Below are 288,358 nucleotides of genomic sequence, written 5' to 3'. Positions count from 1 at the left end.
ACCTAGATAGCATACTGAAAAGCAGAGACATTACTTTGCCAACAAAGGTTCGTCTAGTCAAAGCTATGGTTTTTCCTGTGGTCATGTGAGAGTTGGACTGTGAAGAAGGCTGAGTGCCGAAGAATTGATGCTTTTGAACTGTGGTGTTGGAGAAGACTCTTGAGAGTCCCTTGGACTGCAAGGAGATCCAACCAGTCCATTCTGAAGGATATCAGCCCTGGGATTTCTTTGGAAGGAATGATGCTAAAGCTGAAACTCCAGTACTTTGGCCACCTGATAGGAAGAGTTGACTCATTGGAAAAGACTCTGATGCTGGAAGGGATTGGGGACAGAAGGAGAAGGGGACGACAGAGGATGAGATGGCTGGATGGCATCACTGACTCCATGGACGTGAGTCTGAGTGAACTCCAGGAGTTGGAGATAGACAGGGAGGCCTGGTGTGCTGCGATTCATGGGGTCGCAAAGAGTCGGACACGACTGAGTGACTGATCTGATCTGATCTGATGGATCATGAAGTGCTGAATTCTAAGTGCTGGGGTATAATACGACCAACACAAGGAAAGTCCTAACCTGGTTGGGCCAATGTGTGAGGGTGGGGAGGAGGAGGGGAGGAGGGGGAGGAGGAGGGGGAAGAGGTGGGAGGAGGGGGGAGGAGGGGGACAACAGGAAACAGGGCGGGAGAAAGGAACCGTAGAAGCAAAGAAAGAAAAAGAACATAGGCAGAAAGGAAAACAATTGGCAATAAATGCTAAAATAAAAATGTGATGGGATTAAAGACAGAACAAGGTGGCGTAGAGGTTCACCTGTGTGTTCAGGCAAAGTCCCTGTGATAATACAGCCCCCGGCCCTGAAGGAAGTGGAGGAGGTGAGCTTCGCTTGTTTCTGGGAAGATCATTTCAGGCAGAATGACGACCAAGTACAAAGGGCTCAACCTTCCACGCAGGGTTGATGGCGCGGGAGGAATATTACAAACTCTCCCGTGCTTTCAGGAATCCAGGTGCTGAGCAATGTGCTGGGCTGAGTCTGATGAAGAAGCGTGTATGGCCGAGCCTCCCCACACTCCACGTGACGCAGGAGCAGTAGAGAACTGCCGGGGTCTCTAGGCGGCCGGGCTCCAAATGCTTCAGGAGGGTCTCTGAGTCTCAGAGGAGCATGGGAAGAGCCAGAGAGCTGAACGGAACTTAGCGGCAACCTGCCTGCACCAACTGAGGACTCGACAGGACTGGGGATGACTAGATTATCGATGTGCCTGGACCACTAAGGATCAGAAGGCAGTGTGGAGGGATGCCAGAATGGACAGAGGACGTAAGTAGGACCAGCTGGGCTCTTCTGCTCAAAACAAGCCAACGGGCCCCAAATGAAGTTGCTTATGCCAAGGCCCCTGTCACCAAACTGAGACTTAATTAGCTTTTGCGGTGGTGGTGGTTTGGTCGCTAAGTCATGTCCGACTCTTGTGACCCAATGGACTGTAGCCTGCTGCTGTCCCAGAAATGCAATCTGGTACCAGTCAGTCAGGAGAGGAGCCACCTGATCAGCACTAGTGAGGTCATCTGTCTGATGACCCCTGCCAACTCTTGTTGGAAGGTGCCCTGGAGGTAACCAATCTGCCTTTTTTCCCCCTCAAGTATAACTTCCTTGTTCCTGTTTCCTCCTTCCTATAAGTCTTTCATTTTGTTCAGTTCCTTGGAGCACCTTTCTATCTGTTAGCTTAGGTGCTGCCCAATTTGAACCAATTTTTGCTCAAGTGAACTCTTAACACTTTTACTAAGCCTTGGTTTAACACTCTCTACCCTGAGGTCACAGTTCTATGATATCCCCAGAAGAACCAGAGATTTTGAAATAAAGTTAGATGATATGAAATTTCAGTTTCTCGAATTCATGAATTAATGAGTTGAAATCCATATTCACTCAATTGCTGAGGACATGAGAATGCAAATATACATACAGATATGAGAATACACACTTGGCATGGAATATGTATATTGCCTGCCAAGTTTTTTGGGTTTTTTTTTTTTTTTTTTTTTGGCAGTGCTGCATGGCTTAAAGAATCTTCGTTTCTTGACCAGAGCTTGAACTCAGGGCACAGCAGTGAAAGCACCAAGGTCTAACCATTGGACTGCCAGGGAATTGCCCAAGGCATCTTTTTCCTTGCTGTATTTTCTCTATTAAGGTTATCTAGGCTCTGAATACAGAGAAGGCAATGGCACCCCACTCCAGTACCCTTGCCTGGAAAATTCCATGGATGGAGGAGCCTGGTGGACTATAGTCCATGAGGTCGCTAAGAGTCAGACACGACTGAGCGACTTCCCTTTCACTTTTCACTCTCATGCATTGGAGAAAGAAATGGCAACCCACTCCAGTGTTCTTGCCTGGAGAATCCCAGGGACGGGGGAGCCTGGTAGGAGGCTGTCGATGGGGTCGCATGGAGTCGGACATGACTGAACTGACTTAGCAGCAGCAGCAGCAGGCTCTGAATAGGTCATCAGCCTTGCACAGACCAAATTCTGGATGTCCTCAGTAAATAGTATCCTGCTGTAATTAAGAAAATTGATTATAGCTAAGAAACTGCTATGAAGACATGTGGAGTCAGGAGTGCAGAGGACAGGAAATCTGACCTAGTTCAGAAGACTGGGACAGCTTTCCTGAGAAAGGTGATTTTAATGTTTCCCAAGTGAGAGAGCCTCACCGTAAGCCTGTGGAGCAGGCTTTTCACACCCATTTTGCAGGGGAGGAAAAAGGGGGACAATGTGTACCTCAGGGGAGGTCAGGCACTGCCTTATCTATAATTGCTTGCTTTTCACAGGGAGAATGATTTTGTGCATCACTTGTGTAACTAAAAATCCGTTTTTATATAAGCTTAAGGAAATCATGCCTGATCATCTAGTAAATGTTGCCAGTGCTAGGATTTCAACTCAGGTCTGTCAACCCCAAAGTTCATAACCAATATGCTCTAGAAAACATCCACACTTCCAGGAATAAGGTAATGGGCATGGAAATCATCACAAAAAGAACACAGAATGAGCTATTTTAATCAGGGGTTAGAGGCTCGGTGCACTGGCTGTTGTAGGACAGGTCACCACGTATCCTTTAGCACCGAGGACTTTAGTGACTGTTCCACGACAAGTGCCCAGTGCTGTCCTCCTAGGAATTTGTGTTCAGTTTCACAGTCAGAACTGTGACAGTCCCCCTGCTACAGGGACTCTGACTCCTGTGTGCTGTTCTGAAAGATGAAGGGAAGATACCGAACTTAAATATGAATAAGTACCAAAGGTGGGACCTGGATCTTTGGCCTCTACTGGCGGAAATCTCTCTCTGCAGTTCACACACACACACACACACACACCACTGCCACTAACACTTTTTTATCCAGCTCATTACAGGCAGGAAATCTCTGATAATCTGGTAAGAAAGGGTGATAGGCCTTATTTTATCATAAGGTAAGCATCAACATGCCTTGGAACTTGAAAGTATATGTCAGGATTCTTTGTTGTAAGCAAAAATAAGACAAGACAAAAACCTAATTAAGCATAAAAGGAACATATGTATTAGAGGCCTATTGGGTAGCTCTTTTAAGCTCTACAGGCCCAGAAGTTGGAAACTCCATTTCAAATCTTGCTGCGGAACTTCCCCACACATTGGCCATCACCACCCACCCCAGGGGAACAGGTACTCAGTTGCCAACACTCCAACCCCCAGGCACACAGTGCCGCTTCCAGATCCTTCAGCACCGCTGCCCCAGAACGGACCACAGCTGCTCCCCGCATCCCCCCATCCCCACCACCTGCCTCCGCTGCTCCGCGCTTCTCCGCCTGACTCCCTTCTGATTCACACCGGTCAGCGTGCAGGTACGTCTGATCAGCAGGTGCCCTGACATGTACCCATGTCCTCACTACGGGGTGTCTGAAACATATTTACTTTTCATTTACAAAGTGGGAGGTGGACTTTACCTTATAAAGTAGGGGGTCTTCAAGGGGTTTGAGTGCCTAGAAATCAGAGTGACAAACATCTACCAGTGAGTACCCTGGCAGAATCGAGGAGAACCCAAAATGTCTTTTTCCATCCTCGTTTTCTTTTTTGAAACAAGGGACCAAAAAAAAAAAAAAAACTTTAAAAAGTCAGTAATAGATGCGATAAATCCATTCTGAAACTCTTTAACACCTTCATTTTCAGCCAAAAGTGAGTACTGTACCTGAAGAAAACAAGCCTTCACAGAGGTTAAAGGTAGTGCTGCAAACTGGTGTAGCATAAAATAGACGCCTAGTTGGCTTTTGGCCACGAGGACACAATAATGTGCCTTTTCAGCACCAAAGCTGTTGCTCCTGCAGAACCTCCCCAGTGACCTCTCCTCTCCTCTGCAGCCCTGCCACCCCCTCGGCCCATCTCTCGGGAATAACACGTGCACCACAAGTGCAGCGACGTCATTATTTAGCATCGTGAAAGACACTGTTTTGGTCACTGAAATCCGCCTCAATACTATAATCATGGACTATGAAAATAACTATGTGAAATAGGTCTTAAATATAGAATCTCAGGGGTGGGAGAAAAAAAAAAACAGCTATACAGCCTGCTCTCTAAAGATGTCACCTAATGCTTCAAGAAAAGTGTTCCCATTGGATTTTTCTATAAAATTATCATGAAAAGTGAAAGAGTTAGTCATTCAGTCCTGTCCCATTCTTTGCCAGTCCCATGGACTGCAGCCCTCCAGGCTCCTCTCTCCATGGGATTTCCCAGGCAGGAATTCTGGAGTGGTTTGCCATTTCATTTTCCAGGGGATCTTCCAGACTCAGGAATGAAACCGGGTCTCCTGTATCATGGGCAGATCCAAAATTATCACATCAGTTTTTAATTACAGTGGGTTGTAGCGACACCTACTGGCTAACAGGCATATTTAGAAATCCCCAATTTGACCAGTTCAGTTCAATTTTTCATTCCTTTTTTCCCCGTCAATGCAGACTTGATGTTTCCATTTAAGGATTCCAGCATATTTAAAGAAGAAACTATATATACGAAAGATAGAAATGCTCAGGAGAGCTGTAATTAAGAAAGGCCACCTTTTTAAAAAATTCTACTTAATTAAAGTTTTTGATAATCAGCCATCGATCACAGTTTAAAAAGAAATAGACAATAAAATTATGCAAATTCAAAATAACTTTAATCAGTTAATACCCCAAAAATATCAGAAAGTGAGGAAGAATTGTTTAACATAGAATTACTGGGATACAAGTCACAGATTTACAGACCTGACTGTGCTGCTAATTAGCTATTGTGACCTCCGGCAAACTGTGTGACTTCTCTCTGCCACAATTCCATAGGCGGTAATATAAGGAAGGTTAGAATTTAGATGACTTTTGAGAGTCACCAAATTACTACAAATTACTATCAGTCACATGGTCTTTCTTATCTTCACCTCTGTTCCTAACACTACAGGATATCTGGGTGCTCTGTTCCAACTCAGAATTAACGGCTTAATATATGTCAGTATTTCTGGCACATGAATTTTCTTTTAGGTCATAAAATTTAGGTTCTTTAAATTCATTTATGGTCACAAACTTGGATAAATATTTCATCATTTCTCTAGCTGTTGAATGAAGTGATATTAGCTTTGATGTTTCTTCCATTTACTTCACTAAAATGAAGAAGGAACCATTAGCATCCTTTACTTAGTATTTAACAAAACCTTTTTTCACTCATTCCATGAGATTCTTAATTCTGGTTGACTCCATCAAGTCTTCTCACAGTCTTCCACTTTCTACATCTGAAAGTCCTTAGTCCTGAAAAGTGAAAGTGAAATCGCTCAGCCGTGTAAGACTCTTCATGACCCCCTGGACTGCAGCCTATCAGGCTTCTCTGTCCTTGGGATTTCCCAGGCAAGAGTATCGAGTGGGTTGTCATTTCCTGCGCCTGTCATTTCCTGCGCCGGGGGATCTTCCTGACCCAGGGATCAAACCCGGGTCTCACTGCGGGCAGACACTTTACCCTCCGAGCCACCAGGGAAGCCCTCACATTAGACCTCCCCAACCACTTTCCCTGGGAGAAGGCAATGGCACCCCATTCCAGTACTGTTGCCCGGAAAATCCCATGGATGGAGGAGCCTGGTAGGCTGCAGTCCATGGGGTTGCTGAGTCAGACAGGACTGAGCGACTTCACTTTCACTTTCCACTTTCATGCATTGGAGAAGGAAATGGCAACCCACTCCAGTGTTCTTGCCTGGAGAATCCCATGGATGGAGAAGCCTGGTAGGCTGCAGTCCATGGGGTCACACAGAGTTGGACACGACTGAAGCGACTTAGCAGCAGCAGCAACCACTTTCCCTATCTTCACTTTCTAATTATTTTAATTTTTATTTCCTTTTAGAAAATTTACTATTAGCTATTTCAAGCATAGAGAAACTATAAGTAATAATATGTCAGAGACTCACAGCTCCACCAATTTCGGGGGGATTGGTAAATTTTAATTTTGTCTTACTTGATTTATTAAAAACAGAACACTGCACTGTTGAGACCCTGTGTATCTGTTCCCTATCCCCACACCTTCACTATCTAGATTTTCAGTTTATAATCTACATGCATATCTTTACATTTTATTAGTATAATTATAAATAATATGTGTATTAGTTTGCATGATTTTAGATATTATGTAAATTTTACGTACAAGTATATATCGTTTTGCAACCTATGGAAAAGTTGTTCATTTTAACAGTGAAATTTTTCAATCTTTTCTCTTAAGGTTTATAACCTTTAGATTTTAAGGATCTTTCTCTATCACAAGGTCATAAAAATAGTCCCCATTGATTTTGCTTTAATTAGAGATTTAATGTTTATGTCTTAACCCATATTTTTGTGTATAATGTGAGGCTAGGGGTCTAAATTTATGAGTTTTTTCCATGAGGATAATCAATTATACCAGTACTACCTATTGAGGAGACTATATTTGCTGCTGATTTCCTCCTCTGTCATTTTATTTACCATATGAGTAGGAATATTCTGTCCTGGTTCTTCCTTCTATTTGCACAGATACTGCATTCTGTAAATTTCTTTAACTTTAGAGTAAATCTAGGTATCTGTTCTCTCCACCTTTTTGGAAAGCATAATCACTATTTTTGAGCCTTCCTTTTACATCTGAATTTATGGCAAGAACTTGTTAAATTCAAAGGAAAAAGCTCTAGTGTAACATTGGAATTATATGGAATGTACAGGCAAATGAGGGCAGAATTCATATGCTTATAGCTCTTTCCTCTATGAACACAACGTAGCTTCTTATTTGCGTAAATCCTCTATTTGTTTTGCAAAATATATTAAATTTTCTCTAGAAATTATTTCCTATTTCTTGTTAAACTTATTCTTAGGTTCTATATAATTGTTGCCACTCTTATAAATGTTGTGCTTTGAGTTTTTCTCATTGTTTACACTAAATAAAAGCAGTTTACTTTTACACGTCAATTTTACATTTCAACAATCTTATTAACATTTCTTTACTGTTAAATAACTTCCCTGTATCATTCTTTGAATTTTCTAAATAGATAATCCTACCATATGATAAAAATAATAATTTTGTCTCTTCATTATTAATAATTATGTTTAATTTCTGCACTAGATATGGCCTCTAGCAAAATGTTGAATAGAAAAAGTGATAGTAACCTTTTATGACAATACGTCAAGCATTTTACTATGGTATTTGCTGTAAGTTTTGGTAGAAATTTTTCACATGATTAAGGAAATTCTCTATTACTAGTTCTTTAGGAATTTTTATTGCACATAAGCATTGCATATTTTTATCAAATGATTTTCCTAAATTTATTGAGGTGATCATCTATTAATGGGGTAAAATATGCTAATAAACTTCATAGTAATAAAAACTCCTTGCGTTCTGAAACAAACTCAATTTAATCCTAAGGTATTATTTAACTCAATGTTAGATTAGATTTGCTTATATCTTAGGAATTCTGCTTATAAATTCATAAGAAAGATGAGTCTACAATTTTCCTTTCTCATGTTGTCATTCTTAGGCTTTAATACAGAGGTTTTACTAGTCTTCTAAAACGTGCTTACAAGGGTACAAATTCTCTACTCTCTGAAAAACTTTGAGCATTGAGATTATCTGTTAATGACATATTTGGTAAAATTAACCTGTAAAATTATCTGGGGCCGGATGTGTATGTTTGTTAGCATAAGTGAAGAGGGGAGGGGACTGGCTTCTGAAGATTTTCAACCTTTCCATCCAATTTCCTTAATATAGATTTATTCAAATGTTTTATTTATTTTCCAGTCAGCTCAGATAAGGTACAAATCTGACCATTTACTTCCTGCCTTGATAGTACTCGCCTATGATTAAGCCTAACATGTGCCGGATCTGTAGGTCTGTAACCATGATCTTCACCCATCTTAATGTTGTTATAGGACAGATCTCTTTTTTCTCTCCATAACTTTTGCCAGACAGACTTCCTTACTAACTTTATACAGAAACTGACACATTTATTTCTTAATTCTATGTTCCCTTTCCATCAAATTGGAATTACAATTTTTAAATTTTATTATTACTTGCTACAGGCCAACATTCCTGATGAATATAGATGCAAAAAACTCTCAATAAAACTAGCAGGCCAAATTCAGCAGAACATTACAAGAATCACTCACTGTGATGAAACAGGACTTATTTCTGGGATTCAGGGATGTGTCAGTTACTATTAATCCTGACAATATCTTAATTTCCCTCAGGAAACTAGCCTTTGTAATGTGAGTAACTTGTTTGTAATCTTGCAGCTAGTATGATGACTCAACTAAGAGAAAAGATCTATCTCGCTCTGACGCCAAAGTTGGTAACCTTTCTTCTTAAGAACTTCCACATGTCATTCATGGATCGTAGTCAAAGAGCACTACTCCTTATTTTGGACATTTATTTATTAACTCTTTGCTGCTGCTGCTACTGCTACTAAGTCACTTCAGTCGTGTCTGACTCTGTGCGACCCCATAGATGGCAGCCCACCAGGCTCCCCCGTCCCTGGGATTCTCCAGGCAAGAACACTGGAGTGGGTTGCCATTTCCTTCTCCAGTGCGTGAAACTGAAAAGTGAAAGTGAAGTCGCTCAGTTGTGTCCGACTCTTCGCCACCCGCTGGACTGCAGCCTACCAGGCTCCTCCATCCATGGGATTTTCAAGGCAAGAGTACTGGAGTGGGTTGCCATTGCACGTTTACCCAAATAAAACTCATGTTGTGCTCAGTCACATCGGAATCTGCAACCCCAAGGACTATAGCCTTCCAGGCTCCTCTGTCCATGGGACTGTCCCAGCAAGAATACTGGAGTGGGTTGCCATTTCCTCCTTCAGGGGATCGTCCCCACCCAGGGATGGAACTTGTGTCTCCTGAGTCTCCTGATGAGTCACAGGTGAAGTTCCAAACTTGCTAATTTTCTCTTTATTCACTATAGTCACCTCCATCAGCTTGTATACCCAGGGCTTATTTTTCTTTAATCTGTAAACATAAACTGTTGCAAATAGGGATTAAAATCAAAGAATACACAAAATACAGTCAATTGTATAGACTATCCTATTTATCGATGTGAATAAATATGACATCCTAGGATAGTGCCTGATTTTTCCAAATAAAGTCAGAGTGATTTGGAAATGTTTTATCCAAGTACTTCATGAAGTACCTCATAAAGAAAGTGAAAGTTGCTCAGTTGTGTCTGACTCTTTGCAACCGTGTATAATCCATGGAATTCTCCAGGCCAGAATGGAGAATGGAGTGGGTACCATTTCCTTCTCCAGGAAATCTTTCCAACCCAGGGGTTGAACCCAGGTCTCCCACATTGCAGGCGGATTCTTTACCAGCTGAGCCACCAGGAAAGCCCAAGAATACTGGAGTGGATAGCCTATTCCTTCTCTAGGAGATCTTCCCAACCCAGAAATTGAACCGGAGTCTCCAGCATTATAGGCAGATTCTTTACCAGCTGAGCTACCAGAGTGACTCATAGGTCATAAATAAAACATTATAAATATAATTCTTCCTAGAAATTATTGAAACTTCAGCCCTTAGCAACTATGTCTACTTAAAAAATTTTTTATTTAATGTAAAAATAGAGAAAAACTGAATTTAAGTTCTAAAAATTCAAAACCATAATTCTTTCAAGTAGCTATTATGTCAGTCAACAAATTTAAGTGTGCAAAAAGTTTCATTTCTTTTCAAAGTAAACTTACTATCTATCAATAAGTTTAGACTTACTATGAAATGAATGAGATTTATTACCATAAATGTGACTCAGATCATGTGGTCCCATGAAAACTGTGACATCCTTATTCTTTTCCATGGCACTAACCAAGAAACAGAGCATGTGGCTATCATCTTTAACTGTCTATCCCTTCCAAGGTCAGCCTGGAGAAGGAAGGTGCAGCTCCTGCTCAGTAACTACCTCTCATCTCCTCAGAACAGAAGGTTCCTGCTACTACTCAGACTTTCCCTTTGTGGTACTGAGAATCTTTATTAAAGCCAGGGACAGGAGTAGTAGAGTTTCTACTTCTCAAAATCTATATTTGATAACTGATTTAAGCATTTGCATTGTACTTTTTTGTTACTCTTCTTCCCATGTTATGTCATCCTTCTCTGAAGCAAAGACAGCTGCAGATCTGATGCTTGAGACAGGCTGGGGCAGCAGAGTACGGAGGGCAAAGAAATTTCTAAAGAAATGAGGCAATCTGCAACTTTGCAGAGACAAGTCTTGGAAGCCCAAAACAGTTGGCTTTAAACATGGGTAAAGATATTAGTTTGAATCACATAAAATTATTAAATAAAGTAGGATTATTATCTTATAAAAAATAATTTTGTATGGCTTAACCTAATATAAGTGTATACATGTTACCATAAGTCAGTTCATCAGCTTAACATATTTTCTCTTTAACAGGGACATCAAGGACCATTCTGAATCTATATAAACTATCTTTCTCTGTAGAGGAGGAATACAATTCCTTTCATAAAACTATCTAAAGAGATTGGGGTTGAATATAAATTGATATAGCCATTATGGAGGACAATATGGAGATTTCTTAAAAATACTAGGAAAAAAACTACCCTATGACCCCACAGTCTCACTCCTGGGCATATATCCTGAGAAAACTACAATTCAAAAAGACACATGTAGCCCGATGTTCATTGCAGAACTATTTACAATAGCCGGGACATAGAAGCAACCTAGATGTCCATCTGGAGAGGCAATGGCACCCCACTCCAGTACTCTTGCCTGGAAAATCCCATGGACGGAGGAGCCTGGTAGGCTGCAGTCCATGGGGTCGCTAAGAGTCAGACACGACTGAGCGACTTCACTTTCACTTTTCACTTTCACGCATTGGAGAAGGAAATGGCAACCCACTCCAGTGTTCTTGCCTGGAGAATCCCAGGGACGGGGGAGCCTGATGGGCTGCCGTCTATGGGGTCGCACAGAGTAGAGTCGGACACGACTGAAGCGACTTAGCAGCAGCAGCAGCAGCAGATGTCCATCAACAGATGAGTGGAGAAAGAAGTTGTGATGTGTACATGCTAAGTTGCTTAGTTGTGTCCAACTCTTTGCGACCCACTGGACTGTAGCCCACCAGGCTCCTCTGTTCATGGGATTCTCTAGGCAAGAATAGTGGAATGAGTTGTCATGCCCTCCTCAAGGGGATCTTCCTGACCCACAAATTGAACCCATGTCTCTTATGTCTCCTGCGTTGGCTGGTAGGTTCTTTACTACTGATACCACCTGGGAAGCCCTGTGGTACGTGTATACAGTGAAATATTACTCAGAGACAAAAAGGGATGAATCTGAGTCAGTTGCAGTGAGCTGGACGAACCTAGAGCCTGTTATACAGAGAGAAGTAAGTCAGAAAGAGAAAAACAAATATCGTATATTAACATATGTATGGAATCTAGAAAAATAGAACCGATAAACCTACTTACAGAGAAGAAATGGAGACGCAGACAATGGACTGGTGGACACAGCAGGGGAAGGAGAGGGTAGCACACACTGAGAAGGTATCATTGATGTATATACACTGTCATAGATACCAAGCAGGAAACTGCTATTTAGTACAGGGAGCCCAGTCTGGTGTTCTGTGAGCTAGTAGAATGGGATGGGGAGGGGAGGAAGATCAAGAGGGAGGGGATATATATATATAATTATGACAGATTCACGTTGATGAACAACAGAAACCATCACAACATTGTAAACAACTATCCTCCAATAAAAAATAATTTAAAAAAGAGATTAGGGTCATAAACTCCATTACCTATGAAATTTTATAATATAAAAGCAATCTGGACTAGACATAATCTAGCAATCTAGATTATGAATACCTAGAAGTGGCACTGTGTACTTTGGCATGTAAGAGAAGGGACCTTGGAGCCAGATAGCCTGGGTTCTAACCCAAAACTCACTATTTGAAAGCTGTATGACCCTTTGGTGCCTCAATTTTTTTAATCTATAAAGAAGGGATAATACTAGTACCCATATCACAGGGCTTTTATGAGGATTAACTGCGTTAACATTTGGAAGTGCTTGGCAGAACAGTGTGTGGCACATTCTATGCTGCGTGCTTGTTGTTGTTTAATTATTATTCACTTCAGTCGCTCAGTCGTGTCCGACTCTTTGCGACCCCATGCATTGCAGCACGCCAGGCCTCCCTGTCTATCACCATCTCCCGGAGTTCACTCAGACTCACGTCCATCGAGTCGGTGATGCCGTCACCTATTGAATTCTGTCCCCTAAACGTTCATAGGTTGAAACCTTAATCCCCAGTACCACAGAATGTGATCTAATTTGGAAACAGTGTGGCTGCAGGTGCAATCTGTTAAGACGAAATCACACTGGAAACGGGGAACCTGGACACAGACAGACATGCCTTCCAGGGAACACCCTGGGAGGATGAGGGCAGAGACAGGGGCGATGCTTCCGGTAGCCAAAGGATGGCAGAGATTTCCAGTGAACCTCCAGAAGCTGGGACAGGGCTTATGGGACTGATCCTCCCCCTGGGAAGGAACCAACCCTGCTGCCATCTTGATCTTGGCTTCCCAGCCTCTGGAGCTGCGAGACAATACACTTTTGTCTTTAAGCCATCCAGTTTCTGGTATTTTGTTACCGCAGCTCTGGCAAACGAATACATTAGATAAAATGCTCCTATCTAAAGAAATGACCAAGAAACCTGCGATAAACTTGCTTTCTCTTAAAAAAGACATCCACTTTCCTTAAAACACGGTGAGATATGACAAAGAATAGCCTCCCCAAATATTGATCACAGCTAGAGAGAACAGTGGCCATGTTCTTCACAGACAACCCACCCGTGGTGATAAGACACCGGCAGCCTGGGAATTCCCGGTGCCTGCCACGCAGCTTTCTGCATGCACACATACGGCCAGCATAGGATTCAATGTGTGTGCATTACGCCTCCTTCTGACTCAGAAAAACACCTGAGCCAATATGTCCAACATTTAAACTCAAGATCAACTACAACTCAGGATGGACTCAAAATGATCTGAAAAAGTATTTCTTTTCTCGTTGAAAAACCAACAGAGGGATTATTGATCAACATTTTCATCTCTCAGGTGATATGTCTTGGCATCTAATTTAATTGTTCATTTCTTCATCTCTACGTGAATAGCTTCTGCTCTTTCTTAGTTCAGTAGTTATGGCTCCTATACAGAATATAACCTTTAATGTTATGATTTGCTTCTGAAAGAATAATGCTAATTTTGCCTTCCTTAGTTGTCAGGAAACTAACAGAGTCTCTTTTTTTTACTCTTAAAAAAAGAAAAATACATATACATTCCCCATAGTCATGACCTCACAGAATTCAATCAAGAATATTTTATTATGAAATGCTCAGAAAAGATTAATCTATAGAGACAGAAAGTAGACTAGTGGCTGCCAGGGGCTGGGGAGAGGCTGCAATGGGCACGCAGTCTTTGGGGAGTGACAGATATGTTCTGAAATTAGACTGTGGTTTCAAAATGAGTGAATTTTATGGTATATGAATTATTTCTCAATAAAGCTGCTGAAAATTTTTAATAAATATGTCTCCATGTGATTTGTATTTTCATAGCCAGCAACACAGAGCTGTAGACATATAGAATGGTAAAGTTTACAGTTGTTAAAAAAAAAAAAAGAAAAAACTGTTGCCATAGTACAGCTAATTAACATCTTTACTATCCCATTTCCTTCAACGAGCAAAAGTATCTCTGGTCATCTGCGCCATGGAAATATTCCTAGTATTGGCTTATATGTGTTCCTTTATTAGCTTTACAATCTCCATTTAAGGAAAAGCTAGTTGATTCCACGCCAGGACTGGCTGCCTAACATTCAGACAGTATCCACTCTTTCTTACGTTCAAGACATTGCCAATTGAGGAAGGATTATTTATCATGACAAATTTTAAATGGAGAATAAAACATAATTTAACTTGAAAAATGTTTCTGTGCCAGAATCATAAGTGCCTTGCCAGAGGGAAATCAGACTTCCCTTTAAAGTGGTTTTAATTATTCAGTCTATGACGTGGTTTCAATATAATCCAACCCAAATGCTGCCTGACTCTTCTGTGCAGCTCTGAAGAGCAGTCTGAAAGTGCACTGCGCTGTTTGGGAAGAATCCTTTTCCCTTCCCGACCGTGTGGGTTCCATACTCAAGCATCCTGAATCCCCGTGAAGACTGAGTCAGTGAACCGGAGGAGCTTACGTTAACTCAGCTTCCTGTGTATCTTAAACCCTCTTTGTATTCTTTTTTGGAACAAACTTTCAAGGGTCAGATCAACACAGGCTACAACCCCAGGTTCCTGGGCTGCCAAGTCACTCTTCCAGGAAGTCTTCACGATTTCCCCAGAAAGACACAGTCCTACAGTATCTTTTCATATTATCTTGCATAATTATTTTGTTTTTAAATTGAGGTGTAGCTGACTTACAACGTTATATTAATTTCAGGCATACAACACACTAATTTGATAGTTTTATACAACTGATCACCACTATGGGTCTAGTAAACATCTGTCACCATGCAAAGCTGTTATAATGTTACTGACTATATTACTGTGCTATACATTATATCCCTGTGACTCTTTATTTTATGACTGGAAGTTTGTACCTCTTAATCTCCTTCCCCTATTTCTCCTACTCGCCTCCCATTTCCTCTGGCATCCATAAATTTGTTCTTTGTATTGATGTGTCGGTTTCTGTTATGTTTGTTTGTTTGTATTTTAAGTTCCACATTGAAGTGGAATCATGCACCTTTTGTCTTTGTCTTATTTATTTCACTTAGCATAATACCCTCTAGGTCCATTCATGTTGTCACAAATGGCAATATTTCACTCTTCTCATGGCCATGTAGTATTCCATTGTCTGTACATGCATACACACCACATCTTCTTTAACCACGGACATGCTGGTTGCTTCCATATCTCAGGTACAATGTAATGCTGCTGCAGTGGAATGTGTTCTCTCTAGTCCTCTGTTCCCTTGGTGCTCATTTCTGCCAAAAAGCCTTACCTGTTCTTAAAGGTAGAGACCATGTCATTGTTGCTGTTGTTCAGTAGCCCAGTCGTGTCTGACTCTTTGTGACCCCATGGACTGCAGCACGCTAGGCCTCCCTGTCCCTCACCATCTCCCAAAGTTTTCCCAAGTTCATGTCCATTGCATCAGTGATGCCATCCAGCTACCTCGTCCTCTGACGCCCTCTTCTCCTTCTGCCTTCAATCTTTCCCAGTATCAGGGACTTTTCCAATGAGTCAGCTGTTTGCATCAAACGACCAAAATACTGGAGTTTCAGCTTCAGCATTAGTCCTTCTAATGACTATTCAGGGTTGATTTCCCTTCAGATTGACGGGTTAGATCTCCTTGCTGTCCAAGGGACTCTCAGGAGTCTACTCCAGCACCACAGTTCAAAGGCATCAATTCTTCTGCACTCCACCTTCTTTACCATCCAGGTCTCACAACTGTTCATGACACTGGGAAGACCATAGCCTTGACTATATGGACCTTCGTCGGCAGAGTAATGTCTCTGCTTTTCAATACACCATCTAGATTTGCCATAGCTTTCCGGCCAAGAAGCAAACGTCTTCTGATTTCATGGCTGCAGTCACCATCCACAATGATTTTACAGCCCAGGAAGAAGAAATCTGTCAGTATTTCCACTTTTTTCCTTCTATTTGCCATGAAACAATGGGGCCAGATATCATGATCTTAGTTTTTTAATATTCAGTTTTAAGCCGTTCTTTCACTCTCTTCCTTCACCCTCATCCAGAGGCTTTTTAGATCCTCTTCGCTGTCTGCCATGTCATTAATCACCTTCAAATATCCAACTATCAGATTTCATCCATTTTTCAAGAACTATCTCAATACTATCCCTTCCATAATATACTTATATCATCAATCATATATAATTTCTTATTTCTTGTATACCCTCTCTCTGCCGAATCATTTTTCCAAAATTACTGTACTCCCTTTTATTGTATAGTAACTTGAGTATCTCTCTTACTGCTCATTACACTGCAAGCCTGTGAAAACAGGAAGTGCTTTGGATTACCTTGAGTTCTCCATTTTGCTCCCAGCCCTCAAGCTTTCCCACTGTCATCCTCAGAATTAGAATGGATTCAATAACCTCAATTAAATCAAGTAGTAATGGTTTTGCCATCCTCACCTACACTTACGATATCCATGTACATTGACTCCAAAGTCAGAAACAACGAACAAAACATGCCTTATCTAGCTTCTTTATCTAAGGAGCAAAAAGAGAATACTTCTATTCAATGAGAACGTCTCTGTGAAAATTTTGAGGGGGTCACATCTCTTACCAAGATCCTTTTGCCAGTGTATCCACACACCTCCCCACTCTGTGTTTTGTATCCATCAGCATCTCGAGTGACTTTTGTATCCCTTTACCATCTGACACACAGAGCCGTGTGGGGTAGCCCAGAAGATGAGCGCTTTGCAGTCACTCGGACTCAGTTCATGATTATGTGGCTCAGCTGGAAGATCGTGGCAGGCTGCTCACCCTATCTGAATTCTGGATTTCTTTTCTGTAATGTGAAGATCAATAACAGTCCCACATGTTTACCGTGAAGATTACATGGGAAAATGTGTTTAAGATAATTTGCAATGCTCATTAAAAGTACTAACATATTAACATATTACCAGCATATTAAAAGTACTAACAATATTAAATTAAAGGTACCAAAACAACTAAACAAATATTTATTTGCATGCCCACTGAGGGCTTTGCGCAAATATGCTCTGAGGACCCAAAAATGAACAAGGCTGGCACAGGCCCTATTCTCAAAGAGCTTAGAGTCTAGTGAAGGAGACGGACACTTGAATATGCAAATAGAGGACCCATGACAAGCCCAGTAATTGCGGAAGTAAGCACAGCATGCTTGTAGGGCTCAAACAAGGGGCACCACGGCATCAGAAAAGACTTTTTCACTCTTCTGATATCTTCAAACTGCAGTGAGAACTTAGTGCCTACAAAGGATGGTCATTATTAACACAAAATCTCATGTTCCAGTGCTGAGGGCACAGTACAAGGTGCTGGGTACCAGCTAAGAGAAGCATCATGCCTTCCAGGGCATGTCACAGTCCCAAACCCACAAGCACAGTCATATGGAGAAACAGGAATCAAACCCACACACAAATATCCATCCATTAGATATGTAATACAAAAGAGCCTCAAGTCAAAAGCACAGTCAATACCCATGTTCTGTATTTGCATATTTTCCTATTCTGGGTAATAAGTCAAAACTCAATGTGAACAGAGACTGCTTAGCAGTTTCTGTAAAGCAGATGCTCTGTTATGCTTATAAGCCTGCTCTCTTCATTGTCTAAAATAGCATGCTAATTTTAAAAGGCAAAATAATGCAAGACACACAGAGTGGTGAGTGGAAAAGTTTCAAGGCTTACAAGTCCAATTTCTCATTACAAGTGGCCCCTGGGGAGTAATGAGAAACCACACTCCGCTCATCAAACAGGAACCTGTGTGGTTATTTTACACTTCACTGTACCTACAGCAGCCTCAGCTGACCAAGAAGCTTCCAGGGGGGGAAACATGAGTTAAGGTAAATGGTGGCTTTACTGTTTAACACAAAGGACAATGGTGACAGAGGGCCTTGAGTTCATCTGTAGGGGGCATGCCCTCTGCTTGAATGGGTTTGGCAAAGAGCTGCAGGAGGGAGGCCCACCATGTCTCCACACCTCCCCAGACAGGCATCACCACACTGCTGCTCTGCTCTGCGCCCAGGAGAGGGGTGAATATGCAGGCCCTGACATGTATCCTACAGCCTGAACGTCCTGGGCGAGTACAACCTACAAGTCTTCCATTTCCTTTCCATTTCTAGTCAGGTCTGCTCATATTGATTTCAAACATTGTCCTTTCTTATAATCAAATTACTTTGCTTGACTATGTCTTCCAGGTAATTGACAATTATACATAAATCACCATAAAATTTCTATAAAGCAGCATCCTCATACCTCTGGTCTACTTCCATTTCTTTTGCCTGGATTAAGTCTTCTGTGTTATCAACTGGAAAAAAAATAATGAAACTAACTACCATGAACTAATGCACACTCCAGCTCCAGCTCTTGCTTAGCAGAGGATGGGATGGAAGGGCCCCCACTAACTGCACTGCAGCCTGTCAGAGAAGAAGAGCTGCTGAAACTGCTAGAAGGCTGATGAAACCTAGGATCTGCTAACTAAGAGCCATGTGATATTGAGCCTTAGTCTTCTCCTCTGAAAAGTGAAAGTAATAAGCTCTCCCTCCAAAGGTGGTTGAAAGGATTGGGTGAAGTTCTGAGCTCACTGTGCCCATTGCAGGGCCTGTATAAATGATACTTATCGCTATTGTTATCACTCTGATCAACAGGCACTCCATAATAACCTTGGGACATATGTAAACATGAAATGCAACAGAATTCCTCAAGTCTAGGGATCATGGGCCTGAGTGCCCAGCAGACATGTGATATCAGGGAAAACCCTTGGACCAGAAGTCAAACCTATGGTCACTGGACACAGCTCTGCACACTCAGCTGTGTGGGCCACCCACAACCTTCTTCTCTTCCCATTTTCTCATTTGAAAATTGAAGCAGTTGACCTAAATTGTCTGTACTACCCTTGAGAGGCCACTGGCTGTTATTTTTATGAATCCTCTAGATTAAGCAGGCCCCAACCACAGTAGCTGAGAAAACGGAGGTCCGGTTCTGACCCCATACTTTACTTGGGGAGGAAAACACAACTAGATAATGCACAGGAGCTTTGGGGAGAGGACATGGACAGCACATAAGCCCTTTCCCTGCAGAACCGCTAAGCAGAGCACTTGAACTCCTAAACTTCTTCAGACCACATCCTCCAGGGTGATTGTGCAAGATCCCAAGTTCACTTTCTGTTGGAAGGAGCAGGCTACCATCCTGATTGATAAAGAGCCTATCTCTCAGGGCTCGAGCACTTGACAGATTTTATCACGCTAAACTGTTAAAGAGTCTGAGAGCAGTGAGGAGAGAAATCCTTCTACTGATAAGGAATCTGAAATACTGAAAAGTTAAGCGACTTTCTCTTGAGCACCAAGGAAGGCAAACGCCGGGGAACTCTGCAAATTCTCTTTACTCCTCAGACCTTCTAATTTGGTCAGCTACAAAGGCCCAGTCCACTTGGAAGGCCCCTGCTGTGGATCTCACCCCCGTGGCCACCACTGTGCTTCCTCCTTAGACCCCACCCCCTCATCTCAGTGCTCCCCCCATGTGACATTTGAAGCTGCCCTCACTCCACCATAAGCATCACTCTCAGCTCCAGCATGCAGCCTCTCCCCTCTCAACAACTTCAGGGTCCAAAGCCCTCCAGCCGCTTTATCCAATCACGAAGTCAGGAGGATAATTTAATGCCATCTCTCTAAACCCTATTACAGAGAACAGGATTTTCCACAGCCCAGACTAGAATTTATACAAAATTAGCCTCCTGGCATCTATCTCTTGACCTTTTATCTCCCTTTCCAGCAAGACCAGCTAAAGAATTTGTGGGGCCTAGTACAAAATTAAAACAAAGAGTCTTTTGTTAAAAAAAAAAAGAAGACGAATTCTAAGACCATTGCAGCAGAGCATTAAGCCAAGCCCCGGGCCTTGGGTCACTGTGGAACGTATCACCTGCACAAGATTGGGGCCCCGCCTCTCAGCATCTGTTCTTCATGAGCTCTGAACATGTTTAGAGATGTGTGCTCTATGTCTTCCTTCACCTGAAATGTTGTCCCTCCCCTACAGCTGCCTCCAGTGCTTGTCGGCCAACCCCTCCATCTCTGACACCACTGACATCCACGTGCCATCACAGCCCCTCAGAGACCAAGGTGCCAGCTAGTTAACTCACTAGATGAACTGTGCCACGTGTCAGCCTGGAGGCTCTAGCCCTCACAGCCCCATGTCAGCCAGGCATGGCCTCCGGAAACCTGGCTGCAATGCGAAGAAGAATCCATCACCGATGGGCCCAGGGGACCCTGTGTGTGTGTGTGTGTGTGTGTGTGTGTGTGTGTGTGTGCGCGTGTGTGCAGTGTGAATCCCAGCGCTAGTCAAGTGACCTTGCGCATGGCCCACCTGGAAAGAGGCTTAAGCCTGGAGAAGTTCTCTCAGTTGAGTTTCCTTTCTCTAGGAAGACAGACAAAAACATCTAATTTATCATTCTCTACAACCAAATGCACATTTGTCAGCTAAGAACAGCTCTGCCAATTAGCAGAGGCCGCAGCATGAATCAATAAACTGCAGCCTAAAAATAAAGCCACACGATCCCTTTGCAGTACTGCTTGACTCAAAACAGACCAAAGTGGAATATTCCTTAATTACCACTGTTTCATAATAGTTTTTTTTTTTTTTTTACCCTCTTTTCTCAGGCATGTTTGACTCACCAGGGTATTTCTAGGCATTGCAATTCAGCAATTTTAAATCTGTTTCTAATCTCCAGGCAGTATTGTTCATCCTACTAAACAACCCAGGGCCTTGACAGAAAGTAAAAATAAAATAATAAGAAGTATGTTTGATATTGTCCCAGAGGGCTCTGAGACTATTCTCAGTTCTTTTCATTCTTTTTACTTTATTCTGCTCTGGAAGTTATTTCCAATATTTTATCTTCCAGCTCATTGATTCACTCTTCTGCTTCAGACATTCTGCTATTGATTCCTTCTACAGAAGAGAAAAAAAAAGGGTACAAGAAATTTTTTGAAGGGATTAGAGTTGAAAATTTCCCCAACATGGAAAAGAAAATAGTCGATCAAGTCCAAGAGGCACAAAGAGTCCCATACAGGATAAACCCAAGGAGAAGCATGCCAAGACACATACTAATCAAACTAACAAAGACTAAACACAAAAAAAGAATATTAAAAGAAGCAAGGGAGAAGCAACAAGTAACATACAAGAGAAACCCCATATGCTTAACAGCTGATCTTTCAGCAGAAACTCTGCAGGCCAGAGGGGAATGGTAGGATATATCTAAAATACTGAAAGGGAAAAATCTACAACCAAGATTACTGTACCCAGCAAGGATCTCATTCAAAACTGATGGAGAAATAAAAAACTTTTCAGACAAGCAAAAGGTAAGAGAATTCAGTACCACCAAACCATTTTTACAACAAATGTTAGAAGGACTTATATAGTCAAGAAATACAAGAGAAGAAAAAAGATCTACAAAATCAATGACAATTAAGAAAATGGCAATAGGAACATATATATCAATAATTACTTTAAATGTAAATGGATTAAATGCTCCAACCAAAAGACAAAGATTGCCTGAATGGATACAAAAACAAGACGCATATATATGCTGTCTACAAGAAACCCACTTCAGACCTAAAGACACACATAGACTGAAACTGAGAGGATGGAAAAATAGATTCCATGCAAATGGAAAGAAAAATAAAGTTGGAGCAGCAATCCTCATATCAGACAAAATAGACCTTAAAATAAAGAAGATTACAAGAGATAAGGAAGGACACTACAAAATGATCAAGGGATCAATCCAAGAGGAAGACAACAATTGTAAATTCCAGTAGTCATGTATGGATGTGAGAGTTGGACTGTGAAGAAAGCTGAGCACCGAAGAATTGATGCTTTTGAACTGTGGTGTTGGAGAAGACTCTTAAGAATCCCTTGGACTGCAAGGAGATCCAACCAGTCCATTCTAAAGGAGATCAGTCCTGGGATTTCTTTGGAAGGAATGATGCTAAAGCTGAAACTCCACCTCATGCGAAGAGTTGACTCATTGGAAAAGACTCTGATGCTGGGAGGGATTGGGGGCAGGAGGAGAAGGGGACGACAGAGGATGAGATGGCTGGATGGCATCACCGACTCAATGGACCTGAGTTTGAGTGAACTCCAGGAGTTGGTGATGGACAGGGAGGCCTGGCGTGCTGCGATTCATGGGGTCACAAAGAGTCGGACATGACTGAGCAACTGAACTGAACTGATGCACCCAACATAGAAACACCTCAGTACATAAGACAAACACTAACAGACATAAAAGGAGAAATTGACAGTAACACAATAGTACGACACTTTAACACCCCACTCTCACATCAATAGATCCTCAAAACAGAAAATTAATAAGGAGACACAAGTCTTAAATGATACATTAGATGAGATGGATCTCATTGATATCTTCAGGACATTCCATCCAAATGAAGAAGAATATACCTTCTTCTCAAGTGCACGTGGAACATTCTCCAGGATAGACCACATCTTGGGTCACAAATCAAGCCTCAGTAAATTTAAGAAAATTTAAATCATATCAAGCATCTTCTCCAACTACAACACCATGAGACTAGATATCAATTACAAGAAAAAACTGTAAGAAACACAAACACATGGAGATTAAATAACACATTTCTAAATAACCAACAGGTTACTGAAGGAATCAAAAGGGAAATCAAAAAATTTCTAGAAACAAGGGACAATGAAAATACGACAACTCAACACATATGGCAAGCACCAAAAGCAATCCTAAGAGGGAAGTTTATAGCAATACAATCCTACCTCAGGAAACAAGAAAAACATCAAATAGACACCTAAAACAACTGGAAAAAGAACAACAACAACAACAACAACAAAAACAAAATTAGTAGAAAGAAAGAAATCATAAAGAACTGAGTAGAAATAAATGAACAAGAACTGAAAGAAACAATAGTAAAGATTAACAAAACTAAAAGCTGATTCTTTGAGAAGATAAACAAAAATGACAAACTTTTAGCCAGACTCATTAAGAAAAAAAGAGAGAAGAATCAAATCAACAAAATTATAAATGAAAGAGAGGTTACAAGAGACAATGCAGAAATACAAAGGATTATAAGAGACTATTATGAACTCTATGGCAATAAGATGGATTACCTGGAAAAAATGGACAGGTTCTTAGAAAAGTTCAATCTTCCAAGACTGAACTACAAAGAAACAGAAATTATGAACAACCCAATTACAAGCACTGAAATTGAAGCTGTCATAAAACATGTCCCAAAAAACAAAAGCCCAGGACCAGATGGCTTCACAGGAGAATTCTATCAAACATTTAAAGAAGAACTAATGCCTGTCCTGAGATGGGAATACCAGACCATCTCACCTGCCTCTTGAGAAACCTATATGCAGGTCAGGAAGCAACACTTAGAACTGGACATGGAACAACAGACTGGTTCCAAATAGGGAAAGGAGTACGTCAAGGCTGTATATTGTCACCCTGCTTATTTAACTTCTATGCAGAGTACATCATGAGAAACGCTGGGTTGGAAGAAGCACAAGCTGGAATCAAGACTGCCGGGAGAAATATCAATAACCTCAGATATGCAGATGACACCACCCTTCTGGCAGAAAGTGAAGAGGAACTAAAAAGCCTCTTGATGAAAGTGAAAAAGCAGAGTGAAAATGTTGGCTTAAAGCTCAACATTCAGAAAACGAAGATCATGGCATCTGGTCCCATCACTTCATGGGAAATAGATGAGGAAACAGTGGGAACAGTGTCAGGCTTTATTTTTGGGGGCTCCAAAATCACTGCAGATGGTGACTGCAGCCAGAAAATTAAAAGACGCTTACTCCTTGGAAGGAAAGTTATGACCAACCTAGATAGCATATTGAAAAGCAGAGACATTACTTTGCCAACAAAAGTCCATCTAGTCAAGACTATGGTTTTTCCTGTGGTCATGTATAGATGTGAGAGTTGGACTGTGAAGAAGGCTGAATGCTGAAGAATTGATGCTTTTGAACTGTGGTGTTGGAGAAGACTCTTGAGAGTCCCTTGGACTGCAAGGAGATCCAACCAGTCCATTCTGAAGATCAGTCCTGGGTGTTCTTTGGAAGGAATGATGCTAAAGCTGAAACTCCAGTACTTTGGCCACCTCATGTGAAGAGTTGACTCATTGGAAAAGACTCTGATGCTGGGAGGGATTGGGGGCAGGAGGAGAAGGGGACAAAAGAGGATGAGATGGCTGGCTGGCATCACCAACTCAAAGCATGTGAGTTTGAGTGAACTCTGGGAGTTGGTGATGGACAGGGAGGGCCAGCGTGCTGCGATTCATGGGGTTGCAAAGAGTCGGACACAACTGAGCGACTGAACTGAACTGAACTGAATGCCTATCCTTCTAAAATTCTTTCAAAAAACTGCAGAGGAAGGAACACTTCCAAGCTCATTCTACGAGGCCACCATCACCCTGATAACAAATCCAAAGACAACACAAAAAAGAAAACCACAGGCCAATATCACTGATGAAATAAGAAAAATCCTCAACAGAATTTTAGCAAAAATCCTCAACAGAATTTTAGCAAACAGAATTCAGCAAAAAGCTCATGATCAAGTTGAGTTTATTCCAGGGATGCACGGATTCTTCGATATATGCAAATCAATCAATGTGATATACCATATTAACAAATTGAAAGATAAAAACCATATGATCATCTCAGTAGATGCAGGAAAACCCTTTGACAAAATTTAGCACTTATTTATGATTAAAACTTGTCAAAAAAATGGGCATAGAAGGAACCTACCTCAACATAGTAAAGGCCATATATGATAAGCCTACAGGAAACATTATTCCCAATGGTGAAAAACTGAAAGCATTCCCCCTAAGATCAGGAACAAGACAAGGGTGTCCACTTTTGCTGCTGTTATTCAACATAGTTCTGGAAAGCCTAGCAACAGCAATCAGAGAAGAAAAAGAAATAAAGGGAATCCAGAAGGGAAAAGAAGTAGTAAAGTTCTCATCATTCACAGATGACATGATAACTGTACATAGAAAACCCTGAAGATAGTATCAGAAAATTACTAGAGCTAATCAGTGAATTTAGCAAAGTTGCAGGATACAAAATCAATACATAGAAATCACTTGCATTTCTATATACTAACAATGAAAAATCAGAAAGAGAAATTAAGGAATCAATCCCATTCACCACTGCAACAAAAGGAATTAAATATCTAGGAATAAACTTACCTAAGGAGACAAAAGAACTATACACAGAAAATTATAAGACATTGATGAAAGAAATCAAAAATGATATAAACAGATTGGAGAAATATTCTGTGTTCCTGGGTAGGAAGAATCAATACTGTGAAAATGACTATACTACCAAATGCAATCTACAGATTCAATGTGATCCATATCAAATTACCAATGGCATTTTTCACAGAACTAGAACAAAAAAATTCACATTCATATGGAAACACAAAAGACTCCATATAACCAAGCAGTCTTGAGAAAGAAGAATGGAGCTGGAGGAATCAACATTCCTCACTTCAGATTATACTACAAAGCTACAGTCATCAAGACAGTATGTTACTGGCACAAAAACAGAAATATAGACCAATGGAACAAGATAGAAAGCCCAGAAATAAACCCATGCACCTATGGGTACCTTATTTTTGACAAAGGAGGCAAAAATATACAATGGGGCAAAGACAGCCTCTTCAATAAATGGTGCTGGGAAAACCAGACAGCTACATGTAAAAGAATGAAATTAGAACACTTCCTAACACCATGCTGCTGCTGCTAAGTCACTTCAGTCGTGTCCGACTCTGTGTAACCCCATAGATGGCAGCCCACTTAGGCTCCTCTATCCCTGGGATTCTCCTAACACCATACACAAAGATAAACTCAAAATGGATTAAAGACCTAAATGTAAGACCAGAAACTATAAAACTCTTAGAGAAAAACTAAGGCAGAACACTTGATGACATAAATCAGAGTAAGATCTTCTATGACCCACCTCCTAGAGTAATGGAAATAAAAACAAAAGTAAACAAGTGGGACCTGACTAAACTTAAGAGCTTTTGCACAGCAAAGGAAACTATAAGCAAGGTGAAAAGACAACCCTCGGAATGGAAGAAAATAATAGCAAATGAAACAACTGACAAAGGATTAATTTCAAAAGTATACAAGCAGCTCGTATAACTCAAGGCCAGAAAAACAAACGACCTAATCAAAAAGTGGGAAAAAGACCTAAACAGACATTTCTCCAAAGAAGACATACAGATGGCTAACAAACACATGAAAAGATGCTTAACATAACTCATTATTAGAGAAATGCAAATCAAAACCACAATGAGATATCACCTCACACCAGTCAGAATGGCCATCATCAAAAAGTCTACAAGCAATAAATGCTGGAGAGGGTGTGGAGAAAAGGGAACGCTCTTGCACTGTTGGTGGGAATGTAAATTGACACTGCCACTGTGGAAGATGGTATGGAGATTCCTTAAAAAACTAGTAATAAAACCACCATATGACCTAGCAATCCCACTCCTAGGCATAAATCCTCAGAAAACCAGGGTTGAAAAAGACACATGTATCCCATTGTTCATTGGAGCACTATTTACAATAGCTAGAACATGGAAGCAACCTAGGTGCCCATTGACAGATGAATGGATAAAGAAGTAGTGGTACATATACACAATGGAATATTCAGTTCAGTTCAGTTCAGTCACTCAGTCGTGTCCAACTCTTTGCGACCCCATGAATTGTAGCATGACAGCCCTCCCTATCCATCACCAACTCCCAGAGTTCACTTAAACTCACATCCTTCGAGTTGGTGATGCCATCCAGCCATCTCATCCTCTGTCGTCCCCTTCTCCTCCTGCCCTCAATCCCTCCCAGCATCAGAGTCTTTTCCAATGAGTCAACTCTTCGCATGAGGTGGCCAAAGTACTGGAGTTTCAGCTTTAGCATCATTCCTTCCAAAGAACACCCAGGACTGATCTCCTTCAGAATGGACTGGTTGGATCTCCTTGCAGTCCAAGGACTCTCAAGAGTCTTCTCCAACACCACAGTTCAAAAGCATCAATTCTTCGGCATTCAGCCTTCTGCACAGTCCAACTCTCACATCTATACATGACCACAGGAAAAACCATAGCCTTGGCTAGATGGACCTTTGTTGGCAAAGTAATGTCTCTGCTTTTCAATATGCTATCTAGGTTGGTCATAACTTTCCTTCCAAGGAGTAAGCGTCTTTTAATTTCATGGCTGCAGTCACCATCTGCAGTGATTCTGGAGCCCAAAAAAATAAAGTCTGACACTGCTTCCACTGTTTCCCCATCTATTTCCCATGAAGTGATGGGACCAGATGCCATGATCTTCGTTTTCTGAATGTTGAGCTTTAAGCCAACATTTTCACTCTGCTCTTTCACTTTCATCAAGAGGCTTTTTAGTTCCTCTTCACTTTCTGCCAGAAGGGTGGTGTCATCTGCATATCTGAGGTTATTGATATTTCTCCCGGCAGTCTTGATTCCAGCTTGTGCTTCTTCCAGCATGTACTCTGCATATAAGTTAAATAAGCAGGGTGACAATATACAGCCTTGACATACGCCTTTTCCTATTTGGAACCTCAGCCATAAAAAGGAATGCATTTGAGTCAGTTCTGATGAGGTGGATAAACCTAGAACCTGTTTTACAGAGTGAAGTGAATCAGAAAGAGAAAGATAAATATCGTATTCTAAAGCACATATACAGAATCTAGAAAAATGGTACTGAAGAATTTATTTACAGGGCAGCAATGTAGAAACAGATATAGAGAACAGACTTACGGACATGGGGAGAGGGGAGGAGAGGGTGAAATGCATGGAAAGAGTAACATGGAAATTTACATCACCATATGTAAAATAGATAGCCAATGGGAATTTGCTGTATGGCTCAGGAAACTCAAACAGAGGCTCTGTATCAACCTAGAGGGGTGGGATGGGGAGGGAGAAGGGAGAGAGGTTCAAAAGGGAGGGGATATATGTGCTGATTCTAGTGGAGGTTTGACAGAAAACAACAAAATTCTGTAAAGCAATTATCCTTCAATAAAAAAATAAATTAAAAAAAAGAAGAAGAAGAAATGGGGTTCCTAGGTGGCACTAGTGGTAAAGAATCCACCTGCCAATGCCAGGGACAAAAGACATGTGAGTTTAATCCCTGGGTTGGGAAGATCCCCTGGAGGAGGGCATGGCAACTCGCTCCAGTATTCTTGCCTGGAGAATCCATGGACAGAGGAGCCTGGCGGGCTACAGTCTCGGGGCGGGGCGGAGGGGCGGGGGGGTGGGTCACAAAAAGTCAGACACCACTTAAGAGACTTAACATGCATATTTTAATAAGTACTGTCTATCAGCGCTCACATCATCCAACATGACCAGCATTTTGAACTGCCAGCGTTATTCAGAAAAGTCTGGTGTTTTTCAAGTGTCATCAAATTCAAGTACATTTTGCTTTATGTTACATTCTGAAATACTGAACAACAACTGAGTTTCAGAAATTTAAACTAGAGAAATTCACTAAGGGAATCGTTTCAGAATTCTTTTGTAAAATAAACCACTGCTTTCACTATGAATAATCATCGCATAATCTATATTTTCGTTCAGATATTTTACATATTCTGGCAGCAGGCAGCATATACTGTGCTTGGTCAAAGCATCATTGCCCATGCTGCATCATCTGAGACAGAGAGCTAAAATTTGAAGCACTGCATTCTATTTATTCAACTTATGAAACCTTGTTACTAACACTTCAGTGCAGAGGCCAAGTTCTCAATATGAAATGAATCAACTACAGTGAATACAGTGCAGCAAGAATAGGACAAGACTTATGTAACTACAGCATCTGTTCCACATGTCTTTCTGGTAAAGAAAGACATCTGGACACATGCGCCCGAAAACTCTCAGTTATTACATAAAACTTGAAATAAAAATGTAAGATACGTGCAATTCTCTAGTTCTCAGTCAGGAGTAAATCAGAAAAGGGATGTGAGACCTTACAGTAAAAAGAACACAAAGTTTAGGGGTTAGGAGTCCTGGGTTTTTTCTGATTTGGAACAATGAAAAATAAATCAGTTTCTCTGTCAATAAAATGAAGCTTTCAACTTGACTATCTCCAAAGTTCCTTTAAACTCTAAATTTCTTTGATAGAATTTCTGCTTTAAAACAGGATTGGAGAAGCAGCTCTAGTACAAGCTCTGCAACTCGTTACACAGAGAACACCAAGATTTAAACCTAGAAGTTTCACCCTTGTTATAAAAGTCTCATTCACAAAGCTGTTCAGCAAAGGTATTAAGAAAACAACCAATTAATATAATTTTCACACTTTTATTTACCCTCTGCCTACTTAGAAAAGCAATAAAAGGGGGTACATGTCCACTAACCTGAAAAAAATGCCATTTCCCTATTATATTTGAAAGTTTTCAGTAGTTAAACAAGTTTCATGTTTTATTAAACATTATTTTCTGTTTTATTTGAAAATATGTCTGGGGAAAATAGATGTTTGTGATGACAACTCAGAAATTTTTCTTTTTCAGACTCTGTCACACCTCAGTCCCTCTTATCTAATTCCTATTCTGCCCCTTTCCTTGACTTCACCTATAAAAATCATTCAATAATCTATATTATCATGGTGTTTATATTCAGAATGCCTCATATGATTCTATGTCCCCAGGATTATATTTTTTATAATGGCAATACTTCTCATTTTTCTTTGTATATAATTTTCTTTGGACCAAATTATTTTTCCTTTGTGTAAAAATGCTTTAAGCATAGATTTCTATATCTTGATAAAACACTTTTATTTAATTGACTAGTTCTACAGTTGCTAAAGCAATCCCCACATAGTCAAACTTGATGGAAGAAAATATGTATTTTTTTTATGGAGGCAGGCACATCAAAGTAGATTTCTAAAGCTCTGGGATTGCAATCTTTTTAATTTCCTGCTTTTCCTAAAAATTAAATGTACTTTAACTGATTTTATTTGCCCATAATATCATTCCAAAGGTTCTACTATGTAGTTTCATTTCATTTTTCAGATCCAAAGACAAACATTTCCTTTGTGTTTATTCTAGTTCCTTATTTGATAGACTCACAAGGACTCTATTGTTCAAATTTGCATGTTGCATAAAAGTACATATTTGAGTAAATTATACTTACAAAGCTCAGAATCTACTGACATCTGTCATTAACTACTATACTAATTATAGATTATAAAAAGGTTACAGGGAAGACACAGGGCTGTCTCTAAGGAAGGTTTGTGATGTGAAAACTTATGCAATATAATCCTTCTCCCTAAATTCCACAATTTTTACAAAAGTAGACATTGGCTAAAAGAACGTAAAGGGTAGTTTTTATTTTCAATGAGTCTTGTTAGAAAGGGAATACGTTCATGAATCGTTGAAATACTGACTGACCACCTACTTCCCCAGTCTCAGGGCCCCATCCACACATGCAGATGAAGCCTGGGTGAGAAGATGGGATTCCTTTGGTCAAGGAAGGAGAGGCATGCAAGCTGACCCTGAGTTCTCTACCCTTTGAAGTTCCCTCCCCGCCATGGAAGGAGTCATTTCTTCTCAGACTGACGTTTCCTCTGAGCTGCTACCCTGTCAGCTGCTTCCCTGAGTCCCTGGACACCACAGGGTCTTCATCACCACTTGCCACTGCCCTGGGGACAGATTTGTTTTGTTTCCAGAGTGTCAGCATGTTTTGCAGTAGTGATCTGCACAAGGGCCATTTTAATCTCTGCAATTAAATAAAAAATTAAACAAAGCACAGGAAATATGGCCCAGGTGTGTTTGTTCCTCCCATCTAGAGCAGAAAATTCACACACTTCACAGGAAATCCCTAGCTTGTATAAAGAATAAGGGTAGTGAGGTGAATTGTTTAGATGATGAGAAACCAGATGGGCCTCAGCTCTGCAACCATGTCCAGCACGCCCAGTATGTCTCTGGCACTTCTCACTTAAAGAAGCAAATGATGGTGTTTCCATCTGTGACAACAAGGAAATACTGGAGTTCCAGCTTCCTTGCTATTTCATTGCATTTAACTTTGTGAAAAAAATAAATGCATTATATATTATATATACATACAAAAGAAAAGATCTTCTCACTACCAGACACATAGAAATGTGAGGGAAAAAAAAATATTTTTATAACAAATAACCCCATTTAAATGCAGAGTTGAGCTCACGAAAGTTAAGAGAAACCCCCAAGGAAAAACAGAAGGGATTCCAAACCAGAGCAGGGCTGTAAACTAGAATGAAATGTATAGCTGAGCTTAGCATTTGCTAATCTCCTTTATCTAGAAGGCCAGCTCTTAGGAGTCCTTTGAAGGCCAGAAGGAGAGACTCCAGTCTGTATTAGGTAGGAAGATGAGTCAAAGACCCTCAACATGCTGCATCTTCAGTGAGAGAGCAGGCAGGAAAGCCCAGTTATCCGAAAAGACTGAGGACAAGACTGAGCAAGACTGCTGGATTCAGCCCACTACCAGGTGTGTGCTTTGCTGGATTTAGCATTTAAACTTACCCTATCTGTGTGGTCCAGGAACATCCCCCCACTCCCACCCCAAACCCCAAGTCAAAAACTAACAAAGCTGTCCTGAGTTGGAAGGGCCTGGGCCCCCTGACAGAGCCAATGCAAATCCTCTTTAAAGGGGTGTACCCTCAACTCCCAGCAGAGGCTTCCACAGATAATGTGAATGTACAATAAACCTAACAGATGCATCCCAGTCCAAATGAAGCAACTGTGCAATGTCCTCTTTTTTCCAGGAAAAGAACATCACTTTCCTAGCTAAGTTAATGTTGCTCTAAATATAGCAGGGAAAAACAATAAACTTCTTACTGGTCCCTGGAGCCTAATTGGTGAGGACAGAATGAGACTAATGGCTACATGCTCAGGAGAGAACGGAAACCAAGCAGGGCTGCTGTCTTTGTGCAATATGAACTGGAGATCAGGGTCCTGAGAGCATTACTGATTTCCTGGGAGGCCAAGAGAACAGATTCAGAACAGCCGCCACATGGAAACAGTAACGATCGCACATTAGTGACTGAGCTTTATAGGCTGGCAGAACCATGATTGTAACAAAGGCATCTTTAGCATCAATTATTTGAATGAATGCAGACAAAACTGAAAGCTAGTTTTAAGTGCTATTTAAGTGCATTCTGTCCTGGGAACAGTGTCCAATGCTCTGTTGACTTGCTTCTAATATATGTTGTCACTATGTTTCTGGCTCACACAGGGGAGAAGCCAAAATTAGACTGTGTCTAAATTGGCAGCAAACCAGAGCCGACAAGACCAGGAAGTGAGGCAGGGCTCGGTGGCAGACACGGGGCTACACACTAGGACACTGACCTTGAGTGCATGACGACAGATCCTGGCTCTGCCAGGATGCAACATGGGAAGGCAGTGCAGGCAGAGGGGGTCGGGTGCCAGGCTAGCGGCAGATCCAGAGTTGAAAGAAAGCAGGAGCAGACTCCAGTCATCCTGACCAGGGCACGGGTGGAATGAGCAGAAATCCACTCAGAAACCAAGGGGATCTGGGAGAGGCAATGCAATGCAATGAAATGAAATGAAATCCCTCATGAAATGCAAATCATGAATATGTGCTCACCCCAGAAAAAGGGCCTCATCTCTTATTTGGTGATACAATCAGGACAGTGGCTAAGAGACTAGCAGTCTGGGGAGTTTCTTAGAGCAAGATACTACGTATGAACGACAAAGAACTCAGATGTTTTCTAAATTTTTAGTAAAAATTTTGTATCTTTGTAGATAAGAACTTGAATAAAATGTCTTTAAATTCTTTAATGAAAGAATATAGAGCTAAAACAATTGCTTAAAAAATGCTTCTGTGAAAGTCTAAATAGGCTATGTCCGGCATATTCACCTCGCCCGAGACTGGCTTTGACAGATTGTTCCAATTCACTTTTTGTTTCACTTGTCTTTTTGAATTAGCAAACAGGAATAAGCATTTTTATACAGTACTAAGTATCACTGTGAATGTTTTTATAACTTATTATCTAACCATTTAATTTTCAGTTTAAAGGAAATAAACACGTTCTAATTGAGTTTTTCTAAGTATCAGATGAACACAGCTAGAAATAACTGCTGAATATGATTATAAAATTTGGTTTGAAAAGAAATATACCTCTGTGGGCAGGTAGAAAATAAAAGTCTGTACTTCCATAGAAGTTCTTCACAGCAGTAAGTGTAGTAACCATTGCATATGCTCTCAAAGCAGGTTTTGTGGATATGTCAGAAAATCTCCTCTGTGGGAATGAAAACACTGCCACAAACTGTCCACTCCTGGGTACATTTCTCTGAAGAACTCACCAGTGCCCCGTAGTCAAGACGCTAGGCATTTCTTTTGCATCTAGAATATGCTAAGAAGTGTTACCCTATGAATGAACACCAACAACTATGTAAGTAGGATGTACTGCAAATTGTAGGCTTCTTTCTTTTTTTTTTTTTAATTTTACTTTATTTTTAAACTCTACAACACAGGTATACCTGTGGCAGATTCATTTCGATATTTGGCAAAACTAATACAATGTAGGCTTATTTCTTAAACTACCACCACCACCACCACCACCACCAATCAGTATCCACTATTTCATTATTTTATTCCTATAAAGTTCATTTTGAATTTTAACCATACAAAAATATTAAATATTAACTGACTGTACGCATTTGAACTTGTGTGACTTTGGACTTAGTTTGGCTGAAATAGAAATAGAGTAAATGCAGATCGAAGTTAATCAGAAAAAAAAAAAAAAATAGCCTTTCAAAGGCAATGGCGATGCAGAGCTGCACCACCAGAAGCCCCAGGATCCTGGTACCCGCCTTGACCTGACACCACTGAATCAGTCACACCCCTTAGGCACCAAGAGCTGCACTGCTCCAACCCATTAATTGTCCTGACCTACACTTTTCCAGAGAAATCACAAATGCTATGGGATCTACCACAAGCGTCCACACCTGTTCTGGAATCCTTCCAGGACTGCCCTCTAACTCCCCACTCTGTTACTCTGTTCCACTGGCTTTTTTGTTCCCCAGCCCCTGTTGATATCCAGTTTTCACTCTAGAGGAAGATGCTCCAGTTTTGTTGGGTTAAACAATCTTTGAAACTGCCGCTCATTCAGAGTGTTACTTTCAGAAACTTCCTGCCTGCTTCCTGCACCCAAACCACGAGAAAGAGGAGTCATTCCTGAATCCCCGGCTCGGTGCCTGGAGAGTCTCAAATGTTCTAAGCTGGGGAAGGAACTGCATAGCTAGAAGCCAGTGAAAATGACTGCCTTAAGCAAACGACCTGGATGGTTCCCAACTAATCCAAACCTCACCCTTTATTTCCTGCAACATTGCTACATCTATTCAGCTTCTGACTTTCTGAAGTCTGTCTGCCTTTTCTACTCCCACACTTACCGTTTAGGCTTGACATATTCATTTCCCTGGGTTTAAACCTCAAAATCATAAAATACACATAAAGATAACCTTCTACATCATTAGGCTCCTAATTACTTTAAGAAACACTCCATCAACCACAGCCTGCTCTTCTTTCCTACTCTTTTATTTAGCATTCCTCCACCCCGCCTCCATTTCTCTCCCCCCATCACCCTACTCCTCCCCCGCCCCCGACACACACATTTACATCAGACATAGGACAGGGACACTGGCAATCTCACCACCCTCTAATTCACCAGTCCTCATCTGCAGCGCTGTGCTGTTTAGATTTTAACAGGTGTTTTAACAAACTGGAGAATAATGGGAAGTCCCAAAACTACCCTGTGAGGACCAGTCGAAAGAACTAGAAAGATTTAACTAGAAAATAGGCCTCTTTAGATCTTTTCCTTGTTATAAGTCTTTAGTAATTTGACTGCTCCAGATTGATTTTAATAGTTCTTGATAATTTGATAGCAAGTGTTTGCTGTGGTAGCCAACTTACTGGCATTCAGTTCCCTTTTTTAAAAGGGATATTTTAACTTTAAGCTATACATTTTCTAAAACTAGGAAAATGAATAACTGGGGGAAAAAAGTTGACTACTACACTGAAGATTTCATGGAGCTACGGCTTCCAATCATCTGATCATTTCAGATGGGCTGACAATGTTAGATAGAACCTCTTTATCAGCAATGCATCGCACCCCACAGCACTAATTTCCATAGACGACAAAACCTCTCTTTGCATAGATATGTATGTAAAAACAGAACATTCAGTACAGAGGCCAGAGTGCCGTCGAAGGTAATTACAGGGAGAGTAAAGTTCTTTTATGCCAGCAAAAACACTGGGTGTTTCAGGGAATTTCAGAACCTGATTTCAAAAGGATCATACAGGGAGGAACTAAAATTTAGCATGGTGGACTCCTCTACAGCATATATTTGTAAGTATGAGATTCTGTAAAATAGTTGAATACAATGATGTTTGCTTGATATAAATGACTGCTGGATGTTTATTTCAACAGCAGAAGTGTTAGCAGTTTCCTTCTACAAAAACAAACTAGTAAACACACAGTTGCGTGGCCTAGGTTTTGAATACTTAAAACTTAAAGTGACATGTGTATAAGTGAAGCTTCTAACAAGCAACAAAGGAAATATTACAGTTTTAGAGTATGGTCTTTAATTTTATGTGTTTTTTGAGTGATTGTGTGTATATGTTTAGATAAGAATATAAAGTCAGGTATTTCAAAATTGTTTGTTTCAAAAATCATGCATTACTAAATGATTAGTTCCATCACATAATAAGCTGTACTGATTTCAGGTGTAGCTTGTTAGTTTCTATGAAGCATTAACTTGATTTTATGAAATTTCTTCATTCTTTAATGTTATGCCTAAGCACAACTACACATATTACTTTTTTTTTTAAAGGCAATAATTTTGTGTGCAAAATTTTTTTACAAACAAAATCTCACTAAGATAAAATTTTTTCTAAATCTTATATGACATGTTACACTGTAAAATAAATGCATTTAAATGCCAACACAACTTATGAACAGAAAGACTATCAGGATAATAAAAATGTTTTTAAATATGTTAAAGCCTCCCTTTAAGAAAATGTATTTATTTTCCTATTAGTTTGAGAAATTCCATTTAAATATTAGAGGAAGTTGAATCTATTCCTGGCTATATTATATATCTGACTCTATTAATAATAATGCATTTAAAACCAGTCTACAAATTCAATCTCACAGATAAAAAAATTGTCTTTCTTTAAAATAATCAGGAAAGAAGTTGAAGTCAAAATCAAATGGAAACCTAAACTTGTTCTAAATATTCTAGGCTTAGATAGTAAAAGGGCATACTAGTTTTACGTAGAGGATATTAAATAATAGGTAAATTAACACACAATATTAAGTAAGAAAAAAATTTTTAATAAAGCAATGGAAAACACAAATTAAAAGTATAGGAATTTTTATAATATCAATGCATGAAACTAAAAAAAAAAAACCTAAATAAAGAGTTAATAAATTAAAAATGGGGATAATCATAATCCAGAAGTTACAAAGTGGAAAAAATATTTGCTTAAAATGTAAGGCAGGGTATTTATAGAAATCTTTGCCAAATATGTGTTCTCCATAAAGCACGTGATAATTTTTTGTTTGTTTTTATTATTATTTTATCTTTAGGTCAATGGAATTTTTCCACATATCTTACCACCAGTATGAGAAAAAAATGATTATTGTTGATGTGAAGCTTGGTGAGTTTCTCCAATTTAAATCAATTCTATACCTTCTCAGTTTAAGTCACTCTTTCACAGGAAACTCTTTTTCTTGTCAAAATAGAATTGTAGTTCTAGGGAATAGTTGAGGCTCATTTCTATTTTTACCAGTAAATGACCATGTGTGCTCTGATTTAAAGGGGTCTAATTTCACCAAAAATGTTCTTAATTGGATTTAACTATAAGCAAGACAAATATGATTTATCAACAGGATATTTTAATCAAATTCTAACTGTCGAGAACTATACTTTAAATTTTCTTTAGAATTTACTCCTTTGGGGAACAAAAATATTTCTTAAAAGTTTGCAATTGTAAATAGGAAAGTGTTTCACTCTGTCACTCTATGTATTGGTAACTCTAAACGTGGATGCGCTACTTAATGATAGATATTGTTGAACACAGGACTGCAGACATTTCTCTTTAAAACCACTAGTTATTTTGGAAGTTCTTTGTCCTCACACTGTGAATTGTATTTTCTTCGTTTTGTCAGATGAAGTTCCAAAGTCTGCCTTTTCTATTCTCCTTTTAGAAAAAGGTATGAGAATTATAATTTCTAAAGTTTACCTGCACTCCATCTTCCAGAATTTGTTTGAAATACTTTGTTTTCTGTATCCTTGTTTAATCTCCCTTTCCCTTCATGTTTAAGCCTTATACATTCCTTTACTATAATTTTAGTAGTGTTGGTTGGAAGGAGTAATAAACTCAGAAGTTCACTCTGTTCTAGTACTAGAATCTGGGTTAAATATCTGTGCATCTATCTCTTGGTTTCAACGTCAAAGGCATCACAAGGACATGGGGAGTGTTCTGTGATGCTCCAGCAAAGTGGAGGTGCATATTGACACTGAATCCAGCAGCAATGGAAAGGGGGAACATAGGCATGCAAGGGACATGCAGTCCCAGGCATCTTACAAGATGAACAGTGTGATTCCAGGCACCAGGACAGTAACCAACAAGTTCCATCTCTTAGACTAGAAAACCAGAAAATGTCACCAAACACAGCTTTAGTGATCGAATTTTTCTATGTAAAATACATCTTCTACATAACTCTGTCACTAAATATTTACAAAGGAGGATTACAGGGAATGTATGCTGACACCCTGAAACACGAATAAGATTAACTAGAACAATTTAGGAAGTCTGAGCTGAACTTTACAAAGAGGAAGGAAGGCAGTCTGATAATGCATGCCTCCTGCGCATGCAGAAGACTTAGGAAATACTTTCTGAGGGGCAGGGTATAAGAAGCCGAAGGAGGATCAGTCAGATTAACTGGAACAGAAAGATTATGCACACGTGCTTTTTTTTCTAATATTTGCAGTTCCATTTTAGAGAAAAGGAAATTAGGCAACTGAGAGTTTAGTTAATACACCTAAGTTCACACAGGTAGTAAGAGCCTGAACTCAAGCACATGTATGTCTGGCTTCAGAGCCCAGGATTACTTTAATACACCCTGCCACCTCTCAGGAGCTGCAGGAGCCCCCTAAACGCCAGTGCACCTGGAAATTAACCTTTGCTGTGCTTCTGTCCTTGTGGGTGTTGCACACTAGAACTGCCTTGCTTTTGTCAAACAGATCCATGAAATTTTTAAAATAGGATGACTTATCAACAGACATGAACTTTAGAAACACAGGTCACCAATGTATGCACGTAGAGCCAGTAGATCAAGCAAGGCGACAATGAGGTATAAAAACTCTGAGTAAAGTAGAGCTGGGAGCATAAGTCCAGGCCAGTGGAAGGCAGAGATGACCCGCAACACTGACAGGAAAGGCATACGAAGGAAAGAAGTCCTCCACCATCCTCCCACTTACAAGACAGGCAGAGAGTCATCGGGGAATCTGTGTCTTAGAGGCCATGGCAGAGATGGAGAATCTTGAAACCTGGACAACATGAACATAGTTGAGGGTCTGTCTGATTTACACACAGGATCAGTTAAGTACAGCCAGTCACTGCAATGTTTTCTCAGCCTCCATTATTTCAGTGTTAATCATCTTCAGTCAGATTTGTTCTTCTAGAAAAAGACTTATTTTCATCACACTATTATTTAAAGTCCTCAGTGAGTTATTCCTACCAACAGAGTAGAGCCCAGCACTGAAGGCCATCCAGAATCTACCTGCATGAGCAAACACATCCCTATAATAAATTCTCCCTTTGCTTTAATTTGCATGTATCTATATTTGCACTCAAGAGTCCTAATTTTGTCCCAACCTACAGAGATATTTAACAATCTGTCCCTTGGTCCCCCTCACAGCAGAAACTCATACAGATAGTGGAGTCCATCAGATCACAGCATCCACAAGCTCTCACCCAAACCTGCAAATACTCTTAGATTTGCTCCTGCTTTCCCCACCCCTCCCAGTTACAAGGAGAGAGTAACTTCCTCCTGTGCTTCCATCAAGACGTCTCAAAGTCCAGGCTCCCCCATTCTGAATCCCTCCTCCTCCTCCTCATTTTCCAGAAACCTGAAATTCTACTGATTTTCTTTCTCCTATGGCTTCATCTTCGGCCAGCCTCAGGCTGAACCACTCCCAGTGTTGCCTTTGTGAATGATGTCCCCAGAGATGTGCGGGTCAGGATGGCCACACAGCGTAGCCCTGCCTCTCCATCTCCAGTATGCCTTTCTATCTACAGCTCTTAGAAGGAAGGAAGGAAAGAAGGAGGGAAAGAAAGTGCAAATAGTCTATATAAGCAGGCCTGTGTGTCCAGGTCTCCATTTCCTCTTATTTTCTTCCTTCTTCCTGCCCTTGCCACTCCACTGAAACCACACTCACTGGGGTTATAGATGACCTTCTTGCTTCTGATGCACAGTTTCAGTCCTTTGTTCTCTGAATTTCTACCCATCTATCTCTAAGAGTTAGCCATTTTTCCCTTTTGATAGTTCATACCTTGGTTTCTGTGACACTTTATTATTCTGATTTTCCTCCTGTAAGCCTCTCTTTATCAGTCTCCTTCTGAAATATGTGTGTTCATTCATCTGTCTGGAGCCACCTGCTTTTCTCAGGTTACACTGTCTCCTGGACCATCTCCCCTTTACTTTTGGCTTCTCCTATGTGTTCTTTGAAAACTGCCCATGTTTACTTTGAGGTTGAATCTCTTACCTGACCTTTTTTCCTTTCTTTCTCCCACCAGGAAGAGCCAATACATCAACATGTTTGGGAGGAGGAATTACCATAACATGTTGATGTATCCCTTCCCACTATTTCTGAGGCCACCTTCCTCATCTAAGCCTGTACTGTCCCTCCCCTGGACTCTTGCGGTCACCTCCTAACCGGTGTCCCCAGTTCCACCCTGGCCAGCCTACAATCCATTCTTTCACAAAACCAATTTCAAATGTTAACACGCCTATTCCATATTTTCAAACTTTCACTGACTTCCAGCTTCTTACTATGAAACTGATGGTATGGAAGGCCTACGGTGCTTGGCTTCTCCCTCCCTAATAACTTCATCTCCTACCACACTCCTACTGCAGTGAACACTTCAGAACCTCTTTGAGCTCTCTCCCTGCCACACTGTGGACTCACACAGTGACCACATCCTTTCATTTCCTCAGCGAGGATTTGACCCACTGCCTCCTGACCTGGATCCAAGCTGCATCTCTCCTTCACTCAGCAGTCCCTGCTCATCCCCTAGGTTCCACTTCACCTCAGTGCCTTCTCGCACCACCTCCAGGTCTGGTTAGGTTCTGCTCCCATGTGTACTCATGGGCCCTGTACTTTCTGTCCCAGAGTCCCCACCGCATAAATTTTCACTGCCTGTGAGTGAGGATGGGAAGAGGAAAGACAGGATCTATGTAGACCCCTGGCAGCCAGAACTTGACATATCACAAGTGTTCAACAGAGGATTCCCATGAGTCAATAAAGACTGATATAAAACTGTTTGTTCTTGATAACTCATTGTAGTTAAGTGTGAATATATATTTAGCAAAATATTTCCAGCCCTCATTATAAAGTGTAGATTTAATTATTAACAAGTGTTTGAGTTTTTTCCTCAAAATCCAGAATTAAAAACTTTCTATGCAATACATTGTCAGATAAAGCCTGGGCTGACTAAACTCTACCTGAATTTTAAAGTCAAAGTTACACTGACCGGAGTGGGGAAAGTCAGGTAAGCGACACTCCACTCAGAATTTGCCCTTAAAAAATCTCACTTTTTACTTGGCTATTTACAATGTTTTATTTGGTTAACTACAAAGAGGCCAGCTCTTGTTCCATATATTGAGAGATCTTCCTATAAAAATGAATTACTTGACATGAGAAGACTTGGAAGTTGGTGAATTCATTGTTGGGAGGCCCTACGTGGAAAGATTTTTTTGGAAGAGCTGTATTTTTTGTAAAGATGCTATTAGAGAATAGGTGGGCCAGATGGCTTCTAAAGTCACAACTCAAAGTGCGTATATTCCTATATTTTCAAAATTATTTATGACATATTTATGAGTCATTTTGTTCTCGTCCCTCCTTCTCATTCCCACAGTAGTTGTGCTCCATTAACTTCAAGAGCCCAGCCTTATATTTTATGATTAAACTTTCTGTGCTCTCTAGAAATAGACTCTAACATATAGTAATTTTAAATGACTAAATTATACTAAGTAAATGCTGTATTTCTCTAGAAAAATGAGCAGGCGGAATTGTTGGATTTGTAAGATGTGCAGAGATGAATCTAAGAGACCCCCTTCAAAGTAAGTCACATGTAAATTCTATTACCATTTTAATGCATATTTTTCACATGATAAGTAGGTGTATGTTTATTCAACTTCTGTCAATACATTTTGCTCAGAAAGTAAAATTTGCATTTATACATGAGTAATTCCACCAGAAGGGTAATCATGTATTACACTAAAGTTCCATTTTCATTATTCATAGTTTACACTTGAGAATTCAGCAAGTTAATGTTTTTAGAGTGTCTATTATGAACAAATATTCTTAGATTTTTTTTAAGTCCTATATAGCTAAAACTTTACATGTTAAGATGAGATTCTTTGATCCAAAATATTTACATAGTTCAAGTCCTTTATCTACAAAGTGCCAGACCTTATCCCTGGTTGGAAAAGGTGAGACTGGAGGGATAACCAAATGCTCATCAAGTGTCCAGGTCTCTTCTACACTTTGTCATAACTCAAAACGCAGCTGTTTGGATGGGGCAGTGGCTATACTAAAGTGGAAAGTGTAATGCCTGAGGAGGGTAACAAACCATTTGTGTGGATTTGCTCACCTCAAAGAACCCCCAGGTGGAGGATCCCTGTGGGGTTAGCCAGGGAGCCCGACCGTCTGCATGGAGACTCAGCTGTGGACACACGTCGCCATCCCCGTTACCATTGGAGATCCTGGAGTGCAGGCTCCCGCCCTGAAGTGCCCAGACATCCAAAGATGCTGACCAACTACCACATTTATGGGGAATGGAGAGTCTCTGGTGGTGGGTGGGAGAAGTGGGAAGACCCAAAGCTCAGCATTTCAACTGACCAGCTGACGCTGCTGAACTGCACAGACCTGTGTGAGAAGAAAGAGGAGAAGGCTGGTTTGGGGACAGCTTCCTTTGCTTCTGCTGATAATTTTCATAGAGCATCACCATCAGTGCTTGGCTTCCTTCTACCTGCCCTGGAAACCATCCTCCAGGAAGGCGAAGGCCAAGGAAAGAGAATTCATGTTCCTCACAAACCAGGACATAACGGTTACTTGATAAATGCTTTACATTCTTGACCTGACTTAATTTTCATGATAACTTTGTAGATAATAAAACTGAAGCTTGTAAATTTCAATTTAGACTAATAGCTATTGAGTCCAGCATAGGAATTAGAACCAAGGACTGTCAGACTCCAAACACTCCTCATTCCTCTCTGCACAATGTTGCAGCGGCTCAGATGTTCCCGCATCTGTTTGGTACCTGCTCTCTCTCTACCCAGAAGAAGGAGGGAGCACAGAAGTGGATCATGTTATCAGAGAATTCGGTAGAGGGAACAAATCTGATTAGGATTACTCTGATAAGGGAAAATGGTAGCCATGGGAAAGCATGAAATAGGAAAAACCACAAGCAAAACTGGGATTAAACCAAAACCAAATTTAGCTTCACAACTTTACCCCTAACCATAATCACCCTAATCATGATGTATCTCCATAAATCTTATGCCCCTTAGAGGCACAGGAATTCCCTTGCCAACGATCACCAACACCAAACTCTGAGCTACTCCAAGACAGCAACGGCCTCTCCTCCCATCATGAAGGTCTTCTTCTTTCCTACATGATGATTAGGTCTGCTTTACACCTTGCCAAACGCTTTTCATCTCACTGGATTGAAAAGGTTATTTTAGGCTTCTGTTTTTAGAGTTCTAATAAGAGAAGAGAACAATGAGTCAGACACCATTTCATGGAAATGTTTGTTGAAAGTGATATCCACGGCAGTGTACTGTTAAGCCTCAGCAATGATGCAAACAGCCCGTCTAGAACTAGCAAACGTCATCTGAAGGCTCAGAAAACAAAGGATATTGGACCATTTTAGGACTCCCAGCATTTTCCACGTCCCAGATTACTTTTTTAGCCTCTTTAATCTGCCTTCATTGTGTTAAGTACCTGCTAATGCTGATGGCTGTCTCGTCAACACTGAGTACTGAGCTAACTATACCAGGTAACAGCCGATGGGCAGTCCTTGCTGGTATCTGCAGTGGCCTTTGATTAGATGCAGTCATTACAACAAGGAAAATTAAGACTGTATCATAAACTGAATGGCAATTTATGCATTGAGTATTTTAAAGGGGGGAAATAAAATGACTCACAGGTAAGAACAGTCACCAGTTCACCTCAAAAAGCCCACTAAAATGAACAGAAATGAAGTCTTGAAGCCAGTATCTTCCACGGATATTTTCAAAACCGTAAATAGCTTCTCTCATATTGTTTGGATCAAATGTAACTTGACATATCATTCAGATTAATAAAAACTAAAACCCTCAATATGTAAAAAAAAAAAAAAAATCAAATAACCAACCAAGAAATATTTATCCATAGTAAATACAGAGTTACTAACCTTATCACATGAATGCAGGCCAATAGGTTTTGTGGATAAACTCTAAGATTCTAGTAAACATGTGGGCAAACACATGGCTGGTGGCCGCAGCATAAGACCAACCATCCTTTTTAAAGCATTAGTTCTACTCCTGTAAATCTCACAAGGAATTACCTTACCCGCAGGCATGGCAAGCCTCAATGACAGCTGGGGCATATTTGGTTTTATTGGTAAAAAATTAGAAATTATCAAAACACTCATTGAGAATAATTACATACACTATGGCATGCCCCCTTGCATGGCACTGTAAAGGATAGTGACTATCAGTGATTATAAATTTACAGTTATAAATTATAACACTATAAATGGTTATTAAGACAATTGTGAAGACAGAAAAGGCTGATTAAAAGGGTGTGTGTGTATATATACATATGTATGTGTACATGTATATATATACCCACACACACATAAAGCATGCACACAGACACATACACACACACAAACACACATACACACATGCTCAGAATGATTTACTTCTTGGTTAAAAGCACACAAACATGCCTACAACCAAAATACTAAAAAGAAATACATCACAACTTTAACAATAGCAATTTGGGGTACACAGACTGTAGACTGTAGAACACTGATTCTTCATCTTTTTAAAATTCATCTTAAAACATCTCATCAGATTTTCAAGTTTATTCTACTTTTATATTTTTATCATTCTAACCACTTAGTAAAAATAAAATGTAAAAGATCACTGAGGAAACAAATTTCCATCCAAAACTATAGAAAAAGAGAGTACAACTATATTGTGACATTATTTTCAAGATAGCGTATTTCTACTTACAAAAAAAAAAAAAAACCGCTTGAGAATATTTTAGTGCAATGAGAACCTTTTGTTTCTTTTCAAAGCCTGACTCTGGAAGAGGTATTACAGTGGGCCCAGTCTTTTGAAACACTGATGGCTACAAAATGTGAGTATCATGTATATGTCATTTGTTAATAACTAGTTAGTTTTATGCTTGGAGGAAAGGAGGCACTTGATGCATGTGCTGCTCTTCTCACATCCTTCTAAATGGCAATGGCCAGTTAAAACTAGAAACCTGAAAACAGTTTGTCGTGTCAACCACTATTACTTTCTTTGGTGTTAATTAAAGCAAGATTAGTCACTGTGAATGTTTATTCTTCACGGGTATATGTGTAAAATCCCATGGAAATATGCTTAAATAGTAACACATACTGAAATATACTACCTTACTGCAGCTTTCTAAAGTTATAATTAAAAACAAAAAAACCTGACAATTTGCTGTTCTCAGTGTCTTGAGAAGTAGAATAAATTTGAGTTTTGATGTTCTAAAACTCCTCAAAGTTTACTTCTAACTTTATCAGTGTCTGACTGAAGTGGGACTTTATATAAGTCCATATTTAGTTATATGTGTCAGCATTCAGATGGCATAAATGGAAGATGATAGCAGTGGATGTGAGAAAGATAAAGTCAGAGGCTCAACACAGGAAAGTGAAGGAGCAGTCAACTGCATTTGGTTGGAAAGTTGGGAGGCTACAAGGAATGATAAGGGCCTTCTTAGATGGTGCAGTGGTATAGAATACACCTGCCAACGCAGGAGATGTGGGTTTGATCCCTGGGTCAGGAAGGTCCCCTGGAGAAGGAAATGGCAACCCACTCCAATATTCTTCCCTGGAAAATTCCATAGACAGGGGAGCCTGGTGGGCTACTGACCATGGGGTTGCAAAGAGTCGGACACAACTGAGTGACTGATCACATACACACACAGACACACACACACACACAGAGGAAATGATAAACACAGAAGACAGGTACAAAAACAATTAGGGGAAATGCAAAGAAAATTCCTTTGTTTGCTGAACTTGGCAATTTTTTCAAAATGCCATTTGTTCCCCTCAAATGTCTGCTAATGATTAATATCTCTTTTTACTTGAGAGTCCCTGTTAGCCTCTCTGTGACTGTTGAATCTGTTCACACCTATTGACTGCGGAAGTGGAGTTGGCTGTGCTTCCAATTTGGGCTTTCCACGTGGTGCTTGTAGTAAAGAATCCGCCTGCCACCAGTGCAGGAGACACAAGAGACCCAGGTTCAATCCCTGAGTCGGGATCATCCCTTGGAGTAGGAAATGCAAACCCACTCCAGTATTCTTGCCAGGGAAAGCCCATGGGCAGCGGAGCCTGGCGCGCTGCAGTTATTCTGGGCAGGGTACTTCCTGTCCCCAGGGGCTCGCCATGCTCTTCTGACTCCAGGGCCCCACCTGGTCTGGAGACTGCTGTTGCTGCCCGGCCTGCAGGGCCACGGCGCAGGCGCGGAGGCCTGCCCCGCCTCCTGGACCCTCGGCCAGCTGCCCTGGCTCTCACAGCCACGGCCCCGGCTCTGTCACCCCGAGCCCACCTGATGCAGCAGCCCTTCCTGGTGAGCAGGGAAGCCCACACCTCTTTCTCTGATGCCATCACCTTCGCCTCTCACTTTTCAGGGGGACCTCACAGTCTGTGATCCAGTTTGCCAGCATGATTGCCGATTTTAAGATACTCTTTCTGGTCAATTTTAGGACACTGGTATAGGAGGAAGAGACAAAGGTGTAAGTTCAGTTGACTACACTGACTAATCCTCTGTTAATAATTTGGAGTTCAGTCCCAACCACCAGCAATCCACATTGTGCAACATTGCCAAGATTAATTTCCCTCCTGGAGTTTATTATTCTTCATCTGTAGAATGGTCTGATGTCATCTCTCCCTTCAGCATTGCTGCGCAGATTAGATATACACCCCCTCGCTCAGTGCCTGATACAGATGAGGCACACAGTGATTGAGAGTTACTTTTCTTAGTAAAAAAGTGCTTGTTTTGAATACCATTCCTTTTTCTCCGCTGCCTACTCAGAAGTCCAAAATCTCCAACTTGGTTCAGCTCTGTACCTTACCCCAGTGCTCTTGCTAACACGGACCTCCAGCTCTGTCCCTTAACATACATGCTCTTCTGCCCATGTGATGACTGTTTCACCTTCTACATCCATGACTCCTTGGTCCAGCTCTGCACTAAGTCTTCTCTGGCTCCTTATCTACTCTGCCCACCCTTAAAGGAAACATTCAACTGCCACCCTCTCTTCTTGGAAAGCTCTTGGAAATATATTTTTTTCTCTCTTCTATTAGTTAATATCATTATTTACTTTGCTTCTAATTATAGCTGTTTTGTGTATTGGGTTTTTTCCCATATCCCCTTTCTCACTAGATTATAAATTCCTAAGAGCACAGATCACTTCTCATTCACCTTTCATCTTTCCTCCCAGAGGCTCAAAGCGTGCTTTGTACCTAATGGGCATGCAATAAATGTTTAATGAATAAATACGAGGCAAACGCTACTAAGAAAAGATCAAAACACCAAACCATATTATGTATGTGCCAGTCTTCTCAGCCTTATAAACAAAGTAAATGAAGTTAATTACTTGGAAAAAAATTTCAAGTGGGATCTTGGCTAGACTTGGCAATTTCGAGATCTAGCATTATGAGACTAAGTCTAAAGACAAGATGAGCAGAGGGAGACAGCATACTGCTCTTTACAGAAATCACCAAAACGGGGTAGGAATCTTACCAGAAGTTGAATTACTGTGAAACTCATGTAGAAATTCAACAATCACACAATTAAAGGCGGATAAAACAAATCATTTTCTGAGACATGCAATCAGAAACATAAAACTAAGAATATAAACATTAAATGTGCCAGAGAATAGAGTGTGTTTACATTAACCAAGGACAGGAGTAAAATGCTTCCTCTAGCTAAGACATGTAGATGCCTCCATATAGATTAAAAGACAGTTTCTAAGAACATGTAGTTCAGAAATCCACAGGGAAAAGTTTCTCTCAAGGGGCAAATTTTGAGCTGAGGCTTAAATGACTCAAATTTTTGTAATTTGATAAAGAGTTCTGACTCTAAGTGTGTTAAAGATAGGGAACAGTTTTAGAAGAAGTAAAGACTAATGAGTGCTTCTTTCAATGAAGGTATAGGATTCCTCAGGATTTGCTGTGAAAATTGGTCTCATTAAAAAATCTTCACAATGAATTAAATAAGAAAGTACCTTTCAAAAGATGATAGAAAGTCCAAGTTTCCAAACATCAACGATTTTATGAAAAAAAAAAATTATTTTCAAATGGCATAAAAGTAGTAACTTTTTGAATGGATCAGGAAATAATTTGTCTGAGCTATTTACTCACTGCCCCATAAAAACACCTGAGTATTATCAAAGATTTTCCTTGAGTGAAGCTGACCTAAAACATGTCATTGCACCCCAAACTATTACCAGAGTGAGAGGCATCACTAAGATGTAAAGTAGAAAGACAACCCTGTGGGTATTTCTGAAGGCTAAATCCAGTAGAACTAGAAAAGAGCAGAGGGCCAATGGTCACCTAAAACCTGAGGGCTCTACAAACTGGAAGGTCAAGACTGAAAAAGAATTAAAATCAAAACTTTGCTTAACCAAAGTTTTTATTATTATTTTGATTAAAATGTTAAAGAGTGCAGAAGGCTCATACATATATTTACCGACCAAATCTCAAAAGGTGAGGATAGAGGTTTATTTGTGTTCGAGTAAACATAAATAAAAATAAGTTTAAAACGGCAATTAATGCCCTTGGGTGAGTCATTAAATCCTTCCGTGTGCTGGGCTCCCTTTCAAGCACCAGACAGTGCAGTGAGAGGCCCAGAGGGTCACTGTGCTCAGCTCACGTGCACCCTCTAGAGGGAGGAGAGAGACAAACAGGCAAGCCACGCAATAGATCAATTAATTCCAGAAAGCAGTTAAGTGCTTTGAAGAGAATAAGCCAGGCTGTACGACAAAGAAAGGCAGGAGTAAGAAGGAAATTCAATGACATGATTAGAGACAAACTGTGCTGCTGCTGCTGCTAAGTCACTTCAGTCGTGTTCGACTCTGTGCGACCCCATAGACAGCAGCCCACCAGGCTCCCCCGTCCCTGGGATTCTCCAGGCAAGAACACTGGAGTGGGTTGCCATTTCCTTCTCCAATGCATGAAAGTGAAAAAATAAAGTGAAGTCGCTCAGTCGTGTCTGACTCCTAGCGACCCCATGGACTGCAGGCCACCAGGCCCCTCTGTCCATGGGATTTTCCAGGCAAGAGTACTGGAGTGGGGTGCCATTGCCTTCTCCCAGAGACAAACTGTAGGACAGTGTAAAGTTTTGAGCTCAGAACTGAATGACGAGGAGTGGCCAGTAGCACTGGGGTCAGAGAAACCCAAGCAGAAGACAGGCCCTGAAATATGAGTGAGGTTAGCATCTTCAATCAACCAAAAGAAATTTAGTAGGACAGGAGCACAAGGCCTTACAGGCCACATGAACAACCTTAAACAGCAGAGTAATGAGCATTAATGTACTTTTACAAGTACCCTTTGGTGGGGGGTGGGTAGGTAAGGGAGGAAAGGGTATTAAGAGGTACAAACTTCTAGGTATAAAATACATAAGATACAAGGATGCAATGTACAACACAGGGGATATTACCAATATTTTATGATAACTTTATACAGAGTACAATCTATAAAAATATCAAATCATTATGTTTTATCCCTGACAGTAATATAACAAGTCCATTAAAAAGTTAATAAAAGTACCCACTGAAAAAAAGAAGCTGAGAGACTAGTTAGAGGGCTATTTCAATAAACCAACTAGGACTGGAATTCAGTGGGGAAGACAAATCTAGGAATCATTAGCATATAGATGTTAATCAAAGCCACAGGGCCAAGAGATCACTTAGAGGGAGAGTTCAGAGAGGTCAGCAGAGATCCAGACAAGGGGCTTAGGTGCACAGGAATATTTCCAAATCCAGAGATGAGGAGGAGTTTGTGAAGGAGGTAGAAAGGAGGGTCAGGCGAGTGAAGGATGACCAGAACGGCTTATTTTCACTGGAGGCAAAGAAAAGAGCACTTCTGGGGGTGTGCACTGGCTAAGGCTGCAGGGGGGTCAGGGAAGAGGCAGAGGGGGTGACCATGGGGAGTGGCAACATGGAGATCAATGGTGCCCTGACTAGAGGAGTCTGGGGGTTATTACTGGTTTTACTTGGAAAATAGAGCAGCACATTTGCACATGACAGCAACCGTTAGTGAGGAAGAAACTGATGGCATAGAACAGAGGGGGGCGCCACTGTAAGAGCAAAGGAGAACCACAAGGTAACCGAGAAAGCAGAATTAGGTCGGAGCTACAAAAGAATTGTTTGGCCAACCCAAAAAGGAGCTGGGATCCTTCCCCTCAGGAAGAGAGTTAGAAAGGGCAGGTACAGTGGAGGGGGCTTGGTTGATTTGCTGGAGAGAAGATAAGGGAACCTCCGCCTGATTAAACGTGTGTCCTCAGCTAAGTCTGAGGCAGCAAACTGAGGAGAGGATGATTTGGCATTTTAAAAGGGCCAGTTCAGTTCAGTTGCTCAGTCGTGTCCGACTCTTTGAGACCCCATGGACTGCAGCACGCCAGGCTTCCCTGTCCATCACCAACTCCTGGAGCTTCCTCAAACTCATGTCCATAGAGTTGGTGATGCCATCCAACCATCTCATCCTCTGTCGTCCCCTTCTCCTCCTGCCTTCAATCTTACACAGCATCAGGGTCTTTTCCAATAAGTCAGTTCTTTGCATCAGGTGGCCAAAGTATTGGAATTTCAGCTTCAGCATCAGTCCTTCCAATGAATATTCAGGACTGATTTCCTTTAGGATGGACTGGCTGGATCTCCTCGCAGTCAAGGGACTCTCAAGAGTCTTCTCCAATACCACAATTCAAAAGCATCAGTTTAAAAGGGTAGAAAATTGTTTCTTGAGAGTTTGGAAAGGCACAATATTAGCGGAAGATAGCAGCATGACTATCACTCAGGGTGATACTGAGTGCCCATTTAAAAATTTTCAGTGATGATTTCAAGTGAGAAAGCACGTTGTATATTTTTCCTTGGCCTGTTTCCATTCACTGGGGCACAAACACAAGAAGAGACACGTAGTTAAGCACTTTTAGATCAGCACGTGTTCTGACTCTGAATTAAGATGGCATCAATCTTAATTTTGGTCAAAATCATCCTTAAGAGTACTGAATGCTTCCTTCGGTTTCTAAGCAGTCACAGCCACCGCGGACAGCCTTGGAAATGCCAGGTGGAAAGCGCAGGCTTATCGTAGTGCTGGAGGCACAGCGGCTGCTCCACGCCGTGAAGGCCTACGCTGCTGGGGAAGCTTCATCACGGCAGAGGGTGGACCCTGCAAGTCACTGAGGGACACCATCGTCCCTCCAGGGTGTCCCCTCAGCTCTCCACATCTGTGCTGCTCCCTGGGGACTGGCAGCTTCCTCCACCATCCTTTATTCTCTGCTTCGCTACCCACTGTGGTTGCCAATGGTCGCCCTCCTCAAGCTCATATTTCCAATGCTGCCACACCCAGTCCTTCCTGCTTGGCACTTTAGGTTTCTATAAGTTCTCATGCAAATGCTCACCTTGCAGGGAAAACAATCGAACAAAACCTGGCCTCTTCTAGACCTCGCTGTTCAGTTAGTACATCTTCTATTTTCCTCTCAATAAACCAAAAGTAGCAACAGTACCTCCTATAAGCCTCTGGTCTTTGGTGCTTCCTGGATGCTGAATAATTAGAGGCAGTCTCTTTACTTTCCTAAACCTATAGACAGTCTCTTTAAAATACAGACGCATGAGAGATCCAAAAGCCTGGATGGACCAACATTTCCTTATTGGGACCAATATTTCCTTATCTGCTATCTATGACGCAGCAGGTCGGCACAGGGCATGCAAAGGTGAGGGCAGGGCAGTCCTCGTTCTCAAGGGGCTGGCAGATGAGGCGAGAGTAAGAAGTAACCCAGCAAACAGAATAGACCCGGACACAGATGGAGATAGAATGAGAATGAAAATAAGTGTGGATGATGTGCTGTTTGTCAAATGACAGGAAGTACCTATTTAACCTACTGGAGGGACAGGGGCTTCAGAGAGATTTTTTTCAGAAACTGAGATACCGAACCTGCGTCTGAGATCAGGGTATAAAGCCCGCCACAAAGAACTGCATACACAGCAGCATGGTGGTCACACACTACCTGGCCAGGAACAAGGCTCACATCAGGATGGGGTTCAGGGGTGATGGGAGGAGGCTGGAGAGGTGGGGACTTACCATCAGAGCAATGGCAGAGGCTGAAGGCTATAAATAACCTTATAAATAATCTGGTCATGGCCAGATTTTTGATTCAGAGATTTTTCTCTAGTAAAAGTGCAGAAAAGACTGAAAGCAGATCGGATGGATGAACTTAGACTTTTTAAGGATAGAGAGTTTACAAATACTCCCCTCAAATCATAAACAAAAGTAACATATAAAAGTAAACAGACGATAATGCCATAAATAAAACAGATGGTGTCTTTAATATACAAAAAGATCTAGAAATTCAAGAATACACTAACAATGCAAAGGAAAACTAGGCAGAAGATTTGAAATTCACAGAAAGAAAGGAAATCAGCTAGAAGAAAGAAAACATGCTTAAGCATTAATATTTTAAAATACAAATTTAAATAATTACAAGTCACTGGTTTTACACAATCTGATTGGAATGGAAGGAGTGAGTGGGCATGTCAACACTGCTGTTACTAACGAAAAATAATGAAATCTTTCTGAAAGAATGTTATAATAGATATCGGGAATCTCTAAAAATATTATATCATCAATCTAGTAATTCTACTCTTTCAATTCTAAGGAAATAATTAGAGATGTAAAGATTTATAACCCAAAATGTTCAATTGTAGTATAAGTTACAACATATAAAGGGTAAATAATCTAAACATTCAACAATGACAACTTGGCTAAATATAATATAGTGCAGCAGTCCCTGCAGTGGATCATTACAACCTTGAAGAGTTCAGTTTAATTCAGTCACTGAGGAAGGCTTTCTTATCTCTCCTTGCTTTTCTTTGAAACTCTGCATTCAATGGATGTATCTCTCCTTTTCTCCTTTGCCTTTAGCGTCTCTTTTCTCAGCTATTTGTAAGGCCTCCTCAGACAACCAATGAGTCAGTTATTTGCATCAGGTGGCCAAAGTATTGGAGTTTCAGCTTCAGCATCAGTCCTTCCAATGAATATTCAGGACTGATTTCCTTTAGGATTGACTGGTTTGACCTCCCTGCAGTCCAAGGGACTCTCAAGAGTCTTCTGCAACACCACAGTTCAAAAGCATCATTTCGCCAGCACTCAGCTTTCTTTATGGTCCAACTATTCAAAAGAATCAATTCTTTAGCACTCAGCCTTCTTTATGGTCCAACTCTCATATCCATACATGACTCCTGCAAAAACAATAGCTTTGACTACATGGACCTTTGTTGGCAAAGTAATGCCTCTGCTTTTTAATATGTTGTCTAGGTTGGTCATAGCTTTTTTTCTAAGGAGCAAGGGTCTTTTAATTTTAAGAGTAAACAGGAGAAAAAAAGGAGTAAAGAGAAAGTGTTTGCAAGAGTGATACAAAATTGCTGTCACTGTATAATGTCAATAAGGTAATTTGAGAGTGTGTCTGTGAAAATGAATGAATACTGTTTAGATAGAAAGTTAAACATGAGCAAAAGACTGAAAGCAAAAGGAAGTATATCAAGTTGTTAAATTCTGTATTTAAAAAACACTTAATAGTACTTTAAGTTCTTTTGCTGTACAATAATACAGCTAAAAGAAGTTAGGAGAAAAACCAGAAACGATTAATGTCATAGAAGTCAAATCAGAGAATTTTAATAAAACAGACTTATTTTAAAACTTCATGCAGAGGCTGGTAGAATTATGGAGCTCATTTTCCCTGGTGGTTTCTATTAAAAATAAAATGGATTCAATATTGCTTTAGAAACATTTCCGATGGCAGACAGCTGCACAGCTCACTCTTAGGATTTAATGCATGCCATGAGCCTTGCCGCCTTGCAGAAAATGGTCCTGGGATAGATGGGCCACCATTCTGACCCAGACAAGAGCAATGTCATGTTAGTTTCTTACATCAAGATACCAGCATGTGTCACCTTGTGCATCGTGGAAATACTAATTTTGGTGACTAATTTATGAAGAACACACTAGGGAGCACCAAAGACACCACTCTCATTCTTCAAGGAAAACAGTGTACACTATGTGTGACATAAGCGTAGTTCTTTCATCTTCTCAGTTTAATGAGCAGTTCTGCTGTTTATCCCTATTAGTCTGCTCAAGCAGAATCGAGGTCTCTGCAGCAGAGCGCTCAGAATGGACCAGAACAAGCCACACTGAGCTGCATCACCTGATTTGGAAAAAGCTTTCCCACCTTGTAATCCTCCTGTTGTAGAGTCAACAGAAATGCTAAAGTGAGCATCTCAGTTCTGACTTTAATAATAGCTTGGATTCCTGGAACTCTTGTACAAATGCATTGTAGGCTGCTTAACTTGCCTAACATAAAAAATTATCATATGAAAGACAAAATCCTATAAAACATACCCATCATGTGAGCACTTGTTCTACACATCAATCATATCAGAAAGTTCAGGTGGTCCCAGTCAGCTTTCACTAGGTTATGATACAGTAACACATGGTACGAAAACCCCCTAATTTATTACAAGAAAGATGTCTTTCTTGTTCACACTACACAATGACTGGGGTCAACTGTAGCTCTGGTGCAGGTCTGGCCTTCAGACTAAAGGAGCAGCTCTCCCAGAATGTGTCCTGCTCACAGTGGGGAGAGGAGCAATGGTGGAACTGCCTGATGAGCCTCGAGCCTTCTGTTTGACCTGCACATGGCTCTGTGCATCGCTGACACAAGTTCAGTGAGTAGGGCTGGTACAAAGGGGACGTGAAAGCACAATTCTCCTACAAGAAGGGCAGGGATAGTTGAGAACTATCACCTTCTACTACATTAGATATCTATATAAAATTACATGTGGCAACACAGAGATGGCTTCATCAGCAGAGGACTAGGGAATATTGAAAACTGTTGAACTACTTCAGTTCAGTTCAGTTCAGTCACTCAGTCGTGTCTGACTCTTTGCGACCCAAAGAATCGCAGCGCGCCAGGCCTCCCTGTCCATCACCAACTCCCAGAGTTCATTCAGACTCACGTCCATCGAGTCAGTGATGCCATCCAGCCATCTCATCCTCTGTCGTCCCCTTCTCCTCCTGCCCCCAATCCCTCCCAGCATCAGAGTCTTTTCCAATGAGTCAACTCTTTGCATGAGGTGGCCAAAGTACTGGAGTTTCAGCTTTAGCATCATTCCTTCTAAAGAACACCCAGGGCCGATCTCATTTAGAATGGACTGGTTGGATCTCCTTGCAGTCCAAGGGACTCTCAAGAGTCTTCTCCAACACCACACTTCAAAAGCATCAATTCTCCAGCACTCAGTTTTCTTCACAGTCCAACTCTCACACCCATACATGACCACTAGAGAAACCATAGCCTTGACTAGACGGACCTTTGTTGGCAAAGTAATGTCTCTGCTTTTGAATATGCTATCTAGGTTGGTCATAACTTTCCTTCCAAGGAGTAAGTGTCTTTTAATTTCATGGCTGCAGTCACCATCTGTAGCGATTTTGGAGCCCAGAAAAATAAAGTGTGACACTGTTTCCACTGTTTCCCCATCTATTTCCCATGAAGTGATGGGACCGGATGCCATGATCTTCGTTTTCTGAATGTTGAGCTTTAAGCCAACTTTTTCACTCTCCACTTTCACTTTCATCAAGAGGCTTTTGAGTTCCTCTTCACTTTCTGCCATGAGGGTAGTATCATCTGCATATCTGAGGTTATTGAGATTTCTCCCAGCAATCTTGATCCAGCTTGTGTTTCTTCCAGCCCAGCATTTCTCATGATGTACTCTGCATAAGTTAAATAAGCAGGGTGACAATATACAGCCTTGACGAACTCCTTTTCCTATTTGGAACCAGTCTGTTGTTCCATGTCCAGTTCTAACTGTTGCTTCCTGACCTGCATACAGATTTCTCAAGAGGCAGGTCAGGTGGTCTGATATTCCCATCTCTTTCAGAATTTTCCACAGTTTATTGTGATCCACACAGTCAAAGGCTTTGGCATAGTCAGTAAAGCAGAAATAGATGCTTTTCTGGAACTCTCTTGCTTTTTCCATGATCCAGCAGATGTTGGCAATTTAATTTCTGGTTCCTCTGCCTTTTCTAAAATCAGCTGGAACATCAGGAAGTTCCCAGTTCACGTATTGCTGAAGCCTGGCTTGGAGAATTTTGAGCATTATTTTACTAGCATGTGAGATGAGTGCAATTGTGCAGTAGTTTGAGCATTCTTTGGCATTGCCTTTCTTTGGGATTGGAATGAAAACTGACCTTTTCCAGTCCTGTGGCCACTGCTGAGTTTTCCAAATTTGCTGGCATATTGAGTGCAGCACTTTCACAGCATCATCTCTCAGGATTTGAAATAGCTCAACTGGAATTCCATCACCTCCACTAGCTTTGTTTGTAGTGATGCTTTCTAAGGCCCACTTGACTTCACATTTCAGGATGTCTGGCTCTAGGTCAGTGATCACATCATCGTGATTATCTGGGTCATGAAGATCTGTTTTGTACAGTTCTTCTGTGTATTCTTGCCACCTCTTCTTGATATCTTCTGCTTCTGTTAGATCCATACCATTTATATCCTTTAGGGAGCCCATCTTTGCATGAAATGTTCCCTTGGTATCTCTAATTTTCTTGGAGAGATCTCTAGTCTTTCCCATTCTGTTGTTTTCCTCTATTTCTTTGCATTGATTGCTGAGGAAGGCTTTCTTATCTCTTCTTGCTATTCTTTGGAACTCTGCATTCAGATGCTTATATCTTTCCTTTTCTCCTTTGCTTTTTGCTTCTCTTCTTTTCACAGCTATTTGTAAGGCCTCCCCAGACAGCCATTTTGCTTTTTTGCATTTCTTTTCCATGGGGATGGTCTTGATCCCTGTCTCCTGTACGATGTCATGAACCTCATTCCATAGTTCATCAGGCACTCTATCTATCAGATCTAGGCCCTTAAATCTATTTCTCACTTCCACTGTATAATCATAAGGGATTTGATTTAGGTCATACCTGAATGGTCTAGTGGTTTTCCCTACTTTCTTCAATTTGAGTCTGAGTTTGGTAATAAGGAGTTCATGGTCTGAGCCACAGTCAGTTCCTGGTCTTGTTTTTGTTGACTGTATAGAGCTTCTCCATCTTTGGCTGCAAAGAATATAATCAATCTGATTTCGGTGTTGACCATCTGGTGATGTCCATGTATAGAGTCTTCTCTTGTGTTGTTGGAAGAGGGTGTTTATTATGACCAGTGCATTTTCTTGGCAAAACTTTATTAGTCTTTGCCCTGCTTCATTCCATATTCCAAGGCCAAATTTGCCTGTTACTCCAGGTGTTTCTTGACTTCCTACTTTTGTATTCCAGTCCCCTATAATGAAAAGGACATCTTTTTTGGGTGTTAGTTCTAAAAGGTCTTGTAGGTCTTCATAGAACCGTTCAACTCCAGCTTCTTCAGTGTTACTGGTTGGGGCATAGACTTGGATTACTGTGATATTGGATGGTTTGCCTTGGAAACGAACAGAGATCATTCTGTCATTTTTGAGATTGCATCCAAGTACTGCATTTCGGACTCTTTTGTTGACCATGATGGCTGCTCCATTTCTTCTGAGGGATTCTTGCCTGCAGTAGTAGATATAATGGTCATGTGAGTTAAATTCACTCATTCCAGTCCATTTTAGTTTGCTGATTCCTAGAATGTCGACGTTCACTCTTGCCGTCTCTTGTTTGACCACTTCCAATTTGCCTTGATTCATGGACCTGACATTCCAGGTTCCTATGCAATATTGCTCTTTACAGCATCGGACCTTGATTCTATCACCAGTCACATCCACAACTGGGTGTTGTTTTTGCTTTGGCTCCATCCCTTCATTCTTTCTGGAATTATTTCTCCACTGATCTCCAGTAGCATATTGGGCACCTACCAACCTGGGGAGTTCCTCTTGCAGTATCCTATCATTTTGCCTTTTCATACTATTCATGGGCTTCTCAAGGCAAGAATACTGAAGTGGTTTGCCATTTCCTTCTCCAGTGGACCACATTCTGTCAGATCTCTCCACCATGACCCGCCCGCCTTGGGTTGCCCCACGGGCATGGCTTAGTTTCATTGAGTTAGACAAGGCTGTGGTCCATGTGATTAGAGTAAACTACTAGTTTAGATTAGATTGAACTACTTGGCTGGCCCCAAAAGACCCTTCCTCTGCTCAATCAGGAGGGAAGTTAAGGAAGACACAGATGCAGGCAAGTTCTAGAATAAACTCTTCACTGTAAAATGAAACTAAACATAAAGACAAACACAAATTCAGAATACTATAACATGGAATCTCATACTGGTTTCCAAATTATCCCCCTACCCCATTCCATCCACTCAACCCATGCAACCAGCCTGGTGGCTAAGTCTCATTCCAGGGTCTGTAGATTTCATCTGGCAGCTCATTTTTCCCCTATTCCACAACTTGTTTATTTTAGGATCCTGTTTTCTGTTCCTAATGAAGCACTCAGTCAAAATTTCTCCATGTACAAAGTATAAAAAATTGCTTTTTATTTTCTTAAATAGAATTCCAGTTCTTTCAATGCATACTGCAAATTATTGGCTTCCAGCTTTACTTGTTAGGCCAGAAATGGTTTTCTATTTTGATTTGTTTTGTTTCATGATGTGCCTGCCCATTCAGCTCTTTCTCTAACAGGAATGCCAATTGCTACATCTGTATTCTCTGACCCCAGTTTTCTGTGCCTGTGATGAGGTTAGATACATCTTAAACTGCTGTGAAAATAACGTTCTTGTTTTAAGTTTAAGGTATATTCCCCACTGGGTAGAAATATTGAATCCCATATCCTTTCCTGTGTTACATTTTCATATATGCCCTGCCCCCATCTCATCTGTCCTCTCAATTCAAACATGCTTCTTTTGAACCATCTTCCACCCAATGTTCTGAAGGCTACACTTGCTTCCATAATAATAATGAACTAAGCTCTAATTTTGTGTCTTCCTAGGGTAGCACATTTCTTGCAGATCACCAACTTTCCTGAACTCTAAAGCTTCCTCAGAAAGCATTATTAAAATCTGTCTCCATTTGAGTTTTTCTCATGAACACAAAATACCTTAATTGTCATCTTCATTTTTGTATATGTGCTAACAAGCAGTAGAATCCAGGAGTCAAGGAGCCTGGTTTCTATGCTAGGAAACTCATTAGATCCACTGTCTCATGTGAAGATTTAGGAAAATATGATTTTACTCACCATAGCCACTCCCTCTGATTACTATTATTTCTTGCAACAGTTAATGATTCTAAGTTATTGTTCATCAAAAGCCTATGTTTCTTCTTCATTGATAGCCTTCTTCTATCAATGGAAAGTTACCCCATTATCTACATTTAGCAATCCAGTTTCTCAGGTGTGCCAAGAGACTTCCTAGCCACCAAAAGAAGTTTTATGTTTTCCTCAGAGTGTTCATCTTTAATCTTCACAATACTTGATCTCCTCAAAGATTCTTACTAAAGTGCTAGATTTGTGAAAGCTCACTTAACTCTCTTCTTCAAACACGAGCACCCACAGAATAGTGGCTTAATGGAGAATGTTCCTCCCACATGTCTGCCCTTATCTTCCCACTTCAGAAAAGACCAGAGCACAGGATGGCCATCTCTGGCATCAAGTGTCACTTAATGGTTGTTCTGCACACCCTCACTGTGCTGTTCTAGATTCTGGGACAGTTTCCAACACCCCATCTGAATTCCAGTCATTGACTAGTCCTTCATTTCTGGTGTGAACCCTAAACCAAGAACATGAAGTTCAATTTTTCATTATCCATATTCTCCTGCTTTAACTGCATATGAGACACATCCCAGGCTGTAGAGCCTGATCACTTTATCATTTCTACTTGGACTGGATATTTTCTTTTCAATCTTAACCAGCCTGTTTAGCTTTAAACCTTGCTCTTATTCCCTAGTTTGTCTCAAGGTTTTACATTTTTCATCTCAGTTTCATGATCAGAGCTCTGTCCACTGATCCCATTTAAGTTCTGTTTCTGGGTCCCTGTGACCTATCCCAGCCACATTAGTAGGCATCTTGCCCTGAGTTACACAGAATAAAGGGATGAAGGAATGACCCCACCACTGACTGGTGTTGTCAAAACACCCTTCCAATGCATAGAACTAAGTGAGATGTGGAATGTATATGTGTATCATTATATAATATATAATATATTGTTAAATAATTTGGGGTCTCTGATTCAGGCATTAGTTTTAAATTGTACTACATATTATTCAGATTTTTTTTATGATTTTGACCCATGAAAATAAACTAATTTCTCCTCTACTTCTAGATGGCCCGGTGGTCTACGCAGCATACTTAAAAACAGAGCACAGTGATGAGAATATTAAATTCTGGATGGCATGTGAAACCTATAAGAAAACGGCCTCACAGTGGAGCAGAACTTCCAGAGCAAAGAAGCTTTATAAGGTTTACATCCAGCCACAGTCCCCTAGAGAGGTAACCACACCTGACTATGCCGGAAACTGGAAATCAACACCTCCCAGGAAAGCATTAGTGTCTGTCAACCACACATATGTGCCAGCAGTCTATACCCAGTACCTCCTATAATGCTATGAAGTTGGTATTGTTAACCTCAGTTTACAGATAAGAAACCTAAGAATCTGCAAAGTTAATTTATTAATACCTTCTCCAGTATCACACAGCAGTTAAGAGGCAAAATCAGGCCTGTCTGGCTCCAAAGCCTCTCCTCATTAAATTATCTTAATTCTCAGGAAAGTATAAAAAGAAGTCCTTGTAAGAAGAGTTGACTGCGCTACAAGGACCTACAGATACACATACCATAGTGGCGACTTCCCTAGTAGGGCAGGCAGAGTGGGCAGAGTCTGGCCCACCCCACCAGGGCTCCTGCTCTGCTTAGTTTAAAACCAGCAGAGGGGTCACACTGTTACTACTGCCCATCACTTACAACTGCAGAAAGAAAATAGAGTTACAATGAAATAGATACACTGAGACTCCTCCTGGTGGAGAGAGAACCAGGAGTGAAAATTCTGATCATGAGGATGAGGACAGATGGTTTATGAGATTCCAGTCTCTCAGGAGAGTCCGACATTAATTGACTTGTTCCTCAAAACTCTTGTCTGGAAAATACTTGGTTTATTGAAATAACCACTTCCCTCCCCTATTTTTCTACTTCTCTTCACTTTCTTCCCATTTCAGGAGATGTTCAGTTAAATCAACATCTATGACTATTTAAGGAAGGTAAACTTTAAAATAGCACCAACTTCCCTTTCCTTTAAAAGAGGACTCCATCTCATAAACGTCCTTCTTTGCAGACTCCACTAACAAACCACTTGCATCCGCCTAAGTAAGCAGTGGTTTCTGAGATTTCCTTGGTCATGGGCTTAATGTTTTGTGTGTACGTGTGGTTTGTTTTTTTTTTTTTTTTTTAATCTGGGATGTGGAGTTGGATGTTTATTTTTTAAAAAAGCAAGGAGCTTATCTCATACAAGTCTTTTAAGATGTCAATGAAAGTGCAGACAAAATTACCCTAGTCCACTGAAAAGTAGAGCAGGAAATAAATTAAACCTTTCCATTCTATTTTCATCTTCAATTATGCCTACTTATGCTTCACATGTAATTTTACTTTGCAGATTAACATTGACAGTTCAACAAGAGAAGCTATCATCAAAAATATTCAAGAACCCACTCAAACATGTTTTGAAGAGGCTCAAAAAATAGTGTACATGCACATGGAAAGGGATTCCTATCCCAGGTTTCTGAAGTCAGAAATGTACCAGAAACTTCTGAAGACTATTCAAGCCAACAACAATTCTTGACCACCACTCAAAAGCTTAAATTGAAGATGGTATACAGAAAGTGTTGGTTTTGTTCTTCTCATATAAAACTAAATAAACAAAATCAGAAATAGAGTAGAAAAGAAATATAAGAAATCAAGCCATAAGTTGATTTCTGGTTCTCAACTAGAAACAGATCCTGAAATGGACAGACTACAGAACTCTTATAACATGAATAACACAATCTATGGCATACTTATGTAGCTCACTTAATATATATGGAGAAGGAAGGTCTTTCTTCATAAATAACATACGTAACATAAATAACAAATAAATATGAAAAAGGGATTTTACTGTACAAATAAACTAAATGATAAGGTTTTTATTGTACAAATCAACTAAATGATAAACTTTTTACCATACAAATCAATTAAGTGGATTTTTTAATTAATGAGATTTTGCTGTCATAATGCAGATAGTTCAGTTCTTTAAAAATTGTAGCTATATGAGTTGTGTCTCTAGCATGAATGTATTCTTTGAACAGAGTGCTTATAGTAACTTTTTTAATAACTAGTAGACAAACCTGGTGCTCAGAGTATCATCAATAGTATTATATCATGAGCAGTATAAAAAGATGTGTTCTTGAAAGATATTTTTAAATTTTCCTGATATTATGTTCATAACTCTACTTCTATATCATATATATCTTCCACATGTAAAAAATTCCAAGTGAGTCTAAGCTATTTAAATGTATGAATTTCCTCATTTATTTCTATACTTATCTTGCTATAGGGTAGGAAATTTGGTTCCTATATTTTGAGATTTTTTTTCTCACAATGTGAATGCATCACAATCCTGATAATCAATAAATACAAATATAAACTAAAAACTTTATAAGTATGCTATTTTTTTCAAAGACATGATCAAGTTATTTTTCCAGCTAAAAGACTGTTTTATCTGCCCTATTATAGAAGCTTCTCAGACTCTGTCAGGAGATTCTAGAGAAAGAACTCATATGTCTGTTTGACTTGCTTTGTTCAGCACATAGCACAAGATAAATGTGCCATAGGAATGGATAAACATTCTTTACTTTTGATAGAGAGTAAGTTCCTTAAAATATTTAATATCATTTTTCCAAAGAATTAACTGTAGGAAAGTTTTTATTGAGAATTTTAGCTTTAGTAGGAAAAGTATTTCTCAGGTCTCGAATTTGATTGCAAAAGCATTTATTATAAAATGCCTATAAACCTAAGCTGTATCACATGAAGGTAAGGATTAACTTGAATCATTCTCATTAAACAAAGAATTATTATAACATAGAATCAATATTTAGGGGCTCATTTCTTTTTTTATTATTTTTTAAAATATATTTATTTTCATTGTAGGTTAATTACTTCACAATATTGTGGTGGTTTTTGCCATACTTTGACAAATGAACCAGCCATGGGTGAACTTGTGTCCCCCTGTCCTGAACCCACCACCCACCTCCCTCTCCATCCCATTTCTCTGGGTTGTTTCAGTGCATCGGCTTTGAGTGCCCGGCTTCATGCATTGAACTTGGACTGGTCATCTATTTCACATATGGTAATATACATGTTTCAATGCTATCTTTCAAATGCTCCCACCCTCACCATCTCCCAATAGAGTCCAAAAGCCTGTTCTTTACATCCGTGTCTCTTTTGCCATCTTGCATATAGGGTCGGCATTACCATCTTTATAAATTCCATATGTATGTGTTAATATACTGTATTGATGTTTCTTTTTCTGACTGACCTCACTCTGTATAAAAGGTTTCAGTTTCATCCACCTCATTAAAACTGACTCAAATGCAGTCTTTTTTATAGTTGAATAATATTCCATTGTGTATATGTATCACAGCTTTCTTACCCATTTGTCTGCCAATGGACATCTAGGTTGCTTCCATGTCCTGGCTATTATAAACAGTGCTGTGATAAACATTTGGGGTACACATGTCTCTTTCAATTCTGGTTTCCTCAGTGTGTATGCCCAGCAGTGGGATTGTTGTGTTATATGGAATTTCTATTTCCAGTTTTTTAAGGAATCTCCACACTGTTCTCCATAGTGGCTGTACTAGTTTGCATTCCCACCAACAGTGTAAGAGGGTTCCCTTTTCTCTGCACCCTCTCCAGCATTTATTGTTTGCAGACTTTTTGATGGCACCATTCTGACTGGCGTGAAATGGTACCTCATAGTGGTTTTGATCTGCATTTCTCTGATAATGAGTGACATTGAGCATATTTCATGTGTTTGTTAGCCATCTGTATGTCTTCTTTGGAGAAATGTCTGTTTAGATCTTTGGCCCATTTTTTAATTAAGTCATTTATTTTTCTGGTATTGAGCTGCACAAGCTGCTCATATATTTTGGAGATTAATTCTTTGTCAGTTGCTTCATTTGCTATTATTTTCTCCCGTTCTGAAGGCTGTCTTTTCACCTTGCTTATAGTTTCCTTCACCGTGTAAAAGCTTTTAAGTTTAATTAGGTCCCATTTGTTTATTTTTGCTTTTATTTCCATTATTCTGGGAGGTGGGTCATAGAGGATCTTGCTCTGATTTATGTCAGAGAGTGTTTTGCCTATGTTTTCCTCTAGGAGTTTTATAGTTTCTGGTCTGATCTTACATTTAGATCTTTAATCCATTTTGAGTTTATTTTTGTGTATGGTGCTACAAAATGTTCCAGTTTCATGCTTTTACAGGTGGTTGACCAGTTTTCCCAGTGCCACTTGTTAAAGAGATTGTCTTTTCTCCATTGTATATTTTTTCCTCCTTTGTCAAAGATAAGGTGTCCATAGGTAGGTGGCTTTATTGCTGGGCATTCTATTTTGTTCCATTGATCTATATGTCTGTCTTTGTGCCAGTACCATACTGTCTTGATGACTGTAGCTTCATGACTGTAACTTGAAATCAGGCAGGTTGATTCCTCCAGTTCCATTCTTCTTTCTCAAGATTGCTTTGGCTATTTGAGGTTTTTTGTGTTTCCATACAAATTGGGAAATTATTTGTTCTAGTTCTATGAAAAATACCAATGGCAGCTTGATAGGGATTGCATTGGATCTATAGATTGTTTTGGGTAGTATACTCAATTTCACTATATTGATTATTCTGATCCATGAACATAGTATGTTTCTCCATCTATTTGTGTCATCTTTGATTTCTTTCATCAGTGCTTTATAGTTTTATATATCTAGGTCTTTTGTTTCTTCAGGTAAATTTATTCCTAACTATTTTATTCTTTTTATTGCAATGGTGAATAGGATGGTTTCCTTAATTTCTCTGTTTTATCATTGTTAGTGTATAGGAATGCAAGGGATTTCTGTGCATTACTTTTATATCCTGCAACTTTACTATATTCACTGATTAGCTCTAGTAATTTTCTGGTGGTGTCTTTAGGGTTTTCCATGTAAACAATTATGTCATCTGCAAAGAGTGAGAATTTTACTTCTTCTTTTCCAGTCTGGATTCCTTTTATTTCTTTTTCTTCTCTAATTGCTGTGCCTAGGACTTCCAAGGAGAAGGCAGTGGCACCCCACTCCAGTACTCTTGCCCAGAAAATCCCATGGATGGAGGAGCCTGGTAGGCTGCAGTCCATGGGGTTGCTAAGAGTCAGACACGACTGAGCGACTTCACTTTCACTTTTCACTTTCATGCATTGGAGAAGGAAATGGCAACCCACTCCAGTGTTCTTGCTTGGAGAATCCCATGGACAGAGAAGCCTGGTAGGCTGCAGTCCATGGGGTTGCACAGAGTCGGACACGACTGAAGTGATGCAGCAAGCAAGCAAGCAGCAAGGACTTCCAAAACTATGTTGAATAGTAGTCATAAAAGTGGGCACCCTTGTCTTGTTCTTGATTTTAGAGGAAATGCTTTCAATTTTTTGCCATTGAGGGTGTTTGCTGTGGGTTTATCAGAGATGGCTTTTATTTTGTTGAGGTACGTTCCTTCTATGCCTGCTTTCTGGAGAGCTTTTATCATAAATGGGTGTTGAATTTTGTCAAAGGCCTTCTCTGTGTCTATTGAGACAATCATATGGTTTTATCTTTCAATTTGTTAATATGGTGTATCACATTGATTGATTTGTGAATACTGAAGAAACCTTGTATCCCTGGGATAAAGCCCACTTGGTCATGATGTATGATCTTTTTAACGTGTTGTTGGACTCTGTTTGCTAGAATTTTGTTGAGGATTTTTGCATCTATATTCATCAGTGATATTGGCCTGTTTTGGGGGGCATCTCTATCTGGTTTTGGTATTAGGGTGATGGTGGCCTCATAGAATGAGTTTGGAACTTTACCTTCCTCTTCAATTTTCTCGAAGAGTTTGAGTAGGATAGTGTTAGCTCTTCTTTAAATTTTTGGTAGAATTCACCTGTGAAGCTATCTGGTCCTAGGCTTCTGTTTGTTGGAAGATTTTTGATTATAGTTTAGATTTCTGTGCTTGTGATGGGTCTGTTAAGATTTCCTTTTCTTCCTGGTTCAGTTTTGGAAGGTTATACTTTTCTAAGAATTTGTCCCTTTCTTCCAAGTTGTCCATTTTATTGGCATATAATTGCTGATAGTAGTCTCTTATGATCCTTTGTATTTCTGTGTTGTCTGTTGTGATTTCTCCATTTTCATTTCTAAATTTATTGATTTGATTCTTTTCCCTTTTTTTATTGATGATTCGGGCTAATAGTTTGTCTATTTTATTTATCTTCTCAAAGAGCCAGATTTTAGTCTTGTTGATTTTTGCTGTAATCTTCTTTATTTCTTTTTCAGTTATTTCTGCTCTGATTTTTATTATTTCTTTCCTTCTACTAACTTTGGGGTTTAGCTGTGCAAAAGAAAATTTTTTCTTTGAAAGTTTAGAGTTGATTAATGAGGCTTTAGTTGCTTGTAGAAGGTGTTACAACAGTAGTCCAATTTTGTCTAATCCACTGAATTGAATTTATTTCTTTTGAAAATATCAATACAAGAATTCAAATTTAAGTCTTAGATATCTGAACTTGATAATGATCCCTAGGCACAATAGATCCCTTCCCTGGTGGCTCAGACAGTAAAGAATCCACCTGAAATGCAGGAGACTGGGTTCAATTCCAGGGTCAGGATGATCCCCTGGAGAGGGAAATGGCTACTCACTCCAGTATTCTTGCATGGAGAATCCCATGGACAGGGGAGCCTGGGAGACTACAGTCCATGGGGACATGGAAGAGCCAGACACAAATGAGTGAATAAATCACTGCAACAGGCACAAGAAGCCAGGAAAAATAAAAATGCTTCCACATGTGTCAAATAATCTCATCAACTTACTCCACTGGCAAATGAATATATTTATGGACAAATCAGAAAAGTCATATACCTATGCCCTTGAGACATGCGGTTTCAGGACACCTTGATCCCTTCTCATGCAATTATACTAAATCAGCCAGACACTAATGTGACTAACAAACAGAATAATCAGCATTGTTTACTACTTATTTTCCCCTTGTACTCCAATACAGGATAAGGCTGTTATGTGCTGACATTGCCTTCTAAATACACTCCCTCTGCCCAGCCCTCATAGCATGTTCACCTCATGCTGGGGAAACCCAGTGCTATGTGGTAACAAGAAACAAAAAGTTTGGGCCAAAGCCACTGGGCTAGTGTCTGTTCCTGCATCTGAAGTCTCTGCACCTCTAGTAACAACAGCCCTCAGTTTCCTCATCTATAAATGGGACTAGTTGATGGAGTGAACCCCATGCAGTATGCTTTAATACATCTGATTACTACTGTATTCATCATGTCCTTAAAGTCTGAAGTCATTTTGAAAAGTAATTCCTCCAAAAATTGACATATCCATGGGGAAGTGGATAACGAACTATTTCATGTTTAACACCAGTTGAAGGAGTTTTAAACTTTTTTACTTAGGAACAGAGAATTTAAAGTGCCATCCAGATGACATGATCCTCTACATAGAAAACCCTGAAGACTCCACCAGAAAATTACTAGAACTAATCAATGATTATAGTAAAGTTGCAGGATATAAAATCAACACACAGAAATCCCTTGCATTCCTATACACTAATAATGAGAAAACAGAAAGAGAAATTAAGGAAACAATTCCATTCACCATTGCAACAGAAAGAATAAAATACTTAGGTATATATCTACCTAAAGAAACTAAAGACCTATATATAGAAAACTATAAAACACTGGTGAAAGAAATCAAAGAGGACACTAATAGATGGAGAAATATACCATGTTCATGGATTGGAAGAATCATATAGTGAAAATGAGTATACTACCCAAAGCAATTTATAGATTCAATGCAATCCCCATCAAGCTACCAATGGTATTCTTCACAGAGCTAGAACAAATAATTTCACAATTTGTATGGAAATACAAAAAACCTCGAATAGCCAAAGCTATCTTGAGAAAGAAGAAGGGAACTGGAGGAATCAACCTACCTGACTTCAGGCTCTACTACAAAGCCACAGTTATCAAGACAGTATGGTACTGGCACAAAGACAGAAATATTGATCAATGGAACAAAATAGAAAGCCCAGAGATAAATCCACGCACATATGGACACCTCATCTTTGACAGAGGAGGCAAGAATATACAATGGATTAAAGACAATCTCTTTAACAAGTGGTGCTGGGAAAACTGGTCAACCACTTGTAAAAGAATGAAACTAGAACACTTTCTAACACCATACACAAAAATAAACTCAAAATGGATTAAAGATCTCAACGTAAGACCAGAAACTATAAAACTCCTAGAGGAGAACATAGGCAAAACACTCTCTGACATACATCACAGCAGGATCCTCTATGACCCACCTCACAGAATATTGGAAATAAAAGCAAAAATAAACAAATGGGACCTAATTAAACTTAAAAGCTTCTGCACAACAAAGGAAACTATTAGCAAGGTGAAAAGGCAGCCTTCAGAATGGGAGAAAATAATAGCAAATGAAGCAACTGACAAACAACTAATCTCAAAAATATACAAGCAACTCCTACAGCTCAACTCCAAAAAAATAAATGACCCAATCAAAAAATGGGCCAAAGAACTAAACAGACATTTCTCCAAAGAAGATATACAGATGGCTAACAAACACATGAAAAGATGCTCAACATCATTCATTATCAGAGAAATGCAAATCAAAACCACTATGAGGTACCATTTCAAGCCAGTCAGAATGGCTGCGATCCAAAAGTCTACAAGCAATAAATGCTGGAGAGGGTGTGGAGAAAAGGGAACCCTCTTACACTGTTGGTGGGAATGCAAACTGTTACAGCCACTATGGAGAACAGTGTGGAGATTCCTTAAAAAACTGGAAATAGAACTGCCTTATGATCCAGCAATCCCACTGCTGGGCATACACATTGAGGAAACCAGAAGGGAAAGAGACACGTGTACCCCAATGTTCATCACAGCACTGTTTATAATAGCCAGGACATGGAAGCAACCTAGATGTCCATCAGCAGATGAATGGATAAGAAAGCAGTGGTACATATACACAGTGGAGTATTACTCAGCCATTAAAAATAATACATTTGTATCAGTTCTAATGAGGTGGATGAAACTGGAACCTGTTATACAGAGTGAAGTAAGCCAGAAAGAAAAACACCAACACAGTATACTAATACATACATATGGAATTTAGAAAGATGGTAACGATAACCCTGTGCATGAGACAGCAAAAGAGACACTGATGTATAGATCAGTCTTATGGACTCTGTGGGAGAGGGAGAGGAAGAGGGTGGGGAGATTTGGGAGAATGGCACTGAAACATGTATAATATCATGTATGAAACAAGTCGCCAGTCCAGGTTCGATGCACGATACTGGATGCTTGGGGCTGGTGCACTGGGACAACCCAGAGGGAGAGTATGGGGAGGGAGGAGGGAGGAGGGTTCAGGATGGGGAGCATGGGTGTACCTGTGGCAGATTCATTTCGATGTTTGGCAAAACGAATACAATATTGTAAAGTTTAAAAATAAAATAAAATTAAAAAAATAAATAAATAAAGTGCCATCCATTCAAGAATATATGGAAGTATATATTTCATGTGACTGATAGTTAAAATAGTTTTCAAACCATTTTAACTTAATATTTTAAATCTTGCTTGTTTTTCTCAGAATTCAAAAAAATAATACATATTTCATCATATTAAAATAATTCAAAAATTGATGTTATTTCTCAAATGGCTATGTAGACATGTTCATGCATTTTTACACATTTGTTTTATCCGTAGTATTTTCAGATTAATAAATTTAAAACATATATTCAATTTCTGATATAAAAACCTAGATGTATTTATAATTTTTTTCTCATTTTTAGATATATATTTTCAAATTTTGGAGATACAAGATAAGCCTTCATTGTTTCCTCATAAAAAATAAAGTCTTATCTTCTCCAAAAAAGATAACAAAGATGTGTAGAATTCAGATTCAAGCATCTTGGCAGAGATGAACACTTTCCTATTTATAATATATCAGCCACACCATAGTTTCGTCAACTACAGAGGACTTTTTAACCAATTTTAGAAGGATGATTACAGAAAAGAAATATACAAAGCTTTCTCCAAACACATAATAGGGTGTGATTTGAAGAAAATCATAAGATTCCACAGCCCCAAAATAGTCTTCCCATATCTAAGGCCTGAAATTTCCATCATGATCATAAAAGATTAAAAATGGCATCTGATTTCAAGTTTTAAGTGAAGAATGAAACGCTAGTTCTGACATATTACCTGTTGACCAGAAGAAAGCAAAACTCCGAGAAAATAGGCACAGGCATATAGGGTCACACAGGAAAAAAGGCTGAGAGAACAAAGATATCAGGATAAATAGAGGTCACCACATACCAAATACAAGTGGGAAGTTGGAGGACAAGTGGAAAAGAATTTTCTTATTAAAATCCCCTTATGTTGCTAATAGAAAACCAAAAGGGGAAGGGGAGTTAGTTTAAAAAGCCAGGACTAAGAGGTACAAACTGTGCTAGGATGTTGCTCAGTTGTGTCTGACTCTTTGTGACCTTTTGGACTGTAGCCTGCCAGGCTCCTCTGTCAACGGGATTTTTTTCAGGCAAGAATACTGCAATGGGTTGTCATTTCCTAAGAGGTACAAAGTACTATATATAAAATAAATAAGCTATAAGAATATGTTGAGCAGCATAGAGAATATTGCCAATACTTTATGATAACTTCAAATGGAGTGTAATGTATTAAAACTTTGAATCCCTAATATGGTACACCTGAAAGTAATATAATATTATAAGTCAACTATGTGCTGTGCTGTGCTAAACTGCTTCAGTAGTATCTGACTCTCTGTGACGCTATGGACTGTAGCCCACCAGGCTCCTCTGTCTGTGGGATTCGCCACACAAGAATACTGGAGTGGGTTACCATTCCCTTCTCCATACGTCAACTATGCTGCTGCTGCATCGCTTCAGTCGTGTCCGACTCTGTGCGACCCCATAGATGGCAGCCCACCGGGCTCCCCTGCCCCCAGGATTCTCCAGGCAAGAACACTGGAGTGGGTTGCCATTTCCTTCTCCAATGCATGAAAGTGAAAAGTGAAAGTGAAGTCGCTCAGTTGTGTCTGACTCTTTGCAACCCCATGGACTGCAGCCCACCAGGCTCCTCCATCCATGGGATTTTCTAGGCAAGAGTACTGGAGTGGGGTGCGATTGCCTTCTCTGTATGTCAACTATACCTCAGTAAAAAAATTAATAATAATAAAATATATGAGAAAAAATCCACCTGTACAGGCTATTTTGAAATACTATTTCCCACTGAATAAAGAGATGTTGAATGATTGAATAAAAGGCAGTAATTTCCTGTTAATTTCACATTTTAATATCAAAAAATGAATAGCATGCCTATAAAAATAAAGTACCAAGTATTATATTTCCCAACAAATAGTATTTATAGAAGCATTCCTTTCATCAAAACACCTATCCAGTTCCTACTGAGTACAGATACTATACATATGGACATTAATTAGATGAGGTTTCTGCTCTGAAGGACATGTAAGCTGACAATTAAAATGCAAAATAATGGCCAAGGCTGACATGTAACATAGTGCTGTGGAACCCCGCCAAAGCATCTGTTTCTACCCTGGAGAATTTGGAAAGAGGTGAAGAGATGCTGTACAAGATGATTCTTGAAGAGTGGTTAAGGGAACATTCAGAGGAAGGGGGAAAGGCAGTGTAGACGGAAACAAGGGCTCAGGATGGGGAATTCAGCAGCACTGAGGAAGGTATAAAAGCTGGTGGAGGCTTTGAAATCAGATCTAAGCTCAAATTCAACAGTGAGTGACTCTGGGAATTTACGAAACTACTTAAACTCACCGAACTTTTTTTCTGTGCATCTGTAAAATGATAATAACAATAACATTAATAACATATACCCCATCCCTGGTGGCTCAGACAGTAAAGAATTTGCTTCCAAGGCAGGAGACCCGGGTTCAATCCCTATGTCAGGAAGATCCCCTGGAGAAGGAAATGGCAATCCACTTCAGTGTTCTTGCTGGGGAAATCCCATGGACAGAAGAGCCTGGCAGGCTGCAGTCCATGAGATCACAAAGAGTTGGACACAACCGAGCGACTTTCACTTCACTGTAATTCACCTCATAGGCTTCTCTATGTTTAAATGTATTTTTATAGACTCTGTGGGAGAGGGAGAGGGTGGGAAGATTTGAGAGAATGACATTGAAACATGTAAAATATCATGTAAGAAACGAGTTGCCAGTCCAGGTTCGATACATGATACTGGATGCTTGGGGCTGGTGCACTGGGACGACCCAGAGGGATGGTATGGGGAGGGAGGAGGGAGGAGGGTTCAGGATGAGGAACACATGTATACCTGTGGCAGATTCATTTTGATATTTGGCAAAACTAATACAATTATGTAAAGTTTAAAAATAAAATAAAATTAAAAAAAAATAAATGTATATCAAGTCTTGACACTGTGTTCAATAAAATTTAATCATATTATGAAACTGCCTTCAAAGTCCAAATGGGAGGCAATGTAGTCAGAGCTAGGCAAGTGAGGAAAGAGAGATGTTTTTGAGGGACAAACTGTGAACTGGTCAGACAAGGGCAATCAGGGCAAGATCAAGGCTGATCTGAAGATCCTAATTTGAGCATCAGGGTTGGTACTGTGCCATGAACAGAGAGAGGCAGACTGGGAAAGGTGAGCAGGACTGAGACCTGCTGAATGAGTGTCCACAAGCCACACCTGGGAATCCAGAGGGAGGCAGAAATGCAGATCTGGGCATTGTTAGTATGGCTGAGTCCCTGAGCAGAGATTGTTTAACAGGGAAACAGAGGGTAGAAACCCAAAGCACTCACCTAAACCTTAGAGAAAAAAATAACATACAAATGACTCCTAGATTCTCACTGTAAGCTCATCATATTTACAGTAATGATAATGATCATTTATTGAGTTACTCTGTGGATACTGTGGATATTGTGCCAAGGGTTTGGTTACATTATTCATCATTCAACAGGCACAGAGCACCTGTCAAATTCAACATGGTTCTCAGGAGAGAACCTGAGATTCACCAAAAAGCCAGGCAGAAGACATGGCTACCGCTTGCATCGTCTTGGTGTAACAAAACCATTAACAAATAAAGAATATGACATCAGATTATGACACATGCTACAAAGAAAGGGAAAGAAAATAATATGATATAAGTAGGACGGGGACAGCTAGAGAAAGATCAGGGGATCCTCTCTATACAGTTCGTGTGCTCCTCCGTCCTAACAACCCTAACTGAGGCTGACTCCAAAGTTTTGAGAAATTAAATAACTTTTTCAGATTTTTCTAGCCAATACCATAACCACAATAAGTACATACTCCTGCAAACAAGCTAAATGGCAAGTAAGTGCACAATAAATATATTAAAATATGCATTCAAGTATAAAGTGCCATTACCTACACAGACAGTTTTAACATGGAAGATCACTGTCACATTGTCATAGCCATCACCAGGCACTGCTGCTAATAAACTCACACAGGTGGGTTTAAACATCACTGAGGCTTAGGTCTCTTCCAGAAAGAATTACCAGGCAACTGACTGATGTAATGATGCCCAAGTTCCAATAATAAGAGGAAACCTCCTCTCTTTAGTTAGCAAATACAATGTTTAGGCCAGGAACTGAAACACACATTCTGAGTAGTCAGCATATATCCATGGAAGCAAAGGCAGGAGACTGAAGAGGAGCCGTTATCAGCCTGGCAAGAGGCTGAGGTCATGGTACTCACCATGCAGCATCCCATGCTCTCACCACTGTCCTGGGTGGAAAATGAGCAGGAGACCCAGGCTCAGGACCACAGCTATGGCCTGTCAGTAGTAACAGCTGCATCTTCAGTTTGAAAGCCTGGAGGAACAGGTGTAGGCAAATAGTGGAAAATGTCTTTAGAAACAACAAAAACCAAAGAAAGAAAATGCTGAAGGAATCTAGGCTCTACAGCTGACGAACTTATAGAAAATAAAGTAGGAAATCATGAGTGTATTTTATCTATTTTAACAAGCAGCATCTTTCTCATCTGCGGTCATTTAAAAAAAAATCTGTCAGCCATACATGCAGCAGCATTTGCCACTTCCTGAAGACACCACCCAACATCTGGCACCTATCACAGTCACTTTGTCCTATGGTTTTGTTTAAAACTAGGAACCAGTCACTTAGGGGGTTAGATCATTTACCTAACTAGAAAGAGATGTGTTTACTAAAAGGATTTGACCAGTGGTATTTTCAAATTTGAACACTTTATGGGCATAATGGCTTAGAAAGAATAACTCCTTTTCAATAATCAGTGATGTCTTCAGAGTCACGAAAAATATTGATATCCATTAATTTTACTTGTGCCTCAAAACAATCCTACCACAATGCATTTTTACCCCTCATGTATAGAGAAGGAGAATGGTGAGGGCCAAAGAGCACATGGGACCGTGGTTGAGTTGGGAGGTTGGGGGGGAGTCCTAACTGCAAACAAAAATGCAGTAGCAGGGAGTAACTGGAACTGCCCCACAGACGTGCAGTGTGAAGTGAGTTGATGGATCAGACGCCCAGACCACTGTAACTGGCAGGTCACCGTGAGCCTAAAAGGGGTGTTATTCAGACAGAGTGTGGAATTTAGACAGTAATGGCATGTGAGAACAAAAGTGGAGGAAAGCTGCAGATGGAATGCAAAAGAAAAATAAAATGAAACACACGAAATTAAAACAAGAGAAGCAGTGTTGTAAATGCAGGGGAGCAGCAGTCTCAGATGGCAAATGCCAGAAAGGAGGAGGGGGAAATGAAGAAATAAGCTGCATGCAGAAGTGCAATGATAGTAAATAAGCAGCACTAACAGTGATAAACTCTTCATTAGAGAGCTTCCACTCTTAATAAGGAAAGGAAACTTTTCAATACAAGAAAAGAACTTTCCAGATCTATAAACATACTTAGTTTGAAACTTATTCTTTAAAAGGAATGGTATACAGAAAGAGGGCTTCCCTAGGAGATGGGAAAACCTACTGGATCATTTGACTTCTTGACAGGATTATAGCTCGTCTTGTTGCTTCTAATTAATAATGCATTTAGCTATATTATTAGACATTTAGATGTGTTTTTCTGGCAGCAGCAGTAACTGAGTTCTTTCTCACCGACCTCTGCTAGTAAGAGGGATAACAAAAGACAGTCAAGGTAAATACAGCCTGCTGTTAAGCTGTAAGGCTGTCTGTTAGCACCCCAGCCCTTCAGTGACTCATACGCAAGTTACATCCAAAGCCACTAACCCTAAAACTGGACTATGCGTGCTAGCTCAGATTGTGTGTCTTAGTGTGGCAGTTTGTTTCCAGAGTTGCCACAAATGAATGTTATTATTAACTCAAAGAACTGGTGAAAAGTGACATTGATACTTACTCTTTGAGAAGAGGAAACAGAAAAAAGAAAAAAAAAAAGTTGCTGACATGCTGTGTCCAGGGAAAGAACTTGGACACTACTAGGTGCCAGGCACTGCGATGGTCATTTTGCACTTCTTGTCTCATTTTAGTCTTACAGTAAATGTGCAATGAAGTTATTATTAACTACATTTTAAGCTTGAGAAAACTGAGGTTCAGAGAGATTAGAAACTAGTCCAAGTTCCCTCCAGGAACCAGGAAACCAAGCCAGAACTAAACCTAGGAACATTCTGACTCTGAAATACCCAATTGTCCCATAAATCAAACAAGATTTTGCCAATTAAAGACCAAAATTGCAGCTTCTTTCAGTCAGTCACATGCTTACAACTCAGCCTCTGAAATTGAGGAGACTCTTGTGACAAATAATGACTGATTTAAAAAATAAATCTCAAATGAGATACTGTCATTAAATTATATTGTAAGGGTGGTCACAGTCATCATCCTAAAAATGGACAAGTTAGAGAGTTCTTTGTATGGAATATGGAACAGTTATTGATATGTGCATATTTTAAGGGAAAAAACACAAAGACAATTTTAAAAGACATTACTATCTTTAGTAATTCCCTGTCTTCCCAAAAGCAAGAAAATTATCCAGATAAACTGAACTGAATAATCTGAACTTTTGGAACTGAGTAACCATTCAGAAAACAGGAGGATGTTTAGCAATCGTCATGCCCTTTCTTCTTGCTAGACTTCTCTGGAGTGGCCTCTCCCCTGCTGCAGCATCACCAATCTGCTTCCCCCAGCTGAGAGTCCCACCTGAACTCCAGACCAGCACTGTGCAAGGCCACCACACCTCAGAACCACCATGTACCCTGCACTCTCTTTGTCACTTACTGCACTAAAGATGGAAGAGATTATTATCCCTCATCCTCAATAACTCTGAAAGGGGGGTGACCTGAATCCCATTTTTCAGATGATGAAACCAAAATCATAAACCAGATGATGAAACCTGAAGTCATAAACCTAACAACTGAAGGAGCCAGGCAGCAATTCAAGCCCAGGTATTTCTGATTCCAAGGTGGATTCTTGTGCCCCACGTCCTGGCTGCCTCTCCGTGTACTTCTCAATTTCCACTTGGCAGTTCCAGAGCTCTCCTGATTTTTTTGTGTCTATAACTGAATGCCACTGTTTCTCCTTAATTTATCTCTGCTTTATTTTTCTCCTGGATTCCTTTTTAGGATGCATGGCATCACTTGCAAACTGTAATATATTTGTATGTTCACTTACCTTTCTCTTCTAGTAAGTTCTCAGTTACCCTTGTGTGCCTACACCCTTTCAGAAAGGCTGGCAAAGAGTTTGACACACTAATACACAATTATTTGTGAAGTAAATGATGCTCTCCAGTCACCTTAACCAGAACTCCACAGGTCAATCAAGACTCATTCCTCTCCTGTCCCCAAGACCTGTTAGTAATGAAGTCTCTTTATTACTTTAAATATCTCATGATGCTCTCTTCAGTTCTTCATCATGGCTGACTTAGATATGGGTTCTGCCACTCTTGCTTGGATTGCCACAGTTTTCTTCTGAATGATGGAAATACCCTTCTCTATGAGGTGATTCCCATCAAAACACTAAGTGTGGTCCAGTTTTTCAGTAACTCATCGCCTCTTCCATGATACATGTCTCTTCAGAGCTCTTACCCTTGCAAACCACTCTAACCTCAGCATTTACTGGCTCTCTTTTGCCTTCTCCCTCCCTCCATCTCGCCACCTTCTCCAACACTCACAGCTGCACGTTTGCACACAAAACACATACACACACAGAGCATGATCCAGCCATTATAAAATGCTTATAAGCCCCTTAGATCTAAGTGACTTTTCTCCACTGTACGGTTTCCGGCACAAGAAATGCCCTTTTCCCATTTACTAACCTCATACATTCCTAAATAAAAGGCCAGTCAAAGGTTAATAATTTGTCACCCTTTTAAAGTGACAGTCTTCACGTCTGGTGGATCAAGATGGCAGAGTAGGAGGCTCCTGAGTGCACCTCCCCCCACAGACACAACGAACCACAACCACACATAGAACAACTATCTCTGAGAACAACCTGAGGGCTACCAGGACAGATTTTCTACAATTAAGGATATAAAGAAAATGCCGTATGGAGATGGGTAGAAAGAGAAGAGATGCAGTCTAGTCACAACACACACTCCCGATGCAGTGGCCCACAGGGTGGGGTGGGGGCGGGGAATGCCACAATCACAGATGTCCCCTGAGGAACAAGGGGTCCCCATCTCAGGGGACCTGCACAGGGAAGATGAGCCCCTTAACATCAGACCTTGAAAACCAGTGGGGACTTATTTCAGGGAGAGCCACTGCTGCTGCTGCTGCTGCTAACTCGCTTCAGTCGTGTCCGACTCTGTGTGACCCCATAGACGGCAGCCCACCAGGCTCCCCCGTCCCTGGGATTCTCCAGGTAAGAACACTGGAGTGGGTTGCCATTTCCTTCTCCAGTGCATGAAAGTGAAAAGTGAAAGTGAAGTAACTCAGTCGTGTCAGATTCTTCACAACCCCATGGACTGCAGCCCACCAGGCTCCTCCTTCCATGGGATTTTCCAGGCAAGAGTACTGGAGTGGGGTGACATTGCCTTCTCTGAGGGAGAGCCACAGGGCTGTGGAAAACCAAGATTCTGCCCCTGAAGAGTCTGTACAGACTCACACTGTGTCTTAGCACAGAAGAAGCAACTTGAAAACTGCCTGGGTCAGACAAGATCAACTGACTAATTTAGGCAGTGTGCTGGAGTGGCAGGGATCTGGTAACACTTTCTTTGTGACAGAAGCACTGGTAGGTGCCACTTTCTTTTGCTCTCTTTCTACCTGCCTGGCCTGGCACTGGCAGGTGCCATTTCTGTTACTTTCCATCATCTTGGTTAAAAAATGCTCCCGCCCAGGTGTTCTCCTGCCGAGGTCCAGCCCCCACTGATCCAGGGTATTCGAAGGGGAGACGGCGTCGGCAACTATTTATTTATTTATTCATCAAAGATATAAAGAATAATAGAATGAGGATAGCTCAGTAGGAAATTCAGTGGAGAAAAGAAGCTGAGTAGCTTGGTTTACACGGAAAATCAATATAACCCGTGACACCAGGTTAGCTCTGACCACGGAGGCCGCAGGCGCCCTCTCGAATAGCGGAAGGTGCCCCACCTTAGACACCTTCTCGAGTGGGTCTTAGAAGCCCAGGCAAATAAATGGTCCCAGAGGATATCCGCGCTCCAGATGGAGACTCAGCTGGAAATTGAGGGGAAGAATGACATGGGGGGACCAAGCGTTGGTGAGCAAGGCCCGTAGCTTTATTTTCAACAGGGGCTTTTATACCCTAAGTTACACATAGAGGATAATAGGGGATGCAAAGTCAGCAGTCTTTGATCCTTATCAAAAACCAGGGTTTCTTTCCTGCAAATTTATCGTATACAAATGGTTTAGGTGATTTACATCATCTTCTGGCCAGAAGGCCTATTAACATTTTATGGGTCTTGACAAAGACTTATCAACCATAAGACTTATTTTCTCTAAGAGTAATTATTTTAAGGTTTGGCGCCATCTTCCGAAGATAAAATTGCATTTCTATAGGGCGGATGTGTAATGGGTTTACAACAAAGGAAAGAATTTATTACCTTAAGGCTCTAAAGTTACTAACACCAAGGCCACTACTTATTTTTTCTACATACCAACTATATTAATTAATACACATTCAAGGACACAATTCAGGGGATGTGAAAACTTGGCAACAAGCATTGGCTCATCAATGAAATCTTTTACTAGTTTTATTCTGACAGTTTCTAACTCTCTGAGAGGCTCTAAGCTTTTTGAATATCTTAAGCTTCCTGTGCCTCTCGAGGCTGGGAGACTGTAAACAATCGTATGCATAGCTGTAGGAGTCCGGGTAAACTTGTCAGGCGAGTTAGAGAGCTATCTGAGGGGTTTGGATTTAAACACTCCTAATTGCCCAGGAACTTTTATTAATTGGAGCTGTAAGTTAACTCTTTGACAGAGAGAGTGAGATAGTGGTGGGGGACAGCCCCCAGTAAAGTCAGAGGTGAGAGCACAAAGCAATAAAGTGAGCAGACTCTGGTTTTTTGGGGGTAGATGCTCGAGAATATCTGGGGGGACTCCTGAGGCTCGATCCCGCCTTTGCGTATGCCGAACCTCCTTCCTCATGACCTTTGTCACGAGTGGAATGCCTCACCGGCTCCCGGCATTCTCCCAAGGTGTTATCTCCTGCTCAACCCACCCATCCCAGAGGGCCTCTCCAAAGCAGCTCCCAGCCCACCCGCCCAGCAAGTGTCCTCTACCAGCATCAGTGGCCCCTCCAAAGCAGCTGCTGCTCCAGAGGGTCAGCCCCCAACCACAGCATGTTCACAACAGCCATAGCAAGGCTTCAGAGCCAGTCACAGTGGGGGCCAGTCCCACATTTCAACAAGCTCACAGCAATCACATGCAGACCTCTCAGCCAGCTGGCCTGAGGACCAACCCTGCCAAACAGCATTCCTGCAGCAATCGCAGTCCAACCACAGCAAAAGGACACACACAGCCCACACAGGGGATACACAGGGAGCAGCTGGCTCTGGTGACCAGGGGACTGCGTCACCGGGCCCTATGGGACAACATCTACATAAGGCTACTCTTCAAAGACTGGGAGATACACCTCATATGCCTAATACATAGAAACAAACACAAAGAGTTAAGCAAAATGAGGAGGCAAAAACAATACCTTCCAAACAAAAGAAACAAGACAAAAGTTTCAGGAAAATAACTAAACAGAATGGAAATATAAAATTTACCAGGTAAAGAGTCAAAATAAATATTCATAAAGATTCTAACTGAACTTGTAGAAGAATGGATGAACTCAGTGAGAACTTCAGCAAAGAGATAGAAAATACAAAAAAGAACCAATCAGAATTGAAGAATACAATAGCTGAAATGAAAACTACACTACAGGGAATCAACAGCAGGTTAGACGATGCAGAAGAACAGATCAGCAATCTGGAAGATAGGGAAATGGAAATTAATCTACTGGAAGAGCAAATAATAATAGTAATCCAAAAAATGAGGATAGTTTAAGGGTCCTCTAGGCAACCCACTCCAGTGTTCTTGCCTGGAGAATCCCAGGGACGGGGAAGCCTGGTGGGCTGCCATCTATGGGGTTGCATAGAGTCGGACATGACTGAAGCGACTTAGCAGCAGCAGCAGCAGCAGGACAACATCAAGTGTGCTAACATTCACATGATAAGATCCCAGAAGGAGAGAAAAAAATTAACAACAACAGAAAACATCTGAAAATATAATGGCTGAAAACCTTCCTAACCTGGTGAAGAAAACAGTTGTCCAAATCTAAGTTAAAAAAAAAAAAAAAGGAACATTACAGGTGAAAATCCCTGAGGAACATAAATTCAGAAATCCTCAACAAAATACTAGCATGTCAAATTCAACAACACATTGAAAGGATTATTCACTATCAAGTGATTATTTATATTCCATAGATGCAAGGATGATTCAATACAGGCAAATCAAACAATGCGATGCACCATATTAACCAAATGAATAATTAAAATCATATGATTATATAAATAAGCACAGAAAAACCATTTGATATAATTTAACATTCATTCATGATTTTAAAAAAACTTTTAATAAGTTAATAATACATAGTAAATTAGGCATAGAAGGAACATGTATCAACATAATAAAACCCTTATACAAACACAGCTAGCATCATATTCAGTGGTGAAAGTCTGAAAGCATTTCCTCTAAAATCAGGAAAGAGATCAGGATGCTCAATATTTCCATTTTTATTCAACACTGTACTGGAAGCCCTAGCCACAGCAATCAGAAAAGGAAGGAAATAAAAGGCATTCAAATTGGAAAGGAAGAAGTAAATCTGCAGATGACATGATTCTATATACAGAAAACCCCCTAAAGAGTCCATCAAAAAATTATTAGAACTAACAAATAAATTAATAAAGTTGCAGGATCAAAATAAATATACATAAATCTGTTATAATTCTATACAATGGACATGGAACAACAGACTGGTTTCAAATTGGGAAAGGAGTATGTCAGGCTGTATATTGTCACCCTGCTTATTTAACTTATATGCAGAGTACATCATGAGAAATTCTGGACTGGATGAACACAAGCTGGAATCAAGATTTCTGGGAGAAATATCAATAACTTCAGATATGCAGATGACACCACCCTTACAGCAGAAAGCAAAGAAGAACTAAAGAGCCTCTTGATGAAAGTGAAAGATGAGAGTGAAAAAGTTGGCTTAAAACTCAACATTCAGAAAACTAAGATCATGACATCTGGTCCCATCACTTCATGGCAAATAGATGGGGAAACAATGGAAATAGTGACAGACTTTATATTTGGGGGCTCCAAAATCACTGCAGATGGTGATTGCAGCCATGAAATTAAAAGATGCTTGCTCCTTGTAAGAAAAGTTATGACCAACCTAGACACCATATAAAAAAGCAGAGACATTACTTTGCCAACAAAGGTCCATTTAGTCAAAGCTATGGTTTTTCCAGTAGTCATGTATGGATATCAGAGTTGGACTATAAAGAAAGCTGAGAACCAAAGAACTGATGCTTTTGAACTGTGGTGTTGGAGAAGACTCCTGAGAGTCCCTTGAACTACAAGGAGCTCCAAACAGTCCATCCTAAAGGAAATCAGTCCTGAATATTCATTGGAAGGACTGATGCTGAAGCTGAAACTCCAATACTTTGGCTACCTGATGTGAAGAACTGACTCACTGGAAAAGACCCTCATGCTGGGAAAGATTGAAGGCAGTAGGAGAAGGGGATGACAAAGGATGAGATGGTTGGATGGCATCACCATTCAATGGACATAAGTTTGAGTAAATGCTGGGAGTTGGTGATGGACAGGAAGGCCTGGTATGCTGCAGTCCATGGGGTTGCAAAGAGTCAGACACAATTGGGCAACTGAACTGAACTGAACTGAACAAACTATCAGAAAGATAAATTAAGAAAATCCCATGTACAACTGTATAAAAAAGAAAAAAAATACTTAGGAATAAACTCAACCAAGAAGGTGAAGAGCTATACTCTGGAAACTATAAAATATTGACAAAAGAAAGTGAAAACAACCAAACAAATGGAAAGATATACTGTCCTAGTGAATTAGAAGCATTAATATCGTTAAGATGTCCATACTACCTCCAAGCAATCTACAGATTCAATTAATACCTCTCAAAATGCCAATGGTATTTTTCATGGAATTGAAACAAATAATTCATAATTTTGTATTGAAAACAGACTATGAACAGAAGAAGAAATTTTAAGAAAGAAGAAGAAAGCTGAGGTATCATGCTCCCTGATTTCAAACTATACTACAAAGTTATAGTAATCAAAACTATATGATACGGGCACAAAAACAGATACATAGACCAATGGAAACAACAGAATTGGGAGCCCAGAAATAAAAATCATGCATATATGGTCAACTAATGTATGACAAGGGCTCCTTGGTGGCTCAGTGGTAAAGAATCTGTTTGCCAAGCAGGAGATACGGGTTCAATCCCTAGGTCAGGAAGATCCTCTGGAGAAGAAAATGCAACCCACTCCAGTATTCTTGCTTGGGAAATCCCATGGACAGAGGAGACTGACAGGATATAGTCGCAAAAGAGTTGGACACAACGTAGTGACTAAACAACAACAACAACAACAAATAACAATGGGAAAATTGAAAAGCTACAAGGAACAGAATGAAACTGGACCACTTTCTTACATCACATATAAAAGTAAACTAAAAATAGATTCAGTTCAGTTCAGTCGCTCAGTGGTGTCTGACTCTTTGCAACGCTATGGACTGCAGCACGCCAGGTCTCCCTGTCCATCACCAACTCCCAGAGTTTACTCAAACTCATGTACATTGAGCGGTGATGCCATCCAACCATCTCATCCTCTGTCGTCCCCTTCTCCTCCCACCTTCAGTCATTCCCAACATCAGGGTCTTTTCAAATGAGTCAATTCTTCATATCAGGTGGCCAAAGGGTTGGAGTTTCAGCTTCAGCATCAGTCCTTCCAATGAATATTCAGGATTGATTTCCTTTAGGATGGACTGGTTGGATCTCCTTGTTGTCCAAGGGACTCTCAGGAGTCTTCTCCAACACCACAGTTCAAAAGCATCAGTTCTTTGGTGCTCAGCTTTCCTTATAATCCAACTCTGACATCTATACATGACTACTGGAAAAACCAAAGCTGTGACTGCTGCTGCTGCTGCTAAGTCGCTTCAGTCGTGTCTGACTCTGTGTGACCCCATGGACAGCAACCCACCAGGCTCCCCCGTCCCTGGGATTCTCCAGGCAAGAACACTGGAGTGGGTTGCCATTTCCTTCTCCAATGCATGAAAGTGAAAAGTGAAAGTGAAGTTGCTCGGTCGTGTCCAACTCCCAGTGACCCCATGGACTGCAGCCCACCAGGCTCCTCCGTCCATGGGATTTTCCAGGCAAGAGTACTGGAGTGGGGTGCCATTGCCTTCTCCAAAAGCTTTGACTACACAGACCTAAAACCTTAATTTTAAGACTGGAACCATAAAACTCCTTGAAGTAAACACTGGCAGTATGCTCTTTGACATCAGTCTTGGAAATATTTAGTTTGGATCTGTCTCCTCCGTCAAAGGAAGCAAAAGCAAATATTTAAAAAATGGACTACATCAAAGCAAAAAGTTTCTGCACCATGGAGGAAACCATCAATGAAATAAAAAGGCAACTTCTGAAAGGGAAATGATGTTGATATCCAAAATATATAAAGAAAGCACACAACTCAATATTAAGCAAAGCAAACAGAGCATCTGAATAGACGTTTTTCCAAAGAAGACATGCAGATGGTCCAAAGCACATGAAAAGATGCTCACAATCATTAATCATCGGGAAAATACAAATCAAAACCAAAATGACACATCACTTTATACCTGACAGAATGGCTATTATCAAAAAGACACAAAGACAGCAAATAACAGGTGTTGACGAGGATGTAGATTAAAAGGGAATTCTCATGTACTGCCAGTGGGAATGTAAATTGGTGCAGCCTCTAGGGAAAAAAGTATGGAGATTCCTTAAAAAATTAAAAATAGAATTGCTGGATGATCTAGTAATTCCATCTCCAGGTATATATCCAAAGAAAACAAAAAGACTAATTTGAAAAAGATAAATGTACTCTTATGTTCACTGCAGTACTATTTACAATAGCTAAGATATCCTGCTGCTGCTGCTAAGTCGCTTCAGTTGTGTCCAACTCTATGCACATCAGCCTACCAGGCTCCTCTGTCCACAGGATTCTCTAGGCAAGAATACTGGAGTGGGTTGCCATTTCCTTGCCAAGATATGGAAGCAACTTAAATATATAAAGCAGATAAAGAAGATGTGGTATATATACAAACAATGGAATGTTACCCAGCCATAAGAAAGAATGAAATCTTGCCATTTGAGACATGAATGAATCTAGAGGGTTTATGCCAAGTGAAATAAGTCATCAAAGACAAATACTGTACTAATACCACACAATACTTATATGTAGAGTCTAAAAAGCAAAAGAAAAAATAAAACAGATTCAGATACAGAAAGCAAACTGGGTGTTTCCAGAGGGCTGGGAGTGTGGGAATTGGGTGAAACAGGTGAAAAGATTAAGTACAAACTTTCAGCTATAAAATAAATTAGTCATGGGGATGTAATGTACAGCATTGAATTATAGTCAGTAATATTGTTATAACTTTGTATGGTAACAGATAGTTACTAGACATTGTGATCAGTTTGTAAGATATATAAATGTAGAATCACTATGTTATTCATCTGAAGTTAATATAATATTGTGTCAACTATATTTCAATAAAAATAATAAAAATAAAAAACAAAGTGATAGTCCTTAAACATGTGATCCATTGCATAAAACTTTTAATTATTAAAATACATGTACCTAATTTTACATGTTCAAAATATGGAAATTTAGTGCTTGCATTAAATATAACCAATTATTTTACCTTATCTGTTATTATTTTTACATTTTAGTTGATCTGACCTTCATTGCTGCTGCTGCTGCTAAGTCGCTTCAGTTGTGTCTGACTCTGTGTGACCCCATAGACGGCAGCCCACCAGGCTCCCCCATCCCTGGGATTCTCCAGGCAAGAACACTGGAGTGGGTGGCCATTTCCTTCTCCAATGCATGAAAGTGAAAAGTGAAAGTGAAGTCGCTCAGTTGTCTCCAACCCTCAGCGACCCCATGGACTGCAGCCCACCAGGCTCCTCCGTCTATGGGATTTTCCAGGCAAGAGTACTGACCTTCACTGCTAGGTAGCATTCGTAGCAAAAAAAATAACATGTGAGATATTAACCAAGATTTTTAATTTGTGGGTATCGCAAATGGATGAAATGGGTGAAGAGGTCAAAGGTATAAACTTCCAGTTATAAGTCCGAGAGATGTAATGTACTGCATGGTGACTAGTTAACAACAATAATAACAATACTGTACGGCATATTTGAATGTTGCAAAGAGAGTAAATGTTATAAGCTCTCTTCATAAGAAAAATAAATTTTGTTACTACATGTGGTGATGGATGTTAACAAAATACATTATGCTGATCATTTCACAATATAAATAAATATCAAATATGTATGTTGTATACATAAAACTAATATAATATTATATATCAATTATATCTCAATTTTTAAAAATACATTTTACTTGCATTTCTATGGCCCTCTCCTATTTTGTCAGCAGCAAACAATAGCTCAAGAAAACAGAGCCCCAAAAATGAAATGGTGAAAGTCTTGGCTTTTGAGTTCTAAAATAAAGACCTGAAACTTGTAGTAAAGCCAAAGACCTTAAATTTAAAGACTTTTGTCTACAAGCACAGAGTTTTCTGCTCTCAAATGGTTGTATAGTTGTCTTGAAAACCCAGGCATAGTGTTTATACCATTAGAAAAGTAAATAAAAGATTCAATAAGAGGTGATACAAGCATCTGAATGCAGAGTTCCAAACAATAGCAAGAAGAGATAAGAAAGCCTTCCTCAGAGATCAATGCAAAGAAATAGAGGAAAACAACAGAATGGGAAAGACTAGAGATCTCTTCAAGAAAATCAGAGATACCCAGGGAACATTTCATGCAAAGATGGGCTCCCTAAAGGACAGAAATGGTATGGACCTAACAGAAGCAGAAGATATTAAGAAGAGGTGGCAAGAATACACAGAACTGTACAAAAAAGATCTTCATGACCCAGATAATCACAATGGTGTGATCACTCACCTAGAGCCAGACATCCTAAAATGTGAAGTCAAGTGGGCCTTAGAAGCATCACTATGAACAAAGCTAGTGGAGGTAATGGAATTCCAGTTGAGCTATTTCAAATCCTGAGAGATGATGCTGTGAAAGTGCTGCACTCAATATGCCAGCAAATTTGGAAAACTCAGCAGTGGCCACAGGACTGGAAAAGGTCAGTTTTCATTCCAGTCCCAAGAAAGGCAATGCCAAAGAATGCTCAAACTACTGCACAATTGCACTCATCTCACACGCTAGTAAAGTAATGCTCAAAATTCTCCAAGCCAGGCTTCAGCAATACGCGAACCTTGAACTTCCTGATGTTCAAGCTGGTTTTAGAAAAGGCAGAGGAACCAGAGATCAAATTACCAACATCTGCTGGATCATGGAAAAAGCAAGAAAGTTCCAGAAAAACATCTATTTCTGCTTTATTGACTATGCCAAAGCCTTTGACTGTGTGGATCACAATAAACTGTGGAAAATTCTGAAAGAGATGGGAATACCAGACCACCTGACCTGCCTCTTGAGAAACCTATATGCAGGTCAGGAAGCAAGAGTTAGTACTGGACATGGAACAACAGACTGGTTCCAAATAGGAAAAGGAGTACGTCAAGGCTGTATATTGTCACCCTGCTTACTTAACTTTTATGCAGAGTACATCATGAGAAATGCTGGGCTGGAAGAAACACAAGCTGGAATGAAGATTGCCAGGAGAAATCTCAATAACCTCAGATATGCAGATGACACCACCCTTATGGCAGAAAGTGAATAGGAACTCAAAAGCCTCTTGATGAAAGTGAAAGAGGAGAGTGAAAAAGGCTTAAAGGTCAACATTCAGAAAACTAAGATCATGGCATCTGGTCCCATCACTTCATGGGAAATAGGGGAACGGTGGAAACTGTGTCAGACTTTATTTTGGGGGCTCCAAAATCAGTGCAGATGGTGACTGCAGCCATGAAATTAAAAGATGCTTACTCCTTGGAAGGAAAGTTATGACCAACCTAGATAGCATATTCAAAAGCAGAGACATTACTTTGCCAACAAAGGTCCGTCTAGTCAAGGCTATGGTTTTTCCAGTGGTCATGTACGGATGTGAGAATTGGACTGTGAAGAAAGCTGAGCGCCAAAGAATTGATGCTTTTGAACTGTGGTGTTGGAGAAGACTCTTGAGAGTCCCTTGGACTGTAAGGAGATCCAACCAGTCCATTCTAAATGAGATCGGTCCTGGATGTTCTTTGGAAGGAATGATGCTAAAGCTGAAACTCCAGTACTTTGGCCACCTCATGTGAAGAGTTGACTCATTGGAAAAGACTCTGTTGCAGAGAGGGATTGGGGCAGGAGGAGAAGGGGACGACAGAGGATGAGATGGCTGGATGGCATCACTGACTCGATGGACGTGAGTCTGAGTGAACTCCGGGAGTTGGTGATGGACAGGGAGGCCTGGCGTGCTGCAATTCATGGGGGTCGCAAACAGTCGGACACGACTGAGCGACTGAACTGAACTGAGAATCACTCTTTACTGACATTTTCAAAACTTTTTGTCTTTAGCAAGGAAAACTTTAATTCTTGTTTATGTCATACATCTATTCACTTATCTTTCTAGTTTTTATACTTTATTTTGTCAATAGAACTTTTAAAAAGAGCTCATCAGAAAAGTCTACTTTGATATAAATCATACCTCTCTATATTATGAACACTGTCTCTATAAACACACTTGACTCTTCTCAGTTTGCACTTTTCCCTGTTAAATTTCACCTGTATGAAATGTCTGGCCCTTTTCTCTTGGCTTTAAATAAATCCTGTTTCTCCATTAATATCCAGTTCAAATCCCACTATGTTTTCCTAAAGTGCTTCATGATCACCCCAGGCTAGAAAGCCATCTCTCTCACCTCTGAATGCCCTCAACCACTGTTATCAATGAAATCTATGGGCCATAAATCTTGTGCCTTTTTGCCATAAGTTTTCTTTATTAAATTACATTTTAATATTTTTATTATCATATTCTTCCTGAAAATAATACTCTTATTTCTGCAACTAGAGTATAAATTTTTGGAGGGAACTAAATATATTTTCCATTTTTATATCCACCAGAGTCTGCATCAGTGGTTTGTTTGCAAGGAGTAAATACTAAAAGCACATTTGATATGGTATTTTATCTTTGGTGATGATGATTATAGTAATAATTTACTAAGCATTTACTATGTGCCTTATGCTGTACGAGTCTCTTCATGTGGATTATCTCCTTAAAATCTACAAACTTAGGAATTTGGTTCCATTATTACCTTTATTGCTTAACAGATAAAACAGGCTTTAGAGTCCAAAGTGTTAAGTCATTTAACTTGTTCTAGGCCACACAGCTAGAAGTAGAAAAATCATAACTTGGTTTTATCCTCAATGTTAAATTTCTACTTGTAGGAATCCACATGTAGGACTTCCTCAGGTGGAGAAAATTTATCATCCGTTTTTTGATGTCATTGTTTTAGAAAAAGTATTCTTCATCAAAAGCTGATCTCCATTCCAGTATCTAGATTATCTGAGAGCAACGGGAAGGCCCTCTGAAATGGTCTCCACAAGTAAGAAGTACATGCTGTGAAAGGTGTTTCATGGCTTTAATGAAGTAACATAAATTTTCATGGAAAACAAAAACTAAATCACATTAAAAGAAAACATAATGAACCAGAAGGAGATCAGCCCTGGGATTTCTTTGGAAGGAATGATGCTGAAACTGAAACTCCAGTACTTTGGCCACCTCATGTGAAGAGTTGACTCATTGGAAAAGACTCTGATGATGGGAGGGATTGGGGGCAGGAGGAGAAGGGGACGACAGAGGACGAGATGGCTGGATGGCATCACTGACTCGTTGGACGTGAGTCTCGGTGAACTCCGGGAGTTGGTGATGGACAGGGAGGCCTGGCATGCTGCGATTCATGGGGTCACAAAGAGTCGGACACGACTGAGCAACTGATCTGATCTGATCTGAATGAACCAGAACTCTAATAAGAAATGATAAATATTACACAAAGTTTTCTAAACATTAGAGCTAATGATAATTCTGAACAACAACTAGGCAGTTTAGAAGTTCAACATGGAATAAAATAATTATTGTCAACTAAATCACTGTGAGAGAGAAAAGTGTTTTTTTTAAAAACCTCCTAATGGGATCTGGAACTGGTGACATCATCTTCATGTGAATCATAACTAAAGAAGATAAAGACAAAGAGATTATAAAGTACTTTGAGTACAACACTATCTGTTCTTGGTTTATTGCTTCTGACAAAGAACTATTATGCATAAAAAGAGTATGAAATATGAAAGGACCCAAAATAGTTGAGATGTTTAATAAGACATTACAAAACTGATATGTCCAAAAATGAATTCTCAATAGTCTTTCAAAACCTATTCCTTCCCAATTTTCTTCATCTCAGGAAACACCACTGCCTTTTCCAAGTTCTGCACTTTCCCCTATTCCAGGCCCTGTTTCACTAGCCTTAAATTCCTGCCCCTTTCCTCTTGGCTTTAAACAAACTCTGTACCTCCCTGAATATCCAGTTCAAATCCCACCATGTTTTCCCAAAGTCCTCATGTTCACTCCAGGTTAGAGCACTATCCCTCTCCCACCTCTGAATGCCCAGGGTAATCATCATCAAGGTGATCCATGGGCCATAAATTTAGACCCCAGTTCTTGAATCTTCCTGAACTCGGCTCTTTCTGTCACAGCCCACATGCAATGCATCAGTCAGTCTGGTCATCAGTTCCTTTGCCACTACTTTGACCAAGCCATTGTCACACTGGGCCTGCACTATTGCAGTAGACTCTTATCTTAGCTGGCCATACAGCTTCTACCTCCTCACTGCCATCATTTCCCCAACACACACACACACACAGACACCCACAGACAGACAGACACCCACACCCACACACACACACACATACACACACGCATGAGCCAGGGTATTCTTTTAAAAATGTTTCCGATTATGTCAGTCTTCAGAATTCTCCAGCAATTTCAGTAGCACTCAGGAAAAAACCCCGAATCTTTACTTTGGACATTGAGACCCACCAGTACCTCAACAACAAGCCTAATTAATCTTCCTTCTACCATTTTCTACTGCTCTACCACCACCAGCAAAACCATCACTCTTCCATCTCCTCCAGATACTGGGATCTCCTTGCTCTTCTATGAACTCATCATTCTCTTCTCCCTATACCCCGAGACATTTGCACTTGCTAATCCCTGGGCCTGGAATGCTCTCAGTCCAGTTCTCTGCTCAAATGTCTTAGGAAGACATTCTCAGGTCACCCTACCTAAAATAATACTATCACCACCACCTCTTTCTATTCCCCTGACATTATTCTTCACAACACTTGTCAACCCCTAATACGTTATTTTAATGTATATTATAATATATGGTATATGTTTTAAAATAAGCTCTTGAGATGCTTATTTTAGGAGTCTACAATAAACAAATTCAGAAGTCTAAAATAGGAGTCTACAATAAATAAATAAACAAAGAATACTTTTTAATATATACATATTTTGGTCATTTTGCAAACTTCTCAACAATGCAGTTGTCCAAAAATGCAATTGCAAAATTCATGAAGTAGGGCTGCCAAAAAGAAAGGCTAGGAATTAAAAGTATTATTAGTGAAAATTTATATCCTTACAAAATCCTGCACACAGATATTTAGAGCAGCTTTATTCATCACTGCCAAAACTTGGAAGCAAACAAGATGTCCTTCAGTAGGTAAACCGTGGTACACCCAGACAATGGAACATTATTCAGTGCTAAAAAGAAATGCGCTATCAAGCCATGAAAAGACATGGAGCAAACCTAAGCATTGATTACTAAGTGAAAGAAGCTAATCTTAAAAGGCTTTATATTGTGTGAATCCAACTATATGGCATTTTGGAAAAGATAAAACTGTGGAGAGAGTAAGGTTAAGTTTCTAGTAGTTGGGGGAAGAAGGAGGGATGAATAGGCAGAGAACAGAGGGTTTTTAGGAGAGTGAAAACACCCTGTATGATAGTATAATGACACATCATTGTACATTTGTCCAAACCCATAGAATGTATAATACCAACAGTGAATTGTAGTGTAAACTACAGACTCTGGGCTGAATTGTAGTGTAAACTACAGACTCTGGGCAATTAAGATACATCAGTGCAGGTTTATCAGTTGCAACAAATGCACCACTATGGTGGAGGAAGTTGATAATGGGGGAGAATATGCATGGGGGTGCCAGGAGTATACAGGAAATCTCTATACGTTCCTCTCAATTTTTCTGTGAAGCTAAAACTGCCCTAAAAAAATTAAATAAAATTAGTGTTAACTGCCTAGAATGTGATGATTCAATTCCCTGAGAAGTATGAAACACAGTAACCATTAGTCTGCAAACTGAAGAATGATATAGGCCTACTAGTCTGCATTGCTTACAGTAATAATCTACATCCAAGACTGCATAAAAAGCAAAATAACCTCATAAAAATCCAGATTATTATGATCTTCATTACATTACATTATGGACTAAGTCTTCTCTCTGAAATCATACCTACCAATGTCAAGGTGTTTGAAGGACCAACTTTCATGATAATTTTATTTCAGTATATATGGTTATGTGAAAGTGTGGTCCCTCAGTTGTGTCTGACTCTTTGTGACCCAATAGACTGTAGCCCACCAGGCTCCTCTATCCATGGAGTCCTCTAGGCAGGAATACTGGAGTGGATTGTCATTGCCTTCGCCAAGAGATCTTCCTGACCCAGGGATTGAACCTGGGTCTCCCGCATTGTGGGCAGATTCTTTATTGTCTGAGCTATATAAACATAGCTAAACATAGCTATATATAGCTATATAGCTAAACATATGTTTATATAGACAGTATCTATTTTATTATCTAATATTTCTTGGAAACTGATTATTTAGGAAGAAACACTAGATCCGGTGTCAATAAGCTAGTATATTATGCCATCTAATGTTTCAGGAATCCTTCAGCATTTTCTGATTAGAATTCAAATTAAATGCAAACAGTCAAGTAGCACACAGAGACCCCATTATCAGCTCTCCACGAGCTAAGAGGCTGAATAATATGAGACATGTTAATTATCTGCTTTCCAGCAGCTGTGATTAATTTTGACTGGTACATCTTGTTAATGTGATAGACGACAGTAAATATTGGGGCTTGTTATGTTTTCCAGGGCTAGGAAATCATGGTCTCTAATGACTTGCTTCATTTGTAGCTAGCTATGCAATCTGCCAGAGATGCTAGACTCCACTTAATCTCTTTACCAAGTGAAGTTCATGCTAGTGGAACCTAAGTTTTCAGAGCCCTCTATCTCAGAAAAGTTGCTCTCTGTTTTGTCTCTCTATCTGTCTCTCTCTGTATCTCTCTCTCTCTCTCTCTCTCTCTCTCTCTCTCTCACACACACACACACACACACACACACACACACACACACTTCAGTTTCAGAATTAACAGCATACAGAACCAAACCTACTGAGGTGCTAAGAGATCCCAGTCACCGTATGTATGTACTTTTCTTTCTTTCTACTTAAGAATGTCTTTTTAAACGTGGTTTGTTTTTAAGAAACTAAATGCCTTTTCTGAGTCCATGAGTGGCTGCACCAGATCCAATATTAGATTTGCAATCTTTGAACAGTATTTGACATCTTTTGAATCATGGTCATCTAGAAGAAATTGTCACTAGAGGTGTGTTTCTCAACGTTTTGTTCATTAACACCCCCCCTTTAGACTTTTTTTCTTAATAGTCCCCTCCTCACAAGATTTTAATACCTCAGATATGCTATAGCTGGTTATGTACTATGGCCCTTTATAGGACCACAAACCTGTAACACCTGAGATTTTCTTTATCCCCCAAGAACTTGTTTTCATCCCCTGGGAACAAGATCAGCCCTGCTGAGACTATGTTCACCAGAGGCTTCATTCTACCCGCCTCTTCATTGTCTAAGTTACATATTCTCATTGGACACAGAGCTACTCCATATCTCATGTTTCCCATACAAACTGGTGAAATAGGCACACCCCAAATCTTGTTCTTCCCCTTAAAAAGGTGGTCAAGACAATACACAGGGTACAAATGCTCTTCACCCCCTTCCTTTCATCTGCCCATAACACAGTCCTGGATCAGGTTCAGACAACCTCAAGGCAACCTTGAAGGAAGATAGAAACCTCACAAGAGCCATGTGCAAATAATGCTTTTCAGAAAGACTGAATGAATTTGAACATATAGTCTACTTACTTTAATCAAGTACTTCACCCTTCTGAGCTTTAGCATCCATACCTATTAAATAGAAGGATCAATGCCAGTGATCCCTTGGCCAGTGTTAGCTCAGTAGAAAGCCCCCAAGAAGACAACCCAAAATGCTTACTGATCAAAAGAAGTTTCCTAAATTTACTGCAGCAAATAAGGACACCACCTTGACACAGTGTTAGAAATCTCCAAAGGAAACAAATAAAGGAAGGTTACTTATAGTACCCATGCTGCAGAACTTTAAGATCATTTCTGAAAAGCAGAGAAACATCCAAGATTGGGCAGAATTAAGGACACAGAAACTCTACTGCTTTTGAAGCAACACTGAGGAACAAGCTATGATATCCATTTTAATTGGTCTATAGTCTTAGCTTCCTGGAAGAAAACAAACAAAGTCAATACATTTTGCTTGGCCCCAGTATCATTCAACACAGGAACTGGAATTTGTTTCGATTCTCAGTTCCTGCAATATGTAAGATGTTAATTTAGGCATTGAAGGTAGATGTGCAAATGAGATAAGTTCCCTATTTTCAAGAAGCTTCTATTCCAGCAAGAAAAATAAGCTTTAAAAAGATATTGCATGGATCATTCTTTAAGGAAGTGTAGGTTGCTAGAGAAGTGAATGGTAGAGGAGGTCATTCATGAGGGAACTATAATAAAAATTTTCCTTTTTTGTAAAATTTAGCAAAGGCTCCAAGACACTATGGGAAGGACCCCTGGAAATATCCACTGGCTTTTCAGTACTCAGGTTTGAGGGCAAAAGGTTGGATGGAGTGGTTTACCCTGTTTTTCCATCATAAATTTGGAGGGAATCTATAGATTAAATCAGTTAATCTATTATGGTATAAATTATAAATTAATCTGTAACCATCTTCACAAAATCCTAAGGAAGATAGATTCCTCCTCCGAGTTTCTGAGGTCAAGCACAAAAATCACAGAACAGAAGCTGTCAAGATGACAGTTTAAAAGCTACAAGCTTTAGTTAACCCAAAGTGTCTGGAATTACAATCGGCAGAAAGCTCTGGTTTAGACCACCAGAGATTCATCATTTAGTAAATGATGAATTTTAGTAGGTCTGAATATCATATACACATGCTTAAGAATCATGAATAAATGTTTTCTTGATACAAGTCTTTGGAGTCCAAAGCATCTCCTAAACCAAAACTCATCAGCAGTTGCAATGCAGAATTACTGAAGCACTGAAAGCTAAATAAATCTACTTCAGAAACCCAAGCAGATCCAGGAACATAGGACACTTTAACTCCATGGAATTATCGTTTTTTGGCTCTGTCTATTCAGGCTCACGGAGAAGGCAATGGCACCCCACTCCAGTACTTTTGCCTGGAAAATCCCATGGACGGAGGAGCCTGGTAGGCTGTAGTCCATGGGGTCGCTAGAGTCGGACACGACTGAGCGATTTCACTTTCACTTTTCACTTTCATGCATTGGAGAAGGAAATGGCAACCCACTCCAGTGTTCTTGCTTGGAGAATCCCAGGGACAAGGAAGCCTGGTGGGCTGCCATCTATGGGGTTGCACAGAGTCGAACACGACTGATGTGACTTAGCAGCATTCAGGCTCAGCTGTGACTAGATGGACCTCTGTTGGCAAAGCAATATCTCTGCTTTTTAATACACTGTCTACATTGGTCATAACTTTTCTTCCAATGAGCAAGCATCTTTTAATTTCATGGCTGCAGTCACCATCTGTGTGATTTTGGAGCCCAAAAATAAAGTCTGTTACTCTTTCCATTGTTTCCCCATCTATTTGCCATGAAGTGATAGACATTAGCAATTAAAAATCTCCTGCTTTCAACTTCCCCAGGGATCTTCAAGATGGCAGAATAAAAGGACATGCACTCATCTTCTCGTGGGAGAACTCCAAAATTACAACTCACTGCTGAACAACCACTGACAGGAGAATGTTGGATGATGCTGTGAAAGTGCTGCACTCCATATGCCAGCAAATTTGGAAAAGTCAGCAGTGGCCACAGGACTGGAAAAGGTCAGTTTTCATTCCAAGCCCAAAGAAAGGGGATGCCAAAAAATGCTCAAACTACCACACAATTGCACTCATCTCACACACTAACAAAGTAATTCTCAAAATTCTCCAAGCAAGGCTTCAACAGTACATGAACTGTGAACTTCCAGATGTTCAAGCTTTAGAAAAGGCAGAGGAACCAGAGATCAAATTACCAACATCCGCTGGATCATAGAAAAAGCAAGAGAGTTCCAGAAAAACATCTATTTCTGCTTTATTGATCAAGTCAAAGCCTTTGACTGTGTGGATCACAATAAACTGTAGAAAATTCTTCAAGCGATGGGAAACCAGACCACCTTAACTGCTTCCTGAGAAATCTGTATGCAAGTCAACAAGCAACAGTTAGAACTGGACATGAAAAACAGACTGGTTCTGAAATGGGAAAGGAGTACATCAAGGGTGTATATTGTCACCCTGCTTATTTAATTTCTATGCAGAGTACATCATGCGAAATGCCAGGCTGGATGAAGCAACAGCTGGAATCAAGATTGCCAGGAGAAATATCAATAACCTCAGATATGCAGATGACACCACCCTTATGGCAGAAAGTGAAGAACTTAAGAGCCCCTTGATGAAACTGAAGGAGGAGAGTGAAAAAGCTGGCTTAAAATTCAATATTCAAAAAACTAAGATCATGGTATCTGGTCCCATCACTTCATGGCAAAAAGTTGGGGAAAGAATGGAAACAGTGACAGACTTTATTTTCGGGGGCTCCAAAATCACTGCAAATGGTGACTGCAGCCATGAAATTAAAAGATACTTGTTCTTTGGAAGAAAAGCTATGCTGAACCTAGACAGCATAGTAAAAATCAGAGACATTATTTTGCCAACAAAGGTCTGTCTAGTCAAAGTTATGGTTTTTCCAGTAGTCACACATGGATATGAGAGTTGGACTATAAAGAAAGCTGAGCACCAAAGAATTGATGCTTTTGAACTGTGGTGTTGGAGAAGACACTTGAAAGTCCCTTGGACTGCAAGGAGATCAAACCAGTCAATCCTCAAGGAAATCAGTTCTGAATATTCATTGGAAGGACTGATGCTGAAGCTGAAAATCCAATAATTTGGCCATCTGATGCAAAGAACAGACTCATTTGAAAAGACCCTGATGCTGGGAAAGACTGAAGGCAGGAGGAGAAGGGGACGACAGAGGATGAGACATTTGGAGAGCATCACCCACTTGATGGACTTGAGTTTGAGCAAACTCCAGCAGTTGGTTATGGACAGGAAAGCCTGGCGTGCTGCAGTCCATGGGGTCACAAAGAGTTGGACACGACTGAGTAATTGAACTGAACTTCAGCTTCTCATCACTTCAAGTTCCTGGCTTGAATACATTCTTGTGCCTCATTGTCAAGTTGTTCTGTAACCTGACACCACTAAAACAATCTAAAAGCATTGGTAACACACAATGGATTCTTTTCTGTCGTTTTCAGTAGCAACCAGTGGTTAGAGGGAGATGGAGCTGTAAGTCTTCCTTCCAAGGCTCCAGCACTCAGAGTTACACCAAAATGAGAGCAAGTCTGAGAGCTGCCCGTGCCACCTAGGCAAACAGTGACTGACCCCAAATTAACCATGCCACCCATTCCAGAAGGCTGGTGGAGTCACATCCTCTATTCTTCCTGGTGTTCCATGGTGTTCTGTACGGAAAGTTCACCTCAAGCAGATTCTACCCCATTATTTCTTTCCCCAGCTTTATTGAGATATAATTCATATGCCGCACGGTGTAAGTTTAAGGTGTGCAACAGGTTGATTTGATACATTTATATATTGCAAAATGATTCCCACCATTATGTTAGTGAATGCCTCCTTCACATAATACAATTACCCTTTCTTTTGAGGGGTGAGAACTTTTAGAAAGTTTCTTAGAAACTTTCAAGTATATAATAGGCTATTACCAACTACAATCACCATGCTGTACACTAGGTCCTCAGAACTTACTTGATTATAACAGGATGTGTGTACCCTTCAACCAGCATCTCTCTACTTTCCACCCTCTGCTGCTGCTGCTGCTGCTGAGTCACTTCAGTCGTGTCCAACTCTGTGCGACCCTATAGACGGTAGCCCACCAGGCTCCCCCATCCCCGGGATTCTCCACCCTACACACTCTTCTAATGGCAGGATGCAACTAACCTGGTCAGGGTTGAGTAACAGTATCCTCTGCTCAACAAGTGAACACCAGTCAGGTACAGAAACCTGAGCCCAGGTATCATCCACAGCATGTATCCGTGGGATCTCTGTGCCTTGTTTGTGCCACAGCTGCCAAGCCTGCACAAGGTTTCTAGACTGATCAGCCCTCATTTCATGGATTAAAAAATAGTACAAATTAATGGGCTTCCCAGGTGGCTCAGACGGTAAACCATCTGCCTGCAATGCAGGAGAGCCAGGTTCAATTCCTGGGTCAGGAAGATCTCCTGGCAAAGGAAATGGAAACCCACTCCAGTACTCTTGCCTGGAAAATTCCATGGATAGAGGAGCCTGGTAGGCTACAGTCCATGGGGTCGCAAAGAGTCAGACACAACTGAACAACTTCACTTTCTTTTCTTTCTTTATACGAATTAATAAGGCAACTGATATTACCTAAAATAAAGACAGTGAAGCTCTCTCCTGCCTGGGCCTCTGTTTAGAGTCTTTCTACCCTGACTCACCACCCCTAAAGTGCGTATTCCTGACCACAGTATCTACATGTTAACCAATCAACCCTAGAGTATAGATTAAATTAACTAACACTTTCTATACTGAAGCATTTAACAATAAATTGCAGGACATAACATCTAAAATCTCTCTCTGCTTCCCTCCACATACATTCATCTGCAGCAGAGTTTCTCAACCTTGGCACAACTCACATTTCAGACTAGATAATTTTCCTGGAGGGAGACAGGCTATGTATTATAGGATGTCCAGCACAACCCTGATGTCTCCTCACAGGAGGCCAGGACCACACTCCCCAGCCTGTGATAAGCAAACACATCTACAGAAGTGACCTCGTGTCCCAGGGAGGGAGGCGCGCCCTGAATGAGCACTCCTGCTCAAAGCCAGGCTTGCTCCCTAAGGCCATTCCCGCCCACCAAGCTGCATTTCTCCCTTTACCTTTGCTTACTGTGGGTCCCAGTCTTAGAATTTACCTTCTCTGCTCTCCTACTCAAAAGTGACCCATTCTTTAAGACAAGGAACCTACATGGCCCTCAAAAACCACATTAAGCTCTTAAAAGTGACTAGTTTGGTCCATGTGAATGCAGTTTCCAGACCACGATGGTCTTCACAGCTCTGGTTATCTCAGTTTCCCACTCCTATTTTTTTTCATTTTAAGTACCTGCTGGACCCTGTAAGAATATACGTTGAAACCTCTACCTTAGTACTAAACAGAAGTCATCTTTCCATAAAAGTTTGCATTCATTATGTCCATACTGACCCATCTTCTTCCTTTTCTGGAGAAGTTCTATACTCTAAAGCAGAGAGAGGGGGCGTGGAGGGGAGGAAGGGAAGAAAGGGGAAAATGATTTAACACAATTCTGGTACCAACATTTCCTGCAACTTAATGGCCTCCTGTTAACAGAATTAAAACATAAAATACAAAATCATTTATTCTTTAAAAAAAAGTCACAAAAATCACAAGTATTTAGACTGGCTCACATATTGTCTGTGTGGGTTTTAATTAGAGTATAAGCCATCCTGCAATTCTCAAAAGATCAAGGACCACAGAATTCTTTTAAAAACTCATATGGGAATGTCCATTTATGTGGCAATCTATGAAACTATTTGTACTCAGCAAAGAGTACAGGGAATAACTTTTGTGAACTACTAGCTAAAATTATTTTTAAAACTCTTTCTAAAAATAAACTCTATCATATCACATCAAGAACATCATAAAAGCAAATGCTGGCAAAATACAAAGTTAGGTGAACAGAAGCTGTTCTCAGTAAGGCTTAAAGAACATAATGGATACTGTAACAATTTAATGATTCATAAAAGCACTGTGAAAATGCAGTGATCTATCTGTGCACATATTATGAATGTAGGTTAAGTCACTTAGAAGTAGTTCTACTTGAATCTAGTTTGCAATATGTAAAGAAAATTTTACAGTTTTCCCTAAAATGCAAATGAGGTAAAAATTAGGCAACATTTTATTAACATATCTAGCTACCTCCATATTTGTTTTATCTCAAAAGTGTTTCAGTTCAGTTCAGTTCAGTCACTCAGTCGTGTTGGATTCTTTGTGATCCCATGAATCGCAGCACGCCAGGCCTCCCTGTCCATCACCAACTCCCGGAGGTCACTCAGACTCACATCCATCAAGTCAGTGACGCCATTCAGCCATCTCATCCTCTGTCATCCCCTTCTCCTCCTGCCCCCAATCCCTCCCAGCATCAGACTCTTTTCCAATGAGTCAACTCTTCGCATCAGGTGGCCAGAGTATTGGAGTTTCAGCTTCAGCATCAGTCCTTCCAATGAACACCCAGGACTGATCTCCTTTAGGATGGACTGGTTGGATCTCCTTGCAGTCCAAGGGACTCTCAAGAGTCTTCTCCAACATCACAGTTCAAAGCATCAATTCTCCAGCACTCAGTTTTCTTCACAGTCCAACTCTCACACCCATACATGACCACTGGAGAAACCATAGCCTTGACTAGACGGACCTTTGTTGGCAAAGTAATGTCTCTGCTTTTGAATATGCTATCTAGGTTGGTCATAACTTTCCTTCTAAGGAGTAAGCGTCTTTTAATTTCATGGCTGCAGTCACCATCTACAGTGATTTTGGAGCCCAAAAAAATAAAGTCTGACACAGTTTCCACTGTTTCCCCATCTATTTGCCATGAAGTGATGGGACCAGATGCCATGATCTTCGTTTTCTGAATGTTGAGCTTTAAGCCAACTTTTTCACTCTCCTTTCACTTTCATCAAGAGGCTTTTTAGTTCTTCTTCACTTTCTGCCATAAGGGTGGTGTCATCTGCATATCTGAGGTTACTGATATTTCTCCCGGCAATCTTGATTCCAGCTTGTGCTTCTTCCAGCCCTGCGTTTCTCATGATGTATTCTGCATATAAGTTAAATAAGCAGGGTGACAATATACAGCCTTGACGTACTCCTTTTCCTACTTGGAACCAGTCTGTTGTTCCATGTCCAGTTCTAGCTCTTGCTTCCTGACCTGCATATAGGTTTCTTAAGAGGCAGGTCAGGTGGTCTCGTATTCCCATCTCTTACAGAATTTTCCACAGCTTATTGTGATCCACACCGTCAAAGGCTTTGGCATAGTCAATAGTGTTTAACAGTGAAAGAAAAAAATTTCCAAAACTAAAATAATGTATCAGGAACACATTATATGTGTCTGTGAACTATCTACTTTTGTAAATAAAAATAATTATGTCACTTATTTCCTTTTCCTTTTTTTCAATTCTTGTATCAATGTTACATTGTTACAGCACAGCTACACACCCCCTCCCCAAAGAAAGCCTCTTTTTAGATAACACAGCATTTTCTAATTTTCACAACAACTGTTGGAGGGGTAATTATATTCAGCCTATAGACAGGAAAATGAAATCTTAGACAATTTAACAATATTATCCACCTTCCTAAGTGGAAAATGCAGAACACCCAAACTCAGGCATATCTGGCTCCAAGTCTGTGGTCTTTAAAGCTATTCAAGCTGCTGATCAGTTTTCTCCCTTTTAACAAGGGAAATGTGACTGTACTGATCCATTGTTGTTCAGTCACTCAGTCATGTCTGACTCTGCGAGCCGAAGGACTGCAGCAGGCTAGGCTTCCCTATCTTCTCTATCTCCTGGAGTTTGCTTAACTTATGTCCATTGAGTGGGTGATGCCATCCAACCATTTCATCCTCTGTTGTCCCCTTTCCCCTCAATCTTCCCAACAGCAGGGTCTTTTCCTATGAGTTGGCTTTTCACATCAGGTGGCCAAAGTATTCAAGCTTCAGTTTTAGCATCAGTCCTTCCAAGGAATATTCAGGACTCATTTCCTTTAGGATGGACTGGTTTGATCTTCTTGCTGTCCAAGATGACTCTCAAGAGTTTTCTGCAACACCACAGTTTAAAAGCATCAATTCTTCAGAGCCCAACCTTCTTTATGGTCCAACTCTCATTCATACACAGCTACTGGAAAACCCACAGTTTCGACTATACAGACCTCGGCCAGCAAAGTGATGTCTCTGCTTTTCAATATGCTGTCTAGGTTTGTCATAGCTTTTCTCTCAAGGTGCAAGAGTCTTTTAATCTCATGGCTCCAGTCACTGTCCTCAGTGATTTTGGAGCCCAAGAAAATAAAGTCTCTCACTACTTCCATTGTTTCTCCATCTTTTGCCATGAAGTGATGGGACCAGATGCCATGATGTTAGTTTTCTGAAGGGTGAGTTTTAAGCCAGCTTTTTCACTCTCTTCTTTCACCTTCAAGAGGCTCTTTACGTCCTCTTTGCTTTCTGCCGTTAGGGTGGTGTCATCTGCATATCTGAGGTCCAGTTATCTGTGTATAATCATTCCAAAATGTTCTTTAAAAAAAAAAAAACTTGGCACTTAATTAAATAATCAAAACTTTGAGAATACAAGAATGAATAACTCCTAGTCTGAATAAGATGCATGTGAATATGTATAGAGATATTACTAAATCTTAGAATATATTAGATAAATAAATAGTCCCCATGCATAACATTTCTGATAAGTATTCCACAGATAAAAATGAGGCTCTGAATAAACTTTGACAGTTTTCTCACAGTGGAACTGGTGAAACACTTTAGTACAGCTGATGGAAGGTCTCTGTCTGGTCTAGAGTTCTCCTTTTTAGCATCTCCTTTCTCTTTAATGACTATTTTACTACTTTTGTGCCATCCTATTCTATCACGGATCATTGGTTCATTAGGAGCAAGAATCTTTATTTTCAGTCTAATTTTTCACATGTTGAAAGTTCAAGTATGAGATAATTACATTCTAATATTTACTCTTCATGACTACTCAAAACCTGCTAATCATTTTGTTACATGTATTACATTTATTATCTCATACATGTCTATAGAACATTGCAAGGCAGATATTTTTACCTCCACTGTATAGTTGAAGAAACTGAGGCTTTGAAGTCACACAGACAGGAGATGGCGAACTGGAATTGAGATGCAGAAATGTCTAACTTCAAGCTGTGTACTCACCCACTTTAAGTACACTGATGTTTCTCTAACAAGCTTTGCAAAATGTCAGCCATGTGCTTTCTATGCCAACCCAGACGTAGCCTCTTCCTCTGTTTACATGGCATTTTGAGCTCTGGGTGAGGCAACTACTCTCTGTGCCAAAGAAAAGAATACTTTATAGTTCCCTATGAAGGAAAGGGAGCTAATACTGTTTTCCAGGGAGAAACCTATTACTTTCAGATTAATGACCGAAATGAAGACACGTCATCCAGAGACACATATTTCCTCTAGGGCAGCATTAAATCTTCTCTAGTGACAGTCAGTGTTCTGGGGATGCTCTGAGTTAATTCTACCTAAATGGAGTTTACATTTTAATCAATTTATCAATGTTATCAACTTGTACATTTTAAACAATGTATGCATTTAATTAAGTTCTACAACTTATTCAGTCCTATAATTTGCCCTGGTGGCTCAGTGGCAAAGAATCTGCCTGCCAGTGCAGGAGACACGAGCTCAATCCCTGGGTTGGGACAATCCCCTGGAAAAGGAAATGGCATCCATTCCAGTATTCTTGCCTGGAAAATCCCATGGACAGAGCAGCCTGGTAGGCTACAGTCCATGGGGTCACAAAGAGTCATACAAGACCTTGTGATTAAATAACAACGAACAAAATAGTTTTAGCTATACACAATAAATTAAATTATATAGAACTTAATTCCACCTGAAGTCCAACTTTTTCTAGATTCAAGGTTATTAGAGATCCTTGAAAAATGTTTCAAGTGGACATATAAGCTTCCAGTGGGAAATGTTATAATTCATACACTGAAAAATATGCTGTCATGTACAAAGATGAAAACTGTGACCTCTTTTCAGTATGCTATACTGTTTCCCAAGAAGAGGGGGAGGAAGAATTTTGCTAATCTGTCTTCATATATTAGCTGGTTCCTGCTGAAAATAATAATGGGCACTTGAAAAAATATCATTCTGTAGTATTATGAAGCTAACCGGCTGACTTGAGCTAAGTTTACAATCTCAACTTTCTTGGCACCATGCTAAAACCAACTGAATTATTTGGTTTTCAAAGCAAGAAAGGTTTACTCTGCCAGTCTAAATGACAAGGGGATTCACTATGTAGTAATTTTTTTAACTTTTTTTAACCCTAATTAAATGTTGTTTTAAAGTTCAGCCTGAGAAATTTATATTCCAATGGAAAATTTACCCCCCACCATGTATTTAAGTCAACTTTGTTTTATTTTTTCTGTAACCACTTACAAAGAAGCATGTTCAAAGTCACATACCAATGATCTACCATAATACAACTTTTGTGTCTACACGGGTGCACTTTAGCCAAAACTCACATTCTTGGAGAGGAATGGATACATCTACTATTTATAGTTAAATACTTCCTGTACCTGGAAAGATTCTTATCCTGGAAGGATTTTAGAACATGATGTACTGATATATTATTTTGAAAATAAAGTGAGTGAGTTACAATCTTTTAAAAGCCTTGCCAGGAAGAAGAGAAGTGCAAAATATAGATTGTGAAACTCCATCTTGGGGAGATTAAGTCATAACTGTATAAATCTCTAAAGTTATGGCAACTTTCCACTATAAAAGTCAAGTGTTACGTTTTCAAAATTCTATACTTTTTGTGTGCTATTTTATAGTGAACTTCTATAATTATTTTATCCTTATAAACCATTCCCCCAATCCCTCCAATACTGTTTTACATGAACTTAGTTCATGTAATATTAGTTCATTAGCTTAAAAAAGTCATCACAGAGTAACAAACAAAACAGGATTTTAAGAAACAGAAACTTGGGGCACTCTAATGAAAAAGAAAATAGCAAGCATCCTTATTTAAATTTCAAAGCATCAACTAAATTCAAGTATCATATAGCATTAATTCCAACACTCAATGTTCCCCTGTAACATTACATCATCTTTCTTGTGCATGAACACATCTGATCTTCAAAGCCATTCCTTGAGGAGACGATCATTACTATAATCTCCATTTTATAAATAAGCAAATGATAACTCAGAAAGTTGAAGTGTCTCCTAAGAGATAAACTAAGGTCCCAGACTAAATCCTTGGTGTGTTCTAAGGCAGGCAAGCCCCATAAAAGTCAGGGTAAATCCTCACTCAGCAGTGAGGATAAGCAATGAAGACCCAGGGCAAACTGCACTTCAGGAAACCCCCTGCTATACTGTATGCAGCAGCTATTCTGTGGTTCTGAAAAAAAGAGACCATTTCCACAATCCTGCATGTATCAGTAGGATAGTAACAAAAAGCTCAGCTTATCTGATTATAATGAAATATGTTAAATAATAAATACAGACATGAAACAACGAACTGGTTCCAAATTGGGAACAGAGTACGTCAAGGCTGTACCGTCACCCTGCTTATATGACTTATATGCAGAGTACATCATGCAAAATGCCAGGCTAGATGAAGCACTGGCTGGAATCAAGATTACCAGGAGAAGTATCAATAACCTCAGATACGCAGATGACACCACCCTTATAGCAGAAAGCAAAAAAGAACTAAAGAGCCTCTTGTTGAAAGTGAAAGAGGAGAGTGAAAAAGCTGGCTTAAAACTCAACATGCAAAAAACTAAGATCATAGCATTTGGTCCCATCACTTCATGGCAAATAGATGGGAAAACAGTGGAAACAGTGACAGACTTCATTTTCTTGGGCTCCAAAATCATTGGATGGTGACTGCAGCCAGGAAATTAAAAGACACTTGGTCCTTGGATGAAAAGCTATGACCAACGTAGACAGCGTATTAAAAAGCAGAGATATTACTTTGCCAACAAAGATCTGGTCTAGTCAAAGCTATGGTTTTTCCAGAAGTCATAAATGGATGTGAGAGTTGGTCCATAAAGAAGGCTGAGTGCTGAAGAATTGATGCTTTTGAACTGTGGTGTTGGATAAGACTCTTGAGAGTCCTTGGACTGCAAGGAGATCAAGCCGGTCAATCCTAGAGGAAATCAATCCTGAATATTCATTAGAAGGACTGATGCTGAAGCTGAAACTCCGATACTTTGGCCACCTGATGTGAAGAACTGACTCATTAGAAAAGACCCTGATGCTGGGAAAGATTGAAGGCAGGAGGAGAAGTGAATGACAGAGGATGAGATGGTTGGATGGCATCACCGACTCAATGGACGTGAGTTTGAGCAAGCTCCGGGAGTTGGTGAAGAACAGGGAAGCGTGGTGTGCTGTAGTCCATGGAGTCGCAAAGAGTCGGACACGACTGAGTGACTGAACTGAACTGATGTTAAATAGCATACTCCTCATAGATTCCTGTCTCAAAAGCATGATACCCTCATATGTGGAGGTTTCTAGTTGCAGAGTAACAGTTATTGCTCAGAGAACTAAAAAGCTGTGACTGAAGTTTCAACTACACATGCCGTGTCTTTGCATTAATAAACAATTCTACTACCTCCATCACCAGGTATATTTTAACAATTAAAACTTAAATCTGAGACATCCCTGCTGGCGCAGTAGGTAAGAATCTGCCTGGCACTGCAGGGCATTCAGGTTCGATCCCTGGTCTGGTTAAGATACCACACGCGGTGGAGCAACTAGGCCCATGTGCTACAGCTACTGAAGGCCGAGCTCCTAGTGCCTGAGCTCTACAATGAGAACCCTGCACACCACAACGGAAAGAAGCTCCCGCCCACCGAAACCAGAAGAAGCCAACTCAAAGCAACAAAGACTCGAAGTAGCCAAAAACTAATTAATCACTTAAAAAAAACTTAAGTCTGAAACCATCAGTAAAATTAAAACAGGATTCTACCTACATTTTTAGTTTGTGATATAATGGAATTTAAGCCTTACAAAGAGATTTCTAGAGCCCCTTAGACTTAAAAAATTAACTTTTAATTAGTACTAACTTGATAAAGTTGCAGTACAATGCAGCATTACTCGATACCTGATTTATTTTGAAAATGAATCAGATATATTTACTGTCTTTCACACATTTAACCATGGGTTTGACTAAACCTCAATTTAGTATTAACACTTTTAAAGTATATATTGTTTCTCCTTTTTAACCTTTTCTGAATTAATTACATGATGTATTTTCCTACACACTTATTTAAATGCAGACACAGAATGTAATTGCCTACCTAGATTATTTTAAATATTTTTAAAGCTCAGCACTTTTCCCTATAATTCTCTGAACAATCTCATCTCTAATTACTCATCTTTGCAGTCAACTGATAAATCTACTTCTCTCAAATTGTATATTCTTCTTAATTCCAAATCTACATGTCTAGTTCTTAAGTGGACCCCTAAAATAATATGAATGTTCTTAGAAGCAGATCAAATGCCTCATAACTTCAACCTCCTCATTCTCCTACTAAATGTAGTTCTCCTCCTGCTTTCCACGTTCCATCTCAGCCTCATCATACTCCCAGCTGCCCGTGTCTGGAATCAGAGAACTTCAGATCATCTACCATCCCCTCTTTCACTCTCCTCCTCTAATCAACTTGTCTGCTCATCTGATTAGTTTCATTTGATCCATGCTTCCATTCCCATCTCATCTGATCCTTAAACTCATTTGCTCACTGTTTCCATTAATGATTCCCTAGTTTATTCTTTCATCACTTACCTCAATCCACCACATTTCCTTCTATTCATCCTGCCATGAGCTTAGACCTCTTACTCATCCCTTTATACCTCATGAAGTTGCACTAACTTCCCCCAAATTAAGATCTGGTCTCCTCACTCCTCCCCAAATCTGCAGTGTCTCCCAACAACCAAAGAGTAGGATTCAGATAGCTGGGTTTGGTATTTAGGAGCTTTCTCTACGTGGAACCTACATACTTCATTTGTATCTCCCAGGCTACTACTTTTCCCTTGGTCTCTACTGTGAATTAGTCATTATATCAACTGCACACTTTCTATTACCTAGGACTCCTTTATCTTTCAAGGAATGGCCTTTGTTTTCTCCTGTCCTTATTTGCATCTTGAAATTTAAGTCTTGTAATGAAAGAGGAGAGTGAAAAAGTTGGCTTAAAACTCAACATTCAAAAAACTGAATGTTTTCTGAATGAAAACATAAGATCATAGATCTTAGCAAAGCAATAAGATCATAGCATCTGGTCCCATCACTTCATGGCAAATAGATGGGGAAACAGTGGAAACAGTGGCTGACTTTATTTTTCTGGGCTCCAAAATCACTGCAGATGGTGACTGCAGCCAGGAAATTAGAAGACGCTTACTCCTTAGAAGGAAAGTTATGACCAACCTAGACAGCATATTAAAAAGCAGAGACATTACTTTGTCAACAAAGGTCCGTCTAGTTTAGGTTATGGTTTTCCAGTGGTCATGTACGGGTGTGAGAGTTGAACTATAAAAAAAGCTGAGCACAGAAGAATTGATGCTTTTGAACTGTGGTGTTGGAGAAGACTCTTGAGAGTCCCTTGGACTGCAAGGAGATCCAACCAGTCCATCCTAAAGGAGATCAGTCCTGAGTGTTCATTGGAACGATGGATGTTGAAGCTGAAACTCCAATACTTTGGCCACCTGATGCAAAGAGTTGACTCATTTGAAAAGACCCTGATGCTGGGAAAGATTGAAGGCAGTAGGAGAAGGAGACGACAGAGGATGAGATGGTTGGATGGCATCACCAACTCAATGGAGATGAGTTTGGGTAAACTCCAGGAGTTGATGATGGACAGCGAGGCCTGGCGTGCTGCAGTTCATGGGTCACAAAGAATCGGACACGACTGAGCAACTGAACTGAACTGAACTGAATGGCTTCTAACTCCAAACTCTTCTCAGTTCCCTGAGTCAGAATGACTGTCTTCTGCTTCTTTACCTCACTATATATTTTGTTTGTATCTTTACCATGAGTGAGTGTGTGAAAGTCACTCTGTTGTGTCCGACTCTTTGTGACCCCATGGAATACAGTCCATGGAATTCTCCATGCCAGAGTACTGGAGTGGGTAGCCATTCCCTTCTCCACGGAATGTTTCCAACCCAGGGATCAAACCCAGGTCTCCCATATTGCAGGCCGATTTTTTACCAGCTGAGCCACCAGGGAAGCCCAAGAATACTGGAGTATCTATTATATTTCACCTCAAATTATATTAGGTCTAATTCAATCCAATAAACATTTATTGAGGATCTTCTCTGTGCTAGGCCAGTACTAAGGAGAAAACAAAATGAGTCATACAATGTCTCTCCTCAAAAATTTACAGTCTAAACAAACTATAGCAGGCAGATTTTGCATCACAAAAAGATACAAACAAGGTGCTGGGAAGGCTTAAATGAAGTAAATCTGTATATGCCTTCCTTTCCCAGAAAAGGGCAGGAATCATCTTTCTCTCTCTCTCTCCTCACACACACACAGTTACATGCAACATACACATACCACTGTGAATGTCATACAGTAAATACTATGAAATTCTTTAAAGTAACTCAGTAAGTTGATCAAAGTAGATTTAATGCATATTGTGGGCTAAATAGTGTCCCACCAAAATGCATATGTGCAAGTCTTAACCCCAGAACCTCACAGTGTGAGTGTGTTTGGAGAGATCTTTATAGAAATGATTAAGTTACGTGAGATTCAAATGATTGAGTTAGAGTGAACCTTCATCCAATCTGATGCCCTATAAGAAGAAAAATCTGGACATACACAGTGACCCCAGGGGTGTGCACTCACAGAGGGAAGACTGTGTGGCCATCTGCAAGCCAAGGACAGGGGCCTCAGAGGAAACCAAACTTTCCTCTTAGACTCCTGGCCTCCAGAACTGTGAGAATCAAATTTCTGTTGTTGAAGGCATTCAGTCCGAGGTCCTTTGTTACCACAGCCCTAGCAAATTAATACATGGTATATACAAAGAACTACAGGAAAAATGAGGGACATGATACCCTGAAAATTAATTAGAAAATAAGCACATAATTGAAAAATAAGCTATGTAATTAGTATAGGTCTGCACATTATAAAAGCAAAACTAGTAGTCTGATTAGATGATGTTTATGTTACCAGAGAATATGACATTGTGTATATCAAAGCACAGACTTGATTAGGGGTTCCTAGTTATTTTGCTACAATGGACTCCCTTATTATTTATCCCCGACATTGCACTCCAAGTATATGCTGCTCACTGCATTTGCTTGCTTGCTTGATCTATCAAACAAAGCACGTATTGTTTTCCGATATACAGAAGAAAATGTGTATATGTGTGTGTATGTCCATCCCTGAGTATATTTTTCATCAAGGTGAGAATAGCTTGACATTTCAATTCATCTATGCAATCATACTGCAGGTAAATACATTAGTCTAGAAGACTTTTAGAAACACTGGAAGAAGCTTGAATAACATCCCCTTGGCAACTTCCTTGGATCATTAATAGTTTGGACCTCTATATCCAATTAGATGTAATCAGATCAGTAAAATCTATACTCATCAGTACTTGGCATACTACATAGATCTGAATTTGAGATTTTCCTAAATAACTTTATGGTAAAATGGTGTTTTAAATTTTTTACTACTCTGACCTTATAAAGTTTATATGCATGACTTTCTGATTTCTTGCCAAAATCAAATAAATAAATACAAACCTATTGCTTCATAGTATGACCTATGTTATAGTACACGCCATAAAAAGAATGTTAAGCAATGCTGTTTATCTACAAAGACTTGTGTAACAAATTAGTTGCAAGTGAAACTAAAAATAACTTACCAAATTAGTGGTTCTGAATTACCCTGTAGGATTTGACAAAATGACTAAGGTAAGCATGCACTGCTATGAATTTTGAAAATAATGAAATGCACCCACTCAAAAGAAGTTCAAATCAGAGGCTGAAACTTCATTAGTACCAAGTTCTAGTCACACAGGATGAATGTCTGTGAGTAAGGCTCTACCACGGTCAAAATTCTCAGTTGACTCTGTAATTGATTAGTGGTGGAATAAATTATTAAAGTAAAAAGAAAACAAAAACTAGACTTTTAAGTTACACTTTTTATTAGTTCACTTTCTTGATTATAATAGCTTTATATCAAGCAATTAGTTTAATAATCTTAGATATTAAAATAGTGCAAATAAAATCATATTAATGGTTAAAGCCAGAAAGAATGAAGAGCCAGAGCCAAAGCAAAAACAATGCCCAGTTATGGGTGTGACTGGTGATGGAAGTAAAGTCTGATGCTATAACGAACAATACTGCATAAGAACCTGGAATGTTAGGTCCATGAATCAAGGTAAATTGGAAGTGGTCAAACAGGAGATGGCAAGAGTGAACATCAACATTTTATTGACTATGCCAAAGCCTTTGACTGTGTGGAACACAGCAACCTGTGGAACATGCTTCAACAGATGGGAATACCCATCTGGCATACCTGGCAGGAATACCTGCCTCCTGAGAAACCTGTATGCATGTCAAGAAGCAACAGTTAGAACTGAACATGGAACAACAGACTAGTTCAGAATTGGGAAAAGAGTACATCAAGGCTTCATATTGTTACCCTGCTTATTTAACTTATATGTAGAGTACATCATGCGAAATGCCAGGCTGGATGAAGCACAAGCTGGAATCAAGGTTGCTGGGAGAAGTATCAATAATCTCAGATACGTAGATGACACCACCCTTATAGCAGAAAACAAAAAAGAACTAAAGAGCCTGTTGATTAAAGTGAAAGGGGAGAGTGAAAAAGTTGGCTTAAAACTCAACATTCAAAAAACTAAGATCATGGCAACCAGTCCCATCACTTCATGGCAAATAGATAGGGAAACAATGGAAACAGTGACAGACTATTTTCTTGAGCTCCAAAATCACTTCAGATGGTGATTGCAGCCAGGAAATTAAAAGACGCTTGCTCCTTGGAAGAAAAGCTACGACTAACTTCAGTTCAGTTCAGTTCAGTCGCTCAGTCATGCCCCACTCTTTGCGACCCCATGAATAGCAGCATGCCAGGCCTCCCTGTCCATCACCATCTCCCGGAGTTCACTCAAACCCACATCCATTGAGTCGGTGATGCCATCCAGCCATCTCATCCTCCATCATCCCCTTTTATTCCCGCCCCCAATCCCTCCCAGCATCAGAGTCTTTTCCAATGAGTCAACTCTTCACATGAAGTGGCCAAAGTACTGGAGTTTCAGCTTTAGTATCAGTCCTTCCAAAGAACACCCAGGGCTGATCTCCTTCAGAATGGACTGGTTGGATCTCCTTGCAGTCCAAGGAACTCTCAAGAGTCTTCTCCAATACCACAGTTCAAAAGCATCAATTCTTTGGTGCTCAGCTTTCTTCACAGTTCAACTCTCACATCCATACATGACCACTGGAAAAACCATAGCCTTGACTAGATGGACCTTTGTTGGCAAAGTAATGTCTTGCTTTTGATCTGTAGTCACCATCTGCAGTGATTTTGGAGCCCAAAAAAATGAAGTCTGACGCTGTTTCCACTGTTTCCCCATCTATTTCCCATGAAGTGACTAACTTAGCATATGGTTAGCAAATGTAGCTGATCAGAACTCCAAAGCGTTCTTCTACAGTTGTTCTGTGTACAAAGGCACAACACTGAGGGGGTGAGTGGGCCTTAAAACCAGCCTGAGACAATCTTCAAGCCATATACCTAACGGCACCAGAAGGGGTGCCTTTGACTAACTCACCCGAAGAGGCCCCTTGTGTCCAAGCAGCCCTAGGGCTGTCACCATTTTCTTCAAACAAATGACGCTAAAAATCCCACACATTCTTGGAATCCACTCTAAAAAATATCTAAATAGAATGTGGCTTATGAACCAATTAAACCATAGAATTCTTTTGAACATGCTTTGAACTTAAGCGACTGTAAACAGTTTCAAATTTTTTGAATGACTATCCTTTTACAAAGATAAATATTATATTTTAACTATTTTACAAACCTTAAACTGCCAAAGTTGAATGCAGCAAATTAATGGAATAGAAAAGCATTTGACTGGCAAGAAATTATCTCAGTGACAAATACCACTAACAAATGCACCTCAAGACTGTTCAAAATTTGGAACTCCCTGGCGGAACTCCCTAACTGCCTGGTGGTCCAGTGGTTAGGATTCTGCTCTCATTGCCAAGGGTGCAGGTTCAATCCCTGGCTATGGAATTCAGTTCCACTCAGTTCAGTTGCTCAGTTGTGTTAAGATCCCACAAGCCATATAGCATGGCAAAAAAAAAAAAAAAGTGTTCAAAATTAGGAAGTAACATAAGTAGCCTTTGCCCTACATTTCCTAATAGTTTTCAACAATAATCTTCTCAACATTTGAACCAAGTAAAGCAATGGAGTGCCAAATCATTGAGTCCCACTTTCTTCCTAACTACGTCCTCTATGAAAATAAGCTAACTGAACAAAAAAATTAGGATCACAAGACTAAAGCATGGGCTAAATGAATATAAGACAGTTTGGAAGTGAGTACTCATGAAAGAAGCAAATAGTGATATTCTTTTTTAGTAGTTCCTTATTTCAAAATTCTTCTTAAAAAATTTCAGCCAGGTTAACAACCTAAGTTTGCAACCACTCCTTGAATAGTGAGGATATCTATGAGGTGGCGAGGGAAGGTGGTGAATAGATGCCTTTCACTTATGCAAGAAGCATGTGTGTTTTTTTTCAGCATTTTCTATATGTTTTACAGCAAATAATGAGCAAGTGTGTGACCTTTAGAAGCTTTCTTATTCTATGGGAAACTAAAATTCTTGTCACACATCAAGATTTTTACAAGAGCAGTAGAATAACGTTTTGTTTCTTTTTGTTCATGAGCCTCATGGAATTCTGTTGACAAATCTGGTCTCTGAGTGATTTTTGTGCAGAGAATATATGTTTAGATGTAAGTGTTGCTTATTACCCTTTTGTTCCTCAATTTGCTCTTGGGTTTCCTAGTTACAAAGCATTCATCCCACTGACATTCTCTTTATCATCAACTGTTCAAGTAGCCTTAAAAACCTTTGTGTGTGTGTGTGTGTGTGTGTGTGTTCAGTCACATCCAACTCTCTGTGACCCTATGGACTGTAGCTCACCAGGCTCCTCTGTGCATAGAATTTTCCAGGAAAGAATACTGCAGTGGGTTGCCGTTTTCTGTACCAGGGGATCTTCCCAACACAGGGATTGAACCAAGGTCTCCTGCATTGGCAGGTGGGTTCTTTACCACTGTGCCAACTGGGAAGCAAAAACTTCTGTATTCTTAAGCAAAGGAGATGTGGTCATTATTGGTATATACGCGTATTTTTCATTTTTAAAGCTCCAAAAATAGAGCCAGCAGTAAAGTACAGATTTAAAACTACACTTCAGAGGTTTGAGAACCCAGTCGATTAGATTATATTTAGAGTAAATTAAAATCATCTCTTATTTTTAAATGCTTGCATTCATATACTTTCAGAAAAAAATCAAATTTATGCTTAATAAAAGCAAAACTTCTAATGAATTCAAGTTCATATTCATATGTGATATATTCCTTAAATAGTAATATGCAACTGACATTTGTTGGAGCTTCTATCATCTATTGAGAACAAACACTTAAGCATATTCTGGTACATATTCCCCTTTGGTTCTATTTTGATTGTCTTTGCTAAGGTTAAATAACATTATTTCTTTCATCAAATCTGTACAGACTCATAACTAATCAGATAAAATAATGTAGCAAAAAGCAAAAGAATTTTAAACCCCCTAACATAGAAATTCTAACATATAGAAATCATTTTCTGAATATTCTTTGACTAGCACTATGGATATTTTTCTGTATATAAACATTGATAAAATGATTAAAAGTACATAGATGATAAATGTATAGGTTTTTTTTAAATGGGATCCTACATACATGACATTTTAAATAAAAATTATTTAGTTACACTTAATGAAATAAAGAATAAATTGAACTGACATACCAGCATTAAAATATAAATATTTCTTTCACACCTAACATAAGTTCACAAAAGAGTTCTCTAGAGCTGAAAAAAGATACAAGAAATCATACTTTTGGCCTATATTTTAAAAATTTAAGCAGTATGTGTTAACCTTGTGTTCCATAAGATGAGAACTGCCTCTTCTACTTCTTTCCTTTTCTTCCCATTCACATTGGTTAAGTATATTTGGTGATAATCAATATCAATTTTATTTGCTAAATTATTTTCATATTGCCTCAAGGCACCCATCTAACTGGTTGGTTGATTTATGACATCAATAAGTGAGTGCGGGAATTCTACCTGTTAAACATGTTACTTGAGTTGCAAAATAAATTTATTTTGAATTTATGGCATGAATAATTATCCTGAAAGACAAACATTTTTTTTTCAAGAGCCAGGCACTTAAGAGACAGAAGAGTTTTTCCTCTCCCAAAAATCTAGCTTTTGAAATTCAAGAGGCAAAGCCGTGAAGAAGGAGCAGGGCATAAAGTTTACACCGTAAACAAGACAAAAGTATGATGAAATAATAGCTAGTAGCAACACAAATATAGAAAAATTTGCATCAACTGACAAGAGAAAATCAGAAGGAATGGAACTCTATCTTGAGTATTTCCTGGCCCTATGAGATAGGGGTCACACACCCCCATGTCCTGAGCAAGCAGTAAAGTTTGAGATGGATAACTGAAGCGGATATTGTAGGTGCCCATCCCATATCACTTTAAGGCTCACCATTCCCCTTATCACTGTCCTAACAGTTTCAAGATGCAACAGTCTGTTAACTTTGCCTGCACGCTTCCTCCGGCGACCAGATCCTGGTTGGCCCTCTCTCTCTAGTTCCTCGGAGTTAGTCTGGGAGCAGCTTTCAAGCAATAGCTGATGGGAGGTAGTAGATAAATACATCTGCTCCTTTGCCTCTCAGTGGGGTTAATTTTAAGGTGTGTTCTACACTATCTCCTACCATTCCTCAGAGTAACTGAGTCCCATTTACCCATGATAATGAGCTGAACAATTAGCCATCCTTTGTTTTTTTTCACTTCTCTGCCACTTCACCAATCCATGTTTTCTGGGATCATATCTAAAATCACCTCTCAAACATCTACACCTGTGTCTTCATCCCAGGATCTGCTTCTGTGTGATCCCCACCTAGAGAGTAGAGAAAAATAAAAGAGGTTTACGGGGAATCTGAGAACAGAAATGCACCATACTTTTCTGCTTAAGAGATAAGTTCTCCTCTGAGTTCTCCAGAAAGCAGACTCTGAGATGAAGTTTAGGGTTCAGTTTAGTTCAGTCACTCAGTCGTGTCTGACTCTTTGCGACCCCACAAACTGCAGCACGCCAGGCCTCCCTGTCTATCACCAACTCCCAGAGTTTACCCAAACTTGTGTCCATTGAGTCCGTGTTGCCATCCAACCATCTCATCCTCTGTCGTCCCCTTCTCCTCCCGCCTTCAATCTTTCCCAGCATCAGGGTCTTTTCCAATGAGTCAGCTCTTTGTATCAGGTGGCTAAAGTATTGGAGTTTCAGCCTCAGCATCAGTCCTTCCAAAGAACACCCAGGACTGATCTCCTTTAGGATGCACTGGTTGGATCTCCTTGCAGTCCAAGGGACTCTCAAGAGTCTTCTCCAACACCACAGTTTAGGGTACAGGGTGTTTAATAAAAAGTCCTGGAATCAACACTTGTGTAAAGGAGACAGGAGCAGCACTGAGCCCAGGAAGAAGGTTAGCAGGAACTCAGGGAGGGTCGGCCAACTTCACAGGGAGCTCTGGAGTTAAAATGACTTCTTTCCCACAGCAGTTAGGACATCATTGGATGCAGCTGCTTCCTAAAGCGTGTGACCTTGGGTGAGAAGGATGTCCACAACTGAGCCAATCTGAGAAAGGCGTGACAGCTCACGACAGCCCTGTCCCTCAGTACAGCCGGGACAGGGCCCAGGGTCCTTCCTGGAGGAGGATTCTAAGAATTACACCTTGGTGTCCACCATGAACCCCTTCTGTTCCTCAGATCCACTGAGTCGAGGAAGCAGATCCTTCAAAATTCTCAAGGTCCAAGCACATATATGATAAACGATACCTTCCCAAACTCTTTGTTTGTATGACTGCTATAGATACATGATAGACAGATGGTAGAAAGAAAAGAAGGAAGGAAGGAAGGAAACCTTGTCAGAGTTCTCCAGAGAAACAGAATCAATAGCGTGTATACATGTATAGAGAGAGGGGGGCTGAGATTTATTTTAAGGAATTGACTCGTGTTATTGTGCAGAATGGCAAGTCCATAATCTGAAGGGCAGGCCAGCAGGCCAGAGACTCAAGGAGGAATTAATACTGCAGTTCAAATCGAAAGGCAGTCTGCAGGGTGGAATTTTCTTCCTCAACTGATGTCCACATTTTTTCTCTTGAAGTCTTAAACTGATTGGATGAGGCCCATCCACATTATGAGGGTGATCTGCTTTACTCAAAACCTGGTGACTTAACATTAATGTCATCTAAATAATACCTTCAAGAGAAACATCTAGACTTATATTTGACCAAACAGCTAGGTACCGCAGCCTAGTCAAATTGACTCCTAAAATCATCACACATCTGTACATATCATCACAGCAGGTAGATAGGCGTTGTACCATTTGCCTTTCCCCTCTTGTTTAGCTCTCAGGTATTGTTTTTTTTACTGAAGGCACTGTATCTGTCTTTCTGGTGTCTCTTTCCCCTATGCTTTGATTTCCCATTTCTAACTTTCTGAAGGATGGATTTAAAAGAGAAGCATAATTCTGAGTGCAAAGTGGAAAGAAAATGCCTGTAAATGACAGCCAAAGTGCTCACCCATGAGTAAGAGGATTTTAGTTTGGGCCTGTGGATTTTGTGCTACTGCATTTGGAATCCCAGAAGTCTTCCTTATTTATTTTTACATTTCTATTTATACCAGTGATTGAATTTGCCAGACATGTGATAGGTAACAATAACAAAGAGGTTTTATAAGAAGTTATTACTTACCCATTTTTAGCACAGAAAATATATAGGAAATGTTTATTAATCTTATGAAATCTGATAATTCAAAGATAACAAGAATATTTTCATTAATGGAAGGGACTCAATATTTGATTTCTATTCAAATATTTAGAAGATGATTAATATTTTTATCAATTCTCTTTTGTAGAACTAACTTCTCAAGTTTCTATGTCAACACTAGAGACCATAATCAAGATGGAAACTAGTCATCATTTCAGCTTCCTGGAATTTATCAGAATTAATCTTTGAATATAATATACCAAAATGTCAAAGGCATTTAATAGGGAAAGTAATACAACAATTACTAATGTTGAATTAATACCATCACTATTTCCAAATCAATAATGGAAAAATAATTCAAATGATCTATAAGTGAGGTCATTTGTGAGTCATTCTGGCACTGTTGCTTGTAATTAATACGTGGTTTATCTTCTTGGCTTTTGTCATACCTGTAAAGCAAGAGGCAAGAAACTAGACACAGACAGCACTCCTCAAATCACTGATATGAAGAAAGCTCTTTGTTATGAGCTAAAAGTTACGTCTTACCTTCAGTATTTGTCTGCCCTTCAACTGTCCCCTTTATCATGTATTGTAAGCAGGTCAGGCCCAATTACAAACTCTTTACTTACTGTTATATATGCTACTTCCTGCTATACATGTGACCCAAGAACATGTTTTCCTACTACAAATCTGCTGTTTCTCATGTTAGAAAGTACCGAGTAAGTAAAGGCAAAGTCCTAACAGTGGGAGAACACTTGAGAAAATCAGTGAATGTGACCTCCAACGGCACTCCAGGTTAAAAATAGACTGGCTTTTAATTATTTCCTTGGAGGGAAATAAAATAACCAGGGCACTTAAAAATATGCCTCAGGCTTCTTTCCTCAGAGCACTATCTGAAAATACCCCTAGTGTCCAGTCAGGAAGTACTATAAGCACTCAAAATCAGTTTCTGCCTCAGACACTGTAAGGACCAGAGACGGCTTGTCAGCCCAGGACACCTAGACCTCATCTACCGCTCCTGCCATCCTCCCCACAGGACTGACAGGCACCAGAATTTCCATCTCATCAGCCAGTGCCCACAAGGTCAGTTTTCAACACCGTGCATTTTATTACAAGCACAGTGTACTTTTCATTCAAGCCAGCTAATTTCCCTGAACCTGCCTCGACCTAATGTTAAGAGAGCTGAACTATTCTTTGAGCTCCACTCTGCTCTGAGACGCAGGAATCTATCCATGACAACCTTTGACTTTCGTCAGTACTGTTTGTTCGTCCTCCCAGCAGAAGGATGGCTCGTGGACCCCACTCTTCTGTGCCCATGCTTGAGGCACACTCTGACAAATGGTTATTCTGACAACAAACAGGCCAAAGCGGGTTCAAGCTGGTATCAACTTGTATCAAGACCCTTTCACATACGTGTAACATAGAGCTGTAACCAGAGTTCTTGCTGAAAAAGAGCCATACATTTTTTCCCCTAAGATTAATCATTTCATTCCCCATAGTGAAAGATATGCACACTAAGCCCCCAGCTAAACTACCAAGGCTGCAAACAGTCCCCAGAATCCATTTCCAGGCTGGGCTCAAAGCATCCCTTTTCTCCATCCTCCAAGAAGGAATCCAGACAGTGCAGAGTTGAAGTCTCAGGCTCACACAGGCCTGAGTGTGGAGCCAGCTCTGGCAAACCCTGGCTCCAACAGCCACCAGCTCTGTGACCACGGGGAAGTCATTTAAAGCCTCCATACCTCGGTACTTCAAATGCATGGAGCTATGAGGATAATAACGGGATTCTTCTGAATATGCAATGAGCTTGCTCACATGAAGTCACTAGCAAAATACCTGAAACAGTGCAATGCTGATCCTTCATCAAACTGTCTACTCACAGACTTAAAAAAATAAAAAGAAATTTTAAAAAGGCAGTGGACCTGTGAATATAATTCAGGTTTGAGAGAATTAATACGGTTCTTTTTCGCAGTTCCTTATATAAGGATGATTAATACTAACATTTATCTGCTTCCACCACTGGGCACCTCCTTGCATTTCTTAGAACTCAGCAACACAGTCCTTGCACTTCCTGCTCCTTCTGTGTGCCCAGCATTCACATGCTGTTCATCATGTCTTCTAGTGTTCTGCTGAGATGTTACCATCCCACAGAGAAAGTCCCTGACTACTTGCTCCAAAATAGCACCCTGTATGGGTCACTATTCTTCACGGAATTAAGGCCACCTAATGGTTCATTATATATTGATTTCTTTGGAGTCTGTCTCACCACATGTGAAGACAGGGACTTCCGTTCATGGTCTTCCCTGCATCTGTGACAGCGACTGGCAAATTACAGGTACTCAAAAATATGTGCTAAGTAAGCGTTGTTACTGAATGAATCCCCACCAACCAGTTTATACAGAGGAACAGTGATATTTAGTGTGTGTTAGCATGCGAGGTCGGAGGTGGAGCATGGTTCCCTGACAGGACACTCCCAGCTACATCCATACTAAGACCCAACAGCAAAAAAGACACTTCTCTCCACTCTGACGCTAGGTTGTTTCGATTTATTTCCAAAAGCATAAGTATTTAAGATTCTCTATGGCCAAAAACAAGATAGGAAGCTGATGGTGGTTCAGATCATGAACTCCTTATTGCAAAATTCAGACTTAAATTGAAGAAAGTAAAACCACTAGACCATTCAGGTATGACCTAAATCAAATCCCTTACAATTATACAGTGTAAGTGACAAACAGATTCAAAGAATTAGATCTGATAGACAGAACGCCTGAAGAACTATGGATGGAGGTTCGTGACACTGTACAGAAAGCAGTGATCAAGATCATTCCCAAGAAAAAGAAATGGCAAAAGGCAAAATGGTTGTCCAAGGAGGCCTTAAAAATAGCTGAGAAAAGAAAAGATGCAAAAGGCGAAGGAGAAAAGGAAAGATACACGCATTTGAATACAGAGTTCCAAAGAATAGCAGGAGAGATAAGAAAGCCTTCCTCAGTGATAAATGGAAAGAAATAGAGGGAAACAATAGAATGGGAAAGAATAGAGATCTCTTCAAGAAAATTAGAGATAACAAAGGATCATTTCATGCAAAGATGGGCACAATAAAGGATAGAAATGGTATAGATCTAACAGAAGCAGAAGATATCAAGAAGAGGTGGAAAGAATACACAGAAGAACTATACAAAAAAGATCTTCAAGATCCAGATAATCATGATGTTGTGATCACTCACCTACAGCCAGACATCCTGGAATGCAAAGTCCAGTGGGCCTTAGGAAGCATCACTAGGAACAAAGCTAGTGGAGGTGATGGAATTCCAGTTGAGCTATTTCAAATCCTATAATATGATGCTGTTAAAGTGCTACACTCAATATGCCAGCAAATTTGGAAAACTCAGCAGTGGCTACAGGACTGGAAAAGGTCAGTTTTCATTTCCACCCCAAAGAAGGGCAATGCCAAAGAATATTGAAGCTACTACACAATTGCACTCATCTTACATGCTAGCAGAATTCTCCAACTCAGGCTTCAACAGTACGTGAACCACAAACTTCCAGATGTTCAAGCTGGATTTAGAAAAGGCAGAAGAACCAGAGATCAAATTGCCAACATCTGTTGTGTCATTGAAAAAGCAAGAGAATTCCAGAAAAACATCTACTTCTGCTTTATTGATTATACCAAAGCCTTTGATTGTGTGGATCACAACAAACTGGAAAATTCCTCAAGAGATGGGAAAACAGACCACCTAATCTGCCTCCTGAGAAACCTGTATGCAGGTCAAGAAGCAACAGTTAGCACTGCACATGGAACAACAGACTGGTTCAGAATTGGGAAAGGAATATGTCAAGGCTGTATATTGTCACCCTGCTTATTTAACTTTTATGCAGAGTACATCATGCAAAATGCCAGGCTGGATGAAACACAAGCTGGAATCAAGATTGCCAGGAAAAATATCCATACCCTTAGATATGCAGATGACACCACCCTTATGGCAGAAAGCAAAGAAGAACTAAAGAGCCTCTTGATGAAAGTGAAAGACAACAGAGAGAAAGCTGGTTTAAAACTCAACATTCAGAAAACTAAGATCATGGCATCTGGCCCCATCACTTCATGGCAAATGGATGGGGAAACAGTGCAAACAGTGACAGACTTTATTTTGGGGGGGCTTCAAAATCAATGCAGATGGTGACTGTAGCCATGAAATTAAAAGATGCTTGCTCCTTGAAAGAAAAGCTATGACAAACCTAGACAGCATATTAAAAAACAGAGACATTACTTTGCCAACAAAGGTCCATCTACTCAAAGCTATGGTTTTTCCAGCAGTCATGTATGGATGTGAGAGTTGGACTATAAAGAAAGCTGAGCACGGAAGAAATGATGCTTTTGAACTGTGGTGTTGGAGAAGACCCTTGAGAGTCCCTTGGACTGCAAGGGAATCAAACCAGTCCATCCTAAAGGAAATCAGTCCTGAACATTCATTGGAAGGACTGATGCTGAAGCTGGAACTCCAATACTTTGGCCACCTGATGCAAAGAGATCATTCACTGGAAAACACCCTGATGCTGGGAAAGATTGAAGACAGGAGGAGAAAGGGATAACAGAGGATGAGATGGTTGGATGGCATCACTGACTCAATGGACATGAGTTTGAGCAAGGTCTGGGAGTTGGTGATAGACAGGGAGGCCTGGCATGCTGCAGTCCATGGGGTCACAAAGAGTTCGACATGACTGAGTGACTGAACTGAACTGAATTGCCATAAAAAGACTGAAATTATTCTATATTTTATAATCATTGTTAAAGTATCACAGGCTCAGTAGATATAAAAAACACAACTAAGTTTTAAACACCAGTTGTTCCCAGCTGACAATTAGGTTGTTTGCTTGACTCAGTTAGGTATATATATCTTTTGCATTTCTGTTCTACAAGTCTTGCTATAAAACCACAGTGTGTTAAATGCATCTCAGCTTACACTCTATGTGGTTAAGTTTGCAAATCAGAGGTCAAATTTGTACTATGTTTTAATTAACTTCGATAGTCTTCATGTTACTTAACAAGCAAAGTGCACCAGCCATGGGGAATTCACGGACAGAAGTGATCACCTCATTGTCTGTGCCTTGCGGCCAACAGGATGCTTCCCGAGGCTCAATCATACTGGCAGAATGGGTGTACTCTATGCTTTTCTCAAAGATTAAACACCTTTATTATAGATAGTGGGCTTCCCTGGTGGCTCAGATGGTAAAAAATCTGCCTGCACTGCAAGAGACCAGAGTTTGATCCCTGGGGGAATATCCCCAGGAAAAGGGAAAGGCCAGTATTCTTGCCTAGAATTCCATGGACAGGGAAGACTTGCAGGCTACAGTCCTTGGGGACACAGAGAGTCAGATAAGGGGTATCCTAAATCAGTGTTTGCTATGTATTTTTTCTCATGCTATGCAGTTTCCCCTCATATTGTGAATCATCTCACAATATGATTCAGGATGATGCTTGTAATAATTACATGGGACTCCTATCCTGAAACTTTCCTGACTTTATTTTCATTTGAATAGCAGTCTAGTGACTCCTTAGGAAATTCCTGTAACAGAAATAAAGGGCAGTACCAAAAAAACCCGTTTTACAAATGAGGAAGTGGTGGTTACTTACCCTAGGCTCAGATTCCCACTGAAAAGTCAGGACAGAAGAGTTTGTATCAGAGCCTACTGTTAAAGCTTCAAAAAGAGAATAATTTCTTTCCTAGCAAGATGTTCAAACTTATCAGTTGATCCCAAGATCATTTAATTCTCTTTAGCTTTGTGCCAGCACCAGTTGCTATTTATCACCAGACTTGGAAAGGGAGAAAGAGGTTGGAGGGATGGCATGTGGATTTCCTTAAAATAAGATATAATTGTCTTATAGCATTATATTGATTTTAGGTATATAACATAATAATTGGATACATGTGCATTTGGGGAAATGATTACCTAAATAAATTTAGTTAACATCCATAACGCATAGTTAGCAGCTTCCAAATATATAATACAGCATGGTTAACTATAGTCATTGTGCTATAAAGTACAGGATTCATTACCTTATAACTGGAAGTTTATTCCTTTTGACCCCCTATGCCCATTTCACCCAACTCTCTCTCTGACAACTACCAATCTCTGTATCTATGAGTTCAGATGTTTTTAGATTCCACATATCTGTGTGATTCATTTCATTTAGGCTAATGCCCTCAAGGCTCCTATTCATACTGTCAAAAGTGGCATGATTTTCTTCTTTTTTAAATAATTTTCCATTATTTTCTTTATTTATTCACCCATCAGTGGACAATTATTTGTTTCCAAGCATTGGTTATAAACAATACTGCAATGAATGTGGAGGTACAGATACATTTTTGAGTTAATGTTTTGTTTCCTTTGACTAACTACCCAGAAGCGGAATTGCTGGATCATATGGTAGTTCCATTTTTAATTTTTTGAGGAACCTCCACACTGTTTTCCATAATGATTGTACCAACTTACATCCCCACCAACAGTGGAAGGGTCCTCTATTTTCCAAACCCTTGTCAACATTTGCTACGACTTGTCTTTTTGATAATAGCCTTTCTAGCATGTGAGAAGTGGTATTTGATTGTTGTTTTGATTTGCACTTTCTTGATAATTAGTGATGTTAAGCTCTTTTTCATATATCTATTAAAAAAACATCTGCATTTGTTTTTTGGAAAAATGTCTATTCAAGTCCTCTGCCCTTCTTGAAATCAGATTGTCTGGGTTTAGGGGTTTTGCTTTTTGTTTATTTGCTGTTGAGTTGTATAAGTTTTTTGTATATTTTGGATATTACCCTCTTATCAGATGTATGTTTTGTAATTCTTTTCTCCCAATAGGCAGCCTGTCTTTCCATTCTGTTGCTGGCTTCCTTTGCTGTATACAGCATTTTAGTTTGATGTAATCTCATTTGTTTATCTTTGTTTTTGTTGCCTTTGCTTTTAGTGTCAAATCCAAAAATATTATTGTCAAGACAGATGCCAAGGAGCATATCCCCTATGTTTTCTTCTAGAAGCTTTATGGTTTTAAGTCTTAGATTCAAGACTTTAATCTATCTTGAGTTCATTTTTCTGTATGGAATATAAAAATGACTAAACAGAAACATCAATTAAATAGAATTGGGAGGCCAGAATGGGGAGCTCTCCTGATAGCAGAGCCCAGCAAGAAGAAAGACCCCTATTATTTCCTGGCAAGGACTCGGCCAATGAAAACCCATGAACTCTCTGTTTACTTTAATCCTCCCAACTTCTTTTCCCCCCTATAAAAGTATCCTTCTTTCATTGCTGTATGGGGACTTTCATGTAGCTCACCATAGTTGCAGACCTTGAATTACAATTCCCTACTGATCCCAAATAAACCCATCTTTGCTAGAGCAATATCTGGCAATTATTTCAGGTCAACAGGTGTAAGATAGTGGTCCAGTTTCATTCTTTTGTATGTGGCTTTTCAGTTTTCCCAACACCACTTATTGAAGAAAAGACTGTCCTTTTCACTGTATCTCCTTAGGTCCTTTGTTATAAATTAATTTACCATATAGGCATGGGTCTATTCCCAGGCTCTCTGCTCCACTGATCTGTGTGCCATACCATATTGCTTTTATTACTGTAGTTTCATAGTATAGTTTGAAATCTGGGAGCATGATAGGTCCAGGTTTGTTATTTTTCATGATTACTTTGGCTATTCAGGGTCTTTTGTGGTTCCACACAAATTTTAGTGTTGTTTGTTCTATTTCTGTGAAAAATGTCATTGGAATTTTGGTGGGGATTAAGCTGAATCTGTAGATTACTCTGGACAGTATGGACATTTTAACAATATTGATTCTTCGAATCCATGGGCACAGAGTATCTTTTCATTTATGTGTGTCTCCTTCAATTTTTTCACTGTTGTCTTACATTTTCAATGTACAAATCTTTCATTCCTTGGTTAACTTTATACTTTGATATTTTATACTTTTTGAGGCAATCATAAATGTATCTGATTTCTTAATTTCTCTGCTAGTTCATTATTAGTATATAGAAATGCAACTAATTTTTGTATGTTGATTTTGTATCCTCCAACTTTACTGAGTTTATTAGTTCCAACAGGTTTTTTGGTGGAGTTTTTAGGGTCTCCTATATATAATACCATGTCATATACAAAGAGAGACAGTTTTATGTCTTCCTTTCCAATGTGAAGGACTTTTATCTAACTGTTGTAGATAAGACTTTCAATATTATACTGAACAAAAATAGGAGGAGTGAGCATCCTTGTCTTGTGCCTAATCTTAGAGGAAATGTTTTCAACTTTTAGCTGTTGAGTATGATGTTACTTGTGGGCTTGTTATATATGACATTTATTATGCTGAGGAACAATACCTCTATACCTACTTTGTTGAAAATTTTCATCATGAAAGAATATTGAATTTTACCAAATGCTTTTTCTGCATCTGTGGAAGTGATCATATCGTTTTTATCCTTCATTTTGTTAATGTGGTTTATCACATTGATTCACAGATGTTGAACCATTGTTGCGTCCCTGGAATAATTTCAACTCAATCATAGTGTATGATCCTTTCAATGTACCAGTGAATTCAGCTTGCTGATATTTTGTTGAAGATTCCTGCATTACTGTTCAGTGGGGATACTGGCCTATAATTTTATTTTCTTGGTGTTTGATTTTGGTATCAGGGTAATGCTGGCCTTGAAAAATGATTTTAAAAATGCTCCCTTCTCCTCTATTTTTTGCAAGAGTTTAAAAAAGACTGGCATTAATTCTTCTTTCAGTGTTTGTTAGAATTCATCAGTGAAGCCATCTGGTCCTGAACTTCGTTTGTCGAGTACAATGCATTTTTAATAAAGCAGTTTCAAAGAGAACTCTGTGTCTTAATAAACAGACAATATGAGAGGTGTGCTTACCCAGACAATCATTCTCTTAGGGAACATTGGTTTAATTTCAACATTGTAGTAATTCTAGCACTAACTCAATAGAAGCTCTTTCTCCTTTATATCAGTTATACTTAAATGTTACTGAATCAAAACAACCATAAAATTAAAGAAAATACTGTATACTGGCAACCTATAATAAATATGCCAAAATATCAATAACTTGTACAATTTTTCATGGCATAATGATCAGTAAATGCCATGTCATTGCTCCAGTAGATCTCTAGGCCATTGTAGCTTCATGGCTGAGAACTGAGGCCAGGCCAAACTCCCCATAAGGGACCATATAATCCCATATTTGATCCTCTCCCAAAATTTTACATGCCCAAAACACTAGCCCAAGTAAGAATCAGAATGCTCTTCTTCTTAAAGACCAATAACTCCTATTGCCTTTGGTGCCTCAGTCCCTGAATCCAGGGTCCTGGCTGCCTTCACCATGGCTAGGGTACAACTCCTACCAACATTCTTAGATGGTCATCATTCCTTAAGGTTTGATAGTTCCCTGATGGCTCAGACGGTAAAGCGTCTGCCTACAATGCAGGAGAGCCGGGTTCAATTCCTAGGTTGGGAAGATCTCCTGGAGAAGGAAATGGCAACCCACTCAGTATTCTTGCCTGGAAAATCCCATGGACGGAGGAACCTGGTAGGCTACAGTCCACGGGGTCACAAAGAGTCAGACACGACTGAGAGACTTCACTTTCACTTTTCACCTTCTTTAAAAGATAGGTTCAGACAGGAGTGCTCCATGACAAAACCAGCCTGTGTGCCAAATAGGATAAGTTCTTTACTTCAGTAACACAGACACTGCTCTAGGTGAGTGTCTGGACTGGAATTATGTGCTTCCAGGGTCAACTAATTCAGTCTCACAACCAGAGCTTCTGCTTAGCCTCCAGCCCTCATCCTGAGACAGAACCTCACCCATCAGAGACACACATTCTGGTAGGGATGGATTCACTCGGGAGTGACACTGCTCTTCCCTACAGACAAGCTGAAATGAAGGCTGCATTAATTAATTAAAAATGTTTAACAAATTTGGATTCCAAAAGAAAGGCATCATTATGGGGCCCACCTCCTCAGAGGAAACTCCTCTACTTTCATGCAAATTTATGGTTAGAGATGAATTCTTAATGAAAGGTTTCTCCCTCTGCCTCTCAGGTAGTAACTAAACTCAAAGGGGTCTAAGAGAAAAAGGGTAACATCTACTGCCTACACTCTGAACAAATACTCTGGCACAGCTAAAATGTCATTTTCAAGGACTATATATATACACAAGGACTATATATATCACAAGGACTATACACATATATGTGTTTATATATAGATAGATAAATATGTGTGTACATATATATCTGTGTGTGTAATGCCTTGCAGATGACAGTGTTATCAACAAAAACTACCTGTTTAATGAAAGGTAGCTATTGTTATTAAAAACATAATCATACAGTGCATGGATTCTGCTGGGCCACTTCTTAACTAAATATAGGAAAAATCACATGGAATGGCAACAAGCATTTATTTCTACTTTCTTAGCCTTCTAAACATTCATTCATATATATATATATATATATATATATATATATATATATATATATATATATATATATGAAAGTGTGTTAATCACTCAGTCGTGTCCAGGGAATTTTCCTGACCCAGGGATCAAACCTGAGTCTCCCACATTGCAGGCAGATTCTTTACTATCTGAGCCACCAAGGAAGCCTATATATATATATATAGAGAGAGAGAGAGAGAGAGAGAGAGAGAGAGAGAGAGAGAGAGAGACTGTGTCCTCATATGACACATAAGCCCTCATTTATATATGGGCTTCCTTGGTGGCTCAGATGGTAAAGAATCTGCCTAAAATATAGGAGACCCAGGTTCAGTCCCTAGGTCAGGAAGATCCTCTGGAGAAGGGAATGGCTACCTACTCCAGTATTATAGACTGGAGAATTCCATGGACAGAGGAGACTGGTGGGCTACAATCCATGGGGTCACAAAGAGTCAGACATGACTGAGTGACTAACACTTTCACACTTTCATATACATAACTATACACATATATACATACATACACGCAATGGAATACTACTCATCCGTGGAAAAAAAGAATGAAATAATACCATTTGCAACAACATGGATGGACCAAGAAATTGTCACACTAAGTGAAATAAGCAGAAAGACAAATACCATATGACATCACTTACACATGGAATCTAAAACATGATGTAAACGAAGCCTATCTATGAAACAGAGATAGAGTTACATAGAAAACAGACTTGTGGTTGCCAAGGGGGAGCAGGGGTTGGGGAGGGAAGTACCAGAGTTTCAGATTAGCAGTTGTAAACTAATATATACAGGATGGACAAACAAGGTCCTACTGTATAGCAAAGGGGACTATATTCAATATGCTGTGATAAACCATAATGGAAAAGAATGTGTGTGTGTGTGTGTATGTGTGTGAATGTGTATCATACAATCTTCACAACCACCCTATGAGAAAGCTACTATTATTATCCTCACTTTAAAGATGGGAAAATTAAGGCCCAAGTTCACACAGCTTGGAAGTGGCAGAGCAAGCATTTAAACTCAGGCCATCTGAACTCTGGAGTGTTTTTAACCACTGGGCTCCACTGCCTAAGGTGGAATCATTTCCCCTGGAGCACTGCCAGAGAAGGTGTTACTCTGGTGGTCTTGCTGTCTCATATTTCTTCAGATGATCCTGGGACCTTAGGATTTTTTTTTTCCCTACAGCTCACACTAGTGGAGCATCTATGTCACTTCAAGAAGTTCAAAGACTGAACTGGTCACGTATTTAGGCAACAGTACAATGTGACTTCCTGCCCCCTAGTAGCACTGCACGGGGCACTGAGAATGTACAGGGTAGAGAGAAGGTGGCCCTGCAGAAGCCCGGCCTAATGTGATGGTCCTCAGAGAAAGATGGGCCTGTGAGAGGTAATTGGTTTAGCAGAGGTCATGAGAGTGGGGCCCTCATGATGGGAGTAGTGTCCTTATAAGGAGAGATACTGGAAAGTCTGCTCTCTCTGTCATACGAGGATACAGCAAGAAATTGGCAGTCTGTCAACCCAAGAAGGAAGTCCTCACTAGAAACCAATCATGCTGGCACCTTGATCTGAGACATGTGGTCTCTAGAAAATAAGTTTCTGTTGGTAAGGTCACCTAGTCCATGGTATTTGGTTATGGCAGCTCAAGCTAAGACAGACACAGAAGACGTTTAATGACAAAGACAGGATAGACACTCAAATCTGTGTTCATGGAAGAGATTCAAACTAGAGTGAGAAACCATATTTAGAGGTTCACTGGCATTTATGCATTTTAATAGAGAAAGTAAACAGGGAAGGATGAGTGTTTATTATGCTGGCAGATAATTTTTTTCATCACTACTCTTGATACCACTTACTGAACATTTAACACAATATCTTCTCATTTAATCCTCCAAACAACCCTATGTGAACTGGAATTTAGAGGGACAAGGTCATCTCCACAGAGCATGCAGCAATATTGGTAGGACAAAGATGGGACCCTGGCTTTGACTGCAAAGCCCCCCAACTCTGCCTTGCAGCATGCAGAAGGTAGCAGGACAGGTCTGGGTTTTTCTGACCAAGCTTCCAAAGCAGCTAAAATCCAGGAGGATGGAGATTCAGCAAACAATACCTAGAATCAAAACCCAACAGGGTGCTTCTTTTTAGCTCCTTCCAAGACAAAGGAAAGGAGCAGCTTCTTTTTTTTTTTTTTTTTTTTTTTTTTTGGTTTTAATTTTATTTTATTTTTAAACTTTACATAATTGTATTAGTTTTGCCAAACATCAAAATGAATCCACCACAGGTATACATGTGTTCCCCATCCTGAACCCTCCTCCCTCCTCCCTCCCCATACCATCCCTCTGGGTCGTCCCAGTGCACCAGCCCCAAGCATCCAGTATCGTGCATCGAACCTGGACTGGCAACTCGTTTCTTACATGATATTTTACATGTTACAATGTCATTCTCCCAAATCTTCCCACCCTCTCCCTCTCCCACAGAGTCCATAAGACTGTTCTATACATCAGTGTCTCTTTTGCTGTCTCATACACAGGGTTATTGTTACCATCTTTCTAAATTCCATATATATGCGTTAGAATACTGTATTTATGTTTTTCCTTCTGGCTTACTTCACTCTGTATAATAGGCTCCAGTTTCATCCACCTCATTAGAACTGATTCAAATGAATTCTTTTTAATGGCTGAGTAATACTCCATTGTGTATATGTACCACAGCTTTCTTATCCATTCATCTGCTGATGGACATCTAGGTTGCTTCCATGTCTTGGCTATTATAAACAGTGCTGCGATGAACATTGGGGTACACGTGTCTCTTTCCCTTCTGGTTTCCTCAGTGTGTATGCCCAGCAGTGGGGTTGCTGGATCATAAGGCAGTTCTATTTCCAGTTTTTTAAGGAATCTCCACACTGTTCTCCATAGTGGCTGTACTAGTTTGCATTCCCACCAACAGTGTAAGAGGGTTCCCTTTTCTCCACACCCTCTCCAGCATTTATTATTTGTAGACTTTTGGATCGCAGCCATTCTGACTGGTGTGAAATGGTACCTCATAGTGGTTTTGATTTGCATTTCTCTGATAATGAGTGATGTTGAGCATCTTTTCATGTGTTTGTTAGCCATCTGTATGTCTTTTTTGGAGAAATGTCTATTTAGTTCTTTGGCCCATTTTTTGATTGGGTCGTTTATTTTTCTGGAGTTGAGCTGTAGGAGTTGCTTGTATATTTTTGAGATTAGTTGTTTGTCGGTTGCTTCATTTGCTATTATTTTCTCCCATTCTGAAGGCTGTCTTTTCACCTTGCTAATAGTTTCCTTTGATGTGCAGAAGCTTTTAAGGTTAATTAGGTCCCATTTGTTTATTTTTGCTTTTATTTCCAATATTCTGGGAGGTGGGTCATAGAGGATCCTGCTGTGATGTATGTCGGAGAGTGTTTTGCCTATGTTCTCCTCTAGGAGTTTTATAGTTTCTGGTCTTACGTTTAGATCTTTAATCCATTTTGAGTTTATTTTTGTGTATGGTGTTAGAAAGTGGTCCAGTTTCATTCTTTTACAAGTGGTTGACCAGATTTCCCAGCACCACTTGTTAAAGAGATTGTCTTTAATCCATTGTATATTCTTGCCTCCTTTGTCGAAGATAAGGTGTCCATATGTGCGTGGATTTATCTCTGGGCTTTCTATTTTATTCCATTGATCAATATTTCTGTCTTTGTGCCAGTACCATACTGTCTTGATAACTGTGGCTTTGTAGTAGAGCCTGAAGTCAGGTAGGTTGATTCCTCCAGTTCCATTCTTCTTTCTCAAGATCGCTTTGGCTATTCGAGGTTTTTTGTATTTCCATACAAATTGTGAAATTATTTTTTCTAGCTCTGTGAAGAATACTGTTGGTAGCTTGATAGGGATTGCATTGAATCTATAAATTGCTTTGGGTAGTATACTCATTTTCACTATATTGATTCTTCCAATCCATGAACATGGTATATTTCTCCATCTATTAGTGTCCTCTTTGATTTCTTTCAAAAGTGTTTTATAGTTTTCTATATATAGGTCTTTAGTTTCTTTAGGTAGATATATTCCTAAGTATTTTATTCTTTCTGTTGCAATGGTGAATGGAATTGTTTCCTTAATTTCTCTCTCTGTTTTCTCATTATTAGTGTATAGGAATGCAAGGGATTTCTGTGTGTTGACTTTATATCCTGCAACTTTACTGTAGTCATTGATTATTTCTAGTAATTTTCTGGTGGACTCTTTAGGGTTTTCTATGTAGAGGATCATGTCATCTGCAAATAGTGAGAGTTTTACTTCTTCTTTTCCAATTTGGATTCCTTTTATTTCTTTTTCTGCTCTGATTGCTGTGGCCAAAACTTCCAAAACTATGTTGAATAGTAATGGTGAAAGTGGGCACCCTTGTCTTGTTCCTGACTTTAGAGGAAATGCTTTCAATTTTTCACCATTGAGGATAATGTTTGCAGTGGGTTTGTCATATATAGCTTTTATTATGTTGAGGTATGTTCCTTCTATTCCTGCTTTCTGGAGAGTTTTTATCATAAATGGATGTTGAATTTTGTCAAAGGCTTTCTCTGCATCTATTGAGATAATCATATGGTTTTTATTTTTCAATTTGTTAATGTGGTGTATTACATTGATTGATTTGCGGATATTGAAGAATCCTTGCATCCCTGGGATAAAGCCCACTTGATCATGGTGTAGCTTCTTATTGTAACATGATTCTCCCTTTGAAATTAATCCAGGGTGAATAAAAAGATAGCATCAGCCAAAGATGCACATGGAGACTGTGATCAATCTCAAAAAATCCTACATGGGACTTAGCTAAATCTAGATAATCATTGCTTGTGTCATTTAATCTTAGATCATATTTCCTTTCGGGCTTCCCTGATAGCTCAGTTGGTAAAGAATCTGCCTGCAATGCAGAAGACCCTGGTTCAATTCCTGGCGGGAAGATCCACTAGAGAAGAGATAGGCTACCCACTTCAGTATTCTTGGGCTTCCCTTGTGCCTCAGCTGGTAATGAATCTGCCAGGAATGTGGGAGATCTGGGTTTGATCCCTGGGTTGGGAAGATCCCCTGGAGAAGGGAAAGGCTGCCCGCTCCAGTGTTCTGGCCCAGAGAATCCCATGAATTGTATAGTCCGTGGGGTCACAAAGAGTTGGACACGACGGAGTGACTTTCACTCTTCTCACTTTTCATATTTCCCTTCAGGCAAGTGTGAAAACTGGGAAGGATTTGATGCTTAAAATTTAACAGCGAGACAGTACATAAAGATTTTGGATTTGAAATCCAGTGTACTCTGTTCTCCCTTCACTCAGAAAACCTGTGCTCTAAAGTGAATTAGTGGAGGAATGAAAAGCTGGGTGATGCTTATGGAGCCATTGCAGTATGGCTGCATTTTCTGCCTGAAACTCTCTGCTCATTTGAGCATTTTTCTTAGGAACAGCCCAGTAGTTAAGAAAAATGACCCCACAAATCAGTGAAGGCATTCTTTGTCAAGCATCTGGCAGGTTGTTAAATGCATAATTTCTTTCTTTCCCAGCCAAATGATTTCAGCATAATGTATTACCAGATTGCCCTTTGTTTCTGAACAAATGATGATAGGAAGCAATCTCTGTCTAACCACAAAGGTATAAATAGTGAATAATCTTGGTTCTCTTTAAAATGTAATGCAACAAACTGTGGAGCCCTGAATTCAAAGACACACTGTGCAACTTTCTCTCAATTTTTTATGAGTATTTTCTATCTCCCAAGATTATTCTAAAGAATAAGGAGAATGATACATTCAGAGATAAACAGATGATAAATGTTTGCTCTACTTGTTTTGCTATAAGCGTAAATTCTATCTCAGGAATTACAAAGTATTCATACATGTGAGCAGAATTCAATAGCATAATCAAATAAGCCTTAAGAAAATGTTCTATTGATAAGCATTTTAAAATATTCATAATTGTTGTTGCTCTGTATGCTAATTAAGCAAATTCAAATTTATATAAAGTGTAGTATTTAATGTTTACACAAATTTTACTTTTATCTGTCAAATAACATATTCCTCCTTTTCCCAAAAGAATTTAAAAGAGATTATAACAAAAGATACAGCTAAGAAAAGTAGAAATTCTCCAATCAGAGGACTAAAAAGAAGATGCAGACATTGTGACTATAGGATAATATCATAGCTGCCACTGAGGTTCTGCATACCCTCACACTAAGGTCTAAAACATGACAGACAATAGATAGAAAGACAGAATGAATAATAAACAGTGAGTTACTGTCATTTAGATCAGATCAGATCAGTCGCTCAGTCATGTCCGACTCTTTGCGACCCCATGAATCGCAGCACACCAGGCCTCCCTGTCCATCACCAACTCCCGGAGTTCACTCAGACTCACATCCATCAAGTCAGTGATGCCATCCAGCCATCTCATCCTCTGTTGTCCCCTTCTCCTCCTGCCCCCAATCCCTTCCAGCATCTGAGTCTTTTCCAATGAGTCAACTCTTCGCACGAGGTGGCCAAAGTACTGGAGTTTCAGCTTTAGCATCATTCCTTCCAAAGACATCTCAGGGCTGATCTCCTTCAGAATGGACTGGTTGGATCGGAAAAAATGCGTCTTCCCTTTAAAGAAAATGAATTTTTCCTGGCACTAAACTCAAACCAAGAATTTATATGTTACAGGAAGAGAACTGGTAAATAAAAAAGAACTATATTCTTAGAGCCCCTCTGAATAATCTTTACAACATAAATCAGAACGTCTTTGTGGAGATGAACCATGACGACAACATTCCAGGAATTCCAAGATGATGGGATCACTCACACAAAGATGCTGAAACAAAGACAAAATGAATACCACTTCCTTGGGGCTAGAGTAGATGAATATCATAAACTCAGAGGACTCCAGAATCCAGGCAGTGGACAGAGGCTATGATGAAGCCAGGGACAAAACAGCAGGAGTATGCTGGGGTCTCTGGCAGACAGAGAAAAGACAGGCTCCCAGAGGGTATCCCTAGCTGTAGAAGAAAGGACACCAACAACACATTCTTTGCAAGGAAATCCAACCCACAGGCCATGAGATTATATCCCCAGTTCAGTTCAGTTGCTCAGTCATGTCCCACTCTTTGCAACCCCATGGACTGCAGCACACCAAGCTTCTCTGTCTATCACCAATTCCTGGAGCTTACTCAAACTCATGTTCATCAAGTTGGTGATGCCCTCCAACCATTTCATCCTCTGTCATCCCCTTCTCGTCCTGCCTTCAATCTTTCCAAGCATCAGGGTCTTTTCTAGTGAGTCAGTTCTTCGCATCAGGTGGCCAAAGTATTGGAGTTTCAGCATCAGTCCTTCCAATGAATATTCAGGATTGATTTCCTTTAGCATAGACTGGTTGGATCTCCTTGCAGTCCAAGGGACTTTCAAGTGTCTTCTCCAACACCACAGTTCAAAAGCAACAATTCTTCAGTGCTCAGCTTTCTTTATAGTCCAACTCTCACATCCATACATGACTACTGGAAAAAACATAGAAAAAGGGAACCCTCTTACACTGTTGGTGGGAATGCAAACTAGTACAGCCACTATGGAAAAGAGTGTGGAGATTCCTTAAAAAACTGGAAATAGAACTGCCTTATGATCCAGCAATCCCACTGCTGGGCAGACACACCAAGGAAACCAGAACTGAAAGAGACACATGTACCCCAATGTTCATCGCAGCACTGTTTATAATAGCCAAGACATGGAAGCAACCTAGATGCCCATCAGCAGATGAATAGATAAGAAAGCTGTGGTACGTATACACAATGGAGTATTACTCAGCCATTAAAAGGAATACATTTGAATCAGTTCTAATGAGGTGGATGAAACTGGAGTCTATTATACAGAGTGAAGTAAGCCAGAAAGAAAAACACCAATACAGTATACTAATGAATATATATGGAATTTAGAAAGATGGTAACAATAACCCTGTATGCGAGACAGCAAAAGAGACACGTATGTATAGAACAGTCTTTTGGACTCTGTGGGAGAGGGAGAAGGTGGGATGATTTGGGAGAATGGCATTGAAACATGTATAATATCATATATGAAACGAATCGCCAGTCTAGGTTCGATGCATGACACAGGATGCTTGGGGCTGGTGCACTGGGATGACCCAGAGGGATGGTACGGGGAGGGAGGTGGGAGGGGGGTTCAGGATGGGGAATACATGTACACCCGTGGTGGATTCATGTTGATGTATGGCAAAACCAACACAATATTGTAAAGTAATTAGCCTCCAATTAAAATAAATTTATATTAAAAAATAAACATTAAAAAATAAATAAAAGGCAGAGACATTACTTTTCAAAAAAAAAAAAACATAGCTTTGTCTGCAGGCAAACAAAAATCATGTGTGAAATACTTCCAGTCAGATACGCTGTCAGTAATTACATGCAACATCAAAACGCAGTTTTAAGCACAACCTGCAAAACACAGTTTTAAGTACCAAAAGGACATGGATAAACCTGGCCTGGGAAATAGCTACCATGTGACTCATAATTTTAGCCCTGAAAATATAACTTTTCTGATTTAGGAATACAGTCCAAATATTTTATACATATATATATAGAGAGAGAGAGAGAGAGAAAGAGAGAGAGAGAGAGAGACATAATGACCATATATATTTGTCAATATATTGACTATATGTATTTATAATATGACAATACATATATTGACTATATATATTTAAAATTCCATTAACTAATTCATTTATAATAGATTTTTAGTATAATCACTTCTAATTTTTCATTTCTAGGCTTCAAGGCACTAAAATATGTAGTCTGTTACTGACTGGATTTTTTTTTTGCATCTTTTTGAAATACTTTTAAAGACACAGTCAACACCTGAAGATATTCTCTATGTTGAAACACTTTTGAATCATATTTTGTAGCCCTATCTAACCCCACTGTCTTCCTCAGAAGTAACTGATTTGATGTGAATCCTTTCAGTCCTTTTAAAGATACATTTATAGTCATATAAATGCAAATGGAGATATATTTAGGTTTTTATATGAAATATTTATACAAGTATTACATAATATGTTGCAACTTGATTTATTCAAGTAAAAAAACCAAAGTCCTCATGTATAGACACCCCTATATACATGTTTTTTATTTATTTACTTTGAAATGTTTTTCAAAAAGCATTTTAATCCCGTTATTCAGCTAAACGTATTATGTCAAAATGTATCTTCTTTAGAGTCAAATTTTTACAAGATTTTTGTCTGTCTTAGGGCCTATTTATAACTCTGAACTTCTAAAAGTATTAATAAGAATTGATGGGTATCCTACGTTAATAACAAGAACTCTTGAGTAGAAATTGATTTGTGTCAAGTAAGAAAATGATCATCCATCCTGTAGAATCTGGTCATAGAAAGTTCACTCAGTTCACTCAATTTACTACTCTTTCCTTAAAGAAGAAAAGCTTCCAACTGGATCTCTCACTGCTGCTCTCAATGTTCTGTAGTTTCACTAAAAGTCTTGTCCATATGCTTCCTGTTCTTTTTGCTTCTCTGCCTGACCACCTGCCTCTCCTAATGATGAGGCCCTTCCCTATGGCAACATGTGTTCAAGCTCAGCATGCCTTCAAGAGCAGCTCACTAAACCCCCTCTCCAAAATCACTCACTTCCTTCATCTTTCCAATCTCAGCTGTGCTCCCTTGCACAAGTCACTAGACCCTGAGTCTAAGAGAATTAGAGAATCTCTCAATTGCCCCCCAGTCCTCATGTGCAGTAGTTCTAACAATGCACACTCTTGGTGAACCCCCACTGCATGTATCGCATGCTCATCTTTGTGGGGTTCACGCAATCTGCCTTGTGGGTGGAGCCTGACTTACCCACCAGGCTAGACAGAGGAGGTGGAGGGAGGGCCTGCCTGGAGAGCACTCAGTGGTGAGCATTTTATTTGAAAATCTCACTATGATTTGGAATCTTACTATTTTTTTTTTTTTTTTTTGCTTTTTAACAGTTTTATTGACGTTTAACTGACATACAATAAACTCCATACATTTATAGTGTAAAATCTACACCTAAACGTATTTGTAACTTGTGTTTTGACACATTCATGCAATTGGAAAACCATTAGCCCAATCAAGACAATGAACATATATACACCAGCCCCAAAAGCGTCCATGTCCCGTTTTGCACATGTTTAATTCAAAAATTCTTTCTTCAGTTAGGTGACTATATAATTAGATTATTCTGTATGTAAATGATATTTCACTACCTCAGACTTAACCATAGTTGCTTAATTAGATTTCAGCAAGGCCCACATCTTCCAGCTTTGATTAGGAATCATCTTATTTTCTGAAGTACTATTTTTCAAACTTTTTCTGAGGCAATCAATCCTATCAGTGACTCTTCTCATTATTGGGAGTGGTTCTAACATAGCCTTATGATAAAAATCCTTAGTCCTGGATATGGCTTAACTGAGAGAAGTATCTGCAGATTTTCCAACACAGTCTTTAAAAAAGCAACTCTACAAAATACTCACACATCAGCAATCACTGTACTATAATCATAACATTTTAGAACCAGAGGCATTAATAACTTGACAAATATTTAAAGAAACAGAAGGAAAGTTAGGCTGTTCTGGTTCTTATTCAGTTGCTAAGTCATGTCTGACTCTTTATGACCTCATGGATTGCAGCACATCAGGCTTCCCTGTCCTTCACTATCTCCAGGAGTTTGCTCAAATTCAAGACCATTGAGTCAATGATGCCATCCAGCCATCTTATTTTTTGTTGCCCACTTCTACTCCTGCCCTCAATCTTTTCCAAAATCAGGGTCCTTTCCAGTGAGTTAGCTCTTTGCATCAGGTGGCCAAAGTATTGGAGCTTAAGCTTCAGCATCAGTCTTCCAATGAATATTCAGGGTTGATTTCCTTTAGGATTGACTGGTTTGATCTCCTGGCTGTCCAAGGGACTCAAGAGTCTTTTCCAGCACCACAATTTGAAAGCATCAATTCTTTGGCACTCAACCTTTTTTATGGTTCAACTTTCACATCTGTACATGACTACTGGAAAAACCATCACTTTGACTATATGGATCTTTGTTGGCAAAGTGATGTCTCTGTTTTTTAATACACTGTCTAGGTTTGTCATAGCTTTCCTTCCAAGAAGCAAGTGTCTTCTAATTTCATGGCTGCAGTCATCATCCACAGTAATTTTAGAGCCGAAGAAAAGAAAATCTGTCATTGCTTCTACCTTTTCCCCTTCTATTTGCCATGAAGTGATGGGACTGGATGCCATGATCTTTGCTTTTTGAATGCTGAGTACAAAGTCAGATTTTTCACTCTCCTCTTTCACCTTTATCAAGACACTCTTTAGTTCCTCTTCTTTTTCTGCCATTAGGAAAGTCAGGCCTCTTGCCCATAAAATAATTCACTCAATGAGTATGAACCCCACCACCACTACCTCACACACACACCAATCCTTGAAGATCACCTCTAAAGAAACCTTCTCAGCCATGACACCTTCCATGGCATGAGTATCAGAGAACAAACCCCAAAACTAAACACTTTAATATTCAAGGAACAGAACTGCTTGAAACAAATCTTTTATGATCATATATTTTTAAAATAATGACCTCATAAAAAGTGAAGAATGGTCAGCACAGGGAGCATCACATGATAATGATGAAATTTACCAGGCAACAAAAAGCTAAGCCACAAGACGCAGACAAGACCATGTAGATTTCACTCGAAGCTGGCAGGGGCATCACAGCAAATCTCTGGTGATGCATGAATTGTGTCAGTTTCCACTTGTTGACTGGAAGTGAGGTAGAGGCTGGATAAACATGAGAATGTATCTGTGTGTCTGTGTATGTGACTGACGAGCTTTTAGAGAGGCTAAAATATCTGTAAGCAATTGCAGAAATGACTTCATCTAGAACAGACCAGTCCCAGACACTCTGAGAACATTATCTTCCACTGAAGTTTAATTCCTTGATGATGAACTGACCTGAAAATCTGAGAATAGTCACATGTGCCCAATTTATCTTGCACCTCCCAGACCGAACAGTCTGTATCCAGATATGGTTGGGTGAGGAGTGACAGAATTCGTAAACGCAGAGGAGAAGAAGCCCAGCTGTGATAGCAAACACATGAACTGACAAAATAGGGCTTACTGCTTTCAAAACAGGCACTTCTGTTTCATCTGCTCACTTAATAATTGTGAGATGACACCGCAGTCACAATGAAACAGAAAGAAGGATGGAAGGAAGGAGGGATGGAAACATACTGGTCAGAAGCAGAGAGCACAGCAGTCAGGCCATCTGGGCTCGAAAGCTGGTGCCAATATATACATACAGAGTTGGACAGACTCTTTATTCTTAGTGAGCTTCATGTGTAAACTGGAGATAATACCACAGAATCTTCACTGGATCATTCTGAGGATGAAATAAATCAGTATAAGTAAAGTTCAAAGAACAGTGCCTGGCATACTATAAACTACTATCGTCCCAGTATTTCTTTTTACCATCTAATTTGTATTTAACATCCAAACAACTGAAGAGAAATAGGTGAAAATAAAGTAGTTTGGATCCTAGGTGGCAGGGACAGGAAACCGGCTTATTTTTTAATGGGACTTGTGCTAAGAGAACTGGAGTAAGGTGTTTGTCTCGTGGATCCCCTGGGCGGTCGGTGCCCGGTAAGCCTCGTACACAGTGGAACCACAACTCCACCAGCACCAACACCAACAGTCCAACACCACCAGCCTCCCCCATTGCTTGTTTCCATGACAGCTTCCCTCTTCTCTTCCTTTTTGCAAAGCAGCCTCCTCCTCTCTGAAACCCTGTCAGGAGATACAGGACTGACACAACATGAGCCTCACATGCCACATTGCAGGAACTCAGAGCCAGGTTTACTTTCCTCAGTTCCAGTTTTGAAAACCTTCCCAGGGAAGGCTTTCTGTAGCCCGTCCCCCGGGCAGCTCTGAGAGGTCCAGGTGGATGAGCAGGGACAGCTCCCAACACAGTGAGGCTGCGGGCACTCCTAAGCACACTGGGACACTTTCTAAAAGGTTTTTACATGAAAAGAAGATGACATGAGGGCACAAATACAGTTTTTTCTCAAATCCATGCCTGCCTTCTCCTCTGTCGGGTTTCCTCAGTTGGCTTTTCTCAAAAGCTGAGTAAGACTCCAAGAGCAAAAGGAAATCTCCAAACTTCATGAAACTTCCCCACACTTGGAACAGAACCGTGTTTGTATGATGCTCATCTCTGAATGGGTCTTGCTTGTTATATATTGTTTGTTTGGTCTACATTCCAAGTCTAGATGCCAAAGTTACTTGGAGGAATCTCATTCTTGGTCCTAACCATGGGTTTCTGTTTTTAAGTTTCAACTTAGAAAATCCTGTAAACTGATTCATGTAGTTGAAATGTTGTGGTTATGTACCATAACAGTTTTAGTAAACAAAAAACACTTTATGTTCTGTTTAAAAGTCTGTTGCAATTTGTTTAGCATGTGGGTATATGTGTGCATGTGTGCATGTTTTTTTAATGACATTTTCCGAATTTTTATTTTCATTAATAAAGTGATATGCTTCCTTTAAAACAATGGATACACCATTAAGGAAGACACTGTTATCCTCTTCTACGTGCTGTGTGCTCAGTTGCTCAGTCGTGTGCGACTCTTTGTGACCTGATGGACTGCAGCCCGCCAGGCTCCTCTGTCCATGGGGATTCTTCAGGTAAGAATCCTGGAGTGGGTAGCCTACCCTTTCTTCAGAGGATCTTTCCAATGCAGGAATCAAACAGGGTCTCCTGCACTGCAGGCAGATTCTTTACCAGCTGAGCCACCAGGGAAACCCGTTACCCTCTTATACGTGGGTGCAGCTTTGAAGTGCAGTGCCTGGCAACAGAAGTGGCTCGACAAGCAATTCTTTAAAAACCGAGTCAGGAACAGTGGCCAAGATATCAGAGTAGGAAGACCCTCAACTCACCTCCTCCCAGGTACAGCAAAATTATAGCTACTTACAGAGCTAAGATCTATGAAAACAACCTGAGGACTAGCAGAAAAGATTTTTCACAACTAACAACATAAAGAACTACAAGGCAGGCAGGAGCGGCAGAGACATAGCATAATCAGGAGTGACACCCCCAGGGTCAGCGACCCACAGAAGGGAGGAAAAGCACAATCCAAGAACTCCTCCCCAAGGAGCAAAGGATCCAGCCCATATCAGGCTCCTCAGCCCAGGGGTCTTGCACTGGGGAAATGAGCCCCCTAGAACACCTGTTTTTGAAAACCTGTAAGACTTACATTTGGAAGAGCTGGAGGGCTATGAGAAACAGACACTCCACTCTTACAAAGCATGTGCAAAACATCACATACTCCAAGTCCCAGGGGCGAGGCAGCAGTTTGAAAGGAGGCTGGGTCAGACCCACATGCTCATCTTGGACAGCCTCCCAGAGAGGCAAGAGGCAACCGGGCTCCCCCTGGGACACAGATGTTGGCAGAGCCATTTCTAAGAGCTTGTTTTACCACAATAACACTGGCACTGGCACACACGATTCTGGAGCCCTCCTTCTCACCTATTGGCACTGGGAGTTTACCTGCCCATCAGAGGGCCTGGAGAAGGCCTAGGCACACTTGGACCATGCAGACAGCAGTTCAGGGAACCAGCTCCACCCACCAGCAGCAGACCCATTCTTCTGAGGCATCAACCAATCACACAGAAAGCTAGCCTGGCTCTTCAGTGGGACCACAGTCACCTCAGGAGGCAGAGCCTTGCCCAACTGGGCCAGAGGTCAGCCCAGCCCACAAGCGCAACCACAGGAGTTGCCCCACCATAGCAGAAGGGCACAAGCAGCCCACACTAGGGCAACACTAGAGCCTGTAGATCTGGTGACCGGAGGGGAGTGTGGTCCTGGGCCCTCCAGGAGGTCTACTACATGAGACCACTTCTCCAAGATCAGGAAGTGAGACTGACCTACCTAACACACAGAAACAAACACAGGGAATTAGGAACATGAGGAGTCAGAGGAATATGTCCCAACAAAGGAACAACATATAACTTCAGAAAAAAAGGAAGAAAGTTGAAATGAGCTATCTCCCCAATAAAGAGTTCATCATATTGAATCATAAAGGTGCTCACTGAATTCGGGAGAAGAGTAGATGAGTACAGTGAAAATGTCAACAGAAATTTAGAAATTATAAAGATAAACCAAACAGATCTAATGAATACAACAAAAGACTTAGAAATTACACTAGAAGGAATCAACAGTAGATTAGATGGCAGAGGAACAGATCAGCAAACTAGGAAACAGTACTGGAAACCACCCAAACTGAAAAGAAAAAAAAAAAAAGAATTTTTAAAAAATGAGAATAGTTTAAGCGATATCTTGGACAATATTGTGGAAAGGAACCCTGAGGAAGAAAAATTTTTATGCATAGGCAGCAATAACTAAATTTAGATTGAAGTTAACTAAATGGATTTTGTTAAGTAAGCTAATGCAAGACTGGATTTGATTCTTCTTTCTGTTAAAAGTGCTCTTTTTTTTTTTTTTATAACAAATTGTGTGAGTTTCTGTGCCCTCAGTGAAAGTATTAGTCCCTCAGCTGTGTCTGACTCTTTGCCACCCCAAGGGCTGTAGCCTGCCAAGCTCCTCTATCCATGGGATTTCCCAGGCAAGAATACTGGAGTGGGTTGTCATTCCCTTCTCCAGGGGAATCTTCCCAACCCAGGGATCAAACCAAAGGTTTCTACATTGCAGGCAGATTCTTTACCATCTGAGCCTTAGTGATCCATATTTATTTTCTTTTAATCATTTCTGTGGCTTTGGTTTAGTGAATGAGTTTTGGTTCAATAACCTATGATCCTGTTGTGTTTTAAAACCTTTTTGATATTTCCATCAAACTTCCCAAATATTAAAATCTAACTAAAGCTCTTTTTCATTGAGTTAGACAAGGCTGTGGTCCTAGTGGGATTAGCCTCCAGCTGACTCTGGATGCTTCAAAGAAACATCTCTGAGACATCTCAGAAAGGAATGTTAAACTAAGTTTGTTTGGTATTTTTAATTTTGAAACATTGTTTAGTATTTGAAGGTGAACTTTAGGTTATAATGTATGGATTAATGTCATTAGTATAGATAGTCCTAAATTTTATATGGAATTCCTAACATCTGATATGTCCTGATATAATGTTATCAGTCATAATTATAGTGATTATTCTAAAGTGTTATATGTTATCAGTTCAGTTCAGTCACTCAGTCATGTCTAACTCTTTGCAATCCCATGAATCACAGCACGCCAGGCCTCCCTGTCCATCACCAACTCCTGGAGTTAACTCAAACTCATGTCCATCGAGTCGGTGATGCCATCCAGCCATCTCATCCTCTGTCATCTTAATCCCTCCCAGCATCAGAGTCTTTTCCAATGAGTCAACTCTTTCACATGAGGTGGCCAAAGTATTGGAGTTTCAGCTTTAGCATCAGTCCTTCCAATGAACACCCAGGACTGATCTCCTTTAGAATGGACTGGTTAGATCTCCTTGCAGTCTAAGGGACTCTGAAGAGTCTTCTCCAACACCACAGTTCAAAAACATCAATTCTTATAGAAGTATCCAAATTTCCTGCTAATTTCACTGTACTCAAATCTTTAACCATGTTATTTTAAGTTTGTCTTCTATAGACAATCATAATTTTGCATTGATTTCACAAAATGAAGATTTTTAAGAAGACTCATTAAAAAAATAAACAAATGCTAGCTTCTGATAGCCTTTAATTAATGTCACTGAACTGGATAATAAATGACAAACTCTAATGAAAACCTGATTACTTCACGCCGATCAATAGGAAGCAATTACAAAGGACTGAAGAGATGGATAACTATGATTTATAACTTTAACTTTAGATAATATACCAATTTTAATCTGTTTTCCAGTAAACCTTTTTCTCTTATGCTGCAACCTATAACAAGTTGATAATGTATGCCTCTGTAAATGAAGGTGAAATACTTATCTTTTTGTCTCTACATGATCTTGCCAGAATTTGCCTTTTCCAGCTGCTTTCCTGTGTATTTGATAGTTTACTACAACTGGATTACAACTAGTTATACTAACCATAGCCTTGACTAGATGGACCTTTGTTGGCAAAGTAATGTCTCTGCTTTTCAATATGCTATCTAGGTTGCTCATAACTTTCCTTCCAAGGAGTAAGCATCTTTTAATTCCATGGCTGCAGTCACCATCTGCAGTGATTTTGGAGTCCAAAAAATAAAGTCTGACAGTGTTTCCACTGTTTCCCCATCTATTTCCCATGAAGTGATGGGGCCAGATGCCACAATCTTCATTTTCTGAATGTTGAGCTTTAAGCCAAATTTTTCACTCTCTTCTTTCACTTTCATCAAGAGGCGTTTTAGTTCCTCTTCACTTTCTGCCATAAGGGTGATGTCATCTGCCTATCTGAGGTTATTGATATTTCTTCCAGCAATCTTGATTCCAGCTTGTGCTTCTTCCAGCCCAGCATTTCTCATGATGTACTCTGCGTAGAAGTTAACAAGTGAAGTCCGGGAGATGGTGATGGACAAGGAGGCCTGGCGTGCTGCGATTCATGGGATTGCAAAGAGTCAGACACAACTGAGCGATTGAACCGAACTGAACTGATACTAACCATTGTTTTAATTTGTTCTTTGTTTCTAAATTGTTTATGCTTTGTGACTCTTCTATATAATGACTTTGTCAATGTTACTAGCTACATTACTTATATCCTGTCTATTTTATAAGACTGTTGTCTCTTACAGTGTGTAACCAGGCCTTCAACAAATGTAAGGATGACTAGGCTACTTGAAGCAATTGATCAGAAATAAAGTTCTGTGTGCAATCAATAATTGTAATAGTATGATTCTAGACATGGGAAGAAGCAACAAGGGAAATATCTCCTGGATCATAATAGATTAGAAGATAGAGGATACAGAGAATCTTTTATTATTTATCAATGAATCTAATCCAAAAATGAACACCTGGAGTGACATATCAATGAGAACTTTTGCCTGACCTGGGTTAAGTCTCCCAGAACCATGGTACAAAATTGGTCATGAAATGTCTCCCAAATATTGGTCAAATTTCTGACCAAGATAAAGGATTGAGAAATAGCATATTTCCTGCCATATCAATAAACAAGGATGTCACGGTCATCAGCAATTCTAGCCTTCCGGGGTACTCAGAAAGGAGAACAATACCTGCAATCTAGCAGCCATCAGGCTGTAGCCACTCCCTATGGTAAGCACTGAAGAACTCAGGATGTGAAAAATCACATGATACCGGCCCCAGATAGCTGAGATGCATATGAAAGACATGATTTCAATGAGCCCAGACTCTTGCATCCTCCCATATATAGAAAAGTACTAAGTTCCTTAATTTGAGATATCTGGTTTCTTTAATTCACAAAAAATACTTTTGATGTTCAGACTGCTGCTGCTGCCACTAAGTCACTTCAGTTGTGTCTGACTCTGTGCGACCCCAGAGATGGCAGCCCACCAGGCTCCCCCATCCCTGGGATTCTCCAGGCAAGAACACTTGAGTGGGTTGCCATTTCCTTCTCCAATGCATGAAAGTGAAAAGTGAAGGTGAAGTCACTCAGTCATGTCCGACTACTAGAGACCCCATGGACTGCAGCCTACCAGGCTCCTCTGTCCATGGGATTTTCCAGGCAAGAGTACTGGAGTGGGGTGCCATTGCCTTCTCCTTGATGTTCAGACTACCTGCTCCTTGTTGCAAACTTCTATATAACCTGACTCCCGCCGCCCACCGTCTCAGAGCAGTTCTCTCAGGGTGACTTGAGATGCTGTCTCTTGGGCTTGAAGTCCTAAAAATTCCCACCAAATAAAACATAATTCTCAGCTTTTAGCTTGTGACTATTTTTTTAAGCAAAAAAAACATCAAGCATATTAACATTCACATGGTAGGAATCATAAAAGGAAAAAAGTAAGGGGAAGGGGCAGAGAACTTACTTCAAGAAATAATAGCTGAAAACTTCTCTAACCTGTGGAAGGAAACAGACATTAATATCCAGAAAGCAAAGAAAGTCCCAAACAGATGAACCAAAAGAGGCTCATCAAGACACACTATAATTAAAATGGCAAAAATTAAAGATAAAGAGAGAATCTCCAAAGCATCAAGAGAAAAGCAACAATAAGACAAGAACACAGGCCTATCAGCTGACTTTTCAGCAGTCTGGCAGGCCAGAAGGGAGCAGCATAATTCATTCAAAGCAATGGAAGGAAAAACACCTGCCACCTAGAATTCTCTATTTGGCAAGGTTATCAATCATACTTCAAGGAGAAATAAAGAATTTTACAGAAAAAAATCTAAAAGAAGTTTTAGATTTAGATAAAATCTAGAAGAGTTCAGTATCACTATATGACTTTACAAGAAGTGTTAAAGGGATTTCTCTAAGCAAAAAAGAAGAGGCGAGAACTGGAAATATGAAAATTATGAAAGGAAAAATCTCACAGTAAGGGCAACTATACAGTAAAGATAATGAATAGATCAACTACTCATAAAGTTAGAAGGAAGATTCAAGACAAAAGGAGTAAAATCATCTTTATCCAGGAAAAGAACTTGAGATACACAAAACAAAAATATTAGACCTATATATACAATATATACATTGTTACATATGAGTCTCATGCAACCACAAATTAAAAACCTATAATAGATAACAAAAAGAGAGAGAGAAAAAGTATTCAAACATAACACTAAGATAATCATCAAATCGCAAAGGGAAGAAAGCAAAGAAGAAGTAAGGAACAAAAAAGAACCAGAAAAACAATCAAAGAGCAATTAATAAAACAATGATAAGTACATACCTATCAACTGGAGAAGGAAATGGCAACCCACTCGTCTTCTTGCCTGGAGAATCCCTTGGACAGAGGAGCCTAGCAGGCTACAGTCCATGGGGTTGGTAAGAGTCACACATGACTGAAGTGACTTAGCACATACCTATCAATAATTTAAATGTACTAAACTACACAGTACAATCAAAATACAAGAATAAAACTGCAAAACTATGGAATAAGTAGAACCTACACAAGATGCTATTAAAAACTAATGTCAACAAAGAAATCAAAGAGGAAATCAAAATATATCTTAAGACAAATGAAAGTGGAAACACAACGTATCAAAACCTGTAGGACACAGCAAAAGTTGTCCTGCTGCTGCTGCTGCTAAGTTTATAGCAACACAGGCTTACCTTTGAAAGTAAAAATTAAAAAATTCTAAATAAACAATCTAATCTTAAACCTAATGGAAGTAGAAAAAAACAAAACCCAAAATGAGTAGAAGAAAACAAATAACATCAGAGCAAAATAAGTGAAACAGAGACTAAAAGAAAAACAGGAAAAAAAATCAATAAAACCAAAAACTGGTTCTTAGAAAAAATAAACAAAATTGCTTCAGCCATACTTATCAAGAAAAAAAGGCAGAGTCCAATTCGAATCAGAAATGAAAGTGGAGACCTTATGGGAGAGGGAGAGGGTGGGAAGATTTGGGAGAATGGCACTGAAACATGTATACTATCATGTATGAAACGAGTCGCCAGTCCAGGTTCGATGCACAATACTGGATGCTTGGGGCTGGTACACTGGGACGACCCAGAGGGATGGTATGGGGAGGGAGGAGGGAGGAGGGTTCAGGATGGGGAACACATGTATACCTGTGGCAGATTCATTTCGATATTTGGCAAAACCAATACAATATTGTAAAGTTTAAAAATAAAATAAAATTTAAAAAAAAGAAATACAAAGGAGCATAAGGGAGTTTTACAAAGAATTATACATAAATAATGGTCGTATTACAAGAAATCAACAAATTACTAGGAATAAAAAATCTCCTAAGAATGATCCAGGAAGAAATAAAAAATATGAACATAATATTGCTTCAATTTCATGAAGTGAATTTCATGAAATTGAAACAATAATAAAAATTTAAAAAAAAATTCACACAAACAAAGTCTAGGCCAGATGACTTCATAGGGGAATTCTACCAAACATTTAAATAAGAGTTATTGCCTATCCTTCTTCAACTATTCCAAAAAACTGAACAGAAAGGAGTGTTTCTAAACTCTAAGGCCAAAATCACCCTGAAACTAAAACCAGATAACAAAGACACCACCAAAAAAAAAAAGAAAGAAAGAAAAGAAAAGAAAATTACAGACCATTATCACTAATGAACATAGATGCAGAAATCTTCAAGAAAATATTAGCAAACTGAATTTAACAGGATATTAAATGGATTACACACAATAATCAGGTGGAATTTATTCTGGGGAAGTAAGGATAACTCAAGTTTTCAAATCAATCAACATGATAAACCACATTAAACACTGAGGAACAAAAATCATATGATTATCTCAATAGATGCAGAAAAAAGCTTTTAACAAAATTCAACATCTATCCATGATAGGAATCTCAACAATCTAAGTAGAGAGGGAACACACCTCAACATAATAAAGAACATATATGACAAATCCACAGCTACAATCATGCTTAATAATGAAAAGTCAAAAACCTTTCCTCTAAGATCAAGAATGCCTACTCTGTTGGTGGGAATGTAAACTGGTATAGCCACTATGGAAAATGGTATGAAGGTTCCTTAAAAAACTAAAAACAGAGCTACCATGTGTCCCTGCAATCCCACTCCTGGGCATATATCCAGAGGAAAGCATGATCTGAAAAGATACATGCACCCCAAAGTTCACTGCAGCACTGTTTACAATACCCAAGATGTGAAAACAACCTAAATATCCATCAACAGAGGAATGGATAAAGAAGATGTGGTATATATAATGTATTACTCAGCATTAAAATGAATGAAATAATGCCATTTGCAGCAACACGAATGGACCTAGGGAGTGTCATACTGAGTGAAATAAGTCACACAGAGAAGGAGAAATATCAGATAACATCCCTTACATGTGGAATCTAAAAAGAAATGATACAAATGAACTTACAAAATAGAAACAGACTCACAAACTTTAAGAAAAAGCTAATGGTTGCTAGGGGGAGGATGGGGTGAAGGGATAGTTAGGGAGTTTGGATGGACATGTACACATAAAATGAATAACCAACAACGACCTACTCTACAGCACAGGGAACTCTGCTCAGTGTTGTGTAGCAGCCTGGATGGGAGGAGAGTTGGGGGAGAATGGATACATGTATATATATCGCTGAGTCCCTTCGCTATTCACCTGAAACTATTACAACACTGTTATTCGGCTATACCCCCAACACAAAATAAAAGGTTTTTAAAAAAAAGTTTAAGTTATGCTCTGACATTAAAAAAAAGAAGGATGTCCACTCTTACCACTCATATTTAACATGGTGTTGGAAGTCCTAGCTACAACCAGGACCAGAAAAAGAAAGAAAAGGAATCCAAATTTTAAAGGAAAAAGTAAAACTGTCACTATTTGAAGATGACACAATACTATATATAGAAAAATCTAAAGATCCACCTAAACACTATTAGAACTAATTAGTAAAATCAGAAGTTGCAAGATACAAAATCAATATATAGAAAACTATTACACTTCTATATACTAATAACAAACTATTAGAAATATAAATGAAGAAAACAATCACATTTACAACTTCACCAGAAAGAACATCCAGGGAATACACCTAACCAAAAAGGTAAAATATTCTGAAAACTATAAGACACTGATGAAAGAAATTGAAAATGACAAATGTAAGGATATACCATGCTCATGGATCAGAATTATTAATATTGCTAAAATGACTACATTATCCAAGGCAATCTACAAAGTCAACACACTCCTTATCAAAATACCAAAGACATGTTTCACGGAACTAGAAAATATTCTAAAATTTGTATAGAAACACAAAAGACCCTGAATAGCCACAGAGATCTTGAGAAAGAAACACAAAGCTGGAGGTGTCACACTTCCTGATTTCAAATCATACTACAAAGATCCAGTGGCTAGCACTCTGTGCTCCCAATGCAGGGGGCCCAGGTTTGATCCTTGGTCAGGGATCTATACCCCACATGCCACAATGAAGACCCCATGCAGCCAAATAAATAACTGTTTTAAAAAGCTACAGTAATCAAAAACAGACACAGATCAATGGTACAAAATAGAGGGCCTAGAAATAAACCCACACTTATATAACCAATTAAGCTATGGCAAAGAAGGCAAGAATACACAATGGAGGGAGACAATCTCTTCCATAAATGGTGTTGGGAAAACTGAGCAGCTACATGCAAAAGAATCAAACTGGACTACTTTCTCACACCATTTACAAAAATAAATCAAAAACGGATTAAAGACGTAGACTCTTTGACACTGGTCTAAGGGGCAGGGGAGATCTGACTCCTCAGGCAAAGCTAACGAAAGCAAAGGCAAGCAAATGGAACTACATCAAAATAAAATGTTTCTTCTCAGGAAAGGATTATATACACAAAACAAAAAGGCAACCTACTGAATAGAGAAGATACTTACAAACAATACATCCAATAAGGGGTTAATATCCAAACTGTACAAAGAACTCAAATAACTCAACATCAAAAAAAAAATTTTTTTTAATGGACAGAGGAGCTAAAAAGACATTTTCCCAAAGAAGACAAACAGATGGCTAACAGACACATGAAAAGATGCTCAACATCACTAATCACCAAGGAAATATAACTCAATACCACAATGAGAATGGCTAACAATTTTTAATTTATTTTTACTCTATTTTCAATCTTTTGTTAAGCCTATCTAGCATTTAAGAATTTAAGTCATTTTATTTTTGAACTCCAGAATTTGCAATTTTATATAGTTATCACTAACATCTGTTAAATATTCCCTTAAATATTTTAACACATTTTTTTAAATTTTCAAAGTATATTTATAGTAGTTACTTGGAGGGCTTTATCTAGTAAATCCAACACCTGGGCCAACTCAGAGTACATTTCTATTGATTATTGCCTTTTCCCCCAACTATGGGTCGTAATTTCTCATCTTTTTGCATGTCATAAATTTGGGGTTGAAAATTGATATTGTAGCTAATATGTTATAGAAATTCAGAGATCTGATTTATTCTGAGAGTCACTGAAGTTTTATTCTACCAAGCAGTTAACTTACCTAGATTCAAACTGAAAATACTGCTTCAGAACCTGATGCTGGGAAAGACTGAGGGCAGGAGGAGAAGGGGACAACAGAGGATGAGATAGTTGGATAGCATCGCCAACTCAATGGACATGAGTTTGAGCAAACTCCAGGAGATAGTGGAGGACAGAGAAGCCAGGCACACTGCACTCCACAGAGTTGAAAAGAGTCGGACACCACTTAGCGACTGAACAATTACAGACCTGTGGTTTCCTACAGCTTATTCTTCAGCCTGATCCCTGTAAGCGTCCCTGATCCTATAAAATTCTGATGAACTAAAAGCTTAGACAGAGTGGGGGAGCACTCTTTCTGTGAATTCTTGATTCTAGGAATCCCTCCTCATTTTCTAGCAGCTCTACTAACTTTTGTTCTTTGTATTAAGGTTTTCCAAATCCACCCAGCTTCCGCCCTCTTCCACCTGTGCTGTGCACAGTTGGAAAATGCAGTTAAGGAAAGTGTCCAATTCACAGATCTGGATCTATATACTTATATTTTTCAGAAATAGATTTCTCTTTAGTGTGTGCTTAATTTTCATTAAGCCCCTGTCCGGATACATGCAGCTCAGCATCAACCATAGATTTAGACAGTTTATGCTCTGAATCTTTGTCTCACTTCTGAAGGTCTTGCTGCTAGGATTTCCCTTTAAATTTCTAGCTCCTTTCCCAGTTCCAAATTCCCATCTTGGTATCATAAGCTGGTAGCATCACTTTCCACAGCCATATCTATGAGAGTTGGGTATAGCCCTTGGACTGTAAGCTGCTAACTCACAATTTTTAGCCATTCCAGTTACAGGTTTTCAAAAACCCTTAAAGTTGCATGTTTTTATTTACTTTTTAACGACTTGCAGTGTTTATATAGATTTTTTTAATCTAGTGTTTTATAGTTGTCATCTGTAACTACTTTACTCTCTGCCATTAACTACATTCTTTTTTGATCTGCCATTTATCATATCTGCTACTGCTGCTGCTCCTGCTAAGTCGCTTCAGTCGTGTCCAACTCTGTGCAACCCCATAGACAGCAGCCTGCCAGGTTCCCACGTCCCTGGGATTCTCCAGGCAAGAACACTGGAGTGGGTTGCCATTTCCTTCTCCAATGCATGAAAGTGAAAAGTGAAGTCACTCGGTCGTGTCCGACTCTTAGCGACCCCATGGACTGCGGCCCACCAGGCTCCTCCGTCCATGGGATTTTCCAGGCAGGAGTACTGGAGTGGGGTGCCACTGCCTTCTCCTTTATCATATCTAATATATGCCAAAAGATATATTAATGAGTTCCATGAGATAAGGTTACCCAGTACACGAATCCTATCATATTTACGTTAACACTGAGATCAAAGAGGTTAACTAACTTGTCCAAGGTCACTTAAGAATAAGTCTAAGATTAGGAATTGAACCCAGATCTCTATGACTCCAGCATTATTTGGTAATACAGTCCTTATGATAAAATACTAATTATAATTAGTTAATGCCCTTTTACTATATATCTGGCAAAATAGGAAGAGCTTAGGGTAATTCATTATTGCTAATTAATACATCTGTACCTCACAATAAGCCTAGGAAATGGGTACTATTGTCAACCCATTTTACAGATGAAAAACTTCGCCATAGTTTAGCTTGTTTGAAGTGGCTTTGATGTTAAATGCAACAGCCCAGATTCTAATGTAGGTAAACTCACTCAAGGTTCAGGAATCAATTAAATTTTCTAGAAATGAAACAAGATAGCATATATATCTATAAAGATAATTGGCTGTAACTTCCTAAATCATGAGTTGTCATAAAAATGACATCTGTTCTGCATAATTAAGAAATTGGTATTAAAATCAAGAGCATTATATAACAATAGGATGTCTATTGATACACTGGTAGTAATATCAATTAATGGGCTTTTCAAAATCTGTATAATTCATTCATTCAAATAAATATACCTTAAAACACTGGCTGAAGAAAGACTTAGGTTTTTAAGTCTGTAACAAGTAGAACTTCTTAAAAAATAGTTTTTATTTTAAATCAAAATGATGGACTTTTACAAAACTGAATACTTTCTTAAATATATACCAAAACTATCAACTATTTAACTGTTGCTTTTGTATACAGCTTTACCAAACATGAGCACCAGCATCATCATTACCATTACAATTACCACATTCTCTGTAAAACTTGTTTTTAACTCAGAATTCCACACATTGACTTTTCAGTTGGATATTTAAATTCCACTATTAATCATGAATCACTTTAGAAGCAATGATAAAATTGAAAAATGATTAATGTCACATAACTTAATCTCATTAAAAAATAAGTTGAAGTCTCTTTTGAGAAAGCCAATTTTAAGCACTAAAGCTACATGAAATCAACTTTTGGAAGAGGTAAATCAAGAACTAGGGAAGTGACAACTGCCTTAAGCCATCTGGTAAATTTGTTAATCTCCTAGAATAGACTCTTCGTATAAATTTACAAACTCCCAAAGGTGAGTTATCTGCTTCAGGTAACTATTTTCCTAATGTACACATAGCAACAGCTTTTATGTGTGGATTCCCAAAATGAACAGTCATTGTTTTCTTTGTTCTGCCCAAGCCCATGAGGCAAACTGTGATCAGATAAGGTATTTCTGTAACTGCCAAATGCTTTTGATTTCCAATAAGGAAATGACTGAGGGAGCTAGTAAAAAAAAAAATACAAAGCATTATAACATACTGAGAAAGTATTACTTAAGCTTCTTGGACAAGTGGACTCCAATACAAATGGGTCTTTTCAAATGCTCTTCATACCAGGTGGCCAAAGTATATACTATATTAAAGAACTGAAGAAAAAAATCATATGATCATCTCAAAAGATACAAAAAAGATTTTTTTGACAAAATTCAGCATCCATGTTTGATAAAAACTCTCAACAGAGTGGGCATAGAGGAAACATACCTCAACATAATTAAATGAAAATGCAGCCTACTGAATAGGAGGAACATCTACAAATAATATATTCAGGGGGGCAGTCCCAAGATGGCAGAGGAATAGGATGGGGAGACCACTTTCTCTCCCACAAACTCATCAAAAGATCATTTGAATGCTGAGCAACTTCCACAAAACAACTTCTGAATGCTGGTGGAGGACACCAGGCACCCAGAAAGGCAGCCCATTCTCTTTGTAGGGCAGTAGGACAAAATATAAAAGACAAAGAGAGAGAAGAGTTAGGAATGGAGACCTTTCCTGGGGAGGGAGTCATAAAGGAGAAGTTTCCAAGCAGTAGGAAACCCTCTCACAGGCAGGTCTGTGGGGAGTTTCGGAATCTCAGAGGGCAACATAACGGGGGTGGGGGGAACCCACAGAATACATACCTAACTGCAACTGCCAGCAGATAAGCAGCCCAGATGCTCGAGTCCACCACCAGCAAGCAGGGGCTGGACAGTGAGGCACAGGCTGCATAATCGGTGCTTAGGATAAGGACTGGGCCTGAATGCCCTGAGGACAATATGAAGGAGCTAACGTGAGATAGCAACCCAAACCATGCGATTGCCAGAGAGGAAAAAAAATAACTTTCCCGCGACAGGTGCTAACCCACAGCCTAGTATGCTCACAGAACCAAGGATTAAGAGAATACCAAAGGGGACCTAGTTGGCTGCGTACATGCCTCTCCCCACAACCAGAGGCAGAGAGACAGGCATGCAACAGCCAGAGTCAGAAGGCAAGGGGATGCTGCAATCTTGACCCCAGAGACTGGCATCCTTCACCGAACTGTGAGATCCAGCACCAAACTGTGAGATCCAGCTCCTTCACCGAACTGTGAGATCCCAGAACACGGATGCAAGCTCCCCTTGAGCTTGCATCTCCCCTTGTCAAGCCACTAGTCCAGCCCCACCCACAGGGAGCAGGCTCCACAATAAAAAGGAACCACGAACTTCCAGCCTACAGAAAGGGCACCCCAAACACAGCAATCTAAACAAAGTAAAAAAGCAGAGAAATATTCAGCAGGTAAAGAAGTATGATAAATGCCCACCAAACCAAACAAAAGAGGAAGAGATAGGGAGTCTACCTGAAAAAGAATTCAGAATAATGATAGTACAGATGATCCAAAATTTTTAAAATAAAATGGAGTCACAAATAAATAGATTAGAGATAAGGATTGAGAAGATGTAAGAAATGTTTAACAAGGACCTAGAAGAAATAAAAAAGGGTCAATGAATAATGCAGTATCTGACATAAAAAGCACTCTGGAGGGAACCAACAGTAGAATAACTGAGGCAGAAGAGAGGCTAAGTGAGGTGGAAGATAGAATGGTGGAAATAAATGAAACAGAGAGGAAAAAAGAATTAAAAGAAATGAGGACAACCTCAAAGACCTCTGGGACAATGTTAAATGCCCCAACATTCAAGTCATAGAAGTCCCAGAAGAAGAAGACAAAAAGAGAAGGCATGAGTAAATATTTGAGGAGATAATAACTGAAAACTTCCCTAAAATGGGGAAGGAAATAGCCACTGAAGTCCAAGAAACCCAGAGAGTCCCAAACAGGATAAGCCCAGGCAAAACATTCCAAGACACATATTAATCAAACTAACAAAGATCAAATACAAATATTAAAAGCAGCAAGGGAAAAACAATAACACACAAGGGGATCCCCATAAGGATAATAGCTGATCTTTCAATAGAAACTCTTCAGGCCAGGAGAGAATGGCAGGACATACTTAATGTGATGAAAGAGAAAAACCTACAACCAAGATTACTCTACCCAGCAAGGATCTCATTCAAATACGAAAGAGAAATCAAAAGCTTTACAGCCAAGCAAAAGCTGAGAGAATTCAGCACCACCAAACCAGCTCTTCAACAAATGCTAAAGGATCTTCTCTAGACAGGAAACACAGAAAAGGTTTATAAACTCAAACCCAAAACAACAAAGTAAATGGCAATGGGATCATACTTATCAATAATTACCTTAAATGTAAGTGGGTTGAATGCCCCAACCAAAAGACAAAGACTGCCTGAATGGATACAAAACAAGACCCCTATGTATGGTGTCTCCAAGACACCCACCTCAAGCCAAGGGACACATATACAAGGAAAGTGAAGGGCTAGAAAAAGATATTTCATGCAAATGGAGACCAAAAGAAAGCCAGAGTAGCAACACTCATATCAGATAAAACAGGCTTTGAAATAAAGACTGTGAAAAGAGACAAAGAAGGACACTGCATAATGATCAAAAGATCAATTCCAGAAGATGATATAACAATTATAAATATATATGCACCCAACATAGAAGCACTTCAATATGTAAGGCCAATGCTAACAAGTATGAAAGGGGAAATTAACAGTAACACAATAATAGTGGGAGACTTTAATACCCCACTAACACTTATGGATAGATCAAGCAAACAGAAAATTAACAAGGAAACACAAACTTTAAATGATACAATAGACCAGTTAGAACTAATTGATATCTATAGGATATTTCACACCAAAACAATGAATTTCACCTTTTTCTCAAGTGCATGGAACATTCTCCAGGATAGATCACATCCTGGGCCATAAAGCTAGCCTTGGTAAATTCAAAAAAATTGAAATCATTTCAGGCATCTTTTCTGATCACAATGCAGTAAGATTATGTATCAACTACAGGAAAAAAAATCTATTAAAAATACCAACATATGGAGGCTAAACACACCAACATATCATGGAAGAAATCAAAAAGGAAATAAAAATATGCATAGATAAATGAAAATGAAAACACAACAACCCAAAACCTATGGGATTCAGTAAAACGGGATTCAATGCTAAGGGGAAGGTTCATAGCAATACAAGCTTACTTCAAGAAACAAGAGAAAAATCAAATAAATAACCTAATTTTACACCTAAAGCAACTAGAAAAAGAAGAAATGAAGAACCCCAGGGTTAGGAAAAAGAAAAAAATCATAAAAATCTGAGCAGAAATAAATGAAAAAGAAATAAAGGAGAATACAGCAAATATCAACAAAATTAAAAGCCTGTTCTTTGAGAAGATAAATAAGATAGACAAACCATTAGTCAGACTCATCAAGAAAAAAAGGAAGAAGAAGCAAATCAATAAAATTAGAAATGAAAATGGAGAAATCACAACAGACAACACAGAAATACAAAGGATCATAAGAGACTACTATCAGCAACTATATGCCAATAAAATGAACAACTTGGAAGAAAGTGACAAATTCTTAAAAAAGTATAACTTTACAAAACTGAACCAGAAAGAAATAGAAAATCTTAGCAGACCCTTCACAAGCACAGAAATCAAAACTGTAATAAAAAATCTTCCAACAAACAGAAGTCCAGGACCAGATGGCGTCACAGCTAAATTCTACCAAAAATTTACGGAAGAGCTAACACCTATCCAACTCAAACTCTTCCAGAAAATTGCAGAGGAAGGTAGATTCCCAAACTCATTCTATGAGGCCACCATCACCCTAATACCAAAACCAGACAAAGATGCAACAATAAAAGAAAACTACAGGCCAATATCAATGATGAACATAGATGCAAAAATCCTCAAGAAGATTCTAGCAAACAGAATCCAACAACATAATAAAAAGATTGTACATCATGACCAAGTGGGTTTTATACCCGGGATGCAAGGATTCTTCAGTATTCACAAATTTATCAGTGTGATACACCACATTAACAAATTGAAAGATAAAAACCATATGATTATCTCAACAGATGCAGAAAACACATTTGACAAAATTCAACACCCATTTATGATAAACACTCCCCAGAAAATAGGCATAAAAGGAACATACCTCAACATAATAAAAGCCATCTACAATAAACCTACAGCAAACATTATCATCAATGATGAAAAATTGAAAGCATTTCCCCTAAAGTCAGGAACAAGACAAGGGTGCCCACTCTCACCACCACTATTCAACATAGATTTGGAAGTTTTAGCCACAGCAATCAGAGAAGAAACAGAAATAAAAGGAATGTAGATTGGAAAAGAAGAACTCTCATTGTTTGCAGATGACATATCATCTACCTAGAAAACCCTAAAGATACCACCAGAAAATTACTAGAGCTAATCCCTTGCATTCCTATACACTACCAATGAGAAAACAGAAAGAGAAATTAAGGAAACAATCCCATTCACCATTGCGACAAAAATAATAAAATACTTAGGAATAAATTTACCTAAAGAAACAGAAGGACCTATATATAGAAAAGTATAAAACACTATACAAATCAAAGATGACATAAATAAATGGAGGAATATACCATGTTCATGGATCAGAAGAATCAATACAGTGAAAATGAGTATACTACCCAAAGCAATATATAGATTCAATGAATCCCTATCAAGCTAACAACAGTATTTTTCAGAGAACTAGAACAAATAATTTCGCAATTTGTATGGAAACACAAAAAACCTCGAATAGTCAAAGCAACCTCAAGAAAGAAGAATGGACTGGAGGAATCAACTTGTCTGACTTCAGACTACACTACAAAGCTACAGTTATCAAGACAGTATGGTATTGGTACAAAGATAGAAACATAGATCAATGCAACAAAACAGAAATCCCAGAGATAAATCCATGTACCTATGGACACCTTATCTTTGACAAAGGAGGCAAAAATATACAATGGAGAAAAGACAATCTCTTTAACAATGGTGCTGGAAAACTGTTCAGTTCAATTCATTTAGGTTCAGTCATCCAGTTATGTCCGACTTTTTGTGATCCCATGGACTGCAACAATGCCAGGCCTCCCTGTCCTGTACCATTTCCCAGAGTTTACTCAAATTCATGTCCACTGAGTCGGTGATGCTGTCAAGCCATCTCATCCCCTGTTGTCCCTTTCTCCTCCTGCTTCAATCTTTCCCAGTATCAGGGTCTTTTCCTTTGAGTCAGTTCTTCACATCAGGTGGCCAAAGTATTGGAGTTTCAGCTTCAGTATCAGTCCTTCCAATGAACACCCACGACTGATCTCCTTTAGGATGGACTGGTTGGATCTCCTTGCAGCCCAAGGGACTCTCAAGAGGCTTCTCCAATACCACAGCTCAAAAGCATCAATTCTTTGATGCTCAGCTTTCTTTATAGTCCAACTCTCACATCCATACATGACTACTGGAAAAACCATAGCCTTGACTAGATGGACCTTTGTTAGCAAAGTAATGTCTATGCTTTTTAATAAGCTGTCTAGGTTGGTCAAAACTTTTCTTCCAAGGTATAAGCATCTTTTCATTTCATGACTGCAGTCACCATCTGCAGTGATTCCGGAGCCCCCGAAAATAGTCTGACACTGTTTCCACATCTATTTGCCATGAAGTGCCAGATGCCATGATTTTCGTTTTCTGAATGTTGAGCTTTAAGCCAACTTTTTCACACTCCTCTTTCACTTTCATCAACAGGCTCTTTAGTTCCTCTTCACTTTCTGCCATAAAGGTGGTGCCATCTGCTTATCTGAGGTTATTGATATTTCTCCCAGCAATCTTGCTTCCAGCTTGTGCTTCATAGAGTCCAGCATTTCTCATGATGTACTCTGCATAGAAGTTAAATAAGCAGGGTGACAATATACAGCCTTGACATACTCCTTTCCTGATTTGGAACCAGTCTGTTTTTCCAAGTCCAGTTCCAACTGTTGCCTGTTGACCTGCGTACAGGTTTCTCAGGAGGCAGGTCAGGTGGTCTGGTATTCCCATCTCTTGAAGAATTTTCCAGTTTATTGTGATCCACACAGTCAAAGGCTTTGGCATAGTCAATAAAGCAGAAATAGATGTTTTTCTGGAACTCTCTTGCTTTTTAGACGATCCAGTGGATGTTGGCAATTTGATCTCTGGTTCCTCTGCCTTTTCTAAAACCAGATTGAACATCTGCAAGTTCACGGTTCACATGCTGTTGAAGCCTGGCCTGGAGAATTTTGAGCATTACTTTGCTAGCATATGGGATGAGTGCAATTGTGTGGTAGTTTGAGCACTCTTTGGCATTGCCAAAACTGGTCAACCACTTGTAAAAGAATGAAACTAGAACACTCTACTTTAACACCATACACAAAAATAAACTCAAAATGGATTAAAAATCTAAATGTAAGACCAGAAACTATAAAACTCCTAGAGGAAAACATAGGCAAAATACTCTGTGACATACGTCACAGAAAGATCCTCTGTGACCCACCTCCCAGAGTAATAGAAATGAAAGCAAAAATAAGCAAATGGGACCTAATTAAACTTAAAGGCTTTTGCACAATGAAGGAAACTATAAGCAAGGTGAAAAGACAACCTTCAGAATGGGAGAAAATATTACCAAACAAAGCAACTGACAAAGAATTAACATCCAAAATATACAAGCAGCTCACGCAGCTCAATATCAGAAAAATAAATGATCCAATCAAAATGGGCCAAAGATCTAAACAGACATTTCCACAAAGAAGACATACAGATGGCTAACAAACACATGAAAAGGTGCTCAACATCACTCATTATCAGAGAAATGCAAATCAAAACCAGAATGAGGTACTATCTCATGCCAGTCAGAATGGCTGCTATCCAAAATCTACAAACAATAAATGCTAGAGAGGGTGTGGAGAAAAGGAAACCCTCTTACACTGTTGGTGGGAATGCAAACTAGTAAGCCACTATGGAGAACAGTGTGGAGATTCCTTAAAAAACTGGAAATAGAACTGCCATACGACCCAGCAATCCCATGCTGGGCATACACACCAAGGAAACCAGAACAGAAAGAGACACATGTACCGCAATATTCATCACAGCACTGTTTACAATAGATAGGACATAGAAGCAACCTAGATGTCCATCAGCAGACAAATGGATAAGAAAGCTGTGGTAAATATACAAAATGGAATATTACTCAGCTATTAAAAAGAAGGCATTTGAATCAGTTCTAATGAGATGGATGAAATTGGAGCCTACTATACAGAGTGAAGTCAGTCAGAAAGAAAAACACCAATACAGTATATTATTGCATACATATGGAATTTAGAAAGATGGTAACGATGACCCTATATACAAGACCACAAAGGAGACAGATATAAATAACAGACTTTGGACTCTGTGGGAGAAGGCAAGGGTGGGACAATTGAGAGAATACCATTAAAACATGTATATTACCATATGTGAAACAGATGACCAATCAAGTTCAATGCATGAAACAGGGCACTCAAAGTCAGTGCACTGGGACAACCCAGAGGGATGGGATGGGGAGGGAGGTGGGAGTGGGGTTCCGGAAGGGGGACACATGTACACCCACTGCTGAGTCAAGCTAATGTATGGCAAAACCAACACAATATTGTAAAGTAATCAACCTCCAATTAAAATAAATAAATTAATTTTTAAAATATATTCAATAAGGGGTTAACAACCAAAACAGACAAAATAAAAACTCATACAATTCAACATCAAAAAACAACCCAATTGAAAAATGAGCAGAGGACCTGAATAGACATTTTTCCAAAGAAGACATACAGATGTCCAACAGACACATAATAAGAGGCTCATCACTAATCACAAGAGAAATGAAAATCAAGACCACAGTGACATATTACTTCTCACCTATTGATTATTAAAAAGACAACAAGTAAGAAATGCTGAGAGGATGTGGAGAAAAGAGAACCCTCATACTCTGTTAGTGAGATTGTAGATTAGTACAGCCACTACAAAAAATAATATGGAGAGTCCTCAAAAAATTGAATCTGTAACTTCTATATTATTCACTAATTTCACTTCTTGGTATGTACCTGAAGAAAATAAAAACACTAACTTGAAAAGATATATACCCGCTTATGTTCAGTGCTGCATTATTCACACTAGCCAAGATAAGGAAGCAACTTCAATGTCCATCAATGAGGATGTTTCTAGTCATCCCAGCCGGAGAAGTAACAATCAAGATTTTCTATCTGGTGGTGCACATGGACAGGATTAAGGATAGGAACCAGAGATGAAGTTCTGCACTTAATCACTCCCAGTGAATACAAATGAGACTTCCATCTGTATTCTTAGAGTATTATGATTTCCTTAATTACTGTGGATTTATCAATGTAACTCATATGTAGCCAGATGACAGGCTTGTTTTTACTTCTAAAATTATTGACAGTGCTGTCTATGATCTAGAAGTAATCTAACAGGAATCTCTGGCATTTGAGTAGAATTAGTAGTGTGAACTAGTGATGTATGAACTAATGATGCATCCACAAATAAAGTATTACTAGCCAGAAAGCATTTTCAACACAAATTATTATTCAAGAATTTTTCAGAGACTTTAATGTTTTAACTCTGGAGCTGAAACTAACACATTTACCATGTTTGTATGTGCATGAATAACAACCTTGCCATGGTAGCTTTTAGAAACAGATTTTCCCCACCCCTCCCCGACCTTCTAAATAACCTAATAAATTCGTTCAATTTGAAAATGTATTTTGGCAAAAAGTTCTCCCCACCCGCCCAATTATAACCAAGCCACAAAGTGAAATAGTGTAGAAATGAGACTCATGAGGGAAGATGATTCCATCTGCCAAGGCAGTGCTCTATGCTGTAGTTTACATCTTTTCATTGATAGTTCTGGAACCTCAAGAAGCCACACGGGCCTCTGGGGAAATAAGATTAACACGTGTGATGAAATGCTGACATGTTGTTATAGAATATTCCAGTGATACCATAGCTATAACCATCTTAACTTTCAGATGAGTGCGACATTTTATTCCTGCAGTAATGATGAAGAGTAACAAGTTTTAAAGGGATGATGTAAAGCCTGGTACCAAGGTTTTATTTATCAATGAACACTAAAAATAGCTATACACACAGACATCATCCCATTTTCAGTATCTTTGGCAGAAAGGCCCTGCTGTAGATTTAGTTCTTATTCATTCACTTACTCACTTTTTCTTTTTCCACTAGAGAAAAACTAAGACTTTTTTACGAAAGAACACAGTGAACTTGTATTACATAAACATCTTTGATGTCCATTTCTTCTTCACCTTCAGCTTTGCCCACTCACTGATCCCTACCCTGTCTCAGCACTAACGTGATCAAATCACAGCCACAGGAACTGAGAAAAATATTCAAGGTACTGAGGACTCCATGGACATTATCTTCCCCTTGTGCTTATTCTTAGCTCTTCTCCGTAGAAACAGTTTCATTTTTTTCCCAACAAACATTGGATGGCATATGACAATGTAAACTAAATAATATTTTGACCAAAGTCTGTTGTATATATTCAAAATCTATCATATGATACAGATTGGGGCACAATAAAGTCCCACAGAGTTGAGAAAACTTGAGAGTTCCTGGGGTTAAAATTCAGTAACACTTCTAAGGTACTTAAAATATTGAATATCTCACATCATTGAAATATTTTAATAAATCCTTGTTTATTACAGAGAAAAGCATACATTTGTAAAAAATATAAGGAAACAGGATATAATCTATGGGAAAAGTACATTAATATATGTCCTTTTTTCTTTAATGAAAAAGAGTATCTATTGAGATTCAATCAAATGCAGAGCACTATGCTAGGAACTATGTACAGGAGAGGGACAGTGTCAGAGAGGTTGAAAATGTATATTGCAACATTGCAAATTCCAACATAGTTTATTGTCTGGGGTGGGGGAAGATTAAAATGGATAAAACTGTTAATATAACATAACATTATGGTAGTGCTAGTGGTAAAGAATCTGCCTGCCAATGCTGGAGACGCAAGAGACTCAGGTTCGATCCCTAGGTAGGAAAGATGCCCTGGAGTAGGAAACGGCAACCTGCTCCAGTATTCTTGCCTGGAGAATCCCATGGAGAGAGGAGCCTGGCGGGCTACAGTCCTCAGGGTCTCAAAGAGTCAAACACGACTGAGCACATACACACAGACACACAGACACACACACACACACACACACACACACACACCAATTTTAGCTGGTAGCCTTCATTTAAATCTTCTGAGTTGTTTCCTCACCTGCAGAATGAGGATAAGGAAAGTATCTTTCCCTTGGAGTTTGAGCATTAAAGAAGAGAAAGCTCTTAGCACAATGCTTGGCACTTAGTGGGCATTCAGGAAATGCTGTTGATTGGTGCCAGATGAGTAATGCAGATGAGGTCATAAAAACTTGGAAATGGAGTAAACTACAATGGAACAGAGCAGTCAGAGAGAACCTCAGACAAGAAGAAAAAATTCAATGGGAACCTGAAAGATGGTTAGGATGTGAGTGGACAGAGATAATGGGGTACTCAGTCTGCTAGGATGAAGCCAGAGAGGAAGGAGAGAACAGTCTAACTAGAGTAAAGGTGTACACTGAAGCTTACTAGGGTATAATACTGGAAAAGAAAATAGAGGCCACCTTACAAGGAACTTTAAATTAGAGGCAAAAAAATAATCTGCATTTTATCAGTAACGGGGAGTAATTAGATGTTCCTGACTTTGCATATTTATCAAAAAATATTCACATAAATTTATAAAATTTATCCTTTGACAAAAATTTCCAAGAATAAAACCCAAGATGGTTATTAAAGTTACTGACCTGTTTAGCAGTGTGTTTAGATTTTCTAAACCACAATGCACAGTTTTGTCTCTGCCTTGTCTCATTCTATTTCACGTAGATATACAGGGCTCTTTGACTTTCATTGGAAAATGTGATAGCTACCCTACTTTTACCTAAGAAACTAAACATGTCTGGCCTATTGAGGTCTCTAGGTAGAGGAGAATAACACCATGGTAAACAGAAGAAATTACTCAGTGAGTCAACTGTGTGTCTAGTCTTGAAAAAATGTCTTCAGCATTATATCACTCTGAACACAAGCCAGCTATCATCTGGTCTCATTAATTAGATAAGCACACCAAATTAAATTTCACAGTATTTAACTCAAAGTGATTTTAAGGCATACCAAAGATTCCTATATACAATTTATGTCTTCAGAAATATTAAAAAATAAACAAATGGAAGTTCTAGTTTTATAATTCAAGAACTCTTAAAAATTTCAAATTCAGAACCTGATACAAGCTTCCATGTATATATATCATTTCAGATTTTAAAATATACTCATTTCACTGTGATTAACAATAAATATTAAAGTATGGCATATATGTCCTTCATCAGACATCATACTGAGATAAATGAGTAACTTTGGGTCTTGGTAGAAATTCCTCTATTATGCTAGAATAAAAGTTCAGTAGTAGGTGTAGAGAATTAATGACCTCTCTGACCTAATCCATTATTTTCTTTTCCTTCAGTATAGATATGGCTCAGGACCAAATATAAAAATTTATATGAAGCATATCTAAATACAGATATAAGAAGGCATTTACCATCTTTTACCAATCAAAACAGCTGTCAGTTCCAGTAAAATTACAAATGGGAATTTTAACAGTGAAAGTTATAAAGGGCAAAGACAAAACTGTGGAGGAAATAGTTTGGGGTTTGGGGGTGTTTTAATACATCTAATCCCATGTGTCAGCCTCCTGCAAAGAACAAGGCTACATTTATAGTATCCTAGATCCTTAAAACAGAGAGCCTTGTGTTCAGAAAATATGGTTCTGCCCATCTTTCAGTCAAAGTTATTAAAGTCTCTGTAAATTAACTGAAGTCAATTTGATGAATTAAACATTACCCACAAGATTCAAATGAATGGTAATAACATGAGTTACACTTTGGGAGGGCATGGGGACTGTAGGATCCATTTTTAATAGATATGGTTTCAGACCAACTGCTTTAACCATTAGTAAAACAACTTAAGTGTTGACTCTAAAAACCAAGAGGGTACTTGGGCAGAGATGCTTTCTAACAGAAACTCCTTGAATTAAATCATTCAGATGACCCAGTCATCCTACCAATCAAGTCAGCCCTGCCTGATGTAGGATTGCCTACCCGCCAACCAAGCCCTAGAGAAAGGCTCATCACCAGTTCCTCTACTCCAGTCCTCTCTGTCAGAGCTTAATGGTCTGTAGGGGAAGGACCTCTGTTCCTATTGAGTTCAGTTCCACAGCCACTTACTAAGCAAGCAAGAGCAGTAAATAAAACATCATGCGAGCTAATTCAGGGCTGCAGTTCTTGGCCTGGCTACCTTGTGACACTATGGCCTGCTGCTGTCAGTCACGGAAAGGAGAGGAACTGTGATTAATACAAAAGGACCTGCACATCCCTAGAAAATCTTTTAAGTTCTTCTTCCTCTGGATGACCAAAATCTGAGTAAACCCCCAGCATGTGTGTGAGTATGGGGTGCTGTGAACAAAGGTAAAGTACCCGATGGGCAGGGTAAGAAGTAGTCCACACTCTCCCAAGCCCACATCAACCACCGCTCCTGACTGTCCCTCCACCAGCCCTGGAACTGCAGGAGCACAGGAACATTGGGACAGGCTCTGCAGAACAGTCGCAACCAGTGGAGGTCACCTCAGTAGCCCTAATCTTAACACAGTTGAATAAATCAAAATATTACAGATTTAAAACTTCACAGTGCAATGACTATGGTTTAAAATACACTGTAACATTCAGCCTAATCCCTGATGTCTAATGTTTACTGAGCAAACAAGTGAAAACTTGAAAAGACTGGGAAAGGAGGACTTGTTGAGAGCAGTTAGACTGGATTGTGAATTTTAAACTGGCTTAGGATCAGGATCTTTAATGCAACTGAAATCTTTTAAGGTCAAAGGGTAAAACCGAGAAAGAGGAAGTAAGGGAAAAAAGATGAGCCAGGAACTTCGGGCCCCTCCCCTCCCATCCCACTCACCTCGACCGGCTGCCCTGAGGCATCCCCTGAAATCTTCAGGGTTTCTCAGACACAGGTTAATTAAACACAAGCACACCAAACTTAACTGCAGTTCTAAACCGCAAGGTTAAAATTTACCTGCTTCATCATTGCAGGTCTAGCACATGCCACAGACTCTGGCACACAGTGAGTGCTCGGGAAACATGAATGAATGAATAAACGAATGAATGAATATAGAACACTTAATAAACTGTAGAATTATAACATTTAAATAAATTGCTCAAGGAAATGGAGTAAAGGATAAAAAGCCTTGAGTGACCAACTTACTTCTCCTTCAAATCATATATAATTACCCTCAAAAAATTTTGAAGTCTAAACAAAAAAAAGTGAAAAGTGCTCAAAATATATTCAGAGAAATTTTATTTTACCGTAGTAAATATTCACTGATGTGGATCTTCAAGTACAGAAAACCAATTTTATTAATTAAGAAACAGACCCCATTTCAGAAGGTGCTAGTCCACTGTGCTGCAGTAGAATGAACAATTCACCTCCAAACTCACTCATGCTCATTGTTACCTTGAAGTTGAGCTGTGCACTGTTTACTATTCTTTCAGAGAGGTGTCTTTCCCTGGTCAACAGCTACAGCTGCTGAAGTGAGTGATTCTTTCCTCGGGTTCCTGACCTAGCTTTGTTCCAATTTCATGCTGCCCTTGTGCTACTCAAAATTCATCTTCAAGTTACAGCTTGAATCTTCAAGTTTCCTCCAACTCGGAGCATTGTACTCATGTTTCACTCACAAACAAGGGTGTACCTGTTTGAAGGTTGCTCCAGTCCATACTTCTCCTAGTTTATCAGGGGCTTTCTAATTAGAACATCATGGACTGCTTGCTAAAGACAAAGAAGTGTATAATGCTTGCTAACAAATTACAATGAATTTATAAAGTAAATTTATCCAAACATACAAAAAAAACAACTCTGTTCTTCCCTGCAGTCAAATTAATCTTTTCTATAGAAAGCTATACATTAAAAAATCATTTAACAGGGGAGCCTTCTGTATATTTTCAATTTCTGGAGATAATGCAAAAGTGGCTCCAAAAGTTTAACGAAATTCATGCATGAAAATGTATTCAGTTATAAGGCCAATACTATTTATATTGATCAGGTTTATTGAAGAAATTAATGGACTAATATATTTTGAGACCCAGGAGCAGACTGGGAGGCATAAAAAGAATGAGTTCTATTAGAGAATCTCATTTATAACTCATTCACCTCAGTCATTACTAGCTTTCACTTGACTTAGAAATTCCATGAAAGAGTGTATGTAAGTCACTGGACGTATGTCTACAATTTAATAATGTGTTCCAAGTTATAAAAGTATTCTAAGATTGATACACTCTATTCAAAACTTTAAAATTCTAGGAATTCAAAGATTCACTCTGTCTCCTCTCAAAGGATGAGTACTTGGCAATACAGACAACTTCTAAGGCTGGTTCAAGAAATAATCTACAAAAACTTGAGTATAATTGATACTCAAACCCTGTAATTCATATTAAAACTGTGGCTTTGTTTCCACCAGAAAGTTCTGAAATTCCCCAAAATCTTTTTTCTTAGTCAGAACATTCAAGCAATGAAGGAAGATTCAGCTTTTAGCATCTAGTCTATCCACAGACTCAGTTTTAGCCTAAACACCTATATTTCTCTGAACAAATTAGTATTATTCATTTTTCTCTGTTCTCAAAATTTCAACAGCCTCAGATTTCTGAGATCCACTCATATGCATCAAATTGGTTCTCTCAAAATCATTTAACTGATAAAAAAAAAAAAAAACTTGAACTAAAAAAAGCTGCTCAATGAATATCTTCAATAACTTTCTATCCGCTGCCTATCTAATATCAAATTCTACTTTAACTTCTTTCAAATTTGCCACAAACTATTTAAGGGTTATTAGTTGTAGTTACAATGTTTAAAAGTTACATCTGTAAAAAGTTACAAGGCTTATGCTTAAAATTTGAACTTTACAACACATGCCAATTGTACCACTGTACGAATATGTTCAAACTACCGCACAATTGCACTCATCTCACACATTAGTAAAGTAATGCTCAAAATTCTCCAAGCCAGGCTTCAGCAATATGTGAACCGTGAACTTCCTGATGTTCAAGCTGGTTTTAGAAAAGGCAGAGGAACCAGAGATCAAATTGCCAACATCCGCTGGATCATGGAAAAAGCAAGAGAGTTCCAGAAAAACATCTATTTCTGCTTTATTGACTATGCCAAAGCCTTTGACTGTGTGGATCACAATAAATTGTGGGAAATTCTTCAAGAGATGGGAATACTGACCACGTGACCTGCCTCTAGAAACCTATGTGCAGGTCAGGAAGCAAGAGTTAGTACTGGACATGGAACAACAGACTGGTTCCAAATAGGAAAACGAATACGTCAAGGCTGTATATTGTCACCTTGCTTATTTAACTTCTATGCAGAGTACATCATGAGAAATGCTGGGCTGGAAGAAGCACAGACTGGAATCAAGATTGCCGGGAGAGATATCAATATCCTCAGATATGCAGATGATACCACCCTATGGCAGAAAGTGAAGAGGAACTAAAAAGCCTCTTGATGAAAGTGAAAGAGGAGAGTGAAAAAGTTGGCTTAAAACTCAACATTCAGAAAACTAAGATCATAGCATCTGGTCCCACCACTTCATGGCAAATAGATAGGGAAACAGTGGAAACAGTGGCTTACTTAATTTTGAGGGGGGCTCCAAAATCACTGCAGATGGTGACTGCAGCCATGAAATTAAAAGACGCTTACTCCTTGGAAGGAAAGTTATGACCAACCTGGATAGCATATTAAAAAGCAAAGACATTACTTGGCTAACAAAGGTCCATCTAGTCAAGGCTATGGTTTTTCCAGTGGTCGTGTATGGATGTGAGAGTTGGACTGTGAAGAAAGCTGAGCGCTGAAGAACTGATGCTTTTGAACTGTGGTGTGGAGAAGACTCTTGAGAGTCCCTTGGACAGCAAGGAGATCCAACCAGTCCATTCTAAAGGAGATCAGTCCTGGGTGTTCATTGGAAGGACTGCTGCTGAAGCTGAATCTCCAATACTTTGGCCACCTCATGTGAAGAGATGACCCACTGGAAAAGACTCTGATGCTGGGAGGGATTAGGGGCAGGAGGAAAAGGGGATGACAGAGGATGAGATGGCTGGATGGCATCACCGACTCAATGGACATGAGTTTGGGTAAATTTCGGGAGTTGGTGATGGACAAGGAGGCCTGGCGTGCTGCGATTCATGGGGTCGCAAAGAGTCGGACACAACCGAGCAACTGAAGTGACCTGAACTGAAGAATATGTTTAAACAGAGCAGCTAGATCTTTGCAAAATTAACCTGGGTCTTAGTTGTTACATCAGAGAAGGTGATGGCACCCCACTCCAGTACTCTTGCCTGGAAAATCCCGTGGACGGAGGAGCCTGGTAGGCTGCAGTCCATGAGGTCGCGAAGAGTCAGACACAACTGAGCAACTTCACTTTCACTTTCACGTTTCACTTTCCTGCATTGGAGAAGGAAATGGCAGCCCACTGCAGTGTTCTTGCCTGAGGAATCCCAGGGACAGGGGGCCTGGCGGGCTGCTGTCTATGGAGTCGCACAGAGTTGGACACGACTGAAGCGACTTAGCAGCAGCAGCAGTAGTTGTCACATATATGAAATAGTGCTTCGTCTTATGGTTGTATGATTTACATAACAATGTGAACAACTATTTTCTGTACAATAAAATTTTGTGTACAAAAAAAAAGAAAAAGGCATCAGGTGTCACTGAATTTAAGAAAGAAAGGTTAAGAGCATTTTGGATATTTTCAACTACTTGGAAATCCCTGCAGAGCTCTCATTTTTCCTTCCTGCCTCCTTTCTCCTGGCCCAATGTACTCCAGTACCTGCTGAGCCAAGAAGAATCTGGCTTGACCCCTGTGGTACCCGTTGGACTTGAGGCTGCTCTGTTGCAGCGCTGAGGCCAAACTCTGAATACTGGGCAGGGCACCAGGAGCCTTTTGTTTGCCTTTCCAGAAAGCAGCCATTGACTTCCTGAGTCTACTCTTAACTATAATGTGGACTTGTAATAGAAAACCCCTTTTCCCCAAGGTTTGTATTTAAATGGTTCTCTATGTCTTTTTCCTTGTATTCTCATTCCTTTATCCAAGAGAGAAAGAGAATGAAATCTAAGTAGAAGGCTATCATAGTGACAAAGCTTCTTCTCTTTGAGATTGAGAACCAGAACCATGAAAGCAATTTTGTGCTGAAAACTGGAGATGATGTTTTAAGCTTTAATACAGAGGTTTGCCATCACATTCTGATGAGAACTATTAATGATGTTTTTCTTAAGAAAACAAGTCCCAATTCACCCAGCAAAGCTTAAACAAAAACTTACATATACCACAACAAGACTTAAGGAGCAACATGCAGCTATTACTTCACAGAGAGCAAACAGTTTAAGCACCATCAGTTGATAGGAAAAAGCTATTCCTAAGCACCCTCACCCTCCTTTGAGCAAGAAAAATCACACTACAAGAAAATCTTTACAGGACAACTTCCACACTGGATGCCTTAATAATATTTTCAACACAGTTTTCCTAATCATCAGTTTAATTTCATGAACTGGTCACTTGTGGCACACTGCCAGACACCATCACAATGCTTAGCAGATTACACTGAACCACTCTTGAAGCTGCAGGCAGAAAGCCAACAATCTTTATGCATAAACATATTAGTCTTATCAAAGAGAAACTCTTACCATAATTTGAAGCAGTTAATTTCCCAACATATGGCATATTCAAAATATCATTAAAAGCTATTTAAATTATTTTTATCTTTTCTCAGCTGTTGATTCTATAGATAGGAAAATGGTATAAATTATGTATGAATTAAACATTAAGTAATATTTACTGAGTCCTTACTATGCCAGACAGTAGACAGCATATTAAAAAGCAGAGACTTCACTTTGCCAACAAACATCCACATAGTCCAAGTTATATTTTTTCCAGTAGTCATGGATGGATGTGAGAGCTGGACCATAAAGAAGGCTGAGAGCCAAAGAATCGATGCTTTCGAACTGTGGTGTTGGAGAAGACTCTTGAGAGTCCCAGTTCATCCCAAAGGAAATCCAACCAGTTCATCCCAAAGGAAATCAACCCTGAATATTCACTGGAAGGACTGATGCTGAAGCTGAAGCTCCAATACTTTGGCCACCTGATGCAAAGAACTGACTCAAAGGAAAAGACTGATGCCGGGAAAAGATTGAGGGCAGGGGGAGAAGGGGAGAAGGGGCTGACAGAGGATGAGATGGTTGGATAGCATCACTGACTCGATGGACATGAGTTTGAGAGCGAACTCCAGGAGGTGAAGGACAGGAAAGGCTGGTGTGCTGCAGTCCATGGGATGGCAAAGAGTTGGACACAACTGAATGACTGAACAATAGCAAATGATAACTTATTCAATTCTCAGAAAAGTGATATAGATATATATATATATAGATATATATATATTATTATTATTATTAGCCCTGTTCTACAGATGAGCAAAATGGGACTCAGAGAGATTAAGTAACTTGCCCGAAGTTACACAGTCATTTTCACTCAGGCAGTATGGTTCCAGAGCATATGTTCCTTATTCCATAATATGCAGTACAACTAACTCATCCAGCACTTGCACACAACTCAGCAAGACAGCTTCCTGACATATAAGTAGCAAATTTACAAGAGAAGAAAGCATCCATGCTCTGGCTTCCATTTTTTTATCAGCACTTCCTATCATTTCCTGGGTGACCCCCATGTGCCCATCACTGTTCCACAGCTACACAAACAGGGAAAGAGACAGACACAATTCCAGACTTCAACGAGGAGAAGGAGGAGACAGAGAATAAAATTTTAAACCAGACAGACTCAGAATCTATTACAGGCTCTGAAGGAAAAGTGAATAACGTAATAGCGAATACCTCTGACACAAGACGAGGGCACTGTGAGTAGAATGGTCAGAAAGGCCTCTCTGAGACCATGGCACCAGAGCATAAAAAAAGAAAAACTTTTAGAAGGCAATTAGCAAAAACTAGCCACACAGAGTTGAGAAATCAGGATTCAGGCAGAGGAAATAATAAATACCAAAGGCCTTGACACAGCAGAAAAGCCCACAATTTGTGCAAAGCACTAAAAAGAAAGGAACGGTGGCCCAGATGACTGAAACCCAGTGAGCCAGGTTATAAATGGAACATGATAAAGTTAGGCAGGAAAGCAAGCTCAGACAGCCAAACAGGCAGCACACAGATTTTATTCTAAGCACAGTGGAAAACCCCTGGAGGGCTTCACACAGGGTGATGCAGGTCACACTGGCTTCCTTGCGGATTTAGCAGAGACACGCAGAGCGGGGAGATAGGTTAGCAGGTTGCTGCAATAATCCAAGCGAGGAGGGACAGCAGCTTGAGTTACAGTAATAAAGCGTAGAAGAAAGGGAGTACGCTGTTCTTGAGAAGTATTTGGGATGTGTATTGACAAGACTTTTGGCTAAAAGCAAGTGAAGGGATGGTGGTGATATTTACTGAGATTAAGGAGATTCAGAAAAGAACCGGATGGTGTGGTGGCGCAGAGGAGGGGAAGTCGGGAGAACAGACGCAAGAAGTCAGTGCTGGAAGCACTGAGTCTGCAGTGTTCAGTTCCTATCCAAGCAGAGAGAGTTTAGATACATTCTAAATTCTTTCTTCAGCCTTTCAGCATGCTGCTGATGCAATGCGTGACCTGTACTCGCAGTTACAGCACAGACAAAACCTGCAGTGATAGTTACGGGTGAGAGAATTGAGTCTCTCAGATGATCTGGAAGGCTGAAATGTTTATAGAAAAGAAAAGAACTAACCCCCTGAGTGTTCTAATCAGTCCCAGACTGGGCCCCTGGAGCTAATCACCTGGGACATTCCTGGATACTATTTCAGAACTGCCCTCTCTCCCACACTTATAATGTCACTTCCCAGACTCACTCGTGGCCAGTGACCTTGCGTCCTGCTTCAGAACCACACACCTATGTCTGCGCCCACACGTCCCCCCTTCTCCCCAGTTACCCCTTAGCAATGTCTGCACCCCCAGCAGAGGTGACCCAGGGGCCCCTTTCCTGCAGCTGCCCAGGGGCAGGGCTCAGCCTTCTCCTCTCCCTTCCATCAGCCGCTCTTCCTTTCTTACAGGACAGGATCTCTGGATCTTTCACATCACATACCAACACTGCCTAAAACAAAGGCTTTTGATCCCAACTTTTTCTGCCAGCTACAGTCCTACTTCTTTGCTCCCCTTTGCCTCAAACTCCTGAAACTTTGTGTCCATGCACCATCCCGATTTCCTTCCTCTTACCTCTCACTCTGTCTTAACTCCACTACTAACTTAATTCCCACCACTCCTCTAAAAACTACTCAGCACTGCCAATAACCCAGTAGTTCAATTCACCCAGCATCTCTTGGTCCTCACATTACTTTACTTAACTTGCTGGTATAACACAAGCAATGACTCTCCTCCCTGGAATATCTTACTTTCCCTGGCTTCCAGGACACCAACTCTCCTTACTTCTTCTGACTTCACAGTCAGACTTTCTCAGGTTCCTCCATGCATCCCTCCTCTTCTCTCCAACCTCCTAGCTACAGAACATCTCTCTACCTCCACTCACTCCCTTAGTGACGCTTTTGAATACTATTCACATGCTGTCAACACCCAAATATTTACCTCCCTCCCAAGCCTCTTTGCAGACTTTTATATCCAACTTCTTGCTCAATACCTTCATCTGGATAGCTGAAAGGCTTCTAATACCTAACACAGCCAGCACTGAGCACCACCTCCAAACCCTAAACCCTCCCCACCAATCCTCATGTCTGTTGATGGCAACTTCACCTTCCCAATTGCTCAAACCAAAAATATGAGATCACTCTTAACGCCTATTTTCCTCTTGTATCCCACATCCAATCCACTGTTATCTTTCCCTGACAGCTTATAGAGCCTAGCTTGAATATCAGCCCCCAAACAAATCATTCAGCCAACCATTAGAATAGAAAAGGAATATACAGGGTGCATGCAAATATTCCAAACATTCTGTCATGCTAACTCTAAACTAATATATTGTCTATAATACATTATACTTTCATAGTTGGTAAAAGAAATCTGTTCTGCAATTGTGTGAAGGACAACTAACAGAAGGACAACTTATCAAATATTTAATAGGGGCTTCTTTGGCTTTCTGTGTTTAGATTAAATCAACAGGCACAAAACCTTCCTTACCACACTTGCCTAGAATTCAGATGACTAGATTTCCCAATGCTCTTACCAGAAATGACAAAGACATCCTCTGATCTTTCTTACTCCAAGTTTCTATTTTCACATGGCTTTCTGAGTTTGGCAATTGTCGACAGATTTATGGGGCTGCGGGAAGACACGGAAGACCCCATTCCATTCTTCCTTCCCTCTGTAATTCTGGAACAGAAGCTTTATCAGATTGTCTCAAAGATGTTATCTGTTTAAACTGTTTTGATTCTTTGCCCCCAATGTTTTTGTTCCACATACTCAACATGATGTCAGGACCTCTCATTTTCAGAGAAGGGCTTGGAGAAGCCATTTACTTCACTGGGCATAAACACTGTTTACAAGACTCTAATGGCTCAATTCCTTTCACATAGATGCTTCCAGAGTACTTGGTGGCCTCTCTCAAGTTTCTGCAGCATTTTGATCTTAAATCCCAGTATGTAGCTTTGTGATTCTTCAGGTTTTTAGGAGACAGTGGGCTACATATTAAGGGATGGCAGTGGGATACTGGGAGAATAAATTTAAGGAGCAGCCGCTTTCAAGACTCCGAATTCTTTCTTGTATGATAAACTACAAATAGTGGCAGTATTTCTGCTGTGGTTTTTAAATAATCTAACAATTTCTCCACTTCCCCACTAAGAGAAACCGTCGTCTCTACTTTTACCTTATGTTTTCCACTGGCTCGTTCACTCCTGGGAACAATACTTCACTGTTAAAGCCACAAGGGTCTGGCTGCTATTTTTTACTTTCCTATGTGTGGAAAGAGTCAGATCCAACAAACTCCTAAAGCTACCGCTGAAAGAAAATCGGTCATAAGAACCTCACTCTGCATACTTTCGTCTTAAGTTCTCCATCACTAGTTGCACTGAGAAGCCCCTATTGTCGTGGGCACCATCAGTTGCTAACAATACCTAAAAGACAGGATAAATTCTTACCAAAAACTTGGCTTAAGAATGTGAACTGGCCCAAATATTTCAAGTATGTTCATTAAACATTGAGTGTGTGGGCAGTCAGAACTGTTAAATAACCTGTGACTGTCCAGTCAATGCACCTAAAGCTCTGTGTTTATCTGTCCACAGGGCCACACTGAAAACTGCAGAGAGCTGCTTCACATTTCGAGCCTCAGACCTTCCCACTGTCCTCATCTCCAGCCTCACTGAGGTCCTTCCTGAGAGCATCTCTGTCACTCAATCCTTCCCCAGGGGCCTGCTTTCACATGGGGCTCATATTGGAGCTTGGAACCAGGCCAGAGGACTTCCTCTGAGTCACTCCAGCATAAATGCCACTGACGTCCAACCCTGTGAGAAGCTGCGTAACCCACACAGAAGCCATCGGCCACCTCTCATCTTCCTTTCTGTGTCTCTGAATACTTGGCAATCCTGTTTGAGAAGAGGCAGCACCCCAGCCCTGACTCCACAGTCCCCTTTCCTCGTTTTCCTTACATCACATTTCTGAGACAGTCCTTGAGAACTCCTCTTTAGTACATCTTTATATTTCAGTCTGCTATATACAAAGGTATTTTTGCTCATCACATTTTAAATTGGACATGGTAAGTATAACATCTAAGGACAATAATGAAAATGGAAGAGGGTTTTAGTTATTCTATAGTCTAATGACCATGGGGATTCCAATTTTATAAAATATAGCAAAAAAAAAAAAAAAGAGAGAGACTTCTTAAAGAAAAGTAATTAAGGAAACAGAACGAGACAGAAGAATCTAAATTAATACTGTGAATTAACAGATACAGTTTAGAGCAGGATTAAAATCACCCAACACCACATCCCTTAGAATGTGAAACTCAAACTCTACTCAAAGGTCTGTTCAGATGTGCACAGACCTTAAGACCCTGCCTGCTTTTTATTTGATGTTGGACATTATTATATCTGTCGTCACTGAAGTGCTCTTGATGGAGAGTGCATGTGTTTAAAGTGAAAGTGAAAGTAGCTCAGTCATGTCCGACTCTCTGCAACCCCACAGACTATACAGTCCATGGAATTTTCCAGGCCAGAATACTGGAGTGGGTAGCCTTTCCCTTCTCCAGGGGATCTTCCCAACCCAGGGATCAAACCCAGGTCTCCTGCACTGCAGGCGGATTCTTTCCCAGCTGAGCCACAGTGTTTAAACTGGTGACTTAAGCTCAGTGGAAGCCCTGGACTCTCATAAGAAGAGCCTGGCTGTATGTACTACTGTATCTCAGCTGCAACAGCATGTGAACATGCCTGGGGGTTAATGACTGAGACTGTAACCATCAAATAAAATGCTGCAACACTGGAAGGCCAGAGCACAGGGACTCAGGGCAAACAAAGCTGAGCCTAACCCTGGGCACAGAGTTTGCTTTCCCTACATTCTGAGAAGCTACTCTCTGATCAGAAGAGATATCACTGCTGCTGTAAATAAGGATGGCCCCTAGTCTCCTGTTTTCACAGCAACACCAAATGGCAGGGACTGCACATTCTCCAAGAAGAAAGTCTCTGCGTCAGTTGCAACAAAAGTCTCATTGCTGTACTGAGCCATAAATCATTGAAAACCCAGTCAAATCATGCTTTCATAACAGCAGTTTAACTCTCTGACTACAGGAAGAATTACATAAGCATAAAAGAAAAAAATCTCCAAATAAAAAGGTAATAGCTATTGTTTAAAATTTCCTCTAATAGGAGGAATTATTATTTACACTAGCAAAAGGATAAAATTTCCTAAATTAACAAATGGAAAGATAAGTCCTTATCTATAAATAATACTTCATTGTACCTGCTGTCAAGATCATATGTTAATTTGTACACAATGTATAAACATCAAATCATAAACCAACTTTCTCAGGTGGGAAAAAAATTAAGACAAAGTAGTGATTTTTCAAGGATTTTCTCACTGGGTAGAATGATAGGATAAATTTTAAGGCATCACTAATTTTAATATCTATGCATGAAATTTATTAACTTATGTGTGAGTTTCTCAGAAGTCTCTCCCTACCTGGAAAGCCTTCCCTTACTTTGAGACAGAAGCACTTCCTACTTTGCCTACTGGTTATAAGATCCCGTATAACCTCATGCATCACTACCAGGCCCAGTATGAGCTACAGATGTCACAGAATTTTCCAATTTGGGGTGACCTAAAAGCTCAATTGTTAATATGCAGCTATTAATAGCTGTGAGTGCAGCTATTAATAGCTATGAATGCCCCTATTCACTACCTAGGACCAGACTTGGCTTGTTGGCTCAGGTCTAAATGTTTCAATTCAGTGTCACCAATGTAACTTGCAAATGCAAAGTTCTTCCAACTTGTCACAGGCTCCTGCCTCTACACTCACTTTCAGTTCAGTTCAGTCGCTCAGTCGTATCCGACTCTTTGTAACCCCATGAACCGCAGCACGCCAGGCCTCCCTGTCCATCACCAACTCCTGGAATTTACCCAAACCCATGTCCATTGAGTCAGTGATGCCATCCAACCATCTCATCCTCTGTCGTCCCCTTCTCCTCCTGCCCTCAATCTTTCCCAGCATCAGGGTCTTTTCCAATGAGTCAGTTCATCACATCACGTGGGCAAAGTATTGGAGTTTCAGCTTCAACATCAGTCCTTCCAATTAACACCCAGGACCCATCTCCTTTAGGATGGACTAGTTGGATCTCCTTGCAGTCCAAGGGGCTCTCAAGAGTCTTCTCCACCACCACAGTTCAAAAGCATCAATTCTTCAGTGCTCAGCTTTCTTTATAGTCCAACTCTCACATCCATACATGACCACTGGAAAAACCATAGCCTTGACTAGACGAACCTTTGTTGGCAAAGTAATGTCTCTGCTTTTCAATATGCTGTCTAGGTCGGTCATAACTTTCCTTCCAAGGAGCAGGTGTCTTTTAATTTCATGGCTGCAGTCACCATCTGTAGTGATTTTGAAGCCCCAAAAAATAAAGTCAGCCACTGTTTCTACTCCTTCCCCATCTATTTGCCATGAAGTGATGGGACCGGATGCCATGATCTTCGTTTTCTGAATATTGAGCTTTAAGCCAACTTTTTCACTCTCCTCTTTCACTTTCATCAAGAGGCTTTTGAGTTCCTCTTCACTTTCTGCCATAAGGGGGGTGTCATCTGCCTATCTGAGGTTATTGATATTTCTCCCGGCAATCTTGATTCCAGCTTGTGCTTCCTCCAGCCCAGCATTTCTCATGATGTACTCTACATATAAGTTAAATAAGCAGGGTGACAATATATAGTCTTGACGTACTCCTTTTCCTATTTGGAACCAGTCTGTTGTTCCATGTCCAGTTCTAACTGTTGCTTCCTGACCTGCATACAGGTTTCACTTTACTGATTTTAATTCACAGACTGTTCAAAAGGGTCACCTTTTAATCCCCTTTAAAGGAATGCTGAAGTGGCACATGTGTATCAACTTAAATATACAGTAACACATATACAGGAGGAGGCGGGTACACACTCAAGGTCATGAAGAGGATTCATGGCCACAGAAGTTTCCCAAAGAGCTGAAAATAAGTCATCCACAGACACAATGACAAGGCTCCAGCCCTGCACAGATGTACATTATGATTACTATTTATATTTAAATTGCACAATTTATGTGCATGTGTTAGTCGCTCAGTCGTGTCCGACTCTTTGAGACCCCATAAACTGAAGCCCGCCAGGCTCATCTATCCATGGGATTCTGCAGGCAAGAACACTGAATTTGGTTGCCATTCCCTTCTCCACAGGATCTTCCAAACCCAGGGATCAAACCCTGGTCTCTTGCATCTCCTACACCGGCAGGTGGATTCTTTCCCACTAGCAGCATGTGGGAAGCCCAATCATCACCCTGCATGTTCTTTGCAAAAAACCATAACCCCAGGACAATCATAAGAAAACATCAGAAAAACGTAAAATGAGGGACCCTTTACAAAATGCCACACCAGAACTCTTTAAAATTTAGTCTCAAGGTCATGAATGGCAAAAAGAGACTAAGTAACTGTCACAGACTGGAGAAGACTTAGGAGACAACAGGTAATGAGGTGTGTTAGCCTGGGCTGGATACTGATAGCAAAAGGACATGAGTGGGAAAACTGGTAAAAGTCAAATAAAGTCTGTAGTTCAATTAATAACACTGTACTAAAGACCCTGATGCTGGGAGGGATTGGGGGCAGGAGGAGAAGGGGACGACAGAGGATGAGATGGCTGGATGGCATCACCGATTTGATGGACGTGAGTCTGAGTGAACTCCGGGAGTTGGTGATGGACAGGGAGGACTGGCGTGCTGCAATTCATGGAGTCGCAAAGAGTCGGACACAACTGAGCAACCGAACTGAACTGAACTGAGTGTTAACTATTCCTTTGTTTTGACAAATACACTGTGATCATGTAAGATGTTAATACTAGGTGACACTGGATGAGGAGCACACAGGAACTCTCTTCTATCTTTGTAATCTTTCTGTAAATCTAAAATTTTCCCCCCAGAAAAGTTATGTAAAAAGTATTATTGACATATTACTAAATGATACCAAATGCCAGCCAAGGAGACCAAGAAACAGAATGTATGTTAATCTCTGGAGACTCACATGAGAAAATGTTGCAAATTTGGTACCTACCACTTAAAATCCTTCTTTCCTTCCTTACAGATAGCTGAATGCAATTAACAATACCGCCAGTATTCTAGCAATATAGCTTTAAATTCTAATAACATGGCTAAAACTAAGCATACTCCAAACAGAATAAAATAAAAAATGGAAAATTTCTAAATTTCCTATAACCCTAATTGACTGCCTAGTTTCTTGATCTTTCAATTATCTTATAAAAAGAAAGAGCTACTTTTAATTTTTTAAATTTTCTTTTTCTGCTTACCTGATAAAATCTTTCCTTTTCCTTTCAGTTTCCTTATATAAATTTTAACAGAGCGTCAAATTTGACAAGGCACATTTCACTTCTAAGAACTATTAAGCTTACAAATGGAATGTTTAATATGTTTTGTCTTATAATATGGCCACTTTTGCCAGAAGGGAGTGTGTTTCAGTCTAGAGATAGTAGTCTGGAAAGACATAGGTCAACAGAGGTATGACGGAGACAGCAAGCTGACCTCCAGAAATTCATGAGCTCCAACTCCATTATAAAGCTGCTGCCACGAAGTGATGATCTAATTTCCAAGCCCCCTTTCTTCTAAGTGAAGCTGTGTTACTAGTTTGGGTCTATATAATGTGATTGTGTAGCATATCCAGGCCAAAGAGCTTAATCATTGTGTTTCTTCCACACTCCCTTTGCTTTGCATGGGAACCTTGAAGGTGTACTGTACAGTAATGTAATTCTTCAAAAGAAAAGTTATAAAATAGTAAGAAATTAACACATTAATAATCTTTACATTACATATCACTCACTTTATATCTGTGTAAGGATAGGCTGTCTACTTCAAAGCAAGTCTTATATATGATGTTCAACACATATATTTTTGTATATCTGTTGAAAAAATCCATATACAAATGGATCCAAGCAGTTCAAACCCATGTCGTTCAATGGACAACTGCAAATCCTGTGTGGGGAGAAAAAGAACAAATCATTTAATCTTTCAACCTCAACAATCTTCCTCTTATTTCATGTGACTTTGAAAAAGTTAGCTCTTATTAGCAGGTAAAATATGTTTTCCTCTTTAGGATAACATTATCTGGAAATGCTAATAAGTATCCTGCTATGTTTTAGATCCAGTATCACAAATGTACATGCCATTCTTAAAATACTGATTACCTGGATGCATGACAACTAGAAGTCAAAAGGATGTAAAGATTCCAGCAGTTGTGAAAACTCAGAAAAAGTAAACATCATAGAAACAAACATCACCTTTAACCAGGACCAGGGGGTACTCATTATTTGTGTCTATATATTGATAGCATACTTTCTTTAAAAAAAAAAAAAAGTTTAAACCAAAAGTAAAACAAAATTAAACTGTGCCTTTGACCTCACAAATATTTCATTATTGTATGCCTTTATCTCAGTCATAATGACATAACAGTCGTGACACAGACATGTGATTCTCATCTAATATCCATGCACTTCTTCACAATTCTAGTCTTGCTACAGATAGGTATGCTATATATATGTGTATAAGAGAGAGAGAGGCATGCTATATTACTAGCTTTGGCCAAAAACTGTGAGAAGTAAGACTGTCACTGCCAAGCTGAGGTGGTAAAAAATCCCAGAGGATTCTGCACACATTTTCATTACCTGCCTCTGTGAATACAAAACCGGTGTAGAGATGACAGGGTCAAGATGGAACTTTGAATCACTGCTTAAAGTAGGCTGCCTTGGAGACCTGGCAGGCACACTGAAGGCTTTTATGTAATAACACACTGAGATTTCTGAGTTGGTTTGTTACTGAAGCATAGCCCAGCATCCCCGACTAATATAGCACCTTCTCACTTTCTCAACCCTTTGAATTCCATAGCATTTAAATCCACTTACTTCAAAGGTACTCGTCTCTATGTAAGTTTTCGGTATTGTTATTTAAACAAAGTCTTTGCTTAGTCTAACTCAGAAACTCTAAGTTAGACAAGTATATCCTTGAGACTTTTCATTGACTGCCTTAGAGAAAGCATGGCATAAAAGAATGAATCTTAAAAATAACTGCGCGTCACTGACTAGTGTTCAAATTCATGAACATAAGAGGTATTGACAATGTGAATCTATAGGAAACAAAACAAAACAATAATGAGAGAACTGACTCATTGTACCTATTTTTTTCTCCGTCAGCCATACTGAAGAGGCCTAAATGTCATTTATTCATTTAGGGTGACACATGTCACAAGTACCAGAAATCAGTTTCTTCGCCAAGTTAAAAATACTCATGATTTGCATTTTAAAAGCAATATGCACTCACTGCCAAGAAGGCCTGTGGATAAGGCACAGTATTATCAACTACAATCAACAGAACAGGGTGAAATGTTAGTGTAACTTCAGCCATCTAAGACCACTGGGGTAAGTCTATAAATGCAAACATGCAGCTACTAAATGACTCACTCAGCTGACCAAGCCGGTATGTTCGGAATGTAAGTCATCCAGCTCTGTGCTGCATCAGCGCAGCTGGAGTGGCCGTAGTGGAGACACTCAGGTCTCCCAGGACAACCAAAACCAGGGCCTGCCCGTCATCTTGATGGATTCCTAACAAAACATAAACCTATTTAAAACTGAGGCCCAGTGGAAGTCTGTGACATATATATTCCGATGTACGCTTTCCAGGGCAGCAACTTTTTCCCAACATGAATTCCTAAAGATCTAACCGCAGGCCTCTTTCAGTACAGAAGGGTTGTGCTTAACTATGTGTCTGAGAATAGTGATTTCTCAGGAAGAAGCAGGGAGTGAAAGAAGGCATGACATTCCCGAGGGGGAATTTTCAGACCAGCACACATCCGCGCCCCACTCACCTCAGCTGTCTGATAAGCCTTAGAGTCTCAGGCCCTACGGGGTTTGGGGAGCAGGGGTGCAGGCTGTAGGGCCTCAGGGATCTTGCTCTATCCTCATACCTTCCCCACTTGGGACTTCTGAAATGAAGACAAACACGCTGCTTTTTCTGTAGGATTTTTTAAAAAGGTGGACTCCAGAGAGAACAAATGCAAACAAATACCCAGCAGAACAGTCTCAGTGTTCCTAGTGGAGACTGAACCAAATGTTTCCTGAGCATCTCCTTCATGCTTTTGTCATCTGGGAGAAAAACAGTGTGTTCCAACCTTCTCGCTTGTGTTCACATTCCAGGAAACAGAATGTCTCACTATACTGAATAGAACGGGAGGGAGTATACTAAAAATCTCTCATGGATGACTTCATAGAGTTTTAATACAAATGTAAAAAATAGTAGTATGGTCCAAATATAATACTCTGTACCCTCCCAAAATTTTACTCTTTCACAGAAACAAATCAATACACACCTGCAGTGTGCTATGTAGCATCAACATTCGTCAGAAAGATTTAACCAATTCTATTTGATTGCATTGTGTAATTTAACTCTTGGGCTTCAAATTCTACTGATTCAATTTCAAAAGTACTTAAACTGTACTTAAACTTAAAAGTACTTAAACTGTACTTCTCCTGTATCTCTACTACTGGAGAAGTAAATCCAACTCATCAACCCTCTCAAGACAGCATCATTTTCAGACTATACCCATCAGGCGATATCATAAGATTTATTGCTCTCCAACCCAAATCTCATTGTATTACAGTAGATTAAAACCTACTGTTGCTTCTGCATGACCAAAAAGACAAAGTCTAAGCTCCTTACCTTTGCAAAAAAGCCTTTCACAAGCTTTAAATTCAATTCTGCTCCTCCTCACCTTGTGCGGTATTCCTGAGTCTCATTATACTTACTTGCGTGTGTGTGGTCATGCTCAGTTGCTCAGTCATGTCTAACTCTTTGTGGCCCCATGGACTGTAGCCCACCAGGCTCCTCTGTCCACAGAGTTTTCCAGGCAAGAATACTGGAGGGGGCTGCCATTCCCTACTCAAGCGGAAGTTTTCCACCCAGGGATGGAAGTCGCACCTCTTGTGCCTTCAGCACTGGCAGGTGGATTCTTCACTACTAGTGCCACCTGGGAAGTCAAGTAATTCCTGAACACAGAGTAACTTTTCTTTGACTTCACACATGCCACCTACTTCACTTAGAATGTCTTCCCCCAACTTCGTTACTAAAAATAAATAAGTAAATTTTCCTATCAAAAACAAACTCAAATTTTACTCTTTCCTCAAAGTGAATTGTTATTGGATGCTTGTAGTCGGTAAATGTTAAAATACAGCTGCTTTCGAAACAAGAAATATGTACTTTAGCTGCACTGTGTGGCATCATAGTTCCCTAACCAGGTGTCAAACCCATGCTCCCTGCAGTGGAAGTGCAGTCTCAACCACTGGGGCCACTAGGGAAATCCCAAGAAACATTTATTATCTCTTTGTTTCTGTGACCAGGAATTTGGATGGAGCTTAGCTGATCGTTTCAACAGGGGAAATCTCAGGCTGTCAGGATGCTGACTGGGGCTGTACTGAAGCCTTGACTGGGCTGGAGAATCTCCTTTCAAGATGGCTCACTCACATGGCTCTTGCAAAAACCCTTTTTGGCTACTGGCAGGACGCTCAGCTCCTCAAACATGGACCTCTCCATAGGGTTACTTAAGTGTTCAGATGACATGGCAGCTGGCCATGAGAAACCTCAGGGATAGCAAAAAGGAAACTAACGTCTTTTATCTATTTGACCACATTTTCTTCATAGGAAGTGAATCACTAAGTTCTGATAATAATCATGAAATGCCTTCACCTTTGCAGAGGGGATTGTCAAAGAATTTAAACATGCTTTAAAACAACTGCAATTTCCAAAATTTCCCCAGAAGTCAGCTTTTCTTTCTTCTGTTTTCCCTGGTTATTTCTGTTAGCTGTCTTGTAAAACATAATATATTGTCTAAGGAGTTCATCTGAAAAGATACTGTGGGGCTTTAGTACATAAACATCAAACTTCTATTTTGCTATTTCCATATGAAGTCTTGGAAATCTCAAGACTTCAAAAATTAGATTAGTTAAAAAATAATAGGGATAACTGACTAGTCATCTGGCAGGAGAAAAGTGTAACTCTATATTGTTCTTTATATAAAAATAAATTCCAAGTGAGTTTATGATTTTTAATTTTTAAATAAAACTATACTGCAAGGAGATCTAACCAGTCCATTCTGAAGATCAGCCCTGGGATTTCTTTGGAAGGAATGATGCTAAAGTTGAAACTCCAGTACTTTGGCCACCTCATGTGAAGAGCTGACTCACTGGAAAAGACTCTGATGCTGGGAGGGACTGGGGACAAGAGGAGAAGGGGATGACAGAGGATGAGATGGCTGGATGGCATCACTGACTCGATGGACGTGAGTCTCAATGAACTCCGGGAGTTGGTGATGGACAGGGAGGCCTGGCGTGCTGCGATTCATGGGGTCGCAAAGAGTCGGACATGACTGAGCAACTGATCTGATCTGATCTGATAAATTTATCAGGAAAATATGAACAAACATTTTTTTATCATCTTGGGGTAGAAAGGCCCTTTGAAGAATGACATAAAAGCCCAAAGTCATTAGGAGGAAGAAACTGATAAAGATGACTACTTACCTAGTAACACAGCTGTATAGAAGAAAAAAAAAAGATTTAAACAAAAAGAAAACATGGAAAAGACAAACAGAGAAATATTGGTAACGTATGATAAAAAAAATAATTTTCTTAATAAATATAGAGTTCCCTAGTGGCTCAAATGGTAAAGAATCCACCTGCAATGCAGGAAAGCTGGCTTTGATCCCAGAGTCGGGAGGATCCCCTGGAGGAGGCCATGACAACCACTCCAGTATTCTTGCCTGGAGAATCCCATGGACAGAGGAGCCTCGTGGGCTACAGTTCATGGGATCACACAGAGCTGGACACGGCTGAGTGACTAACACTACAATAAGAAAAAGTGTACAAATGAGCAAAAGGACTTCCATTCCAAGAAAGCAGAGTACAGGCTACAATCTCGACATCCTATAACAAATCCAAAAATGTATAAAATAACTTTTAAATGCTTATCTGCCCTTAAAAACACAAAGGAAATGCTCAGCGTACTATAACTATGATAAACCTTTGCATATGAGTTAGAATTAGATTTATTTGTGGGTAACAGAGATCTAAAACAGCAGTAGCATAAGTGAGATTATATATGTGTGTGTATGTATGTGTGTGCATATATACAACACCTTTGGGGAAAACCTGAACAAACTTTTTGATCAACCCAATGCGTACATATACACATATACAAGCAAGATTATACCAGAGACCACACATATACAAGTGATGCACAGACACATTTCTCTCACATAAAAGCCCACGGGCAGAGCACAGGGACAGAAGGGCAGTTCTACCAAAGTCTTCATTAAACTCACCATCCTGTCATACTGCTGTGTGGCTGTAATTCTCGTGGTCTCTGTTGTCAGCTAGATCTCTAGCCTCATCTCCATTCCAGGAAGCATCCAAAAAGGAGCCGTTGACTGAAGAAAGTTTCTAAAAACCACACATGCGTTTCTGCTGACATCTCATTGACTAGAACTTTGTAATAAGATCACATTTAAGCAGAAGTAGTTTGGGAATACAGTCTTCAATTTGTTCAGATACCCAGCTAGAAATCAGGGATTCTATCTTGTGAGAGAAGAAGAATATATATTTGGAAATATGAGCAGCTTCTACATTCACTAAAAGTCAAAGATAACACAGAAAAAATCTCAGTGTAAGACATTTCTGAAAGTGAGAACTGAAGGACATGGAGACTAAGACCATCAGAACCAGTCTATAGAAAATGTTCACGAGCTCCCGGACTAAGCTTTGAAGCTGCCCAGTTCTTTACCTTTCCATAATTTAATGGCTCACTCTTTAGACTGTAAGATGTACTCCAGTGTCAAACCAGTGGATGATGATCTTTTTCTCTCCCTTAAATTAGCCAGAATCAGTTTCTGCTGCTCTCAACAAAAATAATCTCAATCGACATGGTTCAAGATATTTATTCCAAAATTTTCAGTCAAATGCACATGCATACATACACACACAAAGACACACACACACACACACACACACACACACACACACACTGGATGTGTCTCTTGAGAAATAAAGGTGAGGTGAGGTTGTGTAGTTCATTAGCAATCATCCATTTCAACAACAAAAAAAAGGGGCAGATTTCTCTTCATCTCATTCCATCTTTCTGATTATCACCTCAAGGGTTCAATAGGGGTTCCAAAATATTTAAGACTAATTAATTTTGAGTTTCATGTTTTAATTGCAGATCCAATCATATTATTTCCCTACTTAAAACTCTGGGATGAATGTCTATCATTTTTCTGGAAAAAGTCCAAACTCCTGATCATAATATAGAAATCTCTCTATAATCTGGCCACAGACTAATCCTCCTCCTTTTCTATGTTAATCTGTGCAATCTTAGTCAATATAATTATTTACTGACAGCCTACTGTGTGCCAGCCACTGTTCTAGATGCCAGATATATAGTCAGGAATGATATTCAAAATATCTAGCAACTAGTATAAGAAGATACCAGCTGTAAACAAATGACAAAGCTTTACCAATGTGTATTATCAGAATACCAACCTGAATGTATCAATAAATACATTGGAGCCTCTACCTGTAAAGAGTTACCTTCTTTAAATGGGAAGAGAGACAATAGATAAAACACTAAACAAGTTATTAAGAAAATTTCAAGTATAAGAGTATAAGAAAGATAGAGAAAATGTCATCTAAGGAAGTGACATTTGAGTTGAGATATGAATAAATAAGATGTAACAGGTTGAAATACAGCCCACACAAAAGGTATGTCCATGTCTTAACCCCCAGAACTTGTAAACACTGACTGTGTTTAGAAAAGGTGGCATTATGGATGTGATTAAGTGAGGACCTTGAGATGAGATTATCCTGGACTATCTAAGTGAGCACTAAATTCAACGACACTTGTCTTTGTAAGAGAAAGGCAGATGGAGATTTGAGACAAAAAGGAAGAGACAGAGACACACAGAGGAGTAAGTGATGTGAAGACCAAGGCAGAGACAGGAGTGATGCAGCTGCAAGTCAAGGAATGCTAACAGTCACCATAAGCTGAAAGAGGCAGATAGTGGATCTCTCCTGTCCTAGCCAACCCAGGTGGCCATTAACAAAACACCACAGATTGCACGGCTTAAACAACAGACATGTATTTACCAGAATTCTGGAGGCTGTGAAATCTAATATCAAGGTGTTGGCTGATTCACTTCCCCAGTAAGGGTCTTCTTGGACTCCAAATGCCCACATTTTCATGGTTTGTAGTAATTTGTTGCAGCAACCCTAGAAATATAACATAGAAGGCAACTTTGGAGAATCTGAGAGAAGTATATTCTAGTCAGAATGAACAGAGAGTGACAACTTCCAAGATCACCTATAGAGAATATACCACTAATCAAAGCTAATGAAAGAAGATTTGGGGGAAATATAACATGTCCGTGAAAACATGCCATTTTTCTCCAAGGTAATCTCTAAATCCAATGCTGCTCCAATCAGTGTCCTCAAAAATTTCTCACTTGAGATTACAAACTGATTTCAAAATTTATATGGAAGATCATAGCCAAAACAATTCTGAGAAATAAAGGACAAAAGGTGTAATATTTGCTTAACACCTATTGTCTTATTATAAAGATATAGCAGTTAAGAGAATGTCATATTGCTATAAAGATAAGCAGACCAAAAGAGCTCAATTTCAAAACCTATAAATAGACCTCTATTTATACAAACATATAAATAACACCAATACACACACATATGCTTGAAAAGTTCAACAAAGGTGGCATTTCAGCATAATCCTCCTTTCCTTCCTTAGTAAACACTGGCCCAGGGAAGGTTCAGAGAGGGAGTCATCCTTCCCAAATACAAGCAGGAAGGGATGCTCTAGCAGAAGAGAATTTTTAAATGACAATGAGGCTGACTGAAAGCTTGCCTGCTCTTTACCGCTACCATGTGCTGGCAAATTAACGTCAGTGCTGAAATACTCCTGCCCCAGTAGACCACTCCCCATTGCCCTCACCCTAAGCAGGCCAATGCCCTTTCACACTCTCCTCTCTTTGTAGACACAGCAATGGAATTTCTCAGTTCAGTTCAGTTCAGTTGCTCAGTCATGTCCAACTCTTTCTGACTCCCATGGATTGCAGCACACCAGGCCTCCCTGTCCATTGCCAACTCCCAGAGCTTGCCCAAATTCATGTCCACTGAGTCGGTGATGCCACCCAACCATCTCATCCTCTGTTGTCCCCTTCTCCTCCTGCCTTCAAATCTTTCCCAGCATCAGAGTCTTTTCCAATGAGTCAGTTCTTTGCATCAGGTGGCCAAAGCACTGGAGTTTCAGCTTCACCATCAGTCCTTCCAATGAATATTCAGAACTGATCTCCTTAGGATGGACCAGGTGGATCTCCTTGCAGCCCAAGGGACTCTCAAGAGTCTTCTCCAACACCACAATTCAAAAGCACCAATTCTTCAGTGTTCAGCTTTCTTTATAGTCCAACTCTCACATCCATACATGACTACTGGAAAAATCATAGCTTTGACTAGATGGACCCTTGTTGGCAAAGTAATGTCTCTGCTTTTTAATATGCTGTCTAGGTTGGTCACAACTTTTCTTCCAAGGAGAAAGCGTCTTTTAATTTTATGGCTGCAGTCACCATCAGCAGTGTAATTTCTGACCCTGTTTAAATACAGCAATCTGCCTGCTCTGTCTCTAACTGAAGCTGCACACAGGCAAGCTAACAATTCCAGTTTAACGTTCAGTTCAGTTCAGTTCAGTCGCTCAGTCGTGTCCGACTCTTTGTGACCCCATGAATTGCAATACACCAGGCCTCCCTGTCCATTACCAACTCCCAGAGTTCACCCAAACTCATGTCCATTGAGTCAGTGATGCCATCCAGCCATCTCATCCTCTGTCGTCCCCTTCTCCTCCTGTCCCCAATCCCTCCCAGCATCAGAGTCTTTTCCAATGAGTCAACTCTTCTCATCAGATGGCCAAAGTATTGGAGTTTCAGCTTTAGCAGCAGTCCTTCCAAAGAACACCCAAGTGTGATCTCCTTTAGAATGGACTAGTTGGATCTCCTTGCAGTCCAAGGGGCTCTCAAGAGTCTTCTCCAACACCACAGTTCAAACGTATCAATTCTTCGGCACTCAGCTTTCTTCACAGTCCAACTCTCACATCCATACATGACCACTGGAAAAACCACAGCCTTGACTAGATGGACCTTTGTTGGCAAAGTAATGTCTCTGCTTTTGAATATGCTATCTAGGTTGGTCATAACTTTCCTTCCAAGGAGTAAGCATTTTTTAATTTCATGGCTGTAATCACCATCTGCAGTGATTTTGGAGCCCAAAAAAATAAAGTCTGACGTTGTTTCCACTGTTTCCCCATCTATTTGCCATGAAGTGATGGGACCAGATGCCATGAGCTTAGTTTCCTGAATGTTGAGCTTTAAGCCAACTTTTTCACTCTCTTCTTTCAGTTTCATCAAGAGGCTTTTTAGTTCCTCCTCACTTTGTTAGTGACTGCAAACCTCTAAAGGGCACTAAACACTAGTAAGTATTTTACTACACTTTCTTTGAATACTTGCCTCTCCCACTATGCAAAATCACATCACACCTTTTTTTTTCTTCTCAAATCTACAGCCCCCCACCTCTGCCATTCTGCTTATTATCAGCTGATGACTGACTCATACTTCACTGAGCAAGTAGGACTGAGATGAGAATTTCCTCATCTTCTTCCATCAAACATACCATCTCTACGTCTGAAGTCTACCTTTCTGCCTCCTCTTCCAATAGGCAAGGTGTTCCTGCTCCTAAATGCTTCTCCACTGGTGCTTTGGGTCACATTCCTATCCCCATTTCAAGGACTTTAAGCACAGTCTAACCTCCTGTCATTCAATTGATAATTTTAAATAATGAAAGGATGGTGATGGATGGATCAGTGCATCAGGTGATTGATGGATGAATCCATAAATGCAGAGAGAGAAAGACAGAATTACGTTCCCATGATCACACCTCCTCAGAGCTGTAAGCCCTCCCCTCTTTTTATGGTTCCTTTCCCAGTAATACTTCTCTATGTTGATCTCTAAAGTCATTCTCTTCACTTCCTTACTTATTAGCTGATCATCAATTTGATCTAACTGGATCTGGTCACCACCATTCCACAGAAACTATTGTAAGCGAGATCACGAAAAATCTCCATCATGCCCAAACCAATGTGACTTCCCTGCCCTTTTTCCAAACTCCCCACAGAGCTCAGCTCCTTAGGATTCCCCTCTCCTTGAGACACTTCCTCCTCTTGTAGAACTACGTTGTCTGGCATCCTTCCTGCCTAACCAGCTGCTTGTTCTCAGCTCATCCACATTTTTTAGATACTACCTGTACACTTCATTCTCACAAACCTCCCTCTACAAGTCCACCCTTCTTCCCTGAACTCTGAAAGGCATTTATTTCAGAACTGCACTCCTGATTCTCCCCCATCCAGGTTTATCTACCATGTTTACCTTATAGCAAATGACACTACAGCCCACCTGGCTACACAAGCCAGAAGCCTAACAGTTACTTTTTATTCTCATACCCCAAATTAAATTGTCTCATACCCCATCAACAGTCATAACTCCAAAACATATTTTAACTCAAACCATTTCATTCTGTGAAATAAAATTTGTATTTTATGGCAAAACAAGAAAAGTGTAAACATACAACTTCTTCTCTGCCCTTTGGTCTCCTCTCTCCCCCAACTGTGCTTTGTGTATCTGCATTATGCATTGACCAGACCTCCTTCCTCCATCGGCAGGAATACCTGCTTAACCTTAAAGAGCAACAATCTCTAGCATCAACAAGACAACTCCTTAAAAGGCAGAACTGCTTCTGATCTTGTAAAGGGTCACATGGCCCACCAGGATGACACTTAGAGCTGGATTATATAAACTGTCAATAATACATCATTTGATGTACAACCTTCTGTCTCAAAAAAAAAAAAAAAAAGAAACAAACTTAATTGTGCCTTGATTTCTAAGTGGCAGAACAGTTCTCAGAGCTTTCTGAGATGCTCTTCCTGGGTTATAATACTCAAATTTGACTCGAATAAAATTTTCCATTGCTTTCTTAGATTGACTAGTTTTTCACTGACAATACCATTTCTTTATTCTCTAAGCCACCTTCACTTGGGCTACTAAAATCTCTTCCTGCTTGCCTACCCATCATTCCTGCACCCAAAGTTCCATATTTCATAAAAAGCAAGAGTAGGCTTCTAAAAGTGCAAATCAGATCACGTTGCTGCCCTGATGAAAACTCTCCAATGACTTTTCATTACACCTAAAATAAAAGCCAAAACCCTCCCAGCAGCCTCGAAGCCCCTCCCATTCTGTCTTGCTCACCTCCACCTGTGCAGTCCCATCTCGTGCAGCCCTCTGCACCACTCAATACACTTCAGCTATGCTGACCTTCTTTTTCTGGATGTGATCAAGACCCTTCTCCTTAGAAGAAGCTCACATCCTAGAGTGCCTGGGTGGTCCAGGTGTGCATCTGTTATCCTGATGTCCTACCCACTGTATTTGTCCCAGATTTGTCTTTTATTTTAAACCCAAGGCTTAGTAATAGTTACATTAAAATAAGCCAGGATAGGTTTAATAGATGTTCACTTTGTACTTCCAGTTACCACCCTGGCCTTGTCTACTAGTGTGTGAGACACATGAGAACTGAACTGAGTCCTCACTCTAGCAAACCGGTTACACCTGAAAACTGACCTCACTAAGTATCCTGTTTCCCAGACCCTTTATAAAGGAAAAGGAACAAACAACCAGTGTTTTTTTCTAAAACAAATTACATGGGGACAAGAGACCAGAGAGAGCGAACTCCTGCAGTCTCGGGTGGTAGCGAGAGATGCAGTAACGGTCTCTGCCTCTAGGATCTGAACACCAGAAAGAGACAAAGCCTCACCTCAAAGGGCTAATTCTGGTCCCAGCCAGTGGGGCACAACCTAGGATGATATCCTGTGGACCACTGGACTTGCTTGTTTCTGGGTGTTGTACTCCAACAGCCAGAAACAAGCAAGTGCAGTAGCATACTACTCAGAGGTAATTGTTTCGCCAGGATTCAGAAAGCTGTAGTGGATCAGATGGGCAGCAGACCACCAAATAGTGACCGTGACCCTTTTTTTGGTACAAGTTTGGCTTTGGGGAGTGCTCTGGGGCTTCTTCTTGGTTCAGCCACTGAACTGGTTATCACTGGTTGTCAAATAAAATCCATTTCCCTCACACATCACAATTCGATTGAGAAATCGTTCGTTCTTGTTACACAGAATAAGAGAAGATAACACTCCAAAATGGCTATTTTTTAATTTGCGGTCAGCTCATGAGGCACCCATTTATTGAGGTTTTTCACCTTTCCAATTTTCACCTTTCCAAACGACCATAGAAGGTCGACTTTGAGTTACTGGGCAACTTCTCAAGTAGTTGTAAGAGGATCAGCTTCAATGATTGCTCTCAATTGATCACTGTCAACTTCCAATGGCTGGCCACTAAGCTCCTCATCGTCAAGGCTCTCATCTCCTTTGCAAAACTTCTTGAACCACCACTGCACTGTACATTCATTAGCAGTTCCTGGGTCAAATGCATTGTTGATGTTGTAAGCTGTCTCTGCTGCTTTATGACTCATTTTGAACTCGAATAAGAAAATCACTCAAATTTGCTTTTGGTCTATCATTTCCACAGTCTAAAATACATAGAAAATAAATAGCTAGTAATAATTCATTAGCAAAAACACAAAGCAAGAAATGTGCATTAAAATGATATATAACATAACCACATTTATTTAAGAATGAATTCCAATATTAAATGGCAAAGTGAAACAATGCAAAACCGCAATTACTTTAGCACCATCCTAATAATGGGTGCATTTTTTTTCACTCTACTCTGGATCATTTAACTGAGTAGCTGGGTCTTCAAAACACATAATAAATCTGAGCCCACTCACTGCCTGCAAGATAACTCCTATAGAGCCTGTGACACCTTGTACATTCTGGGTAAACAGTAGCTAAAAGCTAGGATCAATGATTACCCAAGGAGTACCCAGACTATGTTAGGCTCCTAGAAGTTTCCAGGAGGTTATAGACCCTGATTTATACACTCTGAGAGCTTACATTCTACTTGGGTTATAACTGGAATACATGTGAATCTGAATGACAACAAAAGTCAAAATTACTCAAAGTAAGTAATCCAACAATAAATGCTGCAGGAGTTCAATGAAAGGGCATTATTTTAAGCTGGATAATATCTTTTTATGTAAAAATTAATGAGTTCATGATGGCACAATTGGATAGGATAGGGAGGATAGGGATTGGATAGGATTGGATGCATAGGGAGGCCTGGCGTGCTGCGGTTCATGGGGTCGCAAAGAGTCGGACACGACTGAGTGACAGAACTGAACTGATGGCGATAGGTTATACAAATCTCAGTCAACAAAAAGTAGTACTAACACATCCCAAAAGAAGGTCGCAAATACTGAGAACAAGTTGAGTATTTGCATTTATTTTCTTTTCCTCTAAAAATAAACAATTTACTGTTGTAAGGTCAATTAAAGTATATACTGGAAAAACAGTAGGAATGTAGAAAAAATAAGATGACCATCCACACAGCACCCACAATGCTGCAGGCACGTCAGTAAACTGCTCTGGCACACAACCACACAGGACCAGAAGCTATATGACCAATATCTCAGAGTAATAAAACTCGGGGATGCTCATTTTATACAAACCAAGCCTGTAAGAGAGTAACTGCCCAGGGACCACTTCACACAGGGGAATGTAACTTCAGCTCGTCTAAATTGTGTACTTTCGGACACACAGGGAAACAAAATCTTCACACGAACTTGGTGAGGATGGACCCAGAATGGTGGCAGGGCAGTGAATTTTATGATTTCTGCATGTTTGATGACATTAGACCTAAGGGCCTTACAGGTCCATCCTCTTAATAAGGAAAGAGTCACCAAACATCCCCAGAGCTGTTTGAACACCTAGAATACCTAGAACATGGACTGGCTCACAGCTGACATTCAGTGAATATTCACTGAATGACTGAATGAATAAAAGTTCCCCTAACGGTACTTTGATAATTGTTGTCAAACTTGACTTTGTTTTTCTACAATTTTTCCTGAAATGTTCTAAATTGCATTATTCCAATCAACACGTTTTTAATGATGTACATTAATACCTTTATTTCTTTATAGTCAAGATTCACAGGTTGAAAAGTCAGTTCTTTTAAAACAGGGTTACTCAAACTCAATGCTATTGAAGCATTTAACCAGAGAATTCTCTGTTGTGAAGAGCTATCCTCTACACTGTAGACAGTCTAGCAGTATCATTAGCCTCTACCCACTAATGCCAGTAGCTCAGGCACGCGCACACGCACACATGCACACACACAGTCTCCCCTGTGTTTCCTATTAATATTTACCTTTGTGATACAAGATTATATTTTGTTTCATGGTTTTGAGGTAGTTCATTGTAACAAGACTAATGAAAAGAAGACTGGCTTGGGGGTGGGGTAAGGCAGAACAGAAGGAGTTTGAGAGGAAATTAACAGTTGCTAAGAATAGCTTATGCCTTAGAATGCTCAAACTACTGCACAATTGCACTCATCTCACACATTAGTAAAGTAATGCTCAAAATTCTCCAAGCCAGGCTTCAGCAATATGTGAACCTTGAACTTCCTGATGTTCAAGCTGGTTTTAGAAAAGGTAGAGGAACCAGAGATCAAATTGCAAACATCCACTGGATCATGGAAAAAGCAAGAGAATTCCAGAAAAACATCTCTTTCTGCTTTACTGACTATGCCAAAGCCTTTGACTGTGTGGATCACAATAAACTGTGGAAAGTTCTTCAAGAGATGGGAATACCAGACCACCTGATCTGCCTCTTGAGAAAGCTGTATGCAGGTCAGGAAGCAACAGTTAGAACTGGACATGGAACAACAGACTGGTTCCAAACAGGAAAAAGAGTACGTCAAGGCTGTATATTGTCACCTTGCTTATTTAACTTCTATGCAGAGTACATCATGAGAAATGCTGGGCTGGAAGAAGCACAAGCTGGAATCAAGATTGCCAGGAGAAATATCAATAACCTCAGATATGCAGATGAGACTACCCTCATGGCAGAAAGTGAAGAGGAACTCAAAAGCCTCTTGATGAAAGTGAAAGTGGAGAGTGAAAAAGTTGACTTAAAGCTCAACATTCAGAAAATGAAGATCATGGCATCCGGTCCCATCACTTCATGGGAAATAGATGGGGAAACAGTGGAAACAGTGTCAGACTTTATTTCTTTGGGCTCCAAAATCACTACAGATGGTGACTGCAGCCATCAAATTAAAAGACGCTTACTCCTTGGAAGGAAAGTTATGACCAACCTAGATAGCATATTCAAAAGCAGAGGCATTACTTTGCCAACAAAGATTCGTCTAGTCAAGGCTATGGGTTTTCCTGTGGTCATGTATGGATGTGAGAGTTGGACTATGAAGAAGGCTGAGTGCCGAAGAATTGATGCTTTTGAACTGTGGTGTTGGAGAAGACTCTTGAGAGTCCCTTAGACTGCAAGGAGATCCAACCAGTCCATTCTGAAGGAGATCAGCCCTGGGATTTCTTTGGAAGGAATGATGCTAAAGTTGAAACTCCAGTACTCTGGCCACCTCATGCGAAGAGTTGATTCATTGGAAAAGACCCTGATGCTGGGAGGGATTGGGGGCAGGAGGAGAAGGGGACGACAGAGGATGAGATGGCTGGATGGCATCACTGACTCGATGGACGTGAGTATGCGTGAACTCCAGGAGTTGGTGATGGACAGGGAGGCCTGGCGTGCTGCGATTCATGAGGTCGCAAAGAGTCGGACACAACTGAGCAACTGATCTGATCTGATCTGAAGAACTGCTAAGTTAATCAGAAATGTTCCAGGCATTGTCAAATATCCCCTGGGGACAAAATTAACTAGTTCTTTAAAGTAACATCTCTGTCTTACCTATTAAGGACTAATTTCAGAATTTAACAGTCAGAAACTACTGAATCTTCACTGTTGTGTCTCTTGAGCTTCACCCTTCCCCCAGGTACTGCCCAGGCCACCAGACCATTACATAGATACACCACCTACAGTGGTAATTTCAATGAAGAAGGAAAAGAAAAGAATCCAGAAGGAAATTAAGTCCCTCACTTCCACCTACCCAATCCAAATGCATTCAGCCCTCCATATCCAAGGGTTCCATATGCACAGATTCAACCGACCATGGACTAAAAATAGTTGGGGAAAAAATTTCCAGAAAGTTCCAAAAAGAAAACCTTGAATTTGTCAGTCAGCAACTATTTACATAACATTTACATTGTATTAGGTATTATAAGTAACCTAGAGATGATTTAAAGCATACAGGAGGGTGTGTACAGGTTATGTGCAAATGCTACACCATTTTATATAAGGGCCTTGCACATCTTCAGATTTTGGAATGAGGGTACAGAGAGGTTCATGAAACTAGTCCCCCCTACCCTGCAGATATGAGGGATCACTGTAATGCCAAGGGTCCCTGGAGACAGAGTGACAAGAATGCCGTTTTGTCAGTTGAGTCTTATTAACACACTTTGTCAACTTGCACACAACACAAAATTTTGAGGAAAAATACAAGAATCAAGTAACCCCAAAAGATGAAGTTTGACTACAATGACCATTCTCCCAACAAAGACTAGTGTGATTATCTCCAGCTTTCTTTAAAATCCAAACACTTTTGGCTTAGTTATTGGGAAGAATGAAAAACACTAAAAGAATTTTGAAAAGTCAGAATTCTTGACTCACTGATCCTAAAAACAAATTTATGAAACAAATATAAGCAATGTAATATGACTTTTTACAATGTAAAGGGTTAGTCACTCAGTTACGTTTGACTCTTTGAGACCCATGGACTGTACCCCGCCAGACTCCTCTGTCCATGGAATTCTCCAGGCAAGAATACTGGAATGGGTTGCTATTCCCTTCTCCAGGGGATCCTCCCAAACCAGGGATTTAACCCAGGTCTCCCACATTTCAGGTGGATTCTTTACCATCTGAATCACCAGAGAAACATGTCAAAAGCCTGTTCATTTATATAACCATATTTTACAAATATAAAATAATATAGCACATACTAAATACATAAAAGGCATAAATCGATACATATGCCAAATACCACTTGAGGTAAAGATTATTTTATAATTGAGAGAACAGGGACCCAGACTAATGAAACTGTCAAAGTTATAAACAGATTCAAGGTGCAAATCTTTGTTTTCCCAGCAACCCTACAGCACCTCCTTCGTGAGTGTAGGAGAGCAAAATCTGCCACCCCAAAATGTCTCATGTGGATTATTTTGAACTGAAAACAATTAACACCCAGAAGACTGAAGAATAAACATTGGCTTTTCCCATAACTGCCCCCAAAACCGTTTAGATGGACGGCCTCTTCAGGAAGGGGGCTATCCCCCTAAATAACTACAGTAGGAACTAGGTGTATAGATAAGAAGGAAGCTGGAAATGTCTGTCAAAATTCCTCTCTATCTCCCAGGCCTCCTCTTCATGACCCAGCAAATATTTATTCACCAAATATTTGTTTTTCTACCTCCATGGGCATTGCCTTCTTCCCTTCTGAAGTCCCAAACCACTACCCCCAACAATCCTCTTTTTTCTTTAGCTAAAGGTGGTATTTAAAGGTGAGGGTCTCAGCCATTTGAGGTAGTTATTCAGTTTTTCTTTCCGGATATCTCCCATTGTACATAGGTCATTAAAATTTGATTTTCTCTTGTTAATCTCTCTCATGTCAACTCAATTCTTAGACAAGCCAGAAGAACCTAGAAGGGTACAGAAAACTTTCTTCCTGCCCAACATGAATGTATCTTACTATTCATTTTGACTTCATAAAAACCTGAATAACTACCATAACTTCTATAGCACATGCCTAAATTGTTGACACAGCAAACACTGTTTGATCTAAAATAAACATAACTCAATTACTGGACATTTCATTGCACTCCAGAGAGAAGAAATACAGCTCCACCCACCAGAACACCGACACAAGCTTCCCTAACCAAGAAACCTTGACGAGCCACCTGTACAAACCCACACAGAGCGAGGAAACGCCACAATAAAGAGAACTCCACAAACTTCCAGAATACAGAAAGGACACCCCAAACTCAGCAATTTAAACAAGATGAAGAGACAGAGGAATACCCAGCAGATAAAGGAACAGAATAAATGCCCACCAAACCAAACAAAAGAGGAAGAGATAGGGAATCTACCTGATAAAGAATTCCAAATGATAGTGAAATTGATCCAAAATCTTGAAATCAAAATGGAATCACAGATAAATAGCTTGGAGACAAGGATTGAGAAGATGCAAGAAAGGTTTAACAAGGACCTAGAAGAAATAAAAGAGTCAATATATAATGAATAATGCAATAAATGAAATTAAAAACACTCTAGAGGCAACAAATAGTAGAATAACAGAGGCAGAAGATAGAATTAGTGAATTAGAAGATAGAATGGTAGAAATAAATGAATCAGAGAGGATAAAAGAAAAACGAATTAAAAGAAATGAGGACAATCTCAGAGACCTCCAGGACAATATTAAACGCTACAACATTCGAATCATAGGGGTCCCAGAAGAAGAAGACAAAAAGAAAGACCATGAGAAAATACTTGAAGAGATAATAGTTGAAAACTTCCCTAAAATGGGGAAGGAAATAATCACCCAAGTCCAAGAAACCCAGAGAGTCCCAAACAGTATAACCCAAGGCGAAACGCCCCAAAACACACATTAATCAAATTAGCAAAGATCAAACACAAAGAACAAATATTAAAAGCAGCAAGGGAAAAACAACAAATAACACACAAGGGAATTCCCATAAGGATAACAGCTGATCTTTCAATAGAAACTCTTCAAGCCAGGAGGGAATGGCAAGACATACTTAAAGTGATGAAAGAAAATAACCTACAGCCCAGATTATTGTACCCAGCAAGGATCTCAATCAAATATGAAGGAGAAATCAAAAGCTTCTCAAACAAGCAAAAGCTGAGAGAATTCAGCACCACCAAACCAGCTCTCCAACAAATACTAAAGGATATTCTCTAGACAGGAAACACAAAAATGGTGTATAAACTCCAACCCAAAACAATAAAGTAAATGGCAACGGGATCATACTTATCAGTAATTACCTTAAACGTAAATGGGTTGAATGCCCCAACCAAAAGACAAAGACTGGCTGAATGGATACAAAAACAAGACCCCTACATATGTTGTCTACAAGAGACACACCTCAAAACAGGGGACACATACAGACTGAAAGTGAAGGGCTGGAAAAAGATTTTCTATGCAAATAGGGACCAAAAGAAAGCAGGAGTAGCAATACTCATATCAGATAAAATAGACTTTAAAACAAAGGCTGTGGAAAGAGACAAAGATGGTCACTACATAATGATCAAAGGATCAATCCAAGAAGAAGATATAACAATTATAAATATATATGCACCCAACACGGGAGCGCTGCAATATGTAAGACAAATGCTAACAAGTATGAAAGGAGAGATTAACAATAACACAATAATAGTGGGAGACTTTAATACCCCACTCACACCTATGGATAGATCAACTAAACAGAAAATTAACAAGGAAACACAAACTTTAAATGATACAATAGACCAGTTAGACCTAATTGATATCTATAGGACATTTCATCCCAAAACAATGAATTTCACCTTTTTCTCAAGCACACATGGAACCTTCTCCAGGATAGATCACATCCTGGGCCATAAATCTAGCCTTGGTAAATTCAAAAAAATAGAAATCATTCCAAGCATCTTTTCTGACCACAATGCAGTAAAATTACAGAAGAAAAACTATTAAAAATTCCAACATATGGAGGCTGAACAACACGCTGCTGAATAACCAACAAATCACAGAAGAAATCAAAAAAGAAATCAAAATCTGCATAGAAACGAATGAAAATGAAAACACAACAACCCAAAACCTGTGGGACACTTTAAAAGCAGTCCTACGAGGAAAGTTCATAGCAATATAGGCATACCTCAAGAAACAAGAAAAAAGTCAAATAAATAACCTAACCCTACACCTAAAGCAACTAGAAAAGGAAGAAATGAAGAACCCCAGGGTTAGTAGAAGGAAAGAAATCTTAAAAATTAGGGCAGAAATAAATGCAAAAGAAACAAAAGAGACCATAGCAAAAATCAACAAAGCCAAAAGCCGGTTCTTTGAAAGGATAAATAAAATTGACAAACCATTAGCCAGACTCATCAAGAAACAAAGGGAGAAAAATCAAATCAATAAAATTAGAAATGAAAATGGAGAGATGACAACAGACAACACAGAAATTCAAAGGATCATAAGAGACTACTATCAACAATTATATGCCAATAAAATGGACAACGTGGAAGAAATGGACAAATTCTTAGAAAAGTACAACTTTCCAAAACCGTACCAGGAAGAAATAGAAAATCTTAACAGACCCATCATAAGCACAGAAATTGAAACTGTAATCAAAAATCCTCCAGCAAACAAAAGCCCAGGTCCAGACGGTTTCACAGCTGAATTCTACCAAAAATTTAGAGAAGAGCTAACACCTATCCTACTCAAACTCTTCCAGAAAATTGCAGAGGAAGGTAAACTTCCAAACTCATTCTATGAGGCCCCCATCACCCTAATACCAAAACCTGACAAGGATCCCACAAAAAAAGAAAACTACAGGCCAATATCACTAATGAACATAGATGCAAAAATCCTTAACAAAATTCTAGCAATCAGAATCCAACAACACATTAAAAAGATCATACACCATGACCAAGTGGGCTTTATCCCAGGGATGCAAGGATTCTTCAATATCCGCAAATCAATCAATGTAATACACCACATTAACAAATTGAAAAATAAAAACCATATGATTATCTCAATAGATGCAGAGAAAGCCTTTGACAAAATTCAACATCCATTTATGATAAGAACTCTCCAGAAAGCAGGAATAGAAGGAACATACCTCAACATAATAAAAGCTATATATGACAAACCCACAGCAAACATTATCCTCAATGGTGAAAAATTGAAAGCATTTCCTCTAAAGTCAGGAACAAGACAAGGGTGCCCACTTTCACCATTACTATTCAACATAGTTTTGGAAGTTTTGGCCACAGCAATCAGAGCAGAAAAAGAAATAAAAGGAATCCAAATTGGAAAAGAAGAAGTAAAACTCTCACTATTTGCAGATGACATGATACTCTACATAGAAAACCCTAAAGACTCCACCAGAAAATTACTAGAACTAATCAATGATTATAGTAAAGTTGCAGGATATAAAATCAACACACAGAAATCCCTTGCATTCCTATACACTAATAATGAGAAAACAGAAAGAGAAATTAAGGAAACAATTCCTTTCACCATTGCAACGGAAAGAATAAAATACTTAGGAATATATCTACCTAAAGAAACTAAAGACCTATATATAGAAAACTATAAAACACTGGTGAAAGAAATCAAAGAGAACACTAATAGATGGAGAAATATACCATGTTCATGGATTGGAAGAATCAATATAGTGAAAATGAGTATACTACCCAAAGCAATTTATAGATTCAATGCAATCCCTATCAAGCTACCAACGGTATTCTTCACAGAGCTAGAACAAATAATTTCACAATTTGTATGGAAATACAAAAAACCTCAAATAGCCAAAGCTATCTTGAGAAAGAAGAATGGAACTGGAGGAATCAACCTACCTGACTTCAGGCTCTACTACAAAGCCACAGTTATCAAGACAGTATGGTACTGGCACAAAGACAGAAATATTGATCAATGGAACAAAATAGAAAGCCCAGAGATAAATCCTCGCACATACAGACAACTTATCTTTGACAGAGGAGGCAAGAATATACAATGGATTAAAGACAATCTCTTTAACAAGTGGTGCTGGGAAAACTGGTCAACCACTTGTAAAAGAATGAAACTAGAACACTTTCTAACACCATACACAAAAATAAACTCAAAATGGATTAAAGATCTCAACGTAAGACCAGAAACTATAAAACTCCTAGAGGAGAACATAGGCAAAACACTCTCCGACATACATCACAGCAGGATCCTCTATGACCCACCTCACAGAATATTGGAAATAAAAGCAAAAATAAACAAATGGGACCTAATTAAACTTAAAAGCTTCTGCACAACAAAGGAAACTATTAGCAAGGTGAAAAGACAGCCTTCAGAATGGGAGAAAATAATAGCAAATGAAGCAACTAACAAACCACTAATCTCAAAAATATACAAGCAACTCCTACAGCTCAATTCCAGAAAAATAAATGACCCAATCAAAAAATGGGGCCAAAGAACTAAACAGACATTTCTCCAAAGAAGACATACAGATGGCTAACAAACACATGAAAAGATGCTCAACATCACTCATTATCAGAGAAATGCAAATCAAAACCACTATGAGGTACCATTTCATGCCAGTCAGAATGGCTGCGATCCATAAGTCTACAAGCAATAAATGCTGGAGAGGGTGTGGAGAAAAGGGAACTCTCTTACACTGTTGGTGGGAATGCAAACTGTTACAGCCACTATGGAGAACAGTGTGGAGATTCCTTAAAAAACTGGAAATAGAACTGCCTTATGATCCAGCAATCCCACTGCTGGGCAGACACACTGAGGAAACCAGAAGGGAAAGAGACACGTGTACCCCAATGTTCATCGCAGCACTGTTCATAATAGCCAGGACATGGAAGCAACCTAGATGCCCATCAGCAGATGAATGGATAAGAAAGCTGTGGTACATATACACAATGGAGTATTACTCAGCCATTAAAAAGAATACATTTGAATCAGTTCTAATGAGATGGATGAAACTGGAACCTATTATACAGAGTGAAGTAAGCTAGAAAGAAAAGCACCAATACAGTATACTAACGCATATATATGGAATTTAGAAAGATGGTAACAATAACCCTGTGTACGAGACAGCAAAAGAGACACTGATGTATAGATCAGTCTTATGGACTCTGTGGGAGAAGGAAAGGGTGGGGAGATTTGGGAGAATGGCATTGAAACATGTATAATATCATGTATGAAATGAGTCGCCAGTCCAGGTTCGATGCACGATACTGGATGCTTGGGGCTGGTGCACTGGGATGACCCAGAGGGAGGGTATGGGGAGGGAGGAGGGAGGAGGGTTCAGGATGGGGAACACAGGTATACCTGTGGCGGATTCATTTCGATATTTGGCAAAACTAATACAATATGGTAAATTTAAAAATAAAATAAAATTAAAAAAAAATAAAGATACACATTCTCAATGATTTGTTAAACTTTAATGTAAACTTCCAGATGTTCAAGCTGGTTTTAGAAAAGGTAGAGGAACCAGAGATCAAATTGCCAACATCCGCTGGATCATGGAAAAAGCAAGAGAGTTCCAGAAAAACATCTATTTCTGCTTTATTGACTATGCCAAAGCCTTTGACTGTGTGGATCACTATAAACTGTGGAAAGTTCTTCAAGAGATGGGAATACCAGACCACCTGATCTGCCTCTTGAGAAAGCTGTATGCAGGTCAGGAAGCAACAGTTAGAACTGGACATGGAACAACAGACTGGTTCCAAATAGGAAAAGGAGTACATCAAGGCTGTATATTGTCACCCTGCTTATTTAACTTCTATGCAGAGTACATCATGAGAAACGCTGGACTGGAGGAAGCACAGACTGGAATCAAGATTGCCGGGAGAAATATCAATAACCTCAGATATGCAGATGACACTACCCTCATGGCAGAAAGTGAAGAGGAACTCAAAAGCCTCTTGATGAAAGTGAAAGTGGAGAGTGAAAAAGTTGACTTAAAGCTCAACATTCAGAAAACGAAGATCATGGCATCTGGTCCCATCACTTCATGGGAAATAGATGGGGAAACAGTGGAAACAGTGTCAGACTTTATTTCTTTGGGCTCCAAAATCACTACAGATGGTGACTGCAGCCATCAAATTAAAAGACGCTTACTCCTTGGAAGGAAAGTTATGACCAACCTAGATAGCATATTCAAAAGCAGAGACATTACTTTGCCAACAAAGGTCCGTCTAGTCAAGGCTATGGTTTTTCCTGTGGTCATGTATGGATGTGAGAGTTGGACTGTGAAGAAGGCTGAGTGCCGAAGAATTGATGCTTTTGAACTGTGGTGTTGGAGAAGACTCTTGAGAGTCCCTTGGACTACAAGGAGATCCACCCAGTCCATTCTGAAGGAGATCAGCCCTGGGATTTCTTTCGAAGGAATGACGCTAAAGCTGAAACTCCAGTACTTTGGCCACCTCATGAAAAGAGTTGACTCATTGGAAAAGACTCTGATGCTGGGAAGGATTGGGGGCAGGAGGAGAAGGGGACGACAGAGGATGACATGGCTGGATGGCATCACTGACTCGATGGACGTGAGTCTGGGTGAACTCTGGGAGTTAGTGATGGACAGGGAGGCCTGGCATGCCGCGATTCATGGGGTCGCAAAGAGTCGGACACGACTGAGCGACTGAACTGAACTGAATGTAAGCTTCTGATGGTCTTAAAATGTAAGAAACCAATGTACAAGACCAAGAAAAAAATTAAACACTTGGCCAGAATTTCTATTTAGTCATATGTTGGAGTGATTTAGCTACATGTGGTCAGTTAAATCAAACATATGACCACAACCTAATAAAATAACTATGTATAAGACATTAGCACACTTGAGACATGTTTAGTCCTATTCAAGGGGAGTAGAATGTTTTTAGGGGAGTGGAATGTTTTTCTGTGTGTGTTTTTCTTGACAAAATAGGGACTTTAATCCCAAGTAAACTCTAGGAGACAGATGGTCTCTCCCCGCCTATAGATCAGGTCTCATAAAGTCATGAATATTTTCTGTTTTAAAGTCAGACGTGGTATTTCAACAACTTTTTTATTATACCTTAGAACTAGAAACAACTGCCTTCAGAGACATTTTCCCATTCATCCTGAATCTTTTATCTTGTCCTCAAATGACCAGTCAGGAAAATCAGAAGAGTTTAATGTTCCAAGAGTCACAACAACGCTGTTCGGATAAGCACTGGGAGCCAGGACGTGTCGAAAAGAATTGATTTATTTCAGGAGATCACTAAAAGAGACTCATTAGCTAAATTTTTCAGTCAGTAAATGTGGTTTAAATATAAACGATAACATCAGTTCAACCTTCAGAACTTTTCCAATTCTAACTGCCTACAAGAATACCACAGGCTACTTACACTTAATCACTAGTAACCAACCTTTCTGCAGAAACCGCTCTTTCTGAAATACTTAAAGAATAATAAAGGACAACAGTCAGAAATGTAAAGACTCACAATTTTGACCTTTGTTATTTGCCTAGCACCCACTGAAAAACCCTTTAGCCTGACTGTGTTTACAAGTAATGTATGTCATTAATTTTGAGCAGAAGAAACAATTAGCACGTAATCAGCTATCAATTATCCCAAGTCTAAGTCTCTCCTGGCTGGATCTGTCTTGTATTGTTTTGACTTTTTTAAGTAAGTGCTTAGAACCACATATTATTTTTCACAAAGAGAAAAGTACAAAACTGTACTGACCTATGTGACTTATAATGGTTAATAAACAATTTTAAAAAAGAAAAACAAAAGTTGCAGTAAAACACATTGCTGATGTGGAATAGTCTCAGAAGGATAGGTGGTCATTGGTATGAAGACCTCACATAATGAGTCCAGAAGTATTCCTTCCTCTGTAACTTTTTGGAATAGTTTCAGAAGGATAGGTGTTTACTCTAAATGGTAGAATTCACATGTAAAGCCATCTGTCTTAGATTTTTGTTCGTTGGGAGTTTTTAAATTACTGATTCAATTTCAGTGCTGGGAATTGGTCTATTTGCATTTTCTATTTCTTCCTGGTTCAGCCTTATGAGTATCTAAGAATATGTCTGTTTCTTCAAAGTTGTCCATTTTATAGGTGCAGAGTTACTGTCACGGTCCGGGCATCGGTTGGAAAAGAATTTCCAGACATGAAAGAGAATGAAAGGGAAATAAAGTTTATTAGGGTGGGAGATGCTGTTAGAACAGCAGGCCAGATCAAGGGAGAACTGACACTGAACAGGGGTCCTTAGTCCACTTTTATACCCAGGGTACAAGGAGTAGAATAAGGGTCTTGCAGGTCATTTGCTGATTGGATGAGGCACATATACTGGGTTGGGGGAAGAGTAGGGCAAATACCTTCTCCCTATGGAGTAGGAGGGGAGATAGGTTACACTGCTCAGGAGGACCTGAAATCCATTAATAGTTACAACATGGGGGAGGGAAAGACGATAAGGGTCTGGTTTTTCTGTTCCTGCATTCCAACACCCTCCTTGGTTTTACCTACTCTTTCATCCTTGGGTCACCACAGTTACTAACAGTAGCCTCTTAGGATCTTTTATATCCTTGTAACTTCTTTTTCATTTCTGATTTTATTGATTTGGGCCCTTTTTTTCTCAGTGAATTTGGCTAAAGGCTTATCAATTTTGTTTATTTCTTCAAAGAACAGCCTTTAATTTCTTGGATCTTTTCTATTGTTATTTTAGGTACCATAAAAATAGAAATTTACAGGCCAATATCACCAATGAATACAGTTGCAAAAATCCTCAACAATATACTAGCAAATGGAATCCAATAAGGATCATGAACCATGATCAACTGAAATTTATTCCAGGGATACAAGGATTTTTTTTTAATATCTCCAAACTAATCAAAGTGATACATCACATTAAAAAATTGAAGAATAAAAACCATATGATCACCTCAATAGATACAGAAAAAGCTTCTGATAAAATTCAACATCCATTTATGATAAAAACTCCCCAGAAAGTGGGCACAGAGGGAATATACTTCAACATAATAAGGGCCATGTATGACAAACCCAAAGCTAACATCATACTGAACAGTGAAAAGCTGAAAGCATTTCCTCTAAGATCAGGAACAAAACAAGGATGCCCACTCTCATCACTTTTATTCAACATAGTTTTAGCAACAGCAATCAGAGAAAAAATAAAAGGAATTCAAATTGTAAAAGAAGTAGTAAAACCATCACTGTTTGCAGATGACAGAATATATATACAGAATATCCTAAAAATGCTACCAGAAAACTACTAGAGCTCATCAATGAATTAAATTAAGTTACATGATATAAAATCAATAGAGAAATGTCATATTTCTTTACACTAAAAATGAAATAGCAGAATCAGATATTAAGGAAACAATCCCATTGACTATTGAATCAAAAAGAATAAAATATCCAGAAATAAATGTACCTAAGGAAGCAAAAGACCTGTACTCCAAAACTTATAAGACACTGATGAAAGAAAATGAAGATCATACGAATGAAAAGATATACCGTGTTTTGGACTAAACAAATTAATATTGTTAAAATGACCATTCTATACCAGGCAATCTATAGATTCAATGCAATCCCTATCAAATTATCAGTGCCATTTTTTACAGTATTGGAACAAAAAAATTTTTTTTTATTGCTGCTGCTGCTAAGTTGCTTCAGTCGTGTCCAACTCCATGCGACTCCACAAATGGTAGCCCACCAGGCTCCCCTGTCCCTGGGATTCTCCAGGCAAGAACACTGGAGCGGGTTGCCATTTCCTTCTCCCATGTATTAAAGTGAAAACTCAAAGTGAAGTCGCTGAGTCATGTCCGCCTGTTAGTGACCCCATGGACTGCAACCTACCAGGCTCCTCCATCCATGGGATTTTCCAGGCAAGAGTACTGGAGTGGATTGCCATTTCCTTCTCCATTTTTTAGTTCTATGGAAACACAAAAGACTTTGAACACAAAACACAAAAGTCTTTGAAAAGACACAGTAATCTTGAGAAATAACAGAGCTGGAGTAGTCATACTCCCAGATTTTATACTATATTACAAAGCTACAGTAATCTAGACAGTATGGTAGTGGCACAAAAGCAGAAATACAGATCAATGGAACAGCATAGAAAGTCCAGAGACACATCCATGCACCTACGGTCAATTAATCTACAACAAAGGAGGCTAGAGTATAAAAGAATAGAATGGAAAAGACAGTCTCTTCAATAAGTGGTGCTGGGAAAACAGGACAGCTAAAGGATGAAATCAGAACATTCTCTAATACCATATATGAAAATAAACTCAAAATAGATTAAAGACCTAAATGCAAGACCAGATTACCATAAAACTCCTAGAGGAAAACACAGGCAGAACACTTTCTGACATATTGCAGCAATATTTTTTGGATCTATTTCCTGGAGTAATGGGATTAAAGATAAAAAATAAACAAATGGGGCCTCTGTGTGTGTGTGAGCTCAGTCACGTCTGACTCTTTGCGATCCCATGGACTATAGCCAGCCAGGCTCCTCTGTCCGTGGAGTTTTCCAGGCAAGAATACTGGAGTGGGTTGCTAGTCCCTTCTCCACAGGATCTTCCCGACCCAGGGATGGAACCCATGTCTCTTAAATCTCCTACACTGGCAGGCAGATTCTTTACCATTACACCACCTGGGAAGCTTTATATCAGGCCTAATTAAACTAAAAAACTTTTGCACACCAAAGGAAACCATAAACAAAGTGAAAAGACAACCTACAGAATGGAAGAAAGTGTTTGCAAAGCAACTGACAAGGAATTCATTGCCAAAACACACAAATAGCTCATATGGTTCAATATCAAACAAACAACCCAATCAAAAAATGGGCAGAAGCTCTAAACAGACATTTCTCCAAAGAAGACAGATGACCAACAGGCACAAGAAAAAATGTTCAACATCACTAGTTATTCAAGAAATGCAAATCAGGATAATAAAGAGGTATTACCTCACATAAGTCACAATGGCCATCATCAAAACGTCTACAAACTATAAATGCTAAACAAGGTGTGGAGGAAAAGGACTTCCTACACTGTTGATGGGGATGTAAATTAGTGTAGCCACTAAGGAGAACAGTATGGAGGTTCCTTAAAGAACTAAAATCAGTTACCATATGATCCTGCAATTTCATTCCTGGGTGTATATCTGGAGAAAACCCATAATTTGAAAAGATACATGCACCCCAATGTTCACTGCAGCACTGTTTACAATACCCAGGACATGGAAGCAATCGAAATACCCATGAGCAGAGAAATGGATCAAGATGTGATACATATATACAGTGGAAAATTAGTCATTGAAAAGAATGAAACGATGCCATTTGCAGGAACATGGATGGACCTAGAGATTGTCATACTGAATGAAGTAAGACAGAGAAGGAGAAATTTTGTATAACATCTCTTATATGCAAAATCAAAAATGAAACACCACCAATGAATTTATTTAGAAAACAACAGATTCGCAGACTTAGAGATGAACTTATGGTTGCCAGGGGGGAAAGATGGAAGGGAGGGATAGTTAGGGAGTTTGGGATCGACATGTTCACATGGCTATATTTAAAATGGATAACCAATGTACAGCACAGGGAACTCTGCTCAATGTTATGTGGCAGCCTGGATGGGGAAGAGTGGATACATGTATTGGATGGCTGAGTCCCTTTGCTGTCCACCTGGAACTACCAAACACTGTTAATCAGCTAGAGTCCAATATAGAATAGAAAGTTTTTTTAAAATATATTGCTGAAAAAGATGAAAGAAATCAGGTACAAAATGGTAATTAGCCTGGGTAATTCCTATTTTGTGAATTCTTTGAGTAATTGCCAGATTAAGGACACGTGCATGTGTGCATGCTGAGTCACCTCAGTTGTGTCCGACTCTTTGCGACCCCATGGACTGAAACCCATCAGACTCCTCTGTTCATGGGATTCTCCAGGCAAGAATACTAGAATGGGTTGCTCTTCCCTTCTCCAGGACATTATGGACATATGATTATTCAATTTGCCAACTGATTTTCTCAGTGTGCATCTACAAGGTTTGGTTTTCCTGTAAGTTCTTCCTTTATAAAATAGAGATGATATTGTTCCTTCCTTATTCTTTCTTTTTATTTGCAGGAGTAGAAAAAGCACTGAATCAGGATTCAGGAAAATCATTCTAGTACTAGAATGTCATCTACTAACTACTTGACATCAGACTAACCTCAGAAAAACAGAAGCTTTTAAGTTTAATTAGGTCCCATTTGTTTATTTTTGCTTTTATTTCCAATATTCTGGGAGGTGGGTCATAGAGGATCCTGCTGTGATGTATGTTGCAGAGTGTTTTGCCTATGTTCTCCTCTAGGAGTTCTATAGTTTCTGGTCTTACGTTTAGATCTTTAATCCATTTTGAGTTTATTTTTGGGAGAAAATAATAGCAAATGAAGCAACGGACAAACAACTAATCTCAAAAATATACAAGCAACTCCTACAGCTCAACTCCAGAAAAATAAATGACCCAATCAAAAAATGGGCCAAAGAACTAAATAGACATTTCTCCAAAGAAGACATACAGATGGCTAACAAACACATGAAAAGATGCTCAACATCACTCATTATCAGAGAAATGCAAATCAAAACTACTATGAGGTACCATTTCACGCCAGTCAGAATGGCTGCGATCCAAAAGTCTACAAGCAATAAATGCTGGAGAGGGTGTGGAGAAAAGGGAACTCTCTTACACTGTTGGTGGGAATGCAAACTAGTACAGCCACTATGGAGAACAGTGTGGAGATTCCTTAAAAAACTGGAAATAGAACTGCCTTATGATCCAGCAATCCCACTGCTGGGCATACACACTGAGGAAACCAGAAGGGAAAGAGACACGTGTACCCCAATGTTCATCGCAGCACTGTTTATAATAGCCAGGACATAGAAACAACCTAGATGCCCATCAGCAGATGAACGGATAAGAAAGCTGTGGTACATATACACAATGGAGTATTACTCAGCCATTAAAAAGAATACATTTGAATCAGTTCTAATGAGATGGATGAAACTGGAACCTATTATACAGAGTGAAGTAAGCCAGAAAGAAAAACACCAATACAGTATACTAATGCATATATATGGAATTTAGAAAGATGGTAACAATAACCCTGTGTACGAGACTGCAAGAGAGACACCGATGTATAGATCAGTCTTATGGACTCTGTGGGAGAGGGAGAGGGTGGGGAGATTTGGGAGAATAGCATTGAAACATGTATAACATCATGTATGAAACGAGTCTCCAGTCCAGGTTCGATGCACGGTACTGGATGCTTGGGGCTGGTGCACTGGGACGACCCAGAGGGAGGGTAGGGGAGGGAGGAGGGTTCAGGATGGGGAACGCGGGTATACCTGTGGCGGATTCATTTCGATATTTGGCAAAACTAATACAATATTGTAAAGTTTAAAAATAAAATTAAATTTAAAAAAAAAAGAAAGAAAAACAGAAAAAAAAAAAAACCAGACTAACCTCAGTATCTTCATTTTTAAAATATAGAGTAGTGCTATTCTCCTTTTCTATTAATACTTCATATAGCTTTATAACCATGAAATGAGATAAGACACAGGAGAACAATCTCAAATTGTAATATCCTATATAAAAGTGAGGTGGTATTATTAGCAGGACTTTACAGTCAAAGCTAAAGACTATTAGGGCCAACGAATAACTTGTCACAGCTTTATAGATCTTAGATGAATTAGTTTTTAATGACTCCAAGTATTCATTTTTCCCTAACCCCATGCATATGTATCTGTCAACAGTCACTGGCATGATGTTTCAGAAGCCTAATTCTTATTCCATGAAAGTCTGACAGGCCCCAAAAGGATAAAAATCTGGCCTATGTAAATGCCAATACTCAAATATATGATAGTGCGCATATCAGAGAGTTCTAAAACGTATTTCAGAAGAGCCAACTGCTTTCTCAAGTAGCAGAATTAACACAGATCTTATTGATTTCCACTTCTCTAATTATTAACTGGCCACGCTCTTAGATCATCGTTTAGCAGTCCATCTTTCCTATTGGCATCAACTTCATGACATTCTGGGCTTCCCAGGTGGCACTAGTGGTAAAGAACCTGCCTGCCAATGCAGGAGGTGCAAGAGACATGGGTCAAGATGATCCCCTGGAGGAGGAAATGGCAATACCCTCCAGTATTCTTGCCAGGAGAATCCCATGGACAGAGGAGCTACAGTCCATGGGGTCATAAAAACTGGACACATCTGAGCACTAGCTTCATGACATTCTGCATCTTTTTGCAAATTTTGCTATTAGGTTTTTCATTATATTTGCATTATGTTATTAGTTGTTAATTACCAGAACTTCTGTTAAACAGGGAGAGAGTTCTCAGTATAAAATTGGTTTTCATTAGTGGATGTTTTCCTGTTTTGATGGCTTTTGCATCCTTGTGCACTCAGTGTGAAGACTAATAATAATGAATAATCAGATAAAGAGGACACCCTATTCCTGTTTTGTTCTGAGAATAAAAATGAAATTATTTATTGAAATTCCTCAATAAATGCTGCTTCCTGGTATTTTTAAAGATAGAAGGCAGTAAGCAGAAGCCATTAGGCAGAAAAAGAAGAGACACAAGAAGTAACCAGCCATGGAATAGGAAGCAGAGAGAAGGTGCTGAGTCACAGGCATGACGGACAGGTGGAATCTCCCTCGGCTCCCAGAGCTGCCCCTAATTCTGAGCACTTGCTCAGAGTTTCCTGGCTCTCCATTCAGACTGTGTGTCCATCCTGACAATAGACTGCTATCACCCAGGGCAGTGAGGATGCCTCAACCGTGAAATAATCAAACATGCCAATGGGATCTCTTTGTTAAACTTTGGTCAACCAGACTTGCTTCTGGGGAGGTGCGGACAAAAGAAGCATTCCTTCCACTGAATGAAAGAGTCCTTTTCTTTTCTGATTTAACTCAGTCTCTTAATCGTTCTCTTCCTTCAGTTTCAACAGACTCCAAAGGACGCTTTCTCCAAACTTCAAGGGAAAAATAAAACAGTTTCGGTAATATAGTGTGTCCAGCACTCCCCAATTTACAAAGTATTTTATTTCACATCCACAAGAGGAGATATAAAAATAACAAACTCTAGGAATGGAATCTAGGGATTTTCATTTTTAATGAGACTTAATGACTAGTCAATCCTTTTATTTCACTTGCTAAATGAAAATCAAATTCCATTTTACCCTCCTAGGAATATCTGCACATCATCTGAACTAATACTATGGATGTTTAAACACTCTTGAATCACACATGTATAAGCAAGCTCTTGGTTTGTTACATAAATTACTAATATCATTCATGGGTTTTCTATTAATTAAATCATTATTTCATTCAGCAATTACACTGACCATGCAATTACAATGTTCCCAATAATGTATTCAAGGGTGGATTTCACTAGCTCAACCATCACAATCAGCTTTTTACAGACCATAATTACACAGCCAGGGTATCCATGAGGAAACCTAACTGTTGACAACCCAAACTGAGCTTCCCACAGAAACATTAGTTCTACAGTGAAATGGTTACAGACTTAGAATTCAAATCCTGGCTCTGCAAGAAATCACTTGCTTCTTCATCTCTCCAAGCATCTGTAAGATGGAGATAACAGCACCTACCTCACAGAGGTGTAATGGTAAGAGATGATGAAAATGTATGTAAAATGTCTGGTCAGTGGTTGGCACATATAATAAACAAAACCTATTGTCATTATTACTAAAGGGCCAGGCTTTTTTCCAAGGAAGATTGTTAAAAACTCCATTACTATTATCATTAATGTTCTCATTTTTCAAATGGAGAAGACTTAAGCTCAGAGAAGTTAAATTCTTCATTCATGTAACAAATGTGGCCAGCCCTTACTGTGTGCCAGACTGGGGCCGGTCTCCACAGGAACAGGGATGCAGAAGACAGAGCCTCTGACTTCAAACACCCACTGTCTTACAGAGAAAACAGGAAGAAGCTGACGGCCCCTGAAGAGGGAAGCACAGGGCTGTGGTAGCACAGAAGTGAGCTCACTCAGGATGCAGGTAGTGGAGGAGGCTCCCCAGATGGGGTGTCCCCCCTGAGTCATGAGGGAAGTAACGTGGCAAAAGCAGTTAACCACTAGCAGCCTGTCTTTAATGAAACCAAACCCTTGTCTCAAGACCTGTGAACTTCCAGGAGGAGTACCACAGCTTCTTTGATTACATTCAGTTAACAAGGAATTTGTTCAGTTCAGTTCAGTTATTCAATTGTATCCAACTCTTTGTGACCCCATGAACCACAGCACACCAGGCCTGCCTGTCTATAACCAACTGCCGGAGTCTACCCAAACCCATGTCCATTGAGTTGGTGATGCCATCCAACCATCTCATCCTCTGTCGTCCCCTTCTCCTCCCACCCTCAATCTTTCCCAGCATCAGGGTCTTTTCAAATGAGTCAGCTCTTCACATCAGGTGGACAAAGTACTGGAGTTTCAGCTTTAATATCAGTCCTTCCAATGAACACCCAGGACTGATCTCCTTTAGGATGGACTGGTTGGATCTCCTTGCAGTCCAAGGGACTCTCAAGAGTCTTCTCCAACACCACAGTTCAAAAGCATCAATTCTTTTGCACTCAGCTCTCTTTATAGCCCAACTCTCACATCCATACATGACTGCTGGAAAAACCATAGCCTTGACTAGACCAACCTTTGTTGGCAAAGTAATGTCTCTGCTTTTTAATATGCTGTCTAGGTTGGTGACAACTTTCCTTCCAAGAAGTAAGTGTCTTTTAATTTCATGGCTGCAATCACCATCTGCAGTGATTTTGGAGCCCCAAAAAAATACAGTCAGCCACTGTTTCCACTGTAGCACTTGCTTGATGGAAAAGTCTGTACTGGGTGGCAACAAAGGTGACTAATTATAGTTATCTCAACGGGATATAAAACAGACATACAGATGCCCAACTCAACCAACACCTAACATACGCCTGATGTTCAAAACCAGATGCTGGACGTTCTGCTGGAGTTCTCGCCTAGTTCTCAGGTTCTCAGTGTGGATGCCAGGGATTCCTCACACGCCCTGCAGAAACAGGGCAAAACACTGCCCACACTGTGAATTCCACCAAGCCGCAGAGCCAGGCTATATTATTCGCCACCTCATGTGTAAATTCCCTGGTGGCTCAGACAGTAAAAGCATCTGCCTTGCAATGTGGGAGGCAGGGTTCAATCCCTGAGTTGGGAAGATCCCCTGGAGAAGGAAATGGCAACCCATTCCAGTACTCTTGCCTGGAAAACCCCAAGGACGGAGGAGCCTGGTAAACTTTATAGTCCATAGGGTCACAAAGAGTCAGACACGACTGAGCGGCTTCACTTTCACTTTCATGTGTAAATTGTAATATAAATTCTTTATTAAATATCTGATTGTGCATGTTAAGTCACTTCAGTAATGCCCAGCTCTTTGTGACCCTATGGACAGTAGCCCACCAGGCTTCTCTGTCCGTGGGATTTTCCAGGCAAGAATACTGGAGTGGGTTGCCATGCCCTCCTCCAGGGCATCGTCCTGACCCAGGGATGGAACCCACATATGTCTCCTGCATTGGCAGGCAGGTTCTTTAGCACTAGCTCCACCTAGGAAGCCCCAAATATCTGCTTAGCACACATTAAAACAAACATCTTTTATCACTTGTAAGTGCTATGAATTCTATATTTCACTGTGCACAGTGTTTTTGCTTACTTGAAACTGTTTACAGTGGAAAGTATTTAAAATATTTCATTTAAGGTATCTATATCTTTACAATTGTTTTTCTTTAGTTTTATTTTGAGTGCTTTCTTCAGCAGATTTGAGGATCAGAATTATGCTTGCCTCAAAAAAATTCTTGGGCAAACTTCCTGCCACCTTGTGCTTTGGAGCAATATAGGAATTACCAGACCCTTAGTGGTTTTATTCAGTTCACTGAAAAATCCACTGAAGCCTGGTCACGACTCACTCACAGCAGTGCTCCCGCCGCAGCACAGACTCACCTTCAGGCGCCCTCTCAACGCTGCACTCCACACAAGCACTGAGGGAGAAACACCATGGGTCAGTTATTTTCAGTCTTCCTTTATTACATGTGGAATGTAAAAAACAGAACAAATGAACGAACATGACAAGGCAGAAACAGACTCACAGATACAGAGAACAAACTGGTTACCAATGAGGAGAGGGAACGGGGCAGGACTCATGAAGGGGATTAAGAGGGACAGACTGCTGGGGAGAAAGGGAGATACAAAGACGTAACTTACAGCACAAGGAATGCAGCCAACATGTCATAACTTCACATGAGTATAATCTATAAAAATACGGAATCACTCTGTTCTACACCTGAAATTAATGTTGCAAATCAACTATACTTCAATTTAAAAAAGAAAGAAGAAATTAAGACAAGTCCTTTTCTGTGTATGACTTTGACCACATCCCACATATTTTTATATGTGATCACTCCATCTTAATGATTTCTAAATAGCCTTTGAATCTTACCTTTATTTCTTCCTTGGCCTACAAGTTCTTCATTTAGTACACTCTCCATATAAAGCAAAACTCAGGAAACATATTATTAATATGTGGGCTTCTGGTACAACCTCTAAAGCAATGTAATTTTACCCTCACACATGACCCTTATAGCACACCTCTATTGCTTGAAAAAGGAAACTTTCTCAGGTTATACTGAGGATGCCATCCACTTACTTCTCAAGAGATACCAACTTTACTGCCGTTCAAGTCTGATAGGTTTTTTCTTCCTATTTTCCTTCCTTTGGTCCTTTCTGTTTCACAAATTCCCAAGTTCCGTATTTCTCATATGTCAATGGCATATTTTCCTCTTTTCCAGCAGTACTACAAAGCTTCCTGTTTTATTTTCTTCTCTTTTTAACTTTTCTCACATTTCAGTGGATTTGGGGGAAGAGAAGGAGGTAACTACACAGGCTCAAGATAAGACCTTAAAGCAAAAATTCAGAATTTTTTTAAACTCTTTCAAGTGCTACCCGATGGATCACACTCTTCATAAGGCTTTCCTACTTGTTCTCCTCTTCTTGAACCTAAGAAAATTATATAAACTGATAATTGTACATATTATTATTATATATTATAATTTATCATAAAGTTGAACATTATAATCCAAATAATGCAATAGTGCTTATATGTGAACAGAAATTAGCTTAAAGCAGTACAAGTACAAAGGAAATTATTTTCTATCATTATGAAAGTTTTGAAACCCTTAGGAAGTGTTTTGTCCTCTAACGTCTACAGTGAAGTAGGCCTCAGTCCATTTGCCTGAGAGAAGCAAAAAGCTGTGACCTATTACATAATGATCCAAAACAGAAATTCTTAAAAACAAGAAACAAGTATACCTTTATATTAATTATTAAATTGTCTAATTAAGACAAATATATATACACACATAGGTACATACATATATGACTTTGTTCAAATATATATTGTAATACTGAAATAAGAACAAATGATAATACTATATGAACCTCTTAATCCTGTGATTCTTTTAAAACATTTTTATTAGAAGAAATGTCAGATTTTTCACATGTTCATAATGTTTTAAATGGATAGACTGTATATCACTACCTAGTCAATTTTACTTCTAATTTGTATCTCTGTTAAATAGTTTTATAAATAAAGTTGATTTTATCTATTTAAAATAGGTAAAAGTCAGATTTTAAAGAAAAGTAATGAATAGATTATTCAATAAATTGCAAACAAAAAAATACTAACAGAAAGAATAGTAAGCTTACTTAAAAACACTGCAAAGCTCAGTGTTAACATGGAAAGTTTGTAAGGTTACAAGAGGAATTTAATTACAGATATGGAGAACATATGAACCTCTGGCACAAGTCACACAGGTAACAGATGCCAGATACCCTGGAAAAGTAACCATGCATTCACCCATTCATTCATACTTACACCCATCCATACCCTTAGCAAATATTTATTGAGGATTCTCTATGTTCCAGGATACAATAGTTTTTAAAGGAGGAGGAGGAGGAAGAGAAGGAAGAAAGAGGCGAGGGGAGGAGGAGAAATTGTCTAGTGAGGAATAGGGACAAGAAACCAGTCAATTACAATATGTTGTGGTAAAAACAGATAACCAACAAGGACCTTCTCTACAGCACAGGGAACTCTGCTCAATGTTGTGTGGCAGCCTGGATGGGAGGGGAGTTTGGGGGAGAATGGATACATGTACATGAATGTATCCATTTGCTGTTTACCTGAAACTATCACAACACTGTCAATTGGCTACATCCCAATACAAAATTAAAAGTATACAAAAATAAAATTATAATTAATTATAGCTTCCTGGGGAGCTCAGAAGGTGAAGAATCTGCCTGCAATGAAGGAGACCTGGGTTCAATCCTTGAGTAGGGAAGACACCCCTGAGAAGGGAATGGCAACCCACTCAAGTATTCTTGCCTGGAGAATTCCATGGACAGCAGAACCTTGCAGGCTACAGCCCATGAGATCACGAAGAGTCGGACACAACTGAATGACTAACACACATAAATATGACTATAACAGTGTATGTCATAAAAATTTTTAATGATTTATTCATTAATATAGTCTAGGCTACCATGAAGTAGTCATATTGCTGTTTCTTTTCTATCAGTGCATGAATTATTATACCTGTAAATAAAATTTCTAAAAAAAAAAAAACCAATTCATTGTGTTAAGCACATTAATAGGTGCTGTCGGCACATCTATGAGAAGCACCTCATCCAGATTTGTCAGCAGAGGGGGAAAAAGTGTGCAGGTGGTGTGCAGGAGAGAAACTTCATTCCAGTGATGCCTGGAAAAGTGTGAATGACAGAGAAGACAGTCAGATAAAGAGTGGAGAGAACGGGAAAAGGTCCTAGTAGAGGGAACAGTGTGAGCAAATGGCTAAAGGAAAAGAAAGCATGGCACATGGAAGGAACTGCAAAATATTCAGTAGATAAGGGCACTGAGAGCAAGGCAGCAGTAATAAGAGAATAAATGAAAGGATTTCATGGGCTAGATAAAAAAGATCTTATATGACAATTTAAGGAATTCAGAACTTATCTTAAGGGCAATGAAAAGTCACTAGCAGTTCTAATCACAAAAGCAATAATGACTAGACAAGGGTTTTAGTAAAGTTATGCTGGCTGAAAACAGACCATTCAACAGAGAGGATCAATTAGAACATCAATAAGAAGTCTTGCTTGGATCCATAAGAGAGAGGAAGAGAGAATTAGAAAAATGGAAATGGGAGTGAAGTCTTAAGATATATTTAAGAAATAAAATTAATAGGCAGGATAAACTTGATATGGGACAGAGAGAAGGTGGAACTCAAAGGTGACCACTCCATCCACCCTTGTGCTTTGTCTTAGGCAACAAAGTGGAGGATGAAACCATTCACTGAGATAGAGAACTAAGGCAAAGAAACAGGTTTAAGTGCATAGATGGGAAACACTGTTTTTAACAAGCTCACTGGAACTATGAGTCATCTAAGTGAATCAACCTAATGGACAATTAGCTGTAAGAGTCTGAGACAAGAAGAGAGATGAGCACGGAGAGGCATCAGCACACAGACCACAGCTGAGTATATGGAAGTGAACGCAGTGTGAACGTGCAGAGCAAAACCAGAAGACAAATAAGGGACGTCAGCATCCAAGGAAAAAACGAGCAGACACTGTAAAGGAAGCTGAAAGAACCTCTTCCCAAACAGAGGTCCACTTGATATCCCTAAAAAAGCAGAGACATTACTTTACCAACAAAGGTCAGTCTAGTCAAAGCTATGGTTTTTCCAGTAGTCACGTATGGATGTGAGAGTTGGACTATAAAGAAAGCTGAGTGCTGAAGAATTGATGCTTTTGAACTGTGGTGTTGGAGAAGACTCTTGAGAGTCCCTTGGACTGCAAGGAGATCAAACCAGTCAATCCTAAAGAAAATCAGCCCTGAATATTCACTGGAAAGACTGATGCTGAAGCTGAAACTCCAGTACTTTGTTCACCTGATGTGAAGAACTGACTCATTGGAAAAGACCCTGATGCAAGATTGAAGGCAGGAGGAGAAGGGGACGACAGAGGATGAGGTGGTTGGATGGCACCACCAACGTGATGGACATGAATTTGAGTAAGTTCTGGGAGTTGATGATGGACAGGGAGGCCTGGTGTGCTGTAGTCCATGGGGTCGCAAAGAGGTGGACACAACTGAGCGACTGAACTGAACTGATAAAAGTTCCCTGGCTTAGATCTGGGAGACCCATAAAGAAAGTTCTCCTGACCACCTTAAACTTGTATGTTTGCTAAGCTTTCTAACACCTGATAGCCACCGCCACCTACCCTCTTCTCCACCGTCCCCAGTGAACTCACACACTTCCACAAACTTCATAAGCACTTTAATCTTCAATATCAAAAGGCAGTCTGTTAATAAAGTCTATTTATATATGGCAAACCTTAAATATTTAATATTTAAAAGGAAGGGAGATACTCCTCCATGGCGTTAGCTTCAGAAAGCAGAGACAGCTTCTTCTAGAAGCCCCTCAGGTTTGCTCCAGTCATCCACCAGTCCAAGGGATCATGATGTTCCCCAAGGGGCAGACAGCCAGGATCTCACAGAGGTAGAAAGATAAGGAACAAAATGCCAAGTTGACTGAAATTCTCCAGCTCCAACTTGCAGGCAGCTGCTTCAGAACAGGAATTAGAAGTTTATCACCTTTCGGAGAGGCAGCAGAGGAATGACTCAGAGCATTGGTCCTTGCACCCTGACATTCATGTTGTTCACGCTGATTTATTCTTTCAAAAGACTCTACAACAGATGTTAAAAAGTGAGTGCTACTGGGAAAAAACTGTCTGAGTCCTGCCAAAGATGAACTTTTCACACGAGCATGAGCCCCACCAGATTCAGAATATGGATTTTATTGACATGTTTCATGTTCTTCAGAGAGGGCTATGGGGACCTGCAAATATGGAGACACTGTCCAGGAATCCTGCAGTTACTCAGCACGGGGTCCTGCTGAAGCAGCGTCCTGGACTCCCGAGCTGTTGTTATTTCCCTCAGTGTGTGCTGTGAGGGGTCTCTCCTCACCTGGTCGGCAGAGTACAGGGCTTTAGGAACGCCCGTTTAGCCATCTCTGTATTGCTGTCCACTGCAGAAAGCGTTCATCTCTGCCAGCTCATGTGTCCCAACTTCACAGTGACCTGTGAACCAAGCCATGCCAAGAGAAGCAGCAGACTCCTACTCCACATCCCAATCCAGAAGACCTACAGTCTCCCTCGGGATCATGACTTCAAGAGAAAAATGAGATGTGGACATCTCATAATCAGGGTGAGTTTTTTAAAATGCAAATTGGATAACTGCTCTCCAATGGCTGTCTCGTGCTCTGCCATTACCATGGGAAGGAAAGACCAGGCTTTACTGCAGATTACAAGACAAAGACGAGAGATTCAATGGGCAGAGCCAAGCACTGAGCTGCATAAACCTTTATCTGTTGCCCTCCTACCTGAGCTCAAGACTCGTGAGAAACACAGCCAAGACCTGCAGAGCCACCCAGCTTCACCGAGCCCAGACTGATGCATCTCCAGCCCAGTCAGCTGAGATCCCCAGCCAGAGCCAGCTAACTCCCCACCATCTTGCAGACTCATTGTCAAGAAGACTAAGCTGTTAAGTGAGCCAGACAAACTGGGTGCCCCACTGCCTACGGGCCAGCCCCTGTGAGGAAAAGCTGCAGCAACATCCAACAGCTCCAGAGACGATTCTGAACAGAAGCACCCTGAAGGGCTTCTGTATCACACACATTTTGCCACATGCAAGAAGAGCTTGGAAAAACAACGTTTTCTTTGCTCATACCTGGATTGCACATTTTTGAGGGCTGAACACTTTTTTAAATTCCAATGATTTATTTCTTATTTTTCAAAGGTGAAATTGGTAAAGCTTAAGCCTTTGCAGTATCCTCCATAATCTGTCCCCCATCCTCTCCCACATACATTCCAGGCTATCCAGACACAGAGAGGCTCTGAGAACAGGAAGGTTTCTGTGACATGTATGAGTAAAATAAGACCTCCGGGAACACAGAATGAAAAACCAATCAAGAGGAAAAGGAGCATTAGCCTATAATTTATTATATTTGTGCCCCTCTGCCACCTGCACTGAGGTCTACCCTACTTACCAGGCATGGGCTGGTTCATGAAGATGCTCACTAGTGTTGTTTGGTCCATGAAGCCATCTGCGTCCTGGCAACCTGCATTGGTTCAGAACAGCTGAGGCGGTCCTTGGGGGCCTGCTCATGACCATGCTGCTCTGTGTGGCCCTGGTTCTGCATATGCTGTACCAGCCAGTGGTCACTCTCCTAAAGAACATTAAAACAGAGCCAGAGCCCATGGATTACTGTGGGAGATGGTGTTATTTACAGTCATAGTCAGATTTCTAATAATTAAAAGCCTTCTTCACACAATACAGAGAGCTAGCTATTGAAGTTTCTGCCCTTCTGGAGGAAAGACATAAAAAATGTGGCAAGTTCAACCTAATTTTTACAGGATCTTAATCAACTTTAATAGAAGCCAGACTCAAGAGGAAACTACTAAACAGTAAAACTGGAAGCCATAAATAAAGACCCACTTCCTTGGGGGCTCATATGGTAAAGAATCTGCCTGCAATGTGGGAGACCCAGATTCAATCCCAGGGTCAGGAAGATACCCTAGAGAAGGGAATGGCAACCCACTCAGTATTCCTGCCTGGAGAATAAAGAGCTGGAAATCTTCAATTCCTTGCTTGGAATTAAAATATAGGCCTTTACAAAAGGACTTAGCAAAGAGAAATCTAAATGTTTGGAACAAGAGGACATTACAAGAAATATTAAGTCTTTGAAAGATTCACTGAAACCCATCCAATTCAAGTAACTACAAGCAAACAGCCATTAAAGTACACCAGAAAAGCAAAGAACAACTTCAGACAGCACTAGAAAGATGCTTCAGACGAAAACTCCCATCTTTGGGTAAGTATAAACTGATTTCACAAGAAGCTAAAGAACAGAGAGGAAAAGTGAGCCAATTTATTTATCAGCAAAAAAAGTTTTAAAAAAGAGAAAACTCTACTGCATCTGGAACAAGTTCTAAATGATTATGAAAGGCAGATTATTACTCAAGATGAGAGATCAGTCTGCAGCTCATGAAGAAGGCAACGTGGATGTGGAGCCTTGAAACCAGGTACAGACACACATGGGAAAATAAAACTTCCAATAAGATGAACTCAAAGCAGTTTTGATGAAACTGACTCACTCTGCTTGGTTAAATACAACTGATCTAGGCTTGGGGAAGCCAGGGGACTATGTTCACTTATGCTGGGTTTATTTTAAAATTCATTTAAAAACTCTTATTAAAGATTATGAAACTAAATGCACACTGCATTAACTGAAAGAAGAAAATAACTGAAGCACTGCAAGTCTATTAAGTCTCCAAAGAAGAAAGCCTCACAATGATCAGAAAAGGAGGGCAGGTGTGTGGTGGGGGGGGCGGGGGGGGGCGGTATGGGGGGTAAGGAATGTACTTAGAAAGGAACAGGCAGAACCACTAGAGACAACTTAACATACTTCCTATACTGCACTGAGAAAAAGAAATGAATTTTCACCAAACATCTAATGCAGGGAGATTTCACCCTGTGAAGATAGTGGAGAATTCTTTCAAAATATCAATATATAGAAATGTTAGCATGTGGAAGAGCTAGACATTTTCAAACCATTTTTTTCAGGAAAAACTTAAAACATTTCTAAAAGTAACCTTACGTCCCTGATATTCCCTATGGGGCATCTGGAAGAGTAAAAGGGGCTACCAGGGCACCCAGTGGATGAACAGACCCCCCTCCCTCAGAAAGCGGCAGTATCTGGTAGTGACGGCCCAGAGGCCAGGGGCCAGCACCTGGCGGAGAGCAGATGCAGCCTCCCCAGGTCAGCACCACGGACAGAAGAACCCTCCACTGGCCACCCTCATCCTTAATACGGTGCATCCTCCGCAGAAGCAAGACAGAGCTTGTCCTGGTGTTCCTTGGACTGGCAGACACACTCAGGGCCTTCTGATTCAACCTTTCTACCTGGATGGAGACCAGGGTTCAATCCCTGGGTTGGGAAGATGTCTGAAGAGGGGAATGGCAATCCTCTCCAGTATTCTTGCCTGGAGAATTCCATGGACAGAGAAGTCTGGCAGGCTACAGTTCATGGCATTGCAAAGAGTTGGACATGACTGAGCGACTCACACACACACACACACACACACACACACACACACACACGGTTGGAAGACCCGCCACCTTAGGGGCAGCAGCAGTAAATAATGGGCGCTAGGAAAGCAACAACAAAAAGCAAAAAACTCACATGGAAGAAAGCAGTCCTGCGGTAAAGTTTTGCTGAACACCAGGCCTGTGCATTTTTATCAACCAGACACTCAGGGAATTCCCCCCAATTTTTTTTTTTTTCAGTTCCTCACAAAGGAAAGCTTATATAATTACTTCCACCTTGAAGATTTGAAGCCTAGGCACAAGAAGGCTAAGCAATTTCTCTGGGGTCCCAGCTAAAATAATGCCAGGAACTAGGAACTAAAAGCGAGTATCCCAATTAAGGACAAACCCTCCAACTGTCCCGCTCTCCTAAGGATAATTTATGAAAATAAAGACAAAATTATTTTGTCTTTGCAAGCTAAGGATGCTAGCTCAGCATTCAGGACTCAAATATTCATAACATGGCAGTTGGATCAGGCCCACGGGGATACCTTGAAAGTGCTATTATTTTACCAATTAATTTGGTTAAGATTTTGGAATTTTTTCTTTGTTAAAAAAAAAAAAACATGTTTGGGAGAGAAAATTCACAAAGTTTTAGAGTTTTGTGAAGTAGTCCATGAATCAAAGATCTTTAAAAATCAGTGTCTGAAATGGAGTAATACTCTCTTCATAGGAACAGTTAGTCAACTGGAAATACCAATGCAAATGGATTCCTCATTTATTAGATGAAAAGCAGTCTTTCTTCAAACTTAAAAAAAAAAAGATTCTCTGTGACTAATAGCATATAGAACTTTGAAATCTTGTATATTATGATGCCACTATCTCAGGATTTCAAAACAGTAATCAATAGACACTTGGCATTTTAATGATTTGACAGAATTCTGTGCACAGAAATTAAAATCCCAGGAGAACAAGTGTCAGCAAAGAAATTTCTAGCCTGAGGGACAAAATGCCATCTATGTGACTTACTTCTAATTGACTACTCTCCCCTGAGATTGTGTGTAGTCCTGGGTCACTGGAACAGAGCAGCAACAGGCAGATATTGGAAATAATCCCCAAACCTAGACTTCACACTCAGTGTCCTTTAACTACAGGAACCTACCAGACATATTTCAATACATTGATACATTTAGGATTTTTTATTTGGGAAGAAAAAAATGTGATGCTCCTGTTGTTGATTTCCAAAGAGAATCCAATGCTTTGGATTGGGTAAGGGAGAATTATTAAATTTAAGTAGGCCGTGCCTGCATTTGGAGTATGACAGACCTCATACTATGCGTGAATTCAAGGCAGAGCTATGGAAATGCTCTTGTTGGGATTATCAATGCAAGGACTAAGTAAAATCATTAACTCCTCTATAATACATGTCAAGTATTTGGTTGAAACTCTTGATTCATCCCAGACAAAAACACTGACTTTCTCTCTTTTCAGCTCCTGGGTATGCAAATTACATTCTAAGAAAGAGAGCAATTATGAGTTTTTTAAATGTCAGATATTAGGAATGAAGAGTAGAGTACAGAATCCTGTTGGGTCATAAGTTCATTCATTGTGGGGTCATATGTTCAGTCTGTTTAAAGAATATTTCACCAATTAAGGTTAAATAATACCCAAAAGGTGGGGGAGGACAAAGACAGAAATGTCAAGACAGGTGTCACACTTCCTCAAATACCTCAACAATTATGATACTAAAAGTTTCCAATTACTCATCATACCCTTTGCCAAATAGTGCTTAATTTCCTAATTTTTCCCCCTTTTTTTAAACTTCTCACCAATTTAAAAATTCATGACATATACAACAGGTTTGCAACTTTTACAAATTTAGAAACTGAGATATCTTACTGACCAAAAAAAGTAAAGCACAGGAATACACAGAATGATTCTCTGGTGTCTTTTAAAGTATATATCTTGCTTCCTAAATTTCTAAAGCTTAAGTATGAAAGTTATCATGTATAAATATTTTTAGATAATAATAATAGTTTTTATTAATAATGGCATACAGTCAGAAGAGAAGAGTGTATGTGGCAGAGGACACTTTTGCTTTTCATTATTCTCCCTTTCGTGTTACTAGAAACTAGTCTTTTTTGTTTGCCCTCCTCAGTAACTTAAATTTTTTTGGCTACAGAAGTTCCAGAACCACCCTGCAAGCTTCCACCACCAATGTGCTCAGCAGACAGCCTCTCCAGTAGAGGGCACGGTAGAGCTGACAGGAAAAGGTATGTCCAGCTCATCAGGTCACTCTCTAGCTGCGGTTTTGCTGTGCAGTATTTACATCCTATTGCAGTGTTTCTTCTTCCACCACAGAATGGAAAATATGTGTCATCTTAATAGTAAGCAATTCCATTTACCTAAAAGCCAGCTGCAACCAAAAAAAACAAAGGGAAGTCATTAAAGACTGTAGCTTTCATTTTAAATGTACTGGTCTGCCTACCTTAATACCAGCTGTCAATCGGAAATGGTTTGCAAAAAAAGCAAATAGCTACATTAAACACTTACAAGAAACATCTAGAATGGTCTATATTTCAAGCAGTTACTTACATGGATACATATACATTTATGGTCGTGAACTTTTCTGACGAGGATCTCTGAAAAGTTCAAATACCAGTTTACTTAATTTTTTTATTTGGTTTTTTACCCAGAGAACATTATCTATCATGAGTCCGATAGTCTACAAAGCTGTGACATTATCTTTAATTTTAACAGTGCTTAACATTTATAAGTTAACTCTGAATTAATCTTTTAATGATTTTTCTACCTGGAATAACTATGCTTCAGATATTTCCTTTTCCCCACATATGCAAATTAAGAAAGACAAACATTTGTATAGTACTTTAAAATTTATAAAGGCCTTTCATGAGAGATTCACATAATATCCAATGAGGTTGATGAGAAAAACACATTACTCTTACTAGAGATGAGATACTGGTGCTTGGGAGGTGGGATGGGACTGTCCCAATAGTTACTTAGTATTTACTGGTGAAGCCAAGACTCTACCTAGGTATCCTGACACAAGACTGGCTCTCCTTGCTGCCTCTTAGTCAGAACTCCTGTTTTTTCCACTATGAGTGAATTCTACCATCTAAAATTCTAAGTGAAAAATATATTGAGGTTTATACTAGCAAGAAAAGCAAATGTTTACATATTACACATATTTAACAAATAAGTACTTAAACATAAGAAGGTGAAAATAGTTGTAGGAAATATCATGTAAAGTTCTTTTAGAGATCAAGAGCATATACTTGAGAAAAATTATATTCTTACATTTCACAAACTTGCTTTCAAATATTTATTACTGAAATCTAAATGATTTTTCCTTTCCGTTACTGAGTACACAACTGTTCTCTTTAATAATAACTGTAGGTTTTACTCCCCAAGTCAAACTTGGAGCTCCAACTACTGGCAGCTCATCATAAGAATATGGTAAATTAGTTCCAATTTTCTTTTAACAGCTCTAATACAAAGTAAAGAACATGCATGCTGCCTGTATTAAAAAAATAGAGACATCGCTTTGCTGACAAAGGTCCCTATAGCCAAAGCTATGATTTTTCCAATAGTCATGTATGAATGTGAGAGTTAGACCATAATGGCTGAGCACCGAAGAATTGCTGCTTTCAAATTGTTACACTGCAGAAGACTCTTGAGAGTCTCCCAGCAAAGCGATCAAACCAGTCAATCCTTAAGGAAATGAACCCTCAATATTCATTGGAAGGACTGATGCTGAAGCTGAAGCTCCAATACTTTGGCCAGCTGATGCGAGGAGCAGACTGACTGGGAAAGACTCTGATGCTGGGAAAGATTGAGCGCAGGAGGAGAAGAGGGTGACAGAGAATGAGATGATTAGCTGGCATCACCGACTCAATGGACATGACTTTGAGCAAACACCAGGATATAAAGAACAGGGAAGCCTGGCAAGTTGCAGCCCATGGGACTGCAGTCAGAAATGACTTAGGGACAGAACAACAAAAACCTTGCCGTTAATCTGCCTACTATTCCACTGTACAATTCTAATAATGGTATCTGAAATCAAGTCATTTTGGAGTGGCAGTTATCTACTCACCCTTACCAATCAAACCACTTAAATCCTGCTACAGCAAGATGATTTCTGAAGAATCAAGACATTAAGCTTTTTCAAAGAAGCTGTGAACGCCTCCCTCCCTCCACCCCCATCTCTCTTTTTTGCCAATTAAAGTGTTCTCGCAAATTCCAAGCCAACTACGAGTGACTCAGGAGGAAATCCTGCATGCTTGCTCTTTTACACTAAAATGATTCTGGTGCACGATAGCTGCGAGCTCGTGGTGTTTCCCTGTTAAGAAGAGCTGTGATTTCTTTTTCTGTTCTGGAAGGAGAGGCGGCCAAGGACTCCTGAGAAATAAGTCTGCAACCCCACGGACCGACCCAGCCACGAGCCTGCTGGTAATCAAAACCGCACGCCCAGTTAAAGCACTTTCTCCTCTTCCTTCCCTGACCAATGTGCATTCCCCCACAATGTGCAAGGCTCCAAGATGCTCGGGCACGCTGCAGAGCAGATCACACCACTGCCCCCCGGGACTGTCACTGTTCCTCCAATTCTGTTTCCTTCCCCAAATTAAAAGGCGTCTCAAAGAACAGGTGAGGGTCAGTTCCCAGATCAAGAAAGGAGGCGCGGAGCGAGGACTTGAGCTCCAAAAACACATCCCCTTTTAAACCTAATTCAAAATAAGGTTACTGTATTCAGCTTCCCAATAAACAACCTTTACCTGCTGGGAATCACGGCTCCCTTTTGGGGTCAGGAGCTCTGGAGCGCGGGGGAGGGAACGAGACAGGGAAAAGGCGGGGAGCGAGCGCCCCCGCCGTGCCTGCAGCCAACCTGGCTCCCTGCCCGCCACGGCCCTGCGACCCCAAGGCCGGCCGCCACGACTGGGCAAAGGTCGCCTGCGACCGTTCAAAAGGGAATTTTCTCTGACCCCCACACCAGCGGGCGTCCGGCCCGACTGCGCACGACGCCCGGGCAGCGGACGTCAGCGGGACCCGAGTTTCCAGACCCTTCTGCGGCGCCCGTGACAGCGCGGCCCGTGGCCGCCGTCGGCCAATCGGCGCCCGCCGGGGGCGGGACCGGCGCCGTGAGACCCCGCCTCCGCGCCGCCGCCTATTATATAAATACGGGTGCCGGCAGCCCGGCCCCCCCAGAACAGCATTCTCAGCGGGAGGGAGATAATGCAAAGTGCTCTGTTCCTGGCTGTCCAGCACGAGTGCGGACCCATGGACAAAGGCGCTGGCACCGGCCCCAAGAACGAGGAGAAGCGAGAGAAGATGAAGCGAACCCTGTGAGTGCGGCTTTCTTCCTCCCTGACTGGCCGCCCCTACGGACCCAGTTGTCCCGGGCGGCTGCAAATGCGGTACACTCGCGCTGGGCTTTGGCATGGGAACTGGGTAGCCTGCCTGCATCTCTGCAGGAAAAAAAGAAAAATGTGTGTGTGTGTGTGTAGAAGGTTAATTTGTTAAGTTACGTTTAAACCTGTGTGGTGTAGGTATTTATTGAAGGACTCGGGTAGAGTTTAGAAACTGCAGAAAATTCTTGATGCAGGGGCGGAGATAGATGCGGGTTGGCTTTTTGTCTCCCTGCATCGAAAATGACTTCGGAGAATCCTGCGGCCACGCGCCCCCGGCCTTTACAGTGAGAGGCACTGTAAATTCTGATCTGCTTACACGACTGCTGGGATGGAGATATTTTTGCTGATTCTAAATATACTTTTAATTTTTTTTAATTGAACAGCAAGTCTCACCCACTCAAGAGTGTGGAACAAATAATTGTTCTGCATCACCTTCTTAAAATGAGTGCTGGAGTTGGGAGAGGGGGCGGTCAATCTCGCGCACACACACCTCATTGTGCACAGCTTCTCGGGTGGTCCCGAGCCTCCTGCTCTGAGAGTAGAAGGGAGACGAGCATGGGCTGGCTCAGGGCAGGTCCACTGTGGGCTTCCTCAAGTGTGAAATGTCTCAGAATTGTAATTAACCGTTGCAGAAAAACTGGCTGCCTTTTGTGGGCCATAAATAGCATCTACCTTTGAACTATGCAAACTAAATTCATTAAAATACCCTATAATTGTAGGCCGTCTTATCCTTACTTATAAAACTAATAATTATGTTCAGATGAGTGGATGAAACTGGTGTGTTGAGTACTTAGGTGCTGGATTAAAGGAGTAAGACTGACTGGAGAAGTTGTTTTGTCTTATTTGGCTTGTCTGTAGCTATTGGGGGCGACTTTATTTGGTAAAAATGCCTTCAGCTGCAATGGCAGTTTCAAGTGTTGCCGCTAAGTGAGTATCTTTTTTTTTCTTCTGTAGATTAAAAGATTGGAAGAGCCGTTTGAGCTACTTCTTGCAAAATTCCTCCTCTCCTGGGAAGCCCAAAACTGGCAAGAAAAGCAAACAGCAAACCTTCATCAAGTAAGTTGAAAATCTTGTACTTGCCAATATGCGCAGCTCACTGCTGAGCTGAAGAGGGAACCTCTGGCTATCAGGAGCTGATGTGCAGACCTTCTTTTGCAGGCCTTCTCCTGAGGAAGCCCAGCTGTGGTCAGAAGCATTTGATGAGCTGCTAGCCAGTAAATGTAAGTTAACCTCTTGAATTTGATCCATTTCAAGTATCAGGAGAGGATGGTATGGTTGTGTTCACACAGCAAGAGCAGCTTGCCCAAGGAGAGTTTGACTTTACAATCCCTGTACCATGGGGCCTATTTTTCTCCTTTATTTCCCAGTGATTAACCAGGGAAATGCATGGCTTTTTCACAATAGGTGGGGAGTGGGGGGAAATAGCCCCAGATTGTAATGGCAGTTGCTGTCTGTTAAGGTTAAGTCAGCTTTTCCATTGCAAACAATGTTTTCAAGAGGCTTCATTCCCAAAGAACTTAGGGCTCCCCTATCAGTTGTGTTAACAGCAAAGCTAAGTGTTTATATTTTTGTAGTAGTGTGCCAACTTACACATTTTGCTGACTGGCGTCTTAGTCTTTAAAGAGCTAAATTTTGACGATTACAGGTTTGAGTAAACTCAAGAAAATTGCTTCCATCTGGCAAATAATGAAATATGGGGCCAGGAGAGTGGGAGTTCTAGGAAAACACATAAGGGATTATTTGGACACTCAGTGCAATTTCTGCATGCTTTCTTCCTTCCCTCCCCCAGATGGTCTTGCTGCATTCAGGGCTTTTTTAAAATCTGAATTCTGTGAAGAAAATATTGAATTCTGGCTGGCCTGTGAAGACTTCAAAAAAACCAAGTCACCCCAAAAGCTGTCCTCAAAAGCAAAGAAAATATATACTGACTTCATAGAAAAAGAAGCTCCAAAAGAGGTAATGGGGGAAAAAAGTTCTTTGTTTCAGCATATTTTAAACATCCTCAGCACCAAAGGGAAAAGAATTTGAAGAGACCTCAAATTAAAGGGGGGTGGGTGAGTAGGCTGTTTTTCCCCTACTTCTGGCTCTTAGTGAGGTTAATTACATTTCTTCACTGACTTAGCTGGCGACACTGGCCACACATTATAGTTTGGGTGTTTTTTTGTTTGTTTGTTTTCAAACACTACATATATTTCAATTTCTAACTCTTAATATGGAATAAAACTTTGTTTTATTTCAGATCAACATAGACTTTCAAACCAAAACTCTGATTGCCCAAAACATACAGGAGGCTACCAGTGGCTGCTTCACAACTGCCCAGAAAAGGGTGTACAGCTTGATGGAGAACAACTCTTATCCGCGTTTCTTGGAGTCAGAATTCTACCAGGACTTGTGTAAAAAGCCGCAGATCACCACAGAACCCCATGCCACATGAGATGAAAGCGGGAGCCCAGAAATGGGGGACTTTTCATTTTTTTCCTAAGGGGAAAGGCTGTCACCTGCCGAAAAGACTGACCTTGAATTCAGCCTGGGTGTTCAGGAAACATCACTCAGAACTATTGATTCAGAGCTGGGTAGTGAATCAGGAAGCCGGTCGCCACGTAGGAGAAGCTGGTACTGGGGCAGCTTCCCTAACTGATGGAGCACAGAGAGAGAGTGTGGTTTAAATGTGGTGTGTCTCAAGCTGGAGAAGCGGGAGCTTAAGACTGAAAGATAACAATGTAACACTATTGGTCCAGAAGCATTTACAATCAATAGGTCTGGGATTATGTGGCCTCAGCTAGCTGGCTGTACATCTTTCCCTAAATCAGTCCTTGTTACCACATAGTGGTTTAGATGTAGCTTCTTTAGTTCTAGGTAATATATGTTTACTATGTGCAAGGGTACTGAAGTTCCTATGTCTACAGATCATCAGTACTGTTGTCTCACATAACTCTAAAACTGAAATGATTGTGTTTGAACTGTCAATTGGTGTTTGTACTAGAATGAGTGCTTTTGTGTAGAAAATGACAATGTCCATTATGAGTGCCAAAACTGTCCTGATGGCAGCTAAACTTTGAAGTGGTCTTTGAATACTTTTAATAAATTTATTTTGATAAATAATGTTATTGAATATTTGGTCCAGATGTGTGTTGGGATGTTTTTTCATAATTCGGCAGAAACAAGTATCTCCTCTAGGAGAGAAGAGATACCAGTTGATGGGCCTGTTCTGTCACAATTGACTGTCCTTAGAATTGAGAAATCACAGCTGCTGGGAAGATGCTGCTCCCATCTCTACTGCTTTGGTAGGTCACAGGAGGTCACACCATCACCCTGGGATCAACCTTCTTATAGTCTTGTAAAAATCAAGCTTGTTGAAAATATAAGAACATTGCTTTAAATCCCTTCATGAGTATAGAACAGCTAAATATGAGAAGTAAACTGATGTAACAGAGACAAAACACCAAAATTTTTCACATAACTAAGCACTCAAATAATGCCAAATAAAGACGAAAGTTGTTGTCAGTCAGTGTTGTCTGACTCTTTGCGACCCCATGGACTGCAGCACGCCAGGCTTCCCTGTGCTTCACCATCTCCCAGAGCTTGCTCAGACTCATGTCCATCAAGTCGGTGATGCCATCCAACCTAAGACGAAAGTAGGCCTGCCTTTTTATTTCCCTTGCTTCCAAGTTCTCCCCACAGGGTCTATACAAGAGCTTCCAGGATCCATACCTGAAACTGTTCACTTCCATGATGAGTCAGTACAAAGTCAGAATTTCCCTGATTCACCTGCCTTCATTTGGCCAGTAAAGACTCTGGCTATGTTATTGCAGCTAATAATGAAGGCGGGAAACGCGCTTTTGTGGCTAGGACTTCATTTAGAAGTATGCTCGCTCTTTCCATGGTTGAGAGGCCGTGAGTCTTATTTTTTCAAAATAAGACTATTTAGAGAGGAGTACTGTTCTCTGGCAGGCTCTGCCTTTTCAACCTTGATGATGGTCTTCATTTTGAAAAGGAGGGCAAACCCTCATCTTGGAAAAACTGAGTCCATGTACTGATTTCTCACACCTCTGTGACCTTAGGAGTCTCCATCTGTACTAGCTCCTCAGGTCACACCTTCCTGTCTGTCTCACTGGTTCCTGTGAGGAGGTAAGAGGCTTTAGAAAGTGTAAAGCATTTTTTTTAAAATACATTTATTCTGATTTCCCAGAAGAAAAATTGACCTCCCATAGTTTATTGTTTTTATTTTGCTTGCACTGATCTTCACCTTCATCAGCCTTACCAGAAGCAATAGGCACTGTATCCATAAGAGACAAACTGGTCCACTCCTGTGTCACCAGCAACCAGATGCATAACAGGTGCTCCGTAAATAGTGATAGAATAAAAATTCTGAGGCTCACTGAAAGAGAGATGTCTTTGGAGAATAAATAAGTCAGGTCTGCACAAGCCCTAATTTGGAAATGTCTTGGCCAGCGGAGAAACCCAGGAGTCATACCATGTATCCAGTTTGTCACCAAGTGCTGTTTTACTCCAAGTCTCTCTCCAGCCTGCTTTCTGTTGTCAATCGGATTTCAGAAACCACCATCCGCTCAGGCAACTGCACTGGCCTCAAATCATCTGCCCTCACTTTTTCCCTCCTCCAGTGTGTTCCTTGCTATGAACGCTAGGGATCCTCTCAACACAGAAACCTGATCTTATCTCCCGCTGTTTATAAACCCTTGACAGTTTTCCCAAACAATCAGGACAAAGGCATCCCTAAAATGGTCTAACACCTGCGTGGGCTTGACCCCGTCTTCCACTCCATCCTGTCTCCACCACAAGTCCCCCAGCTCTCTCTGCAAGCCTCACCAACCTACTTCCACTCCCCCATGGCTGCCAGGCCCACTGCTCCCACAGGGCCTCTGCCCATCATAGGCCTGCTGCGTGGAATGCAATTTTAGCTCTTCCTCATCATTTACAGATCAGTGCAATTGTCACCTCCTCAGGGAAGCCTTCCCTGACCTCCTTACCTGGGTCAGATCCCCTCTCGCGTTTCCCTAGTGGCTCAGATGGTAAAGAATCTGCCTGCAGTGCGGGAAACCTGGGTTCGATCCCTGGGTTGGGAAGACCCCCTGGAGGAGGACATGGTAACCCACTCCAGTATTCTTGCCTGGAGAAGCCTGGTGGCTATAGTCCATGGGGTCGACGTGACTGAGTGACTAAGCACATCATTTACAGATCAGTGCAGTTGTCATGTTCTCAGGGAAACCTTCCCTGACCTCCTTACCTGGGTCAGATCCCCTTTTAGACTTTCTCACCAACTTCTCTAATTTAGCACGCTTAATAGAATTCTCATTTATTTGTACAATAATAATTCTCTTTTCCCCCTGGATTGCGGATGTCACAATTCAAGGTCTCCGTGTCTTTTTCTGCTCACTGCTGAATCCCAACACCTAGCACCTTGCCAGGCACACAATGCCAGGTGTGTATATCATTGTCGAATGAATGAATAAATGAGTGAATATTAACAACTCTTAAATTTTGGTGGAACAGAAAGTATCAGCCAATGCACAAGGAACTAAGGATGGGTTTTAAAAGCCTCATTTCTGCAAACATCTGAAAATATATTTTCTTGGCAAAAAATAAATACCCCTTGCTAAGCATGTTGTCTATAACTTTTGACCTTTAGTAGAAGAAGCCAGATTATAGTAACAAAAAGAAAGAGTTCTGACTTTTTCAGAGCTGCTAAAAGTACAGACTTTATTCGGTTGGTATTTTCCAATGTGATTTAGTGTAGAACAAGCTGAAATAAATTTAAGATTAGAAACCGCATACTTCCACAAATAAATATTACTTATTGTTCTCATTTCTCAGTGTTCACACACTTAGGATCCACAGTCCACTTATTTTGATAACATTTTGTTTTCCATATACTTTAAGTTCAGGAGCATTTCAAGACGTAATTTCATATAGTCCCACCAAAAAAAAAAAAAAAATTGCGTATCATCTGTCATGTGAGCACAGAGAGGCAAGACATGTTTTGAGGTGATTTAAAGTGATCACCCAAAATTTCATAGGAAATAGGTATTTGGTAGAGGACTTGTTTGTCTGACCACAATATTTGATCATTTCTTGCAGTGATTCTCACTGTGTGAAGCTGCAGAGTGAGGAGGCAGTGTTTTTGTCAATGGCAAAAAGATGAGGTTTATCTAAATTTCGGCATTGTACCTAGCTGGAGTTGCTTGAGGCAACAATAACCACCCCCAAAATCTTCTGTGGCCTGCTTTGAAAATCTAAAACTATATCCCAGACTCTTTGAGTAACTACTATTCAGGCCCATCATTTTTAACAACTGCATAGTGTTCTATAGCATGCATTTGTTATAATTAATTAAATTCTCCTCTGTTGAACACTGTAGTTTTTCTATTATGTATGTTCTGTAAACAGTATGAAAGGTTAATTTCCTTAAATTATGTGAGTGTAATCACATTATGTACTTGTATGCATATATATGTATGTATGTGTAAATGATGTATGTATATTAAAATTTTTCATCTTAAAAATAAAAAAGAAAGAGGAATCACCAGCGGAAGTATGCAGTATATTCTAGCCTGAGGCAATAGCATTGATCGAAAGCCTGATTACCACTGGGGGCCCATGATTCAGCATCACCAGAGTATCTGGCAGGATAAGGCTGGGATGGGTGTTAGAAGCATGGCCCAGAACCAGGTGATAGACAGCCTTGAATGCTAAAGATTAGGATTTTATTCTGAGATAATGCATACCAATCTCAAGCATACAAAAATAACTTGCGCAGCAAATGAAGGATGAGTTGGAGTCAAGAGGATGAATTAAAAGACTGCAGTTATAGCCCAGGTAAGACATGCCATGTGCCTAGGCCAGAACACTATCACAAAATAATTCAGTGTCACTTGACAGCAAATTTTATCAATACATCTATGCAGAGCTCTGATCTCAACCATACAGGGGATCGTAAGACACGCTACCTGTCCTCCAAGAGGTACCAATTAAGTATCTGATGAAATAATGTACAAAAACTGAAACATGACATGGGCTATGATTGCTGATTAATTAGCAAAAGAGAAGTGCAAAAACCTTTAGCAGGAATGAACCAAGAAACAAAGTGAAATGGCATTTTTAAGAGATTTTTTTAAATGGATCTATTAGCAAGGTTGAAGGGGAAAATGTCAGGGTGGAGAAACAGTTTAAATAAAGGGAAAGGAAGAAAGCAGGATTTCATTTACCGTTGTGCTGTGATACACAACAGCTAAATGAACACAGATACTGTAGGCAGATACTTTTGATGGGGATACACTTGAAAAATATTTCATTGATTTGCTCTTGGCAAATATTTATGAAAAGTTTCTCTGAGCAAGGAAGATGTGAAAAAGCAGAAGAAATGGTCATCTATTGAGAAGGATAAAAAGAAACAGAAAGGCTGAAGTCCAAAATCACAACTAAAAGCTATGTCTTATTTTTTCTAACAAACCGATTTCTGTATGATCATCAACCAGCCTAGTCATCACACCACCGCCATGGTCCTCGGACTAGAGCTTACAAGGTCAGATCCTGTGTCCTGTTTCTCATTTGTTCTCTCGATCAATATCCGAACACTGACTTTCTCACAGAAAATACATGAGTTCTCCGGCATCTCCCAAGTCAAAATAAACTCCTCTTTCTAAGGCTCAAACTCCTCCATCCTGTGGCCTTTTGCTGTCCATCCAATTTTTTTTTTTCCCCTCACCACTGACTAGAAACATTGAATGCTGGATTTTCTTACTGTTTCTGAGACATATTACTTTTCTTCTGTTATAAGATCAAAGTGTTCCCCTTGCCTAGAACTGACCTTTCTTCTCAGATTTTATTCATTTTTCAAGGCTGAGATCAAGTTTCACCTTTATGAAATATTGCCAAGGGAGTGTGTTTTGTCTTCAAATAAATGGTCAATAACTGGATCACTGTTCTACTTAACTTTCAATGTGTGTGTGTGGGAGGTCAGGGAGGGGGTCGGTGTGCACATGCTCACAGCCCACCAGGCTCCTCTCTCCATAGAATTTTTCATTTTCCATGAAAATTTTCCAGGCAAGAATACTGCAGTGGGTTGCTATTTCCTTCCCCAGGGGATATTCCCAAGCCAGGAATCAAAACTTTATCCCCCGCGTCTCCTGCATTGGCAGGTGGATTCTTTACCACTAGCGCTACCTGGGAAGCCCTTAATGTTCACAGTAACTAATCAGTGCCTATTGATCATCGACTAAGTTATTAGCTCATTGATTGGTTGATTGATTCACAAACTCCTCAGTAAAAATGTATGCAGAGATACAATGGTTTCATTTAAATTTGTTAAACACACATTTTGCAAACAATCTTTTTTCAGGAGTCGACATAGTTTTTCATTTTGTCTTTATGTTTTCACCTTGAAAATTTAGAAAAGAAAAACTAATAACTATGCGGATCTTGGATAGGATCCTAACATTCACTTTTCTCAAATCCGAAATTAATCTGATATTTATATAGCTCAAAAAGTGCACTGACCTATATGGAAACTTCCCTTAAGTGAGGCCATATGTTTATTTAGCTGTTGTATATCTTAGACGTGTACAGACGTCACACCAAATCAAAATAATGAAAAGGAGAAATGGCCCAAAAAGGAGAATGGGAAGAAGCTATTTGCTGCTGCTTGCTTTGGGGTAAGAAGGGACCTGATTTTTTTTTTTTTTTAATGCATTTGCAACTTCCAACCTCACAGGCCACTTTTATCCTAAATTACTCTCAGTCTTTCACTTCGGAATACAATCACAGCTTGTCTACTGTGAGTGCATTTTAAGCTACAATATTAAAAGGACTAAGAAAAATATGCAGTTTATGTGATCCACACTGTAGTTTGAGAAAGAACAGATACAAAGCTTTGGTTTGAAAAGCAGGTGGTACTTAGTAGACCTTTGCCCTGTTTACAATACAAAAACAGGAAAGTTTACAGTATTAAATCTCCATTTAGCATAAACCTGTGTATTCTCATGGAGAGTGATTTCTTCCAGAAGTGGCCACTGAGCCTGGTAACCTAAATGTCAGAACTTAAAGTGCTACCTCTTTCTAATTTCTTCTACTTCTGTTTTCAAATTCCAGAACTTCACAAATCCTATAACATTCTACAAAAGTGCTAATTAGATGACTAACATCTTAGGAGCAGCTGAGAACAACAATTTCTTAAGTAATTTTGCTCACATACAGTTATTTCTAGGAAAAAAGTCAATACCCACCTGCTATTGAAACGGTTAATGAAGTGTCCCTGAACATTAAGGCATATCTTAACAGAGAATGTAGAGAGAGCCCAGAAACATCAGTAAACATAAAATCAGTAAAGTAGCACTGTCCAACAAAAAAGATAATGTAATACAACATAACATGCTACATAGATAACTTTAAATCTTACAGCCACAGTAAAATATGTAGAAAGAGGACTTTCTCTGGTGGTGCAGTGGTAAAGAATCTACCTGCCAATGCAGGGAACTTGGGTTAGATCTGTGGTCTAGGAGGATCCCACAAGCCCAGGATCTACTACTGAGCTCAGGCTCTAGGGGCTGAGACCCGCAACTACTGAGCCCGTGTGCCACAACTACGGAAGCCGATGTGCCCAAAGCCTGTGCTCTGCAACAAGAGATGCCACCGCCACCAGAGTGAGAAGCCCGCGCACTGTAATGAAGAGTAGCCTACACTTACAACTAGAGAAAGCAATATACTCACAACTAGAGAAACACAAAGCAATGAAGATCTAGTGCAATCAAAACCAAACAAATTTTAAATATGTAGAAAGAAATTAGTTTAACACTATAGTTATATAACCCTAAAGATTATCATTTCACAGAATATAACATGTGATTCATAAAGTATGAAAAAGATTTTATATGTATTTTTTCTCATTGTGTGTTCAAATCTGGTGCATGTCTTTCACACCAGCCCCATTTCAAATGCTCAGTAGCCATATGTGGCTAGTGGCTCCCTTATTGCAAAGCATGATAGTCTTTGTCTGTTATGCTGAGTCTGAGGTGAGAGATTATAAAACCAGAATAAATTGACACTCTGCCTTTTTTTTCCAATCCCCACGATATATTTCATAGCCAGCAATTCTCAACATTCTTTGCCATCTTGCTGCTTTTGTCAACAGTCAGGAAACTTGCCTTCTATGTGCTGTCAAGGCAGTCAAGGCAGTCAAGATAGATTGCCTGAGATCAAATCCCACATCCATCTCTTCCTGGATGTGTGACCAAACAGGGACATGTCATGAAACCTCCTCACCTCACTGCCTCTCAGCTATGAGGCAGCACAGTTTTTCTGGTCTTCTACAGGTTTTTCTGCTCTTTTAATCTTTTTTCAAAATAAATGGATAGATACATGTAAAATGCTTCTATTAATAGAATTGCTAGCAAATGATGTTTATTAGTTACACTATTTATTTGTTAGCTATGAACAAAACCTTGTGTAATTGCCTAGACATGATGGAGATCAGTAAATATTGTTGACTGGGAGAGCAGTAGAAAACCCTGACTTGAAAGAGCCAGTTTCTCAAGGGAAGTGACTCCTTTGCGAATTAGGATGTTACTTTCACACATTCAATAATACTCAGTCAGGTAGCCTCTAAGCCTCGAGCAAGACATACGGTCTCCACTATCATGGGAATTTCTGTTGCAGTGGATTTCCCCCTACGATCTTTTTACATCTCTCACAGGATGATTTTGTCTGCAAGTAGTCAAAAACCCCTATCCAGCTCGCTTGCAAAATACAGAAATGCAAAGACAGGATTGAGCCCAGCCACTGTGCCATCTGGGCTCCTGCTGCGACTGGCACTATCTCTCTAGCTCTCTTCTATATTTCAGACTTGTCAACAGACTGGCTTCCACCATGGTCACAAAATGTTGCCACTAGTAGAGACAAAAGACTGCTCCTCCGACTATGGGAGGTTTCTTAAGTCTCCTTGGATCAACCTGTGGCAGTCCAAAGAAGTCATGCACGGATTGGCTTATGATTGGGATTTTTAAGGATCGCTGGCAAAGGTGTGGAGTCATCACCAGGATCCAGTGCTATCCAGTCTAGGAGAGGGATCGTGCCTGGGGTTGAGGTAAAACACTGAAGAAAAGTAGGGTTTTGTTAGTAAGGAGGAACTGAACCTGTGTAGGCAATCAACAATGTCTACACACACCGCTAAAAAGGAACTTATACGTGTGTGATTCTTCTAAAGTTGCTGCAGAGGCAGCCTGTGACTCAAAACAGACTTGAGGAGAGGACCACAAAATGGTCCTCAGTAACATGAAATTGAGAACACACATTATTTTCACCCCAACTGCATGGACTGTTGTCTTTATCAGTTCAAACACGGCTGAAAAGTTTTAAATGAGCAAATCGATACAAAATGAGGAATAGATTTAGAAATTTGAAGCGCCACTGCTTACAATACTCCCTAATCTATTGTCTGTTCTCTTGGAATTCGAGTTTTCCCTTTCCAACTCACCCTATATATGGCATCAGATAATTTTTTATAAACATCAATTTTATGATGTATTGTCTTTCATTCAAACAGTCTCATGCCTTTCAAATTTCCAAAGTAACACACAAAGAGCATTGGAATGGAAGTCAACAGAATGAGATTTCCAGTTGCAACAGCATTAACCATTTAGTTAACTATCTAGGTCACCTGTCAACCTCTCAGCAACCCAGCCATTTCATCTTTAAGGGAACTGGTTGAATCACAAAATCTCTTCCAGCTCTAAAATCCTGCTTGGCTTGGATATTCCCTTCAATCTGCCCCTCCCCGTAACAACCTTAATTTCCACCCCCCCCCCAAACAATCTAACACAAAATCACTGCTTTAATCCCTCTGCTCAACTCCTTGTCTCCCTAAACAAAGCCCCACCATTTCACTTGTATTGACCTGTCTGAATTGACCCCCTACTCCATTTATCCTATCCATACCCCGCTGACACTTCAGGACCTAATTCACATTCCCACCACCACCAATTTATCAGTTTCTGCATCTAATCTCTCATTCAGCAAAAACCTGCCAAGTGCCTATTCTGCGCAAAGCGCTGGCTGCACCTCGCTGAATAAGAAAGAGAGGTTTCCTGCCCCTGAACCTACATTCCACTGGGGTCAAGAGACAATGAACAAGTAGACAAACATGTTAAATTCTAGATTATGACAAATGCTTACAAATCAAAATAAGCCAAGGGTGAGATAGGGAGAAGGCTGGGTGATCTGAGAAGACATGTGTTAGCTGTGCCGTGCTGTCAAACACTTTGCGAATTTGTGTGGACCAGCGGATTAACTGAACAAAAGCTTGGTCCTGCTTTGCAATAACAAATCCTTTTTGGATGAGATAGACATTAAACCTGTTTTAGCTAAGCCATAGCTTTCTATTAATTCCAAAATAATTTTTACCTATAAAATGAATCTTTTCACCAACGTATTACATTCAGTAATTTTAAAGGTCTAAAAAATAAAAACCCCATTGAGATATTTCTCAATCAATAAAGATACCAGATTTACCTAAAATTTGGCTACTGCTATTTTGATACTCTAGGCCAGTGTTTCTAGATAGCTATGTATCATCTGATTATTTTTTATGGTTTATTTCCTCAGGTAACATCCTGCTTTTTTCCCTAGTGCCCTATCACTCACTTTTATTCCCTGGGATAAAAACCTGCCACTATATATACTTTCTACGAAAGCTAGAAACCTCAACCATTCACATTACTGAGTTACTACACCTCAAAGATTCTCCTCACAGCTCTACTCCTTAAATTTACAGCATGAAGACATCAATAACACTGAAAAATAAGACAGTGGAGAAAGAATTCACATGAAGAAAACCAACAGCAATAGTTATTAACTAATTCCAAGGTAACACCATTTTTCTTAAAAAAAAAAATTATATGAAGACAGTTTGCCTTTGGCCAGGTCCTCACCACCTCTCATCTGGATTCTTGACTACAGCTTTCTCCTGAAAGTTCTTCCATGTCCAGACTGGACATGCTCAGCTTGCCCTAAGAATGGACCAGAAAGATTGTGGAGCAGACTCATCAGAGTTCACCACTGTAATTATTTAGTCCTTGGCTTACTACTGAACCTCTGTCAGACTGTTTTCTTACTTGTAAATTGTATCAACCTTATTAAGAAATCTAAGAATTATTGCAGGCACTGGACTTGCCTCTATGCTCACTCTTAATATACATCCACATTTGTTAATCCCCCTTCCTATGCTCACACTTAATATACATCCACATTTGTTAATCCCCCTTCCCTTCTTGGGCTTCTCTGGTGGCTCAGACTACAAAGAATCTGCCTGCAATGCAGGAGACCCAGGTTTGATCCCTGGGTCAGGAAGATCCCCCAAAGAAAGGAATGGCTACCCACTCCAGTATTCTTACCTGCAGAATTCCATGGATAACACAGAGGAGCCTGACTGGCTACACAGTCCATGGGGTCACAAAGAGTCAGACACGACTGAGTGACTAACACTGTCATTTTGTTGTCTTCTTTTCTTAAATATCGAATCAGATCACTTCATTTCCACCTAGGAAAGTCTGTTCATAATCCCATACGATTTACACGTGCTAAGTCACTTCAGTTGTGTCCAACTCTTTGAGACCCTATGGCCTGTAGCCTGCCAGGCTCCGCTGTCCTTGGGATTTCCCAGGCAGCAATACTGGAGTGGGCTGCCATGTCCACCTTCAGGGGAGCTCCCTGACCAGGGATAGAGCCCACGTCTCTGAAGTCTCCTGTACTGGCGGTTCTTTACCGCGAGCACTACGTGGGAAGTCCTATGACATACACATTCAGCTCCAAATCCACTAGCATCTTCTTCTCATTCTGGCTCAATTACATGTGCAGCTTTCTTTCAGAGTTTTTAAATTTAAGCTTTTCACTCTCCACTCGGACATCCTGGCAGGCAACCAAACCAGACATCTCTCCATTCCTTGACAGCACAAGCTTCTCTCAGGCTTCATGCCCGAGGCCTTGGCGTGTATTCTTTTCTTGCCTGAAAGGCCCTTCTTTCCTCCTTATTGAGATTGAGATCTCCTTATTCCCTCTTCAAATTCTTGATTAAAATGTGCTTTCTTTCTAATTTCACAGAAAAACCCCTACGCAGAACTGATACTTCCTTTTTCTGATTGCCCACATTATTTTGTTCACACTTCCACTATAGCATTTTTATTGAGATAATATCTATCCTAAAACACTAATCTCTTCTCTTCTGTATCTGCTTGTAGAGATATTTTCCTGTTAATTAGAAGCATTCTCACTGTTTGGGCAATACATAGAATTGTTCCCCAGAAGAAGAAAAGAACTCTATATTGCCCGGTGTTCAGTTTTTTTGTTTTTTTTTTTTTTTTGTCTTGTTTTTTTGTTTTTTTTGACACCTCTCACATATGATCTATAGCAGAAGTTCTGAACTTGCCCACAGACTTTTGGGAGGCTTGTGCCTTTGGATAGGAAGGAATTACATCTTCTTTTGTACTCACCTCATGACTAAATTTAGCATTTCCTTCCATTGTGAATCTAAGCAATAAATCACAAAAGTAGTAGTGAGACATGTGACTCTGTCACAAATAGAAAGCACAGATATTTTTATCACATTACAGTTGCATTATACTCTTTGCAGATGAAGATGGAAAACTTCTATACTGTCAGCAAAAACAGGACCTGGAGCTGACTGTGGCTCAGATCACAAGGTCCTTATTGCAAAATTCAGGCTTAAACTGAGAAAAGTATGGAAAACCACTAGGCCATTCAGGTATGACCTATATCAAATCACTTGTGATGATACAGTGGAAGTGATGAATAGTTTCAAGGATTCGATCTTACGGTAGACAGAGTCCTGAAGAACTTTGGACCGAGATTCATAACATTGTACAGGAGATGGTAACCAAAACTATCCAAAGAAAAAGATATGCAAGAAGGCAAATTAGTTGTCTGAAAAGCTTTACAAATAGCTGAAAAAAGAAGAGAAGTGAAAGGCAAAGGAGAAAAGGAAAGATATCCCATATGAATGCAGAGTTCCAAAGAATAACAAGGAGAGATAAGAAAGCTTTCTGAAGGAAACAATACAAAGAAATAGAGGGAAACAATAGAATGGGAACGACTAGAGATCTCTTCAAGAAAACTGGAGATACCAAGGGAAGATCTTATTCTAAGATGGGCACAATAAGGGACAGAAATGGCAAGGACCTAACAGAAGCAGAAGGGATTAAGAAGAGGTTGCAAGAATACACAGAGTTCAGTTCAGTTCAGTCCCTCAGTTGTATCCGACTCTTTGCGACCCCATGGACTGCAGCAGGCCAGGCCTCCCTGTCCATCAACAACTCCTGGAGTTTACTCAAACTCATGTGCATGGAGTCAGTGATGCCATCCAACCATCTCATCCTCTGTCATCCCCTTCTCCCACTTTCAATCTTTCCCAGCATCAGAGTCTTTTCCAATAAGTCATTTCTTCAGATCAGGTGGCCATAGTATTGGAGTTTCAGCTTCAGCTGAATATTCAATGAATATTCAGGACTGATTTCCTTTAGGATGGACTGATTGGATCTCCTTGCAGTCCAAGGGAGTCTTGAGAGTCTTCTCCAACACCACATAGAAGAATTTTACAAAATACACAGGCCACAAAATACACAGAAGAACTATACAAAAAAGATCTTAATGACCCGGATAAACACGATGGTGTGGTCACTCACCTAGAGTCAGACGTCCTGGAGTCAAGGGGGCCTTAGAAAGCATCACTATGAACAAAGCTAGTAGGGATGATGGAATTCCAGCTGAGCTATTTAAAATTCTAAAAGATGATACTGTTAAAGCGCTACACTCAATAAGCCAGCAAATTTGGAAAACTCAAAGGTGGCCACAGGGCTGCAAAATGTCAGTTTTCATTCCAACCCCAAAGAAAAGCAATGTCAAGGAATGTTCAAGCTACCATACAATTGTGCTCATTTAACATGCTAGCAAGGTAAAGCTCAAAATCCTTCAAGCTAGGCTTCAACAGTATGTGGACTGAGAACTTCCAGATGTTCAAGCTGGATTTAGAAAAGGCAGAGGAATCAGAGATCAAATTGCCAACATCTATTGGATCATAAGAAAAGAAAGGGAATTCCAAAACAACACCTATTTCTGCTTCACTGACTATGCTAAAGTCTTTGACTGTGTAGATCACAACAAATTATGGAAAATTCTTAGAGATGGGAATACTAGCCCACCTTACCTGCCTCCTGAAAAACTTGTATGCAGACAAGAAGCAACAGTTAGAACTGGACATGGAACAACGGACTGGTTCAAACTTGGGAAAGGAGTATGTCAAGGCTATATACTGTCACCCTGCCTATTTAACTTCTATGCAGAGTACATCATTCAAAATGCCAGGCTGGATTAATCACAAGCTAGAATCAAGATTGCTGGGAGAAATATCAACAATGAAATCAAAATCACATGTGCAGATGATACTACTCTACTGGCAGAAAGTAAAGAGGAACTAAAGAGCCTTGATAAGGGTAAATGAGAAGAGTGAAAAAGCTGGCTTAAAATTCAACATTCAAAAAACTAAGATCATGGCATCCGGTGCCATCACTTCATGGCAAATAGTTGGGGAAACAATGGAAACAGTGACAGACTTTATTTTCTTGGGCTCCAAAATCACTGCAAACGATGACTGCAGCCATGAAATTAAAAGACGTTTGCTTCTTCGAAGAAATGCTATGACCAACCTAGACAGCGTATTAAAAAGCAGAGACATTACTCTGCCAGCAAAGGTTCATATAGTCAAAGCTATGGTTTTCTGAGTAGTCATGTACAGAAGAGAGAGTTGGACCATAAAGAAGGCTGAGCGCTGAAGAATTGATGCTTTTGAACTGTGGTGCTGGGGAAGACTGGAGAGTCCCTTGGACCGCAAGGAAGTCAAACTGTCAATCCTAAAGGAAATCAATCCTGAATATTCACTGGAAGGACTAATGCTGAAGCTGAAGCTCCAATACTTTGGCCACCTGATGCAAAAATCCGACTCTTAGAATAGACCCTGATGCTAGAAAAGATTGAGGGCAGGAGGAGAAGAGGGCAGCAGAGGATGAGATGGTTGGATGGCATCACTGACTCAATGGACATGAATTTGAACAAATTCCAGGGGATGGTGAAGGACAGGGAAGCCTGGAGTGCTTCAATCCATGAGGCCACAAAGAGTTGGACACAACTCAGCAACTGAACAACAACAGTTATGAAGATATTTTGAAATCTTACTTACACTCATTTAAACTATTTTTCAGTGGCTGTATCATTTTACCTTTTCACCAGTAAAGCATATGTGAATAATGTAGCTTTTCCCCATCCTCATCAACATTTTGAGTTTCAACAGTTTTTTATTTTAGCCATTTGGTAGGTGTGTAGTGTTATCCACTGTGGTTTTAATTTGCATTTCCCTAAAGGTTTATGGGAGAAGGCAATGGCACCCCACTCCAGTACTTTTGCCTAGAAAATCCCACGGATGGAGGAGCCTGGTAGGCTGCAGTTCATGGGGTTGCTAGAGTTGGACACAACTGAGCGACTTCACTTTCACTTTTCACTTTCATGCATTGGAGAAGGAAATGGCAACCCACTCCAGTGTTCTTGCCTGGAGAATCCCAGGGATGGGGGAGCCTGGTGGGCTGCCGTCTACGGGGTCGCACAGAGTCGGACACGACTGAAGCGACGCAGCAGCAGCAGCAGCAGCAGCAGCAAAGGTTTATGATGTTGAACTTCTTTTCATGAATTTACTTGTCGTCTAAATATCCTCTTTGTGAAATGTCTGTTCATATCTTTATTCAAATCATCTTGTTCCTTTTCTGTTTAGATTATCTATTTTACTGTGAAAGCTGAAATAGACTATCCAACATCTGAATTTTAATATCAAACCCTTCATTATCGCTTATGTTTTGAGTTGGTTGTGGTATGCCTGTCTTACTTCCTCTTACTTTTATGAGATAAGAACCAGAAGTAAGTCTAATGGTGAAAAACAGTCTTAGTTTTCCTTCATCAGAGAATGTCTTGATAACCCCTTCATTCCTCAAGGACATTTGCACTGGATACAGAATTTTGTGTTCATAGTTCTCTTCTTTCAGCATTTAAAAAATGATGTGCCTTCTAGTCTCCATGCATGTGTGCGTGTTAATTTGCTTCAGTGGTCCAAATTTTTGCAACCCCTATGCACTGTCGGAGAAGGCAATGGCACCCTACTCCAGTACTCTTGCCTGGAAAATCCCATGGAGGGAGGAGCCTGGTGGGCTGCAGTCCATGGGGTCGCTAAAAGTCAGACACGGCTGAGCGACTTCACTTTCACTTTTCACTTTCATGCACTGGAGAAGGAAATGGCAACCCACTCCAGTGTTCTTGCCTGGGGAATCCCAGGGATGGGGGAGCCTGGTGTGTCAGACAGGACTGAAGTGACTTAGCAGCAGCAGCAGCATGCACTGTAGGCCACCAGGCTCCTCTGTCCATAGGATTTCCAAGGCAAGAATACTGGCATGGGTTGCCATGCCCTCCTTCATGGGATCTTCCTGATTCAGGGATGCAACTCGCTCCTCTTACGTCTCCTGCATTGGCAGACAGGTTCTTTACCACTGGGGCCAACTGGGAAGCCCAATGGTTTCTGAAGAATCAGCTGTCATTTAAATAGTTTTCCCCCAATAGGTAAGGTCATTTCTCTTACTACTTGAAAGATATTTTCCTTTGATTTTACCTCTTTTTTTTTTCCATTGGTTTATATTAGTTACAATATTATATTAGTTTCAGGTGTACAATGTAGCATAATTTTATGCATTATGAAATAACACAGTAAGACCAGCTACCATCTGTTACTATATAAAGTTGTTACAAAATTATTGACTATATTCTCTACATGTACATTACATCCTGTGACTTATTTATTTTATAACTGGAAGTTTGTAACTCTTGATCCCTGTTACCTGTTTCTTATGTCCCTCCCCTACCCCCACCTGCCAACCACTAGTTTGTTCTCTGTATCTATGAGTCTATTTTGCTTTTTCCTTTGTTTTGTTTTTTAGTTTTCACTTATAAGTGAAATACAGTATTTGTTTTTCTCTATCTGACTTATCTCACTTAGAATAAGGTCCATCCATGTTATCGCAAATGGCAAGATTTCATTTTTTAATGGCTAAATGATGTTCCATTGTTTCGTTTATTTGAGAAACTTTCATGTTAGTTTTAGAAATTTGACTTTGCTATGTTTTGATGTGGATTGATATGGATTTAGCCTATCAGCGTCTTGAATATGTAGGTTTTGTTCTCTTGTCGAAATGGGAAGTTTTCAGTCATTGCCTTTTGGCCGCATTCTTTCCACTCTCCTTTCAGGGCTCTGACGACACCCCCGTGAGCTTTCTTGTTACAGTCCCAGGGACACCTGAGGCTCTGTTCATTCTTTCCCCCTTTACTTTTCTCTCTTTTTTCAGCCTCAGTAATTCCTATTTTATCTTTAAGTTCTCTGAATTGTATCCTCTGTCTTATTCACTCGGTTATTGTGCCCATCCATCAAATGTTTTTGTTTAGTTTATTGACTGTTTCAGTTCTAATTTTACATTTTTTCTTTGCTGAAACTTTTTATTTTCCCATTTAGCCTCTACTGACATCTGAAGAAGACAGATGCTCATTTTTCTGCTGGGCAGGGGTGGGAGTTTCAGCTCCCACTAGATCCCACTGGTACCTGGCTGGCTCTGCGCCTGACAAAGGTAGAGATCTATACTCCCTATTCAGCCTTTGCTGGCATGGGTGTGGGTTGTTATTGTTGGTTAGTCGCTCAGTTGTGTCCAACTCTTTGCAATCTTGTGGACTGGAGCCTGCCAGTCTCCTCTGTCCATGGGATTTTCCAAGTAACAATACTGAAGTGGGTTGCCATTTCCTCCTCCAGGGGATCTTCCCGACCCAGGGACTGAACCTTCGTCTCTTGCATCAACAGATGGATTCTTTACCACTGAGCCATCTGGGAAGCCCACATGGGTGGATGGGGATATTTAAAAATGCATCAGTGAGTCCGATGACGTGATGTCTAAAAGGCTGAAGCCCTCCAGGCTCCTCTGTCCATGGGATTTTCCAGGCAAGAATACTGGGGTGGGTTCCCATGGCCTTCTTCAGGGTGTCTTTCCGACCCAGGGATTGAACCTGGGTCTCCTGCTTGGCAGGCAGAGTGTTTACCACCGAGCTACCAGGGGAGCCCATGGGTGTGAATAGGACCACAGATTGTGTGTGTGTGTGCGTGTGTGTGAGTGCGCATGTGTGGTATTTGGCGGCAGGGGAATACTTATTGTTTAAAAGTTTCCTGTCCTGCTAGGTTGCCCCTTGCCTGGTTCTTCGACTAAAGAAAGAAGGCTTTTGTTGAGACTTTTTTGTCTGCCCGCTGTGACATTTCTAGATTGCCAACATTTTCAGCTGCAGATCCGGGGTATATGAAGCAAAAAGATGACCTAGGAAATTCATCATCATTTTATTCCTTGGGCTTTAAAGTCTCCAGCTGGTCTTTTTATTCTTTCCACTTTTCAGAGGAAAAAACTGTTTGCATTTGTCTTATACATAATGTGCAGGGGTTTTCATTGTACTTAGTGGGAAGAATAGGGGAAAGAACATCTATTCCATCTTCCAGGATGTGGAAGTCTCCTCTAGTACTTTTTTAAAAAAATGTTGATGACTCTATTTCAATACAGTTGGTTTCCTTGGCAATCCTATGTTTTACTTTTGCATTTATAAGTAATATTCTGAGAATCACCAGGCAGCAATAGAGGGTCACAGCACAGAACCACTACGTTAGAGAAAAAATTAGAAGAACCTAAGGAAGCAGCACAGCATTATTTCCAAGAAAATTCAGTTGGTGCAGCTCCCTTCTTTAGAGCACACCCTGGCTCTTCTAACTCCAGGCACCCTCTCCAGTTCCACCCAGAGTCATATGGAGAAGGGAAACTACAGCTAGAACCAGGACATGGGAAAGAGCAGGGCGCTGTCCATCACACACAAGGATGTTGCTTAGCAGCTGGCCCAAGCCTGCGGATCTTCCTCGAAACTCCAGAGAACACCGCCTGCCATTCTGGGAGGAGTGAAGTCAGCCATTCTTCCCATCACTTTGCATGTAAGTTTCCCACAAGACAGCCCCTTCTTAACTGTGCCATATTGGAAATTCCCTTTTCAGTGACCAAGAAGACTCACAGACATTCCTCCCACCTTGAAAGGGATGGCAATCTTGATTACCCTGATGGCAGGTAGAGAACTGGAAGGAAGAACCACACACCAGGACAGGAGAGGGACTGCTCAGCCACTCCCTCATTATATGCAATGTCTACCTATCCTTTCATTAGACTGTGAATTCCTAGAGGAAATTACACATATATATGTACATATACACATACACATATATAACTTGTTGCATGTATATTATATTTTGCATATTTGCATCTTTAACTAGCAATGTTTAGCACAGGTTTAGGCACATGGCAGATGCCTAGAAGTATGGTTAAATGAGCACATGAGCAAATCTATCCCACAGAGAATGTCATATATTAGAATTTACCAAAGACCTCGTTCGTGCTTGTATACTTTTATCTTCGTTGGAAAACATTATTGGATTATTTAAGACAAATTTTAGTCATTTCTTAGGCATTCACTCCTAATTTCTTCCTATCTATCCACTACTACTCACGCAAACGTGAACAGTAAAATGTATGCCTGCTTTCTCCATCTCACAGACCACCTGGCACAGAGGTCGTGCATGCTGCTCCCTCACAAATATGCTGATGAATGGCTCAAGGTCTCCAGGTCCAGTCACACCAGTGCTATTCTCCTCCTCCACCTCCCCATCCCCACCCCCGGGGGTCAAGGTGAACACATTCCTGCGGCAACAGTCTGGATAGTAGAAATAAGATTGATTCAGATAAAATTCAAGTTATTGCCATTGACTGATGGTAATACTTTCAGTTAACTAGAGTCTGGAAACACAAAAAGATAAAAATCTTAGGTGTAGCCTCATAAATCTTTAAACCATGTAGCCCTCCTCAACAGCAAACTCTTCTTCAACATAAAGAAACCATCTGCATGTCTCAGTGTTAACTAGCTACCCAACCAAGTCCGAGAAATGAAACAAACATTGCCCAAGAGCTGAAAGGAAATGACTAAGGAAGAGTTGAGAAATGGCTCACGGCAGCAGGAATGACAACTTATAAAGGAGGGTGACATTCCTTACCTCCTCTCTGGGTAGGGCACACAGGACAGCCTATGAACGGTCATGAAACACAAACCCAGGTTGGTCTTACTAAGGCCAATAACAAAGGAATCTTGGCAGGGAATCTTGACAGCTAATACTGTGAGTGAGGCTAATGACGAAAATAATTAGTGAATACTCTGTCTGTAACTCTTCATCAGCGCAGTAGGAACCACTGGAAAAAATAATAGGCTCAGTTCTCAGAAAGAAAACCTGCACAACCCAGAGAGATGAAGAATTAAAAGACAAGAAGGTCTTTTAAAAGGCAGATAAATTGATCCCCTTGCTCAAGTAAAAAGGATTTGTTGTTTGAATTAAAAACAAATATCTAAAGTAAATAAAAAGTTTTGATTAAAGAAAAGAGATTTTAGATATTCTATGAGCATAGTACAGACAAAACATGGATATTTACAATAGAATTGTTAATTTTTTAATTTATTTTTAATTGGAGGCTAATTACTTTACAATATTGTGATGGTTTTTGCCATACTGATGTTTTAAAACTGTCTTGCTTTATTGTTGTAAAATTAGCACTATAGAGTTAGAAGTCCCAAGTTGGATAAAACCATGACAGATGTAGTGTCAAAGAAATTGCCTGGATTGGTTAAATGTCCAAATAGATTGATTTCCCTTTCAAACAGGCTTATTTTCCGTGTGTGTGTGTGTGTGTGTGTGTGTGTGTGTGTGTGTGTTCACCCTGGGTCAGATGGGAAGGTGGAGGGAATGGATAGAGGGGGAACTATTCAAATCTCTTCTACAATAGGTGCCTAGAAAAATAGATGAAAAGTTTGGTTAACCATTCAACTGGTGCCTGAATGGAACAGAATATAGGAACAGAAAAGTCACATGACCCTAGAAGGGTTAGAATCTCTTTTTGCCTACAAAACTCTGGAGAATTCTGAGTCATACAGTAATTGATCTCTTTACTACATCAGAAGATTTCTATAGGATACAGTTCACTTTATCTTTTACTAGATTTTATACGTTCCTATTTCAAGTACTCTTCCTGGTTGTGCTCAATTCACAGTAGATAACCTTGTTAATTATTCCTCTAAAACAAAAAGCTTAATGACATCTGTTAAGAGGCAACCTCCTAGAAATAAGAGAAACAATAAATAATGGACCTATTTTCTTAGTGGGCTTCCCTGGTGGCTCAGCTGGTAAAGAATCTGCCAGCAATGCAGGAGACCTGGGTTTGATCTCTGGCTTGGGATGATCCCCTGGAAAAGGGAAAGGCTACCCACTCCAGTACTCTGGCCTGGAGAATTCCATGGACTGTATAGTCCACGGGGTAGCAAAGAGTTGGACATGACTGAGTGACTTTCACTTCGTTCTCTTCGTAAGTGTGCAGTACACTATAGTAAACGGTTTAGGGGTATATTCTAAGTAATTGTGCTACCAGCACTCAATTATTATAAACAATAAACATTAGCAGTTATACTCATGCTGAACAGCAATTCAGTGACTCTGTTTTTAACTGAAAAATTGCACTTGACTCCTTGTCTTCCCTCAGGATAACCAGGGTTCCTGGTATTCCTGCCAGTGGAAGAGAAAATGCTTCTCCCAAGGGCCACAGCTCTTACAGGCGAAAAATTTAGTCCATCATACCAGGAAAGGAGACAGTTCCACAATGAAAAGTAAATAAATAAGCTCCAACTTCAAAACTGGTATAAGAACTTACATCCATTTTGACATTAAAATATTTTAATTCAGCATTTATATTTGGTGGGAAAATCTGCTCATGAACTCAAATGGTTTTATGGATCTCAATAGAATGCCGAAACCTAGCAGTTCTTGATTATTTAATCCCCCATTTTCAGTACCAATTTTATTATTTACACTGCTGAGAAAAACTTAGAATAGTATAATACCTTACAGTTTACAAAGCACTTTCATACACACATGAGCCTCATAATAAGAGAGTAGGGTATAGAACAGGTCTATTAATAGAAAGAGGAACTAACCCAACCTCCCTATTTCACAAGAGAAGAAGAATCCGGGAGGTGGAATGATTGCCAACGTCCTTTCATTCATTTGGGACAGAACCAGATGAGATTTCAGATCAGATCCTTCCACATCGGCTGCCTCAACTAGATCAGCCCCTCCTTTAAAGACTCCAAACTGAGACCCCAGGAGTTTAGGTGCCTTTTTAAAGATTTTCCAGGAAATAAGTGCCAAAGTCAAAAGTAAACCTCCTTGCCAATGGTCCTTGTCTCTTCTTCATTGATAATGGGAGTTTGATTTACAATTGTTTACATACTGTTTATATACATAGAAAAAAAAAAAAAAGATTTTCTCTAAATTTAAAACTTCCAACCATCGAAAACATAGATGTATTTTTTTCTCCAGACATTTGAATATGTACATTTGAAACCAGACAGATAAGTCAGGCCTGAAGGCTTAAGATTCCGGAGGCCTCCCTGTGTCTGTATAAGTCAGTGCATGAGAATAAGTTAGGTCCCCCAAGAAGCACTGTAGTGTGAGGAGAGGAGAAGAGGCTGACCACGTGTTAGAGGCTATCAGCATGTCAGAGACATGTGGAGACCCAGGGAAAGAGACTGAAAAGCCATTAACAGAAGCAGTAGAGAGTCAAGAGAGAATGCTATTCAGAAGCTAAGGGAGAAAAGAGTTTTGAAAAAATAAGTTCAGGTCAAACAATTTAAAATGCTAGAGGACTGTCAAAAAAGAGTTAAGAGGCCATTGGGTCTGGGTTATTTAAAACTAACATCTGGCTACTCCTACACAGTTAGTGGGAATGTAAATTGGGGAAATTGTCCTGAAAAACACCCAGTGTGGAGTTTCCTTAAAAAAACTAAAAATAGAGTTACCACATGATCTAGTAATTTCACTTCTGGACAAGTTTCTAGAAAAAATAAACACTCTAATTTGAAAAGATACACGCAATGTTCCTAACAGCACTATTAATAATAGCCAGGACATGAAAACAACGTAAATGTCCATCAACAAATGAATGGGTAAAGATACGGTGCATATATACAATGGAGTATTAACATCAGCCATAAAAAGAATGAAATGGTGCCATTTGCAGCAACACTGATGCAACTAGGGATTGTCATACTAAGTGAAGTAAGTCAAACAGAGAAAGACAATTATTATATCACTAATAAGTGGAACCTAAAAAATAATACAAATAAATTTATTTACAAAATAGAAACAGACTTGCAGACATAGAAAATAGATTTATGGTTACCAAATGAAAAAGAGAAAGAGAGGGAGGGATAAATTAGGAGTATGAGATTTAAGAGATACACACTATTATACGTAAAATAGATAAGCAACAAGGTTTTACTGCATAACACAGGGAACTGATAACACCAACCTTATGGCAGAAGGTCAGTTTTCATTCCAATCCCAAAGAAAGGCAATGACAAGGAATGTTCAAACTACCACACAATTGCAGTCATCTCACGCTAGCAAAGTAATGCTCAAAATTCTCCAAGCCAGGCTTCAACAGTACGTGAACCCTGAACTTCCAGATGTTTAAGCTGGATTTAGAAAAGGCAGAGGAACCAGAGATCAAATTGCCAACATCTGTTGGATCATTGAAAAAGCAAGTGAATACCAGAAAAATATCTACTTCTGCTTATTGACTCTGCCAAAGCCTTTGACTGTGTGGATCACAATAAACTGTGGAAAATTCTTCAAGAGACGGGAATACCAGACTACCTGACCTGCCTCCTGAAAAATCTGTATGCAGGTCAAGAAGCAACAGTTAGAACTAGACGTGGAACAACAGACTGGTCCAAATAGGAAAAGGAGTACGCCAAGGCTATATATTGTCACCCTGCTTATTTAACTTATATGCCAAGTACATCATGAGAAATGCTGGGCTGGATGAAGCACAAACTAGAATCAAGATTGCCGGGAGAAATATCAATAATCTCAGAAGGGTCAGAGTGCAGAGGTGAAAAGAACCTGTGATCTTGTTAACATCATATAGCTGCTGAATCAATCAACCTGGAAGACATCTGCTTGTCTGAACTCCTTTTATGTAAGATGACTAATGTCTTAATTGTTCAAGCCAGTTAGAATTGGATTTTCAATAACAAAGTCAAAAACTTCCTCTCCAAAACATCATGTATTCTGTACTAGGTGTTAGATTGTGGCCAGAGCTTTGCACTGAACTTTCCACATGTACTAAAAGGGCCCTAAAGTGGAAGACCATCATTTAGTCTTATTTAAAAGGTGTCCTAACTAGAGACATGAGGCCAGTAGGAGTATTTTGTCTGATTCATCTTACATATCATGAATATAGCTCATTGCCTCAGAGGGGATGTTAGAATCCCAGCTTGCACACCCATAGCTATGTGAGCCTGGGAAACTTAAGTTCTCTGGGACTCAATTTCTTCACCTACAAATGGATATAGTCACCATACCTATCTCAGAGTGCTATTGTCCAGACCAAACAAAATGACACACATCTGTATCAGTCAGGATGGTTTCACCTATGAATACATTTAAAAAATAACTGGCTTAAATGAGAAAGCAGTTTCTTGCATTCTCACATTCAAGTGTGCAAAGATATGCATGGCCATTTTACAAAAGGCCACGCCAGAACAGGCATGGCCTTTTGTAATATCAGAGACTTGGACGCATCTACCTTATTGCTTCCACTTCATCTTCCTTTGTGGTACATGATTCAGTCCCCCTTTCGTGCAGAAGGACAGAAGCAAAAAACAAGGGCATGTTCTTACTCTTTTTAAAAAATATTTTACTCCACTTACAGTTATTATAAAAAAATTGGCTATGTTCTCTGTGTTGTACAATATCTCCTTGTAGCTTATTTACTTTACACATAGTACTTTGTACCTCTTACTCCCCTACTCCTGTGTTGTCCCTCCCTCCTTCCCTCTCCCCTCTGGTCACCACTAGTTTGATCTCTGAGTCTGCTTCTTTTTTTTTATTCACTAATTTGTTGTATTTTTTAGATTCCACAAATAAGTGGTAACACAGTATTTGTTTTTGTCTGACATTTCACTAAGTATGATATTCTCTACGGCCATCCATGTTACAGCAAATGGCAAATTTTCATTTTTTATGGCTGAGTAATATTCAACTGTGTGTGTGTGTGTGTGTGTGTGTGTGTGTGTGTGTATTGGAGAAGGAACTGGCAACCCACTCCAGTATTCTTGCCTGGAGAACTCCACAGACAGAGGAGCCTGGTGCACTATAGTCCATGGGGTCACAAAGAGTCGGACATGACTGAGTGACTAACACACTGTTTATCCACTCATGTTGATGGACACCTAGGTTGCTTCCATACCTTCGCAATTGTAAATAACGCTGCTGTCAACATTGGGGTGCATATACCTTTTTGATTGGTTTTTGTTTCCTTCACATATATACCCAGAAGTGGAATTGCTGGTTCATATAGTACTTCTATTTTTAGTTTTTTGAGGAAACGCCTTACTGTTTTCCACAGTGGCTGCACCAGTTGCCATTCCCACCACCAGTGTACGAGTTCCCTTTTCTCCATAGCCTCGCCAACGTTTGTTACCTGTGGTCTGTGTGATGATGACCATTCTGACAGGTTTGAGGCTCCTACTCTTTAGCGCGTTTCCTGAAAGCAGCACGCACCACTTTTGCAGGTACACTCAGCTAGAAGTCAAAGGGTTTGCTATGAGCGAGGGGAAGAAAGCATCTGACCTCTGCCACGACCTCTGAGTTCTGAGTAGCAGCATCCGTGTGTGGCAGTTACTCTTATTAGAAATCTCCCCTGCTTGAAGTCCTGTCCTATGAGACAACGTGGGTGAACCTGGAGCACATCCTGCTCAGTGAAATGAGCCAGACACAGAAGGACAAATACCACATGATTCCACTTACATGAGAAATCAAAAACATCAGCCGCAAAGAGGCAGAAGGTAGCATGGTGCCTGCCAGTGGTTGGGGAGGGGGAAAGGGAGAGTTGCTCTGCAGTGGGCCTAAAGTTTCAATTACACAAGGCAAATAAGCTCTAGATATCCTCTGTACGACATGCACTTAAAAATTTAAGAGGCTACATCTCACATTAAGTGTTCTTACCCCAATTAAAAAGAAATTCTCTTCATCACAAAAACAGATTCTCTCCAAAGGTCCCCGCCCTTAGCTTCACTTCCATTAAAGTGAAAGTGAAAGTGAAGTCGCTCAGTCATGTCTGACTCTTTGCGACCCCATGAACTGTAGCCCACCAGGCTCCTCCATCCATGGGATTCTCCAGGCAAGAATACTGGAGTGGGTTGCCATTGCCTTCTCCAGGGGATCTTACTAACCTAGGGATTGAACCTGGGTCTCCCGCATTGTAGGCAGACACTTTACCATCTGAGTCACCAAAGAGATAGCTCTTAGGCCCAGTAGGGGTCCATTTAAAAATCCGAGTTATAGGGACTTCCCTGGTGGTGCAGTGATTGAGAATCCACCTTGCAATGCAGGGGATGTGGGTTCAATCCCTGGTCAGGTAACTAAAATCCCATATGCCGAGGAGCAACTAAGCCTGCGAGCCACAACTAGGAGCCTGAGCCCTCTGGAGCCTGCATGCCACAATTAAAGAGCCTAAAAGCCACGACTGAGCCTGTGTCCCACAACTAGAGTCCAGCACCACAATGAAAGATCCCCATGACACAACAAAGATCCTGCATGCCTCTACTAATACCTGATGCAACTAACTAAATAAATAAAACTAAAAAAACTAAACCTACACATTATTGAGATACCACTCTGCGTAGGCACAAGACACACAGGTATAAAGACATGAGTCCCACTCTCAACCATCCCATCGAAAAGCCAGAGAGGTCACTGTCAAGTTGCTGCATGTGATCCTGTGCCTGGCTCAAAGGAAGTGCTCTGTGAGTCTCTCTAATGCTTACTCTTGCGGCTAAGGGCCGAGATATTGAGGTCAGGAGACTGTGAGCTGGAACTCTTGCTCTCTCACTTACCATCTCAGTGACCTTGGGCAAGCTGCTAAACCTCTCTGTGCAGTTGCCCTGCTTCCACTATTTGACAGTTGCATTCAGCATTTCATGTATTATAGGAAAGAGCATTGCCTCATAAAATTCTCTTCTAAACTTGACATTTCAGCCTCAAGTCTTAAGGAGCACTACACTCTAAGAAGTTATTATCTAGAATGTGACTTCTAAATCTCACAGTGAGAAAAGAAAGTGACTACTTTTCTCTAACTCCTCTCACGGTGTCTGATAAAGAAGTTTTAAACCAGCTCTTTTAACTAGTAATATTGACAACATGTCATGTCAAATATTTGAGGTTCCAATAAACTGGAAGGATCCTGTGACAAAGGAACAAACAGTCTGGAAAACACATAAAACATCTTTGTCCAAATTTACTTATCTTCCAGAAAGATATGGCAGCTAACACTTGTCATCACGTACCTTGGAAATCTAAAAATAACTTTTTCAGAAAAGGCCAGATCTCCAAAATGTGAAATAGAGAAATTGGTAAACAGATCACTTAGGCTTGTTTATCGACAATGTTTCTGGTAGTTGAAGATAAGCATGAATAAAGATTTGGTTGGATGGGTTCGTAGTCAATGTATTGGTTTTATCATGAGATGTTTAAAGATAGAAGGATATTTCCATCAAAAAAAACATTCCCTTGGTTTATTAGAATAAGAAAGGAAGGAAGAGGGAGGGAGGGGGAAGAAAAGGGAAGGGGATTTTAACTTGTCTGTGTTTATAGGAAATGAGAGTTCTGGGCAGCCCAGAGGGGTGAGCATCCAATGCCTGGTGCTAGAAGAAGAAAACACAACTCACTCCTGGAGTAGTATCTGATCATCTTTCAAAGGGATAGTCTGATTTTAAGTAACCAAAAACATTTATCATCCCTTTCTACAACAAACAACCCTCTAAGTCAAAGACTATCACTGAGCAATTTGTGGCACAGGTAACCCACTTCAGGGGCTCAATTATGTCTACAACACACCTTGGCAGAAAGTTTCCCAATCCTCACTCGAAGCCTAAAAACCTCAAACTACGAGTTAAAAGTATTCACAAAAACTAGTGTCCTTGAAACGAAAACTTCTGAGAGTCCTCTAAATAAGAATGTAGCACTATATTAGGAGATGCCTGGTCTGAAGACACATCTCGTGTTCTCTTGCTCATCTGTCACATTCTGTTCCTCAGTTGTGACTGTGGCCCGTCCAGATGGGTTCTCACTGTGACATCCAAGTGCGAGGAATGCTATCTGATCAACATTTCCCAGAGAACAGCCCAGAGGCCACTTGGTGCAGATCCAGAGTCTAGAAACCAAGGAGTTTTTCAGGCTCTAAGATGTTAGCAAGAGAAGTAAAGACCTGGGGGGAACGTCTCATTGCCTTACTGTTGGTTAAGAGGCTTTGGCTGAGGAGTAGCAAATCTGACTCAAATGACTCCAACAAACCCAAGAGGAAGAAGGAAACGTGCAGACTCGGTGCGGAGTTTGGTCATGATCTGACCAGAAGGCCACCCTCTATCTGTTTCTCTGTGACCTCTGCCCCCCCCACCCAGCTCGGCCCCACTCCGGGCTCCCTTCATCATGGGAAGATCTGCAGGAGTTCCAGACTTCACGTGCCACGGCCACAATGTTGAGAAGAACTGGAAACATCTCCATCACTCTCCATCTGAGAGTGGGGGTGTTCATCCCAGAATCTCCTTACCCATCTACTTAAGTGGTGCTGGGGGGAGGGGGTGTTCACAGGCCCCCTCTGAAACTGACCCCTGTAAAAAAGCAAGGGCTCAGCCAGTTGGCAATGAAGCCTCTTCCCTGGGCCCAAGCGTGAAGCCAGCCCCACCTACTCCACCCTCCATAATAATTAAGGATTTTAAAATCCCCCAAAGAAATATCTATATGCTGGTAGGATAGGGGAAGGTGGGTGGTTAGGAGTCAAGGAAGAATCCTGAGGAGGTAAGCAATAGATGTTTGCTATAATTGTTTAGGATTCTTTTTTTTAATTGCAGAAAATAATTCTAATTAACCTAAGTAGAAAATGGAACATTATTATAGAAACTCCCCCCAAATTTCTTAGGTTTAAAGGCACAAGCATGGGACCTCCCTGGCAGTTTAGTGGTTAAGACTCCAAGATCTCAATGCAGTGGGCATGGGTTTGATGCCTGGTTGGGGAACTAAGATCCCACATGCCACTTGGCATGGCCAAAAGTAAACAATAAAAATAAAGGCACAAATGCTCCTGGGCTTCTGTAAGAGTCGGGAATGGGGGCAGGGCTAAAATCATTGGAATTTCCTCAGTCTGTGATTTCTCCTCCGTGTGTATTTGGTTTCTTCTCCGACTGTGGACTGGTTTCCTTCGTTCTAATGTCTCCATAGCAAGTAAGACTTGCACTGTCTAAATGTGACCAGCTCCCCGAGAAAATGCTCTGGGTCTCAGTTTTACAGTTCTAGGAAAGGGAATCTAATCATCTGTATCAGGTGACTCCCGGGTCACGAGGTGGCATTCCACTCCATAAAAGGACTCCCAAGGATCATCCACTTTGGCAGGATCATGAGGCAGCTCTCAGAGAGAGGATGGCAGAGAAGACCCTCCAGTAAATATCCAGTGTGTACCTACAACAACATATTTTGCATGGTATTGACCATATGAAAGGTTTAGAGTATAAACTTTGTCCTAAAAGTGAAAATGTATATAAAAGAAGCAAATTATCAAACCCAAGGCTTAAAAGAAAGAAGAAAGAGAAAACTCCTATTCTTCCCCATTACTTGGCTGAAATCCTCTGGAGCATCTCTGTGCTCCAGAAACACTAGCTGCCAATGCCCATGAGCACACTTGACATCATTATCACAGTTATTTCCATGTGTGCTGAGAACACAGCATCCTTGTAGAGTTGGAGATAGTTTTCAATTTACTGTATCCAACAACCATTGTAGTACCTGTCTCAAAGATAAAAGTCATTACTATTTATGCAATGGATGGATTAATGATAAAAAGTCTGAGATTATCTCATCCCTTAATTTACTAAAAATGTGAATACATGGTTTGAAAAACTATGAGAAGTTACAGAAAAAGTTAAAACACTGTATACATTGTTTCTCCCCTCATGACCTGTATGTATTAATAAATGAAAAGATGTTCAAAAAGTGTCAATACTTAAATGAAAAAATAATATATGTTCTCTTAGCATTTTCTCATTACATCTCCAAGTATTCAGCTGACTATTGTTAACTTAAGGCTGTCTTTTGTTATGAAACTATAAAAAGGAACCGAATACCAAGTGCTTGGAATAGAGTAGGACTCAGTAAATCTTTGTTAATGAATGAATATTGACTTTAATTTTACCTTACAAAATGCTTCCAACATTTTTCGCATCATGGCATGACTAAAAACAAATCCGGTTTTTCCGTCAAGACCATTGGGTAGGCTCCACGTGGCCACTCCAGATTCAAGGTAATTAGGAATATGTGGTTTTAACAACTCCAAGCAAGAACTGCAGGGATCAATATCTTAGCACATCTTCGTATAACAGTCAAGAGGAAAAATAAATGATGCATGGCCTGAATTTTTCATCCTAGATGACTCAGCTCCTTTTAGGCTGAATAAGACTTACAGAGAACTTTCTGTTTCAAAATCATCTTTCAGGTAAGCCACTTTTAGCATTACTGCCTACATCAGTATTTCTTTACATGAGATCACAATTCCCAGCAGAACAGTGAGGAAAACTGACCTGAAGCAATGCTTCCTAGTTATCTCAGCTCCCGAAGCATCAGCTATTAGAGATTTAGATTTCAAGCTGATGAAATAATAGATGTTTTTCCTCTTTCCATCTCTTTTTCTCCTATTTTCAGTAATTAGCCCAGCTGAAAAATCTGGGAAAACTGAATTATAATAGATGTCCCAGTGAGCAGAGACAATACACAAAAACACTTAATGACATTCACAAACATCAAAACCATACCTTCTTTTCCCTGTAAAATGTGTTTTCCAGGATGATTCACAGACACCCCAGCTCACACACACACTTCACTCATTTGCAGTCCCTCCTCTTACACATATTTCCTCTCTCTTCTCCAAGGTTTCCTGTTCTCTTCCTCCTCTTGTTTTTTCCTATGTCTCCACCTACAGTTACGCAGAGTCTCTCCCTCCCATCCCCCGCCCACTTCCTTTAGCAAACCAGTCACTAAGTCTTATCACCTTACCATATAAACTTTCTCAAATTTTTTTTCCCTCCACCCTCATCTTTTCTTCCTGGAAAAACCCCCCTGCCTTCATTCCCACCTGCTTTAATCAATTCCCATTCTAGCCAGAGTGATCTTTCAAAATATATGGAAACACAAAAGTCTCCAAATATCCAAAGCAATCTTGAGAAAGAAAAACAGAGCTGGTGGAATCACACTCCCTGACTTCAGACTATACTACATAGCTATAGTAATCAAGACAGTATGGTACTGGTACAGAAACAGACATATAGATCAATGGAACAGCATAGAAAATCCAGAGACAAACCCAAGCACCTATGGTCACCTAGTTAACAAAGGAAGCAAATATATAAAATGGAGAAAAGACAGTCTGTTCAATAAATGGTGCTGGGAAAACCAAACAACTACATGTAAAAGAATGAAATTAAGACACTCGCTAACACTATACACAAAAATAAACTCAAAACGGATTAAAAACCTAAATGAAAGACTGGACACTATAAAACTCTTAGAGGAAAAAGTAGACAGAACACTCTTGGACATAAATCACTGAAAGATCTTTTTTGATCCATCTCCTAGGGTAATCAAAATAAAAACAAAAATAAACAAATGGGACCTAATTAAACTTAAAAGCTTTGCATAAAAAAGGGAACCATAAGCATAACGAAAAGAAACCCACCAAATGGGAGAAAATATTTGCAAATGAAGCAACTGACAAGAGCTTATTCTCCAAAATATACAAAGAGTTTATGCAGTTCAATATCAAAAAAGCAAAAAACCCAATCAAAAAATGGGCAGATGATCTAAATAAACATTTCTCCAAAGAAGACATATAGATGATGGCCAAAAGGCACATGAAAAGATGTTCGATATCAATGAGGTACCACCTCATACCAGTCAAAATGGCCATCATCAAAAACCCTTCAAACAATAAAAGCTGGAGATAGTGTGGAAAAAAGGGAACTCACTTGCACTGTCAGTGGAAATATAAACTGGTACAGCCACTGTGGAAAACAGTATGGAAGTTTCTTAAAGAATCCAAAATAGATCTACCATGTGATCCAGCAATCCCACTCATGGACATATGTCTGGAGAAAACCATAATTCTGAAGGATACATGCACCCCAGTGTTCATTGCAGCACTATTTATAATAGTCAAGACATGGAAGCTACCTAAATGTCCATCAAAAGAGGGATGGAAAGAGAAGATGGGGTACATATATACAATGGAATATTATTCAGCCATAAAAAAGAATGAAATGATGTCATTTGCAGCGACACGGATGGACCTAGAGACTGTCATACTGAGTGAAGCAAATCAGACAGAAAAAGAAAAGTAACATGTGATGCCACTTATATGTGGCATCTAAAACCATGATACAAATGAACTTACTTACAAAACAAAAATAGAGTCATGAATGTAGAAAATAACTTATGGTTACTGGGGGGAAGAAGGCGGGATAAATTGGGAAATTACAACTGACATAAACACACTAATATATATATAATAGATAACTAATAAGGACCTACTGTATAACACAGTGAACTCTACTCAGTAGCCTATATGGGGAAATAATCTTAAAAAGAGTATATATATGAACATATGCACATATAAGTTATAACTAACTCACCTTGCTGTACACTTGAAACTAACACAACACTGAAAATCAACTATATGCCAATAAAAATTTATATATGTATAAAATTTTATATATATATATAAATTTATATATATATATATAAATTTATACACACACACACATGAACAAGTTGGGCTTCCCAGGTGGCTCAGTGGTAAAGAATCAGCCTGCCAATGTAGGAGATGCAGATTCAATTCCTGGGTCAGGTAGATCCTCACGATGAGCAAAAAGGTAGTAAATGAAATGCTGAGGGTACAGATCTATTTCAATAGGAATGTACTGAAAAAGGAAATTAATTCTGATTTTAGAGAGATTGATGGCATTTGAGTCAGGCCTTATAGGTAGGAAGTAAGGAAGAGAGAGAGTGAGCAAATAAACTAAGGAAAATATTTCAGCTTTAGCAGCAACACAGAAGCATGAGTGGGCTTCCCTGATAGCTCAGTTAGTAAAGAGTCTGCCTGCAATGAGGAAGACCTGGGTTTGATCGCTGGGTTGGGAAGATCCCTTGGAGAAGGGAAAGGCTACCCATTCTAGTCTCTGGCCTGGAGAATTCCATGGACTATATAGTCCACGGGGTAGCAAAGAGCTGGACATGACTGAGTGACTTTAACCCACTTAGAAGCACGAATATGTTTGTAGGAAACAAAAAAATGTTTTTACTGTAAAAAATGAAATATGTTTAGGTGTTCAGAACAGGAATCAGCAGCCAGTAGTACGAAATGAGATTGGAAGGCGGGTGAGGGTCAGATCCTAAAAGGCTTCCTTTTATTTTTTTAAACTGTTTTATATTGGAACATAGTCAATTAACAATGTTATGATAGTTTCAGCTGGATAGCAAGGGACTCAGCCATACACATACATGTATCCATTATCCCCAAACTCCCCTCCCATCCAGGCTACTACATAACATTGAGCAGAGTTCCAGGTGCTATACAGTAGGAACTTGTTAGTTATCCATTTTAAATGTAGCAGTGTGTCCATGTCCATCCCAAACTTCCTAACTATCCCTTCCCTCCACCTTTCTTCCCTAGCAACCATAAATTTGTTCTTTAAGTCTGTAAGTCTGTTTCTATTTTGTAAATAAGACTTTCAATAGGGGCTCTGAATATTGAACCAGACTTGCATACTACTTGTGACCTGTGACTTTTCAACAGAAACATTTTATACCAAGAGAAAAGAGGGCCATATATTAATGTGATGAAAGAAAGTTTTAGCTAAAGATCTTATATCCAACAGAACTGGCTTTCAAGTATAAATAACACAGAGAAACTGTTATCAATAAGCAAGACTTAGAGACTATCATTCCCATGAGCTCTTCCTGAGGAAGAATCTACCAGAGAACCAGCTCCAGATAATAAAATACACACTTAACTAGATACAAGGACTGGTTGTGAGCATTAAATATGTAATTATTGTAGAACTAAGAATCAATGCCCATTAAGTAGGAGACAGTGTTATGTAAGATATACGCCCTGGCAATATAATATTGTAGAACTAAGAATCAACGCCCATTAAGTGGGAGAGAATGTTACATAAGATATATGCCCTGGCAATATAAAAATGGTATGACTATTTTCAAAGATTTGTGGCAGAGGAAAATGGGCAGGATATATGCCAAAAATGCTTTAGTATCTCTAATAATTACATTGGTAGCAAATATTAGTATAAATACAAATGGTAAAGAAGTGGAAAAGATGCAGAAGGAATCTATAGATTTATGAGCAACATTTAATTATGTCTAGGGATTCACATTTGGGTGATAAAACTACAAAAAATTACAAGGAATTAATTATTATAAAAATCAGGATAGTGGTTTCTTGCTGGGGACAGGAGGGTCTGTGACTGGGAGTCAGCACGTGGAAGGGATTTCTTAGGTGACTGGCAAAGTTCTATTTCATACCTTGATGGTTTTAATCTTATAATAATTCATTAAGCCATACATTTGATCCATTTGGTTTTTTATATCTATGCTTTATTTAACAAAAAAAAGACCATTTTTTAAAAAAGAGGAAAAAATAGGAGCTTTGGAATTCTCTGTATTATTAAGACCTTACATTTTAAGCCTTCATTTCCACATGCATCATCTTTTTTAAAAAGTCCTCAGACCTTTAAATTAGGTAGATGGCCTCATTTATAGTCACTTTAATACAAATAAGGAGTCTGAGTGACTTGCCAAATTGTCAATCAATAAATACTAGAGTCAGACTAGAAACCAGACCCCACCACCATGCTTTCTCTGTTAAGTCCCTGGGAGCCACTGAAGTAACTTGTGCACAGGCTCTTGTAATGTGGTTCCAGGCTGCAATGTCCGACTTGATTTATTTTTGGGGCAGAAGATTTAAATAAACAGAACAGAAATTTCAAGTCTGGCAGCAGTCCTTAAGGATACACTGGAGAGAAGAGATGCTCAGGAATACCGAGATCTGGAATACCAAGATAAGAACCAAAGAGATGAAACCAAATAAAACGTATTTATAAAGCTGTGCCTTTAAGATTATAAATATCCACTTCATAAGTTCAGCTTGCATAAAAACTGGACTAATAGTTCATAAGAAATCTACAACTTAATTAACCACAAGATTAATGAAAGTTAAGTGTTAGGTAGCTGCTAAAAACAGATGTCCTATTTGGCTGTGTGATCTGAAAATGAGTGTCCAGAACAAGAAAGATGTGACACTGCATGCTTTTTATACCACCAAGAAGTGCATCCAGTTCCAGGTGCTAAACTCTAAAAATGATACTCTTCATAAACTTAAGAAGCATAAACTAAACTGAGACAACTAGGATGACGGTGAAGGACTGAAGAAAACCATGGGAGTTTTACAAGGAAACCTGAAATCTAACAGGAGAAAAGGAACAGATTTCCAAGAGCAAGAGACAAGGCAGAATGAGGGCCAGAGTGAGACTGCAGAGTTTGGCCAAATGTAGACTATTTTCTCCCAGGTAAGAGTCATCTGTACAATACTAAGTCTGAGGTTCCAGATGTACAAGAGACAGCTAGGGGTCTAATATGTTGGAGCTAATTGTTGGTTTGCATACAGGGTTTTGAGATCTTTGAAAAATTAAGTTTATAGTTTTATACACACACATAGCTTTATACACATAAAGTTATAAACTTTTGACAAATTTAGAACAAAAGGAGGTTATAAATTATGGCATTTAAGAATAGAGAAACTTTTTTATAGCTCATTCAGTCCCAAAATATTGTATTATATTTCTTCCCCATCAAATCATCCAGAGACAACCACATGACATTATATCTATTCTACAAATATTGTGAAAGATGGCTATACATATTGATAGTAATTTATGAGTCACCATTTTCATTATTTGTAAATTAATAAGGGACTTCCCCAGTGGCTCAGCGGTAAAGAATCCATCTAAAATGCAAGAGACTTGCAGGAGATGTAGGTTTGATCCCTGAGTCAGGGAGATCCCCTTGGTGAATGGCTTGGCAACCCACTTCAGTATTCTTGCCTAGAAAATCCCATGGACAGAGGAACCTGGTGGGTTGTAGTCCATGGGGTCACAAAAGAGTCGCACATGACTGAATGACTAAACAGTAACAAAATTAATAAAATAATTTACAGAGACAGGGATTTTCAGTTACCTTTTATTTCTTTTATGGGTCTTATAATGCAATTGTCACATTCTAAATAACTTATCAATGTTAAATTATTAAATGTGCAGTAATGCAATATCAAACATTCATCATTCAAAGTTTCTTTTTTCTCATAATTTATATGTGCTTTGAGGAATAAACAGTCATGCAACTGGACTTTTTTTTTTACTTTTTTGGGAATAAAATATTTTTATTAATTTCTGTTTAGTGCTGTCTCTCAAAAAAAATTATAAAACAGAAAACAGAAAAATTATAAAACAGATTCATAAAAATCACTAAATTTTAACTTAAATCACCTGACATTTTTCCAGAAAGAACCACTTATAGATAATTTTATTCATATAGTTTTCTTAGTTTGTTCTCTACATGTTTGTCTAATTTAATGTTTATGTGATTTATCATATCTTGAACTGCGAACAATTTGACTATGTAACAAATGCCTTTGTATTAGTCATAAGTTTATGTACATGATAAAAATCAAACCTATTATTTACTACACTGTTAATTAGAGACTCTTTCTAGCTACCAATTCTGTGTTTAGAAATAAAGTGATATCACTCTGAAACATCTAGATTAGGCCTTTAGGTATTCACTGAAGTATGTCCAAATTAGATTTAAAATATATCTAGTTTTGTTCTTATTCTCTTCAAATTACTAATACAAGCAGTATATAAATTGTATTTTTAACCACACATCTCTTTCCTCAATCAAAAATCCAAAACATATGTAAATACTAAGCACAAAACCCATATAAATTTCTTTTCCATACCTAACAGAAAAACAAAAAGTAGAATTTGCTGTAAGTTTTCAATGAGCTTATGAGCTGTTCAATGAAATAAGATATTTGTGAAGATATAATTAAAAGTACGACCAAAATTTTACAAAGACAGTTAAATGAGTAGTGATAACTAATATAAAAATTATTTTGACACAATTATCTTATGTTTTATCAGATCTTATACCACTGACTACTTCTTTAGGTCAAATGAACTCAAAGAAGATGCAGTATGTAAACTGTAGATCTTTATGTTTGGCCAGTTAATACTGGTGCATCATTTATAGGAAGTGCCTCTTGATATATGAGCAGTACCAGTTTCTATAAGATTTCATTGCTTAAGCACTTTATAATCAAGTAAGAAGCCTGTTGAAACATGAGAAAGAATTCTTCAGTTGGCTTTAAACAATTGTAGTCAGTTCTTTTTTTAAATGGTCACATTCTGTTCTAGTCTTATTTATATTTAGGGAGATTTTTCTTTTACTGCATCTACTCAAAGATTAATTTTATTTATTTTGTTTCATTTGCCAATGATGCATCGTTTACAGAAGGGTCAGATGCAGCAACTCTAAAACAGGGATGACTTCTCTTGTTAGACAATGTCCAACCGAAACAAAGCAATTAATATTTATATATCAAATCTGGAGCTTCCCAGGTGGCTCAGTGGTAAAGAACCCGCTGGCCAATGCAGCAGATACAGAAGACCATGGGTTTGATCTCTGGATTGAGAAGATCCCCTGGAGGAGGAACTGGCAACCCACTCCAATATTCTTGCCTGGAAAAATCCCATGGACAGAGGAGCCTGGCGGGCTACAGTCCATAAGGTCACAAAGAGTCAGACATGACTGAACACAAGCATGCATCAAATTTTGACATTTGGAAGATTTTCAAAAAAAAAAAAAATCCTCCTGTGTCAAGATTTCTTTTAATGTGATAAATAATATTGCTAGAGAAAGAAATGGATAGATTTTTGAGCATCAGTAAAATGACCAACATAGTTTAACAAAGATGAGAGTTGTTTCCATGCCTCAGCTTCTCAACTCTTTTCATTTATTATCAGAGTTATGTGTTTGAACTTGTCTTCTGATTATCATCCACTAATATAGATTACAAGTCTTGGCTCACTGTTTTATTAAGCATCCTATAATTCAAATGTTGTAATAGCAGTTAAGCAGCAAGGACATAAACCAGGTTATTTTCTTTTAGAAGTCTTAAATTCACTTCTTATAAATGGTGATATTCCTTACCAATAAATATGCACAAATAATTTTTAAAATATGTTCTCTCTAGTCAACAGCTTGTGTAAAAGTAAAGTATATACCAGAAATTAGAGAAGGTAATAAAAAAAACTTCACCCTGTAGAATCAATTAGCTGTCTTCTGTAGACCAACCCAGAAGGAACTCACTCTATGATGTGGTTAATTACGAGCAAACCACCTAGAAAGTAATTAATCAAAAGTAATACAGTCTAAAACATAGACATTGTAATAGACTATGACAAACATTGGAGAAGGCAATGGCACCCCACTCCAGTACTCTTGCCTGGAAAATCCCATGGATGGAGGAGACTGGAAGGCTGCAGTCCATGGGGTCGCTGAGGGTCGGATACGACTGAGCGACTTCACTTTCACTTTTCACTTTCATGCATTGGAGAAGGAAATGGCAACCCACTCCAGTGTTCTTGCCTGGAGAATCCCAGGGATGGGGAAGCCTGGTGGGCTGCCGTCTATGGGGTTGCACAGAGTCGGACACGACTGAAGTGGCTTAGCATATGACAAACATTAAAATGAGAGAGTGAAACAGTAGTTAGTGCAAATCCAAAGTACTGATCACAGAACAGTTTTAGGAAATTTAGAGCTGAAAAACTATAAATGGTTTATAGTCTTGGTTTAAGATCTCAGATAATGATTTCAGACTAATCAGAAAAGGAAAGCTCTTCATGGTATCATAGCTTGATGGAAGCCATCTTTAAAGTATTCAATTTCTTTTGCTATTCCCTATTTACCAAATCCCTAAGCAATAATTTTTCCTGAGTAAAAATTTCCAGGAAGAGAGTATCTTGGGCAGAATTTGCTTTTATAAATCAATACTTTTGTGAATTCATTAAATATGAATCAATTAAGAGCTTCTGAGACCTAAAATCCAGACTGGAAACAAAAACATACCAATTTGTGACACTTGAGCGAGACTGCCAATCCCCATATTGTTGCCAGTTCATTGCTAAATATGGACCATTTATAAACATTTATAAACATCACAAATAGTGTCCACATAAGCAGAATCTCTAAGACTGTAATGTGATACCCATATAAGTAGATCTGAAGACTTTTAATTCTTAGCATTAAAGGCCCAGCTACATAGAAAGGTGAATGAACTTAAAAACTTCAAAAGTCCTTCTTATGTGAAAAAATACATAAAATTATGAACTCTTAGGAGAGTAAATAAAATATTGATCGCATTCCATGTATGAGGCATATAAAAATATACATCGTTCCTGTCCTCAGAGCAGTCACAGTCAATTTGGAAAAATAAGATCTATGAATAAGTAAAAAAACTGACTAACAAAGCCAGGCATGACACCAAGGTGAAGGAGAAATCTGTGTAGATTAGGGATGAATAAACAATGGCACCACACTCCAGCACTCTTGCCTGGAAAATCCCATGGACAGAGGAGCCTGGTAGGCTGCAGTCCATGGGGTCGCTAAGAGTCGGACATGACTGAGCAACTTCACTTTCACTTTTCACTTTCATGCATTGGAGAAGGAAATGGCAGCCCACTCCAGTGTTCTTGCCTGGAGGATCCCAGGGACGGGGGAGCCTGGTGGGCTGCTGTCTATGGGGTCGCACGGAGTCGGACACGACTGAAGTGACTTAGCAGCAAACAAAGAAAAGGGCATGATTTGAGCAGGACTTAAAGGAAAGGAGTGGGAAATAAGTAAGGAAAGATATTTACCTGAGTAGGCAGAAAAGACACCCTAAGCACATTGCGGGAGAGTATGTCCACATGTGGACTTTAGCAGAGAGTTTAGCTAAGATTGACTGGGAGATAAATTAAGGAAGTAGAGTAGGATCAGCTTTTTAAAAGCCACCAAATATAAAGATTTACCAGCCTTTACAACTGCATTTGAGGACAGGAACTGTATCTTACTCATTCTAGTAGTTTCCTGTGGCTTAACCTCTGCCTTTTACAGAGCAAGCACTATATGTGCGTATTGGCTTCTGTTGGAAATATAAAACAATTAAAGTCTTTTAATACTGACACAACATGAAAAAACAATTCATAAAAATATTTAGTAGCCAGATGCTTAAGGTAGGGAGAATACTGATTGGAGGGAGACCACTTATGAATTAGGAAAGTCAAATCTACTTTATATTTGCTTTAGTAGAAGCTAAGCACCTCTTACAGGTTTGTTTTTAAAGGCATGATTATAGTTAAAGTCAGCACTCAAAAGATGCTCTCATATTAATTAACCTACCACATGACTATGGGAATGCTAGTTGTACAAAACAAATATTATAATTATGATGTGTAATTATTATCAGCAGCAGTGTTTAAGCTGCTGCCAAATATTTCTACCAGATTTAGAAAGTGTTATGGAATATATCTACTAACTCTCCCTGGTAAAATTTCCCTGGGAGGGGAAGAGTAAAAATACTTTCATATTTTCTGTGTATTCTTAAAATTTTTTAATTATTACAATATGATACATCATAAAATACTGTAGCCATTTTAAACAGGGTTTTGATGGGAATTTAGGCTTAATCTCACATGCAAGTCATGTGGAAAACTGAGGCAAACAAGTGAATTTGGTCCCAGATATCTAGTTCATGAAAAAGAGAAAGCAGACAAAAAGGAAGAAACATCTGAAGCTAAAGTGGGTTTTATTGTGGCTGGTTTTTTTAAATCGTCAATTATACAAATGCATTTCAAATATACCTTGGCTTTAGAATAAAATCACTTGGGAGGTTTTCTTTTTTACAGTTTTCTGTTTCTAGGAACGATACCACGTCCTTTAAGAGGTGTCCTAACCATTATGTCAGCACAACTGAGCTTCACGTGGAAACCAAACTGCCCTTGGGACCCAAACCCAGAAGGAGATGAAACAACCTACACTGTGCGCCTGGGAGGAGAAGCCAAAGGCACGTGCATGGCCTCTGAATCACAGGGAGACCTGCTTAAAAACAAGACTGTCCTCTCCCATGTTTTTAAATAGTCAATTAGTAGGTGACTGGGAGGAGCTAAGAAAGAGTCTGGAGAGATAAGAGCCAGGTAATGAGTCATCCTACAAGGATTTGTATCCATTGTCATGCACACGCAGAATGATTCAAAGTTGAACAGAAGCCTTTCAAAAATAAACTTGGATTCAATGCGCATGTGCGAGCTAAGTCACTTCAGTTGTGTCTGACTCTTTGCAACCCTATGGACAGCAGCCCACCAGGTTCCTCTGTCCATGCGATTCTCCAGGCAAGAATACTGGAGTGGGTTGTCATGTTCTCCTCCAAGGGATCTTCCTGCCCAGAGATCAAACCCACGTCTCTTATGTCTTCTGCATTGGCAGGCAGATTCTTTAATGAAGAATCTTTGCAGTTTTTTCAGTGCAACCCCTTTCAAAATGTCAATGGCATTTTTCACTAGAACTGCAACAGATAATTTTTAAATGTGTATGAAAACACAAAAGACCTGAAATAACCAAAACAATATAAAGAAAGAAGAATAGAGCTGGAGGAGTGACACTCCCTGACTTTACATTACACTACAAAGCTACAGTCATCAAAACAGTATAGTACTGGCACAAACATACACATATGTCAACGGAGCAGACTATAGCGTCCAGAAACCAACCCATATGAATCATTCCAGAAAACCGAGCCATTGTAATTTCATCAGGTTACTATTAATAAGGGAAAAGTTTCATTTAGAACAACCTAGAAGAGGTCATTAGACCTCTCAAAGATTTACCAATCAATTTATTGATATGTCAAATATATTCAATGCCTATTATTCTAACTCTAGGGAACGAACAGGAAGATAAAGTCCCTCCACTCGTGGAATTTAAATACTAGTAAGAAGAGAAACAATAATCAAATATGTCAAATGCCAGGGGGTGACAGGCATCAGTGAAGAAAAATAAAGAGTAAAGGTGATCGTGATGGTGACTGAGGAGGGTGGCTACAATTTTCTATTGCAAGCTTAGGAAAAGGTCTCAAAAAGCGAGACATGGGAGACAGGGAGATGGAGAGGGAATGAACCACCCAATTATATCTGGGAGAGTAGTGACTCGATAGGGGAACAGTAAAAGTCGAGCCCCCAAGACAGGGTGTTCTTGGCCTGTTTCATACACAGCAAGTCAGCTGGTATGGCTGCAGTGGGGACAGCTGCAGAGGGACAGAGTGGGTGACAGAGGTGCTGGGGGGGCCAGAGGGAGGTCAGAGAGATTATATAGAAGCTTCCAGGCCACAGGAGGTATTTGAGCATTTCCTTTCAGTGGAAAGCTGTTTGATGATTTTGAAGACAGGAATGCTACTTTGAAAGGATCATTGTGGCAGCTGTGTGACAAGGAGATGGGGTGGGTGGAGGCACGGGTGCTGAAGAGGCAGCATTATAATCATCAAAGTGAGGGGTGACCCCAGCTTGCAGTAAGGAGAGAGCAGTTGACATGGAAAAAAGTAGGAGTGTTCATGATACACCTTCCAATAGACCCGTAGGCTTTGTCTATGGCCTGACTAGGGAGTATAGAAGAGTCGAAGATGAACACAGTGTTTTTAGTCTGAACAGCTGAAAGGATGGAGTGGCCATACCTGGGAGAATTCAGGAGGAGGTACCATGGGGGAGTGAGAGGAGGGTGTATTAAGAGTACAGTTTCAGCAGGTGAAAGGAATTAAGGAGTACAAACTAGCTGTTATAAAATAAACAAGTCACAAAGATGTAATATACAGCACAAGGAATAGTTATAATAACTCTGTATGTTGTATAGTCCATAAAAATATCAAATCACAGGACTTTTCTGGTTGGTCCAATGGTGAAGACTTCAGGCTTCCTCTGCAGGGGCACAGGTTTGATCTCTGGTCAGGGAACTAAGATCCCACATGCTGTGTGGTATGGCCAAAAAAGAAAAAAAGTCAATCACTATGTTGTATCCCCCTAAACTAACATAATAGTGTTAGTCAACCATACTTCAGTAAATTACCAAATAAAAAGTACAGTTTGAATGTTACATGTGAAATGCCTATTAAACACCTGTATGGAAAAATTGAGGTGTTGATTGTATGTATGGAGTTCTAGACAGAGGTCAGAGTTGAAAATAGAAACTCAGGATCATCAGCTTTTGCATGATATTTAAAGGCATGGGGTTGGATGAGGCTACCTGGGGAGTGACTACAGAGAAAGAAGGTGAGCTTCTGATACTGAAACAAAATCTAGAGTTTGGAAACAAGAAGACTACAGAAAAGTGGGCTAGTCAAACAGCAGAATAAACAAGAGCAAATGGCATCTTAGAAGCCAAGTGAAGACTGTGTTTCCAAAAAAGAAAAGGACAGGTGTCACTGCTACTGATTGGCCCAGAGAGTTCTGAACCAAGAATGTGACATCCGATTGGAAAATGTGGAAGTCATTCACCACCTTGACAAAGGTGGAGAGTGAATGATAATTGCTATGGGTGAGAAAGAAGTAGAGGGGGAGAATGAGAGGCAGAGTGTGGACAACTCCTTTAAGGACTTACTTATAAAAAGCAGAAGAGAAATGGTAGCTAAAGGAAAACAGGGAGATTTAAGGAAGGAGTTACTGAAATGAAAATTGCTTCAGCACGTTTGTTTCTTGGTGAGGAGCAGGTAAAGATGGGGGAAAGATAAACAGGGACAATCTCAGGAGCCATGTCCATTGTAGCCTGGGAGAGTTGGAATCCAACAATGAAAGGCTGTGATTGCTTTACGTAAGAGCCCTTGAATGCGGTTCTTAGTTCTATCAACTGATCACATTAGCAGCCTGTTTGAGGACTGATGATAAAGTTGTACTGAGCACTTACAATATATCAGGCATTGTTTTAATCACTTGACCTATTTTCTGTCTCATGCTCAAACCGATTCTGAATCAAACTGAGTCCACAATTCATTCATTTAATGAATCACTGAACAAATATTAAGAACCCACTGTGTTCCAAGCACTATATTAGCTGTTGAGGAGTAAAAAGTGAACAGTGAATTATCAGGTAAGAGTTGTGGAATATTCATGATGGACCAGGCTTTTTGCCTATAAACTCTATATTTACGATCTCATTTACTTCTGATACCAACACTGGGAGATTGGTATTACTGTTCAAGTTCTACAGATTAGAAAACTGAGGTATAGGGAAGTTAAATGATATCTAGGTGAAAACATCAACAATTAAAACCCAGATTGTGTCATTCCACTCTGGTACCTGCATGTTTCCTCTCTATCCTTTATATCTACGTTGCCGAGACAGACAAAACTTAAGTTAAAAAAATTTTTAAATAAGAAAAGAATTGCAATGTGCTAAGAACAAGAAAATGACTGGGTGCCAAGCCAGAGAATGATGGAGTAACAGAATGGGAAAAGTTAATAAAAAAAAAAAAAAAAAGAGTTGGCAGGGAAAGCTACTTACTAAGGAGAGTAATATTTCAACTGAGACCTAAGAGATAAAAAATATATTGAACGGGGGTGGGAAGAAACTTCCATGTCAAGGAAAGAGTAGAAAATGCCAAGGCCCTGAGGCAAAAAAACAAAAAACAAAACAAAAAAAACCTGTGTGTGCTCAACGGCAAGGATAAAAGGAAAGATACACCCATATGAATGCAGAGTTCCAAAGAATAGCAAGGAGATAAAAAAGCCTTCCTCCAGTGATCAATGCAAAGAAATAGAGGAAAACAATAGAATGGGAAAGACTAGAGATCTCTTCAAGAAAATTAAAGATACCAAGGGAACCTTTCATGCAAAGATGGGCTAAATAAAGGACAGAAATGATATGGACCTAAAAGAAGCAGAAGATATTAAGAAGAGGTGGAAAGAATACACAAAAGAACTATACAAAAAAGATCTTCATGACCCAGATAACTACGATGGTGTGATCACTCACCTTAAGCCAGAAATCGTGGAATGCAAAGTCAGGTGGGCCTTAGGAAGCAACACTAGGAACAAAGCTGGTGGAGGTGATGAAATTCCAGTTGAGCTATTTCAAATCCTGAAAGATGATGCTGTGAAAGTGCTGCACTCTGTATGCCAGCAAATTTGGAAAACTCAGCAGTAGCCACAGGACTGGAAAAGGTCAGTTTTCATTCCAGTCCCAAAGAAAGGCAATGCCAAAGAATGTGCAACTTACCGCATAATTGTACTCATCTCACACGCTAGCAAAGTAATGCTCAAAATTCTCCAAGCCACGATTCAGCAATACGTGAATCGTAAACTTCCAGATGTTCAAGCTGTATTTGAGACAAGAAAAGGCAGAGGAATCAGAGATCAAGTTGCCAACATCTGCTGGATCATTGAAAAAGCAGAAGAATTCCAGCAAAACATCTACTTTTGCTTTATTGATTATGCCAAAGCCTTTGACTGTGTGGATCACAACAAACTGTGGAAAATTCTTCAAGAAATGGGAATACCAGACCACCTGACCTGCCTCCTGAGAAATCTATATACAGGTCAAGAAGCAACAGTTAGAACTGGACATGGAACAACAGACTGGTTCCAAATCAGGAAAGGAGTACGTCAAGGTTGTATATTGTCACCCTGTTTATTTAACTTATATGCAGAGTACATCATGCAAAATGCCAGGCTGGATGAAGCTCAAGCTGGAGTCAAGATTGCCGGGAGAAATATCAATAACCCCAGATATGCAGATGACACAATTCTTATGGCAGAAATTGAAGAACTAAAAAGCCTCTTGATGAAAGTGAAAGAGGAGAGTGAAAATGTTCGCTTAAAACTCAACATTCAGAAAACTATGATCATGGCATCCAGTCCCATCACTTCATGGCAAATAGATGGGGAAACAAGGGAAATAGGGAGATACTTTTTTGGGGGGGCTCCAAAACCACTGCAGATGGTGATTGCAGCCATGAAATTGAAAGATACTTGCTCCTTGGAAGAAAAGCTATGACCAACCTAGACAGCATATTAAAAAGCAGAGACATTACCAACAAAGGTCCATCTAGTCAGAGATATGGTTTTTCCAGTAGTCATGTATGGATGTGAGAGTTGGACTATAAAGAAAGCTGAGCACCAAAGAATTAATGCTAACTGTGGTGTTGGAGAAGACCTGTGAGAGTCCCTTGGACTGCAAGGAGATCCAACCAGTCCATCCTAGAGGAAATCAGTCCTGAATATTCATTGGAAGGACTGATGCTGAAGCTGAAACTCCAATACTTTGCCCACCTGATACGAAGAACTGACTCATTGGAAAAGACCCTGATGCTGGGAAAGATTGAAGGTGGGAGGAGAAGGGGATGACAGAGGATGAGATGGTTGGATGGCATCACTGACACAACGGACATGAGTTTGAGTTAGCTCTGGGAGTTGGTGATGGACAGGAAAGCCTGGCGTGCTGCAGTCCTTAGGGTCGCAGAGTCAGACACGACTGAGTGACTGAAGTGACTAAGTGACTCAGAGGAGCATAAAGGAAGAACACAAGAATGACTTAAGATAAATTAAGGAACTAGAGAGGGCTCTGATTATGCAGGGTCTTGAAGACCCAGAAAAGAGTAGTTTAGATTGCATTCTAAGTTTAATGAGCAAACACTGAAACTTTTTCAGCGGGAGAGGTCACACCAGATTTATATTTAAGGCTAACTCTTAAGCAATGTATCAGATGGACTAGAAATATTGGTGTGGATAGGCAGGGTGCAACAGTGGAAAGAGGTAGACCAGTTGGCAGGTTGTGAAGCAGTGGCCCAGAAGATAGACAAAATTATGAATGGACAAGTGAAGAAGCAGCAGGATCTGAAAATATTTTGGAGATGGTATTTATAGGATTTGGTGATGAAATGGATACAAGGGATAAGAGTAAAGGCAGATGACTCCTGGGTTTTAAACTTGACCAACTAGATAAATCATGAATTCACTTATTGAGATGGGAAAATTTTATGGTCTGAGGCAACAGACAGATTTAGGAAGAAATAAGAATCCTCTTTTGGAAAATTTTTGTTAGAGATATCAGAAAACTCAATGTTGGGATCTAGTGAAGAGCTCTGGGCTACAGACATAAATTGGGGAGTCAATGGTGTAAACATACTATAAAAGTTATGGGCATGGATGAGATTATGCAGGAGGAGAAGAGTGAGGTGAAGAAGGAAAGCAAGGGAAGAGGAAAGGATCCAAGAAAAGCCCCAAGATCTTCAACCCCTTACATCTGGATAAGGAATGAGAAACTGGCAAAAAAAAAAAAGAGGGCTGAGAAAACTGTCCAGCGTGGTTAGAAAATGTGGTCCCAAGGAAGCCAGAAGAGAGGTTCATCGAGAGAAAGGGACTAGTCAGTTATCCCAAATGCTGGTGAGAACTGAGAAAAACAAGGATAGAGAAACATCTGTTGAGTTTGGCTCCATGGAATTTACTGGCAAATGTGGGAAAAGTTCTTTAGGAGGGACAGTAGCATATGGATGGGCTGGGGGTTGAAGAGTACACAAGAGATGAGGAGAGGAGGAAGGAAGTGTGAGATAACGGCAGGGAGCCAAGAAATGGGGAGACGTGTGTGCAACAAGGGCTTTTCAACATGGGAATGTCAGGCAGCTGAGGGATACTGAAGAACCTTAACAGTTTATTTGAGCAAAATATCGATTAAAATCAGGCAGCACCAAACCAGAAGTGGTTAGGAGCGCTCCATGGACAAGAGCGGAGGGGAAGACCTCTACAGAGAAGAGGAGGAAGTATAACAAGGGCATTGATTGATTGGCTTTAACTTAAGCCTCTGCTTTATCTAGAAAATGTGGTTGGCTGTTTGTGACTGGCTGTCCTTGGGTTTGGATTTCTTACCCTTCAGAGGCTGTGGCCTTGATGTGCCTTCTTAGGCTGTTAAGGTGGTAAAGCCACCTCAGTTTCATGGCCTCCTTGTTTAATTAATACATTTAACAAGAGATATGAAAGCCCATTAGTCTGCTGATCGAAACAATCTGGCAGAGAGGAGTATGATGTATCGTAGACAACACTGAAAGGACAATACTGTGTGAATTCCTAAAGGAGGTGAGAGAAAAGAGTCCATAATGCAAGTGAAAACAGTAAGTATCAATGTAAGAGAGATGCAACCTCTTGCTTACAAGGGGAAGAAGCAGAAAACAGGTGTCAATACGGGTTGGTTTGTACATTTGACAAAAAGAAGGAAGATACAGAAATTTGCTGATTAAACACAGAATCAAAATCTGAACTCAGGTCTCCATAGAGATACGTGGTGTGTCCATGGACACAGAGCCTTTAGAAAGCAACTTCCAGGGACTGAACAGGGTCTCTGCCCTGCCTTGAGAATCACTATTCTCCCAGGGCAAAAATGGTCCTAACTTGGCCCCTGCCTTGTGAGGGACGTCCTGCCTGTACCTTCCTCCTAACAGGGTCAGGACTCAGAGACTTTAGCCCCGGAAGGAGGTAACTTTCCTGATCCTGGGGAAGTGAACGTGCCCCAAACACGAGAGGGAGTGGAGCCCATTGCACTCAGTCTCTTCTTCTTGGCCATTTCACGTGATAAATTTAAGATCTACATATTGAGCATCTCTAGGTTTTCGACTTCACATCAGCGACTGATGCATGTATCAAACTGGGAAACTCAGAGAACAATTGCTCCAAAATACCAGTTATTACAGCACCTTTACCCTCACCAGGCCCCCTCCACCATCCTCTCCCCTGCTTTCCGTACCATTATCTTGACTGGTCCTCCCCATTTCTGCCGAGACAACATCAAAGCTTTTCTCTCCCCCTTGTTCTCCTTCCTTGTTTTTGCTACCTGCATTTGCTAATGCTTGTCTAATCGGGCAACAACATTCTTCCTGGCACGATTCACAGGTTGAGTCCCAGGTCCCTCAAGATGACATTTGACGGAGGCCAGATTTTGTTTTCCTGAATGGTTTCTATCACAGTCACAGAAAAGTCTTCAGTTGAAAAATTGAAACTGCTCAAGCTCATACGTTTGAAAATCCACATCAACATGGTTTCCCTCCCTCCAGGCAATTTCAGGACTGGCTTTTTTGCTCCTGGATTTTACATCCAACGGTTACTCTCAGGGCTCCTGGCTGCTCCTTGCCTATTATCTTTCATTTCTCGTTTTGTTCACAATTCCACCCACTCCTCATCGTTCTCCTTAGTAATCCTGTCAAGAAATCAATTTGCTCCTTCCTCTGCTATTAAATAAAGTGGCTTACCCAGCAATTCTTCCCTTTTATGGAAGAAAAATGAGGGTAGAAATAAGCTCTCCTCTGCTGGTCCTGAACATAGCATGACTGGGTTTCTAACACAGGTACCGTGTCATTTTAGATATTTTACAGAAACCTAGCACTTAAATCAAGCCTCATTAAAATGGAAATATTCATTAGAATTCAAGAGTGCTTGCTGAATTGTACATTACTTGTTCCCTGAAAGCATTTACTTTTAGGGTAATGTGAGAGTCTGTCTTTAAATACATTCACCTCTTTCTGATCTCTTCTGAAATCACTGTAGATGAGTGAGATAATACACTCACTACAAAAAAGAATATTTAAGAATAAGCCTAAATTTGTAAGCATGTAAAAGTAAAATGTGAATATGAAGAAAAAAGGAAGCTTTTGTTTTTTTTTAAGAAAAAAGGCATTCATTTCTATTTTATTTATATTTCCCAACATTCAAACAATTTTGCACAGTTCTACATTGGTCTATATCTGGGTACACATTTTAAAACGTTATACCATTATAAGTGAACACCAAAGATATAAAGAAGTTTGGCTTCAATAACTTATACTTGAAGGAGTTTAGGTTCAGGACTATATATTGTTGATGTTATATAAAAGAAAAATAATCATCACATGTTATATTTAACGGATGTCATCACTCATAAACAAGTACTTTTAGTGTCTAACTAAAAAAAATCTGTATTAAAATAAGCAATATTTGACATTGGCATAATAAACATATGGGATTCCCCAATGACTCAGCACCAAAAGAATCCGCCTGCAATGCAGGAGGCACAGGAGCCTCAAATTCAATTCTGGTTCAGAAAGATTCCCTGGAGGAAGAAATGGCAACCCACTCCAGTGTTCTTGTCTGGGAAATCCCATGGACAGAGGAGCCTGGCCAGCTACAGTCCAAGAGGTTGCGAAAGAGTCTGAAATGACTGAGCAACTGAGCACGATGATAATAAATGCTGCTGGAGGAGAAGCCTTGCGTTTACCCAGAACTAGACCAGGGACAATGGGACCAGGAAGTTAAAAAAAAAAAAAAAGATTTCAGACCTGTAGGGCATTCTGGATCTTCGATGCTAGAGCAGCCTAATTAGGACTGTGGCTCTTGTGTATTCAGTCCACCTGAGGGAAGGGATGGTATTGTCAGCATTCGGAAATTATATCCTAAAATTTAGAATTAGCGATTTTCCTCTGAAAAAACAGTTAAACTGTGAAGTTAATACACAGAGGTGGGAGTTCTTCCTCAAGGTAGCAGTGGTCCTCCTACACAATGACCTGTAAGTAGGAGGCTGAAGATTTTCATCTAATTATGTGAACAAGGTATAGATCTGCTGGAACACTAAGTACTGTAAACTGTGGCACCAATACCAGTGTTCATATGTCTAAGAAGAGAACAGGAAGAAAAGAAAAGGTATAGGTCCCGAGATCTCATACGTTCTGTCATGCTGTGACTCCAGAGGGTCCAAGGTACCCCAGGAGTTGGGCCCCCAGTAGCCAGCTCTCTATATAGAACATTGATTCAAACTAGTGATTGCTTTTAAATTTACATTTTGATATAATTTCTTTTATATTAGTATTTCCTCTCTCTCTGATTTTTTTCCTGCATTATTTGCTTGTAAGTTGCAGATATAATGCCCCCATTAAAAAGCCCCAGAGTTACCATTTTCTCCCATGAAAGCAAGCTAAGATTTAACTGCCCTTTCAACTTATCTCAAGAATGTGATCTTTAAACAGCCATCTGAAATTTCCTGATCAGCATTAGTGAGGCGACCTGTGTAACAGGATCCCTGCTGTTCCTTGGCCCCCTGAGAGAGGATTGCCTGTCCCCAAACAACTCTTTCCCTCTGCCAGTACCCGCTTTGCCCCTCTTTCTACCTATAAAAGCCTCCCATTTTGTACCACTCCTCGGAGCCCTCTTCTAGTTGCTAGGTGGGATGCTCTCTGACTCATGAATCACTTAAAGCCAACGAGATATCCAAATTTACTCAGCTAGATTTTGTTTTTTTAACGTCTTTATTCCTGAATACTTCAGTGTATATATCTTATCTAGCTATGGTACAATTATCAAAACAAGGGAATTAATGTTGGCTCAATACTATGGCCCCTATTTGGATTTCACCAGTTATCCCAGTATTGTCCTTTCTAGCAACAGTACTGTAAGATGAAGCATTGATTCAGTTGTCACATGCGCCTCTCACCTGGAAGTCTTCCTCAGTCCTTATGACAGTGACATTTGAACAGTGGACATCACTTATTTGATGGAATGGCCCCCAGTGTGGGTTTCTCTGATGCTTCCTTATGAGTAGGTTAACTTTGTACATTTCTGGAGGAACATCACAGAGTGACGCTCTTTTCTTCTTGGTGCTCAGTGGTCATATCAGCAGGCACTGATGTCAGCTTGCCCTACTCCACGGACATTAACTTTAAACACTGCAGAAAAGTGTTTTTTGCCAGGTTTCTCCACCTTAAACTGACTCTTTTTCCCTTTATAGTTAATAAATATTTGATGGGGAGCTATTATGTAAGTATCCTGTTACTACTCTAACTTTCCCACATGACCATTAATGGTGACTTCTGCCTATATTCATTATTATTCTCATGGTTGCCAAAGGTCATTTTCAAATTCCATCATTCTGGCATCATTTATTAGTTGGTTTACCTCCATCCCTGTGATTTTTCTTTATTTATATACCAATATAAACCCATACAATAGATCATAACACACATATAGATAATGGATTATACTTTTTGCTACCATTTATTTTGATTCTCAAACTGATACTTGGATTTATCCACAAGCTAAACATTTTTTTTTTCATTCAGATTTCTGAGTTTTACTGAGAAATCAATGCTTTGGAGAAAATGGGGCATTAATTCCATGGATCAGAGTAACTGAGAAAAATGTAAGCAGGCTTGCTTTCTCCAATTTCCAGATTCTGCTCCTGCTTGACCTGACTCAAATATGTTGCCTAATCTAGCATGTATGAGCCTGACGATGTTATAGGACTTCTCATTTGTTGTTGCTGTTCAGTCGCTAAGTCGTGATCGACCTTTTGTGACCCCATGGACTGCAGCATGCCAGGCTCCTCTGTCCTCCAACATCTCCTGGAGTTTGCTCCAATTCATGTCCATTGAGTCGGTGGACATCTCATCCTCTGTTGCCCCCTTCTCTTTTTGCCTTCAATCTTCCCCAGCATCAAGGTCTTTTCCAACAAGTCAGCTCTTCACATCAGGTGGTCACAGTACTGGAGCTTCAGCTTGAGCATGAATCCTTCTAATGAATATTCAGGGTTGATTTCCTTTAAGATTGACTAATTTAATCTCCTTGCAGTCTTGAGAGGGACTCTCAAAAGTCTTCTCCAGCACAACAGTTCAAGAGTATCAGTTCTTCGGTGCTCAACCTTCTTCATGGTCCAGCTCTCACATCTATACATAACTACTGGAAGAAACATAGCTTTGACTAGATAGACCTTTGTTGGCAAAGTGATGTCTCTGCTTTTTAATATGCTTTCCTTCCAAGGAGCAAAGTGTTAGTCATTCAGTCATGTCCAAATTTTTGTGCCCACGTGGACTGTGGCCCACCAGGCTCTTCTGTCCATGGAGTTCTCCAGGCAAGAATTCTGGAGTGAGTGAGTCATTCCCTTCTCTAGAGGAGATTCCCAA

General features: G+C 39.8%; 2 protein-coding genes and 1 long non-coding RNA gene across 7 annotated transcripts; 2 read left to right on the top strand and 1 right to left on the bottom strand.

The window, feature by feature from the left end:
• The first annotated feature begins 35,349 nt into the window (after positions 1–35,349).
• RGS13 (regulator of G protein signaling 13) lies at positions 35,350–62,625 on the top strand. 2 transcript variants are annotated; one of them, XM_027564426.1, is made up of 6 exons: positions 35,350–35,596; positions 36,839–41,028; positions 41,531–41,599; positions 44,830–44,891; positions 60,272–60,438; positions 61,593–62,625. In XM_027564426.1, exons 3-6 carry the CDS (start codon positions 41,535–41,537, stop codon positions 61,776–61,778), a joined length of 480 nt encoding a protein of 159 aa, XP_027420227.1. In that variant the 5' UTR covers positions 35,350–35,596; positions 36,839–41,028; positions 41,531–41,534; the 3' UTR covers positions 61,779–62,625. The 2 variants fall into 2 exon arrangements, with proteins under 2 accessions (XP_027420227.1, XP_027420226.1); XM_027564425.1 differs by having other exon boundaries at positions 36,839–41,599.
• A 40,022-nt stretch (positions 62,626–102,647) lies between these two features.
• On the bottom strand, positions 102,648–232,564 carry LOC113906388. Of its 4 annotated transcripts, XR_003514867.1 has the most exons (8): positions 232,284–232,564; positions 225,452–225,631; positions 190,542–190,664; positions 188,726–188,843; positions 185,222–185,338; positions 184,818–184,958; positions 183,185–183,336; positions 173,933–177,011 (listed from the first exon to the last, which is right to left on the bottom strand). It is a non-coding gene; the product is annotated as an uncharacterized LOC113906388 (long non-coding RNA). The 4 variants fall into 4 exon arrangements; XR_003514866.1 differs by lacking the exons at positions 173,933–177,011; positions 184,818–184,958 and adding an exon at positions 102,648–102,745; XR_003514865.1 differs by lacking the exons at positions 173,933–177,011; positions 184,818–184,958 and adding an exon at positions 140,326–141,161.
• Positions 232,565–232,705: 141 nt separating this feature from the next.
• RGS2 (regulator of G protein signaling 2) lies at positions 232,706–236,030 on the top strand. The gene is made up of 5 exons (XM_027564422.1): positions 232,706–232,850; positions 233,871–233,972; positions 234,075–234,136; positions 234,706–234,872; positions 235,156–236,030. The coding sequence occupies exons 1-5, from the start codon at positions 232,741–232,743 to the stop codon at positions 235,348–235,350; spliced, it is 636 nt and encodes a 211-aa protein (XP_027420223.1). The 5' UTR covers positions 232,706–232,740; the 3' UTR covers positions 235,351–236,030.
• The last annotated feature ends 52,328 nt before the right edge of the window (positions 236,031–288,358 follow it).

This window comes from Bos indicus x Bos taurus, chromosome 16 (genome assembly GCF_003369695.1).
Source record: "Bos indicus x Bos taurus breed Angus x Brahman F1 hybrid chromosome 16, Bos_hybrid_MaternalHap_v2.0, whole genome shotgun sequence".
NCBI lineage: Eukaryota > Metazoa > Chordata > Mammalia > Artiodactyla > Bovidae > Bos > Bos indicus x Bos taurus.
The sequence above is the reverse complement of the archived record's forward strand: the minus strand, read 5'-3'. Positions and strand labels throughout refer to the sequence as shown.

What these genes read in the sequence shown, in the direction of transcription:
- RGS2 (XM_027564422.1), top strand. Translation starts at nt 232,741, where the DNA reads ATGCAAAGTGCTCTGTTCCTGGCTGTCCAGCACGAGTGCGGACCCATG. An exon ending in AAACAGCAAACCTTCATCAA is followed by an intron (nt 233,973 to 234,074) that starts GTAAGTTGAAAA and finishes CTTCTTTTGCAG; the next exon opens with GCCTTCTCCTGAGGAAGCCC. An exon ending in TGAGCTGCTAGCCAGTAAAT is followed by an intron (nt 234,137 to 234,705) that starts GTAAGTTAACCT and finishes TCCCTCCCCCAG; the next exon opens with ATGGTCTTGCTGCATTCAGG.
- RGS13 (XM_027564425.1), top strand. Translation starts at nt 41,514, where the DNA reads ATGCTGTATTTCTCTAGAAAAATGAGCAGGCGGAATTGTTGGATTTGT. An exon ending in TCTAAGAGACCCCCTTCAAA is followed by an intron (nt 41,600 to 44,829) that starts GTAAGTCACATG and finishes TTCTTTTCAAAG; the next exon opens with CCTGACTCTGGAAGAGGTAT. An exon ending in AGCCACAGTCCCCTAGAGAG is followed by an intron (nt 60,439 to 61,592) that starts GTAACCACACCT and finishes TTTACTTTGCAG; the next exon opens with ATTAACATTGACAGTTCAAC.